Source organism: Serinus canaria, chromosome 7 (genome assembly GCF_022539315.1).
Source record: "Serinus canaria isolate serCan28SL12 chromosome 7, serCan2020, whole genome shotgun sequence".
Classification (NCBI taxonomy): domain Eukaryota; kingdom Metazoa; phylum Chordata; class Aves; order Passeriformes; family Fringillidae; genus Serinus; species Serinus canaria.
In genome coordinates, this window is record NC_066321.1 from 1,283,766 (window position 1) to 1,566,399 (window position 282,634).

Genomic DNA, 282,634 nt, shown 5'->3' on the forward strand with positions numbered 1-282,634 from the left:
TTTTTTTATTGCAGGGTTTGAGAGATTAGGGAAAAATGTAGGTCTGAACCTGCATGGAAGAGTCAGAGGGAAAATATTATCATTTTATAAGTGTAGAGGACTCACCAGAGCTGCTGGTGCTGGGAGGAGCTGGAATGAAGTGGGAATGGCAGGTGTTCCTCACCCTGAGCAGCACAGGGCTGGCCCTGCTCATCCCAAACTCCCTCCTGGCTCTGGGGGGATGGCAGAGCCCGGGGATCCCCAAATTCTTGTGCTTGAGGTGTCCCTGCAGAGGGAGCAGCAGGGGGATGTTCTGGCTTTTGGGGGTTTGTTTGGAGCCATCCCACCTCGCTGGCAAAACCCCCAGTCCTGCTCCTGGAAATCTCCCTTCAGGAATTGCCAGTGGAAGGGAATGAACCTCTCCAATGGAGAAACATTAGAAATACAGAAATAGGGTTTTTACAGGTTTTAACAAGTTTCAAAATACGGCCTTGCAAAAAGACTAGGTATTTTAGAGAATGAGAAATGCAGCTGTGAAAGATGCATTGTGGCAGGACCGTGTGGGGTAAAAATAGAGGTGATTGGTGTTAGGAAAAATAGAGGTGATTAATAGCAGCATTGTGTGGCAAAAGCTAAGAGGCTGAAGAACATTTCTAAGGGATTGTGACCAGGAAATAGGGTGGCTTCTGATGGAATGGTGCTGAGTTTTACATCTCTTGTGTCTCACCCTTCATCGAGACTGATAAGAGAATAAAATCTTTCAAAACACCTCTCAGTTAGCCCATCTCTGTGAAAGCTGGGAAAAGCAGCAAATAGGGTTTTTACATGTTCCAGGGCAGTCCTGCAAGGCAGATGAGGAGTCATCATTTTCAGGATTTTTCCACAGATTGTGTGCTGTGCTCCTGGGTGGTGGGAACATCCCAGAGTCATCGTTTCAGCAGGTACATAAGGAGACATCTCCCAGAGACTTTACAGGAAGGAGCACAGCTCACTTAAATATGCAGAGCTAAAGCCATGAATATTTGTTCTTCTCAACTCAGCTCCCAAGAACTCTGGCTAGATATTTCAAGAAATCAGGTTGGACAAGTGGTTCCTCCTTCATTGATCTGTTGTTTCTGGATCAGTTTCTCCACTTGGACAGGAGTCATGGAAATCTACTGCAGGGAACTGAGGAGTTTCCTGTCATCCCCTGCCATGGAATTCCAAGTGCTGTGTTACAGTCTATGGTAATTGGATTATAAAGCAGAGGGAAAGGCAATAAAATCAGCAGCCTCATCAAGGCATCCCTGTAAAGTCCCAAGGGGAAGCAGCAAACTGGGAATGAAGTTGAGCTGTGTCTGCCTATTTATTTATTTATTCTTTTAACCTCTTAACAAGAGCTGCAAATTCTTCTTAACACTGGAATTTAAAAGCTCTGTGCCTAAAAACAAAATAAAACGGGTAGTTCTACTAGTTTAGCTAAAGAAAAAAATACTCTCCATGAGATCCTGTAGTTTACAGAGGCTGGAATTGCATTGTAGCTTGCAGGGTTGTCTTTTTGCTCACTCAAGGCTTTGTTTTCTCCAAAGAACTATTAAATGATAATCATAATTTATCAAAAATACATTTCAAGCAACCTTTTCATGAGTATGCACTGATAAAACTGCAAATATTTAAATGCATCTGGGAAATTAACACTGACCAGGAGCTCTCTGGGCTGTTTGTCTGTTCTGAGGCTGGAAAATCTTTCAGTTCCTTGCTCTGTAGAGGTTGGATGTTCTGTCATGGGATGTCCTGGCATTCCCAGCACACTTCCAGTGCCCCTTCTCCCCGCAGCTTGGCTGTTCCCAGTCCCAGGGGGATGATTGCAGCCCTGGTGGGTGTGTTTCACTGCTGATGGGGTTTCCAGGATGCCTTTCCCTGCTCGGGTACAACAGCAGCAGCTTCCCATAAAGTTTGTAATTGGCTTTTAGAGAGCGTTTCCCATCATCCCAACAGTTGCAGGCTGAAGTGTTGCACAGAAACTCGGCATCAGCACTTATGGCAGCTAAGGAGATTGATTAGCATTCATAAGGAAAGCAGAGGAGCTTAAAATAAGGAATAAAACAAGTGCTTAATCCTTTGGCCCAGATGGTTTTTGGCAGGGCAGATAAAAACGTGGAACTTCCCTAAAACCAGAACCTCCCCCATCTCCCTTCCAGCAAGGAAATCTGACACAATTCCAGCCACAAATCCACTCTGGCTTTTTGGGGTGGTGCCTGGGGTGTGACTCGATGTTTTGGACCTTCTCAGCAGCCTGGGAGCTGCTGGAGGGGTCGGTGTCCATGGACATCCCTGTGGCTGCCCATGGATCCTGCACACCCTTCATTCCAAGCTCCTCATCTTCCAGAGGGATCCCTGTGCTCACACAGGGCTGTTCTCGAGGCCATTTGGGATTTGCTCTGCTCAATCCTGTGCACCAGTGGAAGCCCCAGTTGGAGTTGGCTGGAGCTGTTAAACCCTTGGAGCACACCCTGCCTGCCTCAGGAGCTGGGACCATCCCCTGTTCCCTGTGAAAAACCCTCTGGAAGGCCTTGGCTTCCTGCAGGTCTCCACTGCCTGGGAAAGAGGCATTTCACAGCTCGGTAAATATAGAGGGTACCTACAAATGTAGCCCAGTTACCTCTCACTGGAGGTGCTTCCAACCAAGAGGAAGTGACAACCAAGTCTTCACACTCTTTAATTATAGCAGCCTTTACATAACAGTGTCAGATAAATGTGTTTTAGGATAGGTGGCACCTCGCTTCCTCCAGAAGAACTGTCAAATTAGACCAGACTAATTTATTACTTGAAACTCCAAGGATTAAAGCACGCTGTCCACCCAGTCTGTCTGAATAAAACCCTGAAATTCACCAGATCCTCTGTGCCAGGATGTATCCCAAACAGCACAATCGTTTGAAACAGAAATAAATCCTTTTTCCTCTGGTGGCGTCAAGGACTTCCAAGTGCCACAAATCCCTGGAAAACAGGGTTAGAGGGGATCTCAGGAGGTTCTCCTGGCTGTGTCTCTGCCCAGGGCAGAAGCTGCTGTCACTGCACCAGACTCTTATCTAATCTCTATTATAAAACAGAGGAGGAGGGAGGGAGGCAGGGAAATTGCTTTAGAGGGAGAAGGGGCGAGGAGTGGGGCTGTGCCAGGTAATTTAGGAGAGTGAGGAACTGGCCTCCTTCCCGTGGATGGAGGCAAGGTGGATTGCTGGAGATTGCTGATGGTCCTTTCCCTTTCTGTCACTGAAATCCATCCCTGGGCTCTTCTGCTGATGGCAACAAGAGCAGCTTTCCATAGGGGAGAGCAATTTTCCTCAGCAGGCCCTGGAATGCAGGTGGGGCAAGGTGAAACCCAAAGTCTGTGTTTGATGGGGAAGATGCTGATGGAGACTGTGGGATTTGGAGCCCTCTGTGTGCTGGAAGGATCCATATCCAAGGCTGCTCTAATGCAACCACTAATGCTCTTTGCTAATGTGCCCTTGCCTTCTGGGGGGTTTTGCCTCATTATCCCTGGGTAATGTCAGGAATCCAGGACCATGTGAGAGCAGGGAGGGGCTGTGTTGGGGTTTTGCTGCTTGAGGTTTAATATTCCTGTGGCTCCCCCAGAGCAGCAGGAAGGGAGGCAGTGCTGCTGCTGCCCTCGGTGAGATCCCAGGTGGAAGAGGGATTTGCTGGAGTGGGGAGAAGGGAGAAGTTGCTGACTCCCATCCCGGTTGGCGCAGTGCGGTGCCGAGGCGTTCCCTCGCCTCGGCAATCTGGATCCTGCACATTTATTTATTCCAGCAGCTCTTCAGTGTGTTTATGCAAATAGTTCATTGCTCCAGCTCCTGAAAGAACCACACAAGTGCTGTCATTTGATTGAGGAATCATTAGATCAGGCTGGAAATAAAATTTTCTCTGGTTCTGTATTCACGCCCTCGGAAAAAACACCCCAGAGTTCCCACATTTGGGTAGCTCAGGACTGACTAAATAATGGATATTTTGGGATAGATGGATGCACGTCTCAGAGAGATTTCCTTTGTACTCTAATTAAAAATAAAGAGGATGTGAATAATCTCTAATGGCAGCAGAGTATTTGGAGGAAGCCAAGTATTTTTGGAGGACTGTGGATACTCAAAGTATTCTGATTCCTGAGCTCTTCTCTTTCCCCCACCTCCAACCTGAAGATATTTTAGTCTGGGTTATATCTTCAGTGATTTGTTGGGCATTAAAAGTTTTGGATGGCTCATGGTCTTTGTTTACATCTCTTTCAAAATCTCCTGTGTCCTTGTAGACGTGGAGTTGTGGGCTCCAATTAACATCATCAATGAGTGCTATTAAAAAAATGAATAATGCAGAAACTGAAGCCGTTCAAAAACTGACATTTTTTAAAGGTTAGACTTTACCAAGGCTCATTTCAGCTCCTTAGCCATTGCATTGCTGGTTGTTCTGTAGTGCTGGCCCCTGGCCTGAACAGAGGAATTCCCTGCAGGATAATATCAGCTCCATTCAGCCCCCTGTTCCCTCAGCTCATTTATTATATTGATATTACTTCCCAGTCAACTTAAAAGAGCTAAATGCCTTCCTCCCTCACCTCGGTGTGTGTTTCTTGGATAAATTACCTCATAATATTCAAAACAGCCTTTGATTTAGAATTCCTCTGTATTACAGGGGATTGTATTTTTATAGCATCTTTTAGGAGCCTTTTGAGTTGAGTCATTAAATATGTATTTTTAATAACTCCTGTGTCTTAAAAAGGACAGTGTGAAATGTAAGGACTGGAAATCAAATAGTGATTCCCCTGATTTCTGAATTGGTTTATTACAAATCTATGTGAAGTTCACTTCCTTCCCTTCATCTTGTGATTTCACAGCCTTTTTATTTTTAATTTGAGCTGACCAATGGTTCTTGTAGTTGATTCTTTCAATGTGGAACATCACAGATCTTCAAGAAGTCTGTAGAACTGGCTGCAAAGATTAACTCCTGGACTGGGAGTTTTATGAACATTTTAAATCTGTCTTACAAGCTGAGATCCTCCTCCATCAGAATTAGTAAATTGGGAATAAGACTTAGCATAACTTTGGGGAATCTTCCATTGAATTAGTAAGAAACTGTGAATATGGGAATATTCACAAGAATAACACCTTTGACTTTGCTTCACTTCCCGTGGGATTTGTGTTAATTTTGCAGAATTGATGGAAGATTTTGGGAGGAAAAGTGGAGGAAGCAGATGGGAAACACAAATAGGAAGCGTTTGTGAAACTGCAGTGGTGGATCAGATTGCACTGAGGATGAGATTTTAAGTAATTGTTTTAATAAGAGTAGGAAGTAAATTGTAAATTAGTTCTGTCATTAGTGTTTAATTATTTATTGACTTTTTAATCACGTAGTGTTACACCAGAAGTTTAATTTGTAGAGCTCCAGGAGGAACCTGTTTAGAGATTTTGTTTCTTAATTTAGTTGTAAATCAGGTTCACACTTCTGTTCTTCTAATTCTTGGTGTTTAGGATTTGGTTTTCTTATTTCCAGACATTGTGTGTATGTGGTTTCTGTTAATTCTTACTGTTTAGTCTTACTGGTTTCAGCGTTTAATGGTTTCCAAATATTTTTGGAGGGTGGAGGGAAGGTTTTTTTGGAAACCACCCGCTGTTCCTTGGAGTCTCGAAGAAGAAAGGCTGTATTTTATTGTAAATAAATCCCAGGATTTGGCTGGAAGGGACCTCTGGAGACCATCCAGTCCAGCCAGGGTCACCTGGAGCAGGTGACACAGGAATGTGTCCAGGTGGTGGGAATGACTCCAGCCCTCCCTGGGCAGCAGTTCCAGTGCTCTGCCCCCCTCATGGAAAGATGTTTTTCCTCCTGTTGAGCTGGAACTTGTGTTTTATTTTATGGCCATTGCTCCTCCACCTGTCACTGACACCACTGAACGGAGCCTGGCGCCAGCGTATTTTGGAGATATTTGTATGCATTAATGCGATCCTACCTCATTCTTCTCTAGACTATACGGTATTGTTTATTGTAGACCAGTTTTATTACAAATAAGCAAGGGTCCGCCGCCGTGCTGGCCGCCCCCGGGGGCACAGCGGCCGCCGCCATCAGCCCGTGAGGAGCCGTGAGGCGGCGCCAGCGCGCAGCGCTGCTCGCGGCCGGCGCGTCCCAGCCAATGGCGTGTCGGCGCCGGCGCGTCCCAGCCAATGGCGCTGCGGCGGCGGCGCGGCTCAGCCAATGGGGGGCGGCGGCGCGGCGGGCGGGAAGCAGCGGGGCAGGCGGGGGGGCTCCGGCGGGAGGCGGCGCCGCCGCAGCGCTCAGGGAGCTCGGCCCCGCCGCCTCACCGCGCTCCGCCGCCGCGCTCCCCGGCCCTCCGGCCCCGCACCGGCTCTCCATGTACGACAACTTGTACCTGCATGGGTTTGAAGACTCGGAGGCGGTGAGTGCTGCGGGCGCGGGGCGGGGGGCACGCAGACCCGCGCGGGCGGGCTGGGTGTCCGTGCTGCGGGCGCGGCGCCGGGGGGTGACCCTGTGCTGCCCCAGAGATGCCGGGACGGGCTGCTGTGCTTCCCTAGGGAATTATCCCTCCCCGGCATCCCTCGCAAAATGGGTCTGTGGGAGCACGGAGCCCCCGGTGCCGCGGTCGGACGCCGCGGTTCCGGAGCGTTCCCCGCCGGTGCCCGAGTGGGTGTTTTGGGGTGTTTTTGGGCACGCCGGAGAACGGCCGGGATCGCCGCGGCGATGGACACGCTGCTCCATATTAAACAGGGATCCGTTACATAAGGCGGTGTGGACAGCTCGTAAAATACATTGATAACAACATAATATAGAGTGTACGTCAATGCAGACGTATGTATGGTATGATGTGGTGTCCTCAGGAGAATGGATGGGTCCTGGAGGGCTTCGGATGAGGAATTTTTTCCTGCCTGTGTCAGTGTTGGTCTGGAAGCGCGATCCCTCTTAAGTGTTACCTCAGTTGTTTTAGCATCCCTTTATTTCAGGCAGAGAGGAACAACAACTGGGCAAAATTGTCATTAATGCAATGCACCATGTTGAGAGGAAATCCTGTGTATTGGAATCCTTCCGAACTGGGTATTTGAATTATTTCAAAACTCTGCTGCTTAGAAGCCTGGAATGGTTTGGTTTGGAAGGGTTTAAAGCTCATCTCGCAGGCAGGGAGACCTTCCACCATCCCGGGTTGCTCCAAGCTCTGTCCAGCCTGGCCTTGGACAGTTCCAGGGATGAGGAAAGCTCTGGGTGAATTTAGAAATTCCTGCCCTTTTGGTATGCGTGTGTTAACTTTCACTGCCGCTGCTCACAGGCTGCCAGGCCGTGTGCAGATGAGTGTGGTGGTTCCTTTAGGGATGTGATTGGGGATCCAGCTGGATGATTCTGTAAACCAGGCAGATTGTGAGTCCTTGGGAGCTGTTCTCCATCCCGAGTCTGCCTTGTGCTGGTTTAATGTCTTTCAGCAAAGTCTAACTGTCCTCTTAAGACAACTTAGAAGTGCAGTATTGGGGCTGAGAATACTGAGTTGCTGGATGGTGGTTGGTGTAGAAATGTGTAATTTATGAAATTTTATCAGAGAATGCAGGTAAATGTGTGCTGGGTTTAAAGGTGCTTCCAAGATGTTCAACTCCATGCATCCCAGAATCCCAGGGGATTGGAAGGGACCTCTGGAGATCTCCCAGTCCAACCCCCTACCAAGGCAGGGTCACCTGGAGCTGGTGACACAGGAATGCATCCAGGTGGGTCTGGAATGTCTGTGGAGACCCCACAACCTCCCTGGACAGAGTTCCAGTGCTTGCCCACCCTCCATGGAAAGAAGTTCTTTCTCATGGCAAGGTGGAATTTCTTGTGGTTTAGTTCATATTTCAGTGAACCCCAGTGATCTCTTCCAAGAACGTTATTTGGGAAAAGCAGCTTTAATGGCACTTGTTGCACACACATCTGGGTTAGGATTTGTGCTGGAAGAATTGTGTTTATGGACGAGAGGAACTTGGTCTTTAGATGTCCACTTGGAAGGACTGGGATGAAGAAGTCATTTCCAGACTCCCTAATACTCTGTTAAGCAGTTTATGATAATGCAGTTTTACAGCTGTTTCAATTTTACAGCCTCTCTGTAACTGAGAATGCTTTTGATAGACCTAATTTCCAGAATCACAGGAATATGTGAGAATCTCCCTTTTCTTAATTAAAAGACCCCAAACCTTAAAAGCAATCTGGATCTCCCAGTTGTATGGAAAAACGGGAGGCCATAAACCCCAAAGGCTCAGGCACAAAGCAGTTAAAATTCCCCGAGTGTTTGTTTGCTTTATGCTCCCGAACCACTTGCTTAAAACATTAAACCTTATTATTTTAGCTCCTGACTCAGGGATTGGGAATGCCTGCTGAGACAATATCCTGGCAAACAGGTAGTGGGGATGGGTCACATGAGTGCCACTTTGTGGCCAGAGAGGAGCCAGGGAGAGGATTGAGACGGTGGAAAATGAATTGTGGTGGAATTCTGGTTCCCTGCGGTGTGGAGCAAACAACTGCGAGCGTGCCGAGATGACAGCAGAGCCTCTGCATTGTTCTGGTTTAGGACCTGGAAGGCTCATCCTGCAGCTGGAGAGCTGGAGCAGCCCCGGGCTTGGATCCTCCTTCCTCCCCTGGAGCACCGGGAGCCGGGAGGGAGGGCTCTGCTAATTGCAGCGCTTCCAGCACGGAATAAACCACAGCTACATGAGTCACTAGCACGGGAACGTCTGCCTGAAGTGGGCATTTGCCCTCGTAAAACCCATCCAGCCTGTGTGCAGAACGCAGCTTGGATTTGCATTAAAAGCAGAAGTGAATGGGCAGTGAGTGGCACTTATCCCCAGTAAACATGCTCACTTTTGGAAAGGTGCTATAAAATTGATACCTAATCTCTCCTGGTTCACCGCTCAACAACAAACATATTTCTTAACAGTGAACAGATATTTCCATGATTTTTGTAACAGCATCTCTTATCATAATGTGTTTGTGTGTGTACATATATATAAAACAAGCAAAAATACCATTTTTATTGATGGATATATGAAGAAATGAGACTGTGCATGGTATTACAGTCCATTACCAGCTGTGATGATTAACGTGAAGTAGATGATGCAGTGAGGCTTTTTGGAGGAGGAAATTACACTGCTGAAGCTGAGGAAAACTCCCAGTGACTGTAGACAAAAAGTCGTTTCCACGTTTAGGACAAGAGGTGCAGGGATATGGGAGTGAACAAGTTCTGCAGGGACAGGTGTCCTTGTCAGGAGCACAGAAGGATCGAGAAGGCATCACCCTAGGGAGAAATATCTTCCCACTGAAGAGTTTTCCCTTGCTTGTTGTCCTCCCTTGTGATTTTTTGATTTTCAGGCCTTTTTAAAAATTCTTTGGGTAGCTCTAAACAGGGTCACCCTTTTGGGAATTAAAGCTTGTTTGCCTTGTAGGGAAGCATTTCATGTTCTTGATCACAAGAGGATATAAAAGCCCCTTAGCACAGGGGCATAAGGCAGCAAGATCCCCTGGGCAAGCAAATAATAAATGAATTTTGTTTTACCTCTCACTGTTAGGAACTCACTGTCTGTGGTGGGGAGGGATTGGAATGCTGCTCCATCGCCAGTCCAGAGTTTCTCTTGGATTTCGGGAAAGACTCCACCTCTTTCAGAAACAAACTTCAGTGAAACCTTCCCATAAGAAATCACTTTTTTCTTCTGTAAAATTACCTTTCCATTAAGGCAGCATTTCATTAAAAAATTACCTGCAGGAGTTAGCAACAAGTCCCCTGCGATAGAGAGTCCATCGCAGTCCCAGGAACAAAACCTGGCTCGGGTCAGTGTTTGTACCCGCAGAACTGTCAGAACAGCCCCTTTCAGCTCGTTTGCTTCTGTTTATGCCTTCAGAGCCACACCTGAGCATGTGAAACACCTTTCCTCGCCTCTCGGCGTGTCAGCTTCAGGCTTGTCAGCCCGTGAGAAGTTTATCTGGGCTTCTTCACTGCCGTGTCGGGGCGGCTGCGCTGGGAGGAGCTGCGGGCGTGGGCAAGCTCGGCTCGGCTCAGCCCGGCTCGGCTCGGCTCGGCTCGGCTCGGCTCGGCCCGGCTCGGCTCGGCTTGGCTTGGCTCTGCAGCCGGCAGGGAGCAGGGGCTGCCGGTGTGGGGTCAGCGAGGGCCGATGTGGGGTCAGTGAAGGAATGGTCTGGGGTCAGCGAGGGCCGATGTGGGGTCAGCCAGGGGCAGCGCAGCGCTGGGAGGGGCCGGGAATGGAGGGAGGGCGCGGTGCCAGCGCTGCGCGGAGCCGGTGCCAGCCGCAGGCGCTGGTGACAGCCCCAGGCGCTGGTGACAGCCGCAGGAGCCGGTGACAGCTCCCTGCCTTTCCCCCTGGTCATCCCGTGCTTCCCAGGCGGGGCGGCTCTGCCTCCTCCTGTCCCAGCCATTTAAAAAGGCATTTCTCTCATGCCTTCGTCTTCCACGGGGGATTTTGAAGGGCAAGTTCCCATTGATTGGATTTCCACGTGGCACCTCTGACCCGTACAGGAGATGGAAAGGTGGCTTTGCTTGCCCTGTGTATCCCTGTTGTAGCAGATTTTTTTAGTAACTGCTTTGACTTACTTGCTCTATCCTCCTCTCCTGAGCCATAGATGCACCTTCTTTCCTTGACCTCTTTTAGCTGTTTGACCTGCATCTAGCCCTGCCTGGCTTCCCTTGGCAATTCCCATCCCTGCATCCACAGCCTCCCTCCTACTGCTGGTACCAGAGCAGGCTCTCTGTGAAGCAGGACTTTGCTGTGCTGCTGTGTGAGCCAGGGTGATGCTCTTCTGTGCAAGTTCAGACCCTGAGCAAGGGTTAAACAAACACCTGTGGTGGGATTCATGCCCACAAAAGTATTTGAGATTCTGAAAGGGGTCTTTCCTCTTTCCTTTGGTGTTTATAGGGACTAAGCACCAGTGAGATCAACCCAGGTAATTACTGGTCCCAGTTTGCCATGAGCAGGACAGTGTGTGGTGCTGCATTATAACAGGGCTTGTCTCCAGTTACTCCAGTTACAATTCTTGAGAGCATTGCTGAGAATTTTTAGGAAAAAGGTGATGGGAATAGTGGGGAAACACTTTCTCTTCACTGTGTGAATGGTCAGCACAGCATTTTGAGGACACTGTAGTCCCCTACTTTTTCAGTGACATTGCTCCTCAAACTGCCATTCCTTCTGCTGCCAGCTTACACATTCCTCATGGCACCTGAGACAAGAAGATCTTTGTGTGCTGCTCAAGCAGAAAAGGTGATTATAGAAAAACAAACCTTGGTGGGGAAGTTCATATCCAAATATTGGATTTGTGTCTGGTGCCTCTGTGATTGCTAAAGGGGGAGGAAAGGTGGGCTTTGCTTGCTCAGTTGTTGTGGGTTGAGTAACCATCAAAATGTGTATTTAAAAGTATTTTCATGCTGTCTCTTCAGTGATCATGTGCTGGGTTTTGCAGCATCCAGTTCATTCTGTAGAACATCTTTGTACAACAGGCAGCTGAGAGCAAGCAGAAGCTTTATCCAGCTGCCAGATAAAACCTGGGACTTGCAGTGGGTTGGTTAGAAAGGTGTCAGTGGTTCTTGGGTTTGTCAAGTCCACAGGGCACTTCTGAGATTGTCAAGCTGAAGGTTGGTAGTTGAGATGTGATGGTTTTTTAATGTGTCTTGATGGATTTTGCAGGCAGGGACACCTTGCTGTATCCCAGGTTGCTCCAAGGCCTGTCCAACACAGCTTTGAACATTTCCAGGGATGGGGCAGCCACAGTTTCTCTGGCACCCTGTGCCAGGGCCTCCCCACCCTCCAGGGAAGGATTTTTGCCATGGATAGGAATGTGAACTGGGAGAAGTTTGCAGGGCTGTTGGTTTGCTGGACACCCTTCTCCTGCTTCTCCTTGGACTTGACCTCCGAATTTGCCCCTTTTGATTAGTGCAGATTCTAGTGTTGAATCCAAAAAGGCTGGAGGATGTCAGGACCTAGGCATGCAGGATCTTCTCCCTAACCACTTAGCTACTTGCTGCTTGTTTATGTAGGATTTTTCGTTTCAGATGTGTGCTAAGCTCTGCCTTGTTTGGGACAATAATCAATATTTTCCAACAAAAAGAGATTATCCTCTGCCCATTATGTCTCCTGGATTCTGATTGCAATTTGGCTTTTACATGGTCAGAGCTTCTGTGTGTTTTTGACAGTTTCAAATCTGTTTTCGTTTCTATTAGCCCCTAATAGACTGCCTTGACTAATGAATCATCAGCTGCCTGATATTTATCTTGTGTGGAAAGGGCTGCCTGAGAAGCTGGAAGGTGGTTTGTTAGGGGGTTTGCTGGGGTGGTTTTGCTTAGATTTTCCTCCTAAAATATCCAAAGTTCTAGTACTACAGCATTAGGTATGCTTGCCTTGCTTTGTGCTCTTGTGAGGATGGTTTTCTGTGTGACTCAGATCTTCTGTTCGTTAAATGCCACATTGTGATTTGATAGTATAGTAGTCAAATAAAACACTCAGGAAGAATCATAAGTCATTTTTATAAATTGCTGCTTGCTGTTTCCATAGAGGTGCTTCTTTCATACTGGAATACCAGAAACACATTGAAATTAAATGGGAAAAAAAAAGAAAAAAAAAAAAGAAAAGCTTCAAGCCATCTAAATGAGAGGCATAAGGAGGAATAGGTAACAGAAATAGATAATTTTGTGTTTGCAGTTCCAGCTGCAGGTCAGAGCTCAGCTGATGGTCCAAGATGTGGTTGCTAAAGCTGAGTTCATATGGAGCACCAAGGTGTATGATGAACTGTGGCTTTATCCTGCTTTTGGATTCGTGGTGCTGAACTCCTGCCTGGCTGTGGAGTGCAGCCAAAGCCACAGGGCCCTCTCAGCGCTGTGCTGCTCCTGGGTTGCAGATTGCTCTCCAAATTGCCCGGTGCTTAAGGAAATGCTGCTGCTGGGAAGTGGAAGCAGCTCTCCCTGGGCTCAAGGGCATTGGAGGGAGGAGTGTGGCTCTTGGTGCTGAAGGAGCACATCATAGAAATAATAAATAACAAGGGAAGAAGCTTAACCTAGGATTTGTTGATGGCATGGCTTGCTTCCCTATCTCCCAAAAACATGCTCTGCTTGGGAGACCCTGAGCTGTTGGATGTTTTCCCTTGGAGCATGCATTTATAAAGATAGGCGAGCCTGATTTTCCAAATCAGCACTTTACCCAAATGCAGATTGCTTTACAAACAGGACAACTGCTCATGGTCATTTGGAATCCAGTGATTAATTCCAAAATGTCATTTAGCTGGCGGGGTGCTGAGTTCCATAGGGATCACAGGTGGTGTCAGGATTTGCTTGCAGCCTCTCCTCAGCTCCTTCTTTGTATTTTTCCACAGTGCTTTGTCACTGGTTTTCATGCCAACAGCGAACTGGTTTGAGCTCTAGAGTGTCTTCTTTTGCCATGTTCTTTCCTTCTTTTCATATCTCAGCATAAATACCCATTCAGGTGCAATATGTGAGCACAGTGAGCAGCTTTGTCTGCCCCATGGTACTGATCAAGTAAACTGGATTTTTGATTTGGAGGATATTCCAATGTCCAGAGCCAGCCATGGAGAGCTGGAGGAAGCCAGCAGTGCCTGAATTTGTGAATGCACAGGATGTAAATCTGCTTTTTCTGTTGCTCTCTAAAGCCTTGTCAGAAGGGGTTTGAAGTGTCCTGAGGAGAGGATTCAGAAAGGGCAGTGGTGGCCACAGGTTCTGCTCTGCTGCTCAGGAGGATTTTAATTTTCACCAGGGCAGAGGAGAGGAGGACAAGGGGCTGCTCTTCTGATTTGGTTTGTTTGGGTTTTCTCTCCCTAAAAAGTCCCACAGGACAAAGGCTCCATAAGTTACAGAAATGCAGCTATTTGGTTGTGCTGCTTCACCAGCACGGGGAATGCAGCCTGGCAGGGATTTGATTTATTACAGCAACAAGGCAGAAATCATGAGGAAAAACCACTCCCTATCATCGTGCTGAGTACTGGAGGGGTGAAGTGGTGTTTGAACAAGCTGCTAATGCCTCATATAAAGCTTCACAAGCCTTTCTATTCTGGGAGAATTCTGCCTATACCAAATACATTTTCCCTGTGAGTCCTCCCTTGGATTTTCCCGGTGCTGGGACATCTCCCTGCAAATGGACTCTGCTCAGCTCCTTTGTGCTTCTTTCTGCTTCCTCCCAGGGGCTGTGTGTCCTTGCTGGAGTGGCATCACAGTCAGTGATGGCAGTGGCAGAGATGTCCTGTTCCCTTGGGAAGTGTTGCTGTGGGTGCTGTGCCAGGTGCTCTCGGTGTAGAGGTGGCTGCAGGATTTAGTTTTCAGCAGCAATGTCCTTTATGGCCAGAAACAAGCCCTCAGCCCTCATGGGACAGGCTCTAGGCTGAGGTGGCCAAGGCATCCTCCCTGTCCCTTTTCCTTTTCACAGAGCCAGGGACAACCTGAATACTCCTGGGCCTAACAGTTCAAACTTTATCACAGCCTTTAATCTCTTAGAATAAAATTAAAATCATGTTTCTAAGGGTTATTCCCCTGTGCTGCTACTTTATAAGTGTCTCCTTTCCATGCATGATTTCTTGGCAATACATTAACCCCCATTCCCACTGTGGTTGGTGGATTCCCTGAAGAATGTCTCTCTCTTGCTTGGGAAAACAATGTGTTCTGACAAATCACCAGTTAATCTGTGATATATAGGTCATGAGATACCGTGATAAAAGTTTATGTTCCAGGACAATTAGTGCTGAGCTCATCAGGTCCTGACAAAACAAGCCCCAGCATCACCCTTGGGCAGGGATGTTTCAATTATGACCAATAACTGGAAAATCTCACCAAGGAAAAAAAAGCCAGTGGCAGCTTGGCTCAGCCTCTGGCAGCAGTGAGACCTTTGTGTGACAAAGCTCAGGAACAAAGCTGCCACGCTCCAGGGGTGACAGATCCCCTGGAAATCAGTGTCCAGGGCACACCACAGAGGAGGTGGCTGGGATGCTGTGGCTGTACTCACCTGCCCACGAGGTCCAGCTGGATTCAGGGAAGGTTCCTCCAGTGTGGGATACAGCCAAGCTGCCAGCTCATGTTCTGTAAGCAGCGTTACTAAAATGTGCCACTGAAGTGTCTGTTGGAACAGACAAAACTGCTTCAAAGTAAATTTATTTCCAAAGTTTCTGACAGGTAAGGGAAGTAGCTTTATCCCCACTCCCTATCTAGTTAAAATGTTCTCAAGATGTTTTTGCACACCATAAACCAGGAATGTTGGAGCTCTGCACTTGTTATTGATCTCATTGGAAAATGAAGGGGGTATTGACAGATGGAAAAACAGACAAATGAGTTATACTGTGCCCCCCTCCATTTTTCCATGCTAATTACAGCTGTCTGTTGATGTTTTCTAGCTGCCCCAAGGAGCAGAGTGGTTGTAAGTGCAGGAGTACATTGCTGAGTAGCTCCTGTGTTCTGCCTGGAGCAGATTCATTCCAGGAATGCATTAAGTGATATTTCCCTTTAATAGATCAATGTAAACATCCAGCGTGAGTGGGAGGCTGGGAGGAGAGGAGTCACGCACTACAATATTTCCCCTTACACATTCAAAATTCATGCACTGCTGGTGGATATGTACAAGTTGTTTGGAGAGGTTGGCTTAGGCCTTCAGCCTTTGGATGCCCTTTCAGTGCTGATGCTGAAGGTGTTTTGCCTGTTAGAATATTTAAAAACCTTGTTAAATGTTTAGCTTCCCTACTCTGTACTGAAAATACCACACAGGAATCTTTTTGTTGGCTTGCTTAGAATCCCAGCTTGGTTTGGGTTGAAAGGGACCTTGAAGCCCATCCAGTTCCTTGGGCAGGGATACCTTCCATCATCCCAGAGCCCTGTCCAACCTGGCCTTGGACACTTCCAGAGACAGGACAGCCACAGTTTCCCTCAGCAGCCTCTGGATATACCACACAAACCTGTCAGATTCCACAGACTCTGTGCTGTCTGCAGGAAGAAGCTCTGTCCTGTGATTTCTTACTCAGGTTCTCTGCATGCAGGCAGTACCTGCTGAGCGGGAAGACGCCTTCAAAGGGATGTAGCTTTACAGAGATATTTTGTGTCTTCCTTCACAAGTGAGAATTTAATTTATAAAAGATGTATGAGATCTCTTTGGTATCACAATTGGATGTTTTACATTCCACAACAACATGTAATTATTCATAAAGCTTGTCTGCCTTTCTTCTGGATGGTCTGATCTCATACAGGTAAAGAAATCCCAGCTGTATCCTCAGAGTAACAACCACAACAGTGCAAATAAATACAAACACTGCAGTGTTGTTTTGCTGAGAACTGATCAGTGAACAGATCTCTCCAAAGGCATCACAGCTTTTCAGGCTGGTTTTGCTGAACATTTTCAAACCAATCTAAAACAGAAATACGTGTGCCTTTAAATCTGAAATTTGGGGCCAGAACTGAACAGAGGGATAAAACCAAACGTAGCTTTCAGAGGAGCTGCACTGATATATTTCAATGAAGTGCAGCCCAAAAGTCCTGATGGCTGCACGTTTCTTTCAGCTGTTAAATAATTCCTCCCTTTGCTTTTTCACCCAAGTGCAGTTGCTGCATTACTTGCAAAAATAAAGAAAGGAAAAGAAGCCACTTGCCAGCAGCTGGGAGCTGAAGCAGCTTTCTCCCATCCCAGCACTTCAGGAAGGCAGTCAGCAAAGTGCTTTCCCAAGTGGCTGCTGCCTGCCTGGGTCCTGCTGCAATCTCTGGAGAGCTGAGGGACTTGGGGGGGATTTGTGTTCATTTTGTTTCACTCCTTTCTCTTAGAGCACGTCCCTCTGTGCCTGTGCCCAGAGCTGTAATGGTGCTGCTGCCTCAGAGCCTGGCTGAGGTGCTGCCAGGGGGGAGGAATGAGCCACCTCCTGCTCCTCTCCTGCTTTCCTGCCGGCAGATCCAAGGGAGCTGGCCAGGCTGCACGGACAGGAGGAGCAGCCCCTCCTCCCCAAGGCTCAGCACGTTCTTCCTCTCATTTATTCGTGTCCCTTCAGTAATTTGGGGATGTCAGCAGCGTGCCTTGAGCAGCTCCGTGCACGTTTTGTGATGGAGGTGGGGAAGGGGCTGTGTCAGGGTACCTCAAGAGGGATACAGACACAAATGTGTCTGTCAGGAGCCAGCTCGAATCCTGGCTGTGCCTGTGATGCTCTGTGCTCACTCTGTCCTTCCCTGCTGGAAAAGATGTGCAGAGGACAGGAACTTTGTAGGAATGCAGGAATCATAGAATGGCCTGGATTGGAAGGGACCTCAGAGCTCTTCTCCTTTCGCCACTCCATGGGCAGGGTCACCTTCCACTGTCCAGCCTGGCCTTGCTCACTTCCAGGGATGGGGCAGCCTCAGCTTCTCTGGGCAGCGTTCCTGGGGAGGAGGCACATGAGCTCTGCCTCCAGGGGAGACCGGGATTTTGTACCTTCACTCTGCTGTGTATGGGGCCGGGGGAAAATCCTCCTTTGGGGCTGGAAGCTGAGTCTGGGTGCCCAAAGCAGACCTTGTCCTCCCATCCATGGAAGTACAGCCCGTGCTGGGGACAGAGCGGGTGCACTGTCCCCTCCCTTGCCGTGTCTCAGGAAGCTTTGGCTGTTCCCACGGGAGAGCTGGGGCACAGCAGGGGCTGTGGCTCATCCCTTGGTGGGAGCCCTGGCCGAGCTCGGGGGGATGCTCATCCCTGCGGGGCCGAAGGTGCTGCTGGAGCTGCTGTGGCACCTCCTCCTCCTCCTCCCCAGCGCTCCTGCCGCTGCTGCCTGCGGTGTCCGCAGCATTCCCGCCTGCTGGGCACAGGGAGGGGGATGCTGGGCACGGCAGGGAGCCGCTCTGGCAGCGGAGCACACGGAGCTGTGCCCTGCTCACGCTGGAGCAGTTCCAGAGCGGGAGCAGGGACAGCGCGGCAGGAATTGGATCATCCTGCAGGTCTGTGCTGGGGGAAGTGGGATGTGCACAGCAGCCACTGCGGCTGAACACAGCCCTGATCATCCCCACAGGAGCCATCGACACTACGGCTTCCAGGGAGAGAGCTCCTGGCACGGGAAACGCACGGAAAGGAGGAAATAACAAACAGTTCGTGCTCAAACGCACCAGAGAAATGCGAGTTGAGCCGGAGCCGCTCCTTCCTGCCGGCAGCGCAGGGCACCGGCACTTGCAGGGAATTACTGTGGAGCACGGAGCTCTCCCGGTGATCTGTGTCCTGCAGGGAGTGCCAGGGATGCACTGACACATAACCTGTGCCTGGTCCATCCCCAGGCCCTGCTATTTGTGTGCCTGGATCCGTGTCACATTGTCACACAGGAAATCTTGCTCCAGCAGCTGCAGTGCCAGGGGAGGGCTCTGGCCAGCACCAGCAGTTTGGTACTGGGGGCTTTGCTTTGTTCAGGGCAGAAAGGGAATTTGGACCTTCCTGCAGTTCAGCCTGGTTTTTGATTGACATCCTTCCCCCTCCTCCTTCTCTTTCTTTGGAAATGCAAGGAATGGCTTTGTCAGTCAGGTACTTCCCTGGCCAGGGGGAGCTCATTCAGGGTAATGTCAGCCACCACCTTCCAATTTTGGGATGAGTTCCTTACCTGGGGCTTTTCTACTCTGGCTGCTCATCTTGGAACATTTTCCTTCTTCCTGCTGGATGTTTTTCTGTACCTTTGACCAGGCTCTGGCTTCACTCATCATGCCTGTTCCCTGCCTTTATGATTGCATTTCACTGCAGATTTATAGGGCACCAGCAGAACCTTTGACATTTTCTTTTGGAGCAGATATACCTCTGCTAGAGTATCCCAAAATAATGGCAAAGCTTTTTTAAAGGTTTTAAATCTTGTCAAGATTGATTCCACTCCTGACAAGGTTGGTTTTTTTTTACCTTCTTTCAGCAAAAAAACCACCAATATCCAGGTGTTTAAGGTTGTCCTGTTTGCTCGTGCAGATTCGTGTTTACTGGTGCATATGAGAACTGTGATGGAGAAGGAGTTTTTGCTCAGAATGAGACCATCAGGGTCTTTCTCAGTTAGTGCTTATGCCAAATCAAAAGGGTTGTGAGTAAGATAGTGATTCCTAAAGGATTTTTTCTTGATGGGAATGCTTGTTGGTTGCTGGCAAGAAGGAATATTAAACTATTGTTTCTCCTAAGATATTTCATTAAGAATCCATTTCGTAGATTAAATTGGAGGCAGTTATTAAAAAATAAAATTTGTCTTTGAATTTTTAATGTTTAACTCTCTAAATTACTGTCAGTCATCAAATCCCAGAATGGGTTGGGTTTGAGGACCCTGATGACCAGATAGTCATAAGAATTTGGGAAAATATGTTCACACAATGTGAAAAAAAACCAGATTTATGGTGGTTGCATTTGAGATGTAGCACAAAGTTCTGGCTGTTCCCTCCTTGTGGGTTTGTGTTTCCAGCTATCATTACTACCTTCCCATTTATCCCAGCAGGGAATACATGGAGGGACTATTTTGCCAGTGGCATCCCCAGATTTTTTTAAAACCTTGGGTATTTCTTTGTTCCTGCTTCTCATTTCCCAAAATAACAGTTGCTTGATTGTTTGTCCTGTGTTCTGTTGGTCCTCACAAACCACCTGGGAATACTGATAACAACAAATCCCTCTCACAGCAGTGCTTTGTTTTCAGTGTGTGGAGCAATATCCAAGTGGGAACAGACATGGGAACAACAGAATTATCAGTGGGGGACATTTCCCCCCATTTTGTGCAGTAATGATAAAATCCAGCCAGTTCTGGGGGAGGAGGTGAGCTCAGAGTGCTCTCAGAGCTCCTGGAATTGGCCCCACTGAACTCCCAGCCCCATCCCTGGGAATTCCCAGTGGGCAGCAAAGTCCTAGAAAGTCCTTGGGCTCCCTGGTTGATTACAGCAATTAAGGACTGTAAAGTGTCACTCAAATATTACCTCAGCAGGTGACAGCAAAATGTTCTTTCTCTTGTATTTTGCTCTCAGCACGTTGAGTTTTTCGATTGCAAGGGCTCGGGGGAAGGAGTTGCTATTTCCAGCCTGCACAGCACTTGGAAAATTAGGGCTTTTTCTTCCTGAGAGATTCCTAGCAGTCCAGAAGAGCTTCTTGGAGGTTCAGCAGTCAAGTGATTTCAGGATTTGGTGCAAGAAAAGTATTCAGAGATCATGGCAGCTCATTGGGGGGGAAAAAAAAAGTTCAAAAAATAATAGAAAATGCAAAAAAAAAAATTAAATTCTCTGTTTGTAAGCCTCATTTATCAGTGTTTAAAGCAGCTTCTAAATCTCCTGCTTTGGAAGCTTTTGGAAGGAAGGAGCTAATTAAAACCATAACAAAACACAACATACCCAGCTTAGGCCCAAACTCCATCAGTTGCTTGGCTTAAATTAAGCAGCGTGAAATTCATTTCAACAATGCCCTCCCAGCATGTCACAACTCCTTCCCATTCACTACCCAGCATGAACATTTGAAACAAAGTAAAATTCCTATAATTCTGCTGAAGATGGGACTCTGGTTCTGTCTGACTCTGTGACATTCTAAACCACTTCTGTTGGAAAAAGTAAAATAAATATTTAGGGTTATTTTGGTCATGTAAAGCCTGATGGTGTGGGAAGTGGTGACACCACTCTAGAAGAAAATCAGGACACTGTAATCATCAAAATCCTTAAAAAGAGATGTATCTTCTTTAAATTAGCTGTTGGAATGAGGAAGAGCATGCAGTGAAAGCAGACAGGTGGCAAGGATCTTCTCAACACTGAGGAAAATTCCACTTCATTCCTCACATGTGGAATACCCTCAAGGTTCTTGTGCTGCACATCCCTGCTTGGGGAACTGAAGTATTCCATGTGTGCTTGAAAGAGATGGGCTGATTTTATTTGTTGGGAAGTTGAAAAACCATCTCAGCTAATGAATGGGTGCTGCTGATCAGTCCTCCAGGAGAATAAAATGAAATTTTTCCTTTGTTCAGCCTGGAGAAGAAAAGGCTTTGGGGACACCTCTCTGTGGCCTTCCAGTACCCTGAAGGGATTGTAGAGTGAGGGAGAGGGGCTGGGGACAAGGGATGGAGGGACAGGAGCCAGGGAATGGCTCCCAGTGCCAGAGGGCAGGGATGGGTGGGAGATTGGGAACTGGGAATTCCTGGCTGGGCTGGGATTGCCAGAGCAGCTGGGGCTGCCCCTGGATCCCTGGCAGTGCCCAAGGCCAGGCTGGAGCAGCCTGGGACAGTGGGAGGTGTCCCTGCTATGGCAGGGGTGGCACTGGATGGGCTTTAAGGTCCCTCCCAACTCAAACCAGTGTGGGATTCTGGGATTCTGTGGTTTCTGAGAGCAGTCCCAGCTTGGCACAGGTCATCCTCGTGGGGATTTGTGAAGGAATTTGGAATGAGTCTGAGATGGGACCTTTGAGTTTTTAGATGATGGGATTTATTTTTCTTCTGCACAGGCAGGAAGGGTGAGTTGGGCTCACACCTTCACTGCATGGCTCAGAAGGTCACAGGACCCTCAGTTACAAGATCTTTTTAAGAAGTTATTGACCAATAAAGCACTGCCAACAAGGATATTTATGGTTTTGATCCAATCCTTAAATATTTTGCCTTATGGACTCCTGTGTGAGCTTTCTGAGCCAATCCTGTTATGGCACACAAACCTACAGTGCTGCATTCTCAGCTCCTGGTTCACCTCTCTAACTACTTCTATTTTTCTGTATCTTAAACTCTGAAACTCTAAACTTTCCTCTTCCTGCCTTGATATGTCTCTACTTTAAACTATATAAATCCACATTCTCACTTCTAGCACCTGAGTTTAGAAACCTTTGCCAAGGTCTCAGATCAAATCCTGTGTTTAATTCTGAACTTTGGCTTCCAGGCCCAAAGTTCTTAGAGTTCCCTACATTTCAGGTCCCAACACATCCTGGTTCTCTCAAAGGTGACCTGGTGACAGGAGAGCCCCAGGGAGAGCAAACCAAGCTAAGCTACATGAAATGAAGAGAGAAATAGAGATAAACTGGAACAGAGTGAAATAAGAGGAGAAATGGGAGCTCATCCTCTTGCAGATCCCAAGTTAAATGTCCCTGGTGCCGTAACAAGGAGCTGGCTGGAGGTGTGATTATTTTTATTTAAGAAGTGATCCATCCCTGTGGGCAGGAGCTCTCCATCCCAGGCAGCACAGGAGGGTGATTGGAGGGTGGTTTAGGAACACACCACGTTATTCCAGCACTTCCTGGCTGAAGGCTGCATGTCTGAGGGAATGCTGTGGCAGACCACATATGGCAGCCACAGATGCCTGTGTACTTGGGAGGATGATTAAGTTTCGTTTGGGGGCAGTATTTGTAATTTATTTTTTTTCCTGGAGACTTACAGAACATTCTTGCCTTCCCAACGTGTTATGTGGGACAGACACAGAGCATCCTCCTCACAGGAGAGCTGATTTAGGATACCAGGTGCACTTTTATTATCAGGTTTCATCAAACCCAACAGCAGCAGCTTCCCCAGAGCCTTGGGAAGATCATTCAATGCTTTCAAGAGCTGAAGTAATTAGAAAAAATAAAGCAGTGTCTCTGTGCCCTGTCAGCTTTAGTTTGGAGCCTTTTATCATGGAAAAATAGCACCTTTTTTCCTCTCCTGGGACTGATGAATAGCTTTCCTGAAAAAGAGGGACCAGCTGCGGAGGGTGAAGCAAAATTCAGGCTGGAGGTGTTCAGGTGTTGATTCAGTCCCAGGTCTCACAACCTGCATTTGGAATGAAGCACAGATCAGAGCCTTCCCAGGCAGATCTTTGCTGCTTTGTGGCTGAACAAAACCATGGAATTTGAAAGGTTTGTGTGTTCAAATTTGGATCACTTTGTTGGGTGAGAACCACCTGAGCCTGTAGCCGTCCCTCTGGCTGTGATCCTCACCTGTCCCTTGGCTCTGAGACTGGTGTGAAAAGAAGGAAGAAAAGAGCTTTGGGTGTTATTTTGTGGAGGAAGATCTGGATTTTTCACCTGTGAAAAGTTCAGAGCAGCTCATCTATTCTCTAACCACTCCCTCAGGCTTTGTGTGTACCTGCAGTGCCTGCTAAGCAAAATCTTGTGCCTTGCATGTTCATTTGAACATTACCAAAAGAGATGGGAGTATTTTGGCAGTAAATAGAGATATATATTACCAATATTTTTTTTAAACTCTGTTTCTTAAATGTAGCAACACAATCTGTGCCGAACTGAAGGCAGCTGGAGAAAGGAGATAGACTGCAAGATTTGAAATCCAGGGTAGAAAAAAGAGATCAGGAAATGTTGGAAGAATTGCCCTATTTTCTAACAATTAGTATTCCCAAAGAAAAAACATGTTCTAACTACCTAGTAATTTCCAAATTGCTGAGACACCTAATGAGTTGTCTTAAATAAATTTACCAAACATATAGAAGGAAATAATTGCTGAGCATTTGATTCTGAAATCACAACTCGGTGCCAAGCGGTTGTGCAGCTGCCTTGGGTGTGCTGGGGATTCAGCAAGAAAATCATTTCCTTGGGAACTGAACCTTGTCCTGGTTGGGCTTCCAGTGCCACATCCACCTGGGAATTTGGGGAAAAGTCCCACTGAACCTCTCTGCTCCCTGTTTAACATTGCAGTAGCTGGAATGGATTTTGTAGTTCGAGGGGGATGTTACTAATTCCAGAGGATATTAAAGCAGAAGAGGGGCTGTGCTGCAGGTGTGGTCTCTGCACCCCTTTCCAGGTGGGAATAATGCTGTGCTCTCCCTGCTGCAGCTCCCATGGAATGCTCCCTCCAGCCTGGGCAGGACTCTGCAGTATTTTACTGGACACACACAGATTTTCCTGGCCCTGGTTTCCATTGCAGCACAGCGAGGTTTGCACGCCAAAGGAAGAGATCCCCACTGTTTTGTGTTTGCCTTTTAATTAATTACATCACCTGCCCAGTAATTAAATTTAGCTGCCCACCCTGAGTGCTGGGATGAGATGAGCACCAACTGTGGTGGCCACTGGTATTTAAAATGTGGGGGTTTCCAAAGTCCTCAACTTCTGGTTCTTGTTTTCATGTGAAAATGAGTTAATACCTATTTTCTGTGACCCCCATCTCCGTGACATACTTCTGGTAGTAACCTGTGAGTTAAAACTGCTCCTCTGCACCTGGACCAGGGACATCCTTGCTGGGGCTTGGAGTGAGCTGCTTCCCCAGGGAATAATCTCTCCTGTGGGTTTTGTGGGGTGTTTTGAATGGTTTCTGGAGCATCCCTGGCATATGGCAGCATATGGCCCTGCAGCCATGCCTGTGCCTGTTTGCTCTCCTTGTGCTGTGTCAGGAGCTCTGGCAGCTCCCTGGGAACTCGTCTGGGAGGGACATGGCCTCGATTCTCTGGGAGCTTGCAGAGGGCTGAGGACGCTTGGGCTTTTTCTGAGTTGAGGCTCCAGTTTGTGATGGATTTGTCCTGGGGGAAAGGGAGGATGGACTGATGGAAGCTTCCTGCCAGGGAAGGGGCTGGGAGAGCTGGGGGTGTTCAGCCTGGGGAAGAGAAGGCTCTGGAGAGATCCTTCCAGGGCCTGAAGGGGCTCCAGGAAAGCTGGAGAGGGTCTGGGGACGAGGGCTGGAGGGACAGGACCCAGGGAATGGCTCCCAGTGCCAGAGGGCAGGGATGGATGGGAGATTGGGAAGGAACTGTTTTCTGGGAAGGTGATAAGTCTCTGGTTTCCCAGAGAAGCTGTGGCTGGAAGTGCCCAAGGCCAGGTTGGACAGGGCTTGGAGCACCCTGGGCTTGTGGAAGGTGTCCCTGCCCTGGAAGGAGATGAGCTGTAAGGTCCCTTCCAACCCAAACCAGTCTGGGATTCCATGATCCCATGTCTGCTCAGATACGTTTTGTTGAGCTCCTGACCAATTTGAAAGCTTTGGAGAGACCTCTGGTTCAGCTGTTAGGTCTCTTGGGTAATCCCTGAGTTTGGCATCAGAACAGGACCTTTGGGATCTGTGGGAATTTGGCTTCCTGGGTCTTGCAGATACTGCCTTGAGTATCCAAAAACCTGTCGGGAAGCTGGGAGGTGCCAGGTGGGGTTGGTGTTGGGGAGGAAGGGAGAGGATGGCACAGAGGGTGAAGCATTCCGTGCTGTCCCCAGCTGGGATGTTATCCCAACTCCACACTCCCAGTCACTGGGTGCCTGAGGGAGCTGTGCCATTCCCAGCCCTTTGTGCTCTGCACTGCCATCCCCCTGCTCCCAGCTGAGCAGGGTGTGTGCTGAGCACAGAGCCTGTGTGCCCAGTGCCTGCTCATTCCAGGGAACAGGGAGGGGGCTGCTGCAGTAAGGCCCTGCCTGGCCTGGTGGGGAGGGCAGGAGCTCTCTGTGGGCAGGGCTGTTTCCCCAAAGGCTCTCCCTGTTGGGATGGACCCACAGCACCCTCAGTCTTTTCAGGAGAGCCTGCCTGTCATCTGGCTGATTGAAGCTTCTAATGGATTGCTGCTTTAATTGCACTAGCAGTGTGACAGAGCATTCCTTAGGGATGGAGAGAGGGCTGTGGATTTATGGCTCTTGGGGAAAAAATATTTGCAAGCTCAGTAAGTCTTTATTTTTCAGCTGTAACAGCTAAAGGTTGATTATTCCTTCAGTAAGCACAAAGGCTGGATGTTGTAGTGTGCAGGAAGAGGATTCAGTCCCCTCTTCCTGAAGTGCTAGGGCATCCCCATTCACCAGGAATGTCGTGTCACCCTTTCCACCTCAGCCCATCCTACAGCAGCTCACATGCAGGACCAGTCAGTGAGCAGGAGAATAGAAATGAGCAGACCCACTGTTCTTTCTGCTTTACCCTTCTCCCTGGCAGTTTTGGGACTGCTTCAAACCTCCACCTTTTTAGCTAAGCTGAATTACATTAGTTGATGAGAGAGGGAGAAAATAAATAATGAATTGCACCAAAAATGAATTCACAGGAGCTCAGAGTATAAAGGCTGTGAAGTAAGCAACAAGTCTTCAATTGCCTTGAATAATGTAATTATCTGGAAAAGCCTGTTTCTTTCAAATTGCCAGATCTGGTGTCACCTGAACTCACTGAAGCCCCACAAAGTTCCTCTGTATTCCAGAGGGTCGTGGGATTGGGGTTAGTAAGGGTGGGATTGATTATTGGTCCTCAAATGTTTCATGTGAAACTGTGGGCACAGGTGATATCCCCAAATGGTGAGGCTGCTGCTCTAAGCAGTGGGAAAATAAAGAAGTTAAAGGGTCTTTCTAGAGAATCCCAGAATCACCAAAGTTGGAAAAGCCCTCCAAGATCAAGTCCCAGCTGTGCCCAAACCCTCCCCTTGTCCCCAGTCCAGAGCACTGGGAGCCACATCCAGTCCTTCCCTAGACACCTCCAGGGATGGAGACTCCACCATTCCCTGGACAGCCCCTGCCAGTGTCTGACCACCCTTTCCATTAATACATTCTTCTTTTAGGAACATCTTGGTGCACAAAAAAAGAGGGGAAATGGCTTTCCTCTTTCTGTATCTCTCATTCCCTACTGCAGTTTCAGCAAGTAGGAGCTGTCAGAGCAGAACTCACTGCACTTGGTGCTGAGCAGACAGCAGTGTTTGTGTTGGATTGTTGGGCAATATTCTGTCAATATTCCACAATATTTCTGGCAATAATTCTGATCTCCAATCAAACATTTCAAACAGAACCCAAAACTCAGTACGAGTCTGGCTCCTTTTCTGCCCCCCTTGCTGCTATTTGCAGAGCAGTGCCTGATTGTCAGTGTGATGCTGCAGCTCAGCACCCTGTGAGTCACAGTCCTGGGGCTGCATCTTCCAGATAAGGCACTGGCTGTTGGGAGAGCCTTGGGAGAGCGGGGATCATGCGGCTGGGATTGTACCAATCCCTGGCACTTGGCACACGGGCACCGCTCAGCCTGGCACACAGAGCAGCCGGGGGTGGCCTGGCAGCATCAGCTGCTCTGCCTCAGGCTGTTCTCTTCTGACAGCAGTAAATAAGTCACTGTTCAACATGCACCAGTACAAACCAGTATGGGCACTGTGGGTCCAGCACAGGGCTCTGCTCCAGTTAAATTCCCTCACTGAGCTGGGCTGGAGCACATCAGACCTGAGTGAGTAAACGACCAGCAGTGCCCCAGGGGTGCCCACGTGGGCAGGAGGCCGTTGGTCCCTGGGCTGTGCCAGCCCTGGTGTGACACAGCCCCAGGGCAGTGCCTGTCCCTGTGCAGGCACTGCTGGGGCACCTCCAGGGCTGGGGACAGCTCTGGGACAAGAGGGACCCTGAGGGGCTGGAGCGGGGCCAGGGAAGGGAACGGAGCTGGGAAAGGGCTGGAGAATCCCTGAGGGAGCTGGGAAGGGGCTGGAGAATCCCTGAGGGAGCTGGGATGGGGCTGGAGAATCCCTGAGGGAGCTGGGAAGGGGCTGGAGAATCCCTGAGGGAGCTGGGAAGGGGCTGGAGAATCCCTGAGGGAGCTGGGAAGGGGCTGGAGAATCCCTGAGGGGGCTGGGAAGGGGCTGGAGAATCCCTGAGGGAGATGGGATGGGCTCAGCCTGGAGCAAAGGAGGATCCCCAGGGATCTTTTCCCTCTCTGGAATTCCCTGCCAGGAAGGCACAGCCAGGGGGGGTCGGGCTCTGCTCCAGGGAGCAGGGACAGGAGCAGAGGGAACGGCCTCAGGCTGGCCCAGGGCAGCTCAGGGTGGGCACAGCAGGAATTCCCCCATGGAAAGGGGGCTCAGGCACTGAGAGGTGTCTGGGTGAGGCCTGGCCCAGGCTGTGGCTGCCGAGTTCCCTGCTCTCTGCTCCATCCCGGAGGAAGCAGGAGGCAGAGCAGGATGTGCAGCTTCCCAGCTGGGAAGAGCTGAGCTACTGCCAGCTCCTGATGCCCCTGCTCAGCCTGGGGATGCTGCACTTGTTCCAGCTCAGGACCCTGAACTCTGCATCTTCCCAGCCTTTCCCAGCCCTTCCCAGCTCTCCCTGGGTGCAGGGTGTTCTGGAAGGAATTTTTTTGGTGTGTTTAAAATCACATCTGTGGGTGAAGCTCCTGTTGGCAAATCCTGTTCTTGGCCTGGAGGAAATCTGCCTTTCCCCAAAGGAGTATGGAGCAAGGAAAGAGCACAGGCTCATCATCAGTGGTTCTGAGCCAGCAGAATTTTGATGGATGAGGATCCACAGGGATGGATGTGGATCCACAGGGATGGCCATGGATCCACAGGGATGGATGTGGATCCACAGCAGTGGGCAGGGATCCACAGCAATGGCCATGTATTCACAGCAGTATTTAAGAATACTTTACACAGACAGTAAGAATATTGAATTCTACAGTGCCTGTGCTGCAGGATATAAATCAATGTAAGGAAAAAAAAAAAAAAAAAGGATATAATGCTGTAGAGAGGCTCTGTTGGAACACAGAGCCACAGATTGATCAGGAGTAAATATTCTCTGTTTTGCAAGGTTAAAGCTCTGTTTTTTCACTGGCCCCAGTGGGATGCTGGAGTCAGGCTGGTCTCTATAAAGAGAGGAGCCACTCCTCACTTCAGGGTTTGCCAGGTATCCTGAAAAATGTCCAAAAAATGGCAAAAATCCAACTGTGGCAGCACCTTCTTTCCCCCCTTGCAGGCTGATGCTCTCTGCTGCTGCCTGAACATGGTGCTTTCATGTCATATCAATACAGAGCTGTTGAGCAGCTTTAAAAATGTCATTTTTGCCACTTTTCCCCCCTGGAAGCCCAGGAGAAAGCTCTGTGTGAATGGGAACAAAGCTCGTACACAACAGAGCATATTCATGGGGAGGGATGATTCAAACCAAGCTTTATAATTCCTTAATTATATTTGATGTGACCTAACCCTTGACAATCCTGAGTCTGAGGCTGTCAAACAGGATATGAATATTATAAAGACTTTTGGACAGTGCCCAGAGCTGAGCTGGATTTTACTGTGTCAGTAAGAAAGTGAAGGAGAGAGGTTTTCTCAGCATTTTTGTCTTTGCAAAAATCACTCCAAAAAATACAAAGAAACCAATTACTTTTAAAGTATTTTTAAAATTTGACTGGGGAGGGGGTTTCTGTTCCTTACCTGTGCTTTCTCAGTGAGCTGGCTTTCCTTCCAGGGCTCAGCAGATTCGTACACGAGCAGACCCTCAGACTCTGATGTCTCTTTGGAAGAGGACAGGGAAGCAATCCGCCAGGAAAGGGAGCAGCAAGCAGCCATCCAGCTTGAGAGGGCCAAGGTGTGTTCTGCTCACTGGGTCATGGAGGTGCTCTCTGCCTGCTGGTAAAATTCACACTTTCTTTTGAAATGCTTTGGCAGTTGAGTCCAAGTATCTGCAGAGAAGATGTTTGGGGAATTTAGTGCAAATTCTCCTCTAAATGGGGATATTCTGCAGGGAGCTGAGCTCTGCTGCCCTGGGTGAAGTTATTAGGGCTGCATTTTTATGGATGAGAAGTTCCCAGTGTTTTTGATGGTTTTTTTTCTGTTTGTAGTCCAAACCAGTAGCATTTGCTGTCAAGACCAACGTGAGTTACTGTGGGGCTCTGGATGAAGATGTTCCTGTCCCAAGCACTGCCATCTCCTTCGATGCCAAGGACTTCCTCCACATTAAAGAGGTAAAACCCAGGAAAGGGAATCTTTCTATAGGCCAAAGGCTTTGATTTGAACAGCTGAGCCATATCCAGGAGGGCACAGTGAGGATGAGCTGGTTCTTCATCCCTCCTGCAGTTCCTGCACCCTGGCGTGCTTGTCCTGCCCTGTTGGAACACTTGGTGTTACCAACATGTTGGAATTCCATCACTCAGGAAGGAAATAACCCCTTTAAAGGGGTGGGTTCAGATTCTTTTCATCAGAAGCAGTTTGTGGTGGATCAGAGCTGGTGCAGGAGAAAGGGATTCCGTGGAGCACTAAGGATTTCGTGGAGCAGCACCAGGTCATGCCAGGTCTTCCAAAAAACACCAGATAGGCTCCTTCCAGAGAGGAAGTAACACTTAGGATAATGCAGTAAGCAAAGAAAATCCTGAAGAGGACAGATGCAAAAATAAGGGGAAAATGGAATAAATGAGCCCTGAGTATGGCTTTGGTAGAGAAAATTGCATTTTATTGCATGCTGAGCATATTTTATGCAATTTTTTATCTGAAGTGAGCCCTCCACATTTGCATAACCCCCTGTTGTGCTGTGGATTGGTACAGAGGCTTGCAGCTTGCAAAAGCACTTTTTCATCTCTGCATTTTGGGTTTATTTTGGGGTGTTCAGTGCTCATCTGTGTCTTTCTTTGAACACGTGTTCATCATCACTCCAGAGCACTGATCTCCCTTAGACAGAGCACATTCAGGAGGAAAACACCTGCTGCTGCCCCCTCCTCTGGTGCTGGAACAGGGAATTGCTTCACACCCCCTCTCCCTCAGAGGGAAAGGCAGTAAATTCCCTTTTTCCAGTTTTTAACCTTGGTTTTCCTGGACCTGGCCTCCTTTATTGTCAGGGCACTGATTGAGTTGCACACTCCAAGCTCCTGTCATGCTGCCCTGTACATTTTTCCAGACAAGTGTCCCAAATCCATGTCTTGGCATTCCATGAGTTGTCTCCTGAGGTCTAAAAACCCAGGATCACACTGCCACTGAGCTGGAAACCATCTGGGTGCTGGTGTTTGTCAGCTCAGCCTGCCTGGAGCTGGAGCTCAGCAGGATTTGGGGAATATTTCTCCATGCTGCAGAAAGGCTTGGCAGGATTTGTTTTTTCAGTGATTCCAGGTTTTGGAATGTTGCTGAGCTGGGTACAAAGTCAGGTCACCCTCTGGCAGGATGGAGCAGAGGCAGTGAGTGAGGAGCTGCTATTTTGAGGCTGTGTCCTGTATGTCTCATCTGTCTCCTCCAAACTATACATTGTGTGCCTGCTTAAAGGATGAAATGGCAACAATTCCTGACAGAGCAGAAGGAATCATGGGCATGGCAACCAGGAGAGGGAACGTGCTCCTCCCACACACAGAGTAACAGAGGGGAGGGGATGACCTAATGCAGAGAAATCCTGGGTTCCTCACTGCAGCCTTGGCATTCGTGTGTTCAGGTGCTCTCAGCATAATCCAGACTGCTTTGGGGTGGAAGGGACCTTAAATGGGCTGGGACATTTCCCCTGTCCCAGGCTGCTCCAGGCCCTGTCCAGCCTGGCCTTGGGCACTTCCAGGGATCCAGGGGCAGCCACAGCTTCTCTGGGCACCTGTGCCAGGGCCTGCCCACCCTCCCAGCCAGGAATTCCCAATTCCCAATCTCCCATCCCTGCCCTCTGGCAGTGGGAAGCCATTCCCTGGGTCCTGTCCCTCCATCCCTTGTCCCCAGTCCCTCTCCAGAGGGCTGATTCTGATCCCATGTCTGGAGGCATCACTCAGAGGTCCATGAAGAAAGATTGCCATGGTCAGGCTGTGCCTTTAGAGCCAAAATGGAGCAGGCAGTGCCCTTGGAACTCAGGTTTTGCAGAGATTGGTGTTGTAGGGTCAGACTGGTTTGGGTTGGAAGGGACCTTAAAGCCCATCCAGTGCCACCCCCTGCCCTGGGCACGGACACCTCCCTCTGTCCCAGGCTGCTCCAAGCCCTGTCCAGCCTGGACTGGGACCCTTCCAGGGATGAGGGCTCCACAATCTCTCAGGTCACTGATTTCCAACAGCAGGATGCTGAATCCTGAAGGATTTGTTTGGTTCACAAATGGAAGTAGTTCTGTAGCTTAACATACTTCAAATGAAGCTTTGCTCACTGCCACTGTGTGAATCAAGGTCAGAACAGCAGGAGGAATAAATATTTAGTTGGAATGATCAAATCATGGAACCTCTTGCCTAAATATATAAAAGAGGATAAAGAGGTTTTTCAGCATATGAGGATTGCATTCCCTTGGTTTTTATTACATGTTCATATTTATGATTGGGTTAATGTTCAGATATCTGGGTTGATAAAAACCCATTTATTTTTCAGTGCTGGGTCTCTGTGTTTCAGAGTCATTACCAGGCACTGCTGCACCTTTGACAGCAGGGCCTCAGTGTTTCTGTGTTCCTGCAGGAGCTGAAGTGCCTGCAAATGTGGAGCCAGGAGCAGGGATGATCTCGAAGATGAGATCCCTGTGATGGCTTTTTCCTCGAGGCAGCAAACAAAACCCATTCACTCGTGCTGCTCTTAATGACTCCAGAGTCAGTTGTGAAAAGCAATGTTTCTTTTGAACACCGAGCTGCCTAATGAAGCAGAACAGAGGAGAGGCTTTTCAGATACTTTTCTTCAAAAGCTCTGCTGGCAGAAGCTACAACAAATCCTTTTCCACTCCAATATCTACCAGGATCTTGCTTTTCATGTTGCCATCATTAGGGACAGACCAGACTTTCAACAAAGCAGAAGAATATATGTTAGTAAAGGTCAATGATAAAATATTATGCTTTAGGTATATATTGAAGTTTCTTCCTAAAGGTGAATTTTTCTTCATCTGTCATAACTTGTTAATAACATTCCTACAAATACCTGGAGAGGAGGAAGGGAAAGTGGTGATCTTTTGTCTAGGCCATTAAATATGACAAGCAATGTTTGATGGGAAGCTGGAGGTGTTATTTTTATGTTTGCTGCTGGGAGGTTGTTTGGTGGCCTCAACTCAAATGAGTTCTGCTCATTAAATCAAGCTTGAAATTAAATCAGCAAGGGCCAGGATGAGGGGAAACGGCCTCGGTGCTCTGCTCTCACACAGGAGCCTGGTTCATTATCCAGGGTGGAGCTAAGGAGTGTGGGTAGCTGTTGGGAAGGATGAAAGTTTGACAAAGTCTCACAGATAATGTGTGCTTGGCAGGAAGATCTCTGAGTGTGGAACCTGAGAATGAAACAGAGATGGAAGCAAGTTTTGATATAGAAGAATAATAGATGTGTAAATTGGGGATTGCTGAGCCAGTCTTGCTGGACAGCTAAGAAAGTAAAGGCTGTGTCAAGTTGGAAAGAGGCTTTATGACTTAGAGCAAAGGATAAGCTGACCACAAACAAAAGGATGTTTTTACCAAGCAGAAAGATACCACAGGCAAACAAGACGTCCATGTAGCAAGTAGAAAAAAGGTTTAAGAATTTTGCACTGCAAGAAAACTGGAAACAACTTTAAGGTTAAACTGTGACATACTAATTCATGTGATTGGATAGTATTGACCATAATATGTTAATGACAGTAGTCAGGATAGGCTGTAGGGAAAGTAAAGGTTTAGATTGGTTCTCATGTATGAAGATGTTCAGCAAAGAAAAGTGTACAATGCAGTGGAACCAAAACCAAAGGGTCTTCAGGCTTGGCTGCAGCTGGAGCTGAGAGCTGTGGGCACAGGCTCTGCCACCCAGGACTGCTGTAACAGCTGTAACAGTTTGTCACCTCCATGAGGAGGTAACAAAGGGAGGAACTGGGGAGCTGGAGTGGGCAGGACCCTGTCTGTGTTGCAGAAATACAACAATGACTGGTGGATAGGGAGGCTGGTGAAGGAGGGCTGCGAGATCGGCTTCATCCCGAGCCCGCTGCGCCTGGAGAACATCCGCATCCAGCAGGAGCAGAAGAGGGGCCGCTTCCACGGAGGGTGAGCACAGCCTGGCCTTTGCCAACCACCTCAAAGCCTTCCTTCCTCAGCCCAGGCAGCATTTCCACAGGTCACCTGCTGCTGCTTTAGTGCAGGGCATTTGCAGGGTTGGGTTTGGGATTCCCGCTGGAAGTGCGGATTTGCGGAGAGCGGGAGATGTTGGTGATGAGAAACAAAAATGGGTTTGACTTCAGGAAAGAGCAGTGAGGGATAATGACAGGAGTTCTGAGAGTTCTGTGTGTCCGTGGCCTTAAGGCAGCTTGGGCTCAAAGTCTCCCAGATTTTTCCCAGCTTTTCTTCGGTTGTGGTTTTTTTCTTCCTTTTTTCCTTTTCTCTCCATTTTGGCCCAAACCAGACTTGGTAATATCAGCTTTGCCTTCCTTTATTCTTCATCTTCCAGCCTGAGGTTTTTGAGTCTTCACTCTGCCAGACCTGGAGATTGCTAATCCTTGGATAAAGGTCTGGGAGACAAACCTGGGAAATGCTTTCACAATGGCTGAACAGCATCCAAATTTCTTCTCTAATTTTTAACACAACTTCAGGGGCAGCCAGTGGGTCTCAATATACAGAGAAATTATTGAGTTCAGTGAGATCTGCTGGGTTTGTATGATAAAATTCCATATTATAATGATAAAACAGTTAATATTTAGCTTTTATAGTTAGAGTCCTTTATGTTGGTATGACCTTGTGAGTCCTCATGGGACAATACCTCCCCAAAACCTCCCACATTTTAGGGTGCCTGGTCTTAATGGGGGTCTTTCTGCTGCTGCAGGAAATCCAGTGGGAATTCTTCTTCAAGCCTTGGAGAGATGGTTTCTGGCACATTTCGAGCCACACCTACAGCCACAGGTGAGACAGGATTGATTCAAGGAAACCCTTGCTGATAATTCTCTTTGAAAGCCCTACAGAGAAATGCAGGTTGTCCCCTTTGCTGAGTTACTGAGATGTTTTCCAGCAAAGTCTTTGCATGCACAGGGCAGGAGGACAGCTCTTCCCAGCCTGCAGGACTTGCTGAGGGCTGGGAAAAATCCTTGGGAACAGTGGCAGCTGCCCCAGTGTAATGCACAGAATGCCCAGTTTAATGCACAGATTGCCCAGTTAAATGCACAGAATGCCCAGTTTAATGCACAGATTGCCCAGTTAAATGCACAGAATGCCCAGTTTAATGCACAGATTGCCCAGTTTAATGCACAGATTGCCCAGTTTAATGCACAGATTGCCCAGTTTAATGCACAGATTGCCCAGTTTAATGCACAGATTGCCCAGTTTAATGCATAGATTTCCCAGTTTAATGCATAGATTGCCCAGTTTAATGCATAGATTGCCCAGTTTAATGCACAGATTGCCCAGTTTAATGCACAGATTGCCCAGTTAAATGCACAGAATGCCCAGTTAAATGCACAGAATTCCCAGTTTAATGCACAGAATTCCCAGTTTAATGCACAGATTGCCCAGTTTAAGGCATAGATTTCCCAGTCTAGTCAGGCCTGAGCAGAGGGAGGTGCTCAGACAGAAATCAAAATGCTTTGGCAAAGGGATTTCTGGTTGCCTGTGTGTGTTTTAACCAAGTTCTCATTTGGTCTTCTAGCAAAACAGAAACAAAAAGTGGTAAGTAATGCTTTTGTTTCCGTTTTATTTCCTCCTAATTCACAATTGCCAGGATTTCCCTGTGGATGTTGTTTGCCTGTTGATCTGAAGGGTTGTTTTTCCCCTCTAGACAGAACATATTCCCCCCTATGACGTGGTGCCATCAATGAGACCTGTGGTGTTGGTGGGCCCATCACTCAAAGGCTATGAGGTATGGACTGAGGTGTTTGCAATTAATTCAACTTTCATTATCTCTGCTCATCCTCAGTAATTCTGTGTGTGGCTCAGTGCAACTGGTTTATGATAATTTCAAGTGATTTAGCTTAAATAATTACCAAAATGTTCTGTAAGAGCTAAGAGTTACTTCTGACTTGTACTGTTTTAAGCACTGTGCAAATCCATTCTTTTCAGTGCACTCATTCCTGATTAAATCAAGTAAAAAAGAGAATTTGTGTCTGCTAGAAGAAGTCAAATTAATGAGCTGGACTCTGCACATGAAAAATGTTCATCAAACCAGCCTATGCTTTGAACTTCATTAGCAAAACATTTGAAGGAGCTTCCTTGTTCTCCTTTTTTCACTTTATTATTAAATTCAAATATTTTGCAAAGAAACCTTTAACCCTCCTAAAAGATTGCCCAGGTGGGAGTGGGCAGGATAATGTGCCCAGATAACCAGGACAGCCTTTTCTAGGCTGCTGCAGGTTCCAGTGAGCATTTCCCATGTGCTAAAACAAGCAGAGACTTTTAGCAGGGCAATTCAGGGAGCTCAACCATCTGGGAAGTGCTGAACCAGGAACTAAATGAACATAAAATCAAAGATATACTTCATTAAGCTTAATTAATGTTGCCAGTAATTGATAGGATATTATTAAACATATTGGAATGGTTCTTTTTGGGAGGTGAGAGCCCTGGCATACTGCAGTGTTCTGGCATTGTTTTTATGTGAGAGTGACTGAAGGTGCAGCTCAGCAGAGCAGGTACCTCATGTTCTGCTCTCTGCCTTTTAATTTGATGGGGAAGTTTTTTGACAGGAGTAAATTCCCTCTGTGCTGCACCACAGATCAATTTACCTCTCGAGTTTGGAGGGGAGAGAGGCTGTTTGTTCACAAAACCCTCTTCAAATCTGCCACCCTGTGTCTCTTTTTAAATGAAACAACACCAAACACAACACCTTGAACATACAGATGTGTAGAAATGGTAACACTGAATATTAATTTCAATAACAAAAATACTTGTTCTTACTCGGGGGGATTTATTTTGACTGTTTTTTCCTGGCTAAATGCTGAAGGAATCAGTTGGAAGGAGGGAAATAAATGACAGAGAGGCCTGGGAGCTTTGATGAAGCTGCTGCCTGGCCTGGCAGATAATAATTGTCAGCCTGAGCTGTCCTGCAAAGGACAGGGAGCTGCTCAGTAAATCAGGTGGCAGAGATGGCAGCTCTTGGGGCTGGGCACTCAGCTGTTCCCAGCCCCAGCAGTGGGAAGATGGGAAGATGCCATGGTTTTGCTGTCATCCCTCTGTGAGAGCAGTCCCCAGCAGGCCAGATCTCACCCCTGAGGTCTGAAGGCCACTGGGACAGTGCTGGGTAGGAAAAGCCTCAGTGCTGTGCCCAGCAAACATCCCCCATGGCTGTGTCCTGCTGTGCAGCTTTGGGATGGGTGGGGAAGGGCTGAGGAGTGCTCAGTGCAGCTCAGGACAGGAGCACACACAGGGGCAGCTCTGAGTCAGGAACCTTGCAGGGATTCACTGCCAAGTGCTGTGGCAGGATGTGGCACTGGGATGGTTCTGCCCAGCAAGGGTGTGGATTGTTGGCTGTATCCCTGCCTTCTACTCACCTCTTTCCTTCCTTTTGGCTTCTTTCTCTCCCTGTCCATCCCCCTGCTCAATCTTCTCCCCTCTGCCAAGGTGACAGACATGATGCAGAAAGCTCTCTTTGACTTCCTGAAGCACAGGTTTGATGGGAGGTGAGAAACTCTGTCCTTCTCATGCTGCTTTGCCCATGTGTTACTAACATTTCAGTCAACTATTCTATTTTTTTCTTTTAATGCCAGAGGGTTTGCTGCATGATCAAAGCTGATTTTCTGGCTTTGTGTCACCACTGAAGAGTGGGACACAGCTCATGTGTTACTAGGGGTGCACATGTCTGCATTTCTGCCATGGCTGGGCTAGGATTTCTTAGTTTAACACAAGAATTCTGTCTCAGTGTCTTCCCAAAACCTAAGAAAAATCAGCTCTAAAATATTCCTTATATGAGATTTTATTTTGACTGCCTTAAGTAGGAAAAGTACTGAAAAGGGGGGTTGGAAGAAGGAAATGCTGAGAAATAAAGCACAGAAAAAGAATTGTAAGGAGGGTTGATCTTCAGCTGGAGCAGCATTTCCTGGTGAGCTGGAGAGGATCATTTGGATTTCCTTGCTGGGAGCACTGGCTTGGTCCATGGCATCACCTCAGTCCTTGTAGGTGTCTGCTGCCTCTTTGGGATGTTCTGCCCTTCCCAGTTAGTTCAGGATATTCCAAGTGGGAAAAGAGGCTGTTCTGGTGACACACAACACTAAGTCAGGTTTGAAATACCCAAAGCACCAGGGCAGGGAAAATGATGTTCTGTAGAAGAGCTGGAGCAGGATTTATGGATTTTAGGAGTGAAGAGGTGGCAGTGCTGAACTGATCCCTAAACAGCTCAGAGAGAACATTTAATGATCAACTTCTGTGCAAAGTCTCTCCTCCCCTGGCCTGTCCTGAGCTGCTCAGCTCAAGTGATTTCTGGAAGTCCTAATTCCATCAGCAGTATTGGCAGCTGGATCAGGTGGGAGTGTGAAATTTCAGCAGTGGAGAGCTCAGTGCCACCAGCAGCCTGACACCATTGATTTTAACTCTGAGGAACTCAGGAAAAAGCTGCTTCATGGTCCTTCTGCCAACTTTTATGGCTTTGTGGTCTTTCTCCTCCCTCCCTTTTCTTTCCTCTTTCTTTCTTTCCATCTCTTCTGCAGTTCTGGGAGAGGTCCACGTTACCAAGGAAGGAGCTGAGTGTCCAAGGAAGAGCCTTTCCAGAGGCATCAGGGAGACCTGACTCCTTCCCTGCCTCTGAATTCCCTTGGCTTTGCCAGCTCCTTCCTTTGTAACTGCAACCTCCCCTGCTGGCCAGTGAGCCCAAGACCCACAGGCCATTCACTGCTGTTTTAAACTCATTTTTACCTTTGGCCTCCACAGAAAAATAACTGCACTTCTTTTTCACTCTGATTCCACTTAGAGCTGCATAAATCTTAGGGTCTGTGCAAAAGCTGCTGGTCATTCCCAGCTTGCTTTCTTCCCATTTTTCCTGGCTCCTTGGCTCACCCCAGGCCTCCTAAATGGATTTGACACGAGGGGATTGTGTGGTCTTTGCTTTGTAACATTTTGTGTCTCTGACAGATGAAGTAAATAAATCATCTGCCTTAAGTTACAGAGGTGCAGTGAAGTCAAACTTGAGTTCAAGCAGCCCAGAGAGCTCCACTTCCTTTTCTCCTGCTCATGCCAGCCCCTGGCACAGCTCCCTGTCAGCTGGGCTGGGTTTACTCCTGGTGTAACTCTGAGGAAGAGGAAGTGCTGCTACATTGCAGCTCCCTTGTTCTGGGTGCCCCAAGCTCACATAACTCACAGCATTTATGGCACTGCGTAAATTCATGCAGGAGATGAGTGAGCTGGGAGGAGGAAAGTTAATTAATGCACTAAGGAGAATAGCAGGAACTCCATCCCAGGGCTCAGGGAATAGGAAATACATCCCAGTCACCCAGCACTTCTGTTCATTTGTTCTTTAATGATGCCATAACTCATCTGGAAACGTGCCTGAGCCTCTTGGGTTGTGTTTGCCCTTTGGAATGGGCTGTGCCTGTGGAAATCCCACTCCTGTGTTTGTGTGTGCTGTGCTCTCCTGCCAGGATATCCATAACCAGAGTGACAGCTGACATCTCCCTGGCCAAGAGGTCTGTGCTCAATAACCCCAGCAAGAGGGCCATCATCGAGCGCTCCAACACCAGGTCCAGCCTAGGTAAGGCCCTGGCACAGCTGCACTTAGGCTGGGCTTACACACAGGGGGGCAGGCCACCATTCCAGCCTTCCAGTCTGAGCTGGAAGGGACCCACAGGATCATGGATCCAGCTCCTGGCCCTGCACAGACACCCCAAAACCCCACCCTGGGCACCCCTGGCAGCGCTGTCTAAACCCTCCTGGAGCTCTTGGGAATGTGCCATTCCCTGGGGAGCCTGGGCAGTGCCAGCACCCTCTGGGGGAAGAGCCTTGCCCTGAAATCCAACCTGACCCTCCCCTGGCTCAGCTCCAGCCATTCCTGAGATCACAGCAGTGGTGCAGATTTAAATGTGTCTGCAGCATTTTCCTGCATGATCCTGAGCTGGCCTCTCAGCTCCTCCTCCTTCCCTGCCCTGTGCTTTTCATTCCACATCACAAGGAGCCAAAGAGCTTTCACTGGTCCAGCCAAGGAAATGTCATTCCTGACCCTGGGACCAGTTGTGTGTTTCATTTTGAGCAGTTACAGCTGAATTTTGCTGTCTGGTTGTGAGACTTTGGGTCCTGCTCCTCTCAGTGTCAGGACTGCTGGGGAGCAGTGGCCTGAGGAATTTTAATTTGGACTCCATGATCCTGGAAGTCTTTTCCAGCCTTGATGGTTCTGTGATTGTGTGGTTCTTTCTTGCACAAGGGTGGAAATTTCTGGGTGTCACGTGCATTCCAACATCCTGCTCTCTGGGACACCTTCCCAGGATCTAAGAGGAGTTGGGTTTGGTAAAAAAAAGAACAAATTCCAAATCTCTGCCATCCTGAGAGAGTGCCTGCACTAGAGGTACAGGTAACAGGTAATTTTATGGCAATAAAGTTCACAGGTGGAGTCTGTGACAGTAAGTGGGTGAGGACATTTTTATCCCAGTGCTCTGGGATTCAGTGGTTTCTGAACAAACCTGCTTTGTTTTCCTTTGCAGCTGAAGTGCAGAGTGAGATTGAAAGAATCTTTGAGCTGGCCAGGTCCTTACAGCTGGTTGTCCTGGATGCAGACACTATAAATCACCCTGCACAGCTTATCAAGACATCTCTAGCACCAATTATTGTCCATGTGAAGGTGTCCTCTCCAAAGGTAATTCCTCACCTTAAGTCCAGGAGGGAACTGGAGGGCAGGGGGGGAATGGACAGTGTGGAATCTGCACCTGAAAAGGAGAAAAAGTGCCATAATGCACTGCTGGTGTGCCACAGCCCATCCAGATAATTCTCTATAAATAGAATTTTCATGCTTCTCTATTGTCACAAATAACTTAGGATTTAAGTGGGATAAAGCAGAAATGCATTTGAAATTTTTCAAGGGCTCAAACATGATCCAGAGGGAAATGTTCCCAGTTCTCAGAAGGGTTATCAGAAAGGTTTGGGATATTCAAGGGCAATGTTTTATGGAGAGCTTCTGCCCTTGGTAATCCCTCAGGGGAATGTCAGGCTGAGCTTTAGGGAGATAAATGATCCTTAAACTCACCTTTTGCCCTTTCCTCCTGGCAGGTTCTGCAGCGACTGATCAAGTCCAGAGGGAAGTCACAAAGCAAACACTTGAACGTGCAGTTGGTGGCAGCTGATAAACTTGCACAATGCCCACCAGTAAGTACAGAGGAGAGGCTGAAGAGCTCCTGCTTTGTGGAATTCTGCTGATTCCTGCTGTGCTGATCCCAGTGCAGAGCTGGCTCCATCCATTATCACTCCCTGGTGGTGCTCACACGGCCCTGCACTCGTGAGGCACAAAGTGCTGCAGACTTTCATCCTGGCTATCTCCTGCCTTGGGTTTGTTTTGGTCTTTGGCAGGGTGACAGGGCAGGAATGACGTGGAGGGGACAACAAATCTGTTCATTAGCAGATTACATCATCTGTGGAGCTGCAGCTCCCAGAGGGGCAAAGTCTGGCTTTGGAGAGGCCTCCCCTCCCTGCACAGGGAGTGTGTGGAAAGGGAAAGGGGAGTGTGCAGGCAGGTGAGCCCTGCTCCTGACCTGCAGGCCATCCAATCCCCTCACCAGAGCACAGCCACTGCTCTCCCAGCTCCTGATCAGAGATCCTGCCCCTCTCCTGGAGTTCTGAATTGCTGCTGATGGAGCAGAGGCTCTGCAGGGGTTTGGACAGGGCAGCTCAAACTTGTTCTTAGTTTTGAAAGCCACACCTGGTTTCTGGGACAGAGGCAGTGGAAATGGGCTTGGATGTGGCTTTGTGTGGGATCTTTGTGGGATGTTGGGAGTGCAGACTGCAGAGGTACCAGGGCAGTGACAGCTTCTCTGGGCAGCCTGTTCTTCTGCAGAGCTCAGCTGTGTTGCATTTCTCACATGGAATTTTTCCCTGAGTTGTGATCTCTTAAAATGCTGCTGGGTTATTCCTGTGAGCCATCCAGGTCCCACTAACCCAACCAGAACTGGAACTGTCCTGGAGAACAAACTGATCCCCCTAAAACACATCCCTTCCCAACTGCTGATCCCCCTAAAACACATCCCCTCCCAGCTCCTGATCCCCCTAAAACACATCCCTTCCCAACTGCTGATCCCCCTAAAACACATCCCTTCCCAATTCCTGATCCCCCTAAAACACATCCTTTCCCAATTCCTGATCCCCCTAAAACACATGCCTTCCCAATTCCTGATCCCCCTAAAACACATGCCTTCCCAATTCCTGATCCCCCTAAAACACATCCCTTCCCAATTCCTGATCCCCCTAAAACACATCCCTTCCCAATTCCTGATCCCCCTAAAACACATCCCTTCCCAATTCCTGATCCCCCTAAAACACATCCCTTCCCAATTCCTGATCCCCCTAAAACACATCCCTTCCCAATTCCTGATCCCCCTAAAACACATCCCTTCCCAATTCCTGATCCCCCCTAAAACACAATCCCTTCCCAGCTGCTGATGGGAGTGAGCTGAGGAGCTGGAGTGCAGCTGCCCCTGTTTGTGGTGTTTGCCCTGAGCTGACACAGAGAACAGCCCTCTGCACATTGTCCTGTGTGACAGGTTTTTCCTCTGGCACCTGCACACAGAACCCTGGGGGTTTCACAGCCTTTTTTTGCTCTTCCTACAGTGATTTCCTCTTACTCAGCTTCACTTTGCTCACATCAGCTGAATGAGAGAAGTCACCAGAGAAGCTGTGGCTGCCCTGGAAGTGTCCCAGGCCAGGCTGGACAGGGCTTGAAAAGCACCCTGGGGTTGTGGAAGGTGTCCTTGCCCATGGCAGGGGGTGGATGAGATGTTTTTTAGATCCCTTCCAACTCGTGGGATTCCAAGATGCCATGAAATGATCCATGTGGGGTGCACTGGGGCATTTGGATTGTCCATCCCCAGATTTACTGAACTCTGCCTCAACACCAGTCCTGGAGTTGCATTCCAGTGCTGAAGGTCTCACCTGGATCAGAAAAGCCTCTCCAAATGTCAGAGTCCCAGGTTTCAGCCTTGAACCCAGCCCTGCTCCGAGGCTGTTTGCACCCTGCCCTGCCCAGGAGCTGCTCACAAACCAGCTCAGCACTTTGCTCTGGTGATGGGCAGGAAGTGAGTGCTGACTTTGAGCTCTCCCAGGGAGCTGACAGTCTGGCTTGGCTTGAAATTAAAGTTGGCCCACGGTTTAATTAAGTAAAAGTTCATTGCCAAGAGCAAAGGCACTGCTCCCTCTCTCCTGCTCATCCCTTTTGCAGCTCAGATTCCTGCAAGAGGAGAATTGGGAGTGTTGGTTTAAAGGGAAGGTCCTTGCACAGGATGCACTCCTCACTCTGTTCCTCTGCTGAGAGCCAGCCATAAGGAATGAGCTGGTGCTGCATGTCTAGACACTGTAAAAATAGCTGTAAAAATAGCTGGGCATATCTGAGCTCAGGAACTGCTTTCATTATTAATTCCTTGCTAATCTGCCCCTGATGCTGCTCGAGCCAGCCTTGGGCACTGCAGGACACAGGAACATTGCAGGGCTCCAGGAACATTGCAGGACACAGGAACATTGCAGGGCTCCAGGAACATTGCAGGACACAGGAACATTGCAGGCTACAGGAACATTGCAGGGCTCCAGGAACATTGCAGGGCTCCAGGAACATTGCAGGGCTCCAGGAACATTGCAGGACACAGGACATTGCAGGGCTCCAGGAATATTGCAGGACACAGGAACATTGCAGGACACAGGAACATTGCAGGACACAGGAACATTGCAGGACACAGGAACATTGCAGGCTCCAGGAACATTGCAGGACACAGGAACATTGCAGGACACAGGAACATTGCAGGGCTCCAGGAACATTGCAGGGCTCCAGGAACATTGCAGGGCTCCAGGAATATTGGAGCTAACCCAACCAGTTCTGGTTGGGTTAGTGGGACCTGGATGGCTCACAGGAATAACCCAGGACACAGGAATATTGCAGGGCTCCAGGAACATTGCAGGCCAGGAACATCAGGAGACATTGCAGGACAGCAGGCCAGGAACATTGCAGGACAGGAATATTGCAGGGCTCCAGGAACATTGCAGGACACAGGAACATTGCAGGGACACAGGAACATTGCAGGACACAGGAACATTGCAGGACACAGGAACATTGCAGGACACAGGAACATTGCAGGGCTCCAGGAATATTGCAGGGCTCCAGGAAAATTGCAGTGTTTAATTTCAATGTTTTCCAAAGCAAAATCTACATAAGCAAGCCACATTATTTTTAAATTTCTAATTTAACTGTGTTTTAATTGATAACTTCTTCCACAAGTGAGTGATGGACTGGAATGTTGGTGCATCAATATGTGGTGAATAGCAAAAGAGTAAAAGCAGTAAAGAGAGGAGCAAAAGAAGAGCAGTAATCACTGAACTGGACCAAGGGATGCAGTGTTAGGAATATTCTGATTAGAAGGAAACTCCTCCTTGCTGGCAGAGAGAATAAATGAAACAAAGAAGAAAAACTGCCACGCTGGGAAGAGAGAATAAATGAAACAAAGAAGAAAAACTGCTTTATCATTTTAAATCTTATTCTGAGAGCTGCAAAAACAGGTGGAAGAGAGCAGGCTGTGGTTGATGCTTGTTGCCCTTTACACCCACAGCACCTGCACTTATTTTCCATTTCCTGTGCTGTTCTCACAGTATTTTGCAAAGTTAAGATTAGAGATGAGATAGGGAGTTGAACTGCTGAAAATAGGGTTGTGTTTCTCTCGAGGGGCTCTGCTGGTTCTGGCAGGTTGGAGGACAGGCAGGGATGGAGGTGGTTTCATCCAGCACACGGAGGAGGTGTCTGGAGAATTCCCTGAGGCAGGAATGCTGCTGCTGTCAGGACTGCCTGCTGCCTTCAGGGAATGGCTTTAGAGGCATCAGCACTGGAAATAAATAAATAAATTGAAGGGTTTTGTGCCCAGGAGCAAAACAGGGCTCACACAACACCCAGGGACAGTGTCCAGTGACTCCTGAAGGCTTTGGCTCTTGGTCACCTTCTAAATGGTTTGTACCATTTTCTTTATTAGAATCATGGAATGGTTTGGGATGGAAGGGACCTCAAACCTCATCCAGTGGCACCCCCTGCCATGGCAGGGACACCTTCCACTATCCCAGGCTGCTCCAGCCTGGCCTTGGGCACTGCCAGGGATCCAGGGGGCAGCCCCAGCTGCTCAGGGACTCACCTCCCTCCCAGGCAGGAATTCCCTCCCTGCTGTGTTCCATGTGCATCCATGCCCCCCGTCCCTCCCTGCTGTTATAGGAAGCCCCCTCCGTGCCTCCAGCTCCCTCCCCTCTCTGCCCTGATTCCCGTTCCCTGAACAGCTCCAAGGCTGGCTGGGATGAGCAGCCTGTGCCACCCCCAGCCTGTGCCACCCCCCAGCCTGTGCCACCCCCGCGGTGTCCCCGCGTCCCCGGCCGTGACCGCGCTGTGTCCCTGTGCCCAGGACATGTTTGACGTGATCCTGGACGAGAACCAGCTGGAGGACGCCTGCGAGCACCTGGCCGAGTACCTGGAGGCGTACTGGAGAGCCACGCACACGTCCAGCGCCGCGCCCATGACCCCCCTGCTGGGCAGGAGCCTGGCCCCCGCCGCGCTGTCCCCGTACCCCGCTGCCATCTCCGGCCTGCAGGTAGGAACGGGCCCCGGGCCAGGCGGAGCAGCTGGGGCTGGCCGGGCTGCCAGGGGCTCTGCTGGCACCGTGCCCTGCCAGCCGCTGCCAGCGCCAGCCCGGGGGTGCAGCCAGGGAGGAGGCAGCTCCTCAGCCCAGGGCTGAGCGCTGGGAGTGCTCTGCCTTTAGGGGGAACTAAACCATCCATTTCCTAGCCAGCAGGCAGCTCTGTTATCATCCCTTTGATTCTGCCCTCATAACTTCACCGAACGTTGGCTTATGGGTGGAAAAGCTTGTTCTTTGAGTGTGAATAAAAGGCGTTAATTTTTTTTTTACCCGTTGAAAAAAATTGTGACCCTTTTTTTCCACAGGGATAGCTCAGACTCGGCTGAACTTTGACACTTCAATCGTGGCATGTAAATAGTCCTTAATGAGAAGTACGTGCTTTATTAAGTTTGAAACCAGAAATGTTTGGGGCTAATAACTGGGAATGCTTGAGGGGCTCAGGATTTGCAGGGAGCTTTAAATCCTGCAAGTTTCAGTGTGTGTGGGACTCCAGGAGTGTCACTTGCTAATAATGTATGTCAGAAATAGAACTGAACAAATGACATTTAATGAATAATTCACCTGACAAATGTAACAAATGTCTGCTCTGCTTGTGGAGTGTCTGGAAGCAGGTAACATCTTCGGAGGAAATGACTGTTGTTTGGTGTTTTCAGTTAACATCCAGCTGGCTTTGCTGTGAGTGAGCTGCACTTCCCTGAAGGTGCTTAATTCCTGCACTCACCTTTCTAAAGCCCTGCTTGGTTTTATTGGGACCAGCAAGTCACTGTCTCCTGAGTGGCTGAATGCACAAGCACTGTTCTGTTCCTAATAATAACATGCACATGTAAACTGTTGTTTCCATTTTCCACTTGCCTTAAAATTTCAGTTTTCCATCCCTTCATGCCAATAAAATACCATCTGCAGAACTTTCACCTCTTCAGTTTCATTTTGAGAACTGGGTGTATCCACGGAATTTTTTTCAGGCATTTATTTCTCTCTGATCAATGGACACCAGCAATAACTGTGAAATGTTGCTCCATTTACTTAGGGAAAACTCACACTGAAGATGAAAATCACCCCTGTGCAGTGGGCTGGCTGAAGGTATGCATCACTTAATCCCCACTTCACCCGAATTCCAAAGGGTTTCGGTGGGATCAATGGTGCTGGTGCTCTGCAGAGGGGTAAATTTCTCCCGGAGTGATCCATGCCCATCCAGAGCCGCAGGTTTTCCGTGCCACCAGGGTTCAGGCCCTGCTGTTTTCCATGGGTATCTCACAGTAAGGACCTCCACCATCCCTGCTGCCCACCAGGAGGTTTTATGCTCATTCAAACCTGTGAAGGATTTGCATCAGCTTTCCCTCTGATGATGTGTGTAGTAATTTAAAGACACTCAGGCTAATTAAAGTAGCAAAGGTGCTTGTGGTGCAGGCAGATTTTATATTCCTTCTGCCCTTGGTACCTCGGGGACTGAAAAGCAAAAGCCCAAAGGCTACACAGCAGTGAGCCTGATAAAGGTGTGCTGGGACAGGCTGTCCCTGCTTCACCAAATCCACATTTGGGAGACTCCCATTTCCACCTGGCCGTGGCCTGGACTTTGGCTTACTGAGAACTGAAAGTTCTGCCTGAACTCCTGACTCATGGAGGTCATGAGGGTCACATCCTGTGGCACAGATCCAGAGCAGGCAGAGAGGGCACAGGTGGCAGTGGCAGTGCTGGCTCTGCCACACCTGATCCTTGGGAATTGCCTTCCTTAAAGGAAGAGCTCGATGCTGAGCTGAGAGGGAAGAGTAAATTTGATCTTTGCCTAGAAAAATATTTATTGCTCTGAGAAGCTGTGGCTGTCCCTGGATCCCTGGAAGTGTCCCAGGCCAGGCTGGATGGGGCTTGGAGCAGCCTGGGACAGTGGAAGGTGTCCCTGCCCATGGCAGGGGAAGGAATTAGGTGATCCTCAATTTCCCTTCCAACCCAAACCATCCTGGCATTCTCTCACTCCTTGGCACCAGTTGTTTCCCTCTGGCTGGTTAGCTCTAAACACATCTAGCCTAATTTCAGTGCATGGATTCAAATCCTGTAGCTCAGGTTTTGGGGAGATGTGTTCCTTAGGCTCCATGGGATTGGGGTTTCAGGTCCATTCCTGCAGGCAGTCATCCCAATCACACAGCAGGATCAAAAGTTCCCTGGGCCATCAGACCCAGGTGTACCCAGCCCAGGTATGTCCCCTGCTGACACCCCGGGAGCTCAGCAGCAGCTCTGGGATGAGCACACAGCCAGGGAAGCAGGAAGGTTCCAGGAAAGCAGCAGGATGCAGCCCCAAAGGTGAATTCCCACAGGGCAGGCAGAGGGGTGAGCACAGAGTTAAAGCTACAATTGATGAGGGGATTATACATCCAAACTGCATCCGTGTCAGATAAACACAAGGACAGTTCATCATGGAATCAAGGAACCACAGAATGGTTTGGGTTGGACAGGACCTCAAAGCCCATTCATGGGCAGGGACACCTTCCACTGTCCCAGGCTGCTCCCAACGTCCAGCCTGGCCTTGGACACTGCCAGGGATCCAGGGGCAGCCACAGCTTCTCTGGGCCTCACCTCCCTCCCAGCCAGGAATTCCCAGTTCCCAATCTCCCACCCATCCCTGCCCTCTGGCACTGGGAGCCATTCCCTGGGTCCCGTCCCTCCATCCCTTGTCCCCAGTCCCTCTCCAGCTCTCCTGGAGCCCCTCCAGGCCCTGCCAGGGCTCTGAGCTCTCCCTGGAGCCTTCTCCAGATGAACACCCCCATCTCTTCCAGCCTGCCTTCAGTTTCTGAAGCCCTTTGCCATAATCCCCACTAAGACCTGGTGCTCTGGAGGGGGATCCCCTGCAGTTCTCCCCAGGATCTGGGGTGAGGTTGCAGAGGGACCCCTGGTTCAGGGCCCCTCTCCAGGAGTCTCCTGGCAGCACCAGCCCCGAGCTGTAAGCACACACCCCTTGCTCCATCCCTGCCCCAGCCACAGCAGCCTTGGATATCAATTATTCAGCAAACAGTCGCCAGGCAGAGGCTGTAGCAGCAGGAGGAAGGTTTTATATCCCAGAGAGCAGGGGCTGGAGTCTCAGCACAGAGCTTGTCCTGAGAGATGGGTGCTGATGCTCCTGAGAGGTTTAATGTGTGGTGAAAGCAAACAAAACACTTGTTTTAGGCTGTTTCTTCACCGTGCCATTAACTGGAAAAAAAAACATGAACTAATTTTGTTCATGTGACAAATGATGGGCATTGTCAATATGGGAACGTGAGGAGAGCAAAGGCTTCTAATTAATAAATTGTCTCAGGAAGGGATTTTCTGTCAACATATTTAAATACTGTGCTTCAGCTGAAAGAATTTATTATCCAATGATTTTAGCTTCCCCTTGGCTAACCACCAGTGGTTTGGTCATAGGAAGGGTTTTAAATGCACCTTTAAAAACAGCCCAAGCAAACATCTTCAGATGTTTTCCAGAACCACAGACACGGACGCTTAGACATTCCCTAAGCAGAGTAGGGGCGTGAATGTTCTGTTCCTGATCAGAGAAAAGTGATAAATGCTGACTACATCAGCTCACTTTTCATGCTCGGTGTAATACTCAGCAGGGCGAGCTTCCCGGGAGCTGCAGGAACCAGAGCTGGCCCGCTCCCGGCCCTGCAGCAGCCGGGCCCTGCTGGAACAGGAGAGCCAGGAGCTGCTGGAAGGGCTGGGCTGGGCTGGGCAGAGTCGAGGAGGGCTCGGGCACTAACTGTGGCTTCTCTGGCCCCCGCAGAGCCAGCGCGGGAGGCACGGCGGCCACTCCGCGGACAACTCTCCCCTCGAGCGCCGCAGCCTCATGACCTCCGACGAGAACTACCACAACGAGAGGGCTCGCAAGAGCAGGAACCGCCTGTCTTCCAGTTCCCAGCACAGCCGAGAGCACTATCCCCTGGTGGAAGAGGAGTTCCCCGACCCCTACCAGGACTCGTACAAACCCCACCGCAACCGCGGCTCCCCCGGCGGCTACAGCCACGACTCGCGGCACCGGCTCTGAGTGCTGGGACTGGGGAGTAACAGCATCCACCCGTTGGTACCGTGCCATAACGTAGCTAGGAATAACAATTAGATCATGTTAATTTGGCAGGTGTGACGGTGACACCGCGGTTGCACCCTGCTGTCATTGATGTTTAATTAGGGGGCAGCAAAACCCAGCCCGGCCCTTCCGTTTCTGCCCGATCATAGAGGTTGTTTTTGGGATTATTTTTGGGTTTAATACAGCGTTTGCATTTATAGCCATATTTTTTTCTTGTCCTTAGGTATTAGACACGTCCGTTTGTAATTTTGGGTACTTATCGAGGCACTTATAAAATAATTTCCTGTGCTGGAAATTCCAAATGACCAGTTCCAGTTGGAACCAATTTATAAACCAATTCCTGTTGGAATTTGGGTGAATTGACTGGAAAGTCGACGTGAGCATGTTGGGAAAAAAAAACAAACACGAAGAAAAATCTGAAAATTACAAACCACTGCAAGTCAGAAAGCTCCAGTATTTGTTTGCTGGGAGCTCAATTTCCATTTCAGGTTGGAGTAAAAGGATTTATTCTAACAATTTCTTAACAGAATGGCTTTTTCAGACAAACCAAATGTAAACTCTCGAGAGTGCCAAATATCCCAAATTATTGCAGCAGTTACAAAACACTTTCCAGTTCCAAATTATTTTTAGACCTGGCATGAATGTTGCAGCCAAATGATTCTTGAGTTCAGCCAGTCCTGACAGTTTTGTTGGGACCAGCAGGGAGGAGCTGCGACAGGAGACGGGAAGTAGGGACAGGAAAAGGAACAAACTCCATCGTTTGTGTGCTTGGGGGTCGGGAACAGTCTTTATTTTTTCCCACTCTTTTACCTGAATCCAGCTGGAAGTCCCAAAATGGAACAAGAGTGTAGAGACATCAGATTTTTCTCCCATTTTTATCCTGCTTTTTAAATGGAAAGCAATCCCCTGCTCTGACCCCATGTGAGGATCCCTACATCCCAGTACCCCGAGTAGCTGCCCACATGTTCCATCTTCCCAAGCCCACCTGGGAATGTCTGACCATGTCTGACCATTCCAGCGGCGCACAAGAACTCTGCAGAAGATCCATTCCAGCCATGGAACCCAAGGGGAGGGAGCAGGCTTAGCCAGTCATCAGTGACAAACATTTCAAACAACATCTCGGTCAGAATTGCAATAAAAAGGGAACAGCAGACAAAAATCTGCTCCCAGGGAAGTCGTGGAGCTGATTCCAAGCTTTGGATTCCAAGAGCTATGATAAATCCTTGGAGATATTGCTGCCTTACTTCCTACCAATCATTTCTTTCACCTGCTGAGTCTTGAGTTCCTTCCAAGAGATGAATTTCTGTGGTTGGACCTTGTGTTTTACACCATCAGTGAAGCCTTAGATCCCATGGGATTGAAAACTGACCCCCATTGCCCATTTGTACAACCACTGACATCTTCCAGCAGAGCCTCCCGAAATTCCCACTGCACACATTCCCTGGCATTCACACAGTCATGATGCTGAACGTGCATTTGTTTATGCAGGTTCATGTCACAACTATGTTCTTCCCAAAATAAGGATCATTAACTTTTTTATTTGCTTGTTTTCCTCCCAAAGCCTGCTGAACCCAGGCTTTGAAAGCATGTAGCACTAGAGGAATTTCTGGAATATTCTGGTTTCTTCTACGTCCTGGACCAGCTGGCAAAGACCACTGGTGTTTCCAGCATCCTGGAGTCTGATTATCCTCTTGAAGTTGCTGGGAAAAGCAATCCATGTCCTTTGTGGGGCACCCAAACCTAAACCATCCCCAGCAGCATTAAGAAGTGCAGACACCTGATTAATTAAATATTTTAATGACCCCATTGCCTGACAGGCAGCTGGAGCATCACTGGGTGATCCCAATGGAGCAGTTAGCAAGGGAAATGTGGAAATCCGTGCATCCACTGGAGTCCCAGAGTTCTGGATGGATCTGCCAGACCTGATCCTGCCCAGTTCCCTCTGGCTGCAGGTGCCAAAGGAGCTCTGAGGCTGAAGGAACATGGCAGGAGCTGGCACTGGCAGCTCCTGCAGGATTCTGTGCTGCAGCCCAGGGGAGCATCCCCCAGGAATTTCTCCAGCCCTTTTTCCATGTCCAGCTCACAGGAAGCACAAAGGAGGCCTTGGGCAACCCCTTGTTCTCTGAGCTTTCCTCGTTTGTGCATTGAAGTCCTGATTGCAGGGCAGCTGTAGAACCCTGGGCAGCAGCTGCTTCTCTTTATTCTGCACTAGATTAGGGATCAGCTCATTAACTGCGTGAGGAGATTTGCATATTTGCAGTCAGATATTTCCTAGAGCCTTCTGGAGCCTTGTTTTCAGTCTTCCATGTCACCCCAGGCCAGGGAAGGATCCCCAGCCACCACACTCTGCACAATCCATCACCTGAACATCTCAAGTGCCAAAACCACTTGGGCTTGACAAAAACAAACTTGTGAGGGAAGGCAGGGATGGGCCTGAGGGTTCCCTGGGGCTAAGCTGCCTTGACTCCTGGCTGTCCTGAGTTTCTCCCAGAGCCCTCTCCATTCTCATCACAGGGGCCCTGCAGGGCTCCCTCCTTGCTGGGGTGTTGAATTCTGTGAGAAGAGATATTCCTGAAGTACAGATACAGCAGCCAGGCTGGCAGGCTCTTCATTTATTGCAGATCCTGTGGGCTGTGTTTGTTTGAAGGAGGGATTTCTGCTCAGGACACAGTAAGGAGTGAAAGCTGTGCTGGGGATCAGGATTGGTAATTCCTGGTGGGGTTCCTGCACTGCTGAGCAGATCTCTTGTGGTTTAGTTGAAGTTGAGGAGTTCACGAGTTCCTGAGTGAAGCAATCCAGCCTCATTCTCCAGTCCTCACATCATTTCTTGTTGTTAAAATAATACTGAAGACCAGAGTTCTGTTCTGAGCTCTGGCAGGGACAGAGGGCTTACAAATGTTTATAAAACAGGGAGTTTTTTAAAGTTGTGTTGTTATCTGAGTTTCTCATTCGAGCACTTTGGGATTAACAAGGATTTAACCAATCAAGGTGATAACAACAGTCTCTAAAGAGACAATTCAGCACATTCTTATGTTTGGGAATCAATTCTTCTAAATTGTTAACCTTCAAATACTTTCTCCCTGGAGTTGTATTTAACATGTACAGATTCTTTTCCTGAGGCCAAACACTTCTCCCATGGGATGTGCAACTCACAGCTGCTGATATTTGTAACTTCAGTTTGATCTCAACACCACAGAATTCCCTGGAGCATCCAGACTCTCCTGTCTTTACTGACTTCGCCATTCTAAAACAGTATTGTTATTCCTGTTGTTCACAGCACACTGATTTGGGTAAGTCAGGGGTTCTGACACTCCTTTTTCTCTTTAATAATCCATTAAATGTGTCCTCTGCTGTATTTTCTTTCACAGGTTCAGTACTTCTGAAACTTGCCCTTGATCCCACATTCCTGATATTTTTTTTAAGGCAAAATAATTGGAGACTACACACGACAAAATCAGATGCATGTTTTATAAAATGCCATTTATACAAACCTGGGTTTGCTCCTAAAAATGTGCATTTTAACATCAGGTTCTGTTACCCCTGCTGGTGCCAGTCCAGGTTTGCATCCATGGGATTCTGCTGCCATGTATTTTGTTGGAGTTGCCCCTCATTCCTTCAAATGTCAGTCCTACAAAGGCTGCAGGATCCTGTAATGCCAAGCTTAACTCTGGGGAAATGGAGTTTAAATGATCCTAAAAGAGAGTGTGGTGTCATTTTAAGAGGCATTTGAATAACCTTGGTGAGGTTGTTACCAAGCCCAGTTTATTTTATATAGAAAAATAAAGGCGTGTCTTTAAAAAAAAAAGGGAAATTTTAATAAAGCTGTAAAATATATGTAAGGAATTAACTCAGAGAAAGAGGTGAAAATGCTGCTTAGGAGTGAAAGTTCAGATTTCTTTTAGTGTGTGTGGAATCCACTCAAGAAGTCAGGAGAAATATTGTGATTAGATCCATCCAGAGAATTTGGGGAGGAGGTGGAATCACTTCAGATGTTAACGAGTCTCTTCTTTCCTCCTTTGGAATGAGCAGCCTTGGCTTGGTCCCAGGAGGGGTTATGGACCTGCCTTGGGAATTTGGGAAACCAGATTCCTTGGCAGGGACACCAAGTCCTGTGTGGTCCGAGAGCAAGGTCTGCCCACAGTGGCACCTCCTGGTCCTCCCCTGCCTTACCAATATTGCCTGAAAGCCGAGCTGTGATTACCTGGGACCTGCCCTGGTGAATCTGCTCTGCCCAGGGAACCCACGGAGCTCAGAGCTCTCCCCTCTGCCAGCGGGGTGAAAACAGAGCAAGGGAAAAGAAGCACATTTGTAATAGCACAAATTTACAATAATTCCACTCCTGCCTCTGGCATCGTGGGTTTGGAACCAAGGGGGAGATTTCTGATCCAGCATCAGTGGATTTATTGCATTTTTGATCTGTTTACTCGCTGCCTGATACACTTCAGCAGTTGATTTTGGCATTTTGCACATGGGATTGATTTTTCAATAACTTGTATCCCTTCCATAGGAATTAATTAATGACAGCAAAAAGAACCTTTTCAAATCACAAAGCCCACTGCATTCATTTCTGCTGATTTCCTCCTGGAAGCTGAAATCACATGAATAACTTTAATTTTGGCCAATGTGTAGATCTGGGATGTGACTGGTGAACCCAGCAGCAGCCCAAGGTCGGGAATGAAATACTCCCAGGAAGGATTTGTGAGGATACAGAGCTCAGAGTGGGGAGGGAAGAGTCCCAGCACCCCAAATTCCCAAGAATTCCCTGCAAACCTGAAGGGGGGTGAGGTTAAGGAGCTGTGTGTGCCCAGGTGTGTTTGGGATTGGGGCACACCTGACTGATTCCCTCCTGGGGCAGGCAGGGAGAGTCAGGCCAGCACAATGCAGATTGTGTGCAAGCAGAGCGGGGAGAACGTTGGGATCTGCCATTCCAACTGCACACTCCAGACCTTGGGCTTCTCACATCCTGGAAAATCTCTGTTTCTCAGCCAAACTGGTTCCCAGGGAGAGCCTGGCAGCACTGCCTCACTGGGAGCCAGTTCAGAGCCACTCTGGTGAAGACATTACTGCCTTTACTGGGACAGAGCCACCCCAAATTTGTGTTTTCTGCTGATTTTCCCTTTGTTTTGCCCTCTAGACCCCGTGTGTGTAGCACCTGACCAGGCATGTGGGTACCATATACTATGCAATGTGTACAGTGGTGCATGCTCTGCTCTCCCTCTGCTTTTAGTGGCTTTCAAAGAAAACTACAAAAATTGGAAAAAAAAAAAAATTTAAAAAAAAGTGGTGTTATTTTTGTGACCAGGATCATGCAGACTGCATGCCCATAGTATCCTCATTTCTATGGATTCGTTTTCTGGAATTTAGATGTACAAAGATGAACTGCATTACAATAACTTTTCTACAATAAATGAACAAAACTATCAAGCGTTTAAAGGTCTGTCCAGTCTCTTTGTGTCCTGCACTAAGATTGGGAAAATGCTCAGGAGGAGCCCAGAGTCCTGTGGCATTTCTGCTGTTTGCCAATGGTTTTTGGCAGCAGCCTCACGTGTTGCGTTTGAGGAAAATTTAATGAGGTTCTGAAGAAGGAGATGCATCTGCTCTGCGAAATAAATGATGTTTATTTTTGTAAAGAGCTTCAATAGCTGTGACCCAGAAGTACAAAAATACAGATAATTCCTGCTGATCCAGCAGTGAATGAGGTACTGGCAGCCAACTGCTCCTTTGAAGGATTCCTGGGAATGTTCAGGGTTGGGAGCTGGTCCTTGGTGGGATCTCCTGGATTGGTTCCTAGGCAGGAACAACGATGGGAGGGATTAAGGATTGGATAATTATAAGATAATTAACAGTTTATCACAGAATGGTGAAGGTTGGAAAAGACCTCCAAGGCCATCGAGTCCAACTGACTGATCCCCACATGAGTGCCACCTCCAGCCATTTATGGGATCTTGGAAAACTGAAAGCATTGGGAGATGCTGCCTCTGGCAGAGAGTTCCAACCTCCTCTTCCCAAAAAGGAGAATCAGGAACCAGCAACCTCCAAACCTTGCCTTGGAGGGACAGGAGCACGTTGGCCAGGTGAGCTGCATTTATACCCCTCAGGCAGATCTAAAGCTCTTACAAAATTCTATTCAATGGGCTTGTCTTGGCCGTGGGTTCAAAAATCAGATTTCAACACATCAGCTTTCATCTAGGCTGTTGATGAAAAGCAGGAGGGTTTTCAAATAAATATAACTGAGCAAAAAAAAAGCCTTTTGTGTGTTTTTGTATGATCCTAGGGGTTAAAATTTCTTAAGCTGCTTAAGTTGTGTGTGTCTGGGGAAGGGGCTGGAGCCCCAGGAGCAGCTGAGGGAGCTGGAAAACTCCTGAGGGAGCTGGGATGGGCTCAGCCTGGAGCAAAGGAGGATCCCCAGGGATCTTTTCCCTCTCTGGAATTCCCTGCCAGGAGGGCACAGCCAGGGGGGGTCGGGCTCTGCTCCCAGGGACAGGGACAGGAGCAGAGGGAACGGCCTCAGGCTGGCCCAGAGCAGCTCAGGGTGGATTTTGAGGCAATTCCTTCAGGAAAAGGTGCTCAGGTGGGGTCCCCATCCCTGCAGGGGTTTCAAAGTGGCCCTTGGGGACATGGGGTAGTGCTGGAAATGGTTGGACTCAGATACCTTGGAGGTCTTTTCCAACCTCAGCCATCCCATATTCTCTCCGTTTGGGTTTTTTCCTGCACAGAAGCATTTCCACGGTGAAATCCTTCTGTCGGCATTCGAAGCACTTGCCCAGCCCAGACTCCCTGACCCTGTCTCTGTTACAGCTGGAACAAAATGTACACGACCCGAAAAAGCCCTCCCAGACTTCCAGGAGAGAATTGCAGTACCCGGCCCGACAAATCCCTCCTGGAAGTCTGGAATCACATAAATAACATGAATTCCAGGAGGGAATTGCGAAGCTGTACCAGCCCTGCCCACTGGAATGCTTTCCTAGAAAGCTTCCAGCGGCACTGGGAAGCTCAGCTCAGCCCATAAAAACCAGCAGTACGATCCAGGTTCAACCAGGCTGCCCTAGGAATACACCCAAACAAACGACACGGGGGGAATCCGCAGAGTTTTTTATTTAAATAACCAGAATAAACGGTTTAATTGAACTTTGGTAGCTCTCCCACAGCTGTGCAGCCACCGAACCCTGCCCCGAGTCCCGGAGAGCTGAGAACAGAGAAGAACGCCGAGTGCTTCTGAAATTCCAAGCTGACGAGCGGCAGAAAGGGGGATAATTGCCAGCTAATGAATAATTAACGCCATTGCAGGCTGGATGCTGAACTTGTGGAATGTTTTACACCGGAGTGGAGGAGCTGTGGCACCGGGATGGACTGGCACAGTGGGCTATCAGGACATTTCTCTTCCTAAACTCTTCAGGGCCACGAATTCCTCTCCAGAGCAAAAGGAAACACACAAGTCTCTGGACACAGAAAAGTGGAGATTACTCTGGCCTTGCTGCTTTGGTTCCGGAGCAGCAGGGAAAATTAAATGCCAGAAGCTGCTGTGGGAATAAAAGCTGCTTGAAGGAAGGATGGAAATCCTCTGGAATAAGAAAGGAGATTTCATGTGTCATGCCAGGCTGGACATCGGGGCTTGGAGCAGCCTGGCACAGTGAAAGGTGTCCCTGCCATGGTAGGGGAAGGAGTTAGGTGTCAGGTGTTGGTTTTCTTAGTTTTTACAGAGATGGGGTAACTGAGAGGTTTTAAAAGGTTTTATTCTATTATTAGTTCCAATGAATAGTGAGATACGAGATGTAAAACTTATTCTATTCATTACCCACATCACAAATTATTACAGTCAGGGCCAGGACAAGCGAGAGCACAAATACCCCGTGTCTTGTCTCAGGCAGCAACACAGCTGTGTACAACCTAATTATTTGCCTGGGATTTCCAAATCCATGAGGATTTAAACTCACTGGAGGGTTTGGACAGAGAAATTTATCTCAGGGAAGAGAAGGCTCTTGGCAGATCTTAGAGCCCATTCCAGGGCCAAAAGTGCCCTTATGCAAACTCACCCGCAGCTACTGGGGAGCAACTTCACCCCCGTTATTCCCGAGTTTTCCTCAGAACACCAAATTTTAGTAGGGCAAAGTGAACGTGGTTTCTTCATAAACTGCAGCCAGGCTGGGAGAGCTGGGAATGTTCCACTGGAGAAGGGAAGGCTCAGAGCCAAGGACTGGGGACAAGGCATGGAGGGACAGGACACGGAGGAAAGGTTTAAACCTGAAGGGAGGGGGTGATATCGATGCGGTACCGGACAGAAATCCCTGGCTGTGAGAGCGGCGAGGCCCCGGCACGGTTGGCCGGGATCAGCTGTGAAACGGGAGGTGCCCGTGGCTGGGTCGGGATGGGCTGCGGGCCCCGCACAGGCACGGCGGGCACCGGCTGTGCGGGAGCCCGGCGCTCTCGGCCCGCATTGGCACGGCGGGCACCGGCTGTGCGGGAGCCCGGCGCTCTCGGCCCGCATTGGCACGGCGGGCACCGGCTGTGCGGGAGCCCGGCGCTCTCTGCCCGCATTGGCACGGCGGGCACCGGCTGTGCGGGAGCCCGGCGCTCTCGGCCCGCACTGGCACGGCGGGCACCGGCTGTGCGGGAGCCCGGCGCTCTCGGCCCGCATTGGCACGGCGGGCACCGGCTGTGGTGGAGCCCGGCGCTCTCGGCCCGCATTGGCACGGCGGGCACCGGCTGTGCGGGTGCCCGGCGCTCTGGGCGCGCTGAGGCGGTGCCGTGTAATGGCGGCCGCGGTGCCGCCCCCGCGCGTCAGCGTAGCGCGCCCGGCCCGGCCCGGCCCGGCCCGTCCGTGAGGCGGCCGCGGGCGCTGCTCCCCTCACGGTGCCGCCGTCGCTGCTCTGCCGCCCCGCTGCCGCTCCCGAGCCCTGTCCCGAGCCCCGTCCCGATCCCGCGGCGATGTCCGAGCGGCAGCGGCCCCGGCGCGGCCCCAGCCGGCACTCGGGGCGCTGCGCCGGGCCCTGAGCGCCCGCGGCCCCGCAGAGCCGCGGCCGGCGAGGCCCGGAGCGCCCGGCCGAGGATGGGGATCCTCTTCACCAGGATATGGAGGCTCTTCAACCACCAGGGTGAGGCCCGGGGGGATCCGGGAGGGACCCGCACCCGCTCCGCGGCGGCCGCACGGGCTCCTGGAAGTCGGGAGCTTTAACCTTTTTTTCCCCACCTTCTTTCAATTTCAATCCTTCTTTACTTCAATTACTGGAGTACTCATTTCCTGACAGCCGCCTGTTAAATCATTAACGTGTGCCAGCAGAGCACGGCCGTGGCGCGGCGGGTGGGTTCGTCCTGCTGTCGGCAGAGTGTGGGTTTAAGTGGCAATCCTCGATAAGTGGCTGTTTCGCGGAGTAAATGTTATTTATAGCTTCAGTTGTGGCTGCCCTGGATCCCTGGAAGTGTCCCAGGTCAGGTTGGACAGGGCTTGGAGCAGCCTGGAGTAGTGGAAGGTGTCCCTGCCCATGGCAGGGGGTGGCACTGGGTAATCCTTGGTTTCTCTTCCAACCCAAACCATTCCGGGGTTCTGGGATTTTTAACATCTGTCTCCTTACAGCAAGGTGTTCGTGAGAGTTGTAGCTTTAACTACAAAACACCTCCCGGTGCTCTTTCCGTGTTTCTGAAGTCCTTGGGATTTGCTTTAGAGTGGAGCTCAGTACTCTCACACCTGCTGGTTCAATGTCCCAGTTGTGTCCCCGTTAACGTGTAGTGCAAATACAGCAAAATATTTTTGTCTTGTAGCGTCCAGCCCCACCTCAGACCTTCTGTTCCAACTGATTTCCTAACATCCACTATGCTGGCAGCATCCCACTTGAAACAAAAGTTCCTAGTTATGTGGGGTCAGGTAAGCAGACACTTTTACAATATTGTGCAGTTGTGCAAAGTTATTAAAGCTGGAATTTGTCTTGGAGGGCATAACAGACAACTCTGCAAAACCACACAATATTGGTAAAATCAAACCCCAGAAAGTCCCACTTACCTGACCCCTGTCCCCTCCCTCTCCTGTGGGATAAATCAGTTTGCTGGCAGGGATTGATCTCAGTGTCTGAAGCTTGGGCATGTTTTAAATGTTTTTTGTTGCCCTTGGGGAACACGGGGAAGGAGGGGAGAAACCGTTCCCCTTCTCACCAAGCTTTTACCTGACTGCTCTGCTTGGTTGTGCAAGTGAAAATTGTGTAACAGAGCTGAGAGCTGGCTGTGCTCTCCCAAACTGGAAATCATCTGTTTGGATGTGCTTGACACCACCAGTTGTAGAGTTCCCAGCCACTTTTGTGATGTACAGGAGAGGAGGTGCTGGAGGGAAGCAAGAATTGATTGGGGCATTGAGCTCCAAAATGTCAGAGCTGGGTTGTGGAGCACCTGTCCAAGGGCAGACTGGGTGAATGTCTCCTGTGAAATGTTGGAGGGCACATCTGTGGCCCAGGAGGAAAGGGGGGCACAGGGGTCACACCAGCCTGGTTGGGTTTTACCCGTTCTCTGCAAAGACATCCAGAGACTGCCTGGGTGAAGGGAAAGTGGAGTTGAGAGCTGAAAAGTTGAAAGTGGAGTTGAGAGCTGTTGTGGCTGGGGGGATGCAGCGTGATCCAGGCTGCAAAACCCTGTAGGAGTTTGGGAGAGGATCCCAGCGTGACACTGGCAGTCAGAGATGGAAAACATCCTTCTGAGATCTCTCAGGAATGGTTCTGTGCAGGGGGAGAAGTTGCCAGTCCCTTCCCTGCCCACACAAACTTCCCGGGCTGGCCCACAAACACACCTGGAGCTGGGCACCGTTGGCTCAGGAAGCCAGTGGCAAACGTGGCCCTAGCCTTGATCCAGCCCCAGCAGCTGTGACTTACCAGTGCTGTTTTCATTGCAGAGCACAAGGTGATCATTGTGGGCCTGGACAATGCAGGGAAAACGACCATTCTGTACCAATTGTAAGTAGGAGCTGCGGGGATGCTGGCCTGGGGCATTTCCAGGTGTGCTATGTGGCCCTGGGTGCTTTCCCTCAGAGCTTTCCAGGTGGAAGAGGGTGGCTGGAGTTTGGGAAGGGCTCTGCTGGATGAATGAGGTTTTGTTCAGGGGGTTTGGATCACATCACCTGCTGTTACCACGCACTCCCAGCCACCCTTGGTGTCACGGCCTTAGCTCTCTGCCAGCCCCATAAAATACGATTGGAGTGGGTGCTGGCCACGGGACACTGTTGCAAAACTGATCCACACCACAGATTTGAACAGCAGACAGATCACTCTGTGAGTGGCAAAGCACCTCTGCCCGCCCTGACTTGTGTCCTCAGTGCTGAGATCAGTTTGTGGGATGGGATGAAGGAGGAAGGCAGGTCCAGCACAAACCCAGGACAACACCTCCGTGCTGTCCTGCACCTTCTGCCTTCACAGCAGCATTGATTTGTGTTTGCCTTGCGTTAACCTCGCTCCTGGTTCACATGGAGCTCAAATGAGTTTCATATCTCAGTTCCCCAGCTGCAGTTTGATAGAGGACACCAATCTGTCCACAGGCTTAGAAGCTGCTGGGTGGCACAAGCAGCTCAAGGTCTGTTTGTGCTGGGGACAGATTGGCCCTTTCCCACGTGCAGTGTGTGGCACTGAGGAGTGTTCCTGAGTCAGAAATAATTCCTGTTAAATGATGTGGCCATGCTGCTCCAAGCCCACATTTCAGATTGGCTTTCTGGAAGTGGTTGGGGTTTGTCACATTCCGACCTGCTTTGCCCTCCCCTAAACATTTCTGGCTGCTGGTGCCCTGCCACACTGCAGGGAGAGTGAAAGGTGAAGGTGATGGTGATTTATAGAGGGAGTGAGGGATGTTGAAAAGCACAAACAGAATGAAGGGTATTTCTTAAGACTGGAAACTGCTGCAGCTGAGGGCTGTCCTTGGTGGTTTTTAATCCACTTCCTCCATAAATGTCTCGCAGTTCTTCCCCTTATTTCTGCAGTTTCAGTGTTTTCTTTTCCCTCTCATGCAGATCTCTGTCTGTCTCCTTTTTCTTTGTACCCGCTTGGACTCCACAGGACTTTCCCAGTTCTCTTATTCTCCTGCCTTACTCCTCCCTGACTCTAGCCCATCTTTGCAGATCCCATTTTTCCTCTTGCAGACACTTCCTTTTCTCCCATTCTCATACTCAGCTCTCCTTGCCCTGGCCCAGGGTAACTGGGATAGTTTTTCAGAGCACTGCACCATCCCTTTATCTCCTTGGCTCTCTGTATCCTCTTCAGGAAATATCCCAGCACCATTACAAGTCTCAAATTGCTGTCACTGTAACTAAAAGCTCTGCTGGAACTTCAAAAAGGTTCATACAAAATGAAAAGCTATATCAAGATGATCAGAAGAAAAAATAATTAAGTTCTTTTGAGCACAGATGGTTTGCCTTGGAGCTACTGTTAATTTTTTTGCCTGTTACGGTAGAGTTTAAATAGTCTGAACTTTCAGAGCACCCAGAGCACACATTTGGTTATTTGATGTGAAACTGGTGTTCTTAGTGACAAAGTCACACTCAGTATCACTACACAGTGCATTTGAAATATTTAAAGGCTGTATTTGTCTCCAGAAAGTTGTGTATGGACTGTGCTGAGGGGAGAAGAGGAGGAAGCTGGGACATGAAGCATTGTGAAGAAAGTCTGGTTTTAGTGGCCTGCCCTGGAAGGAGAGCGGGATGGAGTGGGTGAAGTGTTTCTGGTGGAGCTGGAGGACGAGTTGTTGTTTTTCTGAAACCTTGGAAATCTTGTGGCTTAACCACATTCTTGAAGCAAAACAACTGCTCTGTCCCATGTGAGCCAAAATGGGCCTGGAGAAAGAAGAGCTGAGTGCTCCCAAAAGCTTCTGAAGCAAAAATGCTCTCAGCTCCATGGTTTAATTAATTATAACACATTTTGTTCACAAGTGCTCTCTCAGCTCTATAATTTGATTATTGCATAGTTCACTGAGTCCTTTTTAGTGCTGTTTTTATTTACTTTTTGCACCTTCCACCATCAGCCCTTGCCTTGGCTGCCCAGGGAGCGTTTGCTGAGGTTCCCTCCCTGGGGTGCAGTTCCAGGGGTGCCTCTGGGTGACTGTCCTGTCCCTTTCCCTGTTCCCTGTGCAGCTCCATGAACGAGGTGGTTCACACCTCTCCCACCATCGGCAGCAACGTGGAGGAGATCGTGGTGAACAACACGCGCTTCCTGATGTGGGACATCGGGGGGCAGGAGTCCCTGCGCTCCTCCTGGAACACCTACTACACCAACACCGAGGTGACAGCCCTGGCTCCCTGCCAGCCACCGGGGCTGCCACTGCCACGCTGCTCTCCTGCAGGGCTGGGCCTCTCACTTCTCTGCGAGCTGCACATCCCCCCTCGCTGTCTCCACGTTCACTCTCCCTGCAGTGGGTCCTCCAAAACCTGCCTGGCAGCCCCAGAGTTTCCCTCCAAAACCTTGGCAGCTCTGTCTCACAAGCTCCTGTCTTCACCAGCTTAAACAGCCCCAGGAGTTTTCAGAACTCTTCAGAAGTGCAGTTGCAGTACACACAAATATGTGTGTGTGTATATATATATATATGTAAATGTTATCAAGCACACAACCTCACAAAAATAATGCTTTAAATCAAGGTTTCCTATGTGTTATCAAATACAATTTAAATACAGTTATTTGTGTATTCCATAAATCACATTTTGTGTGGTTAAATACAATTATCACAATAATTGCCTTTGCTCTCCAGTTCATCCCTATGAGGTGCTGTGATTCCTTAAGGTTCTTTTCCAGCCTAAATGAAGCTGGGAGCGTGTTCTTGGAGTTCAGAGCTTCAGGACTTTTTGAATCCCATGCAAATACCTATTTGCATGTTAGTTCTTGACCTAGACAAAGAAAAATGACGCCCTTTGTTTTAAAGGCTGCAACAAATTATTTGAGGGATCTGTGTGGTGCCTCAGCTACACCAATCAAAGAACAAAACCAGATCAGGGATTACAGGGAATTTTCTTGCTTTCAGTATGAATTTTTCACTGAAAAATGGAGACCAGAGAGTAAAAAGTTGTGTCAGAGCTGCCTTGTCCCCAAAGCACAGCACAAGAGTGAATAAGCCCAGGCCTGTGGGATTACTGGGGCTGGAGGGAGGTTTGGGAGCAGGGATGGGGTCTGATAATCCAGCTGGATAATGGGCTGGGAGTGGGAACAGCAGGAGTTTCTCTGCCTAACAGCTCTCCCTTTTTGCAGTTTGTGATAGTTGTGGTGGACAGCACAGACAGAGAGAGAATTTCTGTGACTAAAGAAGAGCTGTATAAAATGTTAGCACACGAGGTGAGTGCACCGTGTCTTTAATATTTATTTTAATATTTATTTTAATTATCTGCCTGATACACGCCGAGGGAAGCAGATTTACACCCTGAACTGCCTTGTCCCTGCTGCCTGTGTTCTGTGAAACTCCCAGCAAAGCTGTTAATTACCACTGAATTACAGAAGTAGCCTGTCAGAGTGCTCCAGTGAAACTGCAGCTGGGACCTGTCAGGGACATCTGTGGGTTTTGTGCTTCAGTCTATGTTAATATCTGAATTAGAGCCTTTAAAACCCCATGGTTTCCTGCAATAATTTAATAATTATTTTTGGTATCTTCATGGTTGCCTGAGGTTTTAGAGCCTTCACAATGTGTGTTAGAGCACCCAGCTCTAAAACTGAAGGAACTTCAGCCCGTGGCTGCAGCAGCCACTGCTCTGTGGGTATTTGGAATTCTAGAGTGGAAATTGCTAAATTGTACAGACCCTCCTTAAACCTGAGCCCTGGGTCAGGTCTAAACCTGAGCTGAGCTGATGTAAAAGCCAGGCAGCATCTGTGGCATGACCTGAATGCAAACTGGATCAGGGTGTGTGAGCTAACACCAAGGTTCCAAATTTAAGTGTCAGAATAAAAAAAATGCATAAAAATGATGGAATTATAGCCTAAAATATTCCATCTATATTTAACCTACAGCCACGGTTTGGGTGCCTGCAGGAAGGGCACAGCCTGCCTATGGATTTCCTTTGAGGAAAAACAAGGGCTTTGCAGAGGATCTTTCAAGTTTTGATTTTTTTTTTGTGGTTTTTGTTTTGTTTTGGTTTTTTTTTTTTGTTTGTTTGTTTGTTTGGTTTTTTGTTTTGTTTTTTTTTTTTTTTTTTTTAATTTTTGATGTTTAAGTTGTTTTTAATAGCGTAAATTCTAGAAGAGCAGGTCAGGCTGTGGGGTGTTAAATGTGGCACGGGGGTTTGGTGCTGCTGTCCAGGATTGGGATTTCAGACCTGGACTCCTCAGGCTGTTGCAAAAAGCTGCATCTTCTGTTTCCTGCTCTCTCAATGAAGATGAAGTTGTTAACGAGCTGATTTTGCCGCAGGGAAGGCCTGGAATTCCAGGCAGAGTGGAGCCGATTTGGGAGCAGTGAATGTGCCCTTTGTGTCCCAGCAGGATGTTCCCAGGCTCGCTCTCCAGACGTGGCTGTGACGCTGGGAGAGAGCAGCAATGAAAGTCAAATATTGATTTTAAATCGCTTTTCTTTGCTCCTTGAAAACCCTTTCTTTCTCCTAGCCGGTTCCATGGAGTTGCTGTTAAGGCAAAATTGAGTTGTCCAGCTCAGTTCCAGCTATTTTCTGGAGCAGCTGATTATTTGGGAATTAATTTGGCTGCTTGCAAACAGGAGTGTGCCTGATAGGCAGCTCAGTGCTTGAGCTGGCCTGGCTTCCTGGGAACACCTTTTTGCTTTCCAAGGGAAAGATTTCCAATAATATACCCATGCCTTCATGTAATTCCAGGCAATTTGAGGTAAAATAAGCTTATCTCTGGAGTCACTGTTCCAAATTGTCAGTGCTGCTCAGGTGCAGGGGTGCACAGGGCTCTGATCCTCACGGAGCACAGCAAAACGTTGTGCTGAGATTTTTACTCCTCATCCATGGTAAGAATTGGCTGTTTGGTGAGCTGGATCAGGGGATTTCCTGCAGCTCCTGCCAGCCTGCAGCACTTTGCTCTGGAGCATTGTTGGCTGGGGCTCTGGCTCCCTGCTTTGGTGTCCCCTCCTCTGCCTCCAGGGGCTGCTCTGCTCTGTCATGACCTCCTCTCCTTTCTCCCCAGGACTTGAAGAAAGCAGGGCTGCTGATCTTTGCTAACAAGCAGGATGTGAAGGAGTGCATGACAGTAGCTGAGATCTCCCAGTTCCTGAAGCTGACTTCAATTAAGGATCACCAGTGGCACATTCAGGCCTGCTGTGCTCTCACTGGAGAGGGGTAAGAGGGATTTGTGCCCACAGGAGGGGAAGTTGGAATTACTCTGGGGGTTGTATTGTGGTATTTGGGTTTAACACACATTCCTCCATAATCCCAAAATCCCAGAATGTATTGGGTTGGAAAGGACTTTAAAATCATCCCATCCCAGCCCTGCCTTGGAAGGGATTCCTTCCACTGTCCCAGGTTACTCTAAGCCCTGTCCAGCCTGGCCTGGGACACTGCCAGGGATCCAGGGGCAGCCACAGCTTCTCTGGGCACCTGTGCCAGGGCATCACAGCTTCATAATCTTGATGCTTACGAGATTTTTGGCCTCAGAACACCAAATCCACATCAAATCCATGATGTCATCTCACAGAGATAAGACTTGATATGATATGGGCTTAATGAGGGTGGGATGAGGTGGGGGCAAACTGAAATGTGGTTTATTAAGAATGATCCTAATTAGAGAGAACTTCATGTCTTGAAGATCTGGGATGTGAATTCTCTGGCCATAGATGATATAATGATCTGGGAAGTGCCATACAGGAAGTGAAGAGTTTCCAGAAATGATTCAGAGTTCTTGGGAAGAATTTCAATTGTTGCTGTGAGTTATCTTTGGAGTCCCGAGCATTCCCTCAATGTTGTCTCTTGTGTCCCCAGGCTGTGCCAAGGACTGGAGTGGATGATGTCCCGCCTGAAGATCAGATGATTTTTAATGACCTCTTTGCACAGACATTGCTGCAGCAGAGCTGTTCCAGTGGCAGATTGGTGGGGTGGATGTATTTATACTGAACTGTATTTTCTACATAGCTGCACACACACACACACACACACACACACACACACACACACACGGACAGGAGCTGGGAGCAGGCACAGGAGCAGAGCAGCCCTTGGGGGGCTCCAGGTTGGTTTGGGCTCCTCGGAGGACGCGCTCAGAGCTGTGACCAACCTTCTTTTCAAGCTGCCCCTTGGATCAGTGCCACCTCGGGCCTGGGGAGGATGGAGCAAGAGGAAGGAGCTTTTAATGTAGAGTTTTCTGATCCCATTGTAGCTCTCTCCAGTGGGAGGTGTTGGCTTCATTATCCCAGGAAATCAGCGAGCGAATCACTGGCGTAGGTATCGACTCGGCAGTGTTTCTGAGGTGGCCGACGTTACAAATGCAGAACTCTTTTCCTGTATGTGTACTGTACATATTTGTGTATATTTATACCTCAATCCTAGGTTATTGCAATCTGCTCAGACCAGTGTAAAGCTGAATCAGTATGTTGGCAGTAGTGCTAATCCGTGACACGGCCACGTCCCCGTGTCTCCCGTCCCTCCGTGTCCGTACGGCTGTAACGTCAGTCACACCTTGGCTCTCCACAGCCTGATCAACAAACTCTCTCTTCAGCCCATTGCTTGTTTTCCACATGATTTTTGGATTAGGGGGGAGGCTCGAATGGATTGAGGCACATGGATTGAGCTTCGAATTCCAGGGTTGGCAAACAGAACAAATTTGCCAAAGAGTTTCAGATGAAAAGGGTTTTCCTCTTTTATTGTGGTCATCATAGGATTGGGTGATGCTGCAGGTCCTGTCCACTGCTTTCCTTCTCTGCTCTGCTGGTTGATTCAGGTCTGGCAGAAATACCTTTGGCTGTCAAAAAGGGAAAAGTATCTTTTTTTTTCTTAACCAAAGAAGAGGCACAAAAGTATGTTAGAAAGTGTCACTGGAATGGTACAAGTCTAAGGAGGTGTTTTTCAGAGGAAAAACTCTCTTTGCTACATAAAATGTGCAGATACTAAAATGTGCAGATGTATCAATATGCAGTGGAGGGGACTGGATGGGGACAAAGCAGATGACACTACTTGAAAAGCTCCAGGTGACCCACACGAGTTCCAGGGCAGAACTTCTTGAAAGCAGAGCCCCCTTGCATGGTCCCCAGGCAGTGTGAGAACACTAGGATCACCTTTCCCTGCTGCAGCTCCTGTTGGGATGGCTGTCCCAGGCAGAAGGGGGTCAGAATTCCCACTTTGGAGGATCCAGGCAGTTGGGAAGGCAGTGGGGTGGTTGGAAATGCCAGGCTCTTCTGTGGGAGATGCATTGGGAGTTCAGCAAAATGAAACAAAACTGTGTTTAAAATGTTCTTCCCTTTCTCAGCCCCCGTGTCTGGTAAGGATGGAAAAGGCATTTTAAAGACATTTTAAAGCTTAGTTTGACTTTTTAAGGTGCTTCTCTTTGGTTCTGGGATAATCTGGTCAGCTCCTGCCCACCTGCCTCCCTGGGAGCATGGGAATCCTGGGGGAAGGAGGGGAGGCAATCTCTAGGTCTGTATTTAACAAAGGCAGGTAAAGAATTTAACTTTTTAATCTATTTTTGGTATCTCCAACGCTCCCTGGCTGGGGGGATCTGCTGTCTTTGTTAAACATTAAGGTGTACATGCATATATCTCTAGTGCATGCACATAGATCTTGGTATTTAACTGGTGTATTGCAAAATGTATCAATGTTTGAAGAATTAACAATTTCATGCAAAGACTCTCTCAGTTTCTCTGACAGTATCTACAAGCAACGAGCTCTGTGCACACTTGCATATGAAATGGAATTGTACATTTTCTAGTCTAAAAAAAGAAAAAGCAGACTTGCTTCTAAACCCAAGTGTTTGGTTTTTGAGTCTTATGTCTTCCCTGGGCTGAATCCGCACAGGCTGGGTGAGCTGGGGGCTGCTTGGTAAGAAAAGGAGCTGTTGCTGTTGGTGGTAGAGCAGTGTTGGGGTTTCTGCTGCTGGGTTGTGCATTTGCAGGAGCTCTGTCAGGTGATGCAGGTGTGCTGGTTGCTGCAGGTGTGGGTTGTGTTACAAGCAGATACTCTGTGTTTACACATCACTTAGGCTGGTTTTACTCTTTCCCTCCCCGTGCCACTTCCCTTGCTGTGGCCTCTGAGGTTCACCTTGTCTTGGTTTCCCCAGTGACCACAGAGCCCAGCAGGGCCTGGGAGCGAGTGCACACCTCAGCACTGGCTGCCAGACAGGGTTCTCTGTGCCCTGAGGGGTTTAGAATGCCAACATTCAACTGTTCTCTGAGTGTTGGTCAGTGAACCACCCAGTGTTAACCTGACTGCAAGCATCTCATGGGTCCCTGTGAGCTTGCTGTGCATTTTGTGTTCTTCAGAGCAAATGTAGCCAGAATTCAGTGGTGGCTGATGTTTCCTGACACATTGTGGCGCTGTCCAGGGCTTTTGGGCATTAAATGCTGATTTTCATTCTGTGGGGATGGTGGGGTCTGTCAGCAGAGGTGACAATTCCAGACTCACCTGGAATGGTTGCTGTGATCAATTCCAGACTCACCTGGAGTGGTTGCTGTCTCAATTCCAGACTCTGTGATCATTTCCAGACTCTCACCTGGAATATTTGCTGTGATGGTGCTTTGAAGTGCACGTGTGTGAACTCAGAAATGTTCTAAATTTAGTCACTGAGAAGAGCAGCCAAACTTTTGATCTCTCACCCCCTTTGTGTTCTGTGTGAGTGCTCCTTGTTGAAAGCTTTTTTCTTTTCCCTGGAGGGGAATTCCCATTTTTCTCCCAGCTCTGTCCCTAGACAATGCAGGGAGCTTTGCATCAGTGCTGCTCCCACTGGGGGATTGCTGGGCAGGGGTTCCTCACCCTGGCTGTCCCCTTGGGCTGTGATGCTGTTTCACCCTCGGGGTTCTGCTGCCTTGGCTTCCAGCTGAAGCTCAAGCTTTGCCTTTGTTCTCCATGAAATTCATTCTTAGCAAAAGGGAGGGGCCTTAAAAATGGTTATTGAAGTAATGCTGCAAAATGGCATTTTAGTAGCAAAAAAGAAAAAGGTATTTCAATAATCTGATACTTCAGCTGTTTCTTTTGGTTCAGAAGATCATCAGTTTGGTAAATCATCTCTGGAATATGCTGCTTCTGGCATCTGGGAATTACACAGGTCTTTAATTGTGAGGAGAGGTGGAAAATGAACTTGGGGAATGTGAACAGCTTCATTTTTTAACATCTTTTCTTTTTGGGAGGCTGAGCAGCTGCTCTGCTGAGCATGTGCAGGTGTGTGAATGGTAAATGCACCTGACCAGCCCCTTCCACATCTCTGCAGCTCAAGTGCCTAAAACGAATTCCAGAATCAGCTTTATTTCCCATTCCCTTAGAATAGAGATACACATCAGTTAAAGCCTCCCATGTGTGGAAATGAGTGGGTTTTCCCCTCCCCACACCCAGGTTTTAACAGAATTTGTGATAAATTTGTTGCAGTTCTATCCCTGCCATTCCAAGCACTTTTCCATTTATCAGGCATCACTGAGTTTGCATTGGGACAGGAAATCCTGAATTTGTCCTTGTGTCAGGGTTGGCTGGAATTCCTGTTGAGGGACTGTTTAAATAACTCAACCCTGGAATTCTTGGCCTTGGGAAGCTCGTGGTGGCAGTGGTTCCTTCCATGCTGGCTGGTGGAACATGAAAAGTTTGTCACTGTCAGATTAATTAGGACTGAAAAGTCATTTTCAGCTAATTGAGATGAATGTGCTGAGCAGCCCTGGGCAGGGCAGGGCTGATCCTGTGGCACCAGGAGTGGAACTGAGGAAGGAAAATGCCTTTGCACTCATGTGATAATCCAGATGTGGCCTGGTTATAAATCCAGATGTGACTTGAATATATTGTAGTGGTGAACACATTAAATGGCCAAAAATGATGAATTATAAGGGGCTGCCTCTGTAGCTTTTTATTTCGTGTGTGAGAATCATGAGCAGGAATTCTCTCCTTGCCTTAAGAGTGAATTTTTCTATTGTAGCTTTATCCACAGTGGAGTCACTTTACCACCCTGAGCCTTTTAAGCCAGACTTTGGGTAAGGACAGAGCTGGGCGGGGTTTTTAAGCTTTTCCTATTTGTAAATGTGCTGAGAGTGGAGGAAGCCAGGAAATGCTGCTTTACCTGGGAGGCTGGGAATCCTTCCTTGGACATCTTCAGCTCAGTGCTCTCCTTGTCTGACTGGGGAGGGGTCAAGAAAAGCTGGATTCTTTGGGGAGGTTAAAAAATCAGCTCAGACTGGGGGCCCTGTGGGTGTGGGATGGGGGGGTGTGACCGAGGAATGGGGACAGCCCCGGTGGCACTGGGTCCATGCCGAGTGTCCCTGCATGGTTCAGCACCCTCGGCTTTCTGCTCCAGCCCTCGGGCTCGGCCCTCCGGAGCTGCCTCAGGGTGCAAGGCTGGCCTTGGAGCAGGTTTATCCCGGCGGTGCTCGGGTAAAGGTGGCTGCAGGCCGGTGGTGCTGTGTCCTGGCTGCTCCTTACAGAGGGGAGGAACAGCCGGGGTCGCCTTTCCTTTGATCTCCTTTGTACTCTGCACTTCTCTCCCTCCAGACTTTGTCATCTTCCCCAAAGAACCCCAGCCAGGACGTGGCTATGCTGAGACTGCAGGGAAATTTCAGATCAGGATGTTTAAAATGATGGCTTCAGATTGATCCCAAGCTTCGGGAGGGCTGGCAGCTCCCAGCTGGAGCACCCCTGTGTCTGCACTCACGCACGGGTATTAAAGTCATTTAGCCCAAACATTTTATAGAGCTTTTTATTATAGTAAAGGAAAACCAGGATTCTGTTAAGCAAATTTTTTTTTCCCCTGAAATTTGATCAGAGCATTCCTTGAATTGTTTCCCCTTCGCCACTTTCAGACTCTGGTTTTCATGCAGCTGAAGGGCTCATTCCGTTCTCTTAATTCTAAATACAAATTCGGGCTGGGGAGCTCTGTACCATCATATTTATGCATTTATAGATGATGTTAATTGCTAATTCTTTAAAACCTACCAGTATTTATGATTTTAAGTTGAAAACACTTGTAAAAATGTACCTGTTTGCATTAAACTTTGTGTGTGGGAGTGCAGTGAAAGTTTTCAAGCAAATATGTGATTGCTGAATTGCTTTTTGGGGCTGTTTAGGTGGTTTTGGGGTGAAATGTGCTGTTCTGCCCAGCCTGTGATGGGGGGGTTGTTTGGGGCAAGTTTGGTGATAAGTCTGTGCTGGTTGGTGTCAAGAATGGGAATTAAAGTGAGTGTGAAATGTTGTTTTCCTGTCAGAAATGCTGAATTCCAGGGATGTGCCCCTCTTCCATACCCACATGTCCCACACAGGTACCTGTGAGTGCTGGGGGCTGCAGGAAACTTCTTGAAAAGCAAAAGAGATGGAGCCAAAGCTGAGTTAGGAGATCAATTTCCCAGGTTTGTGTTTGTGGGCTGGATGTGGCACTCAGTGCTCGGGGCTGGGTGCCAAGGGGGGGTCGGGCCCAGCTTGGACTTGGTGACCTTGGAGGGCTTTTCCAGCCTTGGTGATCCCAGGGTTGTGTAAAGGGAGTTCCTGCCCAGCTCTGCAGCCCTGGGTGGGCATCTGGGGCTCCTTGGGTCCCTTCCAGCTGCATCCATGGGGTGATCCCATGGGATGACCTCCTTGGGTCCCTTCCAGCTGCATCCATGGGGTGATCCCATGGGATGACCTCCTTGTGCCCCTTCCAGCTGCATCCATGGGGTGATCCCATGGGATGACCTCCTTGTGCCCCTTCCAGCTGCATCCATGGGGTGATCCCATGGAATGACCTCCTTGGGTCCCTTCCAGCTGCATGCATGGGGTGATCCCATGGGATGACCTCCTTGTGCCCCTTCCAGCTGCATCCATGGGGTGATCCCATGGGATGACCTCCTTGTGCCCCTTCCAGCTGCATCCATGGGGTGATCCCATGGGATGACCTCCTTGGGTCCCTTCCAGCTGCATCCATGGGGTGATCCCATGGGATGACCTCCTTGGGTCCCTTCCAGCTGCATCCATGGGGTGATCCCATGGGATGACCTCCTTGGGTCCCTTCCAGCTGCATGCATGGGGTGATCCCATGGGATGACCTCCTTGGTCCCTTCCAGCTGCATCCATGGGGTGATCCCATGGAATGACCTCCTTGGGTCCCTTCCAGCTGCATCCATGGGGTGATCCCATGGGATGACCTCCTTGGGTCCCTTCCAGCTGCATCCATGGGGTGATCCCATGGGATGACCTCCTTGTGCCCCTTCCAGCTGCATCCATGGGGTGATCCCATGGGATGACCTCCCTGTCAATAACGCCCAGAGATGGAGTTCTGGGGAATAAGGAATTGCAGCAAACCCCCCTGTTGGGATGGTGTAGGAGATGCCAAAATGCCTTTGCACATTCCTTATCCTCCCACCTCCACTTTTAGCTGTGCTGGCTGGAGCTGTTTCCTTTGGGACACGCTTTCCCAGCAGGGTGGGCTCTGCACTTCCTCCCTGGTGCTGCTGCTCTGCCTTCCCAGAGCAGCTGGGGCTGCCCTGGATCCCTGGCAGTGGGAGCAGCCTGGGACAGTGGGAGGTGTCCCTGCCGTGGCAGGGAGTTGGAATGAAATGCTCTTTAAGGTCCCTTCCAACCCAAACCAGTCTGGGATTCCGTGGTTCTCCCGGGACATTTTTGTGGCGGGTTAAGGAATGCTGAGCTGCCTTAAAGCCAGGTCTATTCCTGCCTGTCCCTCTTAACTCCATCATTCCTTGACTTTGATATAACTTCTGAAAACTGCTTTTAGTTTTCCTTGGAATCCAGTTAATATTAGGTGATTAAAAGAGAAGCCACCGTTCTCACACTTTATTTTTGTCTGGTTTAGTCCAACTGTGCATTCCTTAGGCCTCTGTGCCTGGTGTGTGGAACTGTGAATAGGCTTTTAAACACAAACTGTTACTTTTTTGGCTCTTTTTTTTTTTGAGTGTATAAAAGCTAAGACTGCTGAGTTCTCCTTCATTGTTATTTTTTTAATAATACATTTTTAATTAATTTAATAATTAATACTTTCTTGATGCTATTACCACTTTTTAAATTACAGGTTGTGTTGTTCCTCTCTTGTTGCACAGTCTGTACTGAGTTATTCTGAATGTTTTTATTATAATATGGGGATGAAATACATGTAAAGGTACAGAATAGTCAACAATATTGACAATAAATACAGTTAATTCTTGTCGTTAATTTTTCAGTTCTGATGGTTTTTACCTTCATTCTTCAGAACTGGAAGGGATTTTTTCTGTTTCAAAAATATGTGTGTGTATATATGTAGGCAGCTTGTGGGGTCATGTAAAAAGGTCATGCAAATTTCCTTGGGAACAATGAAAATGGTCTAAATTTTTGTACAGAAATAAGGATTTGGTGTAAATGTTGAAGAGTTCAGAGGGAGGGCCTCGTGCTGTGGGATCCTCACGGATATTGTGTCATTTTTGTGTGTTTGGCTTTGAACCTGGGTTAATGGGGGAAATCAGAGCTGTGTAAGCAACAAATAAACCAAACTGTCTGTGTGGAGCTGGCCAAGGAATTTCTTGGAGATCCACCGTGCCTAGGATGCCAAAGGTGCTGCAGTGAAGAGGTACAGGTGATGAAAGGAGGAGAGTCCTGAACTTTCCTTGATGTGCAAATCTTCCTGAGCAATCCCAATGTCTGGATTGTCCTACAGGGCAGGGTGCACAGGGTCCAACCCGTGCCAGGGTTGCACAGCCCTTTCCAGGAAGAAATTTTCCCTAATATCCAATTTAATCCTCCCCTGGCACAGCTTGATGCTGTTCCCTCTCATCCCTTGTTCCCTGGGAGCAGGTCCTGAGCCCCAGCTGGCTGCACCCTCCTTTCAGGTAAGTTGTAGATAAAAATAAGGTCCCTCCCGAGCTTCCTTTTCTCCAGGATAAAATCCTGTGGTGCTGACAGAGCTCAGCAGTGTGCACTGTTCCCTGGGGACAGGGACAGGGAGAACAGCCCCTCTGTGCCATCCTGTGGGAAGGGCAGCCTGAATCCAGGCTCAACAATTTTCCCATCCCATGTTGAAACTCCATTCATTCCTGAAGCTTCTAAGAGAACGCTGGGATAATGCATAAACTGTGCATGTTGGTAAGGGAGGTCTCTTTGAGCTGAGCTAAGGTGGGAAAATCCCATTCTTGCAGGGTTTTGCTGCCAGGAGCAGCAGCAGCACTGTTCCAAGCTGAGCCCAGTGAAGGAATGACAGGGTGGCTGGAGCAGGGACAGGGGGAAGGGCTTGGAGGAGATCTGGGCTTCAGCTACTTGGAGATTTCAAGTGGAACCTTATTTCTGCTTCTCTGTAAGCAAGAGGCCCCTCAGGATTTTGGCCATTGGGTTTTTCCTCCCCTTTCCTCCTCACAGCCCTGGGGAGGAGGCCCAGCTCTGAGGCTGGGTCATTTTGCCAGAAGGTGTCTCTGCCTAGCAATGACACAGAACCTGTGGCGTGGCAGGGATTTAGGGAGGCCAAGGGAGTGAAACCATCCTTGCTGTGTTTCCTGATGGTGGGCACAGCTTTGCTGAGGGCACTGTGCTCCCCTGGCATGCCCTGGCAGATGGCAGGGCTGATATTCCCAGGACACAACACAGTGGGACCCACCTGCATCCCAAACAAGCGATGGCAGGGCTGGAGCTGCTCCAGGAAGGTTCTCATGATCTCCACTTCCCTCCCACCTGCACCCAAAGCTGCAGTTACTGTCTCTCTCTGAGCTCAGGGAGTGCCTGGGGACTCAGTGTTCCCATCCCAGCACTCCCAGAGACGCTGGGAAGGATTCCTGTGGCTGTCCTGTGCAGGGCCAGGAGCTGGGTTGGATGATCCCTGGGAGTCCCTTCCAAAGCAGGATTTGCAGCTCTGTGAATCTGGGATTTCTTGTTCCAGCTGCTCCCTTCCAGGGAGGCCAGATGGGGGCAGGATGCTCCTTTTCATAGCAGAACTTCAACTGAAGAATTTTATTTTCCTTTATTCAAGGGAATGAAATTGTTTAGGCCAGTGCAGCCACCAAAAGAAATCCCCTGCCCCCCTCCTTCCCTGTAGTACCACAATCTCTTGGGTGGGCTTGGGGAAATCCTTGTCATGGAACTGCTGTCACACGAGGCAAACAAGGGAAATGTGGAGCAAGGAATCACAGAATCACTGGGGTTGGGGAAACCCTCCACGACCATCAGTCCAACCACCCCCAGCACTGCCCAGGCCAAGACTGCCCCATGTCCCCAAGTGCCACATCCACAGGGCTGTGCAATCCCTCCAGGGATGGGCACTCCACCACTGCCTGGCCAGGACAGGAATTCCCATGAAGGAATTTTCCCAGTCTCCAGCCTGACCCTCCCTGGGCACACTCGAGGCCATTTCCTCACCTTGCTCCTGCCCTGCTGTGGGGTTATCCCTGCCCAGCTCTCCTGTGGTTTTGCAGAGCATCATCCTTCCCCTGCCCCATCAGCTGAACTTGCTGCTGAACCTCAGCCACCTCTGAGCCCAAATTTAATGATCTGTTTCACAGACCAGTAAACCCCTGAAGTTAGTTTTTATCTCTCAGGATGAGCTTTTACCACAGACAGTCACAGCAATTTTGTGCTGTTTCACTGGGCTCCTGCCATGTCTGGGACAATCTAGCTTTAGTCTTGCCATAGTCTATCCTGTTTCTGCTTTTTAAAAAAATCCTCCTTCAGAAAATTTGACATTTTTGTGCTTTCTGGTATTTCTCCACGGTGAAGGGATGGGTTGTTTTTACACAGATTGTTTTGCTGGCTGTCAACGGCAGGAAAATTGTGTCACTGTAGGAACAACTCCATTCAAACTTGAGAATTATTCACTTGATTTACAGTGTCACAGCCAAAAAAATTCAGTACACAAAAATATTTGTTCCATGTTTGTAGCTCAGAAATCTGTGGATTGACAACACTTCTGCAAGAGTTAGATTGTGTTTTAGTCTTTATTGTGCTTTTCAGCCAAGCTATTCTTGCCAGGGAATCTCCAGCACTGAAAAGGCTCAACGTGGTGTAACCTGTGTTGGATGAACACTGAATTTTCAGGCTGTGAAGGGAATGACTGCATTAAACCATCCCACCCTTCAGCAGCCCTGATGAGCAAACACCAAGGATGTGCTTGGGATCTGTCACAAGACATTCCCAGATGGAAGGTGAGGGGGCTCCTGCCCTGGGAACCAGCAGGTCTGTGAGCACCTCACTCCTGGCCTCCATGGGGTGATGATTTGCTGAGAGCTCTGGTGCTTGGGCCATCTCTGCCCCAGCCAGGGAATTGTGCAGCTGCTTCTGTCTCTCCACTGCCATTATCTCACTTTATAAAAAGCCCCATGAAGTCATCAGGAATGGCTTTCAAAGAGCTGAAAGTCTGCCAGACTCTTGGAAATGAAAACTATTTAATGAATAAAGGTTTCTCCCCCCTTGACCCCTCAAGGCACAGAAAAAGTGCCTTAAGGAGGCTGGATCACTTTGGACAGATGAAGGAGACCAAGGTGAGCAGCTCTGGAGTGGCACTGGGTGAGGCTGGGCACAGAGGGGTGTGGGCTGGGGAGGGCTGGGGGCACCTCCAACCTTTCTGCTGTGGGGGTGAGGTCCCCGTCCATGTCACTGCTGGGATGTCAGTGGGGTCAGTTCAGTTTGCAGAAGTTTCTGCTTGCTCAGGAGAAGGTTTCCCCACTGAGGAGATGTCCCCTAGGAGAGCATGGCCCAGTGCCAAGTGAGTGAGGGGAGGTAATTTGTGATGTCATCATTCCTTACTGAGATTAAATGTCCCTTTATTGGGGCAGTAACAAAGTTGTATTTCCTGGGTTTTATTGTCTGGAGCCATTGCAGAGCAGTGGGAGCCCAGCAGATTCCTTGTGGCTGCTCAGTGCTGTTAATAATAGTGCAGAGAAGAATTACTCCTGGTGGCTGTTGTGCTGGTGACCTCAGTGCTGTGTTAGTGACCTTTCACAGAGCATTCTGCCCCTGGGAACTGCTGCTGCAGAGTATTCCTGGCCATGGCCAGCGAGCAGTCTTAATATTTTATGGACTGCTGCAGGTTGTATTTCAGGGTATGAGGTACCACCCCAGCAATGCCAGCCAGGAATGTGAAGCACGTTGCCTTTTCCCCCCTTGTTTTACAGTCAGAGGTGTTTAAAGGTTTCACATAAATATATTCCTTTTAAATCAGCACAGTGAGAGAGAATATTTTAAAAATAAGTCTCAGACATGGGTTGCAGTTTGCTAAAGGCTGTGACATTGGACATGTGAGCTGTGGTTCAGCATCCTTCAGAGAGAGGGGACTCAAGGTGCATGGATTGTCTGTCAGTAGGAAGATTTGGCTGTTCTGGGATTTCTTGAGTAGATTCATTGAGCTTTGATCTAAGTCTTGACCTTCTCTTGCAGCAGCTTCTGTGATCTCTGGACAATTCCTGTCACAGCCCATGAATTGCATGTTTGATTTTCCACAGGCTGTGGGAACTACTCTGCAGTGGAGGGGAGTCAGAGGGGCTTGGAGGGAGAGGGATCCAGACAGGGAGGGTCATGAGGCCATTTCACTGGAAACTCCACAAATGAGCCCTGCACTAGCTGGAAAACCCTTGGAATGGGGAAGAGGGTTAGTAACACTTTTCCTTCTTTTACCCAAGGAGAAAAAAGGTGAAAATGGCTCAGTCACAATTTTACCTCAATCACACCTTTGAGTTCAGAATTTGTTCCCTCTTGGAATGAAAGCATGTCCAGGGTGAAAAAAGGCACGGAGGCCTAGGGAGTAAATGCTGGATTTATTCCCTCTGTTCTCACACAGGGCTTGGACATCTGTCAGCAGTATCAGGGCAATGGTTGAACTGCAAAAGCAGCAGAGGTGATTGCAGAATGAAGGTGATGCTCTGCTCAAGGTTTCAAAGGGAGTGCTCAGCCCTATCTCTCCACCCCAGAGGATTTACAGCAGGAAATGCCTCTGTGTTAATCCATCCCTTTTTTGGTGATGTGGAAAGTTGGCAGAGCTGTAGAACCCCACGTGAAACCTTCCTGCTTTGGCAGAAATGTGAAGACTTATAAAATTATCTGAGTGTGCTCTGGGATAGAAATGAACCTGGCCTGGGTTATGGTTCTCCATAAATTGTTTTGACTTGGTTCTGTGAGAAACAACAACTCTGCCCTAAATTCACTGCAAGGAGTTCAGTGAGGAGCTGGGGGAAGGAGGCAGGAGATGGAAAGCAGTGGGTTTGAAATCTGAGGCTGGCACTTTGTGAGAAAACTGGAATGTGTCCTCGTGGCAGCAGCACTTGGGGCACTGGGGTGGGACAGTCATGTGTGGGCACCTGAAGGGAGCACCCAGAAGGGATTTTCTTCCAAGAAGGAATACTCCAGGCAGGAATTGTATTTCCTCAGCAATAACCCACCCTGGGGAGGGGAAAGCACCCTCAGTGCAGCAGGTGCAGCAAACCAGGCTGCTGCCAGCCCCATCCTCCCTGGCCCTGACACCCCCATGGATGGGACAGTCCTAAACAGATCAATCTGCTTAGACAGTAACAGCTCTCACTGTAGTTCCTGTAAGGATTTGCAAAACGGTGCTAATAATGAAAATGTTCATCTTTAAAAGGTAAAAGAGCTGTGTTATTTTATTGAAGGGTAGTGAGGCAGAAGCTTGTCCAAAGGGACAAGTGTGGGAGGCAGGGTAAGAGCTGAAACTCTGGCTGCCTATCAGGGCTTTTCACTGGCATTTACAGCTGATATTTGTACCTCTGTTCTAAAAATACAAAAGTTTATTTGCCCTAGAAACAGCAGGAAGAAGAAAAGGTTCAAGAAGAACCTCACCTTCCTTTCCTAGTTTATAGTAACTGATATTAATATTCCAAAACCTGAATATGTTGAGTTGGGTGCTCAATCTCAGCTCCCCTACCATGTCCTGTTGGGAAATCTGATCAATACAATCAGAGCTGGCTTTGAATTCTTGAGGACCTTTGCCTTTGCTGTATCTTCTTTCTGATGAGCACCATGTCTAAGACCCTGTGGCTGTCTTGGGAACATTAGCAGGGGAGATAAATTAGGCTGTTTGACATCATCTTGTGGATAAATATTTTCTTTTAGGATTCTCAAAGGCCCCAAGTAAAGAACAGGGGAGGCTGTGACAGATGCTGTCATGTGAGCAGAACTCTCCTTGTGCCAATGGCCCCAGTGAATATCTTGTGTCGATATACAGGATCTTTTACACTCTGATTTTATTTCCTCAGTGTTGGGGGTTTAAATATTAACCTAATTTTTAAGTTTCTACAACCAGCTGGAGGAGCATTTGTTCATGTCATTTCTCTTTGCTTTACCAAATCTTATAATGAAAAAAGTAAATCAATATTTGGCACCTTCTTTTTCTTCTTTTAAGTTTGGGTTTGTTTGTATTTTTTCCCCACTTTGAATCATCTTTTGATTCAGTCTTTGAAATATTCGGGGGGGAAACTTTCAACACTAAAAAGCTGGGCCTATACCCAAACAATGTGATGGGTGAGGCCACAGTTCCTTCTCTGTCCAGGAACGTTGGGAAGCATAAAATGAATTTTGGTTCCGTATCAATCATATCAATATTCCTTTATTCCTCCTCTTCCAGCCAAGCCTTTTTGAGTCTCAGCAGTGCAGTGAGTGGTTGGTTTACACACACAGCCACTACCTGGTGCTGCTGCTCGCCCCATATCAACCCATCAGCATCAAAAATAAACCTGAAGACAAGACACTGGGGGAGATCTACTCCCAGCACCTTGATTCACTGCCCCCAAGGATATTATTTGGTATGGTCTAATACTTTCTATTAATACTTTGAGAAACAGGATGAGCAGCTCTGAAGTAAAGGTGGAATTCTTGTTAGAATATGTATCCTTTCCTAAAAACCTTTTGGTTTGTAAGGCAACAGCCAGTACCTGACAAAGGCTGTGCTCCCAGCCTGGTTTCAACCAGAAGAAAAAAGATTGGCCAGCTGTAAAAATGGAGGGGTCAGAGAAATAGATGAATATTTAATTTGGAGACAATCCTTTGCATTTGTCCAAACAATCCCTTAATTTCTTTTTTTTTTTTTTTTTTTTTGTAAAAATGTTTTCCACATTATTTCTATGCATTAAACCAAAAGGTGCTGGGGCAGAGGAGCCTTGCTGTGGGGAATGGTGAAAAGAATGAGAAGGAACTCACTGGAGGTAGGTTAAAAATAGACATGGTGGCACAAATATGTATTTAAATGTCCTTTTCCAATGATACAGTGCTTGTTAAGTCCAGGTATGTCAGGAGGTTAAATATAGCACCTGGGATGTCAGGACATTTATCCATCATGCCCTGAGTGGCTCCTGTTGGATAAGCAGGACTAACTGAACTCAATATTTAAATATGTTAAGTACAAGAAACATTTTTTTGCTTTAATCTTTGTGACTGAAATGCAAAACAACCTCTCTTTCTGCCCGAGTAGTTTTGCAGCTTGCTGTCTTTAGCTCAGAACTGCTGAGCACGTGCTCATTTATATGCCATGGATAAATCTGGCCTGGGGTGTTAACCTGGGGCAGAGCTGCCAGGCTCCACCTAGGGCACACTTAATGCTTTGAAATATTTGTCCCCCAGAAAGTCAAGTATTTTCACAACAAAGTCAAAAGCTGGACTTGATGATCTTGGAGGCCTTTTCCAGCCTTAATGATTCTATGGTTTTGTGAATTTTCCATCAGAAAATCAGAGTCAGACATAAATTTTCCCAACAAAGCAATTTAAAAGAAAAAAGGAATATTAACCATTAGTATTCCCTTTACCTCATACATGTTGGGAACAGGGAGGTTTGGAGTGCCCATCCCTGGAGTTGTCCAATGAATTCCTGGATGTGCTCAGAGCTCTGGGCTGGTGACAAGGTGGGCATTGGGCACAGCTGGGACTCAGTGGGCTGAGAGGGCTTTTCCAGCCTCAGGGATCCTGGGATTCTCCGTGCTCACACAATGGCCACAGTTTTCTCACAGCTGTTCCTTGAGATTTGGAGCTGAAGGAGCAAAGAAGCAAAAAGGAGGAATTGAAATATTTTCTCAAGTGACCCAAGAGCACCCTTCTCCCCTCTTCCTGCTCTGATGGCAGAACAAAAATCTTACATTCAGCCTAACTTTTCATTTCACCAATAATCTTTTTGTTCTCAGCCCCCTTCTGTAATTTCCATGGGTTCTTCCATGCTTTTTCCCAGCCCTGAGCTGTGCTGCTGAAGATCTGCCACTCTCCAGACAGCTGCATTTCAGTGGCAAAAAAAGGGGTGCTGCTGTCCTGTGTAATTTCAGCCTTGTTTAGTGTCTTTCTAAACAAGATGTCAAACAGCAGTGTAAAATCTGAAGGTGATGTTCCAGTAACACAGGGCTTGCACAGTATCACTGAGGGAGAAATTCTTTGCAGGAACTCCAGGATTGAGCTGGAATGACAATAATGAATGACAAGTTCAATAAGGAAAGCTGGTCCTTCACTCCATTAAAGTGTGTTATTGATGATGAAGTTGTCACGTTTGGCATCCAATCTATTGAGAAGCAGCTCTTGGGAGGAAAAGGGGCCTGTGAGTTATTTCTGGAGTGCACACAGGAGCAGAGAGCAGCAGGTTATGCTGAGGTTGCTCTCCAGAGACTCCAGCGACATGCTGTGCTAATTTCTAGACAATTTCAAAAGAGATTAAGAAAGTTAAATAAACAGAAATCAGATTAAAAGGGGAAGGACTGCCTAGTAAAGCAAAATGCAGAGTAATTGAAAATGGCTTGGCCAAAGGAGACAGGGAGGGCTCTGCAGCTCTGGGCAGAGTCTAAAATACTTGGCAGAGGTGAATGAGATATGATATTTCATCTGGATATAAATATGAACTTCTGGAAAGAGTTAAAGAAAAAGATGTCTCTCAAGAGCTCCTGAGAACCATTTATTGAATTATGTGATCTAGCACCTGGAAAGGGATCATTGTTGATACTGGCTTTTGAATGCACCTCCTTGAAGAACCAAAGTCGACTCTATTTGTCAGCAGTCACCCCCTAAGAAGTCACGTCTGTTATCATCACCCTGCTTCTGCTCCATACATCACAGCATTCCTGACCTTCCAAAATACCAGGGTTGCTCCCCTGTCACTTAATCTGTTTATCAACTCTTCCTGGACTTCCTTCACCAGGGATGTTGGCTCTTTGTTGGGTTCCTTCCCTGCAAACAGTCGCTTTTCACGTGTTCCTGAGTCTGCGTGTTCAGCTGTGAAACATTTCATAAGTGATAAAAACACTGACACACGATTTGCATCAAGGTGAAAAAGCACTTCAGGTGTCCTTACAAGGTGAAATTAAAGACATGTTTATACTAAAATTTAGTTTGCAGTGTGGACTCCTCAAGTGCAGAAATTCTTGAATTTGGATGCTGTTTATTCAGGCACATCATAGGAATGAAATTGCCTCCATCAACTGAAATTCAATGTCATTATCAACTCTGCTAATTGTGCTTATTCCATTGGAGCCCAACTCCCTTGGGTTTGCCTGGGGCTCCACCTCACCGAGCCCTGGCGAGCTCCAGCCGTGCTCTGGTGTGTTTTGGGTTTCCTGAGGAGCACGGAGGTGCCCAGCTCCCTGTCCCTGATGCTGCTGAGAACAGGTGCCCTCCCTCGGGGTCACCGAGTATATTTAGGGCTGAAACTCGAGCGGGCTGGAGCCAGATTGGCTGTGTGGGCCACACACGTCACCGGGAGCCACCAAAGCCCCTCGCTCTCACCCAGTGCTGCTCAGGAGGGAAGACTGGAGAGCCTTTGCTCCAAAGGATATTTACTGGATGTTGCTGGTAAGGACATTTTAAATGCATTTCACTTCTTTTCCTTAGAAGAGGATCTTGAGCTGTTTCCCCATTCTGTAGTTTTTTGGGAGTACTTGTTGTGCTCGGCCCATGGAAGTCTGTTTCTCTGTCTGAATAACTGGCTGTGGGTTGGAGGAGGAGGAAAAGACCTGGAATGGGGTTTGGAAGTGTGGCTGAAGGTTGTAACAATGACAGGTTGAAGAGGTTGTGTTCATATGCAAATCCTACTTCTTGAGTTTATTCACACACCTCTGCCTACTGCTTCACGTGACTTGTCCCTCCTTATTTGAGTTATTCTTAATTTATTTCAATAGTTAACACCATGGTTTTCCCAATTAATTTTTGGCCATTTTTCTCAGCCTGTTGGGACTAAAAAGGGCCAGTATTCTGTGTTCCTATATTTAACCTGCATGACTTGACTTCCCTTGCCTCAGAAGGAATTGCAGTTTAGCCAGCTCAACCCAAGTGCCCCGTCAGTTGGCAGGATTAGCTTACACGGCAAATATCCCTGGACTCAGGAGCAGCTGTTCCAAAGCCTCATCCCCTCCCAACATTAGAAACAGGGCTGCAGACTCTGGTGGAAAATTGTAGCTTTGCCTCACAGCGAAATCAGTGTGTTAATTAATTAGTTCAAAGGGTCTGACACTAATCTGTGCTTTGTACTTCAGCCAACTCTATGGATTTTCATCTTTTCCAGGTCTGAAGAAACAGAGAGTAAAAACCCACAAGAACTTAAAAAAACCCAACCCTAGAGCATCTCTGTAGGCTGATGCTGGGAAGACAGAAATTGCCTCATTAACCTAAGGTCACTTCAAAAAATATTTACCATATTTTTCTACATTATGGTCTTACTTATGAATGAAATTAGTAGAATATAAATCTCCCACTCAAACAGGAGCTTGAATGATATAATGAAATAGAGTAGAATTGTCACAGAGAGAAGAAAAGCGCTTCAAATAATTCTGTTGTAATTAAAGTAACACATCATGTTCCAAAATATCTCTTCTTAATCTCCTTTATTTTAGTTATCACTTTTATTTTATTTTCATTGGTTCCAGAGTTGGTGTTATAATTGGAATGAGGTTATTTGTTCAGAATTGTAATTTATATCAGTATCTTTGAAACTTAATCCAATTTTTTTCCATAACAGTCCAAGTAATGTCAGATCCCAACTTTATTTAGGGTCTGACTAGTTACTAACCATGACCCCAAGTGCTTTATGAGCTTGACTTGTACCTTCTCATGGTACTTTCAGTCATGGGCTAATACTATTTATTCACATTTTCCTCTGCTGTGTGACCAGTGAGTGGGGAGAGACAGAAGCAAACCCTCAGAATGGAGGAAGAAGAATATGAGGAAGTTGTGGAGGTAAGAAGAAAATGTGAGAGTAGAAATGTTTGTTTCCTGCCTTGTGACTGAATGCATTAATCACCTTACTGAGATGCTGCTCAGGAGCAGAGGTTGCTGTTTGCTCTCTGAAGATTAGGGATGATTAGATATCTATTAAATGGTTTCATCACTAAAACAACAACAACAACAGTTGCTCTCGGGGGAGCAAAGTCTCCTGGTTCCTGTCATAGTTCCTCAGTTTAAATAAGGACTGGAACCATCCCACACTCACACTGCGAGGTTTTCTGATTACTCCCTGAGTAATTATAGATGCACTGGGCCAGCTCTTTTCCCTCCTGGCTTGCCCTTTGTCACCCAATCCATGGCTGGAGATGGCTTTGGAAGCCCCTTTCTAGCCCTGCCTCTGCAGAAATGCAGCAGCTTTGTGCCACCTCAAACCAATTTAGCCTGAGACATGGCAGAGATGGAGCCAGGCTTAAGGGACAGGACAAGGGGGAGGACTTTAAACTGACAGAGGGTAGATTTAAATTAGGTATCAGGAAGAAATCCTTCCCTGTGAAGGTGGGCAGGCCCTGGCACAGGGTGCCCAGAGAAGTTGTGGCTGGCCCTGGATCCCTGGAAGTGTCCAAGGCCAGGCTGGAGCCATCTGGGATAGTGGGAGGGGTCCCTGCCCATGGCAGGGGTTGGAATAGAGGATCTTTAAGGTCCCTTCCAACCCAGGGCATTCTGTGATTCCATGATTCTATCTCTAATAATTTGCCAGTAGGTCATTTAAACTCAGGAAACTGAATAAAAAATTCCCCAGGAACTGGGCAACCTACAGCTGGAGCCACGGGAACAATGACTTTGTTATTGAAAGAGGACATGAAATTAACAGTGTGCTCTTATTTGCTGCATTGCTACTACTCTGAAATTAACTTATGTGTTATGAAATATACAAAGTCCTGTAAAAAAATAACTCAGTGTTTGAGGAACAGAAGAAAGGTATAAATGTAAACATTCTACAACTCATTGCCACCGCACAGTGTTCAGTGCCCTGTTGATTTCAGGTGGTGTGAGGGCACTGCCAGCTTTATATATTTCCAATGGTGAATGAAGTAAAGCCAAATGATTTGCCAGTCAGAGTAGTATTTTGCAAAATAGGTGTCAGCACTCATAAAGTCGATTTTAAAGTCATTTTACTACCAGGCTACAGTGACACCAGCCCTTCATTAAATTCCTTATTCCCATGTTACTTGTAATCACCTTTATGTTTCCTGTGCATTGTGTGCTCTCTGTAATGGATATTTATTTGCTCTCATTGTTTATTTATTCTAGCGGGAGTTATGGCATTTTGGGCTTTTTGTTCACACAGCCCCATTTCATCCTTTGTTTTTAATTTTTCAATGACCACCTTGCTGTACCCACATCCCTTGGGCTGAGGAGGCACTGCTTCCGTCACCTCCCTTGGGATACTCGTGGTGAGATGCTAAATAAAATATGAACAACAGCATCTGGTACCATTTTAAGCCTTTCCAGAATTTTCTTAAATTCCTGTATCAATCCAAGATTTTAAACCTATCAGAAATTCACCTTCTGAAAAAGAAGAACATGATAGTTGAATATTGAGTGGCTGAGGCATTGCCAAGGATTTTAAAATGCTGGTTTTTAACTTCCTGGAATTATGAGCCATTACTTGATATTGTAGCTGTCTTGGGATGTGCAAAAATCCACAGTGAGTGCTACAAACATTTGCTGCCGAGTTACTTGAGGTTTTTCGGAAGGTTTTTGTAGAAAATTTGTGGAAGATTTCGCAGGGGAGTTAGTGGAAGGTTTTGTGGAAAGCTTGTGGAAGGTTTTGCAGAGGATTTTGTGGAAGGTTTTGTAGAAAGTTTGCGGGAGGCTCTTTGTGGAAGATTTTGTAGGAAGTTTGTGAAAGGTTTTGCAGAAAGTCTGTGGATGGTTTTGCAGAAAGTTTGAGGACGATTTTGTGGGAGGTTTGTGGAAGGTGTTGTTGAAGGTCGGTCCAGCATGGAAATCACCTCAGAACAGCCCAGGATGTCACAGCTTGGGAAGTATGGCTTGGTCCCTTGAACTAACTTTGAGAAAAGCTCTCAGAAAAGGGCTTAAATTTTAACTACATTTTTTTTTTAAGTTCAAAGGGTTTTCCATTCCCGCAGTTGTGGCAAGTGACTCCAAGCAATTACCGCTCGGAGGAGACTTTCCAACATAAAACCTGTATTTTCCCATTTTCTCTTAGTGCAGTTGAAGCACACCCCGCAGACAGCGGGTGCTGTTAGTATGTTTTTTAAAAGCTTTTTTCCGTCATTTCTGAGCGGGGCAGCTGCGGGAGGCGCAGGCCCCGGCGATCCCCTCAGCGCCGCCGCCATTTTCGTGGGACGGCGCCACCGCGCGGCCGCGGCCGGGAAGTGGCGGACGGAGAATAACTTTAAACATTCTCAACAAAAACCTCCTCTGGCACAACCTGGGGCTGTTTCCCATTGTCCTGTCGGTTATTCCCTGGGAGTAAAGCCCGATTTGGCTGCATTTCCTGTCAGGAGTTGTGCAGAGCAGGAAGGGCTCCCTGAGTCTCCTTTGGTCCAGGCTGAGCCCATTCCCAGCTCCCTCAGGGGCTCCTGGGGCTCCAGATCCTTTCCCAACTCTGTTGTCCCGGCTGGAAACGATGCTCCACTGGACGTGGTGCTCACAAACAAGGCAGAACTGGTGGAAAATGCAAAGATCAAGGTCTGCAGTAGGGATGGGACAATGGAGCTGAAGATTCAGGGAGCAGTGAGCAAAATAAATGGAATTATCCCAGACTTTGGAAGAACAGAATTGGGGCTGCTCAGGGAAAATCCTGTGGGAAGCAGCAAAGGCAGCCAGGGTCGTTGGGTGATCCTCCAGCATGATTTTCCCTGAGCACACAGCTCAGCCTAAAGTGCAGAAATCAAACAACAGAAGGGGGAGTGGAGGAACACAGAGCTCCTGACTGAGGAAAATTACACACACACACAAAAAAAAAAAAAAAAAAAAAAAAAAAAAAAGAGATATACTGAAGGTGGCAGCAGGAGCAGACAACTTGGGAGAAACGTAAAGATTTAAAACATTACAAACTCTGTTCCTACATCCACGGGCAGTGTTCAGCTGGATTTGTTCTTCAGGAGAGGCAAGAAGGAAGATCCAGGGAGCTGCAGGATGGTCAACCTCACTTTCTTCTTTGGGAAGGCTGTGGATCAAATCCTTTGAGAAGTTATTTTTAAACACATGAAGGACAGGAAGGTCATGTGGAGAAGTGAACACTGAGCTATCAGGAGCAGTCTATGGCTGATAAACCTCATTAATTTTTATAATGAGTCCACAGCTGCTGTGGGCAAGGGGAGACCAGTGAAGGCTGTGTACCTGGTCTGCTTTAGGAACACCTTCCATTGTGGTTTTAGCCCCAGATTTATGAGATTATAAATTATGGGGGGATAATGGGCAGTAAAATGGGTGAAAAATCAGCAGGCTCAGAGTTGGGATCAGCAACAAAGTTTAACCAGCAGCCAGAAATTATTGGTGTCCTTGTAGGAGCAGCCCTGAGGACTACAGTCATGAGTGTCACCAAATAAAAACCAGGAAAATCCTGGGGTTTAAATGCTGATTATTTTAATGTGGTCATCAATGTCTTCCCTCTTATCTAATTTTACCCGCAAGAGGCAGCAAATCCTCTTGTGGGTAAAATTAAATAACAATCTTTCATTGATTATTTGGATGATTATTAGTTGGGGAATGTATGGAATAAAAATCCAACCATTAATGCAAAATTTGAACAGATATTCACAGTTACCAAATGACTCCATAAGTACCTGTGAACTAAAATCCTGTTTCTCCAGAAATGTGCTTTAGAGCAGCTTCACAGAAGCTACAGTTTGCTGATCTGGCCTAACAATGATGTTTTTTCTCTTTTTTTTCCCAAGTACTACATTGAGGAGACAGTTATTGAGGAGGGCGAGCCACATGAGGTAAAGGTCCCTGTCATGCTGTATGTAGCACATAAATGCATGTAATTAACATGAAACACTAAATTAGCAGCCTTTTGTATCCTGAGGTTTAATTTTTCACGTTAAACACACAAATATCAGTGAACAATTGCTGCTTAATGCTTTATTTTTGCTTCAAGTCCCTGCTGTGCGATGATCTAAGATCAGTTTACATGTATCAGTTCTGTTTCCTTCCCCTTGTGTAATTTCACTGAAAAATTACACTTTTGCAGATTTTTCATCATGTCACTGGGAACAAATATTTGGGTCACCAAGGAGTGATTGCCATAATTTGAAATTCTACCTCTGAAACAGCTATAACCCAACTCTCTGCAGTGTTATCATAAAATATTCCTTATGGCATGGGCTTCTGCAGAAACTGAAGTTATTACTTCTTGGTGCATTTTCAGCTCTGTCTCACTGATGTAAATAACTGTCAGAACTCTGACCTTCATGAATTCCTTTATAAAGGCAATTTTTTAGAAAGCTAATTGATACAAAATAAAGCCTGACACTTATTTGAGTGGTTTTGGAGCATCTTTTTTAGTTGTGACAATTATTTTTAGATGCTTTTCATTATAATCTTAGTATTAAAATTATTGCTTGCAGCATGACTATGTTGATAAGCAAGTGTGTAATGCATTTAAATTGATTGGAAATTAATGGAAGTAGAGCAGAGGCAGCTGTAGTCCCGCTCTCCCAGACCCTCTGGAGAATAATTCCATGAGTTTGATGCAGGAACCAGCCAGGGAGTTCATTCCTTGTGGGTTTTTTAGGGTGGGTGATATACAGGGAGCACAGTGGTAATCCCAGTAGGAAAAGTGCCCCTGATTTTCTCTCTCCATGTGGATCTGGATGAGAGCAAAGCACCCTTTCACCATCTCAGGGGGGTGAAAAACACGCATCCTAATGAACTTTTACAGCTATAAAACAAGTGTTATTAAATTTTTTATGTCTCCAGGTGGTCACTGAGGCCATTGGCACAGACTGCTCAGTCCCTGAGACCACCACAACCTCCTCCTACACAGCTGAGCACACCCAGCTCAGGACAGTGAAAACTCTTCTCCTAATGAACTTTTACAGCTATAAAACAAGGGATTATTGATTTTTTTAAATCTCCAAGTGGTCACTGAGACCATCAGCATAGATGAAACTCAGGCCTTGAGACCACCACAACCACCACCCACACAGCTGAGCATACACCCAGCTCAGGGCAGTGGAAAACACTCAAGGTAACAAACTTTTACAGCTATAAACCAAGTGATTATTGATTTTTTTAAATCTCCAGGTGGTCACTGAGATCACTGAGACCATCAGCACAGACTACTCAGTCCCTGAGACCACCACAACCACCACCTACACAGCTGAGCACAGCCAGCCCTCCGGGGAGGATGCAGCCCCTCCCATCAGGAAGAAGACAATCCGAACAAAAGTGGACCCATCCAAGTTTCTGACACCTTACCTGGAACACAGCAATAAAATGAAGGACTTATTCAGTGAGGTAGGTTGTCCCATGTCTCTTATTTCTTGAGGGACACCAGCTTTAAAAATGTTTTACAGAGCTTGTTTAATAGTTATATTGCAGATATCTGGGTTTATCAATACTAAGGTCATGGGGAGAATAGACTAAATTAGAGGTGATGGAAGTTAGAGATGGATTTTTTTCCTGTAGTGTCAGATGGAATAAACTCAGTTGGCTAAAATAAGCAGAAGTGCAAACATAGCTGAATAATTTTAGTTTATATTATTGAATAATCTGTCCAAAATTCCTGTTCTAACCAGATAAATATGGCAATAATTGCTAATATAGTTCTGCCAGAGCTTGGGGATATGTCTTAATTATTTTTTATCATTATTTTCTTCCAGAACAAGTACAAGGAAAAATTCAGAAAAGAAAAAGGAAAGCCATATGCTTCCACAGTCGATACCCCAGAAATCCGGAGGATCAAGAAAGTGCAGGACCAGCTCAGTGAGGTGGGTAACAAGTGCATTTCTAGGTTCATCCAGGTGCTGGGTGTTTATATGAAGGGTGAAAATGTCATAATTCTGAGGCTTTAAAAAAAAAAATCCGTCAGTTTTGCTGTGGAATCAATGAGTTTTGTTGTGTTCCAGGTTAAATACCGCATGGCTGGGGGAATTGCCAGAACCATTTGCCACGTGGATGAAAAGGCCATGGATATAGAGCATGCAAAGAAAGTGTCACAGCAAGTGAGCAAGGTGAGTGACTGCTGACTTTCCAACATTGGTGGATCCTGAGGGTACTGATAAGAACAAAGTCTTGAGCTGAGGGTGCTAAAGCAACTTTTATTCAACAGTTTGGAAGCACAGGAGGAAGAGCAGAGAAGTTAGTAAGGCAAATATAAATATAATGTTAAATATTTCCAGTTACCCTCTTCAGATGTCACTGCTCTGAAACTTTGATTTCATAAAAAAACCAAACTTTAAAGCTGGCAGTTTATTCACAGAAGTAAATATTTTTTGATGATAGAGTGACCAACTTGGTGATCTTTCCTTCCAGGTATTATATAAACAGAACTGGGAAGAGAATAAGGACAAGTACCTGCTTCCCCCTGATGCTCCGGAGCTTGTGAACGCCATAAAAAACACAGCAATGTTCAGCAAGGTAAGAAAAGCCAACCACAGATCTAAGCAGCTGAAGTAAAATGAGCTTTCAAAGCCAGAAATTAATTACTAATGAGCATTCTCCATTTTTCTTGTAGAAACTCTATACTGAAGACTGGGATGCAGACAAAACATTGTTTTATCCCTACAATGACAGTCCAGAGCTCAGAAGGGTGGCAGAGGCTCAGAAGACTCTGAGTGATGTGAGTATCAAAGCAGGGATTTGCATGTGGGTACCAAAGGCTGCTGGGTCATGGTGGAACCTGGGATGTGCCATGGACTTGGATTTGATAAAAAGCTTCACAGTGGAACAGAAAATAAAAGTGCATTAAGTAAGCTCTGATAGTAGTGGTACTTCATGGAAAAATATGTACTTGATACTGGAGTACAAAGTAGAGCATATTGGAGTATAAATCCATTGGCAATTGGATGCTGGGTTAGCAATGAATGAAATAATTAATTTCTTAAATCAGCAAGAAGACCTCGAGTGTCTCCCCAAATGCAGAAACTCTCAGGGTTGACTCCAAGTCCAGTTCACTCTTGTGGGTCTGCAAATGTGCCAAAAACTGTGATAAGAAAAGCCAGGGATTGGTGGGACTGGGATTTGCTGGTCTTTAGATACACAGAACTCTTCAGTAGGGCATTGCAGCTCTCACGTGAAGATTTCAGTGATTTTTGCTGAGGTTCAGAAGTTCCCTGGTAATACACAGATTAAAGAATTCCTGCTGCAGGGGGCTGTGGGCAGAACTTCTTTTATTAATGTGGTGGTAGCAGAGTTCAATGCTGTGATCCTCAAATAAATGTTTATTTCTTCCATCCTTTCAGATTGTCTACAAAAAGGGGCACGATGAAAGGAAAGCAAAATTCACCTCTCTGCCAGACCCCCCTGATGTGGAACAAGCCAAGAAGGTGTCACGGCAGCTGAGTGATGTGAGTAGAACCTCTGCCCAAACTCCACTCCTGCAGGGAGAGAGCCAAAAAGGAAAGGGAAAAACACACAGGAAGACCAATTTTTGCTGGAGAAATTGGGACCAAGTTGCGTAATATTGGAAGGAGTGCTTTAACTCCATTCAGAATTGAACTATTATTATTTAAAAAAAAAATAATTTATTGTGTATTGAAAATTATTTACATTTTAAGATCAGAGAATTGCAGTATTCACTCGTGGTGGAGAAACCACTAAGAAAATTGCACTGAACTTGTTTGCAAGGTAAAATAATTAATTTAGAGAAAATTTCTTTAATCTTATATTTCCATATCTTAAAATCTGAATTGTCATCAAGAAAATTTTATAACATGTAAAAAAAAAGGATCAGTACCATAATTCTTTGAAATTAATAGAATATTAAGCTTTGTAGGTATCTCCAGAACTATAAAATATAGATTTTTTAAAAAAGATTATTTATGGTATATATGTTGTTCAGCAATGTTACAAAATAATTGGAGAAGTATTATTTTTTATGGAAAGTAATGCACTTGTGGCTGAAAATGCCCCTGGAACAGAGTCAAAACTCAGGCAGGTGTTTTGTTGTTAGAAAAACTCTTTAAACTTTTAATACTTGATTTCTGTGAGCTTGGATAAATAATGGAAATTACAAATACCAGGTAATTAAAAGGGTTTGCTTATAACCAGTTCCAGCAGCAATCCCAGTAAATTCTGACTTAATGGGCAATATCCTGATATTATGTGACCAGGGAGAAAACAGAACTAAAGGAATGTGTTAGAGATGATTTATTTATCCTTTTTAGGTCAGGGAAAGTACTAAGAGAAATAACATTGAAATGGTTTGGCTAAATCATATTTAATGTGTTTTTTACCATACCTGCTAAAATAGTTATAAGGCAGGTGTAAAATATGAAGCAGCTGTAAAAAGACAGCTTTGGAAAATGAACCTGTCAGGTGAAAATGGAGCTGTGGCTTGGAAATTCAATTTTATTGTTTTGTTTCCTTATAGGTTATTTACCATGAGGACTATAAAAACAAAATCAAAGGCAAGTGGAGTCAAACTCCGTGCTATGACGTGGCAGTTGCAAAAATGAACGCAGAAAATCTGAGTATGGTGAGTGAATCCTGCAGAAAATCTTCAACAGCTTTATCCCTGTTTATGTTCATTTGGGAAATACTGAGGCTCCATTTCTGGCATTGCTTATTTCCTAAATAATCTCTGTTGTAGGAGTTTAATTTACAATTAAATGTAATTAACGTGTTGTTTTCTGTCTGTCTCTGTTCCTAACAGAGGAAATACCAGGAAGACTTTGAAAACATGAAAGACCAAATCTACTTCATGCAGACTGAAACTCCAGAATATGAAGCCAACAAACGAGCTTCAGAAAACGTCAGCAAGGTGAGGGAGCTGAGTGTTCGGCCTAGGGACAGTTCTGAACTCACACAAGTTTGTGCTGAAATTCTTTTGGCAAGACCTTTCATGGTCCTTGGCCACCATAAGTTAAGTAATGGGGATGTTTTTGATGGAAAGTTGAAGATGATATCATAGAATAGATTCGTATCACAGGATGGTTTGGGTGGGAAGGGACTTCAAAGACCACCCAGTGCCACCCCTGGCATGGGCACGGACACCTTCCACTGTCCCAGGGTGCTCCAAGTCCCATCCAGCCTGGCCTTGGGCACTGCCAGGGATGGGGCAGCCACAGCTTCTCTGGGCAATCACACAGGTTAGTGAGAATTTTCCTTTCAATACTGATTTTTAAAACCTCTTTTTTTACTTTTATTCTTTCAAGTTCAAATACAGAGCGGACTATGAAAAGAAGAAAGCTATTGCAGATTATAATGTGCTCCCTGCTACAGAGAACCCATTGCTGAAGCAATTAAAAGCTGCAGGAAATATTCTGAGTGATGTGAGTATTATCAATGTGCAGCTACATCATTTTCAGTCATCTACCAGAAACCACACTCACCCTTTCTTCACAAAGCTTCTCCTTTGGATCTTGTAGTATTTTTAGTTTTGGAGACCCATATTTGTAATGAGATAGCACCAGCCAGAACAATTCAGGTAAAAAATGAATTCTCCACAGATGGGTGCAGCAACAGCACTGGCACATGGATGGCTAATTAGTGGATAGTTCATTTAGATCCTAGTGGATAGTGAATCATAAAAGGACAGTTCTTCCCTTACTGTTTAAGGAATTTCAGCTAATAATGATAATATGTGTGGTGCTTTTATATAATACTTTTATATTATATTCTGGTTATTCAATGTAATGATCTTCTCAATTCTTCTTTTATTTGTATGAAAAGAGATTGAATATTTCTCAATGTCAGAAGTCCAAAAACCATTAGCCAGACCTTTCTGTCTTCCCTTACAAACCTAAAAATGTTATTTTTAAAAACCATTAGGAAAACAGTGCCATCTGTTTCTCAGTCCTTGAGAAAGCTTTTCTTTGGAATCGTTTCTCTGTTTTACTCTTGTCATTTTTAACATGGTGGGGGTGACTTGCAGTGAAATCTCCTGCATGATCTGGTATCATTTGATTTGCAGAAATTATACAAAGAAGCCTATGAACAGTCCAGAGGAAACAAGATGAATTACTGTGAGACACCCAAGTTCCAGACTGATGCTGCTCTGAAGAACTTTAGTGATGTAGGTATTTCACTTGGGGCTTACCCTTCAGTACTGACCCTCTTGATTCCTTTTGCCTCTCAACTCATGGTTGCTTTGGCAGGTTAAATATAAAGATGCATATCAGAAGAATATTTTGGGGCACTACTTGGGCAGCTTTGAGGACCCCCATCAAATCCACTGCATGAAGGTTGAAGCTATGAAAAGTGATGTAAGTGTGGCAATCGTTCTGTTTTCCCCATCACTCTGGCAGTTCAGACAAAGCTCAGTTGTGGTTCCTTACTGAATGTTGCTCTTGTTCCTAGAAAAATTACAAAGCAGATTATGAGGAGGAAAAGACAAAGTGCTACTTCCCTCAGACCATAACTCAAGAGTATGAAGCAATCAAGAAGTTGGAGCAATGTAAAGATGTGAGTAGAGGGCAGCAGTTGTCCACCAGAGAAAAATTAACTGGGTGATCCCTGGTTACATCAATGATTCTGAGTTTGTGACTTTATGTGACTTAAAAAAAAAAAAAAATCTTCATCTCTATTTTAGAGCCTTTTGTGACATCTAGTGATCAAAGCAGATATAGCACAATCCTTTTTATAACAAGTAAACCCAAAAATGTGAGCAGTAGTACCAAAATGAAGAATGAACCTCAGGCATTCACCTGCTTCAATCAATATTTTTTTAAATTGATACTTTAAAAGTCCTTAATTTATTAATAATTTTATTTATTTTATCAACACTTGGAAAATACTTTATATGCATTTTCTACAAGTATTTTTTATTCTTCTTCCAGTACACCTACAAAAAGCATCCTGATCAAACCAAATTCACTTCAGTGACTGACTCTCCAGTACAGAAACAGGCAGAGATCAACAGCAAACAGCTGAGTGATGTAAGTAAATTTGGAAACACTCTGACATTCCCAATTTCTGCCCTGTGCCCACCTTCACTTCTTCCTCCAGCTTTAAGAGCACTCCTGCAATAATAGCGTAGGTGGCTGTGTGCATTCACAATTTTATTCCAGCAGAACATCACCTGGAAATCAGATTTTTTAAAATAGTTTTTCGATTCACAGTCTATAAATTGGGCTGCTAAATATCTTGCTTTATTTTTCTTTGCAGATATTGTATAAATCCAAAGGGGAAGAAATTATTCACAAGTACCACCTCCCTCCTGATGTGCCCCAGTTCATCCAGGCTAGAGTTAATGCCTACAACATCAGTGATGTGAGTACATTTTGAATTTCAACACCGTGAAGCTCTCCACTGATGGTATCAGTTCTATTTCCTTTGTGATGTTAAATTTTTTGGTGGCATTATCAGCTTTCCAGGAATGAGATAAAAAACAACATCTCCTTTAATAGCCTTGGAATTTTAATAGTCTGGCCAGACTGATTAAAAAAAAAACAAACAAAACCAGCCAGGCTGTTTTTTCCAGTTCCTTTGGAGCATAAAGGCTGAGTTTGAAGCTAACAGGAAGAAATTTCTGAAGGTTCAGTCAAATGAAAAAGAGTTTTGCATAAGAAAGGCCAAAACTGCCACTGATAGAGTTGTTCTAAAAAAAAGTGTAAAAATGCTTGTGGAATTCATGGTTATCTTTGTAGCAGATTTATTTATTGTAATAGCACTGTAGTTTGTGTACAGATTAATATTTTTTCCTTGAGATTACATGGACAAAACTGGGTATTTTAATTCCTGTAATAAAACCTCCTATAATAAGAACATGGGCTTAAACTCTTTATTAGAATTGCTATTCCTGACCCTGCAAACTCTTCCCTTTTTTCCCTCCAAGGCTAACTACAAAGCAGACTGGAAGAAAACCCTTGCCAAAGGCTATGATCTGAAACCAGATGCCATTCCAATTATTGCTGCTAAAGCGTCTCGGAATATTGCAAGTGATGTAAGTAGGATTTACATCCAGTGGAACACATACCCCTCCTCATTTCCTCACTTATTATTATTTACCTGTGCTGGAGACCTGTATCCCTGCTTTAGCAAAAGGTTACAAGCAACTCTTCATTCCTCTCAAACATCCCCAATTGAATTTTGGGATATTGGATTGTTTGGTGAGGTTGTTCAGTAATTTATTATTGTCATAGTCTTAATTAAAAGCTGAATGTCCCTGGGAGTTGAACACCTACGTCAATGACAATGGTGAGGGAGGGCTTGTAGCTGCAGGTGTGGGTTGAGATATGTACTGGGTGTCAAGACAAGCTGAAAAATCCAATAATCCTCTTCATTTTTGACCTAAATAATCCTGTGCTGTTGTAAAAACCAATTATGAGATTCTAGAATGAACTGCAGCATTAATACTTTGAAACTCAGTGTTCTAAACATCCAGAGTGTCTTTTCCCATGTGGGTAAAGCTGTTTTTCCTTTGTCTCTAGTACAAGTACAAGGAATCCTACGAGAAAGACAAAGGCAAACAGGTCGGGTACCGGAGCCTGCAGGATGATCCCAAACTTGTTCACTACATGAACGTGGCCAAAATCCAGTCGGATCGGGAATACAAGAAGGATTATGAAATCACCAAGACCAAATATCACGCTCCTCTGGATATGTTCAGTGTGACAGCTGCCAAGAAGGCCCAGGAAGTGGTGACAAACACTGGCTATAAGCAGCCAATTCACAATTACACCCTCCTGCCTGATGCTGTGAACCTGGAGCTCTCCAAAAATGTGATGCAGCTTCAGAGTGATGTATGTCATCAATAATCAGCTCCATTTTTAATTCTCGTCATGACTTCGTGACATCATTAATGTTTTAAGGCTAAAAAATTAATTTATATAATCCAATATATATTATGTTGGATTAACACTAGGTTGGGATGTAAGTGACTGGTCTGGAGCCATTTATTTTCCAAACATTATCTGAATTAAGTGCAGCTATTAAGTTCTAGGAAACTTACCTAGCAAGTAACTTTATTTATATTTCTCCATATTTGGCATATTCCCAGAAAATGGGCCTTTTTTACTAAGTGACGTATTTTTGTAGAAAGATTTTAGTGACTGTGATTTTATTTAAATACTGACTCTATCATACTTAAATTTTAATTAAATCTAAATTGCCTCTCAAAAATGAATGTCCAGGGGAAGTTTTAAGGCTTTACCTGTTTTATGTGTGTAGACACTAATTTTTCTTGCCTCACTGTGTTTTTCTTGTTTTTTTTTTTAAGAATCTGTACAAATCTGACTTCAATAACTGGCTGAGAGGAGTTGGCTGGGTCCCAATTCAGTCACTGGATGTAGAAAAGGCCAAGAAAGCCACGGAGATTCTCAGTGAGAAGAAATACCGCCAGCATCCCGACCAGCTCAAGTTCTCCATCCCCATGGATGCCATGGAACAAGTGCTGGCAAAGCAAAATGCCAAGACCATGAACAAGGTGGGAAGTTGTTGGATTGACCCAAAGTTTGGGTCTTTGTCTTACAAAGTTGTGGGGCATGGTGCTTATTAAAATTTCCAGTGGGTGTGGTAGTTCCTTGGTTAAGACTGGGCACTGAGGTCATGATAAGCCTCTGACTGCTCATAATTAAGGCAGTTTCATTTTCTGTTTCTAAAGATTAAAGATTTCTTTTCCAGATTTATAGTGCTTTGACAAAGCTTTTTCTTTAGGACATATTCACAATAAGTGAAGTGCAGAAAACCTGTAATTCTGTTAGTTTTGTACAAGTTTCCTGGAAAGTGGAGTTCTTTACGCTTGTCTCTAGTTATCCAAGACACCACTGATCCTTATTCCTTGTTTTCCATGGAAAGAATGTCTGTGAAGATAAATTCTGCTTCCCGTTAATGCAGGGAAGAAGAAACTTCCAGTTTCAGTATTTGTTAATTATCAAAACATACTTTGCAAATTTCTTACAATACTAAAGAAAGGAGGAAGATAATGCTGCTCCTCAGCAGCTCTGTGGAGGTTAATTCTGGTGCTAATAATATTTCTAGGAAATACTGTTTATTGCCAATGAGCAGAACAAAAGCAAACTCTTATTGTATGAGTTCAGTGCCTTTTCAATGCTAACAATTCCTTTGTCATTGCAGAGGCTGTACACAGATAAGTGGAACAAAGAGAAGACCAGCATTCATGTGATGCCAGACACCCCAGAAATCCTGCAGTGCAAAGTGAACCAGATGACCATGAGTGATGTGAGTAGCTGTGCTCACCGTGGGCCTCCAGTGCCTGGCTGTCATTTTAAGGCCTTGTTTGAAAATGTTTAACTTCAGACTTCTGCCTTCATGACTGTTCTCTTTTACATCTGTTCTTAGAAACTTTACAAAGCTGGATGGGAGGAGGATAAGAAGAAGGGTTATGACTTGCAGCCAGATGCAATTCCAATAAAAGCAGCCAAGAGCTCCAGGGACATCGCCAGTGATGTGAGTCTGGTTGTGTGATACCATTCCATGACTTTTATTCAAATTAAATTACTAAACCTGAGGTCTTGTGATCTGTCTTTTCAGTGATAAAACAGAGCATAATGCTGCATTTTTTAACTGAGGTTTTTGCTGTTCTTTCTCTTTCCTCTCTCAGTATAAATACAAACTGGCCTACGAGAAGGCCAAAGGGAAGCACATCGGCTTCCGCAGCCTGGAGGACGACCCCAAGCTGGTGCACTTCATGCAGGTGGCCAAGATGCAATCTGACAGGGAGTACAAAAAGGGTTATGAGAAGGCCAAGACTAACTTCCACACTCCAGTTGACATGGTCAGCGTGGTGGCAGCCAAGAAAGCTCAGGAAGTGGCTACCAATGCAAACTACAAGAACTTAATCCACACCTACAACGTCCTGCCAGATGCTATGAGCATTGAGTTGGCCAAAAACATGATGCAGTTACAAAGTGATGTAAGTAAGAGGTTCTTCAGCCTCTGCATTGTGAATACAAAGGTGCTTAGTTTATGAAAAAACACTGTAAGATAAATAGTATTATTTTGTTAGTGGAATTAGGTCAGGTGTCTACGAAAATGTAGTAAATTATACAAGTTTTTCAACAATTACAGCAGTTTTATTTTTCCTAGACTCTGAAATGTTTCATTAATAAATTTGAGCTTAGAAGCAAGCAAATTTATGAATATTTACTCCATTAAGCTCTTCAGGAGCAGTAGTTATGTGCAGACCAAAACAGGAAAAGCTTCATTTTCTTTAATACATTTTATCTTGTACTTCCAAATTTATGAACTATTTTATGCTTCATATTGTTTTTTATCTACTTTCTGCCTGCAGAATCAATACAAAGCAGAGTATGATGAAACTATGAAGGGTGTTGGGTGGCTCCCACTGGGCTCCCTGGAAGCTGAGAAGAACAAAAAAGCCATGGAAATTGTGAGTGAGAAGAAATATCGCCAGCATCCAGACAAATTGAAATACTCTGTTCCTATGGATTCCATGAACATGGTCTTGGCTTTAAATAATGCCAAAATCATGGATGAGGTAAGAAAGGGCTCATCAGAATTCATTTCAGAAGTGGGCAACAATTTACATCTGATTTAATAGTCAACCCTACTGTATGCAGAGCTTTAGAAAACATGATTTTATTTTGTGGCTAATGAATGTGTTTTAAGTGCTAAAATAAAAAGATAAATGTTGCTCTGGTGGTAGTAACACATCATTGTCAAGGCAGTTTGGATTTCAAGTGGAAAATAGTATTTTAAATTGTTTTATTTAATAATAACAACAGATGTTGAGGTCTCTAATTTATTTTTATCCTTCTAGCACAAGTACAAACAAGCCTGGGAAGAAGACAAAAAGAAAATTCACATCACTCCAGATATTCCACAGATTGTTTTGGCAAAAGCAAATGCATTCAATTTAAGTGAAGTGAGTATTGTTTGTAGGGCCATGACCTTGCTCTTATATTTTGATTAGGAATAAGTGAGATGAGAGCACGCAAAAATCTCACCTTGCTAACCTGTAGTAATTTTACAAAACCTATTCATTTTCCCTTTCCCTACTTCCTTTCCCAAAATTAGATTCCCAGAATTGCCAAGAAAAAGCCATGTTTATAGTCATGTGAAGTGTTCATGCAGACCATTAAAATATAACAGTTGCTAACAAAATACAGTAGACTTGGAGTACTGTTCATGTTTGTTACTATATTTATTATTTTATTTTTGATTATTTTATTTCTCCATGCACAAGGTTCTGTACAGTGTTCAAAATGTAGGTAGCACATGTTTTTTTTGTAAAAGATGACATTATGGACTGGTTTTGCTAAACACTTGTTAAATCTGCATATGCTAAATACAGTTTTGCTTGTAATTATGCACATCTGCAATATGGGCAGAAATAGGCATTTTAATCTCTTTTTATTTTTTAAGATGACATCCTCATAGGTGTAATTTTTCAACAATATTTGTGCATGTGGAAAGCAAAACTAAATTTTTGCTTTTTTAAAAGATGTTTCTTTTTCCTTTTGCAGAAAATGTACAGATCTTCATTTGAAGAAACCAGGAAGAAAGGATATGATCTCAGGGCTGATGCTATTCCTGTCAAAGCTGCCAAAGCTTCGAGGGATATTGCCAGTGATGTAAGTTCTTGGGAGAAAAAATGGCCAGGGACAGCTTCCACTATTCCAGGGTGCTCCAAGTGGCCTTCCAGGGATGCAGGGGCAGCCACAGCTTCTCTGGGCACCCTGTGCCAGGGCCTCAGCACCCTCATAAGGAAGAATTTTTTCCTTAATTTCAAATCTAAATGAATCAAAGTCTCTGTTTCTGTTCTCTTCCAGTATAAATACAAATTAGGGTATGAAAAAGACAAAGGGAAACTCGTCGGCTTCCGCAGCCTCCAGGATGATCCCAAACTTGTCCATTGCATGCAAGTGGCCAAGATGCAGTCGGACAGGGAGTACAAGAAGGCCTATGAGGAGAGCAAGACTCATTACCAGACACCTTCTGATGCCCTCAGCGTGGTGGCAGCCAAGGAGGCCCAGGACCGTGTCACCAACACCAACTACAAACGCCTGATCCACCAGTACATGCTCCTGCCAGATGCAATGAGTCTGGAGCTGTACAGAAACATGAATCAGATCCAAAGTGATGTAAGTTTTCTTCTTGTGGCTTTTATTTTCACATCATGGCTGCAGTTTGGAAAGGACAGGATTATTTTTTATGAACTGTCTTCTTTTTGTGACTTTTGTTTTTCCATCACAGCCGTGTTTTGGAAAGAACTGGTTTATTCTGTATGAGCTGTTTGTAATTGTCAGCTTTGCTTTTGTGTCCTGTTTGGCAGAATGAGTACAAGCAGGACTACAAGGAGTGGTTCAGGGGGATTGGTTGGAGTCCCATTGGTTCTCTGGATGTGGAGAAATCAAAGAAAGCCACGGAGATTGCGAGCGATCGGAAGTACCGCCAGCACCCCAGCATGTTCCGCTTCACCAAACAGAACGATGCCATGGACCTGGTTCTTGCCAAGCAGAATGCAAATATCATGAACAAAGTGAGTATTTAGGGGAAAAGCCAGGCAGGCATTCACATCTCATCCATTCCAATAACCACTCTGTAAATTTCTGTCACACATTTATGTGGCAGTGTTCCCCTGGGAAAAACAACTGTCACAGGCTCCTCTTTTTTCATCTCTTTTTCTCAATGAAACAACATTGCTTAAAGATATCTCTTCTCATTTTTCTCCAACCTCTATTCATCCCATTCTTACATAGAAATGACTGGTCCTGAAAATCTTGATAGTTTGGTTTCATTAGAAGCAAGGCTGGACAATAATTCAGCTGATTTTGGATAAGATCATTAATTCGTAAAATAAATCTGAGTCAGCACCTTCACCTTTTTACTCATCCATATCCGAAAAGAAAGGTGAAAACCCATTTGTCATTTATATTAACACATCTGATGTAACTTTCTGTCCATAGCATGCTTATACTGAAGCCTGGGAGAAGGATAAAACTCAGGTCCATGTGATGCCAGACACACCAGATATTCTACAGGCCAAACAGAACAAGACAAACTACAGCCAGGTAGAGTATTTTGATACATCTTATCAACATTTTAAATTAATATCTACTGGAGATTTAAGAACACAGGCAAGAATTTTATGTGAGTAATATTTTCAGAGTTAAATAAATACCAGCTTCAGGCTAGCAAACTAACAGACTAAATTGCATTATAATGTGTGAAAAATATAAGTCCTGCTTTTGAAGTCTGGAAGTACATAGTCCATACTCTATGCTTTGCATAATATTCAGTCATGTTAAAAATTGCTTGCTATAAAGTTACAAGTTAATTGTGCATATTTTTAACCTAACCCATAGGAAGAAGTAGATGCAGTGATTCCAGCTTTTCTCTCAGCTTTCAGATAGGAGAAAGTGACAATTGTGCCAGTAGAAAACACTCAGGTTTTGCTTTGCATCATTGCTTAGAGGCAAATCTTTGACTTAAGAATGCCTGTACTTAAAATCAACTGTACACAAACTGACTTGACTGTTAAATGGCTTCATGAAAACCTTATTAAGATTTTGTTAAGCCAATCAAAAAGTTCACTTATCTCAGAAGTATGTGTTTCAAATTCTCCAGGTGGGTTTCATATCAAGATAAGCTATAGTAGGAAGCTGCTGAATGGTGAAAAACTATTTAGTCCCTCTCCTAAGCCTTGCAAGACCAGTATTCCTTGTTTATCAGTTTCTATTTCTCAGTTCCCATTCTAGCAGCCGTGCTCTCATAACTGAAGCCTGTGAGGTGACCAGAATTTGTATCATTAGTGTATCTAAATAGCAGGTGACATACATATTACTGGTTTTAATTAATATTGTTTTCAATTTTAGAAACTCTACAAGCTTGGCTGGGAGGAAATGATAAAGAAAGGCTATGACCTCACACCTGAAGCCATGTCAGTGAAAGCTGCCAAAGCTTCGAGGGACATTGCAAGTGATGTAAGCAGCATTTTAACTCAGTGTGACATGCACTGACCTGGTGATTATAACCTACAGAGTCACAGTAAATTGACATACACTTCTCTGCTAAAGTGTGGCTTGGAGTCAAAACCAACATTACTGACAGAACTCCTTCCTGAGCTGTTTTTGTACAGTTTAACAAGGGTTAATGGCATCTTAACAAGTCCAAAGCTTGGTCCATTCATGGCTGGTCATAGAAAAGGAGGAGTTTTCTGCTCTTTGGGCTGCTTTATTTTCAGAGCAGCAGCAAATTTGGTCCAGTTAGCTGAGCCCAGTGCCTGTCCAGTGAAATCCTCATTACAATTCTGAAACAGATGTGACACGTGGACTGCTGTTACCATAACTTGGTACAAATATAACTCCTGCATTTGTTTTATGTTTACGCATAGGGAGTTTATTAATTCTATATATAATAAAGAATATATTTTATTCATCATTGGGAAATGTTTCCTGTGCTTAAGTATTTTTATATTTCACAACTTTTTATTGTTGATGATGCTATTCATCAAAATATTTCAGTGTGTCAGAATTAGGGAGTTCAGAGTCAGATGCCACTGGAGACTATTCCTATTGCCACACTCTCTCCCTTTCCAAGGGCTCTTCCTTTCCCAGGGAGAGCGTTCAGTGACACCAAGTGATGCACATTAGTCAAAGGGCTGTTAAAACTTTACATGAGAGCCCATAACAAGTTGCTTATTTTTAGAATCATAGAATCACAAAATGGTTTGGGTTGGAAGGGACATTAAGGATTATTCAGTTCCCCCTTTCTGTGGGCAGGGCCACCCTCCACTATATCCCAGGTTGCTCCAAGCCCCACCCAACCTGGGCTTGGACACTTCCAAGGGTAATTTCATGAGGAGCATTAAGATGAGGGAATACATTGGTGTTTGTTTGTCACTGTGGTTTGAGTGGTGCCACCTTTGCCATTGCAGTTCAAGTACAAAGAAGGATACCGCAAGCAGCAGGGACATCACATCGGGTTCCGCAGCCTGCAGGATGACCCCAAGATGTTGTGGTCCATGCAAGTAGCTAAAATGCAGAGTGAGAGGGAGTACAAGAAAGACTTTGAAAAGTGGAAGACCAAGTTCAATATGCCTGTGGATATGCTGGGTTTCCTTCTAGCCAAGAAGTGTCAGGAGCTGGTCAGTGATGTGGACTACAAACACATACCGCACCGCTGGACTTGTCTGCCAGACCAGGTCGATGTCACCGAGGCAAAGAGGGTCAACGAGCTGCAGAGTGATGTAAGATCCCTTGGGGTTTAATTCACTTATTTCCATGTACAGTAGTTACTGCTGATTGGAAAGTATCTTTGATGACTCGCTTTGGATATCAGTGTAGATAGATTGGAGCTAAACTGCCAGTTAGACTTTTCATAGGGTTTAATCAATGAACAGTGAAATAATCTGCTATGGTTTTGATTTTCACCCTTAACAGAACCTGTATAAGTCAGATCTACAGTGGCTCAGAGGCATTGGATGGAGTCCTTTGGGATCTCTGGAAGCTGAAAAGAACAAGAAAGCTTCTGAAATACTGAGTGACAAGAAGTACAGGCAGCACCCAGACACAATTAAGTTTACAAGTATCCCAGATGCCATGGATGTTGTTTTGGCAAAATCTAATGCCAAAAATAGGAGTGATGTAAGTTGCCTCTAGAGACAGAACGTGGGATTCAGTAAATGAATATGTTAATACACATTTTTAAATGGATCTCTGGTTCAGAACATACACTTAAAATATCCAGTTAGCAGGTGTTTATAGCCAGGGCCTCACTGCTCTTTGTGCCTTGTTCAGAAGATGAAGATCTTGAGCACTGATAATTTACTCAGTTTAACTGCAAATAAGACTTTCAGCAAGCAGTATGTAAATATATTGTTTTAATGCTGTTTCCATGGCATTACATGGATGTAAAGAAAAAAAAAAGTTTGTATTTCAGTAAGAAATCATTGTATTATTTGATTTTAGTATCTTATTTTGTTTACATCCCTAATTCTTGCTTAGTATATCTTTTCTTTGCTAATTTAGAGAAAAGGTGAACTGAAATTACTGCTGTGCAGGTGAATCTTGGATCAGACCAGGTTTTTGTTTGTGTCTCTTTCAGATACTCTACAGGGAAGCTTGGAACAAGGACAAGACTAAGGTTCACATCATGCCTGATACTCCTGAAATTTTGTTGGCTAAATCAAACTTGATTAACACAAGTGATGTAAGTTTGCATTTGAAACTGGGTATAGAGAATCACAGGGTTGTATTACGCACCTCTACAGAAAGCTCTGGGAATAATTCAGATGAATGTATTTGCTAAAAGAAAATTTTGATCTTCAATGAAATAATCAGAAAACATTTAAATTGTAATTTTAAAATATTTTAAAGCTAAGGGTACAAAATACCTGTCATCAATAGTAAGGTATAGCGTTTATTTTAATTAAGTAAACTGTGTTTGGAAACCCATGCTTTCTTTTAAATAGCCAGAGGTAGAAAGTTGTAGCTTTGAAAAACTCTTTAGAGAGTATTATCTGCATTAATTCCTTTGAATCCTTCTCTAATAGAAACGTTACAAGGTAGGATATGAAGAGCTGAAGAGGAAAGGCTACGACCTCCCTCCTGATGCCATCCCCCTCCAGGCAGCCAAGGCTTCCCGAGACATAGCCAGCGAGGTGGGTCTTGCAGAGAGAGAATCAGAGTGGGGCACAGAGGGGGCACATAAGCTTAGAGAAAAATAGTTTATATTTAACAGGAGGAGACATGTAAAATTTTAACTGTGTTGCTGCCCATATCAAAGGTTGTGTAATTCTTCAAGGTGTGGAACTAATTAAATGGCATACAATAATATAAAGATGGTACTACATAGATATGAGAAATTCCATTATATCTCCTGGGTATAATAACAAATGCTTAAAGTTTGGGGAAAAACCACAAGCAAATTATGTTAGATTCAAAACTATTAACGACTGTATTAACAACAGAGAAACTGAAATGGCAGCTTGGAAAGAAGTGTTAATTTTTGTTTCCGTGTTCAATTAGTACAAGTACAAAACCGCATACAGAAAACAGCTGGGCCACCACATTGGGGCCAGGAACATCGAGGATGATCCCAAGATGATGTGGTCGATGCACGTGGCCAAGATCCAGAGTGACAGGGAGTACAAGAAGGACTTTGAGAAGTCCAAGACAAGGTTCAGCAGCCCCGTGGACATGCTGGGAGTGGTGTTGGCCAAGAAATGCCAGGAGCTGGTCAGTGATGCCGATTACCGGCACCCTCTGCACCGCTGGACGTGCCTGCCGGACCAGAACGATGTTGTCCATGCCAAGACAGTGTATGACCTGCAGAGTGATGTGAGTTGTTCTTTATGTGCTGCATCACAGCCTTGGGCTGTCTGTCCTGTCCTAGTTTTGAAGGAGGGTCTGTGTGGCAGGGAAAGGGCAATGGAGTCAAGTTTTTCCTTATGGAAAACCAGCACTTGGGAAAGACAAACACTGAGGGCAGTGGAGAGCCTCAGGGAATGGGTCCAAACACTGAATGGGTAGATGGTGGGTTGACCCAGGGAAACGTGCTCCACTCAGGAGAACATCCATTGGTAGGACATGAGGTTCCTTGGAGTGAGGAATTTGCTAAGTTGCTTTGTGTCCTTTCCTGTCTTTCCAGAATGTGTACAAGTCTGACCTGCAGTGGCTGAGGGGCATTGGCTGGTCCCCAATTGGATCACTGGACGTTGAGAAGAACAAGAGGGCGAGTGAGATCCTGAGTGACAAGAAGTATCGTCAGCACCCAGACACCATCAAATTCACCAGCCTTCCTGACTCGATGCCCATGGTGCTGGCAAAGCACAACTCCAAAATCATGGACCAAGTGAGATTTCCTTGAGTTTGCATTCTGAAGGAAAGGAGCACCTTCCTTTCTCAGGGTGTTGTTCTATGTCCTTCCATGGCCTGGGGTCTTCAAGGGGAATGCATCCTCTTGCCTCAGGGATTTATGTTCCTTGTTTGAGATAGAACTCTTTTTTTGTGTTTGGAGCAGTAATGGGGTACGGTGTGGAAAAGGCTGAAGTATTAGAAAGGTTTGGGGAAAGCAAAAGTGTTACTGGGTCGGTGCAAAGTAGAGGCCCCTTGCTTTGGTTTGTGGACCTGATTTTCTTGTTGAGTTTGTTTCCCTAAACCTGTGTGTTGTTGTTTCCTCTTGTCCTCCTTTCCCAGCGCTCGTACATCTCAGCCTGGGAGAAGGACAAAACCAGCATTCACATCATGCCGGACACCCCTGGGATCCTGCTGGCCCAGCAGAACAAAGTGAACTTCAGCGAGGTGGGTGGTTATTGGGGGTTCAGGTTCCATGCCTGGGTGCTGCCGTGCCTGGGCAGCAGTGTTGTCTGAGGGCCTGTTGGTGTCTGTTCCAGAAACTGTACAAGCAGGCGATGGAGGAGGAGAGGAAGAAGGGCTACGACATGCGGGCAGATGCCATTCCCATCAAGTCTGCCAAAGCTTCCCGGGACATCGCCAGTGATGTGAGTGCACAGCAGCCCTTGTGGCTGTCACATGGCTGCCATGTTCTGGCAGTTGAACCCAGGGTTTGCAACTGAACCAAATGGAGGCAACAAATCCATTACCTTTCTCTGCCATTTAGTTGTCCATCAAAACTTTTGTTCGCACGGTCCACCTGTAGCTGTCCCTGCAAGTTATGGATGTGTACTGTTGCAAGGGAAGGTCTAGGTCGTGTTGAGGAGTAGCTGTGGGAGTTGGATGATGGCCATAGCTCAAAGCAGGGTTCCTCCTGGTCTTGTGAGTGCATCTCCTCATGCAACAGCCTGGAGTTCTGAGGTATTGGGCTGCCCTCAGCTCTGCCTGTCTGCATGGCCCTAACTCTGCAGCTACACAGCTGAGCTGTACATGAGGAAAGAAAACCCAAACCAAGCTGTCATTTAAAAATTAAAGCTGTATAAAAAAGCCCAATTTTTTGTATTCATAGGTGTTAATACAAAATTGCATTGCTGTATGTGTTTGCTGTCTTTATTTAATCTTCCCAGAAGTCTCTATGTAGTTACATTTTATTCCCTCAGTAGTTTCAGTAAGAGTTGATTTGGCCATTGTGCATGAAGATCAGTAAATGATTCTTTATAAGTGGGGTATTGAACTTCACGTCTTTGGTATACCTTTTATGTTTTAGAGACTTTTCTTCCTCTCAGTTACTGACCAGTAGCTCTAAATATATAGGCCAGGGAGAGTCTTGGAAAATGTGAGTTTAATCAGAACGATATTGTGTGGATTCTTTTCTAGCTGTACACTGTAGGTCATCAGCTGAACACTTTCACAGACTAAACTCTCTGTGGTTTCTGCTGATAAATTGGCTGGAGGTGATGCCACATGGGTTGCTAAGAATGTGAAAAAAACTAAAATAATACACACTGCATACTGTTTTTTCCTGCAGTACAAGTACAAGGAAGGGTATCGCAAACAGCTGGGCCACCACATTGGGGCCAGGAACATCGAGGACGACCCCAAGATGATGTGGTCGATGCACGTGGCCAAGATCCAGAGTGACAGAGAGTACAAGAAAGCCTTTGAGAAGTCCAAGACCAACTTCAGCAGCCCTGTGGACATGCTGGGAATTGTGTTGGCCAAGAAATGCCAGGAGCTGGTCAGTGATGCTGATTACCGGCACCCTCTGCACCGCTGGACGTGCCTGCCGGACCAGAACGATGTTGTCCATGCCAAGACAGTGTATGACCTGCAGAGTGATGTGAGTTGTTCTTTACTGGCTGTGTCACAGCCTTGAGCTGTCTGTCCTGGGTTCTTTTTATGGCTGGAGCAGTGGTCTGTGTGTCAGGGGAAAGGCAACAGATTGAAATCCTCATTTTCGGGAGAACCACGGATTGGTTGGTCATGGGAGTAGATGAAAATGGTATGGAGAGCCCTAGAAGATGCATGCAACCACTGAATGGGTGGCTGGTGGGTTGACCCAGTGGAAAGTGCTCCATTAAGTGGAGCTTCCTGTGGTAGGAGATGAGGTTGCTTGGAGTGAGGAGGTTGCTGAGCTGTTTGTGTTATTTCCTGTCCTTCCAGAATGTGTACAAGTCTGACCTGCAGTGGCTGAGGGGCATTGGCTGGTCCCCAATTGGATCACTGGACGTTGAGAAGAACAAGAGGGCAAGTGAGATCCTGAGTGACAAGAAGTATCGTCAGCACCCAGACACCATCAAATTCACCAGCCTTCCTGACTCGATGCCCATGGTGCTGGCAAAGCACAACTCCAAAATCATGGACCAAGTGAGATTTCCTTGAGTTTGCATTCTGAAGGAAATGAGCACCTTCCTTTCTCAGGATGTTATTCTATGAAGTTCCATGGTCTGGGTTCTTCAGGGGGAATATTGCATCCTCTTGCCTCAGGGATTTATGTTCCTTGTTTGAGATAAAACAATCTTTTGGAGCTATGATGAGATCCATCATAGAAAAGAAAAGGTTGAAGTATTAGAAAGGTTTGGGGAAAGCAAAAGTGTTCCTGGGTCAGCGCAAAGTAGAGGCCCCTTGCTTTGGTTCGTGGACCTGATTTTCTTGTTGAGTTTGTTTCCCTAAACCTGTGTGTTGTTGTTTCCTCTTGTCCTCCTTTCCCAGCGCTCGTACATCTCAGCCTGGGAGAAGGACAAAACCAGCATTCACATCATGCCGGACACCCCTGGGATCCTGCTGGCCCAGCAGAACAAAGTGAACTTCAGCGAGGTGGGTGGTTATTGGGGGTTCAGGTTCCATGCCTGGGTGCTGCCGTGCCTGGGCAGCAGCGTTGTCTGAGGGCCTGTTGGTGTCTGTTCCAGAAACTGTACAAGCAGGCGATGGAGGAGGAGAAGAAGAAGGGCTACGACATGCGGGCAGATGCCATTCCCATCAAGTCTGCCAAAGCTTCCCGGGACATCGCCAGTGATGTGAGTGCACAGCAGCCCTCGTGGCACACAATTGGCTGAGTCTTTTCTCACTTTAAAATCTTTGTGGCTTCAGCTCTGTGTTTTCTGGAGGTGGTGCTGCAGGGGTCTTGGCCACATAAAAAGCCCAAAACCAACACTCAGTGAACATTTTTTTGTCCATAGTACAAGTACAAGGAAGGGTATCGCAAACAGCTGGGCCACCACATTGGGGCCAGGAACATCGAGGATGATCCCAAGATGATGTGGTCAATGCACGTGGCCAAGATCCAGAGTGACAGGGAGTACAAGAAAGCCTTTGAGAAGTCCAAGACGAACTTCAGCAGCCCTGTGGACATGCTGGGAATTGTGTTGGCCAAGAAATGCCAGGAGCTGGTCAGTGATGCCGATTACCGGCACCCTCTGCACCGCTGGACTTGCCTGCCCGACCAGAACGATGTTGTCCATGCCAAGACAGTGTATGACCTTCAGAGTGATGTGAGTTGTTCTTTACTGGCTGTGTTGCAACCACACGTCTCTCTTGTGTTCTGTTCCTCTGCTGGAAGGATTGGGTCCTTGTGGGGATAATAATTCTTGGCTGACTCTGAGGGACTGAGTTTGTGTTGTGGCAATTCTTGACATGGACAGGCAGTGATGATATTTGTGTGCGGTCATGCTTCATGGCCACAGAAGAATCCTTTCTTGCCATGAACATTTTTTGGGGGGAGTTGTGGCTGACACCTTCAGAACAGTAAGGCAAGGGAAGGCCAACAGGGTAAAATACTTGCCTTTGGAGGACCAAGAGTAGCAGTGGCAAGCACTGGGTGCAGGTACATGGTACAGGGCGTCTTGGGTGATGTAACGGAACTCCCATGCCTCTGCTACCTATAGAATGTCACATGGAAAAGGTATTTGATGGTGATACTGAGAAGATGGAGAGGGAGGGTGGTGAATTCTTTGGCAGGTACTTGTGCTGTTGCAAGAGTGGGGAACCATGTGTGGGGGAGCTGATGTTCATGGGAGTCCCATTCCTGGTATCCCGTTGGTTGACCCAGGGAAACGTCTTCCATTTGGTAGAGCATACTATGGTAGGAGATGAGGTTGCTTGGAGTGAGGAATTTGCTAAGTTGCTTTGTGTCCTTTCCTGTCCTTCCAGAATGTGTACAAGTCTGACCTGCAGTGGCTGAGGGGCATTGGCTGGTCCCCAATTGGATCACTGGACGTTGAGAAGAACAAGAGGGCGAGTGAGATCCTGAGTGACAAGAAGTATCGTCAGCACCCAGACACCATCAAATTCACCAGCCTTCCTGACTCGATGCCCATGGTGCTGGCAAAGCACAACTCCAAAATCATGGACCAAGTGAGATTTCCTTGAGTTTGCATTCTGAAGGAAATGAGCACCTTCCTTCCCAGGATGTTGTTCTATGTCCTTCCAAGGCCCAGGTTGTGCAAGGGGGAATGCATCCTCTTGCCTCAGGGATTTATGTTCATTATTTGAGATAAAATGCTTCTTTGTGTGATTGAAGCAGTAAAGAGGTACAGCGTGGAAAAGAAAAGAGTGAAGTATTAGAAGGGTCTGGTGAAAGGGCAGGAGTTCCTGGGTCAGTGCAAAGTAGAGGCCCCTTGCTTTGGTTCGTGGACCTGATTTTCTTGTTGAGTTTGTTTCCCTAAACCTGTGTGTTGTTGTTTCCTCTTGTCCTCCTTTCCCAGCGCTCGTACATCTCAGCCTGGGAGAAGGACAAAACCAGCATTCACATCATGCCGGACACCCCTGGGATCCTGCTGGCCCAGCAGAACAAAGTGAACTTCAGCGAGGTGGGTGGTTATTGGGGGTTTAGGTTCCATGCCTGGGTGCTGCCGTGCCTGGGCAGCAGTGTTGTCTGAGGGCCTGTTGGTGTCTGTTCCAGAAACTGTACAAGCAGGCAATGGAGGAGGAGAGGAAGAAGGGCTACGACATGCGGGCAGATGCCATTCCCATCAAGTCTGCCAAAGCTTCCCGGGACATCGCCAGTGATGTGAGTGCACAGCAGCCCTCGTGGCACACAATGGGGCTGAATCCTTTCTTTAAAATCTCTGTGGCTTCACCTTCTCTATTTTCTGAAATTGTTGACACAGGGGCTGCCAGGCTCATATGAAACCCCTAAACTAACACTCAGTGAACTTTTTTTTGTCCATAGTACAAGTACAAGGAAGGGTATCGCAAACAGCTGGGCCACCACATTGGGGCCAGGAACATCGAGGATGATCCCAAGATGATGTGGTCAATGCACGTGGCCAAGATCCAGAGTGACAGGGAGTACAAGAAAGCCTTTGAGAAGTCCAAGACCAACTTCAGCAGCCCCGTGGACATGCTGGGAATTGTGTTGGCCAAGAAATGCCAGGAGCTGGTCAGCGATGCCGATTACCGGCACCCTCTGCACCGCTGGACGTGCCTGCCCGACCAGAACGATGTTGTCCATGCCAAGACAGTGTATGACCTGCAGAGTGATGTGAGTTGTTCTTTACTGGCTGTGTCACAGCCTTGGGTTGTCTATTCTTTTTGAGGAGGTATTTGTGGTGTGGGAAGGTTGAGGGAATTTAAATCCTTTTTTTCTGGAGAACCAAGTGTTCGCATAGGCAAGAAATTGTGCAGCTGAGAATGGTGTGAAAAGCCTTAGATTATGATATAAATGTCTCCTCCAATTTCTCTGCCAGATGCAGATTGAGAAATGGTGTGTAGGTCCTTTGCTGGCAATGCCAAGGAGGTAGAGAGAGAAGATTTGTGGACTGTTTGACAGCCTCTTGTGATGTTGCAGGGGCCAAGAGACAGATTTTTGGGAGCTGAGCTTATCCAGAGTCACTTTTGTGGCACAGGCTGGTGGGTTGACCCAGTGGAACGTGTTCCATTAAGCCGAGTTTCCCATGGTAGGAGATGAGGTTGCTTGGAGTGAGGAATTTGCTAAGTTGCTTTGTGTCCTTTCCTGTCCTTCCAGAATGTGTACAAGTCTGACCTGCAGTGGCTGAGGGGCATTGGCTGGTCCCCAATTGGATCACTGGACGTTGAGAAGAACAAGAGGGCAAGTGAGATCCTGAGTGACAAGAAGTATCGTCAGCACCCAGACACCATCAAATTCACCAGCCTTCCTGACTCGATGCCCATGGTGCTGGCAAAGCACAACTCCAAAATCATGGACCAAGTGAGGCTTCCTTGTGTTTGCATTCTGAAGGAAATGAGCACCTTCCTTCCCGGGATGTTGTTCTATGTCCTTCCAAGGCCCAGGTTGTGCAAGGGGAAAAATCCCTCTTGCCTCAGGGATTTATGTTCATTATTTGACATAAATGCTTCTTTGTGTGATTGAAGCAGTAAAGGGGTACGCGTGGAAAAGAAAGAGTGAAGTATTAGAAGGGTCTGGTGAAAGGGCAGGAGTTCCTGGGTCAGTGCAAAGTAGAGGCCCCTTGCTTTGGTTCGTGGACCTGATTTGCTGATTGAGTTTGTTTCCCTAAACCTGTGTGTTGTTGTTTCCTCTTGTCCTCCTTTCCCAGCGCTCGTACATCTCAGCCTGGGAGAAGGACAAAACCAGCATTCACATCATGCCGGACACCCCTGGGATCCTGCTGGCCCAGCAGAACAAAGTGAACTTCAGCGAGGTGGGTGGTTGTTGGGGGTTCAGGTTCGTGTCCGTGGGTGCTGCCGTGCCTGGGCAGCAGTGTTGTCTGAGGGCCTGTTGGTGTCTGTTCCAGAAACTGTACAAGCAGGCAATGGAGGAGGAGAGGAAGAAGGGCTACGACATGCGGGCAGATGCCATTCCCATCAAGTCTGCCAAAGCTTCCCGGGACATCGCCAGTGATGTGAGTGCACAGCAGCCCTCGTGGCACACAATGGGCTGAGTCTTTTCTCACTTAAAATCTCTGTGGCTTCAGCTCTGTGTTTTCTGGAGGTGGTGCTGCCGGGGTCTGGCCACTCATATAAAGCCCAAAACTAACACTCAGTGAACTTTTTTTTGCCCATAGTACAAGTACAAGGAAGGGTATCGCAAACAGCTGGGCCACCACATTGGGGCCAGGAACATCGAGGATGATCCCAAGATGATGTGGTCAATGCACGTGGCCAAGATCCAGAGTGACAGGGAGTACAAGAAAGCCTTTGAGAAGTCCAAGACCAACTTCAGCAGCCCTGTGGACATGCTGGGAATTGTGTTGGCCAAGAAATGCCAGGAGCTGGTCAGTGATGCCGATTACCGGCACCCTCTGCACCGCTGGACGTGCCTGCCGGACCAGAACGATGTTGTCCATGCCAAGACAGTGTATGACCTTCAGAGTGATGTGAGTTGTTCTTTACTGGCTGTGTCACAGCCTTGGGTTGTCTATTCTTTTTGAGGAGGTATTTGTGGTGTGGGAAGGTTGAGGGAATTTAAATCCTTTTTTTCTGGAGAACCAAGTGTTCGCATAGGCAAGAAATTGTGCAGCTGAGAATGGTGTGAAAAGCCTTAGATTATGATATAAATGTCTCCTCCAATTTCTCTGCCAGATGCAGATTGAGAAATGGTGTAGGTCTTTGCTGGCAATGCCAAGGAGGTAGAGAGAGAAGATTTGTGGACTGTTTGACAGCCTCTTGTGATGTTGCAGGGGCCAAGAGACAGATTTTTGGGAGCTGAGCTTATCCAGAGTCACTTTTGTGGCACAGGCTGGTGGGTTGACCCAGTGGAACATGTTCCATTAAGCCGAGTTTCCCATGGTAGGAGATGAGGTTGCTTGGAGTGAGGAATTTGCTAAGTTGCTTTGTGTCCTTTCCTGTCCTTCCAGAATGTGTACAAGTCTGACCTGCAGTGGCTGAGGGGCATTGGCTGGTCCCCAATTGGATCACTGGACGTTGAGAAGAACAAGAGGGCAAGTGAGATCCTGAGTGACAAGAAGTATCGTCAGCACCCAGACACCATCAAATTCACCAGCCTTCCTGACTCGATGCCCATGGTGCTGGCAAAGCACAACTCCAAAATCATGGACCAAGTGAGGCTTCTTTGTGTTTGCATTCTGAAGGAAATGAGTGACTTCTTTCCCGGGATGTTATTCTGTGCCCTTCCAAGGCCCAGGTTGTGCAAGGGGAAAAAATCCCACTTGCCTCAGGGATTTATATACCTTGTTTAACATTAAATTTTTGTTTGGCTGGTTAGAGTAGTAATGGGGTACGGTGTGGAAAAGGGTAAAGCATTAGAAGGGTTTGGTGAAAGTGCAAGAGTTCCTGGGTCAGTGCAAAGTAGAGGCCCCTTGCTTTGGTTCGTGGACCTGATTTGCTGATTGAGTTTGTTTCCCTAAACCTGTGTGTTGTTGTTTCCTCTTGTCCTCCTTTCCCAGCGCTCGTACATCTCAGCCTGGGAGAAGGACAAAACCAGCATTCACATCATGCCGGACACCCCTGGGATCCTGCTGGCCCAGCAGAACAAAGTGAACTTCAGCGAGGTGGGTGGTTGTTGGGGGTGCAGTGTGTGTCCGTGGGTGCTGCCGTGCCTGGGCAGCAGTGTTGTCTGAGGGCCTGTTGGTGTCTGTTCCAGAAACTGTACAAGCAGGCAATGGAGGAGGAGAGGAAGAAGGGCTACGACATGCGGGCGGATGCCATTCCCATCAAGTCTGCCAAAGCTTCCCGCGACATCGCCAGTGATGTGAGTGCACAGCAGCCCTCGTGGCACACAATGGGCTGAGTCTTTTCTCACTTTAAAATCTTTGTGGCTTCAGCTCTGTGTTTTCTGGAGGTGGTGCTGCCGGGGTCTTGGCCACATAAAAAGCCCAAAACTAACACTCAGTGAACATTTTTTTGCCCATAGTACAAGTACAAGGAAGGGTATCGCAAACAGCTGGGCCACCACATTGGGGCCAGGAACATCGAGGATGACCCCAAGATGATGTGGTCAATGCACGTGGCCAAGATCCAGAGTGACAGAGAGTACAAGAAGGACTTTGAGAAGTCCAAGACGAGGTTCAGCAGCCCTGTGGACATGCTGGGAGTGGTGTTGGCCAAGAAATGCCAGGAGCTGGTCAGTGATGCCGATTACCGGCACTACCTCCATGAATGGACTTGTCTGCCTGACCAGAATGATGTGATTCATGCCAAGGAAGCCTACGAGCTCCAGAGTGATGTGAGTACTTGCTGTTTAGCTCTGGACTCCTGAAATGGTTGTCATTTCCTTGAAATATAAACTAGAGTAGTTGCTCTCATATAGCATCTTTTCACATTGGGTTTTTTTTCCCTGTCCCAAGCAAGGCCATTTTATTTTGAGGAGTGAAGGAATCTGAATGTCAGAGCATTATGAAGATTTATGTGCAGCCAAACAGCAGAATTGGCTCCATATCATCCTTCATAGAAGGGAATTCAAATATATTTAAATGCTAATGAACATATAAAGGGGAAATTAACTGGTGCCTTTATATTTTGTAACAGAACTGCTACAAGTCTGACCTGGAGTGGCTGCGGGGCATTGGCTGGGTCCCAATTGGTTCCTTGGAAGTTGAGAAGGCCAAGAAAGCAGGGGAGATCCTGAGTGACAAAATTTACCGCCAGCATCCAGACACCATCAAATTCACCAGCATCCCAGACTCTCTCCCAATGGTGTTGGCCAAGCAGAATGCAGACACCATGAACAAGGTGAGTCTGGATTTGATCAGGTAACTCATCTACAGTTTCTGCCTAAACCCCTGAGACAGGTCTGGCCCCACAGACCTGTGCCTGTGCTGAGAGATTTCAGCACTCTAAGGCTGTAAAAATGTATGTTCATTTTTTGGTGATTAATGGGATACTTGTTTTCATCAAGAGCTGATTTAGTAATATCTTCCTTGAGTATTACCAAGTTAATTTGTCAAAAGTATGAATTGTGAATGTCTCCAAATATTCTGCTGTGTTTTTCCTGCAGCGTTTGTATACTGAGGCCTGGGATAAAGACAAGACACAAATCCACATCATGCCTGACACGCCTGAAATCACACTGGCAAGAGAGAACAAGAAAAACTACAGTCTGGTGAGTGTGGGAGCTCTCCAAATGTGACTTCTCTGTGTCATGGCTGGATCAGGAAGGTTCTGGGAAACCTTCTAGAGATGGCACTGTCAGTTTCCTTAAGTAACTCCCATTTTAAAAAAAATTGTGACTCTAAAAATATTGTTTGTATATTTATAGTAGTGAATACATAGGACAGTGACCACTGGTGAGAAGGAATTCCATAAATTCCACAGAAGTTGTGTGTTTCCACTGAATTTTGGGGAGTTATTTCTGCCATTGTGCATAATGTTGGGATGGCAAAAATTAATACCAGAAAGGTAATTACCAGCATAGTTTGAAAAGAAAAAAATGTTGTACACTGATACCAGTGTTCAACATTATTTTAGGCAAAAAAGTTCACATCAGTAAGCCATATCAGTGGTTTTAAAAAGTAAGTTTTACTCCATTTGTATAGAAGAAAAGTTTAGCTATAAATTGTAGTCAATGTTGCATTATTTAAAACAGTAAAAGAAAAATTAATTAACAAATGTATTTAGCAAAGGTCTTCCTTTGACATGAATTTGTATCAGTTACTCATCTGAGGTTTTGAGTTAAAGGTAGATAAACCTGGGTGTAATAAGTCAAAACACAATTATTAGATCTACTTCCAAGGAATTTGTTTTGCATAGAATATAACATATGGAACTTACATTAGTCCCATTGTTTAATTCTTCCTCTAGAAACAATACAGACAGGCCATGGAAGATTCAAAGAAGAAAGGCTATGATTTGAGAGCTGATGCCATCCCCATCCAAGCAGCCAAAGCATCCAGGCAAATTGCCAGTGATGTAAGAATCTAACTCTTTGTTTCTTTCTATGACTTCTCTCCTCTGCAACCTGAAAATTATCAGCTGGATCCTGTAAAAGGCACTGCAGTTAAACTGTGACCTTAAGTAACAGCCTTTTTAAAGTAAATTATCATGTATGTTTAAAAAAATAAATGTTGCTAATTATAAGAACAATATAATGCTGCTTTCATGGTAGCTGTATGGCTCATAACCCTATATGTGTAGATAAGTATTTACATTATGTGTATCATTGTATATAATAAGGATTAAATGCATTTAATAAGACCAGGATTATTTCTCACTAATATTAGTAAAACACATTTCTTCAAAAGCAAAATGATAAAAAATTTCTGTTTAGGGCTCTAACTCAAGTAGCATAAAACAGTAGCATAAAACTTTAGTCCTAGAATATTATTAGCATGAGAATTGATTTAACTGTTTGGGGGTAGGTTATAGATAAGTTTGGAAAAGTTAGTGTTAGAAATATTTATTTTGAATAACTGATATTTATAGGTGATACAGAAATGTAATATTTAGGTTTGTGTTTCAGTACAAGTACAAGGAAGGATATCGAAAGCAGCTGGGCCACCACATCGGGGCCAGGAACATCGAGGACGACCCCAAGATGATGTGGTCGATGCACGTGGCCAAGATCCAGAGTGACAGGGAGTACAAGAAGGACTTTGAGAAGTCCAAGACAAGGTTCAGCAGCCCTGTGGACATGCTGGGAATTGTGCTGGCCAAGAAGTGCCAGCAGCTGGTGAGCGACGCCGACTACCGGCACTACCTGCACCAGTGGATCTGTCTGCCCGACCAGAACGACGTGATCCACGCCAAGCAAGCCTACGAGCTCCAGAGTGATGTGAGTTCTCTGGCATTTAAGTTTTGCTGAGGAATGTATTTGATATTTTACAGAATTGGATCAGGCCATCTTGTTCTGGTAGATGTGGTAGAACCAACATTTTGAGATTTCTTTTTAAATTTTGTGGCTGATTGAAACTGAGCTCTCCAACAGGATGTGTTAACTAATTGATGCTTCAATGAAATCCTGTGATTCCAGGATTTGGACTATCTATCATTTGACATTCTGTGAAAGTTGGATAATGGTTTCACCCTTATTGTAGTGGAAATTCACTTGCTTTTTCTATATTTTATCTTGTGCTTTGAATTTATTTAAATTAATTGTTGATAGTGAGGTTACTTATTGGTGAACTATTCACCATGTAATTTACATTGTTGTTATTGATAGAATAACCTGTGTGGGTGATTTTTTTCCATTTTTTAATAGAACTGCTACAAATCTGACCTGGAGTGGCTGCGGGGCGTTGGCTGGGTCCCAATTGGTTCCTTGGAAGTTGAGAAAGCCAAGAGAGCAGGGGAGATCCTGAGTGACAAAATTTACCGCCAGCATCCAGACACCATCAAGTTCACCAGTGTCACAGATTCCTTGGAGATGGTGTTGGCCAAGCAGAACGCAGACACCATGAACAAGGTGAATCCTGATCCCTCTGGGTGACACATCAGAGGTGTCTGCCTCAGCCCTGCAGGCAGGAATGGGAATGATCTGAGCACAAGCAATGCTCATTGGTTTATTCCTTCTCCTTAATCAATGTAGTGTTTTTTAAGTGTTGTTCTATTTCCACAAGTCAATCCTCCTTTTCTTAATACTATCTCTTCCTAATTACCTAACTGATTATCTCTGTTACATTTCCTATATTTTCATCTTCTATGGTCTATGTTTACCTTGATTATTGAAATATTAACCTGGTTTTGAATGCCCTATCCATCTCTTCCTGTTTTCTTTTTTAGCGTTTGTACACTGAAGCGTGGAACAAAGACAAGACCTCGATTCATGTCATGCCTGACACCCCAGAAATCCTGCTGGCCAAACAGAACCGAGTGAACTACAGTGAGGTGAGTGCAGCTGAAATCTGAGACAATTGTACTTCTGACAAGTACACTTTTGTCATCCCTGACTTTTAGTTAACGGTAAAATATTGTCAGATTGTTTATTTTCACAAATGGTCTGAAACCAGAGTTCTTCCAGAAATTGAACTCCTGGATATCTAATTGGACTATTGAAATATATTATCTCCCACAAACTGGAAATTATTTCTACAGCAAGGTATGGAAATAACTAGTTTTGCTTAGCTTTCCCTAAATGATTCCCATTTTCCAAGGATCTACAATAAAATTATGAGGTGTTTGAAATCCACAGTTTTTTATTTTCTAGTGAATGTAGAGCTGGTCTGAAGATGTTTAAGTTGCCTGAAAATCAACAATATTGTTTAGGGACTTGAATACTCCGATGTGCTCAACTGAAATGCAATTATGTTTTTGAAACTAGATTGTGATTTTTTTATCTCCCAGAAAATGTACAAACTGGCCTTGGAGGAGTCAAAGAAGAAGGGCTATGATTTGCGTTTTGATGCCATTCCCATTCAGTCTGCCAAAGCCTCCAGGGAGATTGCCAGTGAGGTGAGAGGCTTTGTTCTCATTTCTCCATGGATCTGGTAATGAAAAAGAATCATAAGATTTGCTGCTGCATACTTCATAAAAGAGATAATGTTGAAATATATTTTCATAGTGATTCTTTGTAATGATTCCACATTGCCTTAAGTGCATGGAAGAAAAGGGGAGCCAGTATTTTTAGGACAAGGAATATATCACTGTAACAATTAAATATAATGATGTGAAGATTATTAATATGCCCCCTGCAATACTTCTTTTGATGTCCTTGGATATTCAAGCGTCATGATCAAAAAGGTGTATGAACCAATGGTGGAGCTTGTCAGGTTAATTACTGATTCAAACAATATTTCTCTTCAAGTGTCAGAATGAAATTCAAGATGTCTGAACATAAAATCAGGGATAAAAATGCAATGACTATGATAGCTTGTGCTTCTGATAAGGCAGCATTACTTGAGATGGAGGATAACAGATTTTTATGCTCCTAGTTTACTCTCAAGATAATTCAACTTTTTTATTCAGAGCAAATCATATTGTCTTAATTGAGGAGTTTTGTAAAAAGATTATAAATTAATATTTACAATTTAATCTTAATAGTAAAATAATTTGAAGTATCAAACTTGCCAGAATGTGATATTAAATGTTTAGTTAATTGAAAGTGTGTAATAGTTATCTAAAAAGTCTTAGATAATTGTATCTAATAAAAAAACTACTCATGTGAAAATTAATCCTGAAGCAGAAAGACTTATATAATATTTTTATCTTTACAAAATAATGAGTATGTTAAACTGTTGGAACTATTTATTAATTTGTCAATGCACCAAGTAACTTTAACTCTTTTCTGTTTCAGTACAAGTACAAGGAAGGATATCGGAAGCAGCTGGGCCACCACATTGGGGCCAGGAACATCGAGGACGACCCCAAGATGATGTGGTCGATGCACGTGGCCAAGATCCAGAGTGACAGGGAGTACAAGAAGGACTTTGAGAAGTCCAAGACAAGGTTCAGCAGCCCCGTGGACATGCTGGGAATTGTGTTGGCCAAGAAGTGCCAGCAGCTGGTGAGCGACGCCGACTACCGGCACTACCTGCACCAGTGGATCTGTCTGCCCGACCAGAACGACGTGATCCACGCCAAGCAAGCCTACGAGCTCCAGAGTGATGTGAGTTCTCTGGCATTTAAGTTTTGCTGAGGAATGTATTTGATATTTTACAGAATTGGATCAGGCCATCTTGTTCTGATGTGGTAGAACCAACATTTTGAGATTTCTTTTTAAGTTTCCTGGTTAACTGATGCTCAGATCTCCTAGAGGTTATACTAACTAACTAATATTTAAATGAAATCCTGTGATTCCAGGATTTGGACTATCTATCATTTACCCATTCTGTGAAAGTTGGATCATGGTTTCACCCTTAATGTAGGTGAAATGCTCTTATTTTTTCCACAGTTTTCTTTACAGCTTTGAATTTGTTTGAATGAGGAGCTGATAGGAAGGTGTTTATCCTTTGGAAAGATGCACTGTATAAAATACATTATGATGATTATATTCTTAAAATAGCTTGTGTAATTTTTTTTATTGTAACAGAACTGCTACAAATCTGACCTGGAATGGCTGCGGGGCATTGGCTGGGTCCCAATTGGTTCCTTGGAAGTTGAGAAAGCCAAGAGAGCAGGGGAGATCCTGAGTGACAAAATTTACCGCCAGCATCCAGACACCATCAAGTTCACCAGTGTCACAGATTCCTTGGAGATGGTGTTGGCCAAGCAGAACGCAGACACCATGAACAAGGTGAGTCCTGATCCCTCTGGGTGACACATCAGAGGTGTCTGCCTCAGCCCTGCAGGCAGGAATGGGAATGATCTGAGCACAAGCAATGCTGCAGTTCAAGCGTGATGCAATTTCAGTCATTGTGCTCTTGTTATTTCACTCAAAACTCTGAGGTCAGCTCATGGAAGACTCAAATTTGTGTAGTATTCTGCATTTTACATTTAAATATTTTCCTTGGTGTGTGTGTGCATTAGGCACTGATAATTCTTTGGTTTATTCATTATTCTGAAGCAATGTTGCAGTTTCCTTAATGTTTCTAAACTCCCTCATATAAATGCTCCTTTTGTTGATGTTATTTTTACCAGATTAAAACATAACTGTATATCCATGCTATATTTTATAGTGTCATAATATGGTTTGGGTTAGAAGGGCCATTTAAGCTCATTTTGTTCCAATCTCCTGCCATGGGAAGGGACAATTTCCCCTAGACCAGGTTCCTATCATTTTAATTAATGTGTTTTCCATGTTTATTGAGATATTAACCTGGTTTTGAATGCCCTATCAATCTCTTCCTGTTTTCTTTTTTAGCGTTTGTACACTGAAGCGTGGAACAAAGACAAGACCTCGATTCATGTCATGCCTGACACCCCAGAAATCCTGCTGGCCAAACAGAACCGAGTGAACTACAGTGAGGTGAGTGCAGCTGGAGAGCTGAGACAGTTAAAGGGTATCTGATAAGTACACTTTCATCACCTTTGAATTTTCATTAATGGTAAAATATTGTCAAGTTTATTTTCATACATGGCCAGTTCCAGTGCTGAAATCAGAGTTGTTCTTCCACAAAAATATGTTTTATTTTAAAATATATTAGCCCCCATAAATGAGAAATAATTTCTACAGCAAGTTGTGGAAAGAGGTAATTTAGCTTTTTTAATGCTCCTGTCTTTGCCTTCCCTAAGTGATTTTCATTTTCCAGGCATCTACAATAAAATTACAAGGTCTTTGAAATCTGGTGGGTTTTTTTTTTTTTCTTTTCTACAGAACAGTATTTAAATTGTGTGAGGATGAATAATATTGTTTAGGAACTTCATTTCTTTTACTGCAAAGTTGTGCTGAACTGAAATGCAGTTTTGAATTTTGTTTTTTGAAACTAAAATGTGACTCTTTCTCCCAGAAAATGTACAAACTGGCCTTGGAGGAGTCAAAGAAGAAGGGCTATGATTTGCGTTTTGATGCCATTCCCATTCAGTCTGCCAAAGCCTCCAGGGAGATTGCCAGTGAGGTGAGAGGCTTTGTTCTCATTTCTCCATGGATCTGGTAAAGAAAAAGAATCAGAATCTTTGTTCACTTGTTTGCTAATGTCACATTTCACAAAATAGATAACATAGATATCTGTCTTCACAGTGATTCTCCCACATGCCTTAGGTGCACAAAAATATGGATACCCAGTAATTTTTGTATGAGTTATTGTCCTGGGTTAAGCCTGGCACAATACCAGTGCCCCCACGAGAACACCTACTTCCCTGGCACCTACTGTGAGATATGATCAGAGACAGAGCAAAGCAGGCTCCAACTTAAGGTTAAAAGGAAAAAAAAAAAAAAAGCATTTATTAACCTACAACTACAAAGGAAGACACACAAAACACAATAGAACATAAGATGAAAACCTTCCAAAATTCTTCCTCCTCCTCCCCCCACCAAATTTCCAATTTCACTGCCACCCTTCAGACAATCGATTCTCAGTCTCTCGAGGAGAGAGAAGTCCCTCTTGCGCCACACGCCTTCCATGTCCAGTGCTCTCACCACTGCACATGGATCAGAGCTGCTTCTGGGGTTTTTCATTTTAAGGATACTTTGACCAGTTCCAAAGGGAGCACAGTCCTTCTCCTTCTGGGACACTTGTCCCCCCCAAATTTCACCCCCTGGGGCCGAGGGGTCTCTTGAACAGAGATCGTCTTCTTCTTCTTCTCTTCTTCGAAGTGGAGGGCACCACCACCACCCTCCTCACCCATCGTCTCTGTTCACTCCTCCACATCACTGCACTCTCTTGGCTCTGAGCCATCGCCTCCCCCTAGAACGCAGTCTCTGTGGCACAGAAACACCCGTGGTTCTGCTGTGGCTACACAAGAAAAGTCCAGCCCAAAGCCACTCCATCATCTCCTCCCACCTAGAATTTTCCTCAACATCTTCTCAATCTCAACATCTTCTCAATCTCATCAACTTCAGGAAGACTCAGCGTTTGCAAGGTTCTCATCTTCCTCAGAGGGGTTAAAAGTCCCAGGCTCTCTGCCGGTTTACTTCGTCAACTCCCACGCCTGTCTGCCCTGCTGGGCACCCCCCCCTTCTCCTTCACGCCGGGCCACTATCACAGGCACCGGCTCTGTCTCTCTCTCCCTCGCAAGGGGGGGGGGGGGGGGAATGGAGGATGGCTGCCCGAAGCCCTTGCAATGTTCTCCTCCACCCTTGGGCCCAGGCCTGGCCTACCTCTCACTCTGGCCACATGGCTCCCCTCCCCCCCCTGCCCAGCCAAAGGAGCTGGGCAGGGGGGTCTGCTCACTCTCAAGCAGGACTCAAAGAGGAAGTTCCCCTGGGAGATCACAGCTTTTAACCCCTGTGTTCTCAGAGGCGTATCCTACCCTCAGTGGACAAACCAGGTGCCAATATTAAATCTGAACACTGATTGGATTGCCCACACCATCACAAAAAACTTCATTTCCTTTCAAACCACGACAGTTATGTATCACAGCAATGAATAAATATAATAACATGAAGATTATTTATATGCCCCCTATTGCTATCCATGGATGTTCAAGAAGGATGAACAAAAAGATGTAGGTGTTTATGCTAGAGTTTGTCAAGATAATTTCTGGTTCAAAATAAGAAGTCCTTTAAAATCTGTCCCCAAAAGAGATACGTAAATGAATAAATTCTAAAAGTTTAAATGCTTGTCTTTTCTGGAGGAAAGAAATAATTCTGTTTCAGTGTCACATTGAAATCCAAAACATTGGAATACAAAACCAGGGAAAAAACTCTGCAATGACTGGGACAAGTTTTGTTTCAAGGATGAGGAAATATCTCTAAGAGACAGAGGATAACAGAATTTTGTGCTCTTTGTTTTTCTACCAAGAAATCTATTTAAATGCTTTGTGTTAGAAAAGGATAAAATATATGGATATATATATATATGGATTGTTTTTCCTGCAGTACAAGTACAAGGAAGGATATCGGAAGCAGCTGGGCCACCACATTGGGGCCAGGAACATCGAGGATGATCCCAAGATGATGTGGTCGATGCACGTGGCCAAGATCCAGAGTGACAGGGAGTACAAGAAGGACTTTGAGAAGTCCAAGACAAGGTTCAGCAGCCCTGTGGACATGCTGGGAATTGTGTTGGCCAAGAAGTGCCAGCAGCTGGTGAGCGACGCCGACTACCGGCACTACCTGCACCAGTGGATCTGTCTGCCCGACCAGAACGACGTGATCCACGCCAAGCAAGCCTATGACCTGCAGAGTGATGTGAGCAAATCCTTACATTTGTAACACAGCACTTCTGTAACACAGCATTCCTGTAACACAGCATTTCTGTAATGAAGTATTTCTGTAACGAAGTAATTCTGTAATACAGTAATTCTATAATAGAGTAACTCTGTAATACAGTAATTCTGTAATACAGTAACTCTGTAATACAGAATTAGGTTCAGCACAATCTAATTTTTAACATACAGATAATAAGCCTCTAGTTACTTGCATCAGACTTGTTAAAATGTTTTCATTCTTTCATTCTTTCAATTCTTTAATCAAATTTATGTTTAATCCTATTTTTCCAGTCCTTAAGCTGATATAGTTTGTGTATTACTCTCATTCTAGCATTGCGCTCCAATACCTCTTTTATTTTTCTTTTTTAATAATTATTTTACTTAATCTTCAAAAACAACAATTGTTTTCAGAACCATATCCTCAGAAATATACCCAGGTGTTCATATTGTATATGCTTGTTTATATTAATTCTAACATTTGATCACACTTGCCCATGTATAACAAACTTTCAAATTTTTTCAGGCTGTTTACAAATCAGACCTGGAATGGCTGAGAGGCATTGGATGGGTTCCTATTGGTTCCTTGGAGGTTGAGAAAGCCAAGAAAGCTGGAGAGATCCTCAGTGACAGGAAGTATCGGCAGCCTGCAGACAAAATCAAATTCACCAGCGTGACCGATTCCTTGGCCATGGTCTTAGCCAAGCAAAATGCTGAGATCATGAACAAGGTGAGGGTGGTACTGCCAGTTAATAGAACTTGTTCATGAGATGAAAAATTCAAAATACAAAGTAAAACCAAAAACTTGTGGATTTAAGAGAAGGTTGATATCCAAATTCAGCCATTGTACAGGAAAGCTGTTGTCTCAGGGCTCAGTCTGAAGTGAGCAGTTGGAAAAATTCCCCAGATAAAAGTCCTTTAAATCACAGATTTTTCCAAGAGTAATACTTCATGATGAACAAGTGATGAGGAAATACCTGAAGTTCTCTGGATGTGAAACTTCCGCAACATATCTCAGATCTGGAGGGTGAAAGTCACTAAGTACCTCCTTCTTTACAATAAACATAATCCAACAACTTATACAGAATAATTAATACACCTTTCCTCCTATGGCTGTTTCCCCACAATCCAAAATCTATCAGTTGCTGCACCGGCTTAACCTGAGAAATAATGAGACAGGACAAAGTTTTCCTTCTTGAACTGTTCAGAGAGAAACTTTGCTGTGTCAGGGTATTAGAGCTTACTGGAACTACCCCTAGCAGTTTGTAAAATAATTGTAATTATAAAATAATTTCATAAAGAACTGTTTGCAAAGGGCTGTTTTCTTCTCTCGCAGCGCTTGTACACGGAAGCGTGGGATGCAGACAAGAAGTCCATCCATGTCATGCCTGACACACCTGACATTCTACTAGCAAAGGCCAACGCAGCCAACGTTAGCAAAGTAAGGACATTTAAACATTTACTGAACTAGCAGAAATTCAAAGTCAGCATTTCTTTAATCATAAAGATGTTCTGAATGACACATTCATGAAAAATTTGAGAGACAATTATGAAATGTAGAAATTCCATCTTTCAGAATATTGATAAGCCATTTTCTGTCTTCTCTTGTGTAGAAACTTTATATACAAGCCTGGGAAGAGGCCAAAAAGAAGGGTTATGACATGAGAGCTGATGCAATTCCAATCAAAACTGCAAAAGCATCAAGAGATATTGCGAGTGAAGTATGTTATTCCTTTACATTTATTTTCAGTACCCTTAAAAATAGGAATATGTATTTTTATGATAAGTAGCAATAGGAAATGATGGGACCTTCATCCCAGATTCACTTCTTTTTGTATTTCCAGTACAAGTACAAAGAAACCCATGAGAAGCAGAAAGGCCACTACATCGGGTGCCCCAGTGCCAAGGATGACCCCAAGCTGGCGCACGCCGCGCGCGCCATGGCCCTGCAGAATGACCGCCTCTACAAGAAGGCCTACAACGACTCCAAGACCCAGATCCACATCCCTGTGGATGCCCTGTCAGTGCAGGCAGCCAAGGAGTGCCAGACCCTGGTCAGTGACATTGACTACAGGCAGTACCTGCACCAGTGGACCTGCCTTCCTGACCAGAACGACGTGATCCATGCACGGCAGGCCTACGACCTCCAGAGCGATGTGAGTGACAATCACTGTAGGAAAGCTTTAGGGCAGCTGTGTCAGGCTAGTGACTGGCAAGTATACTTTCAAATGCACATTCATGGGCCTGTGGTCTGTTCTGGTATGTTTATTTTATCCTTTCCAATGGATTTCAGCCTCAGTGTCAGAAATATTTGGGGCAGTTCATAAGGAAGCCATGTTTTCTTGGTCTGCTCAAGAATGTTTGCTTTCAGACTCCCCTGAAAGTAGGGGAGGTCATGCCCCTGGTTTGAATGCAGTGTCTTAAAAGTATCATTGTTTCTGTGCAAATCAGGGGTGCTGTGTCTAGAAAGGACCTGATACAGCAGAGCATCACTGGCTGCTTGTTGTGTAAAGAGTATGAGAATAAGTTGGGGAAAAGCTTATAAAAAACCTTCTTGCATTTAGAGTTAGAGCTACAGAATCCCAAAATGGCTTGGGTTGGAAAAGACCATCTTATTCCAACCCCCTGCCATGGGCAAGGGACACCTCCCACTAGACCTCGTTATTCAGAGCCTTGTCCAGACTGGTCTTGAACATCTCCAGGAACTGAGAGTCCACCAGCTCTCTGGGCTAAGAGTTACCTCTGCAGTGCCAGTAACCCTTGTTTTGTTTGTAGAACGTGTACAAGTCCGACCTGGAATGGCTGCGAGGCATTGGCTGGCTGACAGAAGGGTCTGTGGATGTGGTCAAAGCCAAGAAGGCCCAGGAGATCCTCAACGACCGCCTGTACCGCACGCGGCCGGAGCAGCTGAAGTTCACCAGCATCACCGACTCCCCAGACGTTGTCCTGGCCAAGACCAACGCCATGCAGCTCAGTGATGTAAGCTCCCCTTTCCCATTTCATTTCTTCCTGCTGGAGAGTAGAATTTCTATGGTGGGAATGGCAAAGTTTTGCAAGTTGGAATTACTGAAGAATTTCCTCTTGGTGTTTTTCTTTCTCACCACACTGATTTACCATTGTTCTTCCTTTCTCCTCAGCGTCTGTATCGTGAGGCCTGGGATAAAGACAAGACCCAGATTTCCCTCCCTTCAGACACTCCTGTCATGCTGCAGTCAAAAGTCAATGCTCTCAACATCAGCAATGTAAGAGAATTACATGAAATATTTGTGAAGTGTTAGAAAGTCAAGGCTGGTAATTGTTCTTCCAGTTTTTGCTGTAAATGGTGTTGCACAAACTCACCTTCTAATGTGCTTATAAACAGGAAATTACATCCAGAGGCTTTTTATCACCTCTCAGCCTATCAACAGGGTGTCTGTTCATGAACAAACTCCCAAGCTCAGAGTGCAATTCCACACAACTTCTGCTCCCTTTGGCAAAACCTGCCAAGTACATTCCATGGAAGAGTTGTTGGAGTCTGCAGACATAGTGGTCTGTCTTCAGGAATATTTCTTCTTCCTCTTTGAGTTTTAATCTTGCACCTACTTAACAAAGGTGATTACTTTTCTTTACAGAAACATTATCAGAAAGCCTGGGATGAGGTCAAGGCGAAAAGCTACGACCTAAGAGCAGATGCCATTCCCATCAAACAAGCCAAGGCCTCCAGAGACATTGCCAGTGAGGTACAGCCTTCTCTTCGTGTGCTGCTTGTGTCTCAGCAGAGCTGAGTGAAGCTCACTGGTGGCTGTGTCCAGGTGAGCAACACACCTTCTGTTCTCTCTGTATTTCCAGTACAAGTACAAAGAAACCCATGAGAAGCAGAAAGGCCACTACATCGGGTGCCCCAGTGCCAAGGATGACCCCAAGCTGGCGCACGCCGCGCGCGCCATGGCCCTGCAGAATGACCGCCTCTACAAGAAGGCCTACAACGACTCCAAGACCCAGATCCACATCCCTGTGGATGCCCTGTCAGTGCAGGCAGCCAAGGAGTGCCAGACCCTGGTCAGTGACATTGACTACAAGCAGTACCTGCACCAGTGGACCTGCCTTCCTGACCAGAACGACGTGATCCATGCACGGCAGGCCTACGACCTCCAGAGCGATGTGAGTACCCACAGAGATGTGTAGTTTTATTATTTAAGATATTATAACCTTATTCTGATTGTTTAATTCTATACAGTCACAACAGATTTATGTTGAGACTCTTTTCTTCAATTTTTTGTTACTGCTATTTTGTGCTCTTTTACACCCTTAAAAGGCATTGGTTTTATCTCTGAATATTGTAAAACTTTAGTTGATCATGTGTTACATAATGCTTTTGGACAGATCTGATTTGGAAAGGCTGAAGGATTTGTATTTCTTGCTTTGATGGGACTTAGGAATAAGACCTGTTAGCTGCTTTGGAATCAGGTGGCTTTTGTTACTTCTGTTTGCTTGAGCAAGCTTGGAAATTTATTTAATTGGAAGAAAACTCTGTGAGGTAACCAGTGAGAGATTTTAGTGGCTGAATGCAAAGCAGGAGTCAATGCAGCTGATTTCCTGACCTGGCTTTGCTGCTTATCAATTCCCCTTCCATTGTTTCAATTACAAACTTTGGAGATGAGGTTGCTGTTGCTTGCTGTTTGTCAGTTTTCCTGGTAGGCAGCTTGGGGTTTTGTAAATTGCTGAAAAGACTAGAGGAAGAAGTGTTTTGGAGGGGACAGGAAGACTCTTCTAAACTTTTAATATTAATCATCCTTAACTGCAACTCTTTTGAGTCGTTTCTGCTTACAAGGTTTAGAAATGTGTTAAGAACTGAACTACTTAAAAACTTGTGGCCAGATTTATTTTACTTATGACACTGAACATCTCCTGTCTATGAAAAGGATTCAACTGACTCTAGCTAGGTTTATAAAACATAATCTGCTTTGCATAGCTTAAAATAATCAAGACAATAATTTTAAACAATATTTTCCTTTTCTGACCATCTCATCCAGGCTGTGTACAGGTCAGACCTGGAGTGGCTCCGTGGAATTGGGTGGTTGCCCAACGACTCTCCAGAAATTAAGAGGGTGAAGAATGCCCAGGATCTCCTGAGTGACAACGTGTATAGGACCCCCATTGACAGTGTGAAGTACACCAGTGTTGTGGATTCCCCAGATGTTGTTCTGGCCAAAACCAACGCTGAACAGATCAGCATTGTACGTTCCAACTTCCTCAAAGCTGCCTCCACACTAGAAACTACAGCTAAAGAGAAATCTCACTGCTAAAATGTAAAACTGATCAGTGGTGTTTAAAGTTTAATGCTTTTCCAAACGTTTTACTCTTTGGAAATGATAGTTCAGGAGAGATTTATGGGATTTTATGTTATTGATAAGTGAAATTCAAGTCTGATGATATTATTAAATGATTGTTTTAACAGCAAAAATATAAAGAAGCCTGGGAAAAGGACAAGACTATGATCCACATCATGCCAGACACCCCTGAAATCAACCTAGCCAAGGCTAATGCTGTTAATTACAGCCAGGTATGTTTATCATTCTGTTTTCTCTAAAATAGTGTGTGGATTATATCATTCTAAGATGTTGAATCTCTGTGAATCTCACTGAAGTCTATCCTCATACAGGGCTTGTGGCATCCCCTTCCCTCTGTTGAATATCCTTAAAAGATTCAGCCATTTTAAAATAAATATTTGCATTCAGCTATTTAAAAGTTATTAATATCATGCCCCACTGAGGGAATATTTTATTAAAATGGATGACAATCCAAGGCATATAAATATTTTCTACACTTTTACAAACACCCTTTTGTGCTTCACAGGTTGCTCAACTGGTGTTGCATGTTTAGGGGCAGCTGCATTTATGGTTAGGAGCAGGAGTACTGCTCAAAAAATTTCATGGTATTTCAGCAAATAAATGGTTGGAGATTATGTTTCTGTGATGGCAAATGCCAAAGCATTCAGCATGTGTGTGATGTTTTATCTGTCTCTTCAGAAACAATATAAAGGAGCTTGGGATGAGCTGAAGATGAGCTACGATTTGAGAGCAGATGCAATTCCAATCAAGACAGCCAAGGCTTCTAGAGAGATTGCCAGTGATGTAAGTGCCAAAAGAGGCATCTCCCATGCTCTAAGAGCTCTTTCTAGCTGTTACTGATGCTGACCTCTGCTCTTCCCCCAGTACAAATACAAGCTGGAGCACGAGAAGCAGAAAGGACACTACGTGGGAGTGCCGAATGCAAAGGGAGATTCCAAAATCCAGTTTGCCCTGGACGTGGCCAAAGTTCAGAGTGAACGAGAGTACAAGAAGCACTTTGCCAAGCAGAAGACCCAGTGCCACCTGCCAGTGGACATGATGTCCATCGTGTCAGCCAAGCACGGGCAGGCCCTGGTGAGCGACGCCGACTACCGGCACTACCTGCACCAGTGGATCTGCCTCCCTGACCAGAACGATGTCATTCATGCCAGGCAAGCCTACGACCTCCAGAGCGATGTAAGTTCATCTGAAAACACCCCTTAACTTAGTCCTCTATTGCCTCTTCTCATCCTGCTTCAGCTCTAGGGAGTGGGAATCTGGTCCTGAATTCAGGGAGCTCACCTTGCTCTTTGTTAGAGCTGCAAAGTGTAGGCCACTTATAAATGCTTGAAGGGCGATAAATTCAGATGTAGTGCTCATGTTGGAACTACTGCTCCCCTTTTAACCACTGGATTAAATTCTATTGTTTATTAATCTTGCTGGATTGTCCAGGGAAGTGTAGCTAAGAGCATGCACCCTCTTTTGTTTTCCAAGGCTGTTTATAAAGCTGATTTGGAATGGCTGCGGGGAATCGGATGGTTGCCAAATGATTCCCTTGGAGTCAAACATGTCAAATATGCTGGAGATCTCCTGAGTGAGGTAACCAAATGTTTTTCAATACTAAAATTTTCTTCAGGGGTATTTGTCACTCAAAGTATTTTAAATGGTTTGAACAGTGAGGGTTTTTTTCAAATGAAAAATGCAACTGCAATATTTTTATGACATTCATTGTGTATGGAGAGGTTTTTCTCCATGAGAAAAATTTTTCACCCTGTCTTGTGTATCTTATTCACAATTGCTGTATTAGGCATCAAATGTTCCAGGGTAATCTGTTCTTCTCTTTCTTGGACAGAGGAAGTACCGCACGAAAGCTGAAACTCTCCCGTTCACTCCCGTGGCTGACAGAGTTGATTATGTCACAGCAAAGAATAGCACTGAAATCCTCAGTGATGTAAGTTTGCTCTGTGTCTGGGCTACGTTTGACTTCTGTGATTCAGTATTTAATGTGCTTTGTCTACTAGCCTTGCCAGTTCAGGGGTTGGTTTGTTATTTTGTGTGTAGATTTTGGTGTTTTCCCGGTTCTGGGGGGGTGCTACAAGGCAGTCATTTCTTTCTGTGTCCTAGATTAAATACCACAAAGAATGGAATGAGGCCAAGACAAATTACACTCTCACAGATACACCACAGCTGGACATGGCCCGAGAGGCAGCCAGAATTCTAAATCAGGTGCGTGGTCTCTCCTTGACAGCTTCTACTCACATTTTTTAGGTATTTCAAAAACCTGCCTTGCTAATAACAACCTGAAGGAAGGATTTGTTATCCTTATGCTTCTAAATAAATTACATACATACAGTAATCATTATTGTTGTAGTAGTGTTGCATTCCTCATCACTTTTATTTCCCACAGAATTTGTACAAGGAAAGTTGGGAGAAAGAAAAAGCCACTGGTTACCTCCTGCCTCCTGACACGGTGCAGATTACTCATGCCAAGCACTCGAGTGATGTCCAAAGTGAGGTAATGATTCTTCTCATTAGGAAGATGAGTGCTTGGAAGCCTGAAATGTTAAAGGCCTTGAAAATTCCCAAACAGACTTAAAAAGCTTTCCATCTGGGGTAACATCCTGACTTTTCATGGCCTGTGAATTCTGCTGTCCTCCAAATAATTCAGCTATCTTTGTGATTATGGGGTTTGGAGATATTAGTGCTGAAGGTCAGATTCCTTCCACATTCCCTCTCTCCAGAAATAGTCCTTTCAAAATCAACTGAGCTGGACTTCCATGTTTTATAAGTGTTAAATAAAAAAAGTGTAAAATTTGAAGTGATACTATGATTATAACATATATAGCTCTGATTTCACTTTTTGGCATATCAAAACCTCCAGGCCAGTATAAACCTTTCATTTTTAACATTTACATAATGGATCTTGAAATTATTACATGACTCTTATTTGGAATAAACATTTTGTCAAAACAATGTGATGTAAATACCATAAATAAGCATCCACTCTTCAGACAATCTCAAATAATTTGTTGCCAAAATGAGACTAAATGCACTTGTTAGAAAACATTTTTTACCAAGTCTTTCCTTTTGTGTTAACAATACCTTTTACTGAAAATTAGGAGTATATTTGACTAAAAAACCACTATATGCTTAACTGGAAGGCTTATACAAGGTAATATTATTTTTTGTGACCAGATTTTTATCTGGTCATGCACTGAAAACCTAAGGCTGCATTTGACAACTCCTTGTCTCGTCTGCTCTTTGTGTTGACAAAGCTGAAGCTGTTCCCAGGTTGAAACCAGAGTGGATACAGCCAGTGCTGATTTTCTCTGTGTTTCTCCCCTCTCCCACCAGCTGAAATACAAAGCTGAGTATGTCAAGCAGAGAGGTCACTACGTGGGAGTTGCCAAGATGAGGGATGACCCCAAGCTGGTGTGGTACGAGCACGCGGGCGAGATCCAGAGCGACAGGCTCTACAAATCAGACTACAACAAAACCAAGTCCAAAATCCACATACCTTCAGATGCCATGGCAGTTGTGGCTGCAAAGGAGGGCCAGAACTTGGTCAGTGATGTTGACTACAGGCAGTACCTGCACCAGTGGACCTGCCTTCCTGACCAGAACGACGTGATCCATGCCCGGCAGGCCTACGACCTGCAGAGTGATGTGAGTGATGGTGCAGCCCTACAAGGTCCTTCCCACATGGTCTGGCTAAGGATATTGCCCACAGCACATAATCCATCCTGAGTTCAGTAATTTCTGTCCTTTTGAATTGTCTCTCTGGTTTAGAACATTTACAAAGCTGATTTGGAGTGGCTCCGTGGCTGTGGTTGGATCCCTCTCGATTCAGTGGAGCATAAGAAGGTTAAGAATGCACAAGAACTGATAAACAAGGTAAGAGAAAATGTTTCAGCAGTTCCACAATTGGCACTTCTTTCTCATGCACAGAGTTTAAGGCATTATTTCACCTCTTTGCAGAGAGCATACACAAAAGAAGCCCTGGAGAACTTTTCCAAATACACCAGTGTGGTTGACACTCCTGAGATCACTTTGGCAAAGATGAACTCTGTCAATCAGAGTGATGTATGTACCTTTTTTTTTTAATAAAAATTAATATAGAAGAATTAGAAGATGATTTAATTGTTTTTGCTAACTATATTAGTTTTAGCCTTATACATTTGTGCATGCACCTCATTAATAACAGGCTTCCCTGGGGTGAACAAGTTTAATGAGAAGTGATATGAATGAACAACACAATACTGCTGTCCAAATAATTTAACATTTAACATTTTCCTGTAGAAGAATATGGCATTTCCCTGACTTAGAGTTTGCATAGATTTTTTCCAACAGAAAACTGAGTCCTGTTCTTGATGAACAGTTCATGGAATTCCTGGTGTTGCTAAACTGTATTTGCTGAGCAGTATCTTAAATTTTTCATGAATACCATGTGGATTTTGAGGTGACACAGTAACATTTGCCTGTGTATTACCACAGTTGGAATGTCCTACACAACATTATTACATTATGACACTTGAGAAAATTAATGTCTTCTACTCATAGATGGACTAATGGGAATAATGGGTATTTCTCCTTTGGAATTAACACTGGTTTTGATTTCTTTTGTAGCTAAAATACAAAGAAACATTCAACCAGGAGAAAGGCCAGTACATTGGCTCTGATGATACTCCTGCTCTGCACCATGCCAAAGACATGGCCTTGCTCCACAGTGAGGTGAGATCCCATAAATATCAACCTTTGAAACGTGGGCTGGACTTGAGGAACTGTTCCACCCTCAGTAGTGGCACTAGGGAGGTTTTTTAATCCCTTTTTTCTTCAGCTTTCCCGTTTGGATCACTGGAATCAGGTTGATTTCTTTCCCTGTTTAAGTGATCTTAAAGAACAGTTGTGTGGTGCTTGGAAGTCATAATGGTGTGACTAAACCAAATATAATTCCATCCAATAATATCTTTGGAGACTACTGATAAATGTTACGTTTACTTTTTGTGTAAGAAATGAAAACTGTAGATGATTTACATAATTAAGCAGTTACTTTTGAGTAGTCTCACTGATTTTAATGAAAAACCTCAATTTTTTTAAAGTACAATTGATTACTCATTCATATGAGTAGGCACTTCATAATTTAATGTGAAGGTGAATATATTTAATATTTAACAAAAAAGTATTAGGAAAGTTCCATTGACACTAATGTTTCTTTAATAAACACCAATATTTCTTGAAGATTTCTCACAAGTTTGATAATCTTTAAAATGATCATTGTCAATTCAATACTGCAGTTTTATATCAGAGTTCATATCTATATTTTGGATATTTTTATTACCCTTCTGTTATAAATGTAATAAAGCAGAAATCAGCTCAAGTAGCTACCTAAAGTGAACACTTGTCCTGTTTGCCTCATACTGAATGACTGTTCAAAATTTACATTCTCCACTTAATTTATTGGGAACCACTCTGTAAAATATTCTGTATTTCATGTTATATCCCATGTGTGTCTAAATGGGAAATAGAACTGATTTTTTCATTAAATCTGTGTGTGCTTTTTCTTGTCTAGAAACATTACAAGAAAGCTTGGGAGCTGAGCAAGCCCATTGGATACTCTCTGGATGAGAAATATGTTCCACTTGTGGGAGCCAAACATGCAAACCAAATCAACAGTGAGGTCAGGAGGGATTTCCCATTCTTTCCCTTTTTTCCCCCCAGTATGTTGTTAGAATGAACATTAAAATTTCCACATGATTATTTTTTCAGCTTAAATACAAGGAAATATATGAGAAGCTGAAAGGCCACTACCTGGCTGGGAAGGATATTGGTGATTTCCCCAGTGTCATTCACTCCCTGGAATTCCAGAAGATGAGGAGCGCGGTAAGGAAGGAACGAGTCTGGAGCATTTCCCATTTCCTTCATTTCACCATTTATTTCACTGATGAAATTCACTATTTCATTACTTAAACATAAATAGTGCAAAGATTAATCAAACTGTACAATCACAGGATCATTAAGGCTGGAAAAGACTTCCAAGATCAAGTCCAACCTTCACATAAATCCACAATAATACCAGGAAAAATTATTTCAACATGTTTGTGTTTCCTGAATGCTTATTTTATATGTGGGTTGAATTATTGAATTTAAAATTATTTAGGAGGTTGAGAAGGGATTTGTTCAGCTATTAGGAACACTTAGCAAGGAAAAAAACCCTTTTTCTGTTTCAGTATAAGGATCTGAGCAGTAAAAAATGCCATGTGGGATTAATTTCCTTTACAAATGAAAGTGTAGATTTTGAGTTGAAATAGGAATTTAAGAACTGGAAAAGTAAATGCACATTTGGTGTGTTGCTGTTGTCAGCACTGGACATACAACATGTCATGCAGGGCCTAAAATCAGTGTAATCCCAAATATTCTATCTTTAATTAGATGCAAACCATGTGTGGAGCATGAGCTTTTTAATCCTGAAGATTTGTTAGTTTTCTCATCAGCTGTTAAAACTGCAAGTGAAGGTAATTGTTGTCCTTCTAGAAATTTGTCAAAATAAAAGGTGATTAACATCCAAGTTAAGATTTCTGTCCTGTGGAATCCCATGGCAATTTAGCTGCTAAATCCAGGAACCACATCTCAGATCATGCTGTCACCTTTTAGTCCAGAATCCAAAGTTATACTGAAAATCACTCTGATTTCCTCTCACCTTTTCCCCAATCTTTGCTTTTCAGCTGGCCTACAGAAAGAACTATGAAGACACCAAGAAAAATGTCCATATCCCCACGGACATGATGAACCACGTGCTGGCCAAGAAGTGCCAGTACATCCTCAGTGACCTGGAGTACCGCACCTACTTCCACCAGTGGAGCTGCTCCCCTGAGGAGAACGATGTCATTCATGCCAGGAGAGCCCAGGAGATCCTGAGTGATGTATGTCTGTCATTTATGCAGAGCCATAGATTAGGCTGGCTTGGAAGGGACCCATCAAGGTCATCCAGCACACCCCCAAAATCCCACCAGGAGCCTGAGGGCATTGTCCAAACCCTTCCAAACTTATGTGAGCTTACTGAACCCATTTGTTTGCTATTATAGCAGCCTTTCCCATCATTTTCCCCAAGTATCTTCCATAATATTTAAATATTAAATTAAAGAATTAATAAATTTAATATTAATTAAATATGAAACTTCATATTTACATATGAAATTATTATGAATTAATTCATTAGTATTAATTAATAACTGTGGCATTGGATTCTTAGTACCATTCACTGCAGTGATCCTTATCTGTTGTAATTGGGAATGCTGGAATTAGCACAGGGGCCAGGACAGCATCCAGAATCCTTCTGGATCCAGTGGGTCTGGAAAAGAATTCCCCTTTTTTGTTAGGGTTGTATCAGCCCACAGGTGAGAGAATGGTGCTCATATTCTGCAGTCAGTGGTGTCCCAGCTTGGGCCAACCAACCTTCCCAATAAAACCTGAGGGTGTGTGAATTGCTTGGCTTAGTAGGATGCAGAATTCCTTGCTTTAATTGGTGGAAGGCAAATCTCTTCCTAACCTAATGTTCTGTTCACTTCCATGTAGTCTGTGTATAAAGATGACTTAAACTGGCTGAAGGGACTTGGATGTTATGTCTGGGATACTCCACAAATCCTACAGGCTAAGAAATCCTATGACCTGCAGAGCCAGGTAAGTCTTCCTTAAATAAATATTTATGTGGGTTTTTTTCTTCCATTGGAGTTGACATGTCCTAGTCAACTCATTCACTGGAGTTGACATGTCCTAGTCCAGAGCTGAATGAAATAATTCCTGTTACATCAAAAATATTTTGTTTAAACTGTGAAAATACAGTCTTGGAGCTGCTTCTGTAGAGACATCTCTGGTGTTATTGGAGGAGGGGAAAACTTAGGAGAATGTGAAGAGAGCTGTGGTTTTTAATTTCATTATTCCTTAGTTCATACTGGCTGTATATTCAGTATTTCTGTTTTATGACCTGTCACTTTCAGAGTTGATCTTGAGTGAGCTATAATCTTTGATTTCAGCTGTCCAGATGTAATTTTAAAGGAAACTGGCAGGGGTTTTCCTGGGTCATTTCCAGCACTAACGAGTGGTTTGTTGGTTTTGTGTCCTCAGATAAAATACACCTCTGCAGGGAAGGAGAACTTCCAGAACTTCAGTGTGGTTACAGACACCCCTGTCTATGTGACTGCTCTGCAAAGTGCTGCCAACGCCAGTGAGGTGAATCCCCACTTTTTCTGCTCAGGATTGTCCTGCTGAGCATTGGAACAATTCACTAAACCCAGCTTTCATCCTCCAGGTGAAGTACAAGGAGGAATTCCACAAAACTAAGGACAAGTACACAACTGTGACTCAGACAGTGGATTCAGAAAGAGTTCAGAGTTTGAAACATCTCTATAGTGATGTAAGTGTTTATACACAATTTTCTTTCTTTTAAGGACCCTTCATGTGGATTTTTGTTCTATTTTGTTTGTTCATTGTTTGAAGATAAACATCCAAACCAGGAGCTTCTCCAAGCCAGTGCTGGCCCTCTGCACTACTTGAGCTTGGGGGAGATACAGTATTTCAGGCAAGGGCCATATTTTCCAATTGTAATTCAGTCTTGGCAAAACAGCTGGATTAATAAATAGATTTCCTGAAAAAAACTGCACCTGAACAAAATTGAAACCTTGTATGACAGCAGATATGAATAGTTAGAAAGGATTTTTATCACCCTTTACTTGCATTTGATATTAAGTGTCAATATCTTCTTTACAATACTTTTCTATGTGGTGTCTAAATAAAAGCAGAAGGGCTTTTGATTTCTATTGGTTGTTGGTAATTATTGACAAGAACTATTTTTCCACTCACACAAACTTTCTATTTCCTCACAGAATCTCTACAAGAAGGCCTGGGATAAGGTGAAGGCCACCAGCTATGCACTGCCCTCAGATACTGTAGCCTTGGCACGTGCCAAAGAGCTGAAGCACAATGCAAGCATTGTAAGTGAATTTAATTCTTCATTTTTTTTAATGACCCCAGTGATTAAAAAAATTCTAACAATTGAATTCTTCTTGCATCTAACTATAGATATGAATATTTTTGAAACTTTAATTTTCCTTCCCTTTTTATTTGAGATGTGATATGTATCTGTAGATAATGATTTTTCTCTGATAGTAATTTGGGTAACAGTCCTTTGTGGCTTCTTGTCATGGAAAAAAAAAGTTAGTTTTTTAGTAATCCAAACTGCAAATGTTTGGGTTTTTCTAGTCTAAGTTTCATGATCAGCCAGGTCAGAAAAACGCCAAAAATTTTAAATGATACTTACTAAGTATAGAAAACATCTTATGGTTTACTGAAGTTAGAGTCAAGAGAGACCACTCCACAGATCTCTTGAAATGAAACAGCTGGAAAAATAAATAAGTGCCTTATTCTACATCTATTTATTTTTTAAATCCTCTAGTCAGCTGTTATTTTACAATGTGATTGTTATCATGTGCTTTCTCCATTTAAGACAAAACAGAAAACTAAAACCCTGGTTTAAAACCTTTCTCTACTTGTTGGACTCAACTTTTTGCTTAATGCTGATGAATTTTGTTCCAAACCCACCAGTGACTCATGGAGTCAGTTAATTGTTGCGTTTCTTTGCTTGTGCTCAGGTCAAATACCGTGAGGAATATGACAAGTTCAAAGCCCTGTACACCCTCCCCAGAGGTGTTGAGGATGATCCCAACACAGAAAGGTGCCTCAGAGTTGGGAAGCTCAACATTGATGTAAGTGTTGGTTCTGGATGTGTTTTCCTGATAAAGCCATGCTGATCTCAGAAGCAGCCACTCAAGGAATCCCTGTGCCTTGATCCAGACATCCCATTCCCACATGCATTTGGCAGTGTGCAGTATTTGCTAAATTCTAGAGTACAGCATAAATGTAAGTTTTAACTCAATTACTGCATGGCCAAACTTTTAGTGTAATATGGGTAAAATCATCATCTGCCTTCTTTTAACTCATCAGCACAACGAAAATTGAACAAATCACATTTTACCTCCCTTGTTGAGGTTCTGCAAATTATTTTTAGACCTGGTCAGATGTAAATTTTATTCAGGGCCAAAGTGATCGCTCTCCCACTGACATCCCATGAAAACAGCAATGATCTCCAAATGTATCAACACAGCTCTATTAAGCGTTGCTTTAACTCACAGCGCCTGTACAAAGAGGCCTATGAGAAGACCAAAGCCAAGGTGCACATTGTGCCAGACATGGTGGACATCATCTCAGCCAAGGATGCCCAGAAGAAGATCAGCGAGGTCGATTACCGCACGCGGCTCCACGACTGGTTGTGTCTGCCAGACCTGCAGGTCAACACCCACGTGAGAAGAGTCACCGACCAAGTCAGTGATGTAAGTCCCCAGATCACTTGTTCCTGGCTCACTTTTGAGAGTGTTCCCTCATTTGTGCTCTGTTGGAGGAAGTGATTTAGCAATAATGTCGCTGGAGCGCTCTGAAGTTGCCATTTTTGTGACACTTGGCAATAATTGGGTAATTGAGATGGGGCTTATTTGAATAGAATCAGAAAATCACAGAGTGGTTTGGGTTGGAAGGGACCTTAAAGTTCATCCAGTTCCACTCCCTGCTATGGGACACCTTCCACTAGCCCAGGTTGCTCCAAGCCCTATCCAGCCTGGACTTGGACAAGTCCAGGGATGGGGAGTCCACAGCCTCTGCGCAACAATTTCAATAATTTCAGTGTTAATGGTGCAGGCATTTGGGTCATAACATTACAGTTCTACCCTGTCTGTAAATTGTCCTTTATTTGGTTGCATGAGGTGTGGAAACTTTGGAAGTCTGAGAAAATCCTGGTTGGGCAAAGCTTCTACACATTTGCCTTGAGCAGGTCAGCCCAGGAGTAGGATCTGGCAGTAAATCAGAGCCCAGTAGGATGTGCAGGTGTTTTTTTTGTGGTTTTTTAATAATTGGATTTTTAATTTATTGCCCAAATTGAAGCAAATTGAACAAAAATAATTTAAATTCCTGAAGAATTTTTTTTTTATTTTCACAAACAAACAAACAAACAAAAAAGAAAAAAAAATCGAAGTACTAGAAACCTTCCTTGCCATCATTTGACAGTTGTGTTTTGGAGGGATTTAGAAATAAGGGATTAGATCCTGATGGAATTCTTACAGGTTCCTTCTCTGCTTCCTTAGGTGATCTACAAGGATGATCTGAACTGGCTGAAAGGCATTGGCTGCTTTGTCTGGGACACTCCTGAAATCCTCCATGCCAAGCAAGCCTATGACCTTCGCAGTGATGTGAGTGGATAACTCTGGGTTTGCTTCTTAGTCTTCCTTTTCACTCCACTGTAGCTTTATTCCACTCCAGGTGTAGTCTGGAAAATGTTATTTATCCTTCTTGATTGAAGGATTCATTAAATAACAAACCATAATTCCAATATGATTTCTGTTTTAATGCTGGTTCACTCATAAAATAGCTCAGTGATGAAATTAATAGTAAATATAGTAAATATGATAATACAATAAATTAAGTTAACAATTACTAGCCCTAGTAATTAGAGCTCTTGCTTTCTCTCTGCAGATTAAGTACAAATCTAAGGCAGAAAAAATGAAGAAGGACTTCACTGTGGTCACAGACACTCCTGTCTATGTCCAGAATGTGCTCAGTGCCTTGAATTTAAGTGAAGTAAGTGTTTCTCTCACCTTCCTGCCAATATTCCAAATGCTGTTACCTCACCAGCTTTAGAAATGGGACTTTAAATTTGTTTTTAATAATTAAATTTTAATCATTGTTGTTATCTACACCTCATTGTAGACACAATAACTGAAATCATTAATTGCCTGAAGCCAAAAACTTTAATCCATTTTTTTTAGGAACAAGTTCCATTGTATGCAAACAAAACACACTGTGGGAGGATGTGACAATCATGACTTTTTCTCTTTCCCAGGCTGTCTATCGTGGTGATTACAAGAAGAATGTCCAAGGCAAGATGATCCCCACTGATAAAACAATGGACCTGGAGCGGGCGTACAATGCAAACAAAATCCAGAGTGAGGTAAGCACAAAACCTGGGGCTCCACAGAGTTTGGGATACTGAAAACCCAAATTTTAACTTTTCAGGTGAAGCTGCATCTCTCTGCTCTGAAATGAAGGTGGGACAATATCTTCATTCAAGCTATAAAAATGCATTTAATGCTTTTTCCCCCAGGCACGGAGGAAATCTTGTGCCAGTTGTGATGGAGAGGTTTCTGGGATGGAGGGATTTTCCCTTCAAGTACTGCTGACAGTTGTACAAAGTCTTTCTCTCTGCTCTTGCAGAATTTGTATCGCTGGGCTGGTGTGAATGCTCTGCCCACGGGGTACAGCCTGCCCACGGACACTCCCAACTTCCAGCACGCCAAACACGTCAAGCACATCAGCAGCGATGTAAGTCAGGGTCTAAATCCTTCCAAATCTTCCTTCTACACCATGGCAATGATCAGCAGCCCCAGATAAGGGACTCAGCTTGGGCCTTTACTATCAAAATAAAAATTTTCTCAGCATTATGCAAATACCATATTAATTACAAGAAAAATGTAGTATATTATTAATTTTGGGCCGTATGATAAAGGGAGAAATAATTATGATCTGTGATGTATTTAACTGTGATACAGCTACATCTCACTTATCTCTAAAAATCTGTCTCTTTACACAGTATAAATTACTGTCAGAGCAGCAGTGTAGCCAGAATCATAATCAAATTTAGTTTCTGTGTGTTTTTGCACTTCTTATAGCTGAAATATAAAGAAGCCTATGAACACATGAAGGCCAAGGGCTACACTCTGGGACCCAAAGATGTTGGCTTTGAAAATGTGAGGAAAGTCAATCAAGTCATTAACGAGGTACAGTAAATATATGTATTTGTTTTCAGTTGTATTTGCAGTGCCCAAAATATGCACAGTGAGAGTACATTGACTGCTGAGCTGTAGGATCCCTCTTCTTTGAGCATTTTTTAATTATTTAGAGAAGTATCCATCAAAAATGGTGAGGGATCATTGGTCCAGGCTTAAACTGTTACCATAATATAAAACTGCAGCCTGATTTTATCAGCTGTGATTAAAGTTGAACAGAAATTATTGTATCTGTATAAAATTGGGTCACAATACTTTTAGGTTTTATATATATTTACTCACTTCTTTGATCATTGGCTTTAACAGCATGAAAATTACATATCTGTATTTACATGTTTTCAGGGTTAGAGTCTGAGATTTCCAGAATTTATTGAAAAATGAAATGGGAAAATGGGAATTTTATGGGAAATGGGAAAATTTTAATGGGAAAATTAATGGGAAACCTTTGCCTGGGGAGAAAACAGTAATTTGTGTAAGAAGTGCTTGCGCTGTGCTGAACTTCTTTGCCATTTCAAAGTGCAGAGCTGTGTTCAAATGCAGAATGTTGTCTCTTGTGACAGAGGCTGTACAGGGCAACCTACCACAAGAACAAGGACAAGATTCACACCACCCCTGACACGCCCGAAATCCGCCAAGTCAGAGCCACCCAGGAGGCTGTCAGCGATGTAGGTGCCTTCCTAACAGAACATCTGAAAAAACTGCCATTATCCCCTGACCAAAGAGGTGAAATGCTGTTCTGTTCCTTGTTTTCCAGCTGATCTACAAGTCAGATTTCTTCAAGATGCAGGGCCACCTGATCTCCCTGCCCTACACCCCTCACGTGCTGCACTGCCGCTACGTTGGGGACATCACCAGTGACGTAAGCAGCACCTGCAGCGAGCTCCGACCCCACTGCTGGGAGTGGGGCTGGGCTCCTCTCACTTCCTTGCTGTTCTGTAACCAAAAATGCTTTCTCAGTGCCTTTAAGGACTGGAGGTTGAAATGATCCCAAAGGTCGACCGTTGATTTTCATTTCTCTCGTAGATTAAATACAAAGAGGACCTGAGGTGGCTGCAGGGCTTGGGCTGCTTCCTCTATGACACTCCTGACATGGTCCGTGCCCGCGAGCTCCGCAAGCTCTGGGTAAGAGCTTCCCCTGGGAACTGAGCAGGACAACAATGGATTTATTCCTGTGCATGCAGGAGGCCAAACAGATGAAAATGAGCAAAGAATGAGTTTTGTGCCATGCAGACAATTTATTGTTTCAGAGCACTGTTGGGTTGCACTGTAAAATTTCCTTTATTAATATTGCTTTTCCTTTCCAGTCTAATTATGTCTACACAAGTACTGCCAAGAAAATGTGGCCTAAAATCCAGGTGGTGTTGGATACTCCTGGGTACAGAGCAGTGCAGGAACTAAAAACCCATCTGAGTGAGGTAAATCCTGTTATTTCTGCACAATTGTGTTGCTGTAATTAACCCCTCCCTGTGTTTTTTACTGGAATAGATGAGGTGTTATAAATGCAAAGCTGTGATTGTGCAGCTTCCAAACAATAGCAGAAGAAATAATTCCTGGTCCTGTCTTTTCCCAGCTGGTTTACAGAGCTGCAGGCAATGAGCTGAAGACGAAATACACTTCTGTCCTTGATACACCTGACTTCATAAGAGCCAAGACAGGACAAAAAATACAGAGCCAGGTGAAAAAATTGTCCTGATATGAAAAATCAATCAGGGGATCCTTCTTAATGTATTGTTAAAGTACAGCAAAAGCTTTCCAGGCTTTTTCCAAGCAATGTAGAATTCCTAGAAGTTTGTGGTTATGTTTATATTGTGAATTTACAGCTGTTTTTCAGAGAGTTTAGTGGAATTTCACAGAATTTAGTAGAAGTGTGGGTTTTTTTGATTATTTTCTTCTTGCTGCAGTACTTGTACGTGGAGCTTGCCACAAAGGAGAGACCCCACCATCATGCTGATGGTCAGACTCAAGCCTTTGCACATGCCAGGAATGTCAAGGACATGATCAGTGAGGTAAAATCTTGTTTTCTAATTTGCTGCCGCTCTGCTGAACTCTTCAGAAGTTTTATTTCTAATTTTAGTGGTAATTTCAAGGCTCAAATCTGTTTAGCCTTCATTTATTTTTCTCTCTCTTATACTTAAGTTCCACATTTCCTTTTAAGTTCTGGTGAAAGAAAACATTCTGAAAATGTGTTTTAGGATTTTGTAAGACAAGCTTTTTTTACATGTTGACAAATGCTTCTGAAATTGCAATGATGACTCTTCCCTCTTGCTGTCTCTCTTAGAAAAAGTACAAAATCCAGTATGAGAAGATGAAGGACAAATACACCCCTGTCCCTGACACCCCAGTGCTGATCAGAGCCAAGAGAGCCTACCTGAATGCCAGTGATGTGAGTACTCCAGCAACAGCCCCTGCTGCTTCTCCTTGCATTCTCCAGGAAAGAACAGGAAAAGTCAGGGGGGACCAAACGTGCAGAGCACAGAATATCTCAGTGTCCCCCATCAAGGAATTCTCCTTATTTACATGTCCACTTCCATTTGAAATTAGGAACATTATTAAATTTTAATTTGATTCTACCCCAATGCCTTTTTTTTTTCTTTTCCAATTTTTATAGTTCATTTTAATTGAACTGAAGAGTGGCCGTACAGCAAAGTAAAAACAGATTTAAAATAATTTGTTTACGCATCAAGTCTCCAAATAGAGCAGGCTGGAGTGGAGTGATTGATGCTGGGGCCAGGATAAAATAACTTCTATCAGCTTTTTCATCTCAGTTTTGTGTTAGAAGTAAAGTGCCCTGTCACTGGGAATGTGTTTATTTTTAAAATTCAGTAGATTAGAGAGAAAAATTACCTGAGCTGCTGCCCAGGAGGTTTTTAAGGTGAAATTGATTTTTTTCAAGCGTGGAATAGTTATTTGTGATTTAAGGCAATTTAAAAATGCTCATTTGTGAGAGCTTTTCCATTTATTTCAGAACCAGCAGGATGTGAAGGGACATGTGCAGGGTTGATGCTTTGTTCTAGGGTTTATTTAGTCTTCCTGCTCTAAGAGTGAGTTTTAAATACTGCCAAGGAGCATCCCAGCTCTTCTGCACATGGGAACTTCTCCTCTGAGAAAGTCTGGGATGCCCTTTCTTCTAGAGGAGGACAGGAAGATTTTCATGCCAGAAGTTGCAGCTGTGCTATTCTAGAGGGCACTCCTGTGATGCAGGGATGTTTGTTCCTCAGTCTGAAAGGGAATTGGGTGAAATTCCCTGTAATTTTCAACACAAGTCTCAGTGAAATTACAGCTGCTTGTAGGCAATTGCAGCCTCCTAAAATTCCTCAGGGATTCCTCATTCTGTGCACTGGGATGTCAGACAGCTGGGTATCCCTGGGTATCATTCCTGAGAGGTGAGAAATGTAACTGAAACACTTCCTGGCACGTGAATCTCTTCTTTTGTGGTTTTTTTTCTTCCCAGCTGCGCTACAAAGAAACCTTTGAGAACACCAAGGGCAAATACCACACGGTGAAGGATGCTCTGAACATTGTCTACCACAGGAAGGTCACTGATGACATCAGCAGTGTATGTACATCATCTTCATTCCTAATTAGTGTTTGACACCTCATAACCTGAAATAGGCCACTTAGCCTTTTGTTCCTTTCCAATATGTCAAATAATAAGGAAAAAATCAGCATTAGCAGTCTGGAATATTGATTGCTTTGGTGTTACAAGTTAATCTCATTTCCACTCTTTTAGTTCTTGTTCAGAGGGAAAAAAAATGAAACTTTTGTGCTGTCTGGAGTATTCTCTTTGATAGTTTTACTTAATTCTTCAACTTTCTCTGTAGGTGAAGTATAAGGAGAATTACATGAGCCAGCTGGGGATCTGGAGATCCATCCCAGACCGGCCTGAGCACTTCCACCACCGCCTGGTCACGGATGCCATCAGTGATGTGAGTTCCAGCAGCTCCTGCACGGCCCAGAGTCAAAGTTCAACGTGGTCTCCAAAATGAGCCCAAACCTTCTAGCCCAGCTAAGGGAAAGCAGCTGAAGTTTTTCAGTGATTTACATTTTGCCCTGGGAACTGACAGAATCTGATGGCTAAAACTGCAGCACAGCCCCTTGTCAAATTAACAGACAGTCTTAATTGATTTCATTTGTGTTTGCTTAGATTTGTTTAGCCCTGTAAAACCCTTTAATTGTACATTTCTGTACATACTCTATAACCCCTTACCTGTACCTTATTTTGAATTCACACAGGAACTGCAACAGCTAATGATAGATTATGTGTGTGAGTAAACTGAGTCCATCACAAAAATAGGAGAAACTTATTTATTTTATAATGAATGTAACTCTCTTTGCCACACCTTGAGCTGAGGTTCATTTCAGCACTGATCATCTGCTTAAAACTGAGGTTTTTGACTTCTTTTCTAAAGGTTAAATACAAGGAAGACCTGGAATGGCTCAAAGGCACTGGCTGCTATGTGTGGGATACTCCAAGTTTTGTCCTGGCAGAGAAGAATAAAGTGCTCTACAGTGGGGTGAGTGACACTCTGAATTTTTGCTGAATGGTTCTGGACATTTGCTGTCCATTTACAACTCTTTGTTGTTGGTAGAAAAGTTAACTCACAAATGCAGTAATTCCACCCATTTTTGTGCCACAAGTTCTCTCTGAAATCACATTTTGATTGCCTTACCCTTCTTTGGGCTAACGTGGGCTGGGTTTTGTGTGTTTGATTTCCTTTGGCTGCAGTGTAAGTACAAGGAGAACTTTGAGAAGACCAAGTCCAAGTTCAAGTATGTGGCTGACTCTCCAAGCAATGAACATTTTAAATATGCAACTCAGCTGATGGATATGGTAAGTAAAAGGTTTCTGTAGGCTCAGCCTTAAGGAGTTGCTATGTGAGCAAATACAGAGTTGAAGGTTGTCCTTCCTTAAAATCAGGCCTAAAGATGCTTTAAGATCAGACTAAAGTCTGAAAGACAAGGTTGTTGTTCCTCTGAGTATGAGGACAGAACAGGTTTGCAGAGCCTAGAAAGTGAAATCCCAACCCCTGTTCATTAATTTTTCATGGCAAAGGAACTTTTCCTTTGCTGACTTAAATAATGCTGCTGGTACAGTAACCCTGAGTGTTGGCTTCCATCTCAAAAAGGTGTGGACAGATTTCCAATTGCTTTCCTAAAACCTTGATAAAATCTTGATTGGTGTTAGGAAGATAGAGTTATGTCTGACGTTTCCACAGCTCATTTAATTTCAGTGATTTTGCCTGGAACTCTTCCACTCTACAACTCAACTTCTTCTTATTTTCCTCCTGGAGTGCTAAAGAAACAATTGTCACAACCTAATAATTAATGAACACCCCTGGGTTTAAAATTCAAATCTCTCCTGGAGTTTGTAGGATTAGTGCTCTACACCCCTGGACAATTTCCATGGAAAACACCACGTTCAAGGTGGTTCCAAGCAGCTTAGAGCTGGAATAGCACATCAAAATCTGATGCTTTTCAGTAAAGAAGCAAATATTTAGGTTTATATCTTAATATTTCATTCTTTTTTCACCAGCCATTGTGTCATACCATTACCTGTCAGTAAGTTTATTACTGTATTACCTGTTCTAGGTAAGAAAAGCTGGTTCAGAACAAATACCATGATTTTTAGGAAGATTGTTCAGTCTTATGATTGTTCATAGGGCAAATAAGGAAAAAAATAATATCAGAAACATAAACAGGTGAAATTTTGTCAATAGGAGCTCCACATATTGAAATGAACTTACCTAAATATCTTCTGTTATATGAGTGATGTTTTTTTTAATAACATCTCATTGTGTTCTCTTTGGACTCAACTCAGGAATCTACAACACAGAGTTGCTTCTGCAGTTACTTTTCATGGAGAAAATCAGTCATAAAATTGTTTATTGAAGGGGTGGAATAGAGGCATCCTTAAACTGTAGGCCTTCCAGAGGCAATGTACAAATGAATTTACCATTTGGAAATATTCTTCCTCTTTTCTTTTCTTTTTTTTTTTTTTTTGTTTGTTTTTTTTTCCCTCTGGTTTTTTTTTTTTTTTTTTTTTGTTGTTGTTTTTGTTTTTGTTTCAAGGTTTTTGTTTGTTTGGAGGGTTTTTGTTGGTTTTTTGATTGTTTATTTTTGGGGTGGTTTTTTTGTTTTGTTTTTTTTTTATTTTTGTGGGGTTTTTTGTGTTTTTGTTTGTTTGGGGTTTTTGATTGGTTTCTTTTCAGTTTTGTTTTGGTTTATTTGTTTGGTTTTTTGTTTGTTTGGGTTTTTGTTTGGATTTTGGTTTGAGTTTTTTGTTGGTTTTTGAGATTTTTTTAAATTTGTTTGTTTGTTTGGAGGGTTTTTTTTGCTCAGTTGTTCTTTTTTTTTAATGTATTTTTCTCTTTTGGACCTGACCTTCAACCCCAGCCTGTAAAGAGGTTACAGCAGTGATCTCTCTGTATCTTAACCCTCTCTTGTTCCACTGTATGTGCTGTTCTGAGCAGAAATTATATAAAGCAGCCTATGAGAAGCTCAAAGATAGGTACAGCGTTATTGTGGATGACCCCAGGAACCTGCTGGCCAAGTGGGGCAGCACCCTGAGCAGTCAGGTACTGTGGGGGCACTGCAGCAGCTCTGTGTGCCCCCCTCACTGCCAGCAGTGTCACAGCCCTGTGATTTTTGTCATGTTTCTTCACTCTTCACTCAATCTCCATCCTGCCACCCAAAAAGGAGCCACTTTTTGTGTGAGCTGCTCTGTCCATCTGTCCTGTATGTACTTCCATTATTGTGCATCAATGGACATCAGGAATCCCATCCCTCCTGAAGCCACTGGAGAGCTCTTAAAAAATGCAGAATCAAGCATTTATTGTTTTATTACCCCTCTTTTCCTCTTACTCATTTCTAGATAAAGCAACAGGGACATATTTGCCCTCATCTCTAATTTACTCTCATCTCCCCCCAAAAATTCATAACTTCCTTAAAGTGAGAGCAGGAAAACTTGTTCATATTTCCCCTTGGCAGTGTTAATTATCCAGATGTGAATTGTATGCACATGTGGCTGAATACATACAGCACCTTGCCTAAATCTCTCCACTCTCCAAGTGCCTGGGATCTAGAGCTGTGTCACTGTTCATGCTGTTCATGTGTCTCTCTTGTCCTTGGTTGCCATTTGCATGGACAGAAAAGCTATAAATCCTTTGCCAAGATGCTCCAGCAGCACGGATGCAATGAAATTCTGAGGCCAGATATGCTGACAGCACTCTACAACACATTCCTGTGGAGCCAGGTAATCTGCAGAGCTGCTGCTCTAGGACTCCTTAGATCCCACTGTAGCTGCTTGGACTTGGCAAATTTACTGCTCCCTCTATTGCCATGGACTTCAGACCCCAAAGCTTCCTCCACGTGCTGAATGCTGGCTGTGGTAAAATAAAACAGAATATCTGAAACAAGATTTGCTGTCACTTGGACATGGCTCAGCTCAGGCTGTTTTCTCCCTTCATTATAAACAATTGGTATCAATTTCACATATTTGTATAAAAAAGCAATTTTCCATACATTTCAGATATTGGATATTAGCTCTTCCTGGTGTTTCCCTAACCCAGTTCTCATTCTGACACCAATTCTTGGCCTGGCCACCTTTGATAGGCCCAGTTCCTTAATTCAGGAAGGACATGATGGATTTCCCAGGGAGATTCCAGCGTTTATCTCCCACTGTGCCCAGAATGGTGTCAGACCCAGAACAGTTATTTCTGCTCTGAAATCACAGCTGCTGGCTGCCAGCTCACCCTTTGCAGGGGAGAAATCATTCCTGATCATGAATTGGAATATAAATGGTAGACTGGAAATGCAGCAGTGGAAAACAATTCTACCAGAGGGAATTGTAATTCTTTGTTATTGCCTGTGCCAATAGTGACATTCTTCAGTAATAAATTACTGAAGGTCCTTCAGACATTTTTGTTCCATTTTTCTGTGGATTTATATTCTTCCACTGAAAACTCCTTGCAGGTAACTTTGAATATGTTTGAATTCAAAAAAGAAGTGTCTGACCTGCATGTGCCCCCGAGTTCACTCCATGTTATCATTGATTATTTGTTTATCATTTTTCATATTTTGTCTGTCGCAGTCCCATTTCAAATGCATGGGTTTATTTTCTGAATAAGGGTAGAGCATGAAAATCATTTTTAAACAATGTATTCTAACATTTTCCAGCTGCCCTGAGGCTGCCTACAATTAAATTCCATCCTTGGTGAACCTGTTCTCACTCGGTGAACTCTGTGAAGAAAGGTTTAGAAACCTTAATAGGGCGAGCTGATCTTTAAGAAAATCATTACCAAGGCACAAATCCTGCTGCCAAAGCCTTGAAAATATCCTAGCATTGGGATGTGTTTGGTAATGTTTTTATCTCCTGCTGGGTGAAATGATTTACATTTCTCTTCACTCTGATCACAGAATCATTAAGGTTGGAAAAGACCTCCAAGATCACCAAGTCCAAATTTCAGCTGGATATGAAATTTAAAAATGAGATTTTGTCCATTATGAAATTCAAAAGTCTCTGGTCTGCAAGGATTGATTTTTTTTAGCTCAGTCCTGGAGATTTTAGCTTGAAATAACCATGAAAACAATCAGGCAGCCTCCTGGGCAAGGAAGGGGTTTGCAACTCAGCTCATGGTGCATGCTCTGCTTTCTTTGGCTTTGTGGGAGGGTTTTGCAATTTTACCCATGGATATAATCCCACCTCTGGAATAGGCTTGGTCCTGCTCTGTGGATTAATTTAGAGCCTTTCCCCATCTCCAGATTCAGTACAAGAAGGACTATGAGAAGAAGAAAGACAAATACACCACAGTTCTGGATACTCCAGAGTATTTACGGACCACAAAGGTCAACAAGCAGATCAGTGACGTAAGTGTGGGTCCTTTGGAATGGGACAGTCACCCCAGGGAATTCCCAGCTGACACCAAGGATTCCAAGGAATAACCCAAGCCCCAACTTGTCCCTTCAGATTATTTACAAGCTGGAGTACAACAAAGCCAAGCCCAAGGGCTACACCACCATCCAGGACACGCCGATGCTGCTGCACGTGCGCAAGGTCAAGGACAGGATCAGTGACGTGAGTGAATCCTCTGTGCCATCAAAAGCACCCAAAATTCACTTTTTAACTTGGCAGCCAGTGTTTTTAACTCCTGTCTAACGCTGTCTGTGAAAGTCATCACCTTCTTAGACCATATTGACCCAGAAAACTCTGTCTGCACTCAGTGCTCTTTCAAATCCCAGTTTTTCAGGAAGTCTTACATAGCATTTTCTTTTGGAGCTCTTGGAACATTTTTTTTCTGGGACAAACCACCCCTCACTAGAAATAAAAGCCATAAGCTGGAAGTGGTCTCCCAATCATTACTGTTGAGAGGGTTTTTTTCAGGCTTTTCTTCCTCTGAAGGCTATTTTTTTTTTTTTTTGAGGCTTGAATAAAATATTTCTTGTATTGCTGTGTTTATTAATTTCTTATATGGATACTGTGAATATGTAAGGTAAATGTTCTGATTTAAAATAAAAAAGTTTTGATTCTGAGGCAATAGAAATCTAAGAAGGAGAGAGAAAGGAGGAGACAGTGGATAGATTAATAAGAATTTAGGAGTCCTGCTCCAAATTCCTTCTCCTACCCTTTCTCTCTGTCCTTTGTTTCATTGTTCCTTAGGTATCCATAAATGAGGATACTGAAACTTCTGAAACTCAGTGCATTGTCAGAATAAGTAGCCTGAGTCTCATCCAGATGCTTCATGGATTTCTCCATAATTAGTAGATCCAGGAGGAAAAGTAATAATTTTTATCCAAATACTAAATTGGATCATTGAGAGACAGAGATGTGAATTGAAGGACGTTTTTTAAGCTCCAAAATGAGTGCTGAGATTCTCTGAAGGAGTTTTCAGTTAGTGTAACTATCAGAAAATAAGTTTCTTCAAAGGATTTCTTTTGGCTGCAAAAATGTAGAAATATTCAGAATTACTGGTCATTAATGGATTTTGTTTAATCTTAGTCTGTGCCTCGTGGTGAGTTAAAACTGCCACATTTTCTATATAAAGAGAAGTGCTGCTGGAGAAAACCCTGCTTCAGGCAGGTGCTTGATATCAAGTTGTACCAACAGAATTAATTTTTCATGGAATCCCAGAATTATTTAGGTTGGAAAATCCCTCAAAGCCATGAAATTAAAGTTGTGCCCAGCTCCCCCCTCATCACCAGCCCAGAGCTCTGAGTGCCACCTCCAGTCATTTTCTCCTATTAAGATTTGATCCACACAGGAGCAATTTTAATTATGTTTTTCAATATTTGGATGCTTTTCTTGTTGATGCTGGTACGATCTTTGCCCACATTTTTCACATCTTTGTCTTTCTTCAGCTGAAATACAAAGAAATGTACGAGAGGAGCAAATCTCGCTGCAACGTCGTGGCAGATTCAGTTCACATCAAAACTCCCAGGCACGCCTACAAACTGAACAGCAACGTGAGTTCTGCCCTGTTCATGGCTCAGGTTTATTCTGGAGGGTGCTGGGAACTGGCAGTGGAAGCCACAAGGAATTATTTCCACAAGAAATTATTCCAGAAGAAATTAAATTCTGCCAAATTTTTGGGCATCGTTTCTAATCCTTACACTGCTGGAAGGAAACGTGTTTTAATTTATTTCATACTGAAGTGCTCACTCTGGTGAGTTGTCCTTGAGGGTCTTGTATGTCACACACCCTGTTCTTCCAGTTGTCCCGTTTTCCTGGCAGAGACACAACTGTCCCAGGAATTCCATGGGATGATGCTCCTGGAGACAAAACCTCATGGAAAACTTACCTGTGTTTTCTGTTATTGGTGCCCAGCAGCCTTTTCAGTAGGAAGGATCTGAAAGCTCTCCCCTTCTCCAAAGTCAGGAGATCATTTCAGTCCTTCTTATCCCTTTCTCCACCTTCACATCCCTTTCTCCACCTTCACATCCCTTTCTCCACCTTCACATCCCTTTCTCCACCCTGCAGTGGCTGAGCTGTGCCTGACCCAGAGAACAGCTCTAATCTGGTGTAGATCCATTTTTTGACCTTCTCTCCCAGGCCAAAAGAGAATTGGCCTCTGTGTGTTGTGTGCAAAGTCTCCAGTTTCCCATGAGCTCTCCCTGTTTGGTTTTTCCCTGGACACAGCTGGATTATAAGAAGAAATATGAAGCAGCCAAAGCCCACTGGCACCTGATTGCTGACAGGCCTGACTTTGTCCAAGCAGCCAAGTCCTCTCTGCAGCAGAGTGATGTAAGAAAATCAAAATACACTGAATATTCCATTCCCCCATCTCTCCTATTCAGAAGATTTTTTAAATTGGAGAGGATCAGAGACTCCCTTACTTTATCTTTTCTCTTTTCTTCCTGCAGTACGAATACAAACTGGACCGGGAATTCCTCAAGGGGTGCAAACTCTCTGTCACAGATGATAAAAACACAGTGTTGGCCCTCAATAATGCCATCCTGGCCAGTGATGTAAGCACTGAACTCACCTTTCCTCTCCAAGTTCACTGCTACCACTTTGCTCACTACTAAACTCTTCTATTGCAAATATAACTGGATTAGCAGCGAAGCTTTGGACAGTTAATCTCAGTCTCACTTCACTATTTGAATTATTTAATTAACAAATTGACTGAATAAATTTGGTCTTGTAAAAGTCACTGTTCATGGATTAATTTTTTATTCAAAATTAACATTGTCTGAACACCCCTAGACCTTACACCCAGGTGCATCTCTGCATTCCTGGTATTTAAATGGAAGTGTCTGGAGAAAATAGCAAAAATGCTTTAATAATAACACAAACTGTCTTTAATAATTATTAACAGTATGTTAGTATTCAGTATATTAAAAAAAATCCAAGTGAGAGCCATAGGAATGTATGGATTAGGTTGTAAGATGTCAAAATATGGGATTTTCTGCAAAATTTTGCACTAACAAGCAAACATGACTGTACTAATTACTTTTTATTCTGACAGATGCACATTATTTAAATTGCTGTCTCTCCTTCCTGCTAGATAAAATACAAAGAGAAGCACAACAAAGCCCGTGGGACCTACCACGTAGTTCCAGACACCCCTCAGATCCTGCTGGCTAAGAACGTCAGCTCTCTGGTGTCTGAGGTAAAACATTCATTTACTTCTTCATTTAATGGGATGGAGTTCCATCCTGGAGCTGCTGGGTTTGACCTGGCTTTCCCCTGTGCTGGCAGAACAAGTACAAAGAGCAGAGCAAGAAGCAGCTGCCCCATGGCTCCTTCACCACCCTGCCCGAGACCAGGGACACTGTCCACGTCAAGGAGGTGACCAAGAACGTCAGTGAGGTGAGTTCAGGCTCAGCTCAGCCTCTACAAAACTCAGCTTTCCTAATCCCAACTCCAAAAGCTGCAGCCAACACATTTTGGGAGTGAGATGATTCCTCTTTATCCCCCTGCAGCAGTTTCAAGGAGCTTTTTTTCCAAGTTTCTGCAGCCTTTCCCTCCGTGTGACATTAAAAACTCACACGTGGCCCTTGTTGTTCTTGACAGACAAACTACAAGAAGAAGTTTGTGAAGGAGAAAGGCAAATCCAATTATTCTGTCATGCTGGAGCCTCCTGAGGTGAAACATGCCATGGAAGTGGCTAAAAACCAGAGCACAGTAAGTTTGCCTCTTTTTCCATTAATTTAGTAGCTGATGTAGCAAACTCAGCTGGAAAAACCCAAGTTTATGGATTTCTGAATTTCCTCCCAGCTTCTATGTTCTGGTGTAATTTTGAAAGATAAATGTGCAAATATTTACAAATATAAAATTGCACTGAAGTAAGGGATTTGTATTTAAGTCCCATTGTAGGATTTCAAGTAATCTGGTACAAATCACATCTAATAATTTTTTCATCCTTTCAAAGACAGACAGAATTCCCCATATTTATTTCTTCTTGTAGACCACTTGTAAAACCAGATTTCCAGATCCATGCCTTGTGAATTGATTCCCAAAACAAATCCATTTCTCAGCAACATTGCTGTGCCCTTAACTGGTGTATTCCCAATGAATAAATTTAATTTTCTCATTAATTTTCTTTCCTGTGTCTTCTTCCATGGATCAGATTGAATACAAGAAAGATGCCAAATCCAAGCTCCACTACACCCCTATAGCAGATCGACCAGATATCAAGAAAGCAACTCAGGCTGCCAAGTTAATCAGCAATGTGAGTGGTTTTAGGCCTTCTGTATAACCCTTTAGCATGAATTGAATTACAAACCCCAGCAGAATAATTGAAAGGGGTTTCCTGACTCCTAAAGGATTTATTTCTTTGATTAGATTGAGTATAAGAAGCGTGGAGCAGCAGGTGTGGGTGTGACCATGCTGGGACGTCCAGACATTGAGCTGGCCAAGGAGGTGTCCAAACTGACCAGCCAGGTAAGGGCAAAATGAAACCTTGGTGAAACTCAAAGCAGTGAGAGAAATGAGAGTTTAAATTAATTTACAGAGTGATGTCATGATTATAATTGAAATTATTTCCAAATTAGGGGAAAAGGGAAAGGAAAGGGAATGTGGGGAAGTAAGAATTAAACACCAGTACAAAGTATTTCTTTGTTAAACTTTTCTACTGTCATTAATGGAGATATAAAACCTTCTTAAGATGATGCTGTGACATAAATGCTGAAGCTGAAATGTTTGCCCTGTTCTTTTTTAGCTCTTTTGGGTATTGGCTTTTCCAGAACCAGCCTTTACCCAACTCTTATTTTCCATCCTTTGAACGGACCTTGGTTTCTTTCAGCCACTTTCTTTTTTCTTTGTATCTTTAAAAGAATCTTGTGCCAGAACCTCAGTCCCTCTTGGTTCTTTCTCACCTCTTTGTGTTTGAATTCTGGATTTTTGCCTTTCTGACCTTGCTTTCTTGCTGCTGCTTGTAGGCAGAGTACCTCAAACAACACATGAGAGGCCACGGAGCTGCTTCCTATGACACCCCCTGGATGAGAACCTTTAAGAAAGCAAATATGCTAAGTAGTCATGTAAGAGAATTTTAATTAACTGCTATTTAATGCCATTGTTGTGCATCTATCTCTTGCTGGCACAATTATCTTGCAATTCTGCAGCACCCTGTGAAGCTTTACATGTCATTCTGCCCTTCATAATGATTTTGGAGCTTCCAGGTTGTTTCATGGAAGGTTTCAGTGCATTTACATAATATGAAAACTCACATTTTTCACCCAAAAACCTAAAGTTTGAGCTGTTATTGTCCAAAAATGAAAAAAAACCACAGGGAAATACATGTGTAAATATATGTGTGTGATCAAAAATTGTGCTGGTAATTTTCAGTGAACAGTCACCAGAACTTCATTTTAACTCTTCAGACTTCTATTAAAACTCCATTTAAACTTTAATTAAACTGTTTTATTGGCTGGAATTTCCTGTTGGAAGAGCAGGCTGTGATTGACTCAGTCCCACTGAGAAGTGCAGCCTGTGCTGGTGTGAGAGCTCATTGTTTCTTAGACTTCTTCCAACATCAAAACCTTTGAAAAACAGGAAACCAGAGCCTGGACTGCCCATTTGGGAGTGGCAGCAGACAGGTCTGTGCCATTTCAGTTTTACACATGTATTTCCAAGTGAAAAAAAAGGGATTTTGATTTTTCCATGTCTGGCTGTGTCTGCTGCCATGTTTGGATGTTGGAATGTCCACCACGGTGTCTGCAGGAGAACCAAGGATCTCCTCAGGAGAACCAAGGATTCTACACTGATCTACAAGAAAAAGAAGAAGTTCTGTTTGTTCCACTTCAGTGATGAGATCCTGGTTTTCCATTCTTTTTCCACTCTTGGTCTTTCAAACATTCTTTGCTGAGATAATTTTGGTTCTGAGGGAAAGTGAGCTGCTGGAGGGACAGTGAGGGAGCAAAGAAGGGTTGGCATCATCTTCAGCAGTTGGCTTTTGTCTTGGACATCTCTTCTCATAAACTTTGTAAAGCATCGTGTCCACTTTGTGTCTCCAGTTGAGTTTTTTAGTGGGATTTTGTCTGTCTGGCTTGCTTGCTTTTAATTTTGCATTGATCTCCCAACAACTCTTCTTTTGGGTTTAAAACCTCTCATTCCTGTCAATATTCCTGTCCTCCAGGCTGGATCTGCTGGATTCTGTTGGCTCACAGTGCTGTGTTTGACCTGGCGGCTGCTGATGTAGTTTGGAAGTGTTACTAAAACTGTTGTAGAATCTAATTAATTATTTATCATTAGTAATTAATTGTGGACATTAATAATTAATGTCCTCCTTTAATCCAGACAGAACAGACTGTGTGCATAACAATAGATAGAAAAGTATTTGATGTATTTACATCTTCAATGCTCTAAAGTCTTGAGGTTTTTAAAGCTCTTATTTCTCCAAGAAGTGTATAAAAATGTCTTCTTAACACTCTTTCATATACTCTTGCATTATTATATTTAATATATTTTATATATATATAATTTTATTGTATTTTACTCTTATTATACCTGTCTCTGTCTTTGTGAAACATCTTAAATCAATGGACTGTTCTCATCAAGTGAAAAACTCTTCACCTCCAAGGGTCAGAATTTTGGCAACACAATTCTCTTGGCTCTTTTATTTTTGCAATGAGGAGGTGTGACCTTTGCACTGGATGGAAAATTGCAAATTGCAAGTGCTATCTTGTAAATGTCAGATAGGTGCAGATTTTCTTTCCATGTCAGGTCATTTTTGAAATAATCCTTTTTCCAGTGGACACCTTCAAGTTCCTGCCCTTTCCTTCTTCTGCCAGCCAGCCCCACTGAAACAGGGCCCCTCTGCAGAGTGAGTCCTGCAGAGCAGCTGTGACACCTGGTTGTTCTCTGTTTAGGTGAAATACAAGGAGAACTTTGCCAAAGAGTTGGGTAAAAAGCCAAAATACGATTTGAAGGAGGCCAAAATCTACAAGACCCTGAAGGACGCCCACAACATGGCCAGTGAGGTACGTTCACTTTGGCTCTTCCTGGGAGGGGATCCCTTCCTGCTTTCCCAAATCCCTCCTTCGTGAGGTTGGAACCTCCCCAGGCCAGGCTGGACCAGCAGGGCCCTCTCCTGATGGGTTGGACCCTTATTCTCTGCAGGTGAAATACAAGGCAGACCTGAAGAAGCTGCACAAGCCCGTGACGGACATGAAGGAGTCGCTGCTCATGAACCACGTGCTGAGCACGAGCCAGCTCGCCAGTGCTGTAAGCTCTGGGTGATCCCACAGCTCCCAGGGGGGCAATTCCCTTGGGAATTCCCTGCTAACTCCTCCTGTAACAGCTGCTCCCTGGGGCACCTCCATGGGCATCACCTGGTAGTGATCTCTTCCTCTGCTTCCCAATGGTGCCTCCTAAACCGGCGGCTGCCCCGTGCCCGTGCCCTGGGAAGGGAAACCCTCATCTCCTGTAGCACTGCTAATGTTGTCAACACTGATCATTTTTACTGGGTTGGTTCTTGATCCCATTTTAACTGACTGCAGAGCTGCTCATGTTTTAAATCCTCTGATCATTTTTACTGGGTTGGTTCTTGATCCCATTTTTAACTGATTGCACTACACTAACAAATATCTTTTTTATTTTTTCCTTTTTTTCTTTGCTGATTACTGTATTTAATTTTTTTAAATTTTTATCTGGATTTTTTCTTACTTTACATTTTTTACTTTTACTGGATGTTTGTTTAACACTCCCCTATTGTAAATCCACATACTTATGCCTAACAAAATAATTGATAATGAGAAAAGGCAAAACCTTTATTGCCTGGTACAGCCTTTTCATTACCCGCTGTGTTTTCTCTCTTCTCTTTCTTTTTCTTCTTTTAATCCTGGTTTGGACAAAACCTTTGTTGCAATCCAAAAGACCATAAAAAAATAACTATTCCCTCACATCTTTAACCCCCAATATCAATTCTAAACTTCTTGGTTTTTGTTTTACTTCTTGCATTTCTAATTTCTCTCTGATATTCCGTTGAAGTGTTGCTTTGATTGGACCTAAGAAGTAAATTTGCTGAGGGCTTTTTTTTTTTTGATTGAGATGATTTTTGACACCTTCCCTTCAGTACCAGTACAAGAAGCAGTATGAGAAGAGTAAGGGTCACTACCATGTGGTGCCAGATAATCTTGAACAGGTTCATCTCAGGGAGGCCTCAGAGCTCCAGAGCCACGTAAGTTGGACGTGTGTTTGTCCTTATCCCAACTCACTGAGCTCCAAATTCCATCCAGGCTGGGACATTCCCTGAGCCTCTCTGCCCCACCAGCACTGCACCCCTGGGGGAGGATCCAGGGAGCAGAACCTGCCCCTTTCCAAGTGCAGAACACATAAAATACACAGATAAAATCTCCCTGTGATTCCTTCATTCCAGAGCCAATCCTGCTGCTCACCTCTGCTGTACATGGATCTTTTACACAGGATAATAAATTTATCAGGGGGATTTAAATCTGGAGAAAAAAGGACCTGGGAGTCACAGAAACTGGGAACTGAAGGAATTAGGGTTGTTGCTGACAGTGGATTTCCAACTGCTCCATCCATTCCATGATCCAAAGGAGAGCTCTGCTGTCCTCTCCTGCATCCAAAATGCCTTTAACCAAATCTATCAACATGCCTGGAGTTTTTCCCTCTGGAATAAAACAGTGGATCACTCCAGACAAATCCATAGTCTGATTTGGTCTCTGATCCTCTCTGTTCCCAGTACTTACTGGCTGTAAAGCAAGAGAGGAATTACTGCAAGAACACCAAGGGCCACAGCTGATTGTTCTGGTGCTTGGCACAGAATTCCAGAAGGGTTTGGGGACATTTAGGGTTATCACACCCACCCCTGCCTTGGACAGGGACACCTCCCACCATCCCAGGCTGCTCCAGCCTGGCCTTGGACACTTCCAGGGATGCTCAAGGCATGGAAAGGCAAAAAGGCCCCAAGGACCATGAGGAAATGGGTGTTAATCAGGCTGTTGTTAATGAGGCTGTAAATAATTTTTAAGCCAGTCCTTGTTGCTCCAGTTGGGATCAGGCTCTGACTTGGTCACAGCATTCCCTCACTGAGCACTGTGGAAATGTGGAGAACAGATCTTGAAGCAGGAATCGTCTCCATGGACATTTTACCGCCTGGACACCAAATGTCACATTTGCTGATCAATAACACAGATTTCAGGGAGGCAAACTGCATCAGACATTCAATTTTTATCCCAGAACTGTTGATAGTAGGCACATACCCCTCAATTAATTAGGTCTTTGACTATTTAGGAGGGTGACTTTCTGTCTTTTCTTCTCAGGTGAAATACAGAGAAAAGTATGAGAAGGAGAAAGGAAAGCCCATGTTGGACTTTGAAACTCCCACATACCTGACTGCAAAGGAGTCTCAGCTCATGCAGAGTGAGGTAAAATCAATACTGATGGGCTGAAAAGCTTTAAAATTTCCTTTTTTTATTAAACTTTGGGATGTGACAGACAATTCTGCTTGCACCTTGTGCAGGCTGATAGACTGAAAATTTATAGTAATTTCATATTTCTTTGTGATGGTTGTTAAATGCTGCATTGAACATTCATGGCACTTTCCTGTCATGAAATGAGTTTATCTGTAATTTATTTTAACGAAGGTTAAACAAGTCTTTGAGTAAGGAATGTGGTACAAAATTAATTTCACTTTTACAACACAACACAGTGTTTGTGTGTTATCACAGGACACAGAAAGTGTTCTGCTTCTTTTTTTTTTCACCTCAAAACTCCATTTTTGAGAAACTCTTTTATTCTCTGAGTGTCTCTGCTGTCAGAGGTTCTCCCTGACCTGTCATTTTCTTTTCTTGAGCACTTTTTTTTTGTGTTTATTTGAAGTTTATTCCTCTTCTGGCCCAGATGGAGGCTGCAAAGCAGCTGTGTGAGGCCATTAGTCCTTGTGTTACCTTTGAATGCTTTCTCTGCATAGATAAATGAGTAGAAAAATAAAAAATAAAGGCAGGATCAGATCCTATTTCCATAGAAAGCAATGAGCTGCTTCACAGGTTTTGGTGGGAAGAGGATTTAGCATCAACTGTACCCAGTGACATTGACACCTCCCAGCTTTGCACATAATGAAAGTACTGTAATAAATATTTGCTGTTTTGCTTTTTTTTTTTTTTTTCCTTCTTCTTCTTCTTCTTGCTCTCATTAGAAAGAATATAAGAAGGACTTTGAAGAGTCCATGAAGGGCAGGAACCTCACTGGCCTGGAGGTCACACCATCCCTCTTGCATGTCAAATACGCCACCAAAATAGCGAGCGAGGTACCAGCTCCTCTGGGCTTCCTTCCTCTGCCTCCTGCAGCACCTCCAGCTCTCCCACTTCTTCTTCCCCACTCTCCTGCCCACCCACACTGAGCATGTTTCCATCCATTTTGTGCTGCCAGCTAATTTGACATGGGCATTTCTTCCATGTCCCTTAACCCTGTTCCCATGTGCTGCCCCTCTCTGACTTCCCTCAGCCTAACTGGTCCATATGTGTGTGCCTTGGCAATTTATCTTCCACAATAATCCCTATCTTTTGTTGGAGTACTTCTTCCATAACCCTCTACAATATTCTTTTTTGTTTTTCAAATTTCCTTTTTTTTTTTTTTTTTCTTTTGGAGCTTTTGGAACTCTTTTTTTCTTTCATTTTCTTTGATTTTTTTTGCAACAATGTTGGTAGAGTGTAAAACTCCCTTTGGTCTGGCTTTGCAGTGTTTTTCCTTCTCCTTCTCCTGCAGAAAGAGTACAGGAAGGATCTGGAGGAAGGAGTCAAAGGGAAAGGACTGACAGCCTTAGAGGAGACTCCAGACATGCTGAGAGCCAAGAATGCCACTCAAATCCTGAACGAGGTATGGGAGAGCTGCTTGGAAAATGCCTGAGTGCATGGAATGTCCAACTGCCCTGGGAGGGACACCTTGTGCCATCCCAGGCTGCTCCAAGCCCTGTCCAGCCTGGCCTGGGGCACTTCCAGGGATCGAGGGGCAGCCACAGCTTCTCTGGGAATTCATCCCATCCATCCCCACCCTCCCAGCCAGGAATTCCTTCCCAATATCCCATCCATTCCTGCCCTTCGACTGCTGTGAACTTCACCATTCCCTGGAAACTCTTGAGTAGAGGCCAGGAAGGAATGTGGATGAGGGAATAAGGATCAAAGTGGACTTTTAAGGGAGCTCTTTCCTGGGTGCTCAGTCACTGTCAGGAATTCAGATGGGAAACAGGAGCTGGGATCAACAGTCCCTCAAGGGACTCATTAGTTAATTATCAAGGGACTAAACCAAGATGTAAGAAATGAAGCACAAACTGAAAGAGTATGAAATGATATAATTTGTGTGCAAAATTATGAGTTGATATTAGAGATATTCCTGGTTTGGGAGTGGGACTGTTCCTGGTTTGGGATGGGCACTATTGCTGGTTGGGATGGACACTATTCCTAGTTTGGGATTGGTGGTATTCCTGGTTTGGGGTGGGCACTATTCCTAATTTGGGATTGGCTCTGTTCCTGGTTTGGGATGGGCGCTGTCCATGGTTGTGATGGGCACTATTCCTGGTTTGAGATTGGTTCTGTTAGTGGTTGGGATGGGCACTGTTCCTAGTTTGGGATTGGTTCTGTCCATGGTTGGGATGAGCACTGTTCCTGGCTGGGTTGAGCTCTGTTCCTGACTGGGATGGGCTCTGTTCCTGGTCTGGGATTTGTGCTATTCCTCTTTGGGATGAACACTGCTCCTGGTTGGGTTGGGCTCTGTTCCTGGTTTGGGATTGGCTCTATTCCTGATTGGGATGGGCTCTGTTCCTGGTCTGGGATTTGTGCTATTCCTCTTTGGGATGAACACTGCTCCTGGTTGGGTTGGGCTCTGTTCCTGGTTTGGGATTGGCTCTGTTCCTGATTGGGATGGGCTCTGTTCCTGGTCTGGGATTTGTGCTATTCCTCTTTGGGATGAACACTGCTCCTGACTGGGATGGGCTCTGTTCCTGGTTTGGGATTGGCTCTATTCCTGATTGGGATGGGCTCTGTTCCTGGTCTGGGATTTGTGCTATTCCTCTTTGGGATGAACACTGCTCCTGGTTGGGATGGGCTCTGTTCCTGGTTTGGGATTGGCTCTGTTCCTGGCTGTGGATGGCCCTGTTCCTGGTGTGGCTGTGGATCTGAGCCCTTTGCCATGCCTTGTGCTCCCTGCAGAAGGAGTACAAGCGAGCCCTGGAGCAGGAGATCCGCGGGAAGGGCCTGACCGAGCTGGCGCTGGAGACGCCGGATTTCGTGCGCGCCCGGAACGCCACCGACATCGCCAGCCAGGTCTGTGCCACCCTGCCCCTCTGAGCTCCTCAGGAAGGAAAATTCAGATTTTTCTGGGTAAACCCAGTGTGAGCTGTTGTGCAGAGACCCCTAAACGTGAGCTTTGCCCGACAGATCAAATACAAACAATTGGCAGAAATGGAGAAAGCCAACTACACCAGTGTTGTTGATACTCCAGAGATTATTCATGCCCAGCAGGTCAAGAACCTTTCCAGCCAGGTATCTTGAGTGAAGCAATTAATCCTGCTCATGTGGGAACTCCAGGAAATACTAATGAAACACCCAAATAACCACCTCTCACAGCCTTCAGGAGGCACCAGGGAATAATTCTTTTCAAAGCTCTGGAATTCTACGGCAATAATCAAATTAATTTTACTGCTGTGTCAAGTGACACAATAATTTCTCTTGCTTTGCAAAGCTAATTCTTCTTTAAGCGGATTCTTCTTAATTTTCTACTCCTCAATAACCTGCTGTCTAAATTACATCTTGCACAGAGGCATAATCTCAGTTTCTACCAGACAGAGAAGAGCTCACATCTCCACAAAGATGGGCACTACTCAGCAATCAATAACTCCAGTTTGTTTCTTGCTGCTTTTGTGTTTTCTATTTTAATCCATTTGGGGTTTTCCATCAGAAAAAATACAAGGAAGATGCAGAGAAGAGCATGCCCTACTACGTGCCTGTGGCTGACACACCAGAAATGCAACGGGTCCGAGAGAATCAGAAGAACTTTAGCATGGTAAGGCCAGAAATAAGTAATAAAAACCCCCCATGTTTATCTCATTTTTGAAGAAAACTGAGAGGGAATTTGTCCAGCATAGAGTTAACATTTCCCATTTTCCATTTTCACAGCTTCAGTATCAGTCAGACCTACAGAACAGTAAAGGAAAAGTCACTGTGGTTCAGGACACCCCAGAAATCCTGAGGGTGAAGGAAAACCAGAAGAATTTCAGCTCGGTATGGTCACCTCTATCTTCACTCCTCAGCCCAAAAAATACAGTTTAATGTCTTTTATAAAATTACAATTTCTTGGTGCTTCTCCTACAGGCACAGTAGCTTCAGCTGGGCTTTATAAAGTGTTTTTTTCCTGCTGTTTTTGTGGGCTGTTTGCCCTCTTTCACAGGCACAGCTGCAATGGAGTTAAACAATCCTTCATTACATGAATATAATTCTTGTCCCTTTCCTTTGTGCTGTTCCCATGCCAGTCCCTCCCTGTCCTGCTGCCCCTCGTGCTCTGTGTGCCTGAGTTGTTGCCCAGTTCCTGTTGCCATCAAGTCTCCTGTGGCATTTTGCCTCCAGCACCATTAACAAAGTGGAAAATATTTGTATAAATCAAATAAGAGCAAATAATGATCTTCAATTCTAAAATTAGCCCACAGATATTTTGATTATGGAATTATGGAATGGGTAGAAGGGACCTAAAGCTCATCTTCTTCCATCTGCCATGGGCAGGGACTCCTTCCACTACCCAGGAATATTCTACTGAAATATATTTGATATTTTGATTCATTGTATCAATTATCTCCTACCTAAAAAGCATTAAATATAAAAAACCAGCTCTTTTTTACCCCAAATGGTGCTCACTTTGGACACCTTCAGAGAGGCAGTGACCAGAGTGGATCCTCTGGGCTTTCAGCTGCTCTGTGGTGTCCAAATTCAGTGTCTGGGAGCAAGAATGTTGTGTTTTGGATGCTTAACCTTGTTGTCTTCATTCTAAACGTTAAGATTTTGTATAAAGAAGATATTGGAACTGGAACCACAATTGAAAAGACCCCAGAGATGCAGAGAGTTAAACGAACCCAGGATAATATCAGCTCGGTACTCAAGGATTGGTTTTTAATACTCACTCTACTGCTGCTAATTCAACTTGAAATAATTTTTTTTTCTATTTTTCTTTTCTTTACATCTTGCTAACAGTGGTTTGGCAATAACCCACCCAGTCATGGGTGACTTTCTGGAAGTTTTTGCCCATCCTTGTTACTTTAACAGTAACCTCTCTAATGATTAACATTCTATTTCTTACTCACAACCCATTTCTAAACCACAAAAGCTCTTGCTGTCAATTTGATCTCATCCCAGATATAGTTTGGACAAAAAAAAAAGAAATATTTAGGTGGGAAGGGATGTGTTGAAATCATCTATTCCAACCCTGTGGCTCAGCTTTAGGATGAGTTGAGTTTTGAGTATCCCACAGGATGAATATTTCTCAACCTGTTCCAGGGTGGGACCATCTCCCAGGAAAATCTGGTTTACTCTGCTCAGACTGAATTTTCTGGTGGTGAATTTTTTGGTTTGTTTTGTCCTGGCAAACTTGGATGTTACCTAAAAAGTCACAGCACTCTATTTTACCTATTAATTTTATTTCAAAGCTCCTAAACCTCCTCCATGCTTTTTTTGAATGGTGCTGTCATTTACTGTCATGTACTAACACTGCAGCCAGTTTGTTCATGCAGAATGTGTTAAAAATGTTGAAACTGTTCTTGTGAAAGGCTTTTTTTGTTGTTAGCAAAGCAGAAATGCAATGGCACTGTCACTGCTGAAACGTTGTGTGATGATTCTCACCTTTGGTAGATTGGAGGGATTCCTACACATCCCAGATTCTCCTGTGGTTGGTCAGAAAGGCCAAATAGGGTCGGGTTTAAAAGAATTTATCTGGTTTTATAAAACCCTTTCAGTGCCATTCCCAGTGACTCAACAGCTGAATTGCCTTGTCACAGATCCCTTGGGAAGGTGAGGGGAAGGTGGTGGAGTCCTTTAAACCTCCTCTCTGCACAGATCAGGATCAATCTCTTTCTGAACCTTTGAAAGATGTCCTGGGGATCCTTTTCCCTCCCCTCATTCCTGTTCCTTTGCAGGTGAAGTACAAGGAGAGCATTGGCAAAGGGACTCCCATTCCTGACCTGCCCGAGGTGAAGCGCGTCAAGGAGACCCAGAAGCACATCAGCTCGGTAAGTAATGTCCCTGTCCCTGCTCCCTGGAATGTCCCTGCTCCCTGGACAGCAGCTGGGGAATGTTCCTGTTCCATGGAATGTCCCTGTTCCCTGGAATGTCCCTGCTCCCTGGACAGCAGCTGGGGAATGTTCCTGTTCCATGGAATGTCCCTGCTCCCTGGAATGTCCCTGTTCCCTGGACAGCTGCTGGGGAATGTTCCTGTTCCCTGGAATGTCCCTGTTCCCTGGACAGCTGCTGGGGAATGTTCCTGTTCCCTGGAATGTCCCTGCTCCCTGGAATGTCCCTGTTCCCTGGACAGCTGCTGGGGAATGTCCCTGCTCCCTGGAATGTCCCTGCTCCCTGGACAGCAGCTCAGGAATGTTCCTGTTCCCTGGAATGTCCCTGCTCCCTGGACAGCAGCTCAGGAATGTCCCTGCTCCCTGGAATGTCCCTGCTCCCTGGAATATCCCTGCTCCCTGGAAGGTCCCTGTGAATGCACATCAGCCCAGGAATTCCCTGTTCTCTGCCCTCTCCAGGCCCTTTTCCTCTTGGGAAAGCTCCAGCTCTCCCAAATCCCCATGGCCAGCAGGAGGAAATTGAAATACCTGAGTTTTACAGGAATTATCCCCATCAGTCGCTGCCTGTGGTTTTTCTGTGCCCTTTTCTGAGCACAGAGCTAGGAACAAAAATGACCCAGGTGATGTGTTGGAGTTTGACTGGGGAAAAAGGGAGCTGGATCACAGAATTTTGAGGAAAAAATCCATTTGAAGCCTTTTTGTGTGACAAATATATAATATATATATTCCCTTAAAATTATAAGGGAAAGCAAAACCTTCCCATATCCAGTCAAGTGTAAATTTCACAGCTCACTTATGGACAACTGAGTTGTTTTTCCAAATAATTCCTCATTTTTTCTAACCTTCACCACAAGTTGTTTTCCCTTGCTATAATTGATTTGTTTAATGACACCAAGCAGTGGAATTTTTTTTGTTAGTTTGTTTTGGTGCAAGTTTTGTTTTGGTACAGGGATTTTCCTACTTGCAAGAAGAGCTGTGAGTCAAAATAAGACAATAATCTTGTCAGGTATTCCCACATGGTTGGGGTTATTCCACAAACATCTCCTTTCATGAAAAATCCCATTTTAAAAGATCAAATAACTACAGGTTAAATTAAACCTCATAACATGAGTGGTGGCACTCAGTTATTTTTGTTTGCTAGAGGTTTAACACAAAGTAAAACAGAGGTGCAAACAAACAAGTGGAAATGAATAAAGCCCACAATGAAGTCTTTGTGCACTGAAGAATTCCAGAAAAGATTAGGCTGTTTATTAATCCCATAAAGAAATGCTGTTTGCCTGAAAAGTAATTCTATCATATCTCCTGAACTAAGATGAAAAGTAAAATATCCCTCTCAAGGTGGGGTCAGCAGAATATTTGAATTTGTGTCCTTTAAGTGAAGAATTGAAGGGAAATTACTCTGAGCAGGTGATGGTGCTGATGAAGATCCTGAGGGGTGTGAGCTGTGTTTTCATTTGTGTCCAATGCCAGTCTGCAATGGCAGTGAGCAGGTCAGGGATGTCCCAGGGCTGCTCTGACCCTGCTTGTGTCCCACAGGTGTTGTACAAGGAGGAGCTGGGCACAGGCACCCCCACGCCCGTGACCCCAGAAATGGAGCGGGTCAAACGCAACCAGGAGCAGATTAGCTCGGTATTTCCACCCTGCAGGACTTATAACAACGGGCTGTTGTTATAATCCTGTGCTCCTAACACCCTAACCTTGTTCTTCCTCAGGGGTGTGGTCCTGGCTGTGCCCTGGCTGGGTTTTAACTCATTGATCTTCCCCTGTTTGTGCTTTCGGGGGATTTACACCTTCACACGCTTTTCTTCTAAGAACAAACCTGCCTGAAAATAATCCTGGTGTTTCCTGAGCTAAGCTGGGCAGCAGAACATCCCTGTGGAGCTGTGGTGTTTCTCCCCACGTTTGTTTTCCCCTGAGCCTTTATCTCCTCTCTGCAGTGAGCCATTCACAGAATAATCCCCCACAGCCTCTTCCTTAATCCTTGCCTCTGGAACGAGCCCCAAGTGATCCTAACTCTAAACACAATCCCATAACAGTGGGATCTGCTGGGTCTGGCCTGTGCTGAGTGGGGTTTTTGTGGCACTGCTGTTGTCCCTCACAGGTGTTGTACAAGGAGGGTTTAGGGGCTGGCACTGCCACGCCGGTGACGCCGGAGATGGAGCGGGTCCGACGGAACCAGGAGCACATCAGCTCGGTACTGAGGGATCTCCACCCCTGCTCCCCTTCCAAACCCAAACCCAGTCCCTTTAACCCCATCCTTGGCTGTGCTGGGAGCAATCCTTCTTTAATCAACCCCCTGAACCCTGGCAGGACCCTGAAGTTTTCAATCTCCCCTTGAGTTAACTCTTGCCGTTGTTCCAGATGGAAGTTCTTAACCTCAGGAATGAAAGCCTGGGGCAGGGCCTTCCTTTGCTTCCCAAGGAAATATTCCTGGTGGGAATGGTGTCACTGCTCCTCAGGAGCACAGCCCACCCTTCCAGCACCTCCTGCCAATGGGAAATGGACTCCAGCCCTGCCTGAGTCACAGGACAGGGAATGGTTTGGGTTGGAGGCACTGAGAGGTCTGTCCCTGTCCCTGTCCCTGTCCCTGTCCCTGCCCTGCTGGGGCTCTGCTCTGTCCCCAGGGCTTTGTGAGGAGCTCAGGTGACATTCCCAGCTCATGGCAGTGGAGAAGCACCAGGAGCATCCAGTGGAGATGGGAAAAGTGCTGCAGGAGTGAATTCCTGTCTGGAATTCCCCTCCTGACACATCCACTAGGAAGAGCACCGTGCCACCACTTCCTTCTGCACTTCTGGTTGAATTTGTGACCTTTGGGGTCACTCTGCCCAAATCCCACCTGGAATACAGTCCTGGCAGAGATCCCAGGGACAGGGACAGGCACCTCAGCCTGGCTGCAATCCTGGCAGAACATCTGGAGCTGGGGTAGGGAAAAGCCTTTCCAGGGAATTTCCAGGTGCCTTGGAACATTCCAGCAGCTCTGGCCCAGGCTGAGGTGACAGCATCATCACCTGGTTCTTTTCCTTGAGGGATTTTTGCTGAGCTTTGACCAAAGCAAAACTCTTTTATTCCATACTTGGCAGTTTCACAATACTATTTCTCTTTTCTCTCTCTCCTCCCTGACCTCCCTGTCCACCCGTCCTTCTATTTTATTTTATTTTATTTATTTTATTTTATTTTATTTTATTTTATTTTATTTTATTTTATTTTATTTTATTTTATTTTATTTTATTTTATTTTATTTTATTTTATTTTATTTTATTTTATTTTATTTTTTTATATTTTATATTTTTTAATATTTTATTTTATTTATTTAAATTTTATTTTATTTTATTTTATTTTATTTTATTGCCACCCTCCTGCTGCCCACAGGTGTTGTACAAGGAGGGGCTGGGGGTTGGCACCCCAGTTCCTGTCACTCCTGAGATGGAGAGGGTCAAACGCAACCAGGAGAATTTTAGCTCGGTATCTTTTTATCATTACAGGAAAAAAAAAATCAGTATTTTGTAGCTATTTAACACCTGCAAACTTTAAATCCTCTCAAATTAACTCATTAAGAAATCCCCTTTATGCTCTTACATTTTTAGCACCATGTTTTGTGTTCTTGTTCTTAAAAATATTTTTATTATAATTTAACTCTGGATGTTTCATGTGCATTAATTTTTTTCCTGAAGTTTAAGCTCTTTTGCATTTTTAAATCTATTTTTAAAAATAATTTGCTGAATTCCCTTCCAATAATATTTGGTTCCTCTGCAGGAGCCTACCCAGGCAGTTGGATTTGTATTCCCAGCTGAATTTACCATCATTAATAACTGATTTATGCTCCCTAATTTTTCCTGCTTTCTAGTACTTTAGTGGGCATAAAATTCCATTAATTCCCTCCATCAAATGCAGATTTTTTTTTGCTTTTACCTCTTTTTGACTGCCCTGTTGCCCCCCAGGTGTTGTACAAGGAGGAGCTGGGGACAGGAACCCCCACCCCTGTCACCCCCGAGATTGAGAGGGTCAAACGCAATCAAGAACACATTAGCTCGGTACCTTGGCATTCCAAAGCCAAAAAAATCCCCTTTAATCGATTTTAAAATAATCTTCACCCCAAAATAATTGATTGACACAAGAACATCCCATTCCTTGTTTTCTGCCATTTTTTCCTCTGGAATCCCTGACTTATTTTGATTAGTCCCATCACTAATGAGTTTAGATCCCTTCTTCCCTTCTTTCTCCTGCCACATTTTTTTTATGATCTGCTTTTTCTTCTATTAACCACTTCAGTCCTTGCTTATTATTGATTTCCACTGATTTTTCCATGTCTAAAATCCAAACTATTCCTTGCCTTACCCAAATCTGTGATCCCTGAGCCTGCTGTGATGGGGTTGGGATGGGAAATGAGCTGGGATTGGTGCCTGCATTGCTCCTGCCTTGGGTCTGAGCCTTTTCCTTTGGGTTTGAGCCTTTTCCTTTGGGTTTGGTGCTTTTTCCTTTGGGTTTGAGCCTTTTCCTTGGGTTTGGAGCCTTTTCCTTTGGGTTTGAGCCTTTTCCTTTGGGTTTGGTGCCTTTTCCTTTGGATTTGAGCCTTCTCCTTTGGGTTTGAGCCTTTTCCTTTGGATTTGAGCCTTTTCCTTTGTATTTGAGGCTTTTCCTTTGGGTTTGAGCTTTTCCTTTGGGTTTGAGCCTTTTCCTTTGGATTTGAGGCTTTTCCTTTGGGTTTAAGCTTTTCCTTTGGATTTGAGCCGTTTATTTTGGGAATTGAGACAGGAATGTACTGGAAATGTTCTGGGGGTGTTGGAATGTGTGGAAAGGTGAAGGAAGTGCCACTGAAACCAGGAGAGAACTTGAAATTATATGTATGTATATATATAGTATATTTAAATATTATGTATTTAAACATAATGTATTTTTAAATATATAAAATATGCAATTATATATTAATTGATTAATTTGAATTTTATATATTATATATAATTATTTCTGATATATAATAGAGAATATTATTTTTATATACAAATATATCTTTTTTCCAATGTCCCACCTAAATCCAGCCTCTTTCAGCCTCAGTCCTAGCAGAGTTTTAAATGAGTTTTTTATCCCCAGGGATTTTTCCCCCCAGGATGTGTCTGAAGCCCCTCTCTGGTGCTCTGGGTGTTTTGGTGCTGCTTTGATTCTGTTTTTTGCCCGTTGCCCCCCAGGTGTTGTACAAGGAGGAGCTGGGGACAGGAACCCCCACCCCTGTCACCCCCGAGACTGAGAGGGTCAAACGCAATCAAGAACACATTAGCTCGGTACCTTGGCATTCCAAAGCCAAAATAAATCCCCTTTAATCGATTTTAAAATAATCTTCACCCCAAAATAATTGATTGACACAAGAGCATCCCATTCCTTGTGTTCTGCCATTTTTTCCTCTGGAATTCCTGACTTATTTTGATTAGTCCCATCACTAATGAGTTTAGATCCCTTCTTCCCTTCTTTCTCCTGCCATATTTTTTATGATCTGCTTTTCCTTTCATTAATCACTTCAATCCTTGATTATTTTTGATTTCTACTGATTTTGCCGTGTTTAAAATCCAAACTAGGCAATCCTTGCCTTACTGAAATCTGTGATCCCTGAGCCTGCTGTGATGGGGTTGGGATGGGAAATGAGCTGGGATTGGTGCCTGCATTGCTCCTGCCTTGGGACTGAGCCTTTTCCTTTGGGTTTGAGCCTTTTCCTTTGGATTTGAGCCTTCTCCTTTGGGTTTGAGCCTTTTCCTTTGGGTTTGAGCTTTTCCTTTGGGTTTGAGCCTTTTCCTTTGGATTTGAGGCTTTTCCTTTGGGTTTAAGCTTTTCCTTTGGATTTGAGCCGTTTATTTTGGGAATTGAGACAGGAATGTACTGGAAATGTTCTGGGGGTGTTGGAATGTGTGGAAAGGTGAGGGAAGTGCCACTGAAACCAGGAGAGAACTTGAAATTATATGTATGTATATATATAGTATATTTAAATATTATGTATTTAAACATAATGTATTTTTAAATATATAAAATATGCAATTATATATTAATTGATTAATTTGAATTTTATATATTATATATAATTATTTCTAATATATAATAGAGAATATTATTTTTATATACAAATATATCTTTTTTCCAATGTCCCACCTAAATCCAGCCTCCTTCAGCCTCAGTCCTAGCAGAGTTTTAAATGAGTTTTTTATCCCCAGGGATTTTTCCCCCCAGGACGTGTTTGAAGCCCCTCTCTGGTGCTCTGGGTGTTTTGGTGCTGCTTTGATTCTGTTTTTTGCCCGTTGCCCCCCAGGTGTTGTACAAGGAGGAGCTGGGGACAGGAACCCCCACCCCTGTCACCCCCGAGACTGAGAGGGTCAAACGCAATCAAGAACACATTAGCTCGGTACCTTGGCATTCCAAAGCCAAAATAAATCCCCTTTAATCGATTTTAAAATAATCTTCACCCCAAAATAATTGATTGACACAAGAACATCCCATTCCTTGTTTTCTGCCATTTTTTCCTCTGGAATCCCTGATTGATTTTGATTAGTCCCATCACTAATGAGTTTAGATCCCTTCTTCCCTTCTTTCTCCTGCCATATTTTTTATGATCTGCTTTTCCTTTCATTAATCACTTCAATCCTTGATTATTTTTGATTTCTACTGATTTTGCCGTGTTTAAAATCCAAACTAGGCAATCCTTGCCTTACTGAAATCTGTGATCCCTGAGCCTGCTGTGATGGGGTTGGGATGGGAAATGAGCTGGGATTGGTGCCTGCATTGCTCCTGCCTTGGGACTGAGCCTTTTCCTTTGGATTTGAGCCTTTTCCTTTGGGTTTGAGCCTTTTCCTTTGGGTTTGAGCCTTTTCCTTTGGGTTTGAGCCTTTTCCTTTGGGTTTAAGCTTTTCCTTTGGATTTGAGCCTTTTCCTTTGGATTTGAGCCTTTTCCTTTGGGTTTGAGCCTTCTCCTTTGGGTTTGAGCCTTTTCCTTTGGGTTTGAGCTTTTCCTTTGGGTTTGAGCCTTTTCCTTTGGGTTTGAGCCTTTTCCTTTGGGTTTGAGCCTTTTCCTTTGGATTTGAGCCTTCTCCTTTGGGTTTGAGGCTTTTCCTTTGGGTTTGAGCCTTTTCCTTTGGGTTTGAGCTTTTCCTTTGGGTTTAAGCTTTTCCTTTGGATTTGAGCCGTTTATTTTGGGAATTGAGACAGGAATGTACTGGAAATGTTCTGGGGGTGTTGGAATGTGTGGAAAGGTGAGGGAAGTGCCACTGAAACCAGGAGAGAACTTGAAATTATATGTATGTATATATATAGTATATTTAAATATTATGTATTTAAACATAATATATTTTAAAATATATAAAATATGCAATTATATATTAATTGATTAATTTGAATTTTATATATTATATATAATTATTTCTAATATATAATAGAGAATATTATTTTTATATACAAATATATCTTTTTTCCAATGTCCCACCTAAATCCAGCCTCCTTCAGCCTCAGTCCTAGCAGAGCTTTGGATGAGTTTTTATCCCCAGGGATTTTTCCCCCCAGGATGTGTCTGAAGCCCCTCTCTGGTGCTCTGGGTGTTTTGGTGCTGCTTTGATTCTGTTTTTTGCCCGTTGCCCCCCAGGTGTTGTACAAGGAGGAGCTGGGGACAGGAACCCCCACCCCTGTCACCCCCGAGATTGAGAGGGTCAAACGCAATCAAGAACACATTAGCTCGGTACCTTGGCATTCCAAAGCCAAAATAAATCCCCTTTAATTGATTTTAAAATAATCTTCCCCCCAAAATAATTGATTGACACAAGAACATCCCATTCCTTGTTTTCTGCCATTTTTTCCTCTGGAATCCCTGATTGATTTTGATTAGTCCCATCACTAATGAGTTTAGATCCCTTCCCTTCTTTCTCCTGCCATATTTTTTAAGATCTGCTTTTCCTTTCATTAATCACTTCAATCCTTGATTATTTTTGATTTCCACTGATTTTTCCATGTCTAAAATCCAAACTATTCCTTGCCTTACTGAAATCTGTGATCCCTGAGCCTGCTGTGATGGGGTTGGGATGGGAAATGAGCTGGGATTGGTGCCTGCATTGCTCCTGCCTTGGGTTTGAGCCTTTTCCTTTGGGTTTGAGCTTTTCCTTTGGGTTTGAGCTTTTCCTTTGGGTTTGAGCCTTTTCCTTTGGGTTTGAGCCTTTTCCTTTGGGTTTGAGCCTTTTCCTTTGGGTTTGAGCCTTTTCCTTTGGGTTTGAGCCATCTCCTTTGGGTTTGAGCCTTTTCCTTTGGGTTTGAGCCTTCTCCTTTGGGTTTGAGCCTTTTCCTTTGGGTTTGAGCCTTCTCCTTTGGGTTTGGTGCCTTTTCCTTTGGGAAATGTGGCCGGGATTCATTGGAAGTGTTCTGGGGCAGTTGGAATGTAAGGAAAGGTGAGGAAAGTGCCACTCAAACCAGGAGTGCACTTGAAATTGTTTGTATGTAATTCACCATATATTTTTAAATATATAAAATATGCAATTATATATTAATATATATTAATTGTTTAATATGCCTTTTATATATGATATATAATTATTTACAGTAGATAATACAGAATATTATTTATACATCAATATATATTTTTCCCCAATGTCCCACCTAAATCCAGCCTCCTTCAGCCTCAGTCCTAGCAGAGTTTTAAATGAGTTTTTATCCCCAGGGATTTTCCCCCCAGGATGTGTCTGAAGCCCCTCTCTGGTGCTCTGGGTGTTTTGGTGCTGCTTTGATTCTGTTTTTTGCCCGTTGCCCCCCAGGTGTTGTACAAGGAGGAGCTGGGGACAGGAACCCCCACCCCTGTCACCCCCGAGATTGAGAGGGTCAAACGCAATCAAGAACACATTAGCTCGGTACCTTGGCATTCCAAAGCCAAAATAAATCCCCTTTAATCGATTTTAAAATAATCTTCATCCCAAAATAATTGATTGACTCAAGAGCATCCCATTCCTTGTGTTCTGCCATTTTTTCCTCTGGAATCCCTGATTGATTTTGATTAGTCCCATCACTAATGAGTTTAGATCCCTTCTTCCCTTCTTTCTCCTGCCATATTTTTTATGATCTGCTTTTCCTTTTATTAATCACTTCAATCCTTGATTATTTTTGATTTCCCCTGGTTTTGCCATGTCTAAAATCCAAACTATTCCTTGCCGTACTCAAATTTGTGGCTGTGACCGGGTTGGGATGGAAAATGGGCTGGGATTGGTGCCTGCATTGCTCCTGTTTTGGGTTTGAGCCTTTTCCTTTAGGTTTGAGCTTTTCCTTTGGGTTTGAGCCTTTTCCTTTGGGTTTGAGCCTTTTCCTTTGGGTTTGAGCCTTTTCCTTTGGGTTTGAGCCTTCTCCTTTGTGTTTGAGCCTTTTCCTTTGGGTTTGGAGCCTTTTCCTTTGGGTTTGGAGCCTTTTCCTTTGGGTTTGGAGCCTTTTCCTTTGGGTTTGAGCCTTTTCCTTTGGGTTTGGAGGCTTTTTCTTTGGGTTTGGTGCCTTTTCCTTTGGGAAATGTGGCCGGGATTCATTGGAAGTGTTCTGGGGCAGTTGGAATGTAAGGAAAGGTGAGGAAAGTGCCACTCAAACCAGGAGTGCACTTGAAATTGTTTGTATGTAATTCACCATATATTTTTAAATATATAAAATATGCAATTATATATTAATATATATTAATTGTTTAATATGCCTTTTATATATGATATATAATTATTTACAGTAGATAATACAGAATATTATTTTTATATCAATATATATTTTTTCCCCAATGTCCCACCTAAATCCAGCCTCTTTCAGCCTCAGTCCTAGCAGAGTTTTAAATGAGTTTTTTATCCCCAGGGATTTTTCCCCCCAGGATGTGTCTGAAGCCCCTCTCTGGTGCTCTGGGTGTTTTGGTGCTGCTTTGATTCTGTTTTTTGCCCGTTGCCCCCCAGGTGTTGTACAAGGAGGAGCTGGGGACAGGAACCCCCACCCCTGTCACCCCCGAGATTGAGAGGGTGAAACGCAATCAAGAACACATTAGCTCGGTACCTTGGCATTCCAAAAGCCAAAAAAATCCCCTTTAATCAATTTTACAAGACTTATTAATCAACAAACAATATTCTTGTTTTCTTATAATTGACTTACCCAAAAAATAATATCCTGGTTGCTCTCAGAATTTTTTTCCTTCATAATTATTACTTACATTGTTCTTATTCTCCTGATTTTTATTTACATCATTTTAGTAATTAAATCTCACCTTTTGGAGTGTGATTGCTTTTTTATTAACTCTTGAAAACCCACCCTGTTTTCATTATTTAGTCTCAAGAATCTTTTTTTTTTAACTCTTAAAACCCACACTGTTTCCTTTTTTTAGCCCCAACCATCCTTGTTTTTTTAACTCATAAAAACCCACCTCCTTTCCTTATTTCATCCCCACAATTCTTTTTTTTTAACTCATAAAAACCCACCCTGTTTTCCTTACTTAGTCCCCACAATTCTTTTTTTAACTCTTAAAACCCCACCTCCTTTCCTTAGTTAGCCCCAACAATTTATTTTTTTGTAACTCTTATAAACCCCACCTGTTTTCCTTATGCAATCCCCGTTCAGTTCTGTTCTGTGGAGTGAATTTTCCCGATTTTCCTGATTTTCCCCTGGAGAACTGAAGCTGCCTGGGTGGGATGTGCTGGGCTGGGAGAGGATCCAGAGCCGCTTTCTTTGGGGTGGTTTGGTGCTTTCACAGCTCCTCCTGGCCGGTTTTGCCTCCAGGCGTGAGCAGCGCTGCTGTTTGGAGCGGGATTCCAGCTTTCCTCCCTCCCATCCCGAATCTGTGTCCCGGTTCTCCCGCAGGTTCTGTACCGGGAGGAGCTGGGCTCGGGCACCCCCATCCCGGTCACTCCCGAGCTGGAGCGGGTCCGGCGCAACCAGGAGCACCTCAGCTCGGTACCGTGGGAGCAGGAGTTCTGCCTTTGGCTGCGCTCCCTAACCTCCCTGAAATACACAGCTCCTCTCCTCCTTCTGCTTAATCCACTCACAAATGCATCCTCACAAACACCACAAACACATCCACACAAACACCACAAACACATCCACACAAACACCACAAACACATCCACACAAACACCACAAACACATCCACACACACACACATCCTCACAAACACCACAAACACATCCACAAAAACGCATCCTCACAAATGCATCCACACAAACACCACAAACACATCCCCACAAACACATCCCCACAAACTCATCCACACAAACACATCCTCACAAACTCATCCACACAAACACATCCACACAAACACATCCTCAGAAACTCATCCACACAAACACATCCCCACACACACATCCACTCAAACATCACAAACACATCCCCACAAACACATCCACACAAACACATCCTCACAAACACCACAAACTCATCCACACAAACACATCCACACAAACACCCCAAACTCATCCACACAAACACATCCCCACAAACACATCCACAAAAACACATCCACACAAATACATCCTCATAAACACCATAAACACATCCCCACAAACACCACAAACACGTCCTCATAATCAATCCTCTCTCAATCACTGTGTTACTGACCTCCCACTTCTTCACCGATGGAATTAATTGCAAATATTTACATTGTTCAGATTTATTTACAACTATTTCTGTTATTCTTAACATTTTTAACTGTTTTGTTCCCTGTTCTACCTTCCCTTTATATGTTTTATTTTATATCTAAAATTCTTGGTGCGTTGTTCTAACCGTGGAAGAGGGAGGGTGTGAGTTCTCAGGAGGTGCAGTGGGGGTTGAACAGCTCCTGTTCCACAGGAAAGTTTGGATTTGAGGAATGCTGATGGCTTTGGATGGTTTCTTGTTGTGCAGGTGTTGTACAAAGAGAGCGTGGGGACAGGGACCCCCACTCCTGTCACCCCCGAGATGGAGAGGGTCAAACGCAACCAGGAGATTTGCAGCTCGGTACTTTGCCAAGAGCAAAACTTCCCTTTAACTCTTTAAACCCAGAGTTGAAACCTTTTAACTCTTTCCAAGCCCTTTTTAACCGTTTGGAGAAGGATTTGTCCCAAAATAACGCAGCTCAGAGCAGGGCTCGCTCCTCACCCGTGGCTTTCTCCGGTTGGAATGTTAACTCGGGTCAGTTGATCTTGGTTTTAAGAGTGGTTTTAATGTCCTGTTCTAATCTAAACCCTCTCAAACTCCTCTCCTTTTCTCTGCAGTGCTGCCATTTCTTTTAAAGCAGTTAATTGGGTTTTGTGCCGTGCTCGGCCCCTCCAGGGGGACTTTGTGCTCTTTGGTACTCACCCCATTTATCAGCAGCGGGTCAAGCCAGGCTGCCAAACTGCTCCTCTACTAAACCAGTGCCCAGGACCTGCTCTAAACCCACCTGCAGACTAAATCCCAGGGCCGAGGAAGGCGTGGGGAGAGCTGTCACTGACTGTGCCTTTCTCGGGCTCCTCTTCCTCCCGCAGGTGTTGTACAAGGAGAACATAGGGAAAGCCACCCCCACGCCCGTCACTCCCGAGATGGAGAGAGTCAAACGCAACCAGGAGATCATTAGCTCGGTACTTGCAGCAGCAAAAGTCCCTAAAAACCCAAGTGGAGTGTTTAACCTGGCTGGAGCCTCAGCAGCCTGTGCTTATTAACCCCTGGAATGCCTTGGCCCCGAGCTCACACACAAACTGCACCGGCTGCTCTTTAACGCTGCCCCAGGCAGGGTTTTACTAGGAAAAAAAAAATTCCTTTTTGGGATGGATGGTGTTGTCCTGATTGAATTTTTAAAATCCTTTCTTACTCCCCTTGTGCTTTGCCATCATTCCTGCATCCCAGATTAATTAATGGCAAAGCTCCAACTCCTCCTCCTGTGGCCCAGCCCTAACTCGGTGGGACGGCTCCAAAGCTCTTTGTTCTGCTTTTTTGGGTTTTGTTTTGTTTTTCTTTTCCTTTTCAATGACTTTTGGGTACTCCCTTGTATCCTGTAGGTTTTGTACAAGGAAAATGTGGGGAAGGTGACCCCGACCCCCATCACCCCCGAGATGGAGAGAGTCAAACGCAATCAAGAGATCATTAGCTCGGTACCTCCCCAGAAATTTCTGCTTTCCTTTCTGCTTCAACTTAATCAAGTAACTGCCTAACTCCCACTCGGAACTGGTTTTAATTTAAAAAGAAATGTATTTCTTTTTTTCTGCACATTAATTGCTCCTTCTAAACCCAAATTACTTTGGTGTTAATGGTGTGATCCAGAATTTTAGGCCTTTTTTACAACTTGGTTTGTGAATTTGTGGGTTCTATCCAGACCATCTCAGGAGTTCGGATCCCTTGATGGGGACCAGGGAATGTTTGGGTTGGAAGGGACACAGAGCTCATTTCATTCCCTTACCTCCCACTAGCCCAGGTTTTCCAGGGATATTCAGGCTTCTCTTGTGTTCAGTGTTTCACCTTTCATTGGATTTACAGGTGGATTTGACCTCAGGGAAAAAAAACACCCATCCCTGACATCATTACTGGGGCAGTGTGGCAACAAAACTTCCACCTCACTCCTAAAAAGATCAGGAATTGCTTCAAGCATAGATAAAAATAAGCAGATAAAGCATTTCTTACACAGCTTTTTAGAGCCAGAGGCACTTCCTGAGCCTCTGGAGGCCCTGGATAGAGCCCTTAACCCCAAATCCCAGTTCTCCCCTCCCTGTTCCTCACTAAACCTTTGAGTTTTGACATCTGGTAACAAAGTAATAATGAGTGTTGAGCCGCGGTGCTTGGGGGCTGTTGTAGAGCCCGGCTCGCTGTTTGTCCCGCAGGTGTTGTACAGAGAGAGCGTGGGGCAGGCCACCCCCACGCCCGTCACTCCCGAGATGGAGCGAGTCCGACGCAACCAGGAGCAGATTAGCTCGGTATTCCCGCAGGAAAACCCTGCCCCGACCTCCCACTGCCGTGCTTAACACCCCAGGGTGGCCAAGAGCTCTTCTGAATAACCTCACCCTGCCTGGTTTTATTTAACCCTCTAATTTTTTCTTTCTAAAGTCACCTCTTAAGTACTGAAATTCTAAAGGATCTTTTTTTGTCGTTTAACTTGTTAATACGATTTTTCCTTAATTTTTGGGTTTTTTTCCCCTTTCCTAACGGCTGGTGTTGAGTGCAAACCCAGTAACACCCGAGGTGTGGAGTTCTGCCCTGTGACTGAGTTCCTCTGTGGTCTCTAGGTTGCATACAGGGAAGGTTTAGGGAAGGCCACTCCCAGCCCGGTCACTCCGGAGATGGAGAGAGTCAAGCGGAACCAAGAACAAATCAGCTCGGTACTGAAAGCACAGCCAAGCACCTTGTGTCAAAAATAACCAGCCTCAGCCAAACTCCACCTAATTCAGCCTTATTTTCCCAGTCTTCCTTAGTTTTGCCTATTTTCCCTTTGATGTTTTAAATTTTTTTGTTTTACCTTTTGCCAATAACGTTTCAGCTGCTTTGTTTCCCGAGATCTTTTCCACTCTGCAGGGCTGAGTTTGCTTGAACATTAACCCCAGTCCCAGGAAAAGCTGGAATTCTTCCAGCCCGAGCTGTGTTTGTGCCCTGCAGGTGCTGTACAAGGAGCACATGGCCAAGGGAACTCCGACCCCGCTGACGCCGGAGATGGAGAGAGCCAAACGCAACCAGGAGAACATCAGCTCGGTGGGTGACACACAGGAAAGGAACACTTCATGCCTGAAACCCTCACTCAGACAGGAAGGGTTTGGAAGGATATGGAATTCTTTAAAACTTTCTGGTGCAATCAAGTGTTTCTCCAATGAATTGGGTTCTCTTGGGGGTTTTTAAACAGTTACATTTCAAATTACTGCCATAATACTCTGTGACGTATAAAATTATGGTTCTTCAGTAAGAGTTGCTTATTAAAAAATTTATAAAAATCTGGGACTGGCCCTTCTTTGGCAGCCTGGTGCTCCAGAGGTGACTCCTGTGCTCCTCCTCCCCGGCAGGTTCTTTACTCGGACAGTTTCCGCAAGCAAGTCCAAGGAAAAGCCGCCTACGTCCTGGACACGCCGGAGATGCGGCGCGTGCGGGAGACCCAGAAACACATCTCCACTGTAAGAGCTCTGCCAGAGGTGGCTCCCCCTGGGAAGGGATTCATCCAAAAATAACCCTGCCTGGCAGCAAGGATGATGTGTCCTACCAGGTTTGGGTACCCAAGGCTTTCATGCCAAAGCAAGTCTGGGATTAGGATTGGGACAGGCAAAGCTGAGGAAATGTCCCCGAGGGAAGCAGGAATCACAATCCTTTGGAATTGCAGGTGAAGTACCACGAGGACTTTGAGAAGAGCAAAGGGAGCTTCACACCCGTGGTGACCGACCCCATCACGGAGCGCGTGAAGAAGAACATGCAGGACTTCAGTGACATCAGCTACAGGGGCATCCAGAGGAGGGTGGTGGAGATGGAGCGGAAGCGCGTGGACCAGGACCAGGAGAACCTCACAGGTCAGGAGTCCTGGGCACATCTGCTACAGGAGGGGTTTCATTTAAGCTCAGCCACATCAATTCCAATCATCCTTACTTGGGGATGGTCTCATTCCAAATCCTTTTTGGAAATATTCTCTGCCAACAGCTGTAAATGACCTGTGACCTGCTGTCCCCACCTTGATAATGTCACGCTGCATTTATGGGTCTTCTATTTTCAACTCCTTCTCTATCTATTAGAGAAATACTGTGCTGTAGATCGTAAAAAAACCTGATCTGTGCTGCAGAATTAAGAAGCACTAAATTATAGAAGAAGGGTGAATTCTCAAAGAATTCCAGACTGGTTTGGGGTGCAGGGACATTAAAGCCCATCCAGTCCCACCCTGCCATGAGCAGGACACCTTCCCCTATCCCAGGGTGCTCCAAGCCCCCTCCAGCCCGGCCTTGGCCACTCCCAGGGCTGGGGAGGACACACCTCCTGTCCTGCTGTCCTGCCAGGCTGTGCTGCCCAGCCTCTCCTCAGGAAATGTCCTTTCTCCTGCAGGGCTCAAGGTGTGGAGAACCAACCCCGGCTCCGTCTTCGACTACGACCCCGCCGAGGACAACATCCAGTCCCGGAGCCTGCACATGATCTCAGGTGTGTCCCAGGGGCTGCACAGGGGGAAAATGGGATTTGGACTCCTGCAAGGGTGGGCTCTGGGTGCCAAACAGAGCTGAGAGACCACGAGGGACACAGGACAGGGGAGAAACTGGCTGTAGCTGCTCCTCACAAGTGTAACTAATGGTCAAAAAATACATTATTAATTTTCCTATCATAAAAGGATCCAACAGAGGGAGGAGGAGGAGGATTGTTTATATGATCCACAGCTGCCATGATACAACCTGTGCTTCCTTTTGGAATTACTGAACAGGCTCTTCTCAGTGACCTTTTTGTTTTAACTCCTGTCTGAGAGGAAAAATACCTGGATAGTAGAAAATCATGGGGGTGGCCCAGTGCTGTGTCAGGAAGAAAATCACAGGATAATTAGAATAAAAATTTTGGGAGCAGCCAGGACTAAGGGGAAAGAGTCTGGAGAAAGGATAAAATACTGAGAATATTGAAGACTCAGCATGGAATACTTAAAAAAGCACTGGGAGATCCCACTATGGAACTATAAAACTACACTGGGATCATGGAAAAGTTGAGCTTGGCAGGGCTGGGTTCTATGAGGTCTCAGCTCTAGGGTTGGGAACTCTGAAAGACCGGGGGTTGGTGACACTGAGAGCCCCAGAGCTGCTAATTCTGAGCCCCAAGCTGGTGGCTCTGAGAGCCCTGGGGTTGGTGGCTCTGAGAGCCCCAAGGGTGGTGCCTCTGAGCCCTGGGGTTGGTGGCTCTGAGAGCCCCAGAGCTGCTAATTCTGAGTCCCAGGCTGGTGGCTCTGAGAGCCCTGGGGTTGGTGGCTCTGAGAGCCCTGGGTTTGGTGGCTCTGAGCCCCCCCAGGGTGGTGCCAGTCCCTGCTGTGCCCCCAGTCCAGGCGCAGCGCCGCAGCCGGGAGCACTCGCGCTCTGCCAGCGCCCTGAGCATCAGCGGCGCGGCCGACGAGAAATCCGAGCCCTCGGAGGGCACCGACCAGCGCCTGTCCTACTACAGCAACGGGGGCTTCTTCACCACCACAGCCACAGGTACAGCCCCCCGTGGGGACACACAGGCTCCCCCCTGCCCCTGGCAGTGTGGGCAGCAACCCCCACAGCCAGGGACAAACACGGCTCCAAAATGATGAGCTGTGCACAAGCAACAGCCTTAACTGACCTTAACCCACCCCGTGGCACATCCCTGATCTTTATCCCAACCAGCTCCATCACAATCCCATAATCCCCACACAGTGATCTTTATACAGATCAGCTCCATGACAATCTCATAATCCCACACAATGATCTTTATCCCAACCAGCTCCATGACAATCCCATAATAACCCCACACAATGATCTTTATCCCAACCAGCTCCATGACAATCCCATAATAACCCCACACAATGATCTTTATCCCAACCAGCTCCATGACAATCCCATAATAACCCCACACAATGATCTTTATCCCAACCAGCTCCATGACAATCCCATAATAAATAACCCCACACAATGCTCTCTATCCCAACCAGCTCCATGACAATCCCATAATAACCCCACACAATGATCTTTATCCTGACCAGCTCCATCACAATCCCATAATAACCCTCACACAATGATGTCTATCCCGACCAGCTCCATCACAATCCCATAATAACCCCACACAATGATCTTTATCCCAAGCACCTCCATCACAATCCCATAATACCCCATCCAAAGATCTTTCTCCATCCCATAATAACCCACCCTCTCTCTGCAGTGGGCTACAAGCAGGTCAAGACCATTGAGCTGCCACAGCAACGCTCGTCCTCAGTGGCCACCCAGCAAACCACGGTGTCCTCGGTGCCTTCCCACCCCTCCACTGCTGGGGTGAGTAACCCTGGGCACCTGGAGGGGTCACAGCCACTAATTAATAATTAATTGACACTCATTAACAGTGTTAATGCAAGACTGAGTTGGTGACATTCCAGTCTGTGGGGCTGAAGCTCTGTATGAAACCAGGTGTGACAGGGACTTAAGGGGGACAGAGCCTCCCCTGTGCCTGGAAAGCTGGAATGAGCACCTGGAAAGCTGGAATGGGCTCTTCCTACTCAGCCCTTGAAGACTGAGGGGATGGAGGAAGTGCTCATCCAGAGATTGCCTCGGGAGTAAAGGACATGGGAATGGCATCACCCCCAAAAACTGCTGGGAGGCAACAACTTCAAAGTGACACTTGGAGCTGATGGTGCCCAAGGCCACCATGGGGACACTGCTCAGGCTCAGTGTCACCATTGCCCCCCCGGGGCTGTGGCACTCAGGTACCCAAGGGGCTCAGGGAGGGAGGAGAATCCACAGCCAGATTTGAAGGAGCATCCAAACCCTGCTGTGACACCAATCCCAGCCCCTGGGGTTTGACCATGTCCCTTGGTGTCCCTGAAGACATTCTGTCCCCTGTAAGGCTCTGACCATGTCCCTCATGTCCCCTGTAAGGCTCTGACCATGTCCCCTGTGTCCCTGCAGAAGACGTTCCGGGCCATGTACGACTACACGGCGGCGGACGCGGACGAGGTGTCCTTCAAGGACGGGGACACCATTGTCAACGTGCAGGCCATCGACGAGGGCTGGATGTACGGCACCGTGCAGAGAACCGGCAAGACCGGCATGCTGCCCGCCAACTACGTGGAGGCCGTGTGAGCCCGGCCTGCCCCGGGCTGGGACAGCTCCTGGGGGCTGGGACAGCTCCCCTGGGGGCTGGGACACCGCCCCAAGCCCTCCTGGCCCCCTCAGCCACAACAGAAATAACCACAGAGCAAAAGCCACCTGGAATATTTCACACAATGTTTCCAGAAGTGCCTCTAAGCACATCCTGCCCTTCTCCCAATGCCAAACAGCCCAAACATTTCATCACATACTAAAGACATTACACAACATCTCCAACATCCCATTGCTAAAGACTAACACACACATTTATAGGATTCATTCTCCCACAGAGAATTTTTCTGGGCTGTTCTAAAATGTTTAAATCTCTTCATTTGGTTTTCCATTTAAGCTTTGTATTTCAACCCAATTTATTCGGGGAGGGAAAAGCAACCAACCTCTCCTGCTTGCTGAGCTCTCATGAATGTGTTCTCCTGCAACCATTCTGGGGGCAAAAGCTGTGATTTCTTGTAAATTAGTGAAGAATAAAGCTGAGGTTTCTGCACTATGGATGGATGGATGGATGCTGTGTGCTGGGAAAGGGAATTCACCCCACAAACCACTGAGGAAGGGGAGGACCCAGATCTGGGGTTGTTCCACACATGAACATCAGGTTTTGCTTCATCATTTTTTACAACATCAGTTTTACTGCAGCACCTGGTATCAGTCACTCCCCAGGAAAGAAGGGAATAAAAATCCCTGGATATTGTGTCTCCCATAGACTAAAGCCAAGTTATAGCATCACCCCTGAGGAATTCAGAGTCAGAGGGAATTCCCAACAGGGGCAGCCTGGAAGGGAAATGTCCTTCCCCAAGGCTGGCTCCAGGACTGCCAGCACTGGGAATTGGGATCAAAACCCTTTCCCTGGGACAGGAACAACCTTACCTGGAAAGCTGCACTCTCCTAAGGAGACAGATCTGGAACCAAACAACTGCTCAGGAAAGCAAGAAAATCCCCAGAGCTTCCCCTTGCAGCTCCAGGCTGTTTGTCCCATCCCTTTTCTCCATGGGACACACACAGGGCAAAAAATATTGAGAGTTTTGCAGCCCAGATCCCACCCTGTCCTCCAGGACCTGCTCCCACCTTACACCAGCACTGGTGACATTCCAAGGTCCCTCCCAGCCTTGGGAATCCAAACCTGAGGGGAAGCTGGAGAGAGAACCAGCCCAGAAGGCACCAAAGCACGAGGCCACGACCAAGTCTGGGAACTATCAGCTCTTTTATTTGCCCATGTAAAAGTGGAAAACCACCTGCAGCAGTTCCTCCACAAACACCCATCTGGATAGCTACAGTACAATATATACAGATCAGAACCCCAAAGGGAAAACCTGGGAGCTCTGGCTGAAGGTCTCCAAGCAGCAGCAATGCAGTCCATGCAATTAAAACTCCATAAATTATTACCCAACATCTGCTGTGAGTCTGTACACAATTTACAAAGAGCTCTTGTCCAATTCATCACTTCCTCACGGAGAGCCTGCCCCCCAGGAGAGCTGCAGCCAGCAAAGGCCAGGGGGCAAAGCCTGGGGGGCTCTGCAGGCTCTCTCCTGTACAAGCACATTTCCTCTGAGCTGGAGTCGTACAAAAATACATGGAAAAAATAGATCCAGTACAAATCCCAGGCTCCTGCTGGAAGGAATTAAGCCCAGCTTACCTCACACGTGCTGCCAGAGCTCCCGAGGGAGCAGCTGGGGCAGGAGGGGGGCAGAGCTGGAGCTGCAGCTCTCAGCCCACTCTCAGCAAGAGTTTGCAGCAGTAAGAACACTTTGGATTTGAAAAAAATAATTTAATTACTCTGTTGGTTTGGTTTTTCACAGTCTCTGCTATTGCACAGCTTTGTCAGGTTTTCTTTCACGGCCCGAAAGAAAGATGCATAGCAATCCCCCAGGAACAGCCCTGCCAGGGAGGAAACAGGCCCACGGGTCTGGGAGGGCAGGAACCAGCAGAAAATAAAGGCAAAAAAAGGCAAAAAGGAGCAAAAAAAAAAAATTGGCAAAAAAAAAAAAAGGCAAAAAAAGAGGAAAAAGAAGAAAAAATAAGAGAAGTGGGGAAAAAAGGGAAAAAAAGAAGGGGAGGAAAAAGGAAGGGGGAGGGAAAAAAGAAGAAGGGGGAGGGAAAAAAAGGAAAAAAAAAAAAGGAGAAAAAAAGGGAAAAAAAGAAGAAAAAAAGGAAAAAAAGATAATAAATGTATGAAGATGTTAACAAAATATGCTGTAGCCCGAGAAGCAGCCTGAAGGAGTCAGTGAGCAGTGAGGAGCACAGGGGGGCAGTGCTGGAGCAGCCTCCTCCCCTGAGCGGGGGCAGCTACTCGGGGCCCTGCTGGGGAGGGCAGGGCCAGCGGGCCTGCAGGCTCCTGCTGATGCACGAGGCCATCCCCAGCAGCTTCTCCTGCATCTCACAGAGCTGCCTGCCTGAGTAGCTGTGCAGATCCTCAGAGCCCAGCTGGGCTGCCAGAGCCTGCACCTGGCCCAGGAGATCCACGGGGGGCTGCTCGCTGCTGCTGCTGCTGCCTGTGTCCACCAAATCTGAAAGGAGGGAAAGGAGACAAGTGCAGGGAAATCTGAGCAGAACTGCAGCTGGTTTTGTACAGAATCACATCTCAGAGCAGCCTGCCATGGATTTATTCCAGGGGGACATTCCCAGAAAGGCCCTGCACCCTGCCCTTCCTCAGGGTTTGATCACCACTGGAAGAATTAAACTAAACCCCAAATAAAAAGGAAAGGATGAAGTGTTCCCAGCAGGAGGGGATCAAAACCAGACAGCAGAACCCTCCAAATCCAAAGCAAAAAGCCACCAGCAGGTACCTGCTGCAAGTTTCTCCTCCTCTGCACTCAGAGATTTCTCTTCCACATCATTTCCAGCCTTCTCAGCATCTTCAAGCACTGAGCTTTCCTCCAACACTCGAGATTTCACCTAGCATTTTTGGGGGAGAGAAAACATTTTCAGATTGAAAAAAAAATTAATTTAATATGGTAATAAATACATTATAAGTTATAAATATTATAACAAATCCCATCACTTTTCCTGTTAATAATAATAGTTTCACCAAGTGATCTGCAGCTTGAATTCATGGTACTGAGGCAGGCAGGGATTAGGTGTTAAAGTGCTGCTGTTAATGAAGAGACACCACTCCTGCTGCAGGAAATGAGACCAATCTTGGCTTCCTGGCTGCTCCATCTGCACCTCACCTGCTGCTCGTGGTATCCCTTCAGAGCTCTCTTGACATTGGAGACTTTGGGGGAGCGGATGGGGAGAGTTTTGATCTCCAGGGCTGTCAGAGTGCTCAGGTCTCCCACGGTCTTGATGTTCTTGGCTCGGATGAGCTGCCCCAGGCCCCGGGCACTGCAGCAGGGAGGGAAAGTGGTTATTGGGACACAGTCAGGGAATATCCCCAGCTGGAGGGGACCCACAGGATCAGCAATCAGCTCCTGGCCCTGCACAAACTCCCCAACCCTGGGGAGCTTCTCAGTCATCACATAAGCACTTGAAGAATGCCAGAATAGTCAAGTCTCTTCCTCACCCAACCAACCCCAAATCCCTTCAAGAATTCTGGCTACAGTTGTGCTTTGGTGGGCTCAGGAAGAGCTCAGTTCCTCCTGAAATGTCACCTCCAAAAGCAAGAAGCCACTGACCAGATGTTGGATGTGATCTGAGGTAAAATGACATCCACAGGGGCCTTGCAGCCAGCCAAGGCAGGGTACACGAACTCCGAGAGGCACGGCAGGGACTCCTTGGCCATCTCTGTGATCTGGGAGAACACAGGCCAAGCATTAAATTAACTGTCACCCACTGAATACAGGGAAAAAAATAGAAGAGAAACATGAACCAAAGCACTTCTTACTAAACACTTCTTTGAGCTCTTAAATTTAAGGGTACGAGATCCTGGGGACAGAAATCCTTTGGTTGGAGTGGTAATGTGCTGGATAGAAAAAGAGGAAAAAAATATCTCAGGGTGGTAGGAATTTAGTCAATGGTAGGAATTCAGTTAACAGCAGGAATTCAGTTAATAGTGAGACTTTAGCCCCTGAAACCTCAGAGTAACAGAATGACTCAGGCTAAGGCAGTTTTGCTTCTTACACTTCTGCTCCTCAGCCCTTACAACTGTGTGTAAGTGACTACAAACATGCTCTAAAGCCATGCTATTTATGATAAATACACAAATACTTGGGACACAGAATACTGCACCAGGATTTACCCTGACCTGCATGTTAGAGAGGATTTTAAGACTTCTGGAGGAGGGTGAGGAATGGGATCTGATGACAGGACTCCTCCTGTCGATGTCGTCTGCCAGGCCCTCCTGGAAAATGGGGTTTGCAAAAGAGACTCGACGGATCTGAGGAGGAGAGAAGGAGGTTTAGAGTGGGAACTCAAGCCAGCACAGCTTGGGGAAGCCACCCTGAGGAGACAAAAGATCAGTTTGGAACCACTGAAGTTCTGGAGCGACCCAGGGAATGTTTCAGGCAGGCACTGTGAGGATTCCCTGAGGAACCTGTGTGTACAACCCTGAGCATGCTGCTCCTGGTTGTGCAGGGATCCAGGGTGCTCTGCTTCAAAATAAAACCCCTCACAACACAAATCCCCCAGTGCTGGCACATTCCAACCCCAAACCTCACCATTTCTCTAACTATTCACAACACAAAGCAGTAACTCAACAGATTAGGAATGATTTGAGTTCCTCATGCCAGCTTTGCACCCAGCAGCACACCATTCCCACGGAGTACCTTGTTGGCAGGTGACAGGGAATCATCCTCCTGGCTCCTCTTGACCCCTCTCTTGAGGATGCTGGTGGATGGGGAGGCTGAGGGGGACCACGTGCAGCGGGCCTGGAGGCTGGTGGGGCTTTCAGCCACCTGCACTGAGGGATCCCCTCCCACCTTCAGAGGGGAATCCACACTCTGATCTGCCAAGGCCACGTTCTCAGGCACTTTTATTTCAGTTTCCACCAATTCCTCCTTCATCTCTTGATCTGGAACAACACAGGTTTCTCCAGCAGAGTTCTCAGCTTCTCCTTTATCCTCCTGATCTCCTTCTAGCTCCTTCATCTCCTTCTCCTCAGGTTTGCTGTCAACACTCAGCTCCTCAGGCACCTCCTCTAGCTGTCCATTTTCCTTGATTTCTTCCTTTTCTGCAGCTGCTGGTTCTTCCCCTTGGTCCTCTGAGTCCAGGCAGCTCTCCCTGGGCTCTTCAGGAACACTCTCAGGCAGAACCTGCTCTGTCTGCTCCTTCTGCTCAGCAGGTTCCTTCATTTCCTCCATGGACTCAGTGGTTTCAGCTCCTGAACCCTCTGGATCCACTGGACTCTCCTCCTCCAGCCCCACAGTGCTTCCCTGCAGGTTTTCCACATCCATTTCCTGCCTGTCCAAGCTGAAGGTGCTGGGCTCCTTGGGAGGGTGCACTGGAGTGCTCATTCCACAGGGAGCCAGGGCCAAGCTCTCCTCCAAATCTGAGTGACCAGAAACATTCTGGACTGGGGTCTGGTCTGGGGTCTGGTCTGGGGTGCTCTCAGGCTCCTCCAGCTCAGTTTTCTCCTTTTTGGACTCAGTGAGCTTTGATTCAGTCACCTGCTGCTTTGGCTTTTTGAAGCAGCAATCACAGCTCTTGATTTTTTTCACCCTTTTGCTTCTCTTGTTCTGACACTCAGGGCTTTGCAAAGAGGAGGGCTCAGCAGCGCCTGGAGCATTTGCACAGTCCCCTGTGCTGCTTTGCTTCTCCTCTGCTGCTCTCCCATCCTGCTCAGGCACACAGGGGCTGCCCAGTGACTCCATGGATGCATCACCCTTGCTTGGCTCCACGCTGGTGTCCTGCAGAGCACCTGGGTCCTCAGAGCTGCCAGAGCCCACAGCTTCTCCAGCAGCTGCAGGGATTTCCTGCTTTTCCAGGTCACCTGGCTCAGCTGGCACTGCAGCACCTGTGCCAACCTCAGGCTCACCTTTACTGGCCTCCAGTGGACTCTTAGTTTCACTTCCCTGAGCAGGTCCCTCAAGGCTCTGGCTCCCTGCCTGTCCCTCTTTCAATTTCCCTTCCAGAGAATTGCTTCTACTCCTCGTTTTCATGGGTTTTTTCTTCTTTGTGCTCTCCTCCTTGCCCTCAGAGCTGTCAGTCTCAGAGTTTTCTATGCTGGACAGCAACCCTTGGGAAGATCTCCTGGTGTGGTACCGTGGGCGTTCCACCTTCTGCCCCGCTGTGCTGAGGCTGCCCTGACCTTCCCCCTCTGCCCTGGGGGCATCCTCTGCCCTCCTGCCAGCCCTGCTGCCCTCCTCCTCCAGGCCCCTGAGAGCAGGGGACTCCTTGGAGCTCCAGTCCTCTGCCACTCTCTCAGGCTGGCTGCTCTCTTTTGTGTTCTCTGTCGTTTTCCCTGGAGTTCCTTTCTGCTTTTGGGATCCATCACCTTTCCCCTGGGACAGTTTCTTCTGCCCAGCTTTCTCCTCCTCTTTCCTCCTGTCTCTCTTTGGGAGCCCATCCTCCTTCTCCTGGCTGCCCGAGGAGCTCTCCACAGCCTCGGGGCGTCTCCTGGCGGAACGCCGCAGCTGCTTCTGCTGTGGCACCTGGCTGTCATCCCCTGGGGCCTGCTCAGAGCAGCTGCTGCTCTCTGGGGGGGTGTTCTCCTTCGAGTCCATGTCCAGCCCCTGGGCCTTGTCCATCTCTGCGATGGCATCCTCGGCTTTCTGGATGTCTGCTTCCGTGGAGAGCAGAGCCTGGGAGTGGCTGAGCAGGATGTGCTCCACGTCCTCCACAGCAGAGCCCAGCTCAGCACTGCTCTCCAGGCTCTCAGGGGCCAGGGGCTCCTCTGTCCTGCTCTGCAGCTTGCCTTTGCTGCCCTGCAGCTCCATCCTGCTCTGCCGGCGCGTCACCCTGCGGGCCACCGCAGCCCCCGCCGCGGGCTCGGCCTTTGGAGGATTTTTCTCTTCCTCTCCAGATTTCTGTGCTCGAGCACCAGCCTTGCTGTCACTGCTGCTCTCCTGTGGGGCTGCCTCGGGAGGAGGCCCAGGCAGCTCTGGCACAGAGCTCAGTGGGGCTGGGCTGAAGGGTCTGCTCTCTGCAGCCCCGAATTTCTCCAGGGTGATGAAGGACTGGCGCCGGCTCGCGGGCTGGGGGGTGCCAGAGATGATGTCACTGGAGGCTGAGCTGTTGGTGACATCTGAGGTGTCCTCCTTCCCTGCTGAGGCCTCCTGGGGAGCTGCTTCCACAGAACTTGTCTCCAGCCCCTCTCCAATGGATGTTTCCTCTGGGATCATCTCAGCCGAGGTCTCCTTTGTGGCCTCCCCCTCGCTGGAACAGGCTGGGCTCTCCTCTGAGTGACATTCTTCACTCCCCACGTTCTCCTCCTGTCCCAAAAATATCAACAGCAAAAGGTTTGTCCTAGGAATCAAATGGAACAGTTCTACTTATCCTATGCATGTAATACAACACTCAACTGCAGCTCTTGTGCCATAGGAAACAACGCACCCACAAGGTTTTTCTAACCACCAAATGATTTATTATCTGTGTTTTGATAGTTATAAAAGACACTTTTGAAACCATTTAATCCCAAAACAAGTAACTCCAAAAATGCTTGAAGTTTTGCTGTATTTCACCTGGTCTGATTGGCACTACAGTCAGCACAGCAGCTGCTCAGGCAAGTCCTCCCCAAAAGGAATTCAGGATTTACAACCTTTACCCCAATAAAATGCTGTGGCAGCACAGGCACGTGGGTGATCAGAAACTGCTCCCATGAATCCTCCCATTCTGACACCAAATACCCAGTGATTTGGCCTAAACGATATTCTAATTAATCCCAAAGGAACAAATGCTATAAAGCAGAACACGGCACTGCAGTGGTGTGAATTTTCTCTCACTTGGTGCTGAGAATGGAAATCAAATCACAAAACCTCTCATGTTTGGTAGGAACTCTGACTTTAGTCACCATCAGACAATGGGGAATTACCTGAGGTTGCTCTGCAGTGTCTTCTCTGGCATTTTCTACTGAAGGTGGCATTTCCCTAGAAGAGAATGACTGCAGTCAGTGCTGCTGCCAAAGGAGAGCCCTCAGTGACCACAGCTGGGCACTTCTACTCACAAAGAATCCTCCTGGCTCTGGCTGTACTGGGAAAACGAAGTGGTGTCCTGGGAAGCATCCAAGTTGTTGTACATGGCAGGAATGTCAGCCCTGGAACAACACCAGGAATGGGAGTCAGACTCCTCTCTGGAATTTATTATCTCCTCATTTCAAGGCCATTATTTTCAGCTGCATGAAATCTTTATTTTTGGGGAATAAAAGCTGTGATTGGGATCCCCCTCAGCAAAGAATTCACCACAGCCCAGAGGAGTTCCTGCCTCAAGTCCTGCTTACACTGCTTCTGCACAGAAAACACTCCAATATTACCTTCTCACATCAAAAGAGATCATTCTCAAGATTCTTCTGCAATCAAGATGAGTCTTGGGAATATCCTAATTCCTGACCTGCTGCTGACTCAAGAAATCCCTTCCTCAGCTTCTTTTACCCAATCCTTTCATTTCCATGATTTCTGAAAAATGACATCTTTCATTTCACACTGCATGTCAGCCCCCAAGTAAAAACCTGAACTCCAAATTCCCAAACCCCAAACAAGACCAGAGAGAGTGTATTTGATCAGAAGAGGAAATGCCATTGCAAGAATAATTTGGTTGCTTTAAAACAGCAAAGCAAGGAACTCTCTTAGCTTTAAACTTCAGAACTTGTATGGAAGAACAAGCCTCAATGAGCCATGGTGGTGTGAGAAACAGGAACTGAAGTGAAGCTCAGCTGCTCAAGGCATGACATTTCCCATTAAAACCATAAATGACAGACCTCTTGGACCTAAGCACTTCCTTCTGATGTTCTGTCAATATTCTTGGCTTTGTTTCTGGAGGAATAAACACAAAATCAACAGATTTCTCCTCTTCCAGAAGTGTTTCACTTGTTGTCTTAGGAGATGGAAATTCTAGTTTTAACTGCAGAAAGAGAAAAAACCCCAAATCCTGGGTTAGGAACAAGAGAGGAACTGAAAATCAGGAATTTCTGAAGGACATCTCTGTGAGGGATCTGCCAACCCCAAAGACCAGCAAACCCCAAATCTGTCACAACCTCCACAGAGGGAGGACTGAGGCTCTTTGCTGCCACCCTCCCTCCCCAAACCTCAGCAGAGAATTGTGGCAGGAATATCAACTCTGACTCTGCTGGGCAGCCCAAGTTGGAAAGAAGAACATTTCAGCATGCCCAAAGTGCTGATTTTGTCCTGCAGATCCTGGAGTTGATTCCAGGAGCCCTCTCTGGGAACACTTCACCTTTGCAGGGGTGGCCTGCAGGCTGCTGGACTTGTCTTTGCCATCACTTTTGGCTTCACTCGTCTGTGCCAATATTGAATCTCTTTTCTGTCCCACCTTCAGCTCCATCCCACTGATCTTTGTATCCAGCTGGGAATTCTCCATCTGTTCAGACAAAACCACACTGAATGCACTGTGGGAAGGAACTCCAAGCTCACAAACCCACCCTGTGGTAATTTCTAGAATAAAACCATCCCACACTCACAAATTTCCTCTGAACTATGTAGAAGACGACTTAAAAAATTAATTATTTCAAATAAATTCCTAGAACTCAAAATTTACAATGCAGGAAGTGGTAAAAACCAGCTGAATCTTTTGACAGTGCCAACCCAGCAGAGTTTATCATCCTAAACATGAAACCACTGCAGGTCAAGCAGATTAAAGATCCCAGCTGACCTTTCACTCCCTGCTGAACAATTCCCATGGAATCCCACCACAACATTTACCAGGTCAGAGAAGGGGCCACTGCACTCCTCAGACACCTCAATGCTTTCAAAACCAGGCAGCAGCAGAGGGATTTTCTTTTTGGCTTCGCTTAACACAGACCTGCTCAACCACAAAAAATAAAAAAATCATTTTAGATTGATGGGAGAGGTGCAGAAAAAGAGCAGCAGCTCATAGCAGAACCATCCCCCAGAGTGCCCAGGGAACCAGAGAGGGACAGCACCAGCTGAGAGCTCTCCCTGAGGAGATGGAAATAATTAAAAGCTGGTTCTTACTTGAGTTCCTCGGGGTAGGAGAGAGAGGAGGCCTTGGCAAAGGTGCAGTTCCAGAGCTGGGCGCTCTGCTGGCGGATCTGTTTGCTCCTGTGCTGGAAGCCCAGGCACAGCACGGGGCTGAGCTGCTGCAGCAGCTCACTGTCACAGGAGCCCGGGCAGTGGCACTGCAGGCACTGCAGGATCTCTGCCAGCAGCTTCTCCAGCTCAGGGAGAACAAAACACACAGGTTTAAATGGACATTTTTAACTAAAAGCTGAAATATTCAAATTATAAGTTTATTTTCGACTTTATTTTTACAGCCCGAAATGTCACATCACATAAAACTCCCAGAGCTGAATGCTCCTCCTAGAACTTATATTCTAATTTTTTAAAATTTAAAAAGAATTTTAAAATTAAATCTCTACCCTCCTCCCATTTTTTATTTTATTACAGAAGAAATGGCCTGAAGATCTCTGCTGTTCCACACCCCCCAAGCCCACAGTGGATTCTGGAGCAAATTTACCTTGCTGTTCAGATTGCTGTAGACTCTGGGCACCTCAGGGAGCCTGCCAAAACAAATCCAATTCTTTTCTATTTTGCTGTCCCATTTATCCCAAGCATAAAAACTCAACAGACAAGAAATTCCAGCAGTGCACACTGGTTTTAGTGAGTGACTTGATGGACTCCCTTTGTGAAATGAGCCTCAGTTGGGGATTAAACAATTTCCTGATCATCCTTTAAACTCCATGGACACTGATATGCTGACTTCAGGAGGAATCAATGGAAAAGTCAGTGGTAACCAGTACTAATTTAAAATTAAGGCTTTTCTTATAAATTAACTTCTAGTTGCACTCTAAATGCTCTCCTTAAACACATTTGTATTAAAAAGCTGAAATACTGGCATTAAAGTGTGAAGTACCTCTAAGCAATTCCATAAACTAAACAATTCCATACTAATAAATAAATATATGAATAATATATTCCATGTACAAAAAATCCTTAGGTACAATTAGCCAGAATTACATTTTTTAACTCATTTTCTAAGCCTGTGACTTACAAGCTGAAGAGGTTCCTAAATCTTTATTTGCTTCACTGTCTTCCTTCAAAAATATTTATTCAACTTCACCTTTTTTAGGAATAAATCTTTAAAAAAAAAAAGATGCTCAGAAAATAATCTTTTCTATTTTTATGAATAAATGCAAGGAAAACAATGCTCATGAAAAAAGCATCAAGCAAAGTTTTTCCCAGTATTTCCTTCTGTTTAAAAACTTACAGGATTTCAGTGTACATCAAGAAATTACCATTAATTTCCTAGAAAATTTAATGCAAAAAATTTAATTTTTTCCTAAAAAAAATTATTTATTTCTATCAATAAATATCTTCACTGCAGGGCAAATTACCAGGTGGAAAGTAAACTTTTGAGCCTTGTAGAGATGCAAACAGAGTTACAGTGAAGAAATTAAAATCTGAAATAGGGAGATTTTTAAAACCCTGCAAACCCTGAGCTCCACTGTCATGGACATATTGTATGAAAAATCCTTTTGTTAGGATCTCTTCTCCTGAGAAGCTGAGAGGCCTCAGAAATGAAATGTGAACAAAGATTCTCTGCTGCTGTGGGATGCACCAGGTGCATCTGGGATTGGTCTCGTGTGTCACTGACCTGTTCCATGAAAATTTTTTTCTTTAGGATTTTTTCTTCTTAAATTGCTGAGAGGCCTCAAGAACAAACTGTTAACAATTCTTATCTGCTGCTGTGCAATGCACCAGGTGCATCTGGGATTGGTCTCATTTGGTTGTTTTTAATTAATGGCCAATCACAGTCCAGCTGTCCAGACTGTCTCAGTCACAGACAAACTTTTGTTATTTATTTTTATTTGATTTTTAACTAAGCTTCTGATGAAATCTTTTCTTCTATTCTTTCAGTATAGTTTTAATATAATACACATCATGAAATGATAAACCAAGCCTTCTGAACATGGAGTCAACTTTCTCCTCTTCCCCTGTAAACACTGTCACACATGTGGTTGTTTCTAATCAATGGCCAATCCCAGCCCGGCTGGCTCAGACTCTCTGCTCACTCACAAGATTTTATTATCATTCATTCCTTTCCAGCCTTCTGATGAAATCCTTCCTTCTATTCTTTTAGTATAATTTTGATATATCATAAAATAATCAAACACGTGGTTGTTTCTAATCAATGGCCAATCCCAGCCCAGCTGGCTCAGACTCTCTGCTCACTCACAAGATTTTATTATCATTCCTTTCCTTTCCTTTCCAGCCTTCTGATGAAATCCTTCCTTCTGTTCTTTTAGTATAAATATACCAGATACCATGAAATACTCAATCAGCCTTCTGACACACGGAGCCAAGGTTCTCATCTCTCCCCTCGTGCTGGGAGCCCTGTGACACCCCCCAACTCCATCCCCCCCTCCCACACTGACCTGGTTTTCTCATAGAAGAGTGCCAGGGGTGTGGAGAAGGTGGCCAGGGTGGTGCCCAGCAGGGAGGGCAGGGAGATGTGGCTGACGAGGCCGTGCAGCGCTGCCAGCAGCGCGGGGCCCAGGCCCTGCAGCGCCTCCGCCTGCGCCTCGGCGCCGCTCAGAGCGTGGAAGGAGTTCAGCAGCAGCAGCAGCAGCCTGAACAGAGAGCTCAGCTTGCCAAGGGGCTCCTTCTTCTTCTTAGCCCAGTCCGTGGGGGTCTGGGGAGCTGAGGGGCAAAAATTCCATTAAAAACTGGATTTTTTCCTTAAAAGACAGCTGAACGTTGAGTCTACATGAGAGGAAGAACTCTGATTCCCAAACCAGATCTACATATAAATAGTTTAAAAATTGATTTAGCAACCTAAACACATTTCAATGCATAATTTTATCTGATTTCTACTCTTATTTATATTTTCTGGCTGCTCAGACTCTGCTTTCAAGGATTTAATGCCTACTTGAAAATAAACAACCACTCCTCAGATAGCAGCTGATACACAAATTCTGGAGCAGTGAACAGGAGGGAAGAAGAAATAGATTTTTTATTAGTTTGTTTATTTGGAAGTGAAGTTTACGTTATGTTCTTCCTCATCAACATTTCCCATTAAAGCATTTCATTCCTTCAGCAGCCCAACACTGCATTTCACCACTTTAACAAATTCCCATGGGGCAGGTAAATTTTAATTCCTTTTTTACTGAATTGTGCTTTTTTGGGAATTATTTCTTCAGCTTTAACAGTTTAAGTGGGAATAGGAAACAAACCAAAGAATATTTTACACCCAATGACCCTTTGTCTTCTGTTAAACTCTAATTTTTAACCAACTCTTGAAACCCCACACAGAAACCCCCAAATTGAAGTATTTCCTTACATCTGGTTTTGGGCTGGAATTTAGTGCCATAGGGTGCAAAGTTGATGCAGTCAACCATGACTGACACAAGGTGGGTGAGACCTTCCAGCATGGAAAACACCTGAGGAGGAAACAGAAACAAAAATCAATCAGCAGCAAGAAAAATCAATGAGAAAAACCAGACATCAAAAAAAAAAACCACCCAGACATCAAAAAAAAACCACCCAGCAAAACCAGAAGTCAAGCAGCAAAGCCAAAAATCAAGGCTCAGAAGAGCAACAATGACAGAAAAATCCACCCTTGGTGTTCAGGACAGCAAAGAAACAACTTTAATTACAGGTGGGTGAAGCTGGTCTGCATGATCAGGTGAGGCTGATAAAATCCCATTTTAAAGACACATTTACCCTGAGGATGGGCTTCCCATTCTCATAATGAAGATAAACAGTGTCTAAAGCAGCCTGGGAGAAGGGGTCACATTTGGGATAAATCAATTAAAAATCAATTAAATTGATGAAATAACTCAATTAAAATAATTTGTCGATTTTTCAAATGTATCAATTTATCATTTATCAGTTAGATCATTTATCCACTTTTAGGATCAATCAATAAATGAAGGTTCAAGGCTCACTCTGTGCTCAAAGACAAAGCCTGGTTGTCACAAAAGTCATCCCGGGCACAACAATTAAATTGCCATTAAGAGTCAAAGCACAAATCACAAATAATTTTTAGTGCATAGAAAAAGATGAGCAAAGTTGCTTTTTCACCCTCTCAATCCATCCAAATTTTCCTAAATGAGTCCAAACTTGCTTTAAAAGGAACACTGGCATTGTGAGCTAAAAGAAGCTGCAATGTAACTTTACACCAAACTTTTAAATTGTTTGTTTAGTAATTACTGATTTTTAAAAGTGACATTTATCACTTATTTATGTATTTATCAGGATACAGCAGCATCCAGGGTAGGTAACAGTGATGCAATCCTCTCAATTCCAAGGTTTTTAATTCAATTTTTTTTGTGTTTTTCACAGTATTTTTTCCAAAGTGAACTTTAAGCATGAAGGATTTCTATCCCAAACTAAACATTCATCCCCCTTCCCTTGTGGTGTGAGTTTGGGAATAGGCAATTTAGGCAACAAACCCACAGATTCTTTCAAAAATCTCTCTCTTTTACACAGCTTTAGGAGTAAAAGCCTTTAATTTTAGTGTACAAGGCTGATGTTCCATGTTCTCCTCCCTGTGATATTTATATACACATTTCACCTGGACAAACCCCATTCACCACCATGACACTCATTAACCATTATTATTAATTAGAAGACAAATCTAAAATCTGCTTAACTATGTGAATATTTAACATTTAAACTTATTTTTACTCCCTCATTTCATTTCTCTACCAACTCCTGTCAGCAAAAAGAATTCTTCCAGCTTCAAGTCCCCGCTGCTGCAGAAATCACCCCAGCAGAATTTACACACACGTTCTCAGATCTAATCAGAAAGGATCTGCTGAAGGATCAGTTTTATACTCACTACTGGAGTTTCACCTTCTAGCCCAGCCATTATTTTGGCACACAGCTCCTCACAGCACAGGTTTTCTTCTGCTGTTGCCACCAGAGCAGCACAGCGAGCAAAAGCTCGGTACAGGTCAGACCAGGAGCGCAGCAAGGATTTCAGAGTGGGCTTGGACAGAGGGAGGAAAGGTTGGTAAATATCAACATCAGTGCACAGAGAAAAACTTGCTTGGTGTTTTCTTCTGCTGTCGAAACCTCGGGGGTTCTTTAGGGTTTTAAATTGGAGGGTTAGGATTTTAAAATCCATGTGAACCCCAAACCGAGCTGACTGAGCCCAAAGTCAGCTCTGAGAGTTCAGAGGTTTGATAAATCCCACGTTGTTTTGAGTTAATTTGATTGATTTCATTCATTTGCTGTTACCTGTGGGAATCCCTGAGTGGGGAAAATGTGGGATACTGGCAGGAGCAGAGCACTGTACACAGCACTGAAGTTGTGCTCCAGGGCATCCCCCTGGTTCACCTCGTTGTTCTGCAACAAGAAAAGAGTTTATGGTTTAGAGGATTCATTTCTTCAGACTTGTGAATGCTTTGCTTGGTAAATAAACAGTTTTTTTCACTCTTCTCCAAGGAGATTATCTCCCAGACACCATTATCTCCCAGATTATCTTCTGGGGGAAGAGCTGCTAAAATCTATTTTTCAGAAGAGACCCCTTGGGGATGTCACCTCCCAAATTTTGTCTCCAACTGGGACATTTGAATATTTAACCTTTATACTTATTTTCACTCCCTTTTTTCATTTCTCTACCAACTCCTCTCAGCAAAAAGAATTCTTAAAGCTTCAAGTCTCCCCCAAACCACTCCATGCTACAGAAATTCACCCCAGCAGATTTACAACACATTTTTTGTATTTAATTTAAAAGAGATCTACTCAATTATGTTCAGCAAAGCTAAAGCTGCAAAACTGGGCTGCCAAATAAGGCTGTTCCTGATTAAATACCATTTAAAATCAGATATTCTGCTCTTTCAAGAAGTCAGGAAGATCCTGCTAGCAAAGGGCACAAAACTCTGTTTCTAAAAGCCAAAATATATTCCAAGAAAACCAATCTAGGAAATGTCTGGAGTGTTCCTCACCTATTTCAGCTGCAGGAAGTGATGACCCCCCCCAGAGAATCCTGGCATGGGCTGGCTCAGAAGGGACCTTAAAGCTCCTCTCATTCCACCCCACTGACCTCACCCCACACCTCCCATCCTGCTCCACCCTGGCCTTGGACACTTCCAGGGATGCTCAAGGCATGGAAAGGCAAAAAAGGCCCCAAGGACCATGAGGAAATGGGTGTTAATCAGGCTGTTGTTAATGAGGCTGTAATTAATTTTTAAGCCAGTCCTTGTTGCTCCAGTTGGGATCAGGCTCTGACTTGGTCACAGCATTCCCTCACTGAGCACTGTGGAAATGTGGAAGAACAGATCTTGAAGCAGAATCGTCTCCATGGACATTTTACCGCCTGGACACCAAATGTCACATTTGCTGATCAATAACACAGATTTCAGGGAGGCAAAGCTCCTCTGGGAACTCCAGCCCAGCCCCTCCCCACCCTCCCAGGCAGGAATTCCCAATTCCCAATATCCCATCTATCCCTGCTCCTGGCACTGGGAGCCATTCCCTGTGCCCGTGCTGCTGGAAACAGTCACAGCACCTAAAACTTCCTTCCTAAATTCTATGATTTTTAGATCTAATGATTAATGAGGTTTAATTAATTCAGCAACTCCTATACTACAATCAACGTATTTCCAGTAAATAAGGTGCTACATCTCTCAATTATTATAATTTATAAGGCTTTTATTACACTAAAGATGTCAGACACGAGTAAAACTCTGCTCTAATTACACCCTGAACATCCCAATCTGGGATTTATTTGATTTTCACAGCAAGCAATCCAACCCATGGTATTTAAAAGTTAACAGCTCCTGGGGGAACCTTGCCATGGTTTTCAGCAGCAGCATTGTGCCAAGCTATCCAATTCCAGCATCAAGACATGGAATTCCTTCAAAAATTCAGATCAAGGCTCAGCAAAACGCTCCTGTGGGGCTCAGGGGTGGGGAAGAGAAGCAATTCACTGATTAATGAGTTAATTACCTGATTAATCCACTCAGTGAGAGGATTAACAACAATGCTCCACATCCTCCAGAGGTGCTCCTTGCTGCCCACCTGCTCTGCACTCTGGTCCATGACACAGAGCACAGAGTCACTGAAAGCCAGGGCAGAGGTGGGGCCAGACAGGGCAAAACCCACCAGAGCCTCCAGAATCCCAAAGAACCTGCGGGAGGAAATTCCACAGGTCAGAGCTTGGCTTCTCCCCAGCTGAAGTGAGAGGGGAAATAAAAATGAGGAGTTTTCCAAGGGATGCTCAGAGCTGCAGGTACCTCTCATCTGTCACACAGCATTCCAGGAGGTTGTTATGGAAAGGCAGCTGGATCAGGAACAGAGCTGGAGTTCCCTGGCAACAGAAATGGAAAAGGTTAAAACAGCACCAAGCAAATGAAATGGCTGCCTCACCTCCACAAGGTGTCTGCACTGCATGAACTTCTGATTTGTGACAAATTCACAATTATTATCATTACTATAAGCCAGAAATTCACAATTGCTGTTACTCTTCTTAGCCAGAAATTCACAATTACTGTTATTCTTCTTAGCCAGAAATTCACTATTATATTATTAACCAGAAATTCAAATTATTATCATGAGCCAGAAAGTCACAATTATTGTTATTCTTATTAGCCAGATATTCACTATTGTATTATTAACCAGAAATTCACTATTATCATTAGCCAGAAAGTCACACTTATTGTTATTCTTATTAGCCAGAAATTCACTATTATTATTAGCCAGAAATTCACCATTATTGTTATTCTTCTTAGCCAGAAATTCACTATTATTTTGTTATTAACCAAAAATTCAATTATTATCATATGCCAGAAAGTCACAATTATTGTTATTCTTCTTAGCCAGAAATTCACTATTATTGTTATTCTTATTAGCCAGAAATTCAATTATCATTAGCCAAAATTCACGATTATTATCATTATTATTAGCCAGAAACTCACAATTATTAAAAGCTGTCCAAAATGGTCAATTCTAACACTTGAACACAAAAAGAAGAGAGAAAACTGGAAACCTCAGCAGCTGCCAGCTGCTGGCTTTGCTCATTTCCAGCTTACAGCAAGAGATCCTTTGGGTCCTTCTGTTCAAACTGACCACAAATATTTCAGGTTTGCTCATGCTGAGTCCTTAACGAGATGTGTTTAATATCTGCTAATTAAAGCTTTAATGAGGAGCCTCCTTCCTTCTCAGCCTGCTCCTCCCTCACCAAAACCCCCAAAATTCAGCAGCATTTCAGCCTTTTTTCACAGCTTTTTGTGGTTATTGGCTGAATATTTTCTTAACTGGAAGATGACACTCACTGATCAACCCCAGCCCTTTTCCTGCAGTAATTTCATTAATTAGACACAGCTCAATTAGTGACCTGCAAACAAAGTCTGCACTGTGGAACATGAAATAACTGAGCTCCCAAAAGCTTCCAGCATTAATGAAGTCCAGAATGAATTGAGACTCACATTTAAAAGATCCATATCAGCAACCTGATAAGCTGGGGATCCCAAAACCTTCGGGGGCAGCTCCTTGACAGTGATATCAATGAGAGACTGAGCAGGGAAGAGGAAAAAATGCATTTAAATATCAGTTTCCTGAGGGTTCAAGTGTATTAAGCAAAATATAATAAACACAAATAAAATACAAATAAAATTACAAAAAATTACAAAAAAAACCAAAAAATTAATTAAAAGAAATTAACTACAAAAAAAAAATTAACTACAAAAAAAAATTAACTGCAAAAAAAAATTAACTGCAAAAAAAAATTAACTGCAAAAAAAATTAACTGCAAAAAAAATTAACTGCAAAAAAAATTAACTGCAAAAAAAATTAACTACAAAAAAAAATTAACTACAAAAAAAAATTAACTACAAAAACACCCCAAAAATACAAATTACAAAAACCCCAAAACCCAAAATTTACAAAAAATACAAAAAATTATGAAAAATTCAAATAATTACAAAAAGTAAATACAAAAAAATAGAAAAACCTCCCCAAAAAAATAACTCCCCCAAAATTACAAATAACATGCAAATAAAATACAAAAATCCCAAATAAAATACAAAAAAAAACCCCCAAATAAAATACAAAAAACCCCAAATAAAATACAAAAAAACACCCAAATAAAATACAAAAAACCACCCCCAAATAAAATACAAAAAAAACCCCAAATAAAATAGAAAAAAAAAACCCCAAATAAAATACAAAAAAACCCCAAATAAAATACAAAAAACCACCCCAAATAAAATACAAACCCCAACAATAAAATACAAAAAAACCATAAAACCCACCAAAAACCCACAACAAAAAAAACCCCTAAACCCCCCAAAAATACAAAAAATACAAAGTCTCCACAAAAAACCACAAAAATTATAAAAAATATGAAGCAAACAAAAAAAATTACAAAAAAAATTACAAAAAATAGAAAAAAAATTAAATTAAAAAAAAAGCAAAATTGAAACAGTTCCCTTCAGTTAAAGAAGACCAAACAATTCCATCCCCAAGGTGTCCCAGCTGTTGTGTGAAGCTGAGGAGAAGCAGGCACCCAGGCCTGCTGAGCTGGAAGTGCTCTCCAGGCAGGACTCACCAGGAGCTTGGGCACAGGCAGAGCGTTGGATCTCACCGTGTTCTTCAGGGCCTGCAGCAACATGGTCAGGATCTCTGAGCCCTGCTTCTCCTTCTTGTTTCCTAAAATAAAGGATATGAGAATGGTCACTCTGAGCAGCATTCAGATTTCTAGTGCAAAAGGGAAAAATTCTGTGTAAATTTGTAAAAAGTCACCAAATCCTTCAGAGGTTCAGGTGTATTCTGCTCATAAGAGAAATGAGATTTCAAAGTTTAAATAAAAAGCCTTGAGGTTGAATTAGGAAATGGAAACAGCTTTGTTTCATTAAGGATTTGAATTTTGATACATTAAAGTTGTGGAATTTTGGATTCATCCAAAGAATGGGTGAATTCATGTTCTGTTTGATTTTAAAAAGTTTGCATTGTTTAGTATATTTTGGATTTCCTTGGATAATGTCCTTTATCCAATGAAAGTCCAGAATATCCTTAATAATGCAAGTTTTTTCCTGTTTTTAAAATAGGAAACAACTTTTCTACATCTGCAGTCTCTACAGTTTGCTAAGGAACAGAATTCCAATTAAGGAAAAAAGAGGCAAAAACTTTAATTTTTGTCTCCATTCCTCAATACTAAAGACTCAAGGAGGGGACGTTTTTCTTTTGGAATTGCTTTAAAACACAGAATTATTAATTCAGACCAAACCCAAGCAATGAACAATGAACAATTTCTGGTCCAGTTTAAAAATAAACCACCTGTGACTGGTGAGCAATGCCAAATGAAGAAAATGAGCCTTTTTACCTGCTTCAATTGCTGTTTTTACATATCCATTTATGTCCTTCCAGATAACATTCAGCAAACAATCTGCAAGGTAACAATGGTTTTATTCAGCTTGCAACCAAAACATCCAACAGCACTGCAGCTAAAACACAAATTGTGTAAAGGACAGACTTGGATTTAAGCCAGAACTCCCATTTCAATGCAAGTCAGACCAGTTCTACTCTTTATAACATCAGGACATCACACAAAGTGTTGGTTTCTTATGCTTCCCTTGCCCACTTGATTTCCCAGGCAATGTTTAAATTTCAGCACTGAATTCTTACCAGGAACTTCTTTTCCAATTGCAATAAAGCCATCCTGAACAGCATTTATCAGAGTGCTGGCATGCTTACAAAAAAAAGAAGGGCTACTGATCAGTGGGTACTGGAGAGGCTCTACAAGAACAAAAAAACACATTCCATAAACCTGTTACTTTGCAGTTTACTGGGAAAACAAGCCTTAAAAACAATCAAGTATTTGTGTATTTACAGCATTATTAATATACAAACATCTTAAAACTGACAACACTTGAAAGTTTAAATAATTTTCAAGATCTGAGATGACACAAATCTATTTTTTACAGTTCAATATAAATATAAAACTCATTTACCTAAGCTAAGCACGAGTTTGTTCTGCTTAGCAAAATCCACAACTTGTGGTCCCATGAGGAAGTGGAGCAGCATTTCAATGCCCAGGAGCTGGATGGAAGGGAAGAGCTGCCCCCCTGTGGGGCTGTTCGGGCCCATCCTGGGCGTGCCTGGGCTCACAAACAGCAAAGCACCTGAGGGAGGGCACACAGATCAGGGACAGCACAGAAATTCCAGGGAAAAGCCCCAATTCCCCAGGAAAAGGACAAACCATGGAGTGCTGCTGGCTGGAATGCACCTCTGACAGCCAGCTTTCTCACAAATCATATATATATATCATATAACATATCATATTTTCCCAGTATTTTAAATTTCTGCCCCAATATTGTCAATTCTAGGACACCACATTTTATTTTGGCCATGCAGATCTCCATGGAAGCTGTGGTTACACAGCCACTGAACACTTGTATGAATCTGCTGCTGCAAAACAGTTCCATTGGAAATTGTCACCTGGAATAGAAATTTAAGAGGTTTTGGTAAAATATTTTGACCAGCTCAGCTGTGATCTCACAGGACTAAGATGAACTCCTTCAAGAACAGGGAACTCTGCAAATCCAGGAGCCCTGAGGCTCCTGATTACAGAATGGCACAAGCCATGCATGCCAGGCTTCCAGAAAGAGAAGGAAAACCAGGAGTTCCTTGCTGGATATTGAGATACAACTGCTTTAAAATAAAACAGAATTACTGGTTCAGACTAAACCCAAGCAATGAACAATAGAGGTGGTTTCACATGTGGTTAAAGCATTAAAATTCCTGATGGATCATCCTCATGGATTTGGGAAGGAATTCCTGGCTGGCAGGGTGGGATGCCCATCCCTGGAAGTGCCCAAGGCCAGGCTGGCCAGGGCCTGGGATAGTGGAAGGTGTCCCTGGATGAGCTTTAAGGTCCTTTCCAAGCCAAACCATTCCAAGGTTCTCTACTATTGAGGCAGAAACTAAAAATGCTACAGAAATAAAAGGGCACATAGAAATAGCACATATACTCAGAGATGAAAAAATAAGATTTTAAAGCAGAGCTCCCTTGCAGCAGAGAACACAATTCAGGCCATCAAAACTGTGACTGGCACAACCTCTGAAACTTTAAATAATGACTGCAACAGCCTCACTTTCCCCCCATAGAAACGATGCAGAAAACTCACTGATGTGAAGAACCAGAATTAGAAATGGAAAAGCAGAGCCTGACAGACAGAAGAGATGAGTCCCTGCATGTGAAATGGAGCTGAAGTTTGCACAGTTGCTGTTGCAGTACCTGGTTTCTGCCCGGGGGTTGCTGAGCCCAGGCTGGGGTTGTTTGGCCGGGAGGGCGTTCCTGGGAAGGCAGCAGGATCCACACTCAGGGTGCTCTGGATCAGGGGGACACAAACCTGCAAAGGGAGCCCAGCAACAGCTACAACACGTGCAAGCCACAAAAAACTCATTTCAATCAGCACAGACTGGGCTGCTGCTCTCAAATCACAGTTTCTGGGTATTCAGATTGAATTAGAAATGTCTAATCAAACCAAAATGCCTGGGAGATGCAAAATATTTTAATAAGCCTAAGAAAATACTTTTCCCTCCCTTTACTCCCACCTTGAAGATTAATTTAATGAAATACAGGTGTGGAGTAGAAACAGGTCCATTCCACTTACAGTGTGACTAGAAATGAAACACCTGCAGCATTTTTCTTTCTATCTTCCTAAATATTTTTGGTCTTTCACCAGTTTTCCTATGGCAGCCTTTCCCAAGCCCACACTTCCTTGGTGAGAGGAGGAGAGAGCCTGTTTAACACATTGATCATCCATGGCTGCACTCAGGGCAGATTTTCAGAGATGCTCTCGGGACATTCCCACAGACTCTCCAATACTTTGGGGCTGTGAGTCCCAAATATCCCTCCTACACCATCTCTAAGGCACACACCAGGACAAACCAGCTCCTTGAGGGAGTTTGATTTCAGTAACAAAGCAGGAAGGGATGAAGCAGGAATATTTTACATCCTGCTGCACAGGGATCAGGATTCTTGTCACCTGAGTTACCTGTTCAAAGTTTGAGGGCAGGTGGGGTCCCAGTCTCATCAGCAAATACCACCAGACCTCCAGCTTGGTCAGGGCCAGAGCCTCTGTCCTCACGTGGATGGAGCTCAGGGGCTGCATCAGCAGTTTCAGCCTCTTAGCACTGCACAGGATGTCTGGGGGGACCCAAAAGGTGCATTTGAAACAATACAGATTACTGAATCACAGCTCAGCAAAATCTGATTAAACCATTATGGTTTTTTCCCTAATATCTTTTACAATTAACAGTCATTTGCAAAACTCAACCCCACCAACCTTTTAAATTCTCTTGCTGAATTATTGCTTGAAACAACTCTGCAAAAATTAAGTATTTCTTTCCAATACAAAAACTGAAATCAGGTTTTCTGCACTCCAACCTGACCCCACTTGAGAAGGGAGGTTGGACCCAACCTGACCCATGTTGGGATTCTGTGATAACCAGAAGAAATTTCCTCCTGCCTGCTCTGTTATTCCCATCAGCTCCAGGGACAGGAAAATCAAACACTGAGTTTTCTCTTCAGAACACAGAGAAGCACAAGCAAGGTAAAAAAATATTGTATTTTGACACAAGGTAGACTAGAAACTTGTCCAGATTCAGGTTACACCTTTAAATCAACTTTTTTTTAACCCCTCTGGAATCCTGAAGTGTTGCCTTTCTCCAGTTAGACCACACCAGCCAAAATAAAATATACAGAATGTTTTATTCTTTACTTCACCACTCTTTGGATCATTTATAGCACTACAAAACACAATTTATTAATTTTATTCTATTTCTACCATTCCCAGCAGAAAAATTAGGATAGAGCAGATGATCAAACGATCACCTTGCCTCAAAAAGTAAAGAAAACAAGGAGAAAACCAACAAAAACTTGAATTTTAGCTATGCACACAGACAGTGAATTTTTCTGCACCATTAAGTGAACATCCAGTGGTATAAAAACAATGCAATGACCACTAACAGATTATTTTTTCCAGTTATGTATTAACACATATAACGCATTTGTGTAATAAAGTTATTATTAAATGTCTGTACATTTTCCCACCTATGTAGGACTCATTAAAACAAATCAGGCTGAATGTTTTTTTTAGACCCACCTGGGTTTAGAGCAAAGTTATCAATGAGGCTCTTCCATGCAATGAAGGCAATTTTCTTCACCACGGGGGAGCCGCTGCGGAAGCCCAGCTCCTCCAGCTGCAGCAGGGAGTTGATGAAGCTGCCACTGCGGTGCAGGGTCTGAGCAGGAAAAATTCCCCATTAAAAGAGATTTCTGCTGTTCAAAACTCCTCCTCTAAAGATTTATTGCTTTGCTGCTTACCTTTCCAAGCAATCTGACAAACAGGGGCCACAGCTTTAAGACGAAGGTCTCGTTTTTGGAAGAGAACAATTTCTGAAGTTCGGAAATTAATTTCTGCAGGCAGAAAGAAACAGAACTTCTACAAGAAATGGTTTTAAAATATTCTAAAAACTCCACACTCATACCAATGGCTGGGGACACAACCAAAAGACAAGACTTGAGATTATGCAAATGTATTTTTTTTGCAATATATCTATAAAACTCATACATCTAAACTAAGCATGAGTTTGTTTTGCTTAACAAAATCCACAACTTGATGGTGCCACAGGGAAGTGGAGCAGCATTTCTGATGTTTGTACATCAGAGGGATTTCATTCTGTACCACACAGCATTTGCTACCACCTGACTCTTTTCAGCTGAAATTGATGGCTCGTATTGACAGTGGCAACCGACAAAGGAAAATCCATTTCTTCAAATATTTGCATTTCCTCCAGCTCTAAAGTCAAAACATGCCCTGACCTTGTTTGGTTGGGTTTTGGGTTTTTCAGCAAAAAATAAGGCAAAATAAATGAGCCAAGTGAGGCCAGTCCAGGAAGTGAAGGGGAACATGAAAAGCTTCATCAGAGACACCCAGGGGCTGCTGCTGCATGGGATGGGGACTCTTAAAGGACATGGAAAATGCTGAGCATCCTCTGCTTTCCTGCCCCCCTCTCCACCCTCAGGCCTCCAAATTCTGTCTCCCATCCCCTTTGACACTGGGCACTTTTTTGCAGTAAGTATTTCCATTTCCATTTTTTTCCCACTAAAACCACAGGCATCAAGAAGTTGCTGTCAATGCACAGATGAAATTAATGCCCCCCAAGTGCCCCTGCTGCACTGTCACTCACTGTGGTCATCAGGTGCTCGGTGACAGCTGCCACCTCCTGCTGCTTCTGCAGGAGCAGTGGCATTCCCATCTCCAGGGCAGTGGCACCTCTTAACTGCACTTTGTGAGCTGAGTGGACAACCAGGGGGATGATCAGCTTTGCCCACCTCACAGCCTCTTCTCCCATCTGGGCTGGAGCTTGCTCCATTAAGCTGGATCAAAAAAAAACAAAACAAAAAAAAAACCAAAAAACCCGAAAAACAGGGATTACAGATCTCCAACAGACAGCTCAGGCACTCAACTTATCTTTGTATCATCAATAAATTCTCTAATTCAACCCAGGATTTATAGGAAACCCTCCCAATTTTTTAAAATTGATTGTATTAAAAGTGCAAAGTTCAAGTGTTATTTCAGATAAACCTCTCCAACAGCACAACAGCCTGACTGGAGAGCTGTGCTTCCCATTTTATCCCAACAATTTGGGCACAGGAGCTGAGAGCCTGACAGGAATGCACAATGCCCAAGGAAGGTTTGGCCATGACCCATCCCTGGGAGTTCCCAGGAGCCCAGGCAGCTCCCACACAGCTGGGAACAACTCCCAGCAGCTTCTGGACAAATCCCAAGCCAGGTCTGGACAGACTCCATGAACACTGGCCTGCTCAGAGCTCTGATTTTATCCTCCTATTCCCAAACTGTTAGAGCACAGCATGACAAAATTCCACACATGTCCACCAGCCCACCCACACCAAAAACCATGCAGAAACAGGAATAACTGGCATATATTCAAACCAGCCTGAATCTAGAAATCCTGGAGTTTAAGCCCCTCTTTTCCCCAGGAAAGTCAAATCCCCATCCCTACAGCTTATGGAGAATTTGATGCACTAAAGGAAAGTTCTGCCTTTCAAGTGATTTTAGTAAAGCCAGAGGATAAGAACTGTTTAAAAGAACTATTTACAATGGATTTGCAGCTCAAACCACATGCCAAAAGTTTAAGAAAACTTAAAAAGGAGTAAAGATACAAGCTCAATGTATTTACTGATACAGGAATTAAATTAAACTAAGTAAAGATAAAATTTGAATATTTCAGTTCTGCTGACCAGAACGTGCTCACAGTGATGGATGTAAAAAGTCACTTTTGGAATTAGACAGGAATTCCAAGTGTTATGAGAAACATTGCACTAAAATGCGTTGCCAAGGGGATAGTTCTAAATAAGATATTTTTAAATAAACCCCCAAATAATGGCAAAGAATTTCTCAAGCAGGCAGGTTCTGGAAAAAAAATGTAAGAACATGACTTGGGAAGCACAGGTGAGAGGTGGAAAATAATTCCTCAAGAGCCACTAAAAATGAAAGCAATACTGTCTAATTTCTGCTTCAGAATGATGCCATTATTATTAAGGCAATATTTTAATTAATTATAATGCACAAAACAAGTGGTGCACAGTGCAGCAGCTCCCCAGTTCAGCCCTGGGCACAATTCCATGGAATATCCCCTGGTCAGCTGTGCCAGCTGTGTCCCCTTGTCCTTGACTTAGAGCAAACTCTGCTCAGCACTAACTAAAACAGCCCTGGTGTTATCAACACCATTCCCATCCCAAACCCCACCCACAGCACCCAACAACCACCTCCAGCCCAGTGAAAACCAGGGAAACACTGGAGGAAAACAATCCTGAACAGAATAAACTCCAAGGAGTTTTTTCTTTAGTCCATTTAGTGCCACTTGGGTTTGGATGAGAGTTCCCCCCTCAAATAAAGGCTGACAAGGGAATAGTGCAGAGCACTCACCGTATAATGACATTAAGTGCTTCATATTCAACCACAACTGACTGAACTTCTCCTTTAGTCAGGATTGTTTCCAGGGTAGAGAGAATATTGGAGACCTGAGGAATCAAAGAACACAGTGAGCACCTGGATACAAATAATTCCAGGAGGAGCTGGAATTGTGACAATTTCATTTTCCAGACTGTGTTTGGATGATGCCAGGTGTGGTTTTAAACTGGAATATTCATAACTTCTCTGCCCTGTGATATTTCATTGCCTTATGATAGAACTGCTCACATTGCAGCTTTCCTCTCAAGGAGAGCAGTAATTTCTGGCTCAGGTGTTCCAAGAATTGACACCTGGCTGTCAGATTTGATGGGAAACAACCTTTGGATTCAAAAGCTGCTGAGTGGAGAGCGACAAAGAATTTGCTTCCTCTCCCTAGGAAAGGACAGCACCAAAATGAGAAATGAAGAAACTCCCTTTCCTTTTTACCAATTTCTGAAGGCTCCTCTCTGTGAGAAATGATGTCCCCAAAAGAACAGTGGAGAAACTCACCTCCTTTCCAACAATTTCTGGAGGAAATGCCTGCTTGGAGATGACCCAAAGTGCCCGAGTGCGAGTGTTCTTGTCAGAGGATTTCACAGCCACACTGTTCACTGCTGCCAGCAACTCCTGCATTTCTGTGCCTGAAAGCAGAGCACACAAACCCTCAAAACCCTCTGCAACACATTCCAGGTCATTCTGCTCACTTCAATGTGCCCAGAATCCATCCAGCTGCAAGTCCCAGTGATTTACTGCCTTAAACAGCACTTTGGAGCAGTTTCTCTCCCACTAAAGTAGCCAGAAAGCTGAAAATGTATTAATACACAAACACCAATAATGCAGTGCATCTCTATTACCTTTGTAAGAATCCATAAAATTGGAAGACAGCTTTAGTTAAATACACCTGAGTTAAAGATGAAATATTAAACTATTCGAAACTTCTTAGATTTTAATTGAATTTAGCAGCACTTTGGTCATAACCTGACATAAATTTATTTTAGAGTCTACAAGAGTTTTTTGTTACTGAAGGTGGTAAAATTGTAGCTCATTACATGAAAATTAAAAAAGTTAATACAGGACTTAGATCCAGCTAAGAACACAGATGGAGAAATCATGTGTTCCTTTAAAATCCAAGGGTAAAAAGTCTGATTTATTGCAAATCTGCACTTTGTGGGTGAATGATCTCACAATCAGAGAAATGGAAGAACACTTTCACTCCTCTCCCCCAGCCAAAAGTACACTCAAAGGTACAGGAGCTGCTTGTCCTCCCTCCCTTTTCAACTGCCCATTGTTTCCAGGGCTTTGTGACTTCTGGAGCCTGACATTCTATAATAAAATTGTCATTTATCAACTGGTTAGGAAAAATGAGAGGAAAGAAAGATACCACACAAACATTATTAGAAATGCCTCGTTCCCACAGGAAATCAGGGAATTTTGCAAAATAGGAAAGCAGAAGGCACTGAAAAAAAAAATGGAAGTGAAGAACCAAAAAAACCCCAATTTCAAACAGGAGAAATGCCCTCTCCCCTGTTACCAAAAACCTGTGGTTTTACCTTGAGGCAAAGCCTCAAGTTCTCAAAAGCCAAACCTTTTGTGAAAGGGACTTAGCACTTTCTAGGAATGCAGATCATAAGATTTTGGATTAATTTGAAATAGTTGGGGCTGGACTAGAGGACCTTTAATGGTCTCTTCCAACTCAAACCACTCCATGACTTCATGGAACAGCTGGAAAACATGGAAAAGCTCTACTGTGCACTCCCAAATCCTACAAATAGGTTCTCCTAGAATATCTTTCTTTGATCACTAATTCCACACAAATAATTACTGTACTAATTGCTCCCAAAGCATTTAATGAAACTAGAGGTTAGCAAAACAGAATTGAAAAATGAAAACAGCAGGAAAAATCATCACCACACTTGTGTGCAAGATGTAATTAATGAACTGATCACACTGCTCACATTACAGACAAATCCTGGTCAAACTGAAAACAAAAGCTAAGAAAAACAAAGAAAGAGCTCTGATGTATATATTTACAGTCACAGTTTGTTTGCTTACCAGATAATTCAGCTGTGTTGTTTGAATTGAAAGTGCAGAAGCCCAAGGCCTGCAAGGCTGCATTGCTGAGCTCCAGGTTTGGACTGGAAATGTGTGCCTGGAAAAAAACACAACCCAAATGCAGAATCTCAGGTTAGAAAAGGAAATGAGAAATATTGAGTTTATTGTCTGAACACCAACATTCTGAATACCAACACTGCTGGGAAGCTGGAAAAAACTTGGTGAAAAATCCACCCAGGCAGGAAACCCTCTCTGAATTCTGTGCACACCAAATCAGTAGAACAATCTGAGGTGCTGAGGGCATTTTTGCTCTCTCTAATAAAAACATCTTTAATGAACTAAATCCCTAACAGCCCAAGTTTTTCCCTTTGGCTGTGTATGTTATGTTCTCTCACTTGACTCTCCAATTGTTTTTAGGCTTCTGAAAACAGAAGGAAAAATGGCTAAGAACAACTTTGACATTACTCCTTAAAAACCCTTGGCGTTTTCTGCATATTCTGAATTTTGAATTGTTTCTAAGGCAGCCACAACACTATCTCTCCTGGCTGGAAGATTAGGTTTAACTGTAGGATGCTGCCTGAACACATCCAGGACCCAGCATTTTGGTTCTTAATGCAGTAATTCCTCATCACAAGAAAGATCTATTTTGCCAAAAAACCCCTTTCCTGCTCTGCCACTACCCTGCATTCCTATTAAAGGTTGGATTCCATGACTCAGAAGTTTTTCCCAACTTTAATAATTCTGTGACTCTATAAATGAACTGAAATTTGAGTCTTTCAATGCCCACTGACCTTGCCCACCAGAATAAATCTTTGTTCACTGAAGTGTAAGAGCAGTGAGTGCAAAAACCATACCTTGAACACCTTGCAGAGTTGAGGGAAGTGTTTCCTGAAATCTGCAGTGAATGCTTTGCCTCCTTCACCACTCAAGCGACTGCAAGGAGCAGGAGGGAAAACAAACAATATTTCTAGGTTAAATACCTTGTAACTGACTTAACTTTTAACTTCTGACACACAGCAGCTTATTTTCTTGCAGGGAATCAACAAAACACTGAAGGAGCTAAAGAGCAAAAATGCCAGCAGAAGGTCTGACCCAGCAGCAAAATCCTGTGTTATAGTGCAAAGTGAGTAATGCCTCATTTTTTGTCTAGAGAACACTCATAAAACCATTAAGGGCTTTCATTTTTTGGTCAGCTCCTATAAAAACATTAAAAATTAGCATACAAACTTTAAATTACTTGCTGCAAATTAGAAAAAACGGAAATACGGGAACTGAAAAAGCACCTTGCTCACGAGCAGTTCCAGAATGCAGGAAAACCCTGGTCTAACAAGCAGCAAGGATGACTTTGCACATGTGTGAGGAATATTCCTGCAGAAAAGCTGTAATTATCCCATAAAACATTAATCACCAGCTTCTCACTGCAAAACCCAAACCGTGCTGAGTTCAGTCATCCAGGGACAACCTGAGAAACCTGCTGCTGTTTAATACTTACATCAGGAGTGTCAGTTATTTCTAGAAACCTGTAAAAATCTGCTATGTGAGTAGCTACAGTTTTAAATTCACTGCAGAGCCGAAGGGAGACGCTGAGAGAAAGAGAGCGTGCCTTTGCACATGGTAAAAACGGACAGATGCAGGTACAGGCACAACCTCGTGGGCAAGAAGCGCCTTCCAGAAAGAAATGCGATGAAAATACGGCAAATGCCAACTAAAAACTTCACCCTTCCAATCATAAAGCCGCAAAGCTGTGTCATTACAAAAAGTTATTATTTCCCAAAGCTCCTCACCCACCTCTGACGATCGCCCAGGAATCCAAGGGGGTAGGGAGGCTCTGCGATGCGCAGACCCTGCGGAGATGCGCTCCTTCCCCCCTTCCTCCCTCCTCTTCCTCCCCTCACTCCTCCCTCTCTCCCTTCCTCCTCCCTCCCCCCAGCCCCGCATGTCTCCCGCGGTCTGCCCGCGGCCACGCTGCCCTCAGCCAGGCCGGCAGGGCTCCGCTGGCCCTCCCGGTTCTCTCGCTCCCCACGCCCGGCCCGATCCCTCAGGGCCGCCCGCTCCCCTCCGGCAGCGTGCGCGTCCCCCGCGCTCACCTGACGATGGTGAGGTGCGCGTCCGTCAGCTCTCCCGGCGGCGCGCCGGGGTCCTCCAGGGTATGGAGCAGCGGGCCGAGGCTGGAGCCGGCGGCGGGCTCGGGAGCGGCGGGCTGTGGCTCGGGGCCGGGCGCGGCGGGATCGGGATCGGGGCCGGGAGCGCTCATGGCGACAACGCCGCCGCCTCCCCCCAGCGCGGCCGCCCCTCAGCCCCGCGCGCCTCCCGCGCTAAGATGGCGGCGCGCGCGGGCCCGGCGGCGCGCGGGCTCCGGCCAATGGGAGCGCTGCCCGGAGGTTCCCGCGCCCCGCGGCAGCCCCGCCCCTCACCGCTGATTGGAGGAGCGCTGTGGGAAGGGCGGGGCGCGCGGGGGGCGGGGCCGGGGCGGCGCTGAGGGCGCTCGGGCGGAGCGGGCGGCGCGGCCCGAGGGTGCCGGGATCCGGGATAGCGGCGGAAAAGGGCGATCATCCATGGCCGCCTCTCGGCCCTGCCCGACCGCCCCACCCTGAGCAGCCCTGAGAGAGCTGTCCTAACGCTCCTGGAGCTCTGGCGGCCTCTCGGGGCCGTGACTGTTCCGCGGAGAGCCTGGTCAGTGGCAGCCCACGCTGTGCTGGAAGAGCCTTTCCCTAATTCCCACCCTAACACGCCCCCACACAGCTCCGGCCGTTCCCTGGTTCCTGTCCCCGGTCACGAGGGCGGAGGTGACCCTCGGGAGGAAGCACGTTAGATCAAATCCCTGATTAATGGCTGGAAATGAACTCCAGCTCCACGGGAGCGCAAGCCAGAATTCCCTGAACCCCCCTGGGGTGGAATAGGAAATCCCGAACCCCGAGTGTTGAAAAGCCCTGGAGCTCAGGGACAGAGCCGGGCCATGGCTGAGGCTCTGTCACCTCCAGAGCTCCCCTGTGCCACCGCTGATGCCCAGCGGGACTGGCTCTCCTGGATTTCTTACCTAAAAATAATCCCATGGGGGATTCCAGGTGCTCCCTGGTTCTCATCCCTATCCATCCAAGACCTGTCTCTTCCCAGTTAAAGAAACAAAAAACCAAAAACCCCACGCCGAGCTCATAAATAAAACATTGACATCTCCCCATGCTTTTCCTTATTCTCTTCCCTACGGACAAGCGCTGTGGCTGAGTCTGGAGAATGGGGATGCTGTTGTACAACAAGCGCTGCGAACACAAGGTGGCAGGATTAAAAAGCACATTTTAAATACAGTTCCATCCCAGAAACGTGGTGATCCCAAACTCGTGTCGTAGAGCACGAATAAAGTGTTGGAAATAACCAGGAGAGGAGCTGCAATGTTGTTCTCCAGTACAGCCAGAAAGCAGGGTTACCTTCCCAGTGAAATGACAATAAAAGCTCAGAAATTAAATAAATTAGAAGAAATACAGCAAAAATGGGGCTAATTAGCTGAAGATCTTCCTTAAGAAGAAGAACTGTGGGGATTTGTGAAGGAATTTGGAATGAGTCTGAGATGGGACCTCTGAGTTTTTAGATGATAGGATTTATTTTTTCTTCTGCACAGGCGGGAAGGGTGAGTTGGGCTCACACCTTCACTGCATGGCTCAGAAGGTCACAGGACCCTCAGTTACAAGACTTTTTAAGGAGTTATTGACTAATAAAGCACTGCCAGCAAGGATATTTATGGTTTTGATCCAATCCTTAAATATTTTGCCTTATGGACTCCTGTGTGAGCTTTCTGAGCCAATCCTGTTATGGCACACAAACCTACAGTGCTGCATTCTCAGCTCCTGGTTCACCTCTCTAACTACTTCTATTTTTCTGTATCTTAATCTCTAAACTTTCTTCTACTTAACGTATCTCTACTTTAAACCATAAATCCACATTCTCACTTCTAGCACCTGAGTTTGGGAGCCTTTTCCAAGGGCTCAGATCAAATCCTGTGTTTAATCCTGAACTTTGGCGTCCAGGCCCAAAGTTCTGAGAGTTCCCGATTCCAACACAAAACCATTCCTGATGAATTCAGGTGATGAGGAATACAAATGCTGCAAACAATTCACAGGAAAATTCTTAGTGGGGATTAGATTTCAGCAGAGCTGGACTCAAGAAAACACTCAGAAACCAAACTGACTTACTCCTTTAAATTAATAAAATTAATTACATTTGCAAGAAACAAAAATAACTCACTGCAAGCTTGGTGGGATTGGACCAGAGGTAGCTTTAATGCTGCTTCAGGTAAAAACATAGGAGAAGGATTTAAACCCAGCAATTTCAACTGGAACAGTCTGAAAGGATTTAAATCCAGCAATTTCATCTAGAACAGTCTGAAAGGATTTAAAATTCAGTAATTTAAACTAGAACAGTCTGAAAAGATTTTAAATTCATAGAACAGTCTGAAAGGATTTTAAATTCAGTAATTTAAACTAGAACAGTCTGAAAGGATTTTAAATCCAGCAATTTCAACTAGAACAGTCTTAAAGGATTTCAATTCAACAATTTCAACTAGAACAGTCTTAAATGATTTTAAATTAATGGAACAGTCTGAAAGGATTTAAATCCAGCAATTTCATCTAGAACAGTCTGAAAGGATTTAAAATTCATAGAACAGTCTGAAAGGATTTAAAATTCATTAATTTAAACTAGAACAGTCTGAAAGAATTTTAAATCCAGCAATTTCAACTAGAACAGTCTTAAATGATTTTAAATTTATAGAACAGTCTGAAAGGATTTAAATCCAGCAATTTCATCTAGAACAGTCCGAAAGGATTTAAATTCAGTAATTTAAGCTAGAACAGTCTGAAAGGATTTTAAATTCATAGAACAGTCTGAAAGGATTTCAAATTCAGGAATTTCAACTAGAACACTCTGAAAGCATTTTAAATTCGTAGAACAGTCTAAAAGCATTTTAAATTCATGGAACAGTCTGAAAGGATTTTAAATTCATGGAGCAGTCTGAAAGCATTTTAAATTCAGCAATTGCAACTAGGACAGTCTCAAACCCCTGTAAACAAGGTCCAGCACCTCGGTGGTGTCTTCTGAACGTGCCTGGTGAGAAGTTCCTTCTGCTGCTTCCTCTCAGCACTTTACTCTCCTTACCAAGTCATTCCTTTAATTCTTTTGAAAGGACTTCATTCTCTGGATGAGGAAAGCCTGACAGAACCCATGGGTCTGCCAGGAAAATGGAAGTGTGGATCCAGCTGATCCTGTGCTCTCTGTGCTGCTTCCCAGTCTTCTCCTGGTGGCTGCCAGGCCATCCACAAGATGAATTTTTGTGTCTTGGAAATAACCTCACACTGAAGGCTCTTCCAGTTCAAGAAAATCAGTTAATTAAAAACAACAAGTAATAATATGTGCAGAGAACAGGGGGAAAAAAGCAACAGTCTAAAAAATAAATATGTGGAAATCAAGGGAAAAAAGGAGAGGAGAACCTGTTAAGTTTAAAAATAATCAGGACAGACACACAAAGAGTTTGTTCAAGTGGTGCAAGAACTGAGGAGAAGGAGCAAATTTAAAGTCTTTGGTAGCAATGAATTCTTCCAATTTTTACAGTACTTGTATTCTAAAAATAATTCTCTATTATCCATGTAAGTATATTTTATAATTTATTCCCTAGTGCAGTTTATTACCAAAACATAGAAAAGTTATAAGAGAAAAACTCAGAGACGAAAAAATCTCAGAAAGAGATGAAAAAAATGACAGAAAAAATCTGCCAGGTGTCCAGTCTGAAGGGCCTTTGTGTGCCTGGGGTTGTGCTCACATGATCCCAAATTTCCCAGGCAGGAAGGGGCTCTTGCCCTGGGCTGAGGCGTTTTTGGGCAGGGCGGGCATGTCCAGGCTGGAGTAGCGGATCTGGAACCCGCCCGCGGTCACCGAGGCGTCCGTCAGGAACTTCAGCGTCATCACATTCCCTGCCACCAAACATCAGCTTGGGTTTGTCTTCATTTTAAAACATTTCATTCAGTTCAAAGTTTTTTTCCACATATATTTTGGGGTTTTCATTTTTTTCACCTATATTTCAGGGTTTTTTTCAGAAATATTTTTGGAAGGTTTTAATTTTATGTATTTATTTAATTTTTTTTTTTTACATTTTCAAATTTAATTAATTTCAGCATTTTTTTCCCCAGATAAATTTTGATAAATTTTGAGTATTTAATTTTTGTCCCATATAATTTGGTTTTTTTTTCAGAAATATTTTTTGTGGATTTTATTTTTATTCATTTAATTACTTAATTATTGTTTTTAAATTAATTTCAGGATTTTTTTCCAGGTATATTTTGGGTACTTAACTTTTGTCCCATATAATTTGGGTTTTAAGTTTTTTTCAGAAATATCTTTGGTGGGTTTTATTTTTATTCATTTAATTACTTAATTTTTTTCTTTTTAATTAATTTCAGGATTTTTTTTTCCAGGTATATTTTGGGTACTTAATTTTTGTCCCATATATTTTGGGGTTTACGTTTTTTTCAGAAATATCTATGGTGGATTTTATTTTTATTCATTTAATTACTTAATTATTGTCTTTTTAATTAATTTCAGGGGTTTTTTCCCAGATATATTTTTTGGTATTTAAATTTTGTCACATATATTTGGGGTTACATGTTTTTCAGATATATTTGTGGGGGATTTTAAATTTTTTTCACCTATATTTTGGAGTTTAAGTTTTGTTCAGACATATTTTTGGGGGGATTTAATTAATTAATTAATTAATTAATTGTAAGTTATTTTTTTTGTTTCATTTTATTTATTTATTTTATTAATTTCAATCTTTTTTTAAGGGCTTTTTCAGCTGTAGTTTGGGTTTCTAATTTTTTTCAGATCTATTTCTGGGAGTTTACTTTTTTCAGATTTTTGGGGGGGTTTTAGGGTTTTTTTCAGATTTTTTTTTTCAGTTTTTAAGTTTTTTCAAACATATTTTTGGGGGGCTTAGTTATTTTCACAAAAATTGTGGGGGGTTTTATGTTTTTTCAGATATATATTTTTGGGGGTTTTAAGTTTTTTTTCCGATGTATTTTTTTGAGTTTTAATGTTTTTTTCGGATTTTGTTTTGGCTCTTTAAGTTTTTTCAGATTTATTTTCTGGGGTTTTAAGTTTTTTTAGGGAACACTTCCCTCTAATTAGGCCGATTTACCTTCATTTCAAAGTAATTAATTGGCTTTCTCATGTCCCACAAAGAGTGCAAAGAAATTACCTGTGCTGATGATGTCATCTGGCAACTCATCGCCACAAAACCTGGAAAAAAGGAAATGCTGATGGCTAAAGTATGTCACATACCATAGTATATATAATAGACAGTATATCATATACTATAGTATATATTATAGATAGTATATCATATACTATAGTATATATAATAGACAGTATATCATATACTATAGTATATAAAATACTATAGTAGACACATTATAGATAGGATATAGTATTTAATATAGTATTGTATATATAATATATAGTATACCTTAGTATATATGCCATATAATATAGAATATACTGAATATTATAATGGACAGTGTATATATATATATATATATATATACAGAGTATATAATATATATAGTATACTCTAGTATTTATGCCATATACTGTATATACACTCTATATTATAATAAACAGTGTATATATAGAATATATAGTATACTATAGTATATAGGCCATATAATATACAATATGCTGTATATTATAATAGACAGTGTATATATAATAAATAGTATACTATAGTATATATGCCATATAATATTTAATATACTATATATTATAATAGACAGTGTATATATATATATATAGAGTATATAGTATATATAGTATACTCTAGCATTTATGCCATATACTGTATATACACTCTATATTATAATAAACAGGGTATATATAGAGTATATAGTATACTATAATATATATGCCATATAATATACAATATGCTGTATATCATAATAGACAGTGTATATATAAAATATAGTATACTATAGTATATATATGCCATATCTTATACAATATACTGTATATTATAATAGTGTATATATATATATATATATATATATATATATATATATATATAATAGTATACTCTAGTATTTATGCCATATACTGTATATACACTCTATATTATAATAGGCAGTGTATATATAGATTATATCATATACTATAGTATATATGCCATATAATATATAGTATATTATATATTTACTGTCTATTATACTATACTGTCTATTATACTATATATTATATATTAAAATATACTGTATTTTATAATATAGTATATTTAGTATATTTTAGTATTTAGTGTATTTTATATACTAAATAGTATATTAGTATACTAATACTATAATAGTACATTTAGTATATTTATATATAGTATATTTTATATATAATACATATACTATATATATACTAATATACCATATATATTATATGTACTATATAGTCTATATTCTATATAGAATATATACTATATATTCTATATACTATATATTATACTAGACTTTATATTATAATATACTATATTTTAGAGTATATTTCAATATAATATACTCTAATATATAGTATATTATAATATAAAGTCTAGTATAATATATAGTATATAGAATAGTTCAAATACAGTTCTAATATACTATATTTTAGAGTATATGGCATATATACTATAGTATATTATATTCTATATATATATACACACTGTATTTTATAATACACTGTATATTTTAGAGTATATGGCATATATACTATAGTGTACTATATACTATATATATACACTGTATTTTATAATATACTCTATATTATATAGTATATGGCATATATACTATAGTGTACTATATACTATATATATACACTGTATTTTATAATATACTCTATATTATATAGTATATGGCATATATACTATAGTATACTATATACTTTATACTATATAAAATACAGTATATAATATATGTAATATACAGTATATAATATATAATGTATAATATATACTATATAATGTATAATGTATAATTTATTATTTCTTTGACATTTTTTCAGGTAAATGTTAAAATTTATCATGTTTAAGCAGCATTCTTCTGCAGGGGGGTACAAACTGTCCCTAAATTTGCACATGGGATGTGCTCTACCTGCCCACAAAGCCGTTGACGTCGTCGTAGCTGTCGTAGACCTCGAGGAAGTCGGCCAGGCAGGCCGTGTCCTCCTCCAGGTCGAACTCCAGGAACTGCAGGTGGATCCTGTGCCCGTAGCTGACCCTGATGTGCCAGTAGCACACCTGCTCGTTCTCGTACTCGTTCGGGTAACCCGGAGACTTGAAAACGTGTTTGGAATCCGTGAAGACTCCGCCACACTCTTTTCCTGAGGGGGAGGTAAAAGCAGGGAGAGTTGGTGTTTTAATTCTGGCTGTGGTTGAATCTTCAGGCACTTGGAGCTGGACATCTCTAGGGAATCACACAGGGACATCCAGAGGGACACAGATTCTTGTGGATGGGCTTAGCAGCTGCTCTGCAGGTCAAAGAACTGAGGTAGCAGAAGAAGAAATTGATAAAAAATGAATTTAGCCACAGCAAGGAAGGAAGCAAGGCCATTAGCACAGAAACTGATAAAATAGGCTCATAAGGGATTTTTGCAGCCTTAGTGAGCTGCATTTGGGCCTTAAAAATTAGTTGTAAACTCCTGGTAATTAATTATTGGTGTTAATTGCTTTGTGCCAATAAAACACAATAACCCAGTGCTTTGTCCAATGAATACAATCAGCTGTTTTGGTGTAACTAATGACTTGGGGTATCCTGCCACCATCTGTCAGAGCTGGGGCAGTTATCTCTGCTCATTGGGCAGTTTTCTTTATCTCTCCCACAGCCAACCCTCCCTCCAGGAGATCTCTGCTGTTCAGGGGCCATTAATTATTAATTATGTGCTGTCCATGTCCAGTGAGTGTCCCTGCAGGGCTGATCAAATTCCACCATCCCATGGGAGAATCTCTGCCCAGGGGAGGAGCCAAGCATTCCTACCTGGATCCAATCTGAGGTGCTGGGAACAGCCCAGCAGCCTTTGCCCCCTGCATTCCCAGAGGAGCAGCTTTCTGCTGCCCTACATTCCCAGAGGGAGAGCAGGCCCAGCTCCAGCAGCCCTGGGGCTGCAGAGGAAAACTCCCCCCTTGTGCAGGATCCCTGCTCCAGCAGAACCACAGCTGGCACTGCAGGAGGGCTGAGCCCCCCTGGGATGGGACTGTGCCACCACCCTGAGCCCCCCTGGGATGGGACTGTGCCACCACCCTGAGCCCCCCTGGGATGGGACTGTGCCACCACCCTGAGCCCCCCTGGGATGGGACTGTGCCACCACCCTGAGCCCCCTGGGATGGGACTGTGCCAGCACTCTGAGCCCCCTGGGATGGGACTGTGCCAGCACCCTGAGCCCCCCTGGGATGGGACTGTGCCAACACCCTGGGATGGGACTGTGCCACCACTCTGAGCCCCCTGGGATGGGACTGTGCCACCACCCTGAGCCCCCCTGGGATGGGACTGTGCCACCACCCTGAGCCCCCTGGGATGGGACTGTGCCACCGCCCTGAGCCCCCCTGGGATGGGACTGTGCCAACACCCTGGGATGGGACTGTGCCACCACCCTGACACACTGGGGGACAGGGCATGCTCTCACTCTGACAGGGTTGTTTTGTGCTACTGCATTTGTATTTTTAATTTTCTTAGTAAAGAACTGTTATTCCTATTCCCATATCTTTGCCTGGGAGCCCCTTAATTTCAAAATTGTAATAATTCAGAGAGGGGGGTTACATCTCCCCTTTCAGGGGAAGCTCCTGCCTTCCTTAGCAGACACCTGGCTCTTCAAACCCAGACACCCAGATTTTGGAAGGAGATATTTTGGAAGCAAGAGGCCTGATCCAAACCTCACTGAATTCACAGGAAAAGCTTTCATTGCCTTCGGTGGGTTTGGGGCCAGAGCTGTGTTTTATGTGAAAGGCATTTGGGATTTCTGGCTCTCTCAAGCTTTACAGCTGTACTTGCAAGACACACTGACACTCACATTCATCCTTTCTTCTTCAAAAACCCCTTGCAAGCGTGTCTCAAACAAAGACCAGCTCGTGATCACAGACCTGCTGTTGTACTCCTGCTGTTCCTGCTGCTCCACATTCCCTTTGGGATAAAACCACTCCTGCTTTGATCCAGTGGCCATTTGGACTTTGCCAGCTCCCTGCCAATGGGGCTGACCAAACTGGGAATTCCTGCCTGAATTTAGGATTTATCTCCCAGTTTAGAGCTGGGGAGAGGGAGGTGCTGTGTCAGGGTACTCAGGGCACAGGAATTAGGAGTGCTAAAATGGATTATTCCCATTAACCCCCTGAATTTCTACATTGCCCATGAGCCCAGAACTTCCCAGCTTAGCTCCACCCCAGCACCTGGAGAGTTCAGGGGCTGCAACACAACAAAGACCTGGAGCTGCTGGAGAGAGCCCAGAGGAGCCACGGAGCTGCTGCAGGGCTGGAGCCCCTCTGGAGCCAGCCTGGGAGAGCTGGGAATGCTCCCCTGGAGAAGGGAAGGATCCAGGCAGAGCTCAGAGCCCCTGGCAGGGCCTGAAGGGGCTCCAGGAGAGCTGGAGAGGGACTGGGGACAAGGCATGGAGGGACAGGGAATGGCTCCCAGTGCCAGAGGGCAGGGATGGGTGGGAGATTGGGAACTGGGAATTCCTGGCTGGGCTGGGATTGCCAGAGCAGCTGGGGCTGCCCCTGGATCCCTGGAGTGCCCAAGGCCAGGCTGGAGCAGCCTGAGGTGTCCCTGCCATGGCAGGGGTGGCACTGGATGAGCTGTAAGGTCCCCTCCAACCCACCCCATTCCATGATTCCATGATCATTGCCAGTTGGGATGAACACTTCAAACCCCCCAACACTTCCACAGGTGCCCTCTTTGGCCTCCTGGAGCAGAGCACAGGCTCAGTTCTGTCGGGGATTTGTCCCTGTCCCCTCCCCAGCTGCAAACAGCCCAGCCAGGCTGCACAGCCCCTGAGCACCAGTCCCTGCAGGGCTGCAGGCTCGTGGCTCTGCACTTTTGGCAGCTCTGGTTTCCTTTGGAGCTCTGACCAAACTGCTCAGCAGCTCCCCATGGCCCAGAGCAGACAAAGGAACAGTCCCACGCCGAAATTCCGAGGGCAGGAGTCTCTCTGCAGCTCTGTGTGTGTGGAACATCTGGGAGGGCCCCACCCCACAGAGCTATTTATGCACATAAACAAGCCCCAGCCCTGGGAGCACAAACAGAATGTGCACAGCTGTGCAGACGTCATGGCCCAGGCTGAGCCTGGCTCTGCCAGGCCAGGGAGCAGCAGCAGGGCCAGGCTGAGCTTTGCTGCCCTTCCTGGTGCCACCTCTGTCTGGCTGAAGGGACACCAAGCCACCAGGGGCCACGTGGGTGCTGCAGTCACCAGCGGTGCAGCGTGCAGGGGACGGGGAGATGGCTCTGCTGGGGTTCTTGTCCATCATGCTGGAACTCTGATCTGCTCTGGAGATCCTCTTCTCCCCCTCTAATTACACACAGAGCACTGCTGCTGGGAGTTTCACTCAGAGGACACAGAATTACAGGATGGTTTGGGTGGAAAGGGACATTAAAACTCATCCCAGCCACCTCTGCCATGGCAGGGACATCTCCCACTGTCCCAGGCTGCTCCCAGCCCCAGTGTCCAACCTGCCCTGGGACACTGCCAGGGATCCAGGGGCACCCTGTGAATTGTTCCCACCCTCCCAGGGAACAATTCCTCCCTAGGAATTCCTCCCAGTTCCCCCCTAGGACAATCCTCCTAAGAATGCCAGTCCCAGGCAGGGCATTCATTTTTGGAGCTGTTCCATCTCAGACCAAAAAAAAAGGAAGATTTAACCCTAAATTTAGCCTGTTGCAGACAGAAAGCCCTCAGATTATTCAGACAAATTTTGGACTAAATGCAAAGGAGGACAGAAGAGGACAGAAGAGGACAGAAGAGGACAGAAGAGGACAGAAGAGGACAGAAGGACAGCCCCATGGCTGCTCCTCACCGTTGGGGTTGTAGCAGTAGGCGTCCCACCTCTCGCTCCTGTTGAGGCGAATTCCATAATCAACAATCCCAGTCTTGCCAAAGCCACAGTTGGCTCCAGCTTTTACTATGGGATAGCCAACTCTGCCCTTGGCCATCCAGCCAGCAGCACACACGTGGAAACCTGGAGCAGAGGGCAGAGGAGGCAGAAAGTGCTCAGTCCTGGGCTGCTCTTCTTGCACCAAGTCCTACTCAGTGACCTGGGGGGGATTGGCCTGATAGCAATTGAGCTGCACGGGAGAACAGGACGTTGAGAGGATAATTTTAAATACAGAGGGTAAAACTGAATTGTGTTCTCCACAAAGGGATTACTGGTTCTTCATCTGAAGCCCCAAATCAAATGCAGATGGACTGCACAGTCAGGTTTAAGTGCTCTACCAGCACTTGTAATCAAATTATCCATTGGATGAGTTTTCCAAGGGTGTTCTCTGTTTCCCTTTTGAAGTCAGACAGATTTACTCAATCCCATCTCAAGGGTTCTCAGCATTAAGTTCTAAAAATAAACAAAATACTACAGACAGCTAAAATCCCCAAGCATTTGCTTAAAACACTTTCAATTTAAATTTAAATACCTGAAATGCCTGAAGGATTTCTTGCCAAACAAAAAGATCCCCTTAATGCATTTTGTGGCTGAGAACTTAGCACCAATAGCCAAAGAATGCAATGTTGTAGAGACCCATCCAATGTTTTCGTGGAGAGGAACTGGAACGTATTTGTGACATCTTAGGGCTCAGAGCTCCTCAGAAGAAACAAAAGTACCCTTTTCACATGTGCTGGTGCTGGGAGCCAGCTTCTGACTCAACAGCAAAGTGTAAAAATGTCTGGAGTGGAGGATATTTTCCATTGTTTTCCCAGTGCTCTGAATGAATGAAGAACTTCTTAGGAATCAGCTGGAAATACAGGGGAGCTCTCACTCAGCTCCACTTTTCACTCCAAGCACAAACTCATTCCCTTGCAGACAAAATATCTTGATGGAAATCAAAGTGGTTGGAGCAAGTCCAGAGGAGGTCAGGGAGATGCTCCCAGGGCTGGAGCCAGGCTGGGAGAGCTGGGAATGTTCCCCTGGAGAAGGGAAGGCTCCAGGCAGAGCTCAGAGCCCCTGGTAGAGCCTGAAGGGGCTCCAGGAGAGCTGGAGAGGGACTGGGGACAAGGATGGAGGGACAGGAGCCAGGGAATGGCTCCCAGTGCCGGAGGGCAGGGCTGGATGGTAGATTGGGAATTGGGAATTCCTGGCTGGGAGGGTGGGGACACCCTGGCACTCCTCCTGCTCCTTACCAAAACCCCGTGGAGTTTCCAACGAGCCCCAGAGCCCAGGACAGCAATGACAACACCCACCCAGGCCCCTCAGAAGGAGCCCCAGTGTTTCTCCAGACCTATTTTCCGAGCTGCCTCCAGCTGCTGCAGCGTGGCCAGGTGTCCTCCCTCGTACTCGCACACAGCGCGCGCCTCGGCGAAGGTCAGCCGGTACTTGCCGGAGCGCGCCTCGCGGTGGTACACGCCGGCCGCCCGCTCTGCAGGGACAGGGGACAGGGGACACATGGTCAGCTCGCACCTGTGCCACTACGATGCTGTCTGAAAAATCCTCTGTCCTGGACGTGCAAGCAAATTGTATCTGTCACCGTCTGCATGGCAGCTGTCTGCTGCTCAGGGGGCAGTTCTCTGATCTCTGCCACACCCACTCCTCCCTCGGGAGGGGACACCGGCTGGTAACAGCCATGGAATGTCCCTGCATGGCTGATAAGAGCTGCAGCATCCACTGGGAGATGTGAGCCCAGGGGGAGGAGCCAAGCATTCCTACCCGGATAGAATCTGGGGATTCTGGAACACCAGCACGGCTTCTGCACTGGATTTCCCAGAGGAACAGCAGCTGCCTCTGCCCCTGGACCTTCAGAGGAAGACTGAACCCTGCTCCAGGATCCCTGCCCAGCAGAGCCACCCTGGCACTGCAGGAGGGCCGAGCCACAATTCCAATGGGAATGGGACTGCTCCAGGATCCCTGCTCCAGCAGAGCCAGCCCTGGCACTGCAGGAGGGCTGAGCCACAATTCCAATGGGAATGGGACTGCTCCAGGATCCCTGCTCCAGCAGAGCCAGCCCTGGCACTGCAGGAGGGCTGAGCCACAATTCCAATGGGAATGGGACTGCTCCAGGATCCCTGCTCTAGCAGAACCACCCCAAAAGGGTTTGTATGACACCCAAAAAAGGGTGTGTGTGACACCCAAAAAAGGGTGTGTGTGACACCCAAAAAGGTGTATGTGACACCCAAAAAAGGGTGTGTGTGACACCCAAAAAAGGGTATGTGTGACACCCAATGTTGGGATTTGGGGTGGGAGAAGTTTAGGCCAGAGCCAGGCAGTGCTTGGAGAGTTTGTGAAGGACAGAAAGTCAACAAGAGCTGGGGAGGCTCCCCCGGGAGGCTCCGGGGGCAGAGGTTTGGGAAGAGTTTGGAGCCAGCACCCCCAGCCCTGTGTGTCCTGTCTGACCCAGGGGAATCCTCCTGCATCCCTCTCAGCATCCTTCTGGCTGGAACTCCCAGAGCCTCTGGAAGATGAATCAGAGCTTTGTTTTGAACCTCCAGAGAAGTGAAATCACAGCTACTTGGATAGAGGAGAGGCAGGAATTAAAGGGGGGAAAATGTCAAATAAAAATATCTGAGCGTGTGTCACAGAGGGCAGGACCAGAACAATCGCTGGCTGACATTTCTGCCACACGGAAAATTAAAGCAATTTCTTCATTATTTTTGACTTTGCAGTGGCAATCCCGAGACAAAACAGCTTTCCAAGGAAACCTGGAAGCTGCCAGTGCTGCTACAAGTTTTACAATCTTTGCATGTTGCATTTGTCTGGTGCCATATGCATGGAAATCTGTCTCAGCAGCAATCTGCAGGTCTCATCTGAGGGGATTTTTGTTTAGGTCTCACTTATATTTAGCAGATTCTGAGAGGAATGGCTGCTTGCAGCTCTGCCCAGCCAACGTGGCTGAGAAAAGATGGAAAGCAGGCAGCATTTTTACAGGAGGTATTTGCAGCATGAAAATAAAGAATGTATTTTCTAGGGGCACGCTTGGGGTCGGCGCTTTTGGCTGGGTTAGGAGAGGGTTTTAAAAAAAGCCACTGGATTGTGGTTGGGAATGGTGGGAGCCCTGAACAGACACAGGGTGGTGTTGGCCAGGGTGGGTTTTGTGCCCAGAGAAATGAATTTTATTGCTGGCAGCAGTCTGAGGGGAGGGAGAGCCTCCTTCTGCAGTGTCCCTGGGAATACCACTGGCGTGGGGGAACAGCTCCTCCATGGAAAAACCTTCCTGAAGGAGCCTAACAGCCCACAGCTGGGGGACTGTGGCATGTTCTGGTACAAAAACTCCTTTTTAGTCAAGAATTGATTCATAGGAATTCATTCCTGAGGCCTGAGTTTTGAATATACTGAGAAAGGGAGGAACATCCTTAACTAAAGATGGATCTTTGCCTGCATAATTCAATTTTATACGACAGGTCAGGTCCGTGGAACCAAGGATCTCCAATTCTTGAGGCTCAGAAGATGCCTTGGGAAGGGGAGGAACCAGTGTTCCCATGCCTCCACCAGAATCCAAAGGTGATTTGGGATGATCCCATAAATGTGCCTGCTACAGCTTTTTGAATATCTTTGGGATTGCCCAAAAGGCACAACAACCAAGCAGGTGGAAAAGGGATTTTTGGGGGCTGTGCTGGACAAACATTTGGTATCTAAACCTGAAGCATTAGCCAAAGTCACCCAGACATTTGGTTTGGGTTGGCAAACTGGCAAATCTGCACGGCTCAAAGCCAGCAAGGCCAAAAAGCAGGAGCCCAAGTGGTGATTTATTCACAGGAAGTATTACTTTTCAGTCACTCAGCAGCCTGTCATGGCTGAGCCCATGAGAAATCAAGATAAATCAGCTCAGTGTGTGTGCAGGGCTGGGAATGCAGGGCTGGGGAATCTCTGAGTCCCCCAGGAACCAGCTCAGTGCTGGGCCTGCCTGCAGGCTCTGCAAATATTTTTATTTTAACTGTAAGTTGGTGCAGATGATAAAAAAGCTGATAGTTTGCTCGAGGTATAAATTATGTTTTTACTCTTTCTTGTTGGATTATGCCCTTTTCTGACTCAGAGGTGTTTTAAAAACTTTCATTCCATTTTCAGTCTCATGAGAAGGGTGAGACAACACAGATGTTATAATTCACATTATTATAATTACAAGCTAACTATTTTTAAATTACAATCCAAGACATAAATTCATTTTCTATAAATCCATTTCTCAGATGACAATTTGAAAAGTTGGGATGATTTTTTTCCCATGTTTGCCATGTTTATCAGACTGGGGAAAGATCTGCAGGAGGCAGCAAGAAATGGCCCTGGAAATGTCTGAGGCACAGAAAATGGTGTTGGTTTTCTTAGAGAATTCAACACATCAGTGATTTTATAGCACAGTGTGAGGGACAAGGACTGGGGGCAAAAGTTCTGAGGAATTTCTGAAAGTTTTTAATTTCTTTTTTAAACTTCTTAAAGTTTAAAATTTCACAAGAGTTTGCTCTGAGTTCTGGGCATGAGAAACATCAATCATTGGCCTGGAAGCCTGGAATCCCCATTACTGATCCTTGCAGAGCCCAGGGAAGGGGATTGGAATCCACTGATTGTATTCCCTGAGCTCTCAGAGCTGCCACTAAAATCTCACCACTTTGAGTTGTTTTTTTTTCACCTGGCAGTGTTGTTTTCAGATCTTATCCCTCTAAAGGTGTCTCCCCCCACCTATTGCTGGCATGACACTCTGGACAGGCAGCAGGTTTTCCAGAATATTGCTGTTGGCTGCTGAGAATTTCAGACTTTCTGTGCTGGCAGGCTCTGACCCCCAGGAGAACACTGCACTGACCTGAGGCTGTGGAGAAACTTCCAGAATGGAATGATGGAACTGGGATTGTGGGTGTGGAGTGTGGATAGAAGAGTGTGATATATCAGGGTGGGAAACTCAGAGTTTAAGGGTTTAGAATATAGGAATGGATAGAGAGGAAGGTGGAGGGTTTGGGGCAGTGGCCGCTCCTTCTCCTTCTCCTTCTCCTTCTCCTTCTCCTTCTCCTTCTCCTTCTCCTTCTCCTTCTCCTTCTCCTTCTCCTTCTCCTTCTCCTTCTCCTTCTCCTTCTCCTTCTCCTTCTCCTTCTCCTTCTCCTTCTCCTTCTCCTTCTCCTTCTCCTTCTCCTTCTCCTTCTCCTTCTCCTTCTCCTTCTCCTTCTCCTTCTCCTTCTCCTTCTCCTTCTCCTTCTCCTTCTCCTTCTCCTCCTCCTTCTCCTCCCTGGGTTTGGGTGGTTTTGTGTCATTGGATAAAAAGTCCCCACTGCAGCCATGGGTGGTTGGTTTTTGGGTTAAACTGGAAATAATTGAGGTGTCATTTCTTAATGGGACAGCTGATCCTTCAAAGGCCTTGCAGAGAGAGACAGAGCTGCATTTCAGTGTGTCAGAGTGAAGTGCTGTGAACTCAGGGTTTGTGGGACTGGGACAGAGATAAGAACTGATAAACACCTGAGTCCAACAGGAAATACCCTCTCACACATTTAATCCTGACCCTGGCAGAAAAGAAGCAGAAGAATGGACACATTGCTGGGGAGGTCAGCCCTTCACAGAGTGTGCAAGGCTGAAAGCAGCAGCCCCACCCTGTGAGGAGCAACCAGCTCCCATCCCTTTTATTCCTCTGCAACATGGCAAAGCAGCCTTGGGAAAGCAGACCACACACACGTCCTGCCCCAGCTCTGGGTGTCCCAGCCAGTGACACTGACAGAAAATCCCAATTAACTGATGGCATCTTGCTCTGGCAGTATTCCTCCCTCCCTCCTTAATTCCCCTGTGCAGGGAGATAAACTCAACATCAACCACAGAGCTGGGTCAGAGCAGGGTTATCTCCTCATTTCCATATTTATGGCTCTGGATGTGCTTCCATCCTCACACTGAGAGGAAAATGCACAGGAATTGCTGTTCATGGAGGTGAGCTCACAGCCCCAAGGATGAACCTGCAGGAAATGTGGATTTTTCAAGCACAAGCACGTGCCACAGGGCAGTGGGTTCTTCCCAAAATGCCTCCTTGGAGCCCAGGGCCAGCAGGATCCTGCCAGGACAGTGACCCTCAGCTCACCCACAGCAGCAGGAGGGGGTGAAGTACAGCCAGCCTCTGCTGCACAAACACAAGCAGCACAGAATTTGGCCAACAAAGTACCTGCCATATGCATGAGACCCGTGCTAAATGCTAAATAAAGAGGAATATTTCACTTTTAAGCAGAGGGTGGCCACGTAGAGCTCCTGGCAGGGGCCTCTGCTGCTCAGAGAGCTTCACCAAACAGGGCTGGTGTAGCCCCTAAACCCCCCAAGACAGGGAGTGGGAATGGGAAAGGAACTGGAATTGGAGACAGAGGGCAGCAGGAACACATCCCCAAGGAGGGCACAGGGGCAGCTGCAGCAGCACTGCCTGAGGAGCAGGAGAGGCTTTGGGACAAGGGAAAAGGGAAAAAGAGCATTTCCAGAGTAATAGCAATTCAAGGTTTTATGTATATTTTTATATCTATACATATATATATATTTGCAATGGGTTTGTGGGGAAAAAAGGTAAAATGGAAATTTTCCTGAATTTGGGGTTGGTTCTTTATGGGAAGAGGAGAAAAGCAAAGCTCAGATGTCACTGTGCATCCCCAGCTTTGACTCTACTGATGCTCGAGCACAGGGAGGCTGAGGGTGGGGTGACTCCTTTTGCTATTCAAGTTATTTTATTTTAAATGCAAAGAAGCATGAACTGGATGGCTGTGAATTTGCCAATTTTATCTTCATTTATATACAGAGTCACTGAGTTCCACTGGTAATTGAATTAACTGCTCTCTGAGGTTCATTTCAGTCCTGTTACTGCTGCACTTACACAAGATGGTGCATTTCTATTTTGGTGTGTTTACTTAGAGAAAGCCATCAGGTTTTTTACCCCCTGGTTTATTTTTATTTACTCTCCTGCTAAATGCTTAGAGGTGTAGCCAAACAGATTTTTATGATGCATTCCAATTAGCACACAGTTGCTCCATTTTAAAGCCTTTAAAAAGATTTTTCTTCCATTTGCCTTCAGTTCATGAAGCTGCACAAATGATGGCTGTTATCCCAAATTTCTGACTGGCAGAGGTGGAGCCTGGAGCTGCCAGGCTGCTCTTTCCTGGAGCCCTCCCCACCTGAGCAGCCTCAGGAATTGTGAGGCACAACAGGCAGGGCCTGAGCTTTGGGGGGAAAGGGGAGCCATGAAAAACGTGCAGCTGTCCCAGACTGCAGGGCAAGATGCATTCTGTCACCGTCTGCATGGCAGCTGTCTGCTGCTCAGGGGACAGTTCTCTGATCTCTGCCACACCCACTCCTCCCTCGGGAGGGGACACCGGCTGGTAACAGCCATGGAATGTCCCTGCATGGCTGATAAGAACTGCAGCATCCCACTGGGAGATGTGAGCCCAGGGGGAGGAGCCAGGCATTGCTACCTGGATAGAATCTGGGGATTCTGGAACACCAGCACGGCTTCTGCACTGGATTTCCAGAGGAACAGCAGCTGCCTCTGCCCCTGGACCTTCAGAGGAAGACTGAACCCTTCTCCAGGATCCCTGCTCCAGCAGAACCAGCCTGGCACTGCAGGAGGGCTGAGCCACAATTCCAATGGGAATGGGACTGCTCCAGGATCCCTGCTCCAGCAGAGCCACCCTGGCACTGCAGGAGGGCTGAGCCACAATTCCAGTGGGAATGGGACTGCTCCAGGATCCCTGCTCCAGCAGAGCCAGCCCTGGCACTGCAGGAGGGCTGAGCCACAATTCCAATGGGAATGGGACTGCTCCAGGATCCCTGCTCCAGCAGAGCCACCCTGGCACTGCAGGAGGGCCGAGCCACAATTCCCATGGGAATGAGACTGCTCCAGGATCCCTGCTCCAGCAGAGCCACCCCTGGCACTGCAGGAGGGCTGAGCCACAATTCCAATGGGAATGGGACTGCTCCAGGATCCCTGCTCCAGCAGAACCACCCTGGCACTGCAGGAGGGCTGAGCCACAATTCCAATGGGAATGGGACTGCTCCAGGATCCCTGCTCCAGCAGAACCAGCCCTGGCACTGCAGGAGGGCTGAGCCACAATTCCAATGGCACTGCTGCCAGCCCCCTGACCCACAGGTGTCAGGCTGTGCTCTGACTCTGTCAGTGTTGGTTTGGTTCACTGCATTGTTTATTTTATCCTTTTCTTTTCTTCCCTATTAAAGAACTTATTTGTTATTTCTTAAAAACTTATAACTTATATATATATTAAATAGAACTAATATAACACACATATAACTTATATAACTCTATATAAGAGGTATTTTATATATATATATATATAGATATATATATATATATATATATATATATATATATATATATAAAACACTTATACAACTATATATAAATTATTGTTATTCCCTGCTCCTATATTTTTTGCCTGAGAGCCCTTAATTTAAAATTCACGGCAATCCAGAGTGGGAGGTGTGTTTACATTTCCCATTTCAGGGGAGCCTCCTGCCTTCCTTAGCAGGCACCTGTCTTTCCAAACCAAAACAGCAGCCAAATGGAAAAAGATCCTTTCTGTGCCTCGTTTGTGCTCCTGGTGCTTTGCAGCCTACTCTGAGAGGGGCTGGAGCCACGTGGTGGTGGCACATGAGACACCTGAGCTCTGGCAGCTCCAGGGATTCCTGGAAATCCTCAGGGAAACCCACAATATTCTGTGGGGATGGAGGATTTGGAAGCATTTGTGTGGAAAACAGAGCTCTCAGTGCATGCCTTGATTTTGGCATCCTCTGGCAGGCTCTAGGCTGAGTTAGCTCTCTGCTGTAATGGATAATTACAACGAGCTATAAAAGAACCCTCAGAGCTCTTGAGACCCACTGGAGGTACCAGAAACCTTCCCACAGCATTTTTGTCTTGCCCTTTTGAAACCTTCCCCAAGCGACGTGAGCAGCCCAAACATCCCCATTTCTGCACTTTTCCAGAGAGCCAGGAAATGTTATCGCTGTTATTTCTAGATCATTTGGTTGCACATGCAGGACCCCAGGCATGGGAAGTATGTTCATGCAGAAAGTAACTCATTCCTTTGGCAAATGTTTCTTTTCAGGCTCCTTTTCCCTCAAAACAAAGCCACTGTTATTTAATGAATGCAGTTTTCACTTTACCTCCTGCTGCAGGAAAATACATTCAGATGAAACGTTCTATAATTGCTTTTTAAAACAAATAAATAACTTTTCCTGCAGGAAAATACATTCAGATGAAACGTTCTGTAATTACCTTTTTAAATAAATGAACACCTTTCCCTGCAGTTCAGTGGAACTGTACAAAGAGTAGGTTTGTAAAAAGGCACAGTTGCTATTCAGATGAAGCGATTTCAATGGATTTCAGTGCAGATAAATACTGACATCCATGCACAGCTGAGTTTTGTGCTGCTGGGTGCTCATCCTTGCCCTGCTGGGCAAACACAGCGCCCAGCAGCACAGGAGGGGTGCCGAGGGGGTGATTTCTTACCTAGCCAGATGGAGTTGTGCAGCACGCCATCCCTGAAGCCCCAGGCTGCAGCTCGGTGCCAGAGCAGGGCAGAGAGGAGCAGCAGTGCGAGCATCTCGGGGCTGGCAGTGTCCTCCTGGCTGTGCCTCTGCAGGCTGCCTGCGCACTGCCCCAGCCTCCTGCAACATCTGCGAGCCAGACCTTAAATACACAGCTCAGCTCTGAGGTCACGGGGCTGCTCCAATTGTGCTGCTGCACTTCTTACCCAACCTCTGTGGTGGCTGCAGTGACTCACGGCTGGCTCTGCTCCTTCCCAGCCTGGCCAAGAATCCATCCCGTCCCGTCCCGTCCCTCAGTGCTGCAGCACTCACGGACACTGCCCCGGCCAAGCGCTGCTCCTTCCTCAGCACTCGCTGCCTCCAAATCCCACACACTGAAACCGGGAGCCAGCCTATCTGCGGGGAGAGTTCCAGTCACACATTTACAGCAGCCACCAGATCCCAACATACCCCTCATCCCCACTGAAACATTCCCTCCCTCAAGGGATCCCACACACTCCCCCTCATCCCCTCTGAAACATTCCCTCCCTCAAGGGATCCCACACACTCCCTCTGATCATCATTCCCTGCTTCAGGAGATCCCACACACCCCTCATCCCCTCTGAAACATTCCCTCCCTCAAGGGATCCCACACACTCCTCATCTCCACTGAAACATTCCCTCCCTCAAGGGATCCCACACACTCCCTCTGATCCTCATTCCCTCCCTCAAGGGATCCCACACACTCCCTCTGATCCTCATTCCCTCCTTCAGGAGATCCCACACTCTCCCTCTGATCCTCATTCCCTCCCTCAAGGGATCCCACACACTCTCTCTGATCCTCATTCCCTGCTTCAGGAGATCCCACACACTCCTCATCCCCTCTGAAACATTCCCTCCCTCAAGGGATCCCACACACTCCCTCTGATCCTCATTCCCTGCTTCAGGAGATCCCACACACCCCTCATCCCCTCTGAAACATTCCCTCCCTCAAGGGATCCCACACACTCCCCATCTCCACTGAAACATTCCCTCCCTCAAGGGATCCCACACACTCCCTCTGATCATCATTCCCTGCTTCAGGAGATCCCACACACTCCTCATCCCCTCTGAAACATTCCCTCCCTCAAGGGATCCCACACACTCCTCATCCCCACTGAAACATTCCCTCCCTCAAGGGATCCCACACACTCCTCATCTCCACTGAAACATTCCCTCCCTCAAGGGATCCCACACACTCCTCATCTCCACTGAAACATTCCCTCCCTCAAGGGATCCCACACACTCCTCATCTCCACTGAAACATTCCCTCCCTCAAGGGATCCCACACACTCCCTCTGATCCTCATTCCCTCCCTCAAGGGATCCCACACACTCCCTCTGATCCTCATTCCCTGCTTCAGGAGATCCCACACTCTCCCTCTAATCCTTTTTCCTTTCTTCAAGGGATTCCACACACTCCCTCTAATCCTCATTCCCTCCTTCAGGAGATTGCACACACATCCCTCTGATCCCCATTTAAACATTCCCTCCTTCAAGGGATCCCACACATCGCTCTCATCCTCATTGAAACATTCTCTCTCTCAAGGGATCCCACACACTCCCTCTAATTCTCATTCCCTCCTTCAGGAGATCCCACACACTCCCCCTCATCCTCATTTCAACATTCTCCCCTTCAAGGAATCCCATCCTCCCCCACATTCCCAATTAAACATTCCCTCCCTCAAGGGATCCCACTCACTCCTCTCCTCTGATCCCATCCCTCCTGCTTCAGGAGATCCCACACACTCCTCATCCTCTGAAACATTCCCTCCTCAAGGGATCCCACACACTCCTCTGATCCTCATCCCTGCTCAGGAGATCACACACTGTCATCCCTCTGCTTCCCTCCCTCAGGGATCCCACACACTCCCCATCTCCACTGAAACATTTCCTCCTCAAGGGATCCCACACACTCCTGATCCTCATTCCCTGCTTCAGGATCCACACACTCTCCCTCTGAAACATTCCCTCCTCAAGGGATCCCACACTCATCCCACTGAACTTCCCTCCTGGACCCACACTCTCTCGACTCATCCCTCTCAAGGGATCCCACACACTCCTCATCCCACTGAAACATTCCCTCCCTCAAGGGATCCCACACACTCCTCATCTCCACTGAAACATTCCCTCCCTCAAGGATCCCACACACTCCTCATCACTGCATTCCCTCCCTCAAGGGATCCCACACACTCCTCATCCCACTGAAACATTCCCTCCCTCAAGGGATCCCACACACTCCCTCTGAATCCTCATTCCCTCCCTCAAGGGATCCCACACACTCCCTCGATCCTCATTCCCTCCTCAGGGATCCACACCTCCCTCATCATTAAACATTCCTCCTTCAAGGGATCCCACACACTCCCTCTATCCCATTGAACATTCCCTCCCTCAAGGGATCCCACACACTCCCTCTGATCCCATTTCATTCCCTCCTTCAGGAGATCCCACACACTCCCTCATCCTCATTGAAACATTCTCCTCTCTCAAGGGATCCACAACTCCCTCTATTCCTCATTCCATCTTCAGGAGATCCCACACTCCTCCCCTGAAACATTCCTCCCTCAAGGATCCCACACACTCTCTGTCCCTCATTCCCTCTTGGAATCCGCCATCCACCCCTCATCCCCTCTGAACATTCCTCCTCCCTCAAGGGATCCCACCATCCTCTCCTTTCCTGTTAATCTCATCTCCTGAAACATTCCCTCCCTCAAGGGATCCCACACACTTCTGCTCATGAAATCTCTGGATACCATTCTTTGGTCATTCCTGCTTGGGATCCTTTTCACTGCCACCCGCATGCCATCACCTGGTACAATTTGGCTCATCCTTTGTACAGAATTGCGGTACTCCTCAGGATTTTTTCTCAGATGGGTCATTCTCCAGGACTGTCTAAGGGGTCAGCACAGACTATTCCAGAGATATTTGAGTTCAGTTTCCCTACATGGGATCTGTAATTGCAAACCCAGCTCCCTCATCAGAGCAAAGCTGCAAGTGTCAGAAGCAGCTGCTCTTTGTTGAGCAGTGGGAGCCCAAAGTTCCCCCCCAGAGCAGAGTGCAGGCTCTGATCCACAGGCTGACAGCTCTCTGCCTGCCTTCCCCCTCCTCCTGCAGCTGTGAGAGGGGAAAGGGGGGAGAGGAGGGGGTGGACAATGGTCTGGGGCTCCACGCTCCTGAGCAGCCCTTGGAAAACCCTGTCCTTGGAAAACTCTGCCCTCCAGTTGGGATAGCACAGCTCCTGAGTCAGGGGCTGTGCACAGAGCTGTGCTCATCCCTTCCAAACACCCAGCTGGGTGGGATGGATGGAAAGGGAAGGGAAGGGTGGAGGTGTCTGTGCCCCCTCAGATGGTTTGTACCCCTGAGCAAGGTTCCTCACCCTTCCAGCCCTCAAGTGGAGAGTGCTGAGCAGCCAGGCCTGGTGCTTCATCTCTGCTTGTTTTCTGCTCTACAGAATCCCAGGATCCCTGAGGCTGGAAAAGCCCTCCCAGCCCATGGAGTGCCAGCTGTGCCCACCTTGTCCCCAGCCAGAGCCCTGAGTGCCACCTCCAGAATTCCTGGCACACCCCCAGGGATGGGCACTGCAAACCTCCCTGGGCAGCCCCTGCCAAGGCCTGAGCACCCTTGCCAGGAAGAATTTTTCCCTTAAGATGTAAAAATGGGATTTTAAGAACTTCCAGGGCTCCTTTTCTGTTGCTGGTGTGAGGGGTTTGGGGCCGTGGGGGAACACAAAATGTTCCCTGCCAGAAGGGGCTGGGGCAGGGACAACTCTGCTGCTGGATTGATGGATATTCCCTTCTGGGAAAGGCCCTGGGGATTCTCTTTTCCACCAAAACCCCTTGTTTAATGGCCTTATCAAATAATCTTTGCACACATTGAAAGGTATCATGATTAATGCAATTATTATCAAAATTATCACATACATACCTATCCTAAAAAGAATCTTTTAGTTAAAAACCCTTAGCCACTAAAGGCTCAGGCTTGATCTTTAAAAACTAAAACCATTCCTGCAGCTGCAGGGGGGGCATTGCTGGATTTAGAAAGGCTGCCAGGTGCAGAATTGTACCAAAAGTTTTGATTTTTATACACGGGGTGACAGAGAGAAACATCCCAAGCTTTAGGTACTGATGGATCTAAAATTAACACAAAAATGCATTTCACAGAACCCAGGAGCTCTAATTCTTGGGGTTCCAGGAAGGTATGGGATCAAATTTGATTTGATTTGATTTGATTTGCTTTGCTTTCCAGAATTTTTAGTGTAAATATTGGTGTAAAGTTCTGGAGGAGCTCTACACCTCCAGGCCTGCCCTTCCCAGGGAGCTGCAAAGGAAATTTTCTACCTGCAAATCCCAGCAGAGCCTCTCACCAGCAGGAGGACATTCCACAGCTGGACACAGCATCCAGCTGACATTCTTCAGCTCTCTTCCAAGTTTCCCACATTTAAATATATCCCAGACAAATCTTACTGAAACTGCAGTGGGATTTCTTAACTCTTTCCTTAACTTTATCCTTAACTCTTTCCTCATCAAGAAATAGTTGGAAAGTTTTTCTCTGGGTTTCACCAGCACTCAAAGTAAACCCTAAACCATCCTAAACCACCTAAACCATCCTAAACCACCTTTGGGTATCACCTAAACCATTCTAAACCATCCTAAACCACCTAAATCACCTTTGGGAATAATCTAAACCACCCAAACCACTCTAAACCACCTTTGGGAAAATCTAAACCACCCTAAACCACCTTTGGGAATCACCTTGATGATTCCCAAACTGGTGTGACACCCACAGTGATAAAAGAGAGGAAAAAGCCAGACAGGATTTTAATGAATGAGCCACTGAGGATGAGGGAACTTTTTAAAAATAAGTGTATGTGGGTCATGAATCTCTTTGCATTAATTTAAATATCAAGCACCTAAACTTTTCTTTCTTCTTCTATTTATATACACAGGGAGAATATTTATAGACAAAGTTTAGCTTTTAGATTCTGTATTCATATCTTCTTATTGGTGGTATAGAATATATTACAATTACACCATTTATGGCTTTGAGAGTGATCCCAAGAACAATTCCCAAAATGATGGATTTAAATGGAAGGAAAGCAGTGAAAAGCCTTTCATTGGGAATTATTATTATTTTTGTTAACTGTAATCTCATTCAGAAAAAATTACTTGGAAGGAAGTGTAGGAAAAGGAGTGCAGGGAAAGAGGGACTGGGAGAATTAAGATAAAAATAGCTGCTGTGAATTGAATTTACTAATTGAATTTATTCTGGGGGAAACCTGGGAATGGAGGAAGAGCTACTGAATGTAAAAAGAGGAAAAAGCCTGACAATGAAATCATTCCCATGCCATGCCATGCCATGCCATGCCATGCCATGCCATGCCATCCCTCCCATCCCATGCCATCCCATCCCATCCCCGCCCATCCCAGCCCATCCCATCCAGCCCATCCCAGCCCATCCCAGCCCATCCCATCCCAGCCCAGCCCATCCCATCCCATCCCATCCCAGCCCATCCCATCCCATCCCATGCCCATCCCATCCCATCCCATCCCATCCCATCCCATCCCATCCCATCCCATCCCATCCCATCCCATCCCATCCCATCCCATCCCATCCCAGTTATATCTAGGCTGAAAAGCTGAAGATAATTTCAAACCAGAAGTTGGGATAAGTTTTAGAACAGCCAAACAAGAAGAACACCTGATTTATTCTGCATATTTGAGGAGGAACTTGGACTTGATGTTCTTTAAAAAGAGGCCATGTCCACCTCTCATATTTTATCCCATTTTAAACCAATTTGATTTTATTTAAACTTTTTTCCATAAACCATGGTTCAAGTTCAAGGGTTGTCCCAGGACCTCTGTGGAGAAGTTCAAAACCCTCAGGTCCCAACCAAATGTCAGAAATAATCATTATTATTGATAATGATGATGATGATTACTAATCATTATCATTTTAATAATGATTCATCATTCATTCATAATGATATCCTCATTATTGATAATTATCATGATTTATAATTATATATATCAATGGCAGAAATAATAATTAATTATTCCTGCTGGATAACTCAAACCTTCCCTCCCCACAACATCTGCTGTTAACTCAGTCTGTCCTGCTGCAACTTCAGCCTGTTTCTTCTTTTTTCCTTTAGCAATGTGACACATTTTTTAGTGCCTCTTCACAGCAGGAAAATTATGTTGCAACTTTAATTGTCTCTTGTTTTAGGTCTCCTTAAAAACCACCAGGCTGCTCTTTCCATCCTTGCTGCAGCTCATATTTTCCAGACTCTGGGTCATTCTCATTCCTGTCCCTGCTCTTTCCCAGGTGTCCTGCCTCCTTCTGTGTGGGCATTTTAGAAGGAATTTTGAATAAGTTAGAGATGGCACTTTTGAGTTTTTAGATGAGGCAATTTATTTTTTTTTATCTTTTATATAGCTAGGAAGAGTAAGTTCAGCTCACATTTTTATCACATGGCTCAGAAAGTCACAAGACCTTCTGAGCTATGTGATAAAAAGTTACAGGACCTTTTAAAAATTTATTGACCAATAAAACACTGCTAACAAAGATATTTATGTTTTGGACTTAATGTTTAAATATTTCATCTTATAGACTCATACTAGAGTGTAAGTTTTCTTAATCCTGTCATGACACACAAACCTACAGTGCTGCATTCTAAACTTCTTGTTTACTTTTATAACTACTTTTTTCTATATCCTAAACTCTAAAACTCTAAACTTTCTCCTTCTTAACTAAACGTGGTTTTTGTTTTAAACCATAAATCCACGTTCTCACTTCTAACACCTAAGTTTAGAAGCCCTTTTCTAAAGTTTCAGATCAAATTTTGTATTTAATGTTAAACTTTAGCTTACAGACCCAAAGTTCTGAGATATTCCAACACTTCTGGAAGGGCCGCGCCAAGAAGGGAACACGGAGCTCCAACCAAGGCTGGGCCCTATAGATGGATATTTATGGATATCTTCTTGTTTAGACACGAGATTTCTAAATTTTTCACACATTTGTTGTACTTAAGGAAAGACAGGAGAATTTTTAATGATATTTCCCAACTTTTTCTGTCCCTTATAGGCTCCAGATGATGCAATTTCAGAAGAATTTGATAACGTGAGAACTTCTTGGCCAATGATGTTGCTATTTACTGTCCCAGGGTTAAGTTAATCTTTCAGGGAGGATTTTCTTTTAGAACTCAATATTTTTAAACCTTCTCTCCTTTGTCTTTTAGTCGAATTCTCTTTGAAACCGGTTCCCATTTTTATCAGCAACATCAATGAGAGACAAGAATGGACCATTGTGTGTAGTGGTGCTTTGGTTTAGAAAAAGCAAACAAAAACCTGCATGTGAAAGCTGAACAAACCCCAAACATTTGGGATTATTAAGAGCAGATGTGAGCAGAGAAGAATGGATTCACTCATAAAAAACCTGAATTTTTGCCAAGTGCAAATATTTGAAGTCTTATAGTGACAGTTGCTCTCGAGAAAAGAGATGAACCCATCAACATTTCAAATGTATACACTGGATAGATATAAAATAGATATAAAATTAACAGATGTCTCAGGGATGTCCTTCTGTCTTTCCATGTTAAAACTGCAGAAATCCAGTCCAAAAGGGCAGAATGCTGTAAACAGAGCCTGTGGTACTGAGGAATAGGTAATGGGGTAGGGGGGTGCCAAGACAAACAGGCCCCAAGGATTGCCAAGAAACTCTGAAAATTAAAAACAACTCACAGCTCCAGCCAGGGCAAAGCCAACTGCAACAGCCTGGGGGGGGTTATGAAAATATGAGTGTTCAAGTGCAAAATTAATGTATGCAAAGGGTCAGATGTACAGAATTTAGGCCTTTGGCAGCACAGGTAGGAGATGTGAGATTTGTCCCTTGGGTATTAAACAGACACCAAATAATCAGAGGTTTTAAAATGATGTCCTTTCACAATATGTATTATATATGATTTCTTTCTTTATCTATCATCTATCTAGAAATATATAATATTATACATTTTTATTTGCTGCTGGAGAAGTGTCCTTTAGGAATAAATCAGGTTTTTAAAGCACCTCTTTCACTTAAAATGGCTTTGACAAGAAGATGCCTTAAGCAGGAAAATGCATCCAAAATGAAAGCACCCAATGGGACTTGGCAGGCCTAATGTAATAGATATTTATATAACTTATATTATGGTTTTATATATATATATAAATAAAAATATTACTGCCTGGCAGACGTGCATGAAACATCTGGGATCTACATTGCAGGAATTTTTAAAGCATTTTATATTAATTATTTTCACAGTGGTGAAAGGAAGGTTGGAGTTGAATCACTGGTGAGCATTCAAGTTCGTGGAGAGAATTTTTGGGAAAAAGACTCTCTGTTCAAGGAGTTTGGGGGAATAAATATTCCTGTAAACTCTCAAGCTTTAAAAATAGGGAATTCTAAGTCCTCCCACATGTGAAATAGTAGAGATAATTATTTGTGCCTACAAAGGCGTAAATAAGCTGCAAGGAATAATTACTTCTGAGAAAGGAATAATAACAATTCCTGGTGGAATCTGTCCTTGGTCAGGCAGTCACCTCTGGCTTCATGAAAGCCAAGCACCAAATTCATCTGCTTTGCAGTTTGAGGCTAAACTCCTCCGAATCCCAGTGAGATGGATTTGGTGACAACACACTGGGATTGGTCTCAGCAGCGTTGCCTAAAATGTCCCTTCATGTCTGCAGCTCTCATTTAAGAGGATGTCACAGTTTAGGACAACCCCGCCCTGTGCCATGTCCTGGTCACCCAGCACAGCCATCTCCAGGTTCCTCCACTCCTCACTCTATGTGGTATTCCAAAGTTTGTGGCTGAATCCAGGGATCCTCCACAGGGATAATCCAGATATTATCTCATCAGCCTGGACACTGCTATGGTGGCGGTGGAATCTGTCCTTGTACAAGAGCAGAACCTCCAGCTCCACAGAAATCAAGTTCACACCCTGATGCGTTTGCAGTTTAAATTCCTCCTGAATCCCAGCAGGATGGATTTGGTGACAACACTCTGGGAATGGTCTCAGCAGCATTGCCTGGGATGTCCCTTCATGTCTGCACACTCATTTCCCACCCCCTGCCCCTGGATTTTCTCTCCTCCCTCCCACTGTCCTCCCCAGCTGCAGAAGAAATGAACCTTCTGTCTTCTCCTAATGACTCAAGATTTTATCAGCTTTTTTTGGGTACTGTTAATTTATTTATTTTAGTGTGATGTGTGAGATCTCTGTCAGCATTGCCTAACTTCTGTGACGGGTTGGGCCGTGGGTTTCCTTATACCCATGGGCATGGCTCCCACCCCGTGGGCTCGGGAGAAGCCAGCTGCTGTCTCTGGCATGGCCTCACACGGAATTCCACGATTGCAGCATCCAGTGGTGCCAACTCATGCTCCTGCCATTGCCTCCTAATCCTGGAAACTCCTGCTTGCACAACTTGGCTGGAAATGGGTTTATGAAGTATGGATTATTCCAGCTTCTTCTGAAATAATGCTTGGAGTTTCTCCTCTAGGTGGTCCCACTCAGCATCTTCCCTAGGGAACGCCCTGCTGGAGCTCTGGGCTTCCAAAGGAGGCAATCCCAGATTTTCAGCCTGAGGAGTTACTGAGTCAATCATTTGCCATGGGTAACTCACACTTTCCTCTTCTCATCATCCTGTGCTTCAGATATTTCTTTATTTCCTGTGCCTGTGAGCCACTGTCTCCTTCCCAGATTATCCTGGTGTGCGTGGCTTTTTTAGGGAGTTGGAATTCCCCTTTCTTTGCTTCTTTTCTAAAGCCTCTTTTCTCTCCTATCTTTCTGAGTATGAAATAAAATGGAATATCCTATCCCATGGTAACATCATTCCATTAAAGTAATTTTTACATGAGTCTGGCCTCAATCTCCTCTTTATACATTTATTAGAATTCCCCTTTGCTTTGTTCACACACTTGGCAGGTTGTGACTGATCACATTTTATTTTTATAACATTAATTTGTCTTTATTTTTCATGCTCTGCCTGTGCTTCTTTTAATCTGCCAGCTTGAGAGCCATTAGAACACTTCACTCCTAAATAACAATTCCAAAGGCAAACCAATCCCCTTCAGTGAGATTAATTCTGTGGTACAAATACATCCACAAACTCAAGTTCTTTTAAATCAACACCACATCCAAAGTGTCAAAAATGGATCACAATAACCCAGCTAATTGCTCTTAAACATGCCTAGTCATTCTGAGGCTTCATTTGTGAATGGAAAACACAAATTTCCTGCTATTTACAATAGAATTGATTAATATTCCTCTGATATTTATCTGGCCCAGGAGAAAATATTATTAAACACCACCCCAGGCACTGCAGAAAAAAATATCTATGGGATAATAAATGGAAAATTATATTTCTTGCCACTTGAAGATGAAAAGGTAAAACAAGAATTCTTGCAGCTCTCACAAAATAAGTGAAAATATTTCTTTTCTCAGTGTGAGGAGTTTTTAAACAGCACCAAAGTGCCCCAGTGGGGTATGAATTACTGCATTTAAAGATGGATATTCATGAGTTTACAATTGTAGGCAAACTTTGCACTGTCACAAACCCAGTGTAGCTGCCTCATGTGACAAACTGAGGTTTGCATCCAGGCCAAAAGCAGGATGGAAATTCAGCCTGAACTCAGGATCTTGAAACAAGAGGATCTTTAAGGTTCCTTCCAACCCCAACCCAAGCCTTTCTATGATCCTGTGACCTCAAAATATTCAAATTCAGCCTTAGAAAAACTGACCATCAAAGCTTTCCTTGATATCATTGCCACAATGGACTACCCTAATGAAAATCACATTAATTGTTGTTTCCTTCTGTTGTATTCCAGTTTTCCTGGTTTTTTTCATGTTCGTGCTTCCATGCTGGTGGAACATGTGTGGAGTTTGATATCCAGGGGTTTACAGACCAGGTCCAGGTTTTTTCCAGGGATCCCAGCCCAACTTGAGCAGATTTCCAAAGCTCCCCAGCTGGCAGTGTCACCCCAGAAACTCCATTCTCTCTTGTCCCTGAATAGTAGCAGCTGCATCCCATTAAATAAATCAATATCCTGAATTTAGAGCAGGGTGATGAGAGCACAATGAATCATCTTTCCCCAAACACTGGTGATACAGATTTACCAAAATTTACTGCCTGTGGAATATCCGAGGCTTTGATGCAGGATTCCTCCTGCCAGCACACTCATCCTGGGAAAGGTAATTCCTGAGGAATTAAATCTATTTAAATATATTTTCTTTCTTTCCATAACTGCTTTTAACCCAACTTTTTAAAAAGCTTTCTCCTCCCTAAAACTTAATCAGTTTTGTGTGGTAAAATGATGATAACACAAATTCATTCAGTGAATTTTAAGGCTGTGAATAACATCAGAGTAGATATTAATGTTGAATTAACGTGAAACTTGTCAGATCTAAACTAGAAATTGAGGGATTAGGAGCCACTTATTTTAGAGCTGGACACAGAAAAGTATCTTAAGCCAGAATCAGTGCTATAAAAAACAGAGTTTAAAGAAATCCTGTAAAAATGAAACTGTTTTTAGGAGTTGGTAACACTTGGAAATGAGCTGGGCTGAGAGCTGTTGGTGCTTTATCCTCAGAAGATGCTTTATGTTCAAGAGTGAAGGGGAGAAAGTCAAATATGAGTGCATTCAAAACAGTTCAGCTCTGGGTTACTCTGGGAAAAAATGGAAAAAATTAAAAGGGAAATGGAAGATGGGAAAGGGAAAAGAGGAAAGGGACAGGAGAAGTGGGAAAAGGAAAAGAGGAAAGGGACAGGAGAAAAGGAAAAGAGGAAGCTGCAAGGAGGAGCTGCATTCCCTGAACTCAGGAGCTTCTGGCTGCCAGTGCTCCCAGTCAGGATTGGTAAAGGGGGAGATGAGTCTGGAATGTCAGGGTACAGGCTGAGATCCCAGGGTCTGTCAGGACTGCGGAGTGGGATGAACTAAACCAGGGGTGTTCATGAGCCAGCCCCAGCACACCCAGCTCTCATTAGCAGCTTCTCAGGAATGACCTTTCCTTACCACTCACAGAGTTTTTCCAGGAACATGTCAAGGACAAAGCTCTGGAACACTGGGATTACTCTCCTTCCTAGAAATATCTCCACAAGCAATTCCCATGTTTGAACTTGCACATATTCACTTTTTAATTCATCTCAGCTGCACCATGGCTTTCTATTTAGGACTTTCTCCTTGCTTGACACTCAGTGAATGTTTCTTTCAAGAAGAATGGATTGTATAAAATAATTTTGGGGAATCAAAAAAAAAAAAAAAGGGGCAGGAATGTCACAATTGCTTTCAAAAAATCATTTCTAGAGACTGAGGCACTTATTTAAATATTACCAAAAATATTATCTTGGTAGTTTTCATTCAGAGTTATAATCTTTCAGAAATCCTGCTGATTACAAAGTCTGGCAACAAACAAAAAAGGTGTGGGGTTTTTTTTAATAGGATCCTGGAATTCCAGAGTGGTTTGGGTTGGAAGGGACATTGAAGACCATGGGCAGGGACACCTTCCATTATCCCAGGCTGCTCCAAGCCCTGTCCAGCCTGGCCTTGGACATTCCCAGGGATCCAGGAGCAGCCACAGCTTCTCTGGAAATTCCATTCCAGCCCCTCCCCACTCTACCAGACAGGAATTCATTCCCATATCCCATCCATCCCTGCCCTCTGGCAGTGGGAAGCCATTCCCTGTGTCCCACAGAATGATCCTTTGCCAGGCACAGCTCCACACCTGCTCTCCTGCTTTCCCTGCCCTCTCATTTCCATCTTCTCAGCACAAAACAGGCTGCACTTGGAATTAGTTCTGCCTCAATAAACCACTAATCCTCCCTGCAACACCAGCAGTGCCATTTGCACTGAGTTTAATTCATTATTTCATTAATATGCAGTGATTTTCCAAAGAACAGGAACGTGCACCTCAGAGGATTCCTTCTGCATTGTTTGCTTTCAGCAGCTGAGCTGGGATTCATTCCTAGCCCAGGGCATTGCCTCATAGCCTGCTTCCCTGGAAGCACACAGCCCAGGGAAGCTGGAACACCCCCAACTCCTGCTGGAATCCTTCCTGGGAACCACAGAGATTGGTAGAGAGTGTTCATTTCATCCTGCTTGTGTTGGGAAGGAAATTGCAATTTATGAGCAGGTATTGACAGCTAAACTCGGGGTGTTGGAGGTTCCTTGTCAGGTCTGTTTTCCTCCTTTGCCTTGCTAGAAATAAAAAGGGTTGAAAAAAGGTTTGGATTTGTGCTGCCTACAATGTTGGCCCCTTAAAACAATCTGGAACCTGTGCTGGTCCCCTGTCCCTCCTCAGAGGAGACTGAAGCCCTGTCACCCTGAACTAGGTTATCCTTCACCCTGACGGAGCTGACCCTGCTGCATGTCACCAGGATGGGCTGGAGTGGAGAAAGGAGCCAGCTAAACCCAGCTTGATTCTGGCTTAACTTTGAGGCTGGTTCATTTCCCAGCCTGGGCTGGCTGCATGAATAAATACTCAGGAAAAACAGGGAGTTGAAGGGTTGGAAACTTCTTGAGGGATCCACGTATTTTTGGAGTCTCGTTGAGATCAAGGTCTGATGACTCCAGATGTTGGTGCCTCGGCAGTGAGATCCAGAACTCATATCCTGATGGATTTTCATGCTGCTTTCTGAAGGCTTAGTTATCACCTACAGAACACAATAAATGGAAGATCCCAATCCCCTCATCAACACTGGCACAGCACCAAGGACAGAAAGAGTTCTTTGCTTGCCTGAGGTCTGTAGAGGTTTTTTCAGCAATTAGTTGGGATTCCTGAGGATGGGAGGTGGTACAGCAGTCACCACGATTGTGTACTGCCTGTGTGACAACGTGCAGCTCCTTAAAGAAGAACCTGGACATTTATTTCCTTTTCCCAGGTACTAATAAAATACAAAAGCACCACAAAAGGCCCCTTTTCCAGACTCTGGAAATCCTGGAGATGAGCAGGGAAGACACCACTAATCCCCAGGCATGTAATTTCCATTTACTTTCCGCTTTGAATCTGTTGTAATTTTAAAAGAGCCCAAATTTTCTCCCTCTGAAGGTCATGCCATGAGATTCTTAACTGAGCTATGGTCAAACAGTTTTGATACCAACAAAAGGTACCTTATGGCTGTGCAACTTCCTCCAGTTTGACCAGAGTATGTCTTGCTGTAGATGAGTCCTGATCATGATTTCCATTTCTGGGCTTGTTCAGAGTTTTTCAGGCTCCTGAAAAGCAAGTTTGGAATCAATGCAGGCAGCTCAGAGAGTTGTAAAGCTTCTTATACTTCATGCTGTATTTTACTCCTCGATTTTCCCCTTTAGCAAAACTCCTCAGAGCTATGAAATCCACACTTTTCCCTTTACTCTGCTTCACACGTGGTTAACACCATAAATCCACAACACCCAGAAAGGCACTAAGATATCAACTTCAAGTCAACCCCATTTCAGTTAAGGAACTTGGCCCAGGTCAGCATCTCCAATAAATTCCCTCTACCAAACAAGCACAAACACATTGTTCAGCTCAAATCCCAAAGCTGGCCGTGTAACCAGGCTGACGTTGCTCATTCCCTGGAGTTCGGGGAAATAAAGCTCCTTCAGATCCAACATGAGCACGGTCACTGGAGAGCAGCCCACCACTGTGACATTTGCATCTGAAAATCTGCTGGGCTTAGGTCATAACAGAACCACCTCCTCCTCCCTGGCTACTCCAGCAAACCTCTCCCTTTTACTCATTGGTTACCAACTTTGTGTTTATAAAGCAATAGTAAACATTGTTAGCCATTGTCAAGGCAGAAAATAATAACAAAAACAATAACCATAAACCCTCAAATGCAGGGTCAGAGTTTCATCCACTTATCTGGAAAAACAGATAAGGACTTTTGAAGCTGCCAAAACAATCACACTGTGGGTAAAACTCCCAGTGAATTCGGTGGCATGGGGTGATCCCTTTACAAGCAGGTGGCAATCCAAGATTTCCTTTCTGGAGCCAGTGAAAACAAAAATTCAGAAGCCTTTAATCTGGCTGCTCCAGCCCAGACCTCCTCGAGTGTGGCTCCTCACAGAGCCCAACCAGTTCCACCACAGAGCTCCGTTGTTATCCAGCTCCGTCTGCTTTTTCTCCAAAAGCAGAGTTCACATCTGCAAAGTGACAAAGTCAGCGTTTACACTTGCCCCAACTATTTGGCATATTTTGAATTTTTGAGGATTAATTTCATGAACAGTCAGCACTGTTTGACTGCAATGCCGACAAAATCCTTTGGCCAATGAGTACAAGCCTGTTTGCAATTCTGAGGGGAGCACTAAAAGACCCCTCAGCTTCGTTTGAAAGGAAACCTGAAAGTAATATACTTCATTTTTCTTCTTAGTCTAGAATATGGACTCTTTCCTTTAGTTATCTATGTGGAATCATGGAATGTTTGGATTGGAAGGGACTTAAAGATCCCATTCCATTCCTGCCATGGGCAGGGACATTCCCACTGTCCCAGGCTGCTCCAAGCCCCATCCAGCCAGGCCTTGGGCACTGCCAGGGATCCAGGGGCAGCCCCAGCTGCTCTGGGAACCCCAGCCCAGCCAGGAATTCCCAGTTCCCAATCTCCCACCCATCCCTGCCCTCTGGCAGTGGGAGCCATTCCCTGTGCCCTGTCCCCCCATTCCCTGTCTCCAGTCCCTCTCCAGCCTTTTACCCTCCCTTGGATGGGAACCCAGCGCTTTCTCTTCCTCAACTCGACTGAACACCACTTCCTCAACACCACTGAAATCCAAGTGGGTTTATTTTCCCCAAAAATCTGTTTAGAGGTCACATTTCGGTGACAAGCCGACACTCGGTTATCCAGAATTCTTCTCTACGTTAATTTCTTGGAAAGCGGCATCTCCATCCGCAAGGGCTCTTTCTGTCTTTCAGGGATGCTTTTTGCATGGAAAAAAGCAAGCAAGGAAGGAAACCACATTCCTTATAATACACCACGTAATTCCAGAGAATTACACGTAAATAAATACATAGACAAACTCAGCAGAGTCCGCTAAGTTTGTGTTATTTGATTTCGCAGCCGGGACGGGCGAGCACCGGCTCCGCCGTGAGGCGATGGCCGCCCTCATCCCGCCCTGAGGGCGCTGCCCCAGCGCCCTTTCCCCGCCTCTTCCCGGGATTTCCCCGTTTTCTCCACATTTGTGCCCGTTAGCCTCATCAGGGTTCGGCTGAGGGGCAGTGGGGACAGCACCTCCTCCCTCAGCCCACCCGGACACGGCCGGGCACACCCCGGTACCCCGGCGGCTCCGCCCGCGGCTCCCCGGTGTGTGAGGGGCCGGCCGGGTCGCTGTCCCTCCCTCCCCGGGCCGGGAAGGGGAAGCGAAAGCGAAAGGCGGCCCCGGGACGGCTCCGGAGGTGTCTGAGGAGCCTCCGGCAGCCCCGGCCGCGCCCCCAGCCCGTCCCGGCCGCGTCCGCCGGGAGCCGAGCGGTGAGGGAGGCCTGGGGTCCCTTGGCGGAGTCGCGGATAAACCATAGAACAACTATTGTTCATTTCTGCTCTCACTTTCCTTTTTTTTTTTTTTTTTCCCACAGAAAACTGTCCAGAAGCCTCTGAATTCTGGCTGCTCAATCCAAACCAGGAAGGGATTCCGGGATCCAAAACGTCAGTTTCAAGCCTCAGAGTGGCGGCGGTGTGGGCTCAGAATCGAGGTGAGCGTTCCCAGGTGAGAGGGTCAGAACTGCCCGCACGGCTCGGGAATTTGGGCTGCTCCTGCTGGGGTTTCAAGGTCAGACCTGTGGAGTATCCGACTGGGAAAAAGGCCAGTCACTTGCTTTTAAAATTTTAAAAGTTTAATAGTAATAAAATGGTTATAAAAATAGCAATACAATTAGGCTAATGATAATTTGGACAATTTGGATTAGGACAGTATGAGACAATAAAAACAAAGAGTTACAGACAGTCCAGGTACCTTTCTCTGGGCAGCATAAGCCCGAAAAAGGACCCACGTTAACAGAGAATTAACCCTTAAAAACAATAACCTGTTGCATATTCATACATCTCATACATGATCTATAAATTCCATTCAAACAAAGGATTCTGTCTGGTCAGTGTCAGCTTATTCCTCATAATCCTCATGGCATTGTCCTGCCCGAGCGAGGCAGGAAGAAGTTCATTTCTCCTGATAATGGAGCAATAAATTCTCTTCCTCTAAAAGATTCTGGTGTCCTGTGACTGCTATCTCAGTGTGAGTCCTTTCTTTAAAAAAAAATCCTACATAGCATAGTTTCTATTTTAACATTTTGTTATAACCTAAAACTGTATTTAACACACCGCTTAAGAGAATTAATACAGCATCGCTTTCTAACACAACACATATAATATTCATTTAAATATTTGTGAAAAGCCATTTATAAAACACACATTTTTCACACAACCCAAACCTTAGAGGATCAAACCTTGCCCTGGCAGCCACAGATTGGCTTGGGAGCCTCTGCACCTTGGCATCTCCTGGTCAGTGGCCTGGGAGCTTGCCCAAGTTCCTTTTTGTCTGTGTCCACAAAATGCCTTGGCAATGGATTCCAAATTTTAAATTATCTGCTGTGTCTGGAAGTGTTTCCATTTGTAGAATCCTAGAATGGTTTGGGGTGGAAGGGACATTTAAACTCATCCAGTGCCACCCCTGCCATGGGCAGGGACACCTTCCACTGTCCCAGGCTGCTCCAGCCTGGCCTTGGGCACTGCCAGGGGTCCAGGGGCAGCCACAGCTGCTCTGGGAAATCCATTCCAGCTCCTCCCCACCCTCCCAGCTGGAATTCCTTCCCAAAATCCCACCCAAATCTCCTCTTTCCCAGTGGGAGCCATTCCCTGGGTCCTGTCCCTCCATGCCTTGTCCCCAGTCCCTCTCCAGCTCTCCTGGAGCCCTTCAGGCTCTCAAGCACAGGACACACAGGCTGTTCCCAGGTGTGTAACAGCCCAGAAGTAGCTTAAAGGTACTACTCTGGTAGTTCTTAAATACAGAACCACCAGAGCAGCAAAGTTGGAGTTGTGCACTGCAGAATTCCTCACATCTGTCTCTGGCTTTTATTTCCTTGTAAGGAAGGAGGCTTCAGATATTCAATATCTGTCACTTTTACACGTGGAATTACATATTTGTGTTTAAAACTCTTTCAGCTCAGCACAGCTTCTGGTATTCCTGATATTCTATTGCATAAAAAATCCCCAAACAATAGCACACAGTGTTGTAATTTTTTCCTGTTCCCTCAGGTTTCCATGGATTTTACCAGCCCCCCATTATCTCTACAAGACAATGGGTTTGTGAGTATTTCCTGGTGTGCTGCCTGGGGGTGAAATCTGTATTTGACTTTTGTATCTCTGACTGAAGGTTTGTGCTCCTTCTGCTTGTCTCACCTTCTTCCACCCTTTAATACTTGGGGCATTCCCCATTTCCACCTCCTGTTTCCATAGGGACAATCCCAAGATTCTGCACCACAGATCCTCCCAGAACTTTCTGTCCTGCCTCTCTTGCTCATCTGGCTTTGTGGAGGATTTTAGGGGAGTTTCCCTTTTCCTGGGATTCAGCTCCAGCAGTGCACAAGTGGTTTGGATGGGACTTTCCCTGGCCTTTCTTGTGTTTTCTTGGTGGTTGTTTTTTTTTTTTTTTTTCCTTCTTCTTATATGAAACCATTTTTTTAGTAAAAAATCCTTTTTCTTATTATCTCCCAGCTGTTGGCACGTGCATCCTTTTTGTTCCCTGCACTCAATCCCTGGAGTGAAGGAATATTTTTCCCATTGTAACTAAGACACAGATGGGTATTTCCCTCTTGCTTAATTTGAAACTGGAAGAAATACTTTCTGTTTTATTATTTTTAGGAAATACCCAGCATTACCAAGACAACTGACAAGATTATCTAATTCAGATTTTTTCCATGGATTATCTAACTTAGGCCTTTTGCTATGCCTAAATTTCATGGTTCCCATTCAAGCTTTTATGTAATCTTGAGTGAAAAGGAGAGAATATTTCAGCAGATCTTTTTGGATTTTTTTTTCCTGCAGAATATTGCAGCCATAGAAACAGAAGAGAGATTTTCTCTTTCTTTGGGCTTTGTAGTTTCCCTGGCCCTGTGAACTTGTGCCCTGAATTTCAATTCTGAAATGGTTCTTTTATCACCTTCCTTGATATTGCCTTTTATTATCCAATCTCCCTGAGCTTGGAAGATCAAAATCCCATTTTCACTTTTATTTTTTTTTTATTGACACCCCCTCCTGGAGGAACTGCTGAGAAAGCACAGAGCAAAACGTTTGTGGGTTTGAGGGGCTTAGTTCTGTGTGGAAGAACATGGAGACAACTTGGTTTGTTATTTAGCTAAATATTAACCTGTGCATTTTAGCAGTTAGATAATTAGCAAATAATAATGGCTGGCCAGTAGTTCACAATTTCATACATTTTTAAAATCCTGTCCAGTTATTAAAATAATTCAATAATTTGACCTAAGTGGATGGCTTTAAATTTTTTTGGTTAAACTTTTGAATTTTTTAAAGGTTGTTTTAGAATAGTTTGGGGTGTCTCAGCTGTTGCCCAACAGAGGAGAAAACCAAGGTGTTCCTCTTCTCTCTGCAGAGTATGGTACCCCCTGATCCATGTGGGACATCCCTGGAAGAGATGGAGAAACTCAAGGAAGAGCTGAGGATATGGAAGGCAAGTTCTCTAAAGCACATGGATCATGGAAATTTGCTGAAAGACAAAGATTGGTGCATCCTTCTGAAATCAGATCAAATCCCCCACTTTTATAACATCCCTAAATTGTTCTGTTCTTCCATGCTTTGTGCTTGTGTTGATCCCACTCTTGTAAGTTGAATAATTACCCAAAGGGTTAAAAATTAATAAGTACAAAGGTTTTACTCAAGGTTTTGTTTATTGCTCTAGAAATAAACCTTTAAAACACTTAAAATCTTCTTTTTGCTCTCCAGACAAGAGTTGAAGATGCTGAAAAGGTAAAAGCTGACCTTATTTCCTCCAAATCAAGAGCTGATGCAGAGTGTGACAGAGCAGAGAAGAAGCTGACGGAGCTGAAGGAGCAGGAGAAGCAGCGTCAGGACAGAATCACCAGCTCTGAGGTGTGGAGGGGGCTGCTGGTGTTTGCAGGGTTGGGAAGGAGCTGGGGGGTGGAAAATGGGAGGAACATTCCCAGTTTCTCTGGCTTTACCAGTGTGCAGCTGTGCTGGTCAAATGGTCCACGTGTTTTTTTGCTGCATTTCAGTTTTTCACTGGCAGGCAAAGAGACAGTGCAATGAACTGAATCTGTTTTGGGATGAAACCTGCCAAAACCAGCCTTCCTCTTCCAAGGTTCTCCCCTACAATGAGTTTAAGGTCTGAGTGAAGGGGATGAAGCCCAGTGGGGTGATTCCACTGCTTTGCCAATTCCCTGTTCTGTGAGAGGTCACAGCACCCCAAGGATCAGCATTTCTTAAGTGCCAGTGAGCAAGAGCCAGGGCCTGACTGAAGAGGGTTTTTCCTCCTAGAACTGCTTGGTTCCAGAGCCCCTTGGTTGATTCCCTCAATATTCCACGTGCAGGAACAGCAGAAGGTTCCACAGGCTGCCAGTGAGGTGCTTCCAGTGAGCTTTGGGGAATCACTGATGAGAAATTTCAGCTTCAAGCCATTACCATATAATTAGTAGCTTAAACACACTCAGGCTGGGGAGAGATTTTCTGAAAGCTGATTTTGGTCCTTTAATCACAAAAGTTTGGATTTGTACCCAGGAAAGGTCACTATCACCATCTGGCTTTGGCCTTCAGCTGATGGGAGTGCTCCAAGTGTCTGCAGTGGGTGCTGACTTCCCTGGAGCCACCTTGTGCTTGTGGCTGCCTGGAGCTGACAACATCTGCTCTGTTTCCTTCTCATCCTCTCACATTCCCTGTCCAGGAAATCCTGGATTTGCTCACAGAGCTTTGTGTCCCAGCAGGATTCCTTGTTCTGGAGGAATTATGGAGCAGACAGGAGGGAGGAGAAGGACATGAAGAGGGAAGAGCAGCAGCATGGCAGAAACTGCCCAGATGTTGCTGAAATATATTTCTGTTTTTATTCAAGTGTTTAATTTTGCATTTCATCTTTTTGGCCTGTAGCAGGAACTGTTGCTGCTAAAGCAAGAAAACACTGAGCTGAAAAAGGAGATTGAAAAGCTCAAAGAAGAGCTGAAAGAACAGAGTTCCCAGGATAGCCCGGTAAAGGAGGTGGAATATTTGGACATTGGTCTTTTGGGAGGGCAGATTTTTATTTTCAGAGAATGGTTTGGGTTGGAAGGGACCTTAAATCCCATCTCATGCCAACCCAGGGACACTTTCTCCTGTCCCAGGGTGCTCCAAGCCCTGTCCCAGCTGGCCTGGGACACTTCCAGGAATCCAGGGGCAGCCCCAGCTGCTCTGGGAATCCTGAGCCTCCCCACTGGATCTGTCCCTCTTAAAGGCTGCTGGGGCCACTTCTTCAGCATTTGAACCTCTACTAATTTCAATATGAAATAAACCTGAAAGTTTCTTACTTTTCCTGGCAAGCCAGTTGGAAGCAGGGAGAGGATATGGAAATAAATGCAAGGGGTGCTGAAAGTGTGAGAGGAATTTAAACAAGCAGACATTGATTAAATGGAAGGCAGTGGAATAAAAAAATATTCATAGCATTGGTAATATTCAAGTTTTCTTTTTCTTGTGTCAATTCTAAAGTTGGAGATGAAAAAGAAGGTGGCAGAAATGAAGTTGAAGTTCACTCACCTGGAAGAGATGAAGGATGATGGGGCACCTGTGGATATGGACACCTACTGTGTCTTTGGGGTGGCCACAAAAACCCCCTTCAGACTCAACCAGAACCAGGCACTGCTGACTTTTGAAGATGAAGAAGGTAGGATGTGTGTTTGAATTATAAAATTAATGTCTCTGATGTATTTCACCTGGTAGTGGTGAGGTTTTTCCCCCAGGGGTGTTTTGAATGGAACGGGAAAAAATCTTTTGTTAATATTTTATAAAATAAGAGCATCTTTTGACAGCTTAAAAGTTTTACTAGTCCCACTTAAAATGTATTTTTATATGTATAATTAATAATATATTTGCTGCATTTATTGTATATTATTTCAATAATATTGTTTTTTATTATTAATGTTGATGTAATATTTTGTTATTATATTTTTTGGCCTACATAAAATCACAGAAATTTTATGGAAGTACACATGGATGCTTGGGATCTGGTTGCCTAATTATTATTAATTTCTCCTTTACTGATGCAAAGGGAGATTTTTTTAAGAGACTGGGGAGTAATTTGGAGTTTAAATGATTAAAGAGAGTTTTCCATATCTGATTTCCTTCCCTCAGTTGCCGAGAGGCTGACAAGGATGAGCAAGCACTGTGTGAACCTGGACAACACAACAGCAAATGTCACAGTGAAGCCTTTTGAACTTGACATGGGATTCCAGTTTGAGGTAAACAGCTGAAATGTGCAACTCTCAAAATCTGAGCTCTTTAAAAGCTTTAGGTTCTTTTATTTTTTTCCAGTGTTTTCAGTCACAAAGTTCACAAAAATTTGTTATTTTTAGCTCCACGTCACTGTCTCTGGAAAGAAGATCAACGTTTCAGACATACCTGAGCTTCCCATTCCTGAAGATTGGATGAGAGACAAACTTGAGCTGCATTTCTACAAAACTGAGCAGGCAGAAGGAGGAGGAGAAATAGAAAATGTGACCTACCACAAGGGGTCTGGGACAGGTGTCATCACATTCCTCAACCCTGGAGGTAGAGTCTGGGATATTTTCTTCCCCAAATTCAGGCCCAGTTGTCCATCCTGGGCTCCACTCTGGGGTCACCACTGAGTGTTGCAAACTCTTCCCACAGGGAGTTCATGGTTCCCCTAGAGATGTGGGGAAATAAAGCAGTTTTTCATCACATCCTTTTGGAGCAAACACAACCTGCTCACAGTTCATCAGCTTTCTTTCAGAGCTTTTCCCAAAAACCCTGATTGTTTCCCCTCTGCATTGCCAGACACTCACACTGCAAGCAGCAAATCAGGAAGATGTGTTTGATTTTAGCTCCTGCTGCAGGACAGTGCAGTTGGACAGGCATTGCTATTGCCCAGCAGGATGGAATGCCATGGTCAGTGGAGCCACATCCACTTGGAGCAGCTGCTTTAGGTTTATTTCAGAGCTTTGTGGGCGTTTCATGATTTTGCTTTTTGTTTTGGAAGTGCCAAATAAACTTTTTGCCGAATGCACATGAAGAATTTATAGGTGTGCCATCCTACATTATTTGGATGAGCCTGGTCATTGAAATGTTTATAAAATACTGGTTAAATTACATTAAATAATTAATTGGGGTTTTTTTTCTTATTCTCTTACAGCAAGCTACAACTTTGTGAGATGTACTAAATACCCTTTCTGTGGTGGGGAAAGGTGGTTCATCGTTTCTGTCTCCCCACATTTTGATTTCCACTTGCGGAAGTTTCAGGTAAAAGAATTTACTCCAGGCTGATAGAACAGATAAGTTGGAAATAGGAGGGTGGGCACAATTTTCACTCCTTTTGTGTGAACTTCACAGCCAGTGTGGGTGTGAATAGGCTGTTGAGGTCACGTGAAGCTGCAATTTATTTTGAAAGGGTGTGCTTGTCTTTCCTTGATGGAATTATCTCAGCACTCCCCACATGGCTGTGCTGGGCTGTTTGGGAAGGAGGTGAAGCACAAAGCTCTGCCAGGATCCCAGAGTCCCAGCAAATGCAACATTTGCTCATCCATTCCTTGGTTTCACTCCTCCATTCAGCCCAAATCCCGCCTCTGGCACACAGAGCTGCCTCATCACACTCCCCCTAGGTGTAGATGGTGATCAGGTCAGAATTGTGTCTGTAATTAGGCCTTTATAATTAAGGCATGGGCTGCAGGACACCCAGCTGGTGTGGGGCATGTCCTGGCAGGGATTTGATGGGGTGGTGCTGTCTGGAGCCATCAGAGCTCCCCAAATCCAGAGTGTGGCTGCATTGAGGAGTGCAGGACACACCAGGTAAGGTGTGGGCTCAGAATCATGGAACCACAGAATCTCCTGAGCTGGAAGGGACCCACAGGATCATGGATCCAGCTCCTGGCCCTGCACAGACACTCCAGAATCCCACCCTGGGCACCCTGGCAGCAGTGTCCAAACCCTCCTGGAGCTCTTGGGAATGTGCCATTCCCTGGGGAGCCTGGGCAGTGCCAGCACCCTCTGGGGGAAGAGCCTTTCCCTGAAATCCAACCTAAATCTGCCCTGACCCAGCTCCAGCTGCTGTTCCCCTGCTCCCAGAGGGCAGAGATGGGAGCTATCCCTCAGGAGCTCCAGACTGGGACGAGTCTCCCCTCACTCTCCTCCTACAAACCAAGTGTCCTCAGCTGCTCCTCCAAGACCCTTCCTGGTAGTGTGAATGCAGAGTTCCAGACCCTTCCTGGTAGTGTGAATCCAGAGTTCCAGACCCTTCCTGGTAGTGTGAATGCAGAGTTCCAGACCCTTCCTGGTAATGTGAATGCAGAGTTCCAGACCCTTCCTGGTAATGTGAATCCAGAGTTCCAGACCCTTCCTGCAGAGTTCCAGACTCTTCCTGGTAATGTGAATCCAGAATTCTGCTCTTTCCAGACAATTTTCCACTATCTAAAGTTTTCACCTCCTCTGAGATCCCAGCCACACCTAAGAGAGGAATTCAATTTCCAACTCTCCCAGTTCCTTTGAGTGCACAGCTGCTGTATAATCCAGGTTTCTTCTTTCTTCCCCAGTCGCACTGCAGGGTTTCCAAGAAAACCATCCTGCTGAAAGGAATCCCAGAGGTGGAAGAGGATGAAGAAAGTGTGCAGGACATGATTGAAATTCACTTCCAAAAGCCAAGCAATGGTGGGGGGGAGATAGAGCAAATCAAATACATCTCCAGAGGAGCAGCCTATGTTTGCTTCGAGGAGGATACTGAGAGTACCAGCTCAGAAATCACAGGGGACTCGTGAAGTCCTGAGGTTTTGTTCCTCAGGGATTTCTGTAGATATTGTGTGTGCTTTAATGCTCTGGCATTGATACTGTAGCAAAGGAATCCCTGCCTTCCTGCCTTGTCTCGTGGCACTGGCTTTGCATGGGGAGTCAGCAAAACTCCCCGCCTGTGTTACAGATTAAAGGCACAGACCAAGCCTGAAACAGCTCAGATTTTCTGCAACTTTGCATATTTCATACCTTGCAGATTTTAAGGTGCTCCAGAGTGGGATGAGTGGATTATTTCTTACATTACAAAAGCCGTATTAATCCCAATCCAAGCCTCCTCCCAGTCCTGCTGTGTTCAGTGGCAAAGCTTCAGAAGGTGGCTCTGACACCACTCCAGTCCTGCTGAGGTTGCTGAGTGCCACCAGAACTCAAACACCTGAAAGCATCCTGTAATTTCAGAAAAGCCACCTTATCAAATCAGTGATAGAATTAAAATAGAAAATGGGGCTGCAAAACCAAGAAATTGCACTTCAGAAATGCCCTGGCATTTGCTGCCTTTAGCTGTTCATAGCCTGCGTTATTGTTTGATTTTAATATTTGTTTCTGCAATTGAATTTTCCTAATTTTTGTCCACGATTTTGGTTATTTTAAACTATTTCAGCCAAAGATTGAGCTGATGCTGTACCTGGTTTTGTAACAGTGCTGCTGAACAGCCCTGAGGGATCTGGTGATCCCAGGCTTGGGCTAGGACGGTTTGGAGAGAGTTATTTTCCAAGGAGGAATGTTTTCATGTTTTTCCTTTTCTGCTCTCATCCTTGGAAAACAAATCCTCCTCTGACTTTGCACTTTGCCATCCTTGGGGCTGAAATGGTTTGGCCCTAACAATCTTAACTCCAAACTAAGACGAGCCTGACATTGGAAATAATTTATTTTGGGGGTATTTGACATCTTGATATGCAGGGAAAGGAGAGGGAATACCTCAGGGATTATTATTCCAGACAAACTGTTAATTGGCAGTGGATAAAAGTTGAATATGGAAAATGAAAAGGCTGCAAACACCAGAGTTTCTTTTGAATTTGCTCTCGAGTGAGAAACATGTGACTGTAGCACCTCTCACTGTTTAGGGCATGCAAAGGCAGGGATTGATTACCCGACCACTGTAAAATAATAGCAATTACTTCAAACAAAGTAGTGCTGAAGAATTTACAGAAATTGTGCACCTTTGCACCCTCAAAAACTTGGTAAGACCAGACACCCTAAAAAGAGAGGGGGAAAAACCTGAGAAAGTTGAAATTAATGACATTTTTTACCTATCTCACCGATAAATATTGACAAGTAAATCATTCAAAAAAGGAAAAAGCTTTAAATTCTCATAAGATGTGACTCATGAGGATTAGTGAGAAGCTGCAGGTTTCAAAGCCCAGAAAATAAATCAGATTTTACACTTGAAAGACAATGTCTAAATGTCTTACCTTTGTCCCTGATTAATTATGGCTTGTGATGATTACCCTGTTAAATTTTAAAGCAGCAGTGGTGCTTTAAAGACTGGAGACTGGTTTTAATGATGAAAACTAAGAATAAAGCGTCAGTGATGTGTCTATAAATGCCAATATCCTTTTTTCCTCCCTGCTGGGGTGACTTTCTCTCGAGCTGGGTGGTTTTTATTCCCAAATTGCACACAGGGACATTTCCCAGCTGCAGCTGTCACCCCAGCATCGGTGTCCAGCCAAACACGGGGCTGTCTGGGGCCACTGGAGCTGTGCAAGTGCAGCCTTTGGGGTGCCCGGGGGTGTCCCTGGCCATGTGGGACAGCAGGAGGGAGTTCCTGTCTGGGAGGGTGGGCAGGCTGTGGCTGCCCCTGGATCCTTGGAAGTGTTTGCTGTCTATGCATGTCCCTGCCATGTGTCCCCCTCTCCATCCATGTCCCAGTCCACACATGTCCCTCTCCCCTCCTGTCCTCCATGTGTGTCCCTGTCCCTGCCTGTCCCTCTCCACACCTGTCCTTCTCCCTTGTGTCCTTCTCCATGCGTGTCCTTGTCCATGTATTTGTCCCTGTCCCTGTATGTCCCTCTCCATGCCTGTTCTACACGTGTGTCCCTGTCCCTCTCCATGCATGCCCTTCTCCCTGTGTGTCCCTCTCCACGTGTGTCCCTGTCCCTCTCCATGCATGCCCTTCTCCCTGTGTGTCCCTCTCCATGTGTATCTGTCTCCATGCATGTTCCAGTCCATGCGTGTGTCCCTGTCCATGTCTGTCCCTCTCCACGTGTGTCCCTGTCCCTCTCCATGCATGCCCTTCTCGCTTGTTCCTCTCCATGTGTGTTCTTGTCCACATATATGTTCAAGTCCCTGTCCCTGCCTGTCCCTCTCCCTGCGTGTCCCTTGTCCATGTCTATGTCCCTGTGTGTGTCCCTGCGCATCCCGGTGCCCGTTCCAGCCGGGCAGGGCGGGCCGGGCCGGGCCGTGTCCCCGCCGGGCAGGGGGCAGCCACAGGGGCGGCTCCGCCGCTTCCCCGCCGCTTTCGCTTTCGTTTCCCCGCCTGGGCCGCTCGTTCCGGGTCCTTCCCAGAGAGATCCGTTCCCGGTGGGATCCTCGTCTCGGTGGGATCCTCCTCCCGGTGGGATCCCAGTCCCGTTGGGGTCCCGCCCCGGTGGAGCGGCCATGGCAAGTGCGGGGCCGGGGGGAGCGGGGGCCGCGCACCGCGAGGGGCAGGGCCGGGAGGAGCTGGGGACGGACTGGGGACAAGGCATGGAGGGACAGGACCCAGGGACTGGCTCCCACTGCCAGAGGGCAGGGATGGGTGGGAGATTGGGAATTGGAAATTCCTGGCTGGGCTGGGATTCCCAGAGCAGCTGTGGCTGCCCCTGGATCCCTGGCAGTGCCCAAGGCCAGGCTGGATGGGGCTTGGAGCAGCCTGGGACAGTGGGAGGTGTCTTTGCCCATGGCAGGGCAGAATTGGGATGAGCTTTAAGGTCCCTCTCAACCCAAAGCATTCCGGGATTTGCCAGGAAGCCCCAGCAGAGCCGGTTGTCAGCGGAGCTGCTCCCCCATCCCTCCCTCCCCGTTCCCGGCCCATTCCCGGCCCCTCCCTCAGCGCCCATCCCCGCCTGGCAGCAGCTGCTCGGCACAGACGCGTCTCGGGAGTGATTCAGCACAAACCGTGTGTTCTTGGGTTGTTTTTTTCCCCCTAACCCCGCTCGCAGGCCCGAGTGTTGCTCCCAAACACCAGCTGGGAAGGTGTGAGGGCTGTCTGGCAGGCGAGCCGAGCTCCGGCTGTGCCAGGCGTGAGAAAATCCCCGTTTGCATTCCCTCCGTGCCGCCTCTCCCTCGGGCCTCACCGCCGGCAGCGTTCCCTGCTGGCATCCATGGAAAGCTCCTGGCTCTCGGAGTGAGAGTTTGGGTTTGTGGTGCTCCCCAGGACCCTGGGCAGGCATCGCTCCCCCAGCAGCTGGGATCGTGCTTTAGACAGCGCAGGCCCAGAAAAAAGCCTTAAGAGAAGTTTAAAAGTTAAGAGAAGTTTAAAGAATTCAGACGGAGTGACTGGGCTCAAGTGCCGTTACTGACAGCTCGTTCCCACAAAGCGAATTTATCTCCTTTTTTCCGAAAAGAACTGTTGAGTGTAGTCAGTGCTCCACAATTTGCAGGGATATTGAATTTCAGAATCAGAGGAAGCCACGTTACCAGTGGGACCTTCCAGGTGAGAGACTGAAATTTAGGGCTCATTTTTCCGGCTTTCGAACGATGCTGAGAGGGTTTAAGTGGCTGAGATCCCGAATTTAACAAGGACTCTGCCCTTGCACTCAGCAGGGAATCCCGCTGAGCATCACATGCAGTTACCATTTTTCTTTCTCTTCGATGTTAAAGATTAGAATCAGAGGAAACCACGTTACCAGTGGCACCTTCCAGCTGAGAAACTTAAATTTAATGCTCATTTTTACTGCTCTGAGAAGATACAGAGAGGGTTTAAATGGCATTTAAAACCATTTTTTAATGCAGGTGCCTGAGGCAGGCTGGCAGGCTGAGATCTGGTTGGGCAGGATTAATTAACCCCTAAACGCACATTGCAAAGGCTCCTAAAACAACTAAGAAACTGAAAAAAACCAAAACAAAACCAACAAAAAAGAGACTGTCATTCATACCATTCACACCTGAAGGCTGAATTTGATCTGTTTTGAAAATAATCTTTTCTTGCTACATGGAAGCAACAATATTTATTTATATAATATTTTATATATTATATATAAATATAATATATCTTAAATTATTATATACTATATATAATACATCACATGTTATATATAATATATATAACATATAACAAATTATATATTATCTATTATATATTTTATATAATATGTGTTGTATATAATATATATAACATATAACATATTATCTATTATCTATCATCTATTATATATTATAGTTATTTGTTTGAATGATTATTATATAATTATATATTAATGATAAATATATAACATTTATTTTATTTATTATTTATTTATATATATTATTATAATTATATTGTATTATATATATTATATTATATTTTCTATTGTATTATATTTATATTATATATATTATATTATTATAGATATTATATTATATGTATTATATTTATTATATAGTTATTTCTTTATTTATATTAATTATATTATATTATTTATTTATTATATTATTAATTATATGAAGTTATTATATTATGAGTTATATTATATTATATTATGAGTTATCTTATATGAAGTATATTATATAATTATTATATTATATGAAGTATTATATCTTATTAAGTTCTATATGAAGTTATATTATATGAAGTTATTATTATATGAGTATATTTAGATTATATTAGATTATATTATTATTATATATTATTATAGATATTAATTATGAAGTTATAGTTATTTATATGAAGTGATATTATAGTTATTCTATGAAGTTAATTATATGAGTTTATTATATTATATTATTTATTATGAAGTTATATATTATATTATATGAAGTTATTATATGAAGTTATATTATATTATCTTATATGAAGTTATATGAAGTTATATGAGTTAATTATATGAAGTTATATTATATTGTATGAAGTTATATCTATGACAGTTATATGAAGTTATATTTATATGAAGTTATATGAAGTTATATATATTATTACTAATATATTATGTGGATAGATATTAATTATATGATCTTAAATCTATAATCTATAATATACGTTATTAATATTTATTATTATATTTAATATATATCCTTTTTTCAGAGATTATGCATTCTCATGGATACTCTCTTGTATTGCTGCTAGAAAATGCAAGTTTCCAAGCTTGAACTATGGGTGTGAGCAGTGTGTACCAGCTGAAAAACCCCAAAGAAAGGGAAATTGCAGAGGGAGTGGGAGCGTGTGCCGGGTGGAGCCTGGGGGTCCCTGCTGACTTTGCCGTCTGTGCCCAGGCTGGCAGAGGCACGAGGACAGTTGTCATCGCCGGGGTCCCCGCTGGCCTCCTGCAGGATGAGCTGCTGGCTGACCTCCTCACCATCCACTTCCAAATGTCGCGGAACAACGGCGGGGACGTGCAGCGCGTCACCTACCCCGCGCGGGACTGGGGAACGGCCTTCGTCACCTTCGAGGATGCAGGAGGTATTTACTGCAGGGAGGCTGCGATCTGAAATGGAACCTGAAAGTTAAACACAACGTGTCAGTGGAACCTTTGAAAAAAGGGCTTCTAAACTGAAGTACTAAAAGCAAAAATAGAAATTTATAATTTAAAGTGAAAGCATGTTAAACTAAATTTTTTTAAAGTAAAATTTAAAAATATTTAAAAATAAAAATAATAAATGATAAATAAAATTATTTGAAATAACATACTCCAATTTTATAACTATTATAAATTTATAAATATGTATATATAAATTTATGAATATTTATAATATTTATAATATAATATTTATAATATTTAAAATGTTAAAATAAAATAATAAAATGATTAATAAAATTATTTGAAATAACATACTCCAATTTTATAACTATTATAAATCTATAAATATTTATACTACATATAGTATATAGCATATATACTATATTTTTACTATATATACATATATACTGTACTACATATAGTATATAGCATATATACTTTATTTTTACTATATATATAAATAAGCTTATAAATTTAAGCTTATTTACAATTTTATAATACTATTTAAATATAGCTTATAATAATATAAGCTATTAATATAATATTAATAATATAATATTAATATAATTCTATTATAATATTAATATAATAATAGAAGCTATATTTATAGCTTATACTACAAATATTATAAATAATATTTTATAAATATATTTAAACTATAATATGTATTATATAACTACAGTATTACTATATTATAAATACTATAAATATTATAAACCTATACTATAAATTTGGTATGGGTTTATAATATGCTATAACATAAATAACGAGAAAAAACTTACACTAAACATAAATCCATAAAACAACATATTTAAAAATTGAATTAAAACCATAAATTTCTTCATTCACAATATTTAAATCTGACAACTTTTTAAACTATATTATTACTATGCTAAACTGTACTGTACTATAACAATAGTGCACTATAGTGTGCTACTAAACTATACTATAACAATATAAAGTAAACTCACCCTTCTTTTCTATAAAAAATTTTAAAAATAAATCACACCATCTAAGCAACTCAAAAATCTTATCTCTCAAAACTCTTTCAAAAGTGCTCAGGAGGCTGAAGCCTCTCTGGTGATCAGGCCAAGTTTCAGGATTTTATTTCTGCTCCTTGAAGTAATGACTCACAAATCATGCAAAGCTTTAGATTTGTTTTGCAGGAGCAGATTTCTGCCATGAGTAAGGTGTTGTTTTTGTAGTCAGGCTCTGGGGGATAAATCTCTGCCAGTTCGTGTGCCAGGGAGACAGGCTGGTGTGTCTGAGCAGTTGGGAGTCAGAGGTGAAATCTTGGGGTGGGTGCATGTGTGGGGGTACAGAGGGGTTCCAGCAGGCTGGAGGTGACTGTTTCACTGCTCCCCTGCTGCCTCAGGTTCGGCTTTTCTGTGTTCCAGGCTCTGTGCAGCTCTGAGCTTCCCATCCAGCGCTGCTGAGCTCTGTGCCCAGAGCAGGGAGACAAAACAATTCCTGCTCCAGCTGGGCACCAAGGACAAATGAGCCAAATCCCAGCCCAGGAGCACAAACCCCGTGGGCTGGAGAGAGAAAAACAAGCAGGGTGGGAGTGCCTGGGCTAAAGCTGGGCTGGGACAATGAACTGCAAGGTGGGAACGGAGCAGAGCTGATCCCAGGGAGAGACCCCGGGAGCGCTGGTGCATTTTGGGGCCATTTTGGGTCATCTTGGGGGCAGCCCTGGCTGGGCTCTGGTGCTGCCCCAGGTGGATCCATGGAGGAGATCCTTGAATCAATCCCTGCTTTGTTCTGTAGCTCTGTTTAGTCTCTGTTCTAGGGCAGCCTTCTCAGCCAGTGAATCTGGGTTTGTTTTCAGTTGTGGAGCGTGTTCTGAAGAAGGATCAGCACATCCTGCAGGACAAGAGGCTGCCCAGGCCCTTCCCCCTGACAGTGACCCCCTACTGCCACAACGTGAGCTCCTCCCTGCTGTCATTATCGCTGCTTTCACTGGAGGGATGGGTCCCCAGTCCAGCTAAAAACAATTTATGGCCCAGATCAGTGTCTGAGGCTGTGAGATTTAAGAGAACACGCAGTCAGCCATAAAGAATGGTCCCAAGTTCTTTGTTACAAGGCAGTATAGAACTTTATAACCCAATGGACAGCTTCAAAAGTTTATTTTGCTTTTCTAACCTATCCCCTTCTGCTGCAATGAATATACTTTTATCCAGTGGGTTACTATCACATGTGCACACAAATGCTTCTAGTGTAACTCCTCAACTCAGCCTGCTCTCTACAATTTCATTTCTACCTTATAAACCCTTCACCATCTTATCAATCATTTCTTACTTAGCTAAGTTACTTGAGATGTTTCTTACTTCTTACTTAGAGCTATAGAAATATAAGTTCATGATTTTTATGCTTAATGTCTGTCTACTTTATTTTTACATCCATCCAAGCTTCTTCCAAGGCTGTGTCTTCCTCCTGTGTCTGTTGAAGTTTCTGTCTTTCCATTTCCCACACCTAATTCATCTAATTATGCTTAATGCCTCATTAGCCACTCCTTAACTTCTCCTGTTGACAATTCCAGGCCTTCCTCTGTGTCACATCCACCCTCAACGTGGCTGTTTTCAGAGATCACTTGGTTTTAGAGGATTTGGTGGAAGAGATGAAGCAGCAGAGCCCAGCTTTGAGTTTTGGGCCATTGCAGCGTGACGGGCAGATTGCAGTGCAAGGATCCTTCCCAGCACTGCGAGTGCTGAGAGATTTCCTCCTGCTGAAGGCAAAGTCCCTCTCAGAGGAGGACAGAAGAGAGGGGAAATCCCACCAGAAACCGAGGAGGAAGCTGCAGGAGCACAGAGGGGCTGCAGAGATGAGGAATTCCACCCGGGATGCCCACAGGGAAAAACAGGTGCTGGTTCTGGACACGGATATCTATCACTACATGAAGTGCTTTCATCCCAGGGCTTTCCAGGGAAATGCTGTTGTCATTTCTGGTGTCACCGATGGTGACATCACCACGGTGTGCATTGAGAGTGCTGGCAGCAGGGCTGGTGCTGCACAGGGACTGAAGGCCAAGAAAATGATTGAAAGTTACTCGGTGGAGCTGCAGAAGGTTCTGCGTAAGGAAAGGATCTGCTTCAAGGAGCCCAGCAGGGCTGGGAGGCAGAGGCACAGGCAGCTCTGTGAAAAGCTGAAAGCACGCTACCCCAGGGTGCTGCTCATCCCTTATGACACCCACCTGGACCTTGTGGGCACCTCTGCAGACGTTTTTGGGTTCGCAGAGGAGCTGAAGAGGCACTCCAGGTAGGGGTGAGGGTTCCTGTGGGTTGAGTTTCTCAGCCAGACTCTGCCTCTGGCCCTGTGGCACTGCAGGTCTGCTCTGTGGCACTGGGATGTCACTTTGTCCCACTCACAGGCTGGCAGCTCTGCACAGGAGAGTGACCAAGCCTGGCCCCCCGAACCCCAAATTAGGGTCAGAACAAAAAAATCAATGACTTTTGCATCTTTCATGAACTTGGGGAGCTGTTCTGCCCACAAACAGCCACATTTCCTTTTGGTACCTCAGTGCATTCTCATCCCAGCTTGCTCTCACAGAGAACATGATGAGAAAAGAGATTTATTTTTTTTTTAAGCTGTGTGTGCCAACCATGTAGGAAACACTGCAGGGAATTGTGTGGGAGGGTCTGTGAGGAGGTGACTGCAGCAGCAGGAATGGGGACCTTTTCTGGGCCTTTATCTGCCTTGAGAAGAGAGCTGGGACACCTGGCAGGGCAAAATGCACATGGAATGGTCAGGCTTGGGAAAGCCTTGATGATTGTTCCCTGCAGGAAACAGGCGAGTTTGTTTTCATAGGAGCAATAATGGGGTTTTTCCCAGCTGTAAAGGCTTCTGCAGCATCTCTTGACAGCTCGTTATTTAGACATGAAAGTGTGTCCAGAGATTTGATGGGAAAATGTGGGGGCATTCAGACTTGGGAATCAGATTCTGTTTATGCAAATCTGGTTCTGTATCCATTACAAGGGCACGAACGGGGGTTTTTTTAAACCAATTTAGAAAATAGCTTTTATTTTGTGATATCTGTGTGTTTAGAATAATTTCTCAAAACATCCAGAGCAGCTTTTCTGTCTGATGTGCAGGGAAAGCTTTAAGGGTTTATGCCATTAAAGAAAAGTGTTGTCCAAAACATCGTGTCTGTGTTATTTTAACCAAATCCCAGATTTTTGGTTGGAAGCCCAAGAAATGCTCGAGTCATTTTCTTGTCATGACTGATTCTCCACTGCAGTGGAGCCACTGAGAGGTGTTAAAGCACCTCTGTGTACTAAAAATGTATTAAAATGAATTAAAATTGTATTAAAAATGGCTGTCAAAGCAGCAAGCTGATGAGCTTAATTAGTGCTTTGCTGAATTGGCAGAGGGGAGCAATATTTAAAGATATTTAACAATAACTGTTATTATTATTATTATTATTATTATTATTATTATTATTTTTAATTTTATTTCATCCTTTCCAAGTTCCCCTGTGCTCTGCAGGTTCTCCAAAGGGCTCAGGGATGGGAAACTCTGGAAAACTCCCCCTGGAGCTGTTTGGGGTCATCCCCACAGAGCTCAAGCAGAGATGGGAAGTTTTTCAACCTTGTCAAAGAGAAAATCCTCTATGAAGGATAATCCTTTAATGAAATTACTGCTGTGTTCCAATGTCCACATGGAGCCTCTCATCTTTTTTTCTGAAGAGCCTCATTTATTTTATTTTATTTTATTTTTTTTCCTGATTCAGAGCTCTGGTATTTCCTATGTTTTGCTCAGCAGGCAGCCCAGTGGCCCTGGTGTCTGTGAGCCCTGGCTGGTTGCTGCTGGCTGAGGGTGGCTTTTGAGTCACTTTTGAGTCACTTTTGGCACCAGCACAGCTGGCAGCAGCACTCCAGGTGCCCTTCAGCTCTGGTTTTCTGCCAAACAACTCCTTCTTACCCGAGGATCTGCAGTCACCACCTCGGAACCTTGAAATCACAGCTGAATAAAATGTTCTTTTTGAATCCTGGCTCGGCTGGAGCAGCTCCTCTTCCCATTCCCTTTGCCCCCACGTCCTTGGCACCCCTTCAGCATTATCCCATTGTTCCCAGGGCTCTCCATCTGCTGCTCTCATTCCCAGGATGTGCTTCTGGAGACAAAAAGAGCTTTTTTGCCTGGGCTGTTCTGTTTGTGGAGTGCTTTGGAGAGAGGCATCTGGGGAAAGAGGAGCAGGGGAGCTGTTGTTGTGCTCCAGGGCTGCTTTTCCAGCTTGGATTTGGCTGGGAATGCCCCACCTGGCCCTGGGATGGATCCAGGCCTGCTGGTCTCTGAAACACAGCCACCAGTGAAGCACACATTCCTTCCTTCCATCACCATTCCTCTGAAAACAATGGATATTTAGCTAAAACCCCTCCAATCTGGTCACTGCCATGAATATTCCAACCAATCCAACCAAACAAACCCGTGCTAGGGCTGCTCAGGGATTTGCCAGCTCTCTTTCTCACAGTTATTTTTATGGCAAGCAAGGCTCTGCTGTCTCTGTGAAATTCCACTTGAAAAATATTTGTGTGTGTTGGATGATACCCTGGGAAACAGCTGTTATTCCTGGATCTGTTGGTTGACTCAGGACTCTCAGGTTTGCACATTAATTTGAGTCAAAAAATTGCTCAGGAGACCTCAACAAAATATTTGTGCCCTCGCTGGCTGCCCTTCCCCAGAAGGGGAGAAATAAGAGTTGTAAAAATCCAAAGCCTGATTTTGATCTGAGGCACAACTCCCGCTGGAAAATAAATTTTAAAAATACTTTAAAAGCAGCAGAATGTGAGCTCAGTTCCTGGCAGCACCCAGGTGGGGAAAACACCTTAAAAACACCTTAAAATGCCTTGAAAAACACCTTAAAATGCCTTGAAACCACGAGGACTTGAGGGACATCCCTCAGCAGGAAAATCTTGGGCAATGTGGAGGCAGAAGCAATCTGCTGGCTGTGCTGAGGGCTGGGGAAGGTGGTGCAGCAGGAATGATTGACTGGAATCCTTCAGCATCCCTGACACAAAGGGCTGCTCCTGCTGGGAGGGAGGACAAAGCCTCCCCGTTCCCCGTGGTACCTGTGCATCTCATCCTGCAGCAGGGAGCATGGAGGCCATTCCTGCAGGAAGGAGGGATTTCCATGAGGAAAATGGAAAAAAAAAAAAAAAGCCCTTCCTGCAGGTTTCTTGTCCCCAAAGCTTCCCCTGCCACCTCTGAGCTGCACTCAAACTTGGTGCCTTTGCTCCAACTGCAAAAGGTCTGTCACATCTCCTGGAAAACTGCAATCCCAGAGGAATGGTCTGAAGGAGGATTCTGCTTTTGAGAACCGTGTGTTTATATGTAAAAATAACTCCCAGATCGACTTGTAAGAAAAATAAACTTGTAAATAAAAAATAAATGAGATAAAAACAATGATCTCATTATCTGAGGCAGCTTTCACACCCACACCTTCCTCAGGCCACGCTGGAGACTGGGAAGCATCCAGCCCAGATGAAAATGGGAATATTTACCAGCTGAGGGTGCTTGGTGAGTCCCTGCAGCCGTCCAGGGGTGGATCCCAGCCGGGGAGAGGAGATGGATTTAGCAGGGATCTCCCTGGGCTCCAGGAACAAACCCTCGTTCCTGTTCTGGTGCACATCTTGTGTGGGAGAAAAGCAGCTGTGACCCTGCCCAGGGGGGCTGGAAATGCTTGGAAATGCTGGGAAATCCTTGGAAATGCCTGGAAATGCTTGGAAAACCTTTCTGATTGCTCAGCCCTTCCGAGGTGGCTTCTCCCTCACATCCAGGGTGGTCGGTGTTCCAGGATCCATGGCTTCCATCCAGTGGAATTCCAAAGAGCTCCTTCCCTTCCCTTGCTGCAGTTAGCAGTGAAAAGTGCTTTTCCACCCCTCTCTTTTAAATCAGGAGCACAGAGAAATCCCGTGGGTGCACTTGATCACCTTCAGCTCAGTTTTAGAGGATGGGAGTCTCCCCTGATTTCTGCAGCAGCTGCCTGAAGATAACCAGGCACCCTGGCCAAGGGGATGAAAAATAAGCATTAATTTTAATTGTGATTTAAAGCAAACCAGAAAAAATCGAGTAAGGCTGCACAATTCAGGACTGACAGCACCTGGTCTGCTTGTACTTAATTTTTTCCTTAGTTGTAGGAGCTGTAGAACATCTGCTGGAAAACAAATCCCTTTTTCTGCTTCCCTAACACAGCTTTCCTTCGTCTCCTGACACCCATGAATGACCTTTGAAGAAATCTGCAGAAAGGAGCTCGGCTAAGGAAGAACCACCTCTGCAGGCAGCAGCACCCGTGCTGGGTGGGGCATCAAAAGCAGTTTCCAGGTGGATCTTCCCTGTCCTTTCTGCTCCTGCCTTTGCCGTGGGAGCAGTGGGGATCAGCACCTGGGGGAGATGAATTTGTAGGGAATTCTCTCATGGTGTGGCAAAAGCTGATTGGCCAGGAATCACTTAGAATGAATTGTAATTAGGAAATATTTGTGATGGTGGGAATTCTAACATCTGTATTGTCCCACCCTTCTCATGAGGCTGAAAATGGAATCAAAATTTTTAAACCACCTCTCAGTTACCCCATCTCTGGGTCAGAAAAGGGATTAATCCAACAAGCACCTGCCGCCCACAATACCAAAGGGGAAAAATCCCCAGGATAAATACTGGGAAAAAGAATTTCTGTTGTGTTTGCACAGCTGGAACATTTTCATACTGCTGAAAGCCCTGGAGAAGGAGTGCCGGGGTGGGATGCACAGATGGCATCCCGGTGGGATGGTGCAGGAGAGGTGGGATTTCTCCACGCTGGGATTTCCTCAGCTCACCCCGATGGAGCAGGCTGCGTGTGCTGGCGCTGCTCACCCCATTCCCTGTTCCCTCTGGACCCTGCGAGCCCCTAGTTGGTCCCTTTGGGGTCACCCCGGGCTCTCAGCCGCTCCTGGGTCCCTCCTCGGGCGGGACACGGGGACAGGAGCAGGTGCCACCGGCCTGAGCTTGTCCCATCTCCTGTTCCTGTCGGCTCGGCGACACAAGAGGGAGCCAGATGCTTTGGAGCCGGAATTCCACGGTCTGCGCCGGGTCCTGCCCTGCTGCGGGAGGAGGAGAGCCGGGAGCGGGTCCGGCTCCAGCCTGGGGCATCCTGCGGGGAGCCCAGCTCAGCTCTCCTTTCCCTGGGGATGGTGGCATCAGGTCCTGCTCCATCCCTCAGCTCAGCTCACCTTTCCCTGGAGGAGATGTTGGGATCAGGTCCTGCTCCTTCCTGGGGCTGCTGGAAGCCAAGCTCAGCTCACCTTTCCCTGGAGGAGACGTTTGGATCGTGTCCTGCTCCATTCTGAGCTCAGCCCACCTTTCCCTGGAGCTGTTTGGATCGAGTCCTGCTCCATTCTGAGCTCAGCTCACCTTTCCCTGGATCTGTTTGGATCAGGTCCTGCTCCATCCCGATCTCAGCTCACCTTTCCCTGGAGCTGTTTGGATCAGGTCCTGCTCCATCCCGATCTCAGCTCACCTTTCCCTGGAGCTGTTGGCAGCGGCTCCTTCCCACCTTTCCCTGCTCTCCCAGCCCCTCCTTCCAAGGCCCTGCAATCCCGAATTTCACCGGAGCTGTGATTAATCCCTCCTTAAACGCGCTGTAATTAAACCGTGCTGTGCCGAATCCCGTGCCAAACGCACCCCATTATCCATCCCCGGAGCCAGGTGAGTGGGGAGCACGGACTGAGAGGATCTTTAGGGTCCTTTCCACCCCAAACCACTCCTCGGTGTGTGTGGGATGTCTCTTTATCTCCCCCTGCTCTGGTCCGGGCTTACCTGGGCTCCCGATCGCTCCTAATCCCCTCCGGATTCTCCAAACTCGCGGATTTTGGAGGAGACACCTCCAGCTCCACAGCACCGAGGAATTTAACCCTTCCCTTCTCCTCCAGCCTGCACTCAGTGGCACCAAAACTGTCACCTAAGATGCCCTGAAATAAAAATTTTAAAATCTTCACTTCCACTTTGACGTGGATTGTGACAAATTTTTCCTGGAGTGACAACCAAAGGTGCTCCTCTCCTTAATGCCACAGACAATTCTGCTCTGCCTGGCCTGCACTGGGAGCTCGTGTGCATGAAATATCATCCTCACCATCACCTGGGTGCTTTTATTTTCCAGCATAAAGCTCTTGTGTGGAGCTCAGCAGTCCTGAGCAAGTGGAAATTTTAATTCCCATGCTAAACCCTCCTTGAGAGGCTTTTCCCCCTCTGTTGGATGAACATCTGCCCCAGGAGTGAAGGGTTTGGCATTTCTCTCAGAATAACACCCTCAGAGACTCCAGCACCTGCTGTGCCAGCCCAAAAGAGAGCAGGAAGGATTTTCCAGGATTTTCCAGGATTTTCTGAGTTAACTCCTGGCATTGGCAGACCTGGAGGGCCTGGAATGGAATAGGAATTCCAAAGGGGAGAAACAGCCTGGAGGGAATGCTGGGATGTACAGAAATTCCTGCAGGGGAGGGGGCTCATCTGGATGAAAAGAAGCCAGGAAGAGGGAGCAGAGTTTTACTCAGGTGTGGTTTAACCTGAGCTCCCAAAACCCCCCAAGCCTCGGCTGGAAATGCTGGTTTGTGCCTGCTGCAGGATTTCCCTCACATGGAAATCTCACATGGAAATCTCACATGGAGCTGCTCCTGACCAAACCAGGCAAAATCAGCTGCAGAGAGGAGGAAGCTGAAGGTGGAAAGATGAGGAAAACCCACAAAATAATCTCATTTAAACCTTCCTGAGGGCACAGCAGAGTAACTGCATTTATTCAGCTGTCCCCAAAGTGTCACCAGGTCCCTCCGTCCCCATGCCCAGCCTGCTCTGCACCCCTGGGTGCAATGGCAGCAGCCTCAAAGCTGTTTCAAGTCTTGCCAATGGGGGGCTTGTGAAATTTCAAGCTGTTTTTTAAAATGATTATTATTTGTTAATTTTTTTTCTTTTTTTTTGGTGCGAAGTTCTCGGTTTTTTAATGTGAGTAACCTTGAAGAGCTCCCAGACTTGCAGCGCTGCCGTGGGAATCACAGCTTGAATTCCTAATCAGCTGAGAGATCCTCAAGGATTGCATTTGAATCAAAATCAGGAGAAATGTGGGTGGGGAGGGACCTTCAAGCCCATTTTTCCAACCCCTGCCCCCTCCCAGTGTCCCAGGGTGCTCCACCCCAGCCCTGCCTTACCTTGGCAGAACTTCCTAAGTCATTTTCCTGAAATAATTGTGGGTTTGGTAAGGACAGGCAGCTCTCCTGAAGGATAATTGATCCCCCCTGGAACAGGTGATCTTTTGTCTTTAACTCTGAATTTTGGGAATGCTGAATTTTGGGGCTGGCAGTGCCTCCTCTCCTGTCTGTGTCACCGGGCAGGGACAGGGGGACAAGCTGGCCCACATTCCATGCACAGCATTTCCTGGCATCAGGCACTGAGAAAGTGCTTCCAAAAAATTCTTCCTCCTCCTCCTCCTCCTCTTCCTCTTCTTCTTCCTCTTCTTCTTCTTCTTCCTCTTCCTCTTCTTCCTCTTCTTCTTCTTCTTCCTCTTCCTCTTCTTCTTCCTCTTCCTCTTCTTCCTCTTCTTACTATTACTATTACCATTATTACTATATTATTATTTATTATTATAATAACAAATAATGATAATCATTTTTACTAATTGTTATATAATACATAGAATAGTTATATCAGGGAAATATAATAATTACTGTAAAATATTAACAATAACAATAATTATAAATAAAAATATTAATAGTTTTATTAATGACTATCTATAATAAATATTGAGTTCTATTCATTGTTATATTATATAAATTTTAATAGTTCTATTAATTATCATCTCATAGAATAATAAATAGAAATATTAATGCTCATCATATTTTTATTTATAATTTATATTTTTATTTATTTGTATATAAATATATTTTATATATATATTTGTTTCTTTTTGTTTATTTATATATTTTTATATAATATAATTATTATCCACCTGACTTTTATCCTATTCCTCTTCTTCTGGAGTAATTTCCCATATTGACATGGGATTTGGGCTCCTGGAATAACAGGATTTGGGTTTCCAGGGATTTGCTGCTGGGAAATTCGGGTTCCACCTAAATTTCATCCTATTTCCCTGGAGTTATTTCCCATGATAGTCCAACATATTAAGATGGAATTTGGGCTCCTGGAATAATGGGATTTGGTTTTCCAGGGGTTCCACCTGAATCTTATCCTGTTCCTCTGAGGTATTTCCTACATTAACATGGAATTTGAGCTCCTGAAAGAACAGGATTGGGATTTCCAGGATGCCAGGGGCTTGCTGCTGGGAAATTTGGGTTCCACCTGAATTTTATCCTCTTCCCCTGAGTTATTCCCATGGTAGTTCAGCACTTGATCAGGGAATTTGAGGAATGCCTGGAATTCCAAAATTCCCCTTTAAAAAACACCTGGAAATCCCAACAGAAAATGCCTGGAATTCCCAAATTAAAGTCCTGGGAATTCCCAAATGAAAAGGCCTTGAATTCCCAAATTCCCCCTTAAAAGCCCCCTGGAATTCCCAAAAGAGCCCCCAGGAATTCCCGAATTCCCGGCAGGAAGGCTCCCAGAGCATCCTGCAGGACAGGAATCCATGGCAACAACTCCTGGGGGCATTCCTGGCCAACTCCTGGGGGCATTCCTGGCCTGCTGGACTGGGCCCAAACTCTTCCCAAGCTGGGGGATTTCTTCCCCCTCCAGGTATTTTTTTATATTTCAATTTTTTTGTGGATTTTACAGCCTGGGCTGAGCTCTTGGTCTGATTTGCTGCTCTGAGGATCTCTTGGACATCCCACTAAAATTCCTGTGGCAGGAAAGAGCCTGGCTTAACACACCTGGCACCTTTCCTAACCTTTGGGATGGGCTTAGCAAAGCTCAGACTAACAGAGGAGCTGAGGCTGGGCTTTCTGGGAGCCTCCCCTGCCATCACCCCTGAAATTGTTGTTATTAAAGGAAAATATTGCTATAAAGTGAGAGGACTGGGGGTTTGTCTTTCCAAACCTGCCCTGGGAGTGCTGGGAGGGAAAACCACCACTGGGAGAGAACAGGAACCATGGGGAGGATTCCACTGGTTGATGGATGGGAAAAGAGATTTGATTTTACAAATAAACTGTGGGTTGGCTGGCAAATGAAATTGGACATTGAGAGGTGAAAGAAACAATGGGGAAGAAAAATCCCTGAATTCCATAAGAATTAAAAATGAAAAGGGAGGGTTGAACATTAGAGAGGAATCTTTGGGATCAAGTATCTTTGGTATCTCAAGCACCTCAGAAATGGGGAAAGAGAGAGGGAAACTGGGATAAGAAGGAGGCTGTGCCCTCCAAAAACTGGAGAGACCCCAGGGGATGCCCCATGGCCTCTGCCTTGATTTGGAATAAAGTTCCAGGAATGCTCTGTCTCCTTCTTGGACACAAACCTCAGGTGTGGGTGGATGAATTTTCCTGACAAAAGGAAGAGCAGGAAGGCTCAGCCCAGGAGGGAGATGCTTTTTGAGTGGTGCAGCTCCTTTTTGTGGTGAGTTACCCCCAGGAGCAGCCATCCCGCTGAATTCCCGGGGTGATGGCTCCAGCTCTCCCAGCTCCCAGCCCATTTAGAGCTGCTCTCCAGATTGCTGGGAGGACTCGGCTGGATGTCAGGCATAAAAGCTTAATAAGTGACATACTTTACATTTTTTCGGTGCAATCGAGTCTAAAAGCTTCCACTCAGTTCAAATTACCAGAGGTAATTTCAACACAGCTGTCAAGGCTTGGTGGAGATTTTTTTTTTTTTTTTTTGGTTTTTCTTTTTTTTTTTTTTTTTCCTGCTGGAAATGGGAGTTTTTCCTAATGTGCTTTTACGTTCCAGGGTAATTTCTTTGTGTGCAGGTATTGCAGGGAGAGGTGAAGCCTCACGTTTTGCTGGGAGGATTTTTTTGGGTCCTCCTGTCGCATCCCTGCTGCTGGAAATGATGCCCCGAGTTCATCATGGGGTGGACTGAACTCTGATCTGCAGCTCTGAATTTGGGGGGTTGGAGTGAGGAAAGCTGAACCCCCAAAAAATCCGTTAAATTCTAAAAAAATCTTTAATTTTTTTCCTGCCCAGCGAGGAGCTGCAATCCCTGGGATGGTCCTGAATGGGTGCATGGAGCCCTCCCAAATCTGCATTTTGGGGGAAATGGGCTGAAATCCCTCACACCTGCTCGGGGAAAACCCAAATTTCAGAGCCTGCAGCTCCTCCTTCTCCTTCAGGCAGGGAAAACTCCTCTGGGGCGACAGAAAATCGACATTTCCATGTGAACAGGAGGGC

The 282,634-nt window shown here is 44.9% G+C and overlaps 8 protein-coding genes and 1 long non-coding RNA gene across 64 annotated transcripts; 5 read left to right on the forward strand and 4 right to left on the reverse strand.

The window, feature by feature from the left end:
• Positions 1-6,262: 6,262 nt before the first annotated feature.
• On the forward strand, positions 6,263-55,312 carry CACNB4 (calcium voltage-gated channel auxiliary subunit beta 4). 5 transcript variants are annotated; one of them, XR_007778017.1, is made up of 15 exons: positions 6,263-6,391; positions 28,989-29,108; positions 29,362-29,484; positions 33,308-33,438; positions 34,211-34,287; positions 35,027-35,046; positions 35,156-35,236; positions 36,931-36,989; positions 38,940-39,049; positions 39,993-40,144; positions 40,555-40,650; positions 44,919-45,104; positions 45,455-45,520; positions 46,177-46,229; positions 48,901-48,983. XR_007778017.1 is itself a non-coding variant. In XM_050977075.1 (14 exons), exons 1-13 carry the CDS (start codon positions 6,347-6,349, stop codon positions 46,225-46,227), a joined length of 1,251 nt encoding a protein of 416 aa, XP_050833032.1. In that variant the 5' UTR covers positions 6,263-6,346; the 3' UTR covers positions 46,228-46,229; positions 48,901-49,042. The 5 variants fall into 5 exon arrangements, 4 of the variants coding, with proteins under 4 accessions (XP_050833032.1, XP_030097172.2, XP_050833033.1 ...); XM_050977075.1 differs by lacking the exon at positions 45,455-45,520 and having other exon boundaries at positions 48,901-49,042; XM_030241312.2 differs by lacking the exons at positions 45,455-45,520; positions 46,177-46,229 and having other exon boundaries at positions 48,901-55,311.
• On the reverse strand, positions 37,267-40,628 carry LOC108961678 (uncharacterized). The gene is made up of 3 exons (XR_001990027.3): positions 40,532-40,628; positions 40,157-40,214; positions 37,267-37,560 (listed from the first exon to the last, which is right to left on the reverse strand). It is a non-coding gene; the product is annotated as an uncharacterized LOC108961678 (long non-coding RNA).
• A 2,689-nt stretch (positions 55,313-58,001) lies between the features above and the next one.
• ARL5A (ADP ribosylation factor like GTPase 5A) lies at positions 58,002-68,041 on the forward strand. Its single transcript, XM_030241581.2, has 6 exons — positions 58,002-58,292; positions 60,071-60,131; positions 62,291-62,438; positions 63,396-63,479; positions 65,274-65,425; positions 66,065-68,041. Exons 1-6 carry the CDS (start codon positions 58,247-58,249, stop codon positions 66,111-66,113), a joined length of 540 nt encoding a protein of 179 aa, XP_030097441.1. The 5' UTR covers positions 58,002-58,246; the 3' UTR covers positions 66,114-68,041.
• A 2,557-nt stretch (positions 68,042-70,598) lies between these two features.
• On the reverse strand, positions 70,599-73,749 carry LOC108961679 (uncharacterized). 46 transcript variants are annotated; one of them, XM_050976686.1, is made up of 5 exons: positions 72,479-73,736; positions 72,329-72,428; positions 72,180-72,229; positions 71,980-72,029; positions 70,599-71,779 (listed from the first exon to the last, which is right to left on the reverse strand). In XM_050976686.1, exons 1-5 carry the CDS (start codon positions 72,925-72,927, stop codon positions 71,463-71,465), a joined length of 966 nt encoding a protein of 321 aa, XP_050832643.1. In that variant the 5' UTR covers positions 72,928-73,736; the 3' UTR covers positions 70,599-71,462. The 46 variants fall into 46 exon arrangements, 44 of the variants coding, with proteins under 44 accessions (XP_050832643.1, XP_050832620.1, XP_050832660.1 ...); XM_050976663.1 differs by having other exon boundaries at positions 70,599-71,879; positions 72,130-72,229; XR_007777951.1 differs by having other exon boundaries at positions 70,599-71,879; positions 72,130-72,279; positions 72,379-73,749.
• A 9,952-nt stretch (positions 73,750-83,701) lies between these two features.
• NEB (nebulin) lies at positions 83,702-187,478 on the forward strand. Its single transcript, XM_050976906.1, has 156 exons — positions 83,702-83,780; positions 84,279-84,343; positions 88,261-88,305; positions 89,612-89,824; positions 90,190-90,297; positions 90,436-90,540; positions 90,842-90,946; positions 91,044-91,148; positions 91,771-91,875; positions 92,901-93,005; positions 93,183-93,290; positions 93,685-93,801; positions 94,443-94,544; positions 94,627-94,734; positions 94,829-94,933; positions 95,308-95,406; positions 95,636-95,740; positions 96,306-96,413; positions 96,901-97,212; positions 97,689-97,895; positions 98,546-98,650; positions 98,771-98,878; positions 99,033-99,344; positions 99,723-99,929; positions 100,212-100,316; positions 100,918-101,025; positions 101,224-101,535; positions 101,727-101,933; positions 102,361-102,465; positions 103,270-103,377; positions 104,331-104,642; positions 104,836-105,039; positions 105,500-105,604; positions 105,948-106,055; positions 106,423-106,734; positions 107,045-107,248; positions 107,593-107,697; positions 107,790-107,897; positions 108,818-109,129; positions 109,453-109,656; positions 110,002-110,106; positions 110,199-110,306; positions 110,469-110,780; positions 111,439-111,642; positions 111,993-112,097; positions 112,190-112,297; positions 112,460-112,771; positions 113,255-113,458; positions 113,805-113,909; positions 114,003-114,110; positions 114,273-114,584; positions 115,065-115,268; positions 115,614-115,718; positions 115,811-115,918; positions 116,081-116,392; positions 116,695-116,898; positions 117,164-117,268; positions 117,967-118,074; positions 118,625-118,936; positions 119,363-119,566; positions 119,884-119,988; positions 120,445-120,552; positions 121,394-121,705; positions 122,129-122,332; positions 122,900-123,004; positions 123,486-123,593; positions 125,516-125,827; positions 126,371-126,574; positions 127,181-127,285; positions 127,458-127,565; positions 127,689-128,000; positions 128,620-128,823; positions 128,982-129,086; positions 129,456-129,563; positions 129,673-129,984; positions 130,857-131,060; positions 131,282-131,386; positions 131,853-131,957; positions 132,039-132,350; positions 132,648-132,752; positions 133,006-133,104; positions 133,278-133,379; positions 133,561-133,668; positions 134,508-134,819; positions 134,943-135,047; positions 135,132-135,236; positions 135,780-135,884; positions 136,723-136,830; positions 136,920-137,033; positions 137,876-138,073; positions 138,726-138,830; positions 139,275-139,379; positions 139,459-139,563; positions 140,033-140,140; positions 140,798-140,911; positions 141,338-141,535; positions 142,340-142,444; positions 142,728-142,832; positions 143,095-143,202; positions 143,466-143,573; positions 143,921-144,028; positions 144,598-144,702; positions 144,792-144,896; positions 145,061-145,159; positions 145,342-145,452; positions 145,608-145,712; positions 145,939-146,043; positions 146,316-146,420; positions 147,489-147,593; positions 147,859-147,963; positions 148,447-148,551; positions 148,764-148,868; positions 150,508-150,612; positions 151,185-151,289; positions 152,798-152,902; positions 153,003-153,110; positions 154,391-154,495; positions 155,169-155,273; positions 155,393-155,497; positions 156,037-156,141; positions 156,231-156,341; positions 156,546-156,656; positions 157,102-157,203; positions 157,317-157,415; positions 157,913-158,011; positions 159,842-159,952; positions 160,092-160,196; positions 161,047-161,151; positions 162,257-162,361; positions 163,132-163,242; positions 163,701-163,811; positions 165,140-165,253; positions 165,368-165,472; positions 165,888-165,992; positions 166,106-166,210; positions 166,979-167,071; positions 168,109-168,201; positions 169,798-169,890; positions 170,363-170,455; positions 171,631-171,723; positions 172,200-172,292; positions 173,445-173,537; positions 175,874-175,966; positions 177,030-177,122; positions 178,185-178,277; positions 179,080-179,172; positions 180,118-180,210; positions 180,720-180,812; positions 181,230-181,322; positions 182,815-182,907; positions 183,213-183,320; positions 183,524-183,707; positions 184,231-184,323; positions 185,196-185,348; positions 186,052-186,161; positions 186,792-187,478. Exons 2-156 carry the CDS (start codon positions 84,311-84,313, stop codon positions 186,963-186,965), a joined length of 21,573 nt encoding a protein of 7,190 aa, XP_050832863.1. The 5' UTR covers positions 83,702-83,780; positions 84,279-84,310; the 3' UTR covers positions 186,966-187,478.
• A 690-nt stretch (positions 187,479-188,168) lies between these two features.
• Positions 188,169-218,308, reverse strand: RIF1 (replication timing regulatory factor 1). 3 transcript variants are annotated; one of them, XM_030241773.2, is made up of 35 exons: positions 218,121-218,308; positions 216,888-216,966; positions 216,034-216,130; positions 214,492-214,622; positions 213,958-214,052; positions 212,195-212,384; positions 211,329-211,421; positions 211,108-211,246; positions 209,998-210,149; positions 209,235-209,349; positions 207,949-208,119; positions 207,623-207,733; positions 207,321-207,383; positions 206,547-206,647; positions 205,426-205,512; positions 204,235-204,308; positions 203,948-204,128; positions 202,235-202,342; positions 201,834-201,983; positions 200,331-200,430; positions 199,426-199,690; positions 197,508-197,550; positions 197,006-197,208; positions 196,733-196,832; positions 196,248-196,391; positions 195,772-195,914; positions 195,022-195,111; positions 194,890-194,944; positions 191,687-194,290; positions 191,167-191,298; positions 190,807-190,884; positions 190,598-190,713; positions 190,154-190,307; positions 189,770-189,878; positions 188,169-189,490 (listed from the first exon to the last, which is right to left on the reverse strand). In XM_030241773.2, exons 1-35 carry the CDS (start codon positions 218,285-218,287, stop codon positions 189,270-189,272), a joined length of 6,861 nt encoding a protein of 2,286 aa, XP_030097633.2. In that variant the 5' UTR covers positions 218,288-218,308; the 3' UTR covers positions 188,169-189,269. The 3 variants fall into 3 exon arrangements, with proteins under 3 accessions (XP_030097633.2, XP_050832823.1, XP_050832824.1); XM_050976866.1 differs by lacking the exon at positions 190,807-190,884; XM_050976867.1 differs by lacking the exons at positions 190,807-190,884; positions 191,167-191,298.
• A 1,972-nt stretch (positions 218,309-220,280) lies between these two features.
• Positions 220,281-239,095, reverse strand: TNFAIP6 (TNF alpha induced protein 6). Its single transcript, XM_009087764.4, has 6 exons — positions 238,662-239,095; positions 230,490-230,627; positions 229,079-229,240; positions 225,174-225,402; positions 223,271-223,311; positions 220,281-221,990 (listed from the first exon to the last, which is right to left on the reverse strand). Exons 1-6 carry the CDS (start codon positions 238,753-238,755, stop codon positions 221,836-221,838), a joined length of 819 nt encoding a protein of 272 aa, XP_009086012.2. The 5' UTR covers positions 238,756-239,095; the 3' UTR covers positions 220,281-221,835.
• Positions 239,096-255,030: 15,935 nt separating this feature from the next.
• On the forward strand, positions 255,031-265,261 carry NMI (N-myc and STAT interactor). 3 transcript variants are annotated; one of them, XM_030241867.2, is made up of 11 exons: positions 255,031-255,188; positions 255,293-255,423; positions 256,965-257,015; positions 258,319-258,396; positions 258,669-258,815; positions 259,824-259,922; positions 260,415-260,589; positions 261,057-261,163; positions 261,278-261,473; positions 262,075-262,181; positions 263,468-265,261. In XM_030241867.2, the coding sequence occupies exons 3-11, from the start codon at positions 256,971-256,973 to the stop codon at positions 263,687-263,689; spliced, it is 1,176 nt and encodes a 391-aa protein (XP_030097727.1). In that variant the 5' UTR covers positions 255,031-255,188; positions 255,293-255,423; positions 256,965-256,970; the 3' UTR covers positions 263,690-265,261. The 3 variants fall into 3 exon arrangements, with proteins under 3 accessions (XP_030097727.1, XP_018766789.1, XP_030097728.1); XM_018911244.3 differs by having other exon boundaries at positions 255,293-255,409; XM_030241868.2 differs by lacking the exons at positions 255,031-255,188; positions 255,293-255,423 and having other exon boundaries at positions 256,965-257,082.
• A 772-nt stretch (positions 265,262-266,033) lies between these two features.
• RBM43 (RNA binding motif protein 43) lies at positions 266,034-273,485 on the forward strand. Of its 3 annotated transcripts, none has more exons than XM_030241898.2 (4): positions 266,034-266,318; positions 269,106-269,292; positions 271,179-271,273; positions 271,884-273,485. In XM_030241898.2, the coding sequence occupies exons 1-4, from the start codon at positions 266,043-266,045 to the stop codon at positions 272,607-272,609; spliced, it is 1,284 nt and encodes a 427-aa protein (XP_030097758.2). In that variant the 5' UTR covers positions 266,034-266,042; the 3' UTR covers positions 272,610-273,485. The 3 variants fall into 3 exon arrangements, with proteins under 3 accessions (XP_030097758.2, XP_050832606.1, XP_050832607.1); XM_050976649.1 differs by having other exon boundaries at positions 271,890-273,485; XM_050976650.1 differs by lacking the exon at positions 266,034-266,318 and adding an exon at positions 268,918-268,991.
• The last annotated feature ends 9,149 nt before the right edge of the window (positions 273,486-282,634 follow it).

Bases quoted from the DNA above. Each gene is read 5' to 3' on its own strand.
- ARL5A (XM_030241581.2), top strand. From the start codon at position 58,247: ATGGGGATCCTCTTCACCAGGATATGGAGGCTCTTCAACCACCAGG. The intron at 60,132-62,290 runs GTAAGTAGGAGC...TTCCCTGTGCAG, and splicing joins ACGACCATTCTGTACCAATT to CTCCATGAACGAGGTGGTTC. The intron at 65,426-66,064 runs GTAAGAGGGATT...TTGTGTCCCCAG, and splicing joins TGTGCTCTCACTGGAGAGGG to GCTGTGCCAAGGACTGGAGT.
- LOC108961679 (XM_050976663.1), bottom strand. From the start codon at position 72,927: ATGATGGAGTTAAGAGGGACAGGCAGGAATAGACCTGGCTTTAAGGCA. The intron at 72,230-72,328 runs GTCATTCCATGG...GGACCCAAGGAG, and splicing joins GCTGGAAGGGACCCAAGGAG to GTCATCCCATGGGATCACCC. The intron at 72,030-72,129 runs GTCATCCCATGG...GGGCACAAGGAG, and splicing joins GCTGGAAGGGACCCAAGGAG to GTCATCCCATGGGATCACCC.
- CACNB4 (XM_030241312.2), top strand. From the start codon at position 6,347: ATGTACGACAACTTGTACCTGCATGGGTTTGAAGACTCGGAGGCG. The intron at 29,109-29,361 runs GTGTGTTCTGCT...TTCTGTTTGTAG, and splicing joins TCCAGCTTGAGAGGGCCAAG to TCCAAACCAGTAGCATTTGC. The intron at 34,288-35,026 runs GTGAGACAGGAT...TTGGTCTTCTAG, and splicing joins AGCCACACCTACAGCCACAG to CAAAACAGAAACAAAAAGTG.
- TNFAIP6 (XM_009087764.4), bottom strand. From the start codon at position 238,755: ATGCTCGCACTGCTGCTCCTCTCTGCCCTGCTCTGGCACCGAGCTGCA. The intron at 229,241-230,489 runs GTCTGGAGAAAC...CCTCTGCTCCAG, and splicing joins GGAGGCAGCTCGGAAAATAG to GTTTCCACGTGTGTGCTGCT. The intron at 221,991-223,270 runs GTAATTTCTTTG...GTTTGGTGGCAG, and splicing joins AGATGACATCATCAGCACAG to GGAATGTGATGACGCTGAAG.
- NEB (XM_050976906.1), top strand. From the start codon at position 84,311: ATGGAGGAAGAAGAATATGAGGAAGTTGTGGAG. The intron at 165,254-165,367 runs GTCTGTGCCACC...TTTGCCCGACAG, and splicing joins CCACCGACATCGCCAGCCAG to ATCAAATACAAACAATTGGC. The intron at 183,708-184,230 runs GTCAGGAGTCCT...TTTCTCCTGCAG, and splicing joins GGACCAGGAGAACCTCACAG to GGCTCAAGGTGTGGAGAACC.
- RBM43 (XM_030241898.2), top strand. From the start codon at position 266,043: ATGTCTATGTCCCTGTGTGTGTCCCTGCGCATCCCGGTGCCCGTTCCA. The intron at 269,293-271,178 runs GTATTTACTGCA...GTTTGTTTTCAG, and splicing joins CACCTTCGAGGATGCAGGAG to TTGTGGAGCGTGTTCTGAAG. The intron at 271,274-271,883 runs GTGAGCTCCTCC...TCCTGTTGACAA, and splicing joins TGACCCCCTACTGCCACAAC to TTCCAGGCCTTCCTCTGTGT.
- RIF1 (XM_030241773.2), bottom strand. From the start codon at position 218,287: ATGAGCGCTCCCGGCCCCGATCCCGATCCCGCCGCGCCCGGCCCCGAG. The intron at 214,053-214,491 runs GTGAGTTTCTCC...TTGATTCCTCAG, and splicing joins CAGAAATTGTTGGAAAGGAG to GTCTCCAATATTCTCTCTAC. The intron at 204,309-205,425 runs GTGAGTCTCAAT...TTCTGTTGCCAG, and splicing joins CTGATATGGATCTTTTAAAT to GGAACTCCAGCTCTGTTCCT.
- NMI (XM_030241867.2), top strand. From the start codon at position 256,971: ATGGATTTTACCAGCCCCCCATTATCTCTACAAGACAATGGGTTT. The intron at 258,397-258,668 runs GCAAGTTCTCTA...TTTGCTCTCCAG, and splicing joins AAGAGCTGAGGATATGGAAG to ACAAGAGTTGAAGATGCTGA. The intron at 261,474-262,074 runs GTAGAGTCTGGG...ATTCTCTTACAG, and splicing joins CACATTCCTCAACCCTGGAG to CAAGCTACAACTTTGTGAGA.